Genomic DNA, 288,358 nt, shown 5'->3' with positions numbered 1-288,358 from the left:
TGAGCCAAAGTCTAATGCTTAACCGATTGAACCACCTAGGTGCCCTTCTTTTTTTTTTAATTAAAAAAAATTTTTTTTTAATTTTTAAATTTTTGTCTATTTAGTTTATTGCAAGCTTAAACAAATTTATTTTTGAGACACAGAGAGAGACAGAGCGTGAGTGGGGAAGGGGCAGAGAGAGGGAGACACAGAATCTGGATCAGGCTCCAGCTCTGAGCTGTCAGCACAGAGCCCAACAAGGGGCTCGGGCTACGAATGGTGAGATCATGACCTGAACCAAAGTCAGACACTTAATTGACTGAGCAACCCAGGCACCCCTATTAAAAAGAAATTTTTAACGTTTATTTATTGTTGAGAGACAGAGACAGAGCCTGAGTGGGGGAGGGGCAGAGAGAGAGGGAGACACAGAGCCTGAAGCAGGCTCCACACTGAGCTGTCAGCACAGCCTGATGTGGGGCTCAAACCCACAAACCGTGAGATCATGACCTGAGCCGAAGTCAGGTGCTTAACCAACTGAGCCCCTCAGGTGCCTCATCCTGGCTTTTCCTAAAGTGGTAATCTCTGTGAGGATTGAGCCACACTTTCACTTTCTCCAACAGGTCACAACTTTGCTTTAGCCTTCACATCCTGCTTGGGAAGACTCTCCAGATTAGCTGCAGATGACAGATTAGAGACTTCTCAGGCCTTTCCTAGAAATGACCAATTTTCATGACCTTCTACGTTCAGGAATGTCATTCTTCTAAATTCCCCTATAGCATTCTCATCCCATAACCTTTCCTTTAAAAGTTTTGCACCATTTTTTAATTTTTTTAATTTTTAAAAAATTTTTAATATATGAAATTTATTGTCAAATTGGTTTCCATGCAACACCCAGTGCTCATCCCAAAAGATGCCCTCTTCAATGCCCATCACCTGCCCTCCCCTCCCTCCCACCCCCCATCAACCCTCAGTTTGTTCTCAGTTTTTAAGAGTCTCTTATGCTTTGGCTCTCTCCCACACCATTTCTTTTTTAAAATTTCCCCCTCTTGTATGCTTTTGTAGTTATTTCTGCCTTATGCAGGTGTATTAGATAATTAAAACTGTTTTTATTGTTCTTTTGACAAAAAAAAAAACTAAGGATGAGACTGTTTGCACTGAGAGAGCTCTGAATCAGGTTGAATAAAGACAAGTCCTGTAAGTAAAGGTTTCTAGGAAGTAACTAGATAGATAAAATAATGCTAGTTCTCTGGGAGTGAGGCTTTTGGTTCAAAAATGATACTAACCCTATTTTTTTCCAATCCAGTGGTTGCTAGGCTGCCAGTTTTTATAGCTGTCTTTGTTGTCAGGCTGTTGATTTTCAAAGGCTACTGCCAAGCTGGGGAGAAGGTGATGGGATGGGATAATGCAAGTTAAAATACAACAAGGCCAGCTGTTCTTACCAAGATTCAGCTGTTTTTCACTCCTCAGACTGGTGATTGGTGAAGTCTTTGGTTCTTTCCAGAGTTCTGAAAGTTAATTTTGAGAATTTGTTAGTGTTCTTATTGCTTTTATGGAAGATGTCCATTTTTTGGATGTCCTTACTCCCCTATAAGTCCTAGAAGATGGGACTGAAATATACTAACTCTATGTGATTAACAACCACAACTTTCAAGGTTTAAAAGATACCCCTTTATCCTTTAACTGTTTTGTAGGTCTAAGATCTGAACACTGCTCAACAGGGTTCTCTGCTCACTCTCACAAGGCTCACTCTCCAGATGTCCTCTTTAGCTGGCTTCTCATTTAGAGGTTGTGGTCCTCTCCCAAGCTCGTTCAGACTGTCTGTACAATTTGGTTCCTTCTAATTGTAAGACGGAGGTTCTCAGTTCCTAGGGACATCGACTCCATGGGCAGTTCACAACATGGCAGTTTGCTTCTTTGACACCATCAAGAAAGTAGCTCTCTGACTACTTATGGCCCTGACCTATAGGCCACTGTTAAAAAGCTTACTTGCTTATGCAGTCCCATCCAGGATAATTTCCCCTCTGATAACTTAAATTGATTAGGGACCTTAATTACATCTGCCAGATTTATTTACCTTTGCCATATAAGATAGCATAACCTAATTGCAGGAGTGATATCCCATTGCCTTTGCCATATTATACTCTTTAGAGGCAAGTTACAGGTCCTGCCCACACTCATGGGGGTTATTATTCAAGGATCATCCTAAAATTCTGTTACCACATATAGTAATTTCTAAAAAGTTCTCATTCCACTAGTTGGTTTGGTCATTTTTAGTTCATAATCTGATCTTAATAATCTAATAATGACTTCAAGCATTATTGTAGAGTGGTAGTGGGCTGAAGGGATTCCAGCTGACAATACAGCCAATATCCAACACCCAGTGTGACCAGAGCAAGTTCTTGTACTGTCCTTACAAGGCTTGCTTATGTTGGGGATTTGCTATGACTTACAAATATGTGCTGCCACTCTCATGGTACCCTCAACACCCTAGCCAATACTCTTCAGTCATGCTGCCTATTCTTCCAGTGGGTATGCTTTGTTTTTGTAAGAGAAGATGAGAAAAATGTAAGCATACCGAATACCAAGGTTCCCATGAGTGGACAATTTTCTCAGGGTGTATTATGTGGGGGATAATGCTGAGCTTCCCAGGAGGATGGTGTACTTTTAGACCTAAGTAAAGGCTTTGATTTAAATTTACATAACTAAATAAAAGTTGAAATGTACATGTTTAGCCCCACGTTGATTTGTTTATAAGGTACGTACTTATGACACTGTTATATATCCCTGATTAAAAATTTAAAAGGAAACAAAGAGTACCTTATAAAATGGAATGCCAGAGGAGGGGTTTGCAAGATGGCGGCTTAGGAGGACGCTGGGCTCACCGCACGTCCTGCTGATCACTTAGATTCCACCTACACCTGCCTAAATAACCCAGAAAACCGCCAGAGGATTAGCAGAACGGAGTCGCCAGAGCCAAACGCAGACGAGAGGCCCATGGAAGAGGGTAGGAAGGGCGGCAAGGCGGTGCGCGCTCCACGGACTGGCGGGAGGGAGCCGGGGCGGAGGGGCGGCTCGCCGGCCAAGCAGAGCCCCCGAGTCTGGCTTGCAAAAGCGGAGGGGCCTGATGGACTGTGTTCCCACAACAAACGCGACTTAGCGTCTGGGAGGTCATAAGTTAACAGCTCTGCTCGGAAAGCGGGAAGGCTGGAGGACAAAGGGAGGGAGAGCTGCTGAGCCCCCTGACGACAGAGCTCAATTTGGTGGGGAACAAAGGCGCTTGCCAGCGCCATCTCCCCCGCCTATCCCCCAGCCAAAATCCCAAAGAGAACCAGTTCCTGCCAGGGAACTTGCTCGCTCCGCGCAAACACCCAACTCTGTGCTTCTGCGGAGCCAAACCTCCGGCAGCAGATCTGACTCCCTCCCGCTGCCACAGGGCCCCTCCTGAAGTGGATCACCTAAGGAGAAGCGATCTAAGCCTGCCCCTCCTGCCCCCGTGCACCTTGCCTACCCACCCCAGCTAATACGCCAGATCCCCAGCATCACAAGCCTGGCAGTGTGCAAGTAGCCCAGACGGGCCACACCACCCCACAGTGAATCCCGCCCCTAGGAGAGGGGAAGAGAAGGCACACACCAGTCTGACTGTGGCCCCAGTGGTGGGCTGGGGGCAGACATCAGGTCTGACTGCGGCCCCGCCCACCAACTCCAGTTATACACCACAGCACAGGGGAAGTGCCCTGCAGGTCCTCACCACGCCAGGGACTATCCAAAATGACCAAGCGGAAGAATTCCCCTCAGAAGAATCTCCAGGAAATAACAACAGCTAATGAGCTGATCAAAAAGGATTTAAATAATATAACAGAAAGTGAATTTAGAATAATAGTCATAAAATTAATCGCTGGGCTTGAAAACAGTATACAGGACAGCAGAGAATCTCTTGCTACAGAGATCAAGGGACTAAGGAACAGTCACGAGGAGCTGAAAAATGCTTTAAACGAAATGCATAACAAAATGGAAACCACCACAGCTCGGCTTGAAGAGGCAGAGGAGAGAATAGGTGAACTAGAAGATAAAGTTATGGAAAAAGAGGAAGCTGAGAAAAAGAGAGATAAAAAAATCCAGGAGTGTGAGGGGAAAATTAGAGAACTAAGTGATACACTAAAAAGAAATAATATACGCATAATTGGTATCCCAGAGGAGGAAGAGAGAGGGAAAGGTGCTGAAGGGGTACTTGAAGAAATAATAGCGGAGAACATCCCTGAACTGGGGAAGGAAAAAGGCATTGAAATCCAAGAGGCACAGAGAACTCCCTTCAGACGTAACTTGAATCGATCTTCTGCACGACATATCATAGTGAAACTGGCAAAATACAAGGATTAAGAGAAAATTCTGAAAGCAGCAAGGGGTAAACGTGCCCTCACATATAAAGGGAGACCTATAAGACTCGTGACTGATCTCTCTTTTGAAACTTGGCAGGCCAGAAAGAATTGGCAAGAGATTTTCAGGGTGCTAGACAGAAAAAATATGCAGCCAAGAATCCTTTATGCAGCAAGTCTGTCATTTAGAATAGAAGGAGAGATAAAGGTCTTCCCAAACAAACAAAAACTGAAGGAATTTGTCACCACTAAACCAGCCCTACAAGAGATCCTAAGGGGGACCCTGTGAGACAAAGTCCCAGAGACATCACTACAAGCATAAAACATACAGACATCACAATGACTCTAAACCCGTATCTTTCTATAATAACACTGAATGTAAATGGATTAAATGCGCCAACCAAAAGACATAGGGTATCAGAATGGATAAAAAAACAAGACCCATCTATTTGCTGTCTACAAGAGACTCATTTTAGACCTGAGGACACCTTTAGATTGAGAGTGAGGGGATGGAGAACTATTTATCATGCTACTGGAAGCCAAAAGAAAGCTGGAGTAGCCATACTTATATCAGACAAACTAGACTTTAAATTAAAGGCTGTAACAAGAGATGAAGAAGGACATTATATAATAGTTACAGGGTCTATCCATCAGGAAGAGCTAACAATTATAAATGTCTATGCGCCGAATACCGGAGCCCCCAAATATATAAAACAATTACTCATAAACATAAGCAACCTTATTGATAAGAATGTGGTAATTGCAGGGGACTTTAACACCCCACTTACAGAAATGGATAGATCATCTAGACACACGGTCAATAAAGAAACAAGGGCCCTGAATGAGACATTGGATCAGATGGACTTCACAGATATATTTAGAACTCTACATCCCAAAGCAACAGAATATACTTTCTTCTCGAGTGCACATGGAACATTCTCCAAGATAGATCATATACTGGGTCACAAAACAGCCCTTCATAAGTTTACAAGAATTGAAATTATAGGGGCGCCTGGGTGGTGCAGTCGGTTAAGCGTCCGACTTCAGCCAGGTCACGATCTCGCGGTCCGTGAGTTCGAGCCCCGCGTCAGGCTCTGGGCTGATGGCTCAGAGCCTGGAGCCTGTTTCCGATTCTGTGTCTCCCTCTCTCTCTGCCCCTCCCCCGTTCATGCTCTGTCTCTCTCTGTCCCAAAAATAAATAAACGTTGAAAAAAAATTTTAAAGAATTGAAATTATACCATGCATACTTTCAGACCACAATGCTATGAAGCTTGAAATCAACCACAGAAAAAAGTCTGGAAAACCTCCAAAAGCATGAAGGTTAAAGAACACCCTACTAACGAATGAGTGGGTCAACCAGGCAATTAGAGAAGAAATTAAAAAATATATGGAAACAAACGAAAATGAAAATACAACAATCCAAATGCTTTGGGACGCAGCGAAGGCAGTCCTGAGAGGAAAATGCATTGCAATCCAGGCCTATCTCAAGAAACAAGAAAAATCCCAAATACAAAATCTAACAGCACACCTAAAGGAACTAGAAGCAGAACAGCAAAGGCAGCCTAAACCCAGCAGAAGAAGAGAAATAATAAAGATCAGAGCAGAAATAAACAATATAGAATCTAAAAAAACTGTAGAGCAGATCAACGAAACCAAGAGTTGGTTTTTTGAAAAAATAAACAAAATTGACAAACCTCTAGCCAGGCTTCTCAAAAAGAAAAGGGAGATGACCCAAATAGATAAAATCATGAATGAAAATGGAATGATTACAACCAATCCCTCAGAGATACAAACAATTATCAGGGAATACTATGAACAATTATATGCCAACAAATTGGACAACCTGGAAGAAATGGACAAATTCCTGAACACCCACACTCTTCCAAAACTCAACCAGGAGGAAATAGAAAGCTTGAACAGACCCATAACCAGCGAAGAAATTGAATCGGTTATCAAAAATCTCCCAACAAATAAGAGGCCAGGACCAGATGGCTTCCCAGGGGAGTTCTACCAGATGTTTAAAGCAGAGATAATACCTATACTTCTCAAGCTATTCCAAGAAATAGAAAGGGAAGGAAAACTTCCAGACTCATTCTATGAAGCCAGTATTACTTTGATTCCTAAACCAGACAGAGACCCAGTAAAAAAAGAGAACTACAGGCCAATATCCCTGATGAATATGGATGCAAAAATTCTCAATAAGATACTAGCAAATCGAATTCAACGGCATATAAAAAGAATTATTCACCATGATCAAGTGGGATTCATTCCTGGGATGCAGGGCTGGTTCAACATTCGCAAATCAATCAACGTGATACATCACATTAACAAAAAAAAAAGAGAAGAACCATATGATCCTGTCAATCGATGCAGAAAAGGCCTTTGACAAAATCCAGCACCCTTTCTTAATAAAAACCCTTGAGAAAGTCGGGATAGAAGGAACATACTTAAAGATCATAAAAGCCATTTATGAAAAGCCCACAGCTAACATCATCCTCAATGGGGAAAAACTGAGAGCTTTTTCCCTGAGATCAGGAACTCAACAAGGATGCCCACTCTCACCGCTGCTGTTTAACATAGTGCTGGAAGTTCTAGCATCAGCAATCAGACAACAAAAGGAAATCAAAGGCATCAAAATTGGCAAAGATGAAGTCAAGCTTTCGCTTTTTGCAGATGACATGATATTATACATGGAAAATCCGATAGACTCCACCAAAAGTCTGCTAGAACTGATACATGAATTCAGCAAAGTTGCAGGATACAAAATCAATGTACAGAAATCAGTTGCATTCTTATACACTAATAATGAAGCAACAGAAAGACAAATAAAGAAACTGATCCCATTCACAATTGCACCAAGAAGCATAAAATACCTAGGAATAAATATAAGCAAAGATGTAAAGGATCTGTATGCTGAAAACTATAGAAAGCTTATGAAGGAAATTGAAGAAGATTTAAAGAAATGGAAAGACATTCCCTGCTCATGGATTGGAAAAATAAATATTGTCAAAATGTCAATACTACCCAAAGCTATCTACACATTCAATGCAATCCCAATCAAAATTGCACCAGCATTCTTCTCGAAACTAGAACAAGCAATCCTAAAATTCATATGGAACCACAAAAGGCCCCGAATAGCCAAAGGAATTTTGAAGAAGAAGACCAAAGCAGGAGGCATCACAATCCCAGACTTTAGCCTCTACTACAAAGCTGTCATCATCAAGACAGCATGGTATTGGCACAAAAACAGACACATAGACCAATGGAATAGAATAGAAACCCCAGAACTAGACCCACAAACGTATGGCCAACTCATCTTTGACAGGGCAGGAAAGAACATCCAATGGAAAAAAGACAGCCTCTTTAACAAATGGTGCTGGGAGAACTGGACAGCAACATGCAGAAGGTTGAAACTAGACCAGTTTCTCACACCATTCACAAAAATAAACTCAAAATGGATAAAGGACCTAAATGTGAGACAGGAAACCATCAAAACCTTAGAGGAGAAAGCAGGAAAAGACCTCTCTGACCTCAGCCGTAGCAATCTCTTACTCGACACATCCCCAAAGGCAAGGGAATTAAAAGCAAAAGTGAATTACTGGGACCTTATGAAGATAAAAAGCTTCTGCACAGCAAAGGAAACAACCAACAAAACTAAAAGGCAACCAACGGAATGGGAAAAGATATTCGCAAATGACATATCGGACAAAGGTCTAGTATCCAAAATCTATAAAGAGCTCACCAAGCTCCACACCCGAAAAACAAATAACCCAGTGAAGAAATGGGCAGAAAACATGAATAGACACTTCTCTAAAGAAGACATCCAGATGGCCAACAGGCACATGAAAAGATGTTCAGCGTCGCTCCTCATCAGGGAAATACAAATCAAAACCACACTCAGGTATCACCTCACGCCAGTCAGAGTGGCCAAAATGAACAAATCAGGAGACTCTAGATGCTGGAGAGGATGTGGAGACACGGGAACCCTCTTGCACTGTTGGTGGGAATGCAAATTGGTGCAGCCGCTCTGGAAAGCAGTGTGGAGGTTCCTCAGAAAATTAAAAATAGACCTACCCTATGACCCAGCAATAGCACTGCTAGGAATTTATCCAAGGGATACAGGAGTACTGATGCATAGGGCCACTTGTACCCCAATGTTCATAGCAGCACTCTCAACAATAGCCAAATTATGGAAAGAGCCTAAATGTCCATCAACTGATGAATGGATAAAGAAATTGTGGTTTATATACACAATGGAATATTACATGGCAATGAGAAAAAATGAAATATGGCCTTTTGTAGCAACGTGGATGGAACTGGAGAGTGTGATGCTAAGTGAAATAAGCCATACAGAGAAAGACAGATACCATATGGTTTCACTCTTATGTGGATCCTGAGAAACTTAACAGGAACCCATGGGGGAGGGGAAGGAAAAAAAAAAAAAGAGGTTAGAGTGGGAGAGAGCCAAAGCATAAGAGACTGTTAAAAACTGAGAACAAACTGAGGGTTGATGGGGGGTGGGAGGGAGGAGAGGGTGGGTGATGGGTATTGAGGAGGGCACCTTTTGGGATGAGCACTGGGTGTTGTATGGAAACCAATTTGTCAATAAATTTCATATATAAAAAAAATAAAAAATAAAAAAATAAAATGGAATGCCAACATAACTTTACACAGAAAAATTGAAATAACCAAAAATAGTGTTCCTAAAAATTTTTTAAGCCAGAGTGTATGTGCTAAGCCTTTCAAAATAGCAATGCTTAGTTTTTCATTCACATTACAAGGGAATCCTTTCTTTTAAAAAAATAATGCAACACTAGATATGGAGATTATATTTGAAAATCATATAAGTGACACACAAAGGAATAATTTCTTGCAATTAAGTCTTTTTTTTCTTTTAATACTAGGTAAAGTGCTATTCCAAGAATTGGATTCAATATCTACTAGTTTTCCTTGAATCTTAATGCTAAAGTTCTAATTAAGTTAAATTTTTATTGCATCAATAATTCTAAAATTCCTTAAGGACCACATTGGATTATGGAACACAGTTGCTCTTAGCTATTAACTTTCATATTTAAGACCAAGTTTATAAGCTTTTCTTACTTTGTCATTTTTTTGAAGATACAATTTTTGCTGACAGAGCTTTTGGAAATAACTAATGGATGCATATATGATTGTGCAAAAAAAAATGTTAAATGATGAAATGGATTTTTCTAATTAGAAAGGATTAGACCAAACAGGTTCCACTTAAGTCAATGAGGGGGAAAAAATGCTCACATCTAACCTGGCAGAGCTTGTCAGGACTGGGCAGGGATACGGTCATACTTTAATTTATGCCACAGATGTTGTCCTGCAGGCTTACCTGCATGTTACATTTTTTCCCCCAAATCAAACTACATTTAAAATATTAAAAGAAATGCCTACATATTGAGATACTTGGCAGAATTGTTGTTTTAGCACGCAGACTCTGAAGCCAGAATATGCTCAAATCCTGGATTTTCCCACTTTTAACTGTGTAACTTTAGACAAGACATGGATATGCCCCTTGGTTTATTTGTAAAATGCACATAATACTGCTACCCCATGTTTATAGAACAGATTAAGTAGTAATATCTGTAGTAAAGCATTTAAACCAAAGGAATACTGAATGAAATAACTACCATCTTTTATTAAAACAATTATTTTTAATGTCACTTTTCTGTTTTTGTATTTTAGGTTTTCTTTTTTTTAATTAAAAAATTTTTAATGTTTATTTTTGAAAGAGAGAGAGAGAGAGAGAGAGAGAGAGAGAGCACAAGCGGAGGAGGGGCAGAGAGAGAGGGAGGTACAGAATCTGAAGCAGGCTGCAGGCTCTGAGCTGTTAGCACAGAGCCTGATGCAGGGCTCCAACTCAAGAACCGAGAGATCATGACCTGAGCTGTAGTCAGACACTCAACCGACCAAGCTACCCAGTGCCCCATATTTTTAGGTTTTCTAACTTATAATGCAGATATACTTGAAATGTAGCTGGTAAGGGAATTCTCATTTATGGTGAGTGATAACTTACATGTTCATTCAGTGCTTTATTTTGCATCTATTTAGTCATTTAGCAAATGTTTTCAGAGATACCCCTATGCACCAGGTACTGTGCAAGATGCTAGATCTGTATTATTGAACAGGAAAGATATGGTTCTTGCCCTCATGGAATTTATAATCAGATAAAGGAGACCAAAGAAAAAACACCTGATAAGTGAAATATTTAATACTTGTAACAAATTCTTTAAAATGCAATACTGAGAGTATATCAGAGGAAGGTACTTTATTTTAGTAAAAAATCAGGAATGGCTTCTCTGAGGGGGTCACAGCCAAACTAACCTTGAATTTTAAAGAACTGGAGTGTTTGGCAGAGCATTCTGGACATGTGAAAGATTTATGTAGGCATGAAAGTTCTTGGCTAATTAAAAAAATTAAAAAAAAACCTAAAGAAGATATCATGGTGGTAGTGGGGGCAACACACTTTTTAGTGGTGGAAAAGGAAATCAAAAGTACAGTTTGGGACATGTTAATTTTGTTAAATTTAAGACCTCTATACAGAGATGTCTAGTAGGTGGTTGACTACATAAATTTGGACCTAGGAAAAGTCTGAATATAGAGAGTAGTGGGAAATAACAGTATGTGGTTTATATTTAAATCTATATGAATGAATAAAATCACCTCGGGAGAGACAGGAGGTGAAAAGAAAGAGGATCAAGGACTGACACAGGAGGAACAGAAGCATTTAGAGATCAGTCAGAAGATGAAGAGCTGGCAAAGGAATATAATGAAAAGCTGGTGAGATGAAGAAAACCTGGAGGGTATGAAGTCAGGTACTCTAGACCCATTATTAGGGGTATTGCTAAGACCACTGTACAGTCTATCAGTTCTATTCTTATCACAAAATCAAATACTAGAGCCCATTAAAAGAGTATAATGGAATTTCATGGTCATTGTGTTTGTCTATAGATTATAAAGACTTCAATAGTTACTAGCAACAAGAGATAAAAAATATGAACTTAAACATGTAAAGTTTCCCTTTACCCTTTATACATGTCCAAGACGTGTCTACTAGAATGGGCCGTTGCCTCTTTTGCACTGGCATGTATAATTCTATCAGAGTAATAACTTAAGTTTTTGTTTGACTTTTTTTTAAGCCTTCTTTATCTGATGCCATCTATTGTCCTTGAGATCAAGCAAAATTATTTTTTCCAAAGACAAATAAGTATTGCAGAAAAACGTACTTGAAGCAAATGTGTTTTTAAAGCAAGGCTAAAGAGTTTAAACTTCGTCAGCAATTGAGAGGCCAAAAGGGTTTATTGAAACAGAAGAACATTATAAGAGTTGTGATGTAGGAAAATTACTGTCTGGACAGGCTGAAGGAGGGAAAGAAGAAGCCAGATTGGAGGCTCAGATAACAATTGGAAGGGTGGCCATGATGTGATGAGGGTGTGACCTACATGGCAATCAACATGAGGAAGGCAAAAGGAAGGAAATAGGAAATCTAACTGTGCAAACATTCATTGCAGAAAGAAAACAAAAACCTCTTAATTGTAGGTTGTGTGGGGCTGAGGGATTAGAAGGAATTTATTATTTCCAGAGTCTTGAGCTAGGAGATGGGTGGGTGATAACCCACAAACACAGTATGGGAAATAGGTTTGAGGAATGGAGTTAGAGGTTCTAAGTCAGATGAGATTTGTGTTCATTGGAGGTGCTGACAACTATTAATAGAAGGGCATTAATTTCCCAGCAGGAAGCCAGATTCAATCCTTACCACCCTAACATTTGTGAGTAAACCGTAGAATAGCATCCATTTAGTTTGAGAAACAAGTGTATGTTGAATCACAATCCATTAATTATTTTCTGTTTATTCGTTCGAGTTTATTTCACATTGAACAGACTATAGAATTTTGCCATTCTTTATGGTATCTATTATGATTTCAGCTTCATCTGCCTGATTTGTTACCAGAATAATCCTTTTTTTTCTAAGTAATTTTCTAAGTAATTTTTTTTTCTAAGTAATTTCATTTTCATTTGTTACATACTTCATATTATCAGAAAAAAAAGGTATAACTGTAGTTTTCATGTATTCTCTCGGCACCTTGAACCTCTCCATAGCATGTCAATTGAACGTTTGTATCCCACCCTGGACTGTAAACCCCAAAAGTATAGCTGTTTTTTCATTTGTACCCATTGAGCCTAATACGATGTTTGGGCCACAGTCCCAAATTTATATTCTAATTAATGGGGAAAAGTAAAATTTTACTCATTAATAAATATGAAAGTATTTGATACTAAAAAGTGCTCATGGTAATATTTCTAGGTACATATGATAAAAGGGAATTGTAAGTCATTTAAATAAGGGCTTTTATTATGCAAGCTCAGAAGAAAGTTAGAATTGGAAAAAGATTCACTACTTGCTTACCATAGAGAATAAAAGATTTAGATGTTAATTACACACAATATTATTAAAATTAGATTAAGAGAATTTAAATGACAAGTACAACACAATTTCTGATTTATCAAAAGAGTCCAAAGTAAGGTAATAATGGTGCAAATATTAGCAAGAAAAGAAATTTCTATAGCTTTCATTGTGTGCTTAAGTGCCTTGCTAAAGGATTTACATAAACTATTGTCAATCCTTCTAACAACTCTGCAAGGCAAGCATTATTAAACCTATTTTTCAGTTGAATAAACTGAGGTTGAAAAAAGGTTATATAAATTCTTAAAATTCTGAAGCAGCAAAAATGTTGAAGAGCTGAGATTTAAATCTAGGTCTTTATTACTCCCTAGTCTGGTTCTTCCCACTGCACAGATATTTGTCATTTGGTGCTTTTATTTTTCTGATATGCATTTTAACATAATTCTTGACATGCAGAATTTACCAAATTATATTTTGACCTCATCTCGATGGAATTCATGAAGGTATGAGCTTTGAGCAATTTAGTATTCACCTAATTTAGAAAGGGAATAATTTTTTTCTTGACTCAAAACTGAAATGATCAAACACCTCGTGGACAACTCATAATGCCGGAAAATGTGCCAACATTCATCAACAAAATGATGCCATAGTCAGTATATTGATTCTCTAGATTTAACTAATTACCAAAATTTTGCTGATCTTAAACTTATATAACACTATATCAATTATCTATGTTACAGCATTAGTTAGTTTAAATATTGTATTTATTCAGCTGGTTTAGAGTGCTCCACCAACAGTAAATTATTTAGAATGCACTTTCAGGAATAAACTTTGAGTTTATTCAGTTGGTTTAGAATGTCACTTTATAAACAAATTTGCTAACCTTTGAAAAAGCTACTGGTTTTGTCCAAATGAAAATACTTATTTTTCAAGAAGAGCACTGCACTTTTGTTTTTCAATACATTGTTTCCCAGTCCAATTCCCAGAATAGAAATGAACTTTGAAAAGTTGGCTAAGGATAAATCTCGGTCATCAAACTTAGGCTTGGTAATAATTAATTCAGAGGCCTTCTGCCTAATTGTTTACTGTAATGCCACATTTTGTATAATATAATTCAAATTATACTTTGTGATATAAATTTCATAATTATGTATGCTGGATACAAGTTATTTTCACAAGACTATCGGATAATCTATATTTTACAGGATCCCTTTAAGATTCTCTGTGTGTTTTGGGGTGCCTGGGTGGCTCAGTTGGTTAGCATCCAACTCTCAATTTTGGCTCAGGTCACGATCTCACCTTTATTTCCCTTTCATGTCCAAAAATAACTTTCATGAGCTTCAATTTTAGATAATCACCAATTCATATCACACTCATAACTATAGTTTCATAAAAGCATGTTAGAAAAGTATTGTGGTTATCTTAATTTTGTTACCGTTAAGTTTTATCTTTATGGTACAAACTATATTAGGTTAGTGGGAAATTATACCATGTGGGGGGCAATAAAGTAATGTCTTCTGAAAGCTTCTCATTTCTCACCAGTCTTCCTAAATTCTGTCTTCTGTGGAAAAGAATTGAATATTTTTATTTTATTTTATTTTATTTTATTTTTTATTTATTTATTTTTTTATATGAAATTTATTGACAAATTGGTTTCCATACAACACCCAGTGCTCATCCCAAAAGGTGCCCTCCTCAATACCCATCACCCACCCTCTCCTCCCTCCCACCCCCCATCAACCCTATTTTTAAAAAGAAAGCTGACCACGACCAAACACCCAGATCCATGCTTAGAAACTGCTTATAAGTAATTGAAACCTCAACAAACTCAAGGCCTCCAGCTGAAAATCTCCATTTGTGGAGTTTTGAAGTGGTGCAGGACACCTGGCTGCCTGGAAAAATCTCAGCCAGGTTTCTGCTTTGCCCTTTATTTGTTCTACTTGCCCTTTCACCCATTTCTGGTCCATTTCTACCTCCACTCCTAATTCTTGGATTCTGCCTCATTCATTGATTCCTGTCTTACTTTGGTTTTCAGACTATAAGCGTGAAATTATTGCTGCCATTATACTCACCATTCTGAACTGATTTAGTTTTGCCAAGTGGTTTACAATTTCAGGTGTATAACAACCAGTCCACGTCTGTTTTGTGGCACTTGCTTCAGAATTTCTCAGCAACCTACCCCAGACTCCTAGAAATTTGTCTTCGTTCCTTTATTCTTAGCTGTGTAAAGTCTGGGCAGTTTTACCCTTAAGTTAAACCCAAGAACAGCTTTTTAAAAAGATATTAAATATAATTTATTGTTAAGTTGGTTTCCATACAACACCCAGTGCTCATCCTAACAGGTGCCCTCCTCAATGCTATCACCCACTTTCCCCTCCCGCCACCCCCCATCAGCCCTCAGTTTGTTCTTAGTATTTAAGAGTCTCTTATGGTTTGGGGATAAATAAATTGAGGGGCTTTCATTTCATCTTGATTCTCCTATTCTTATTACTATGGGGGGAATCAATTAGGTGTGATACTAGAATTTCTTTTCCCTCCACTTTCCTATTCTAGTTCACAAAGAACTTAGGAGATTCCTAATAAGCCAGATCTTATTATAAGATTCTTATAATCTTATAAGATTCCTAATAAACAAGGTCTTTCAGAAAATATTTAGATATACATCTTACAAGTGAATCAAAATATCTAAAAATTCTATTTATTTGGGAAATGTCTGTCTCAACACTGAAAATTTTGCTTTCTTAGACAAAAACCTTCTTGAACATGGATTTTATAATATTTAATGATTTTTATTAACTGAAACTAAATCTTAAGCGTTTGGATTTGAATAGTGGCTGACAGTATGGACTATCAACTAGTCTGTCTGATATCTTGGGTCTGGATAATAATAGTATCTGGTATATAGTAGTGTTTGGGGATTAAATGAGATCAATGTAAACAACAATACTAGGTTATAGTTAGCATTTTTGTGAATAGTTAACTTCTATTGTTGTTGGCAACATTTTTATAAAGTTTTTAATTTAAATTCCAGCTAACATACAATATATTAGGTCCAGGTGTACAATATAGTGATTCAACATTTTCATACAAAACCTGGTGCTCATCACAAGTGCCCTCCTTAATCCCCATCACCTATTTAACCCCCCCCCCCCCCCCACCTACCTCTCTTCTAGTAACAATCAGTTTGTTCTCTATAGTTAAGAGTTTGTTTCTTGGCTTCTCTCTCTCTTTTTCCCCCTTTGCTTATTTGTTTTGTTTATTAAATTCCACATACAAGTGAAATCATATGGTAAGGTATGGTATGGTATGTCTTTCTCAGACAATTTCTTTTCTCTTAGCATAATACTGTCTAGCTCCATCCACATCATTACTCATGGCAAGATTTCATTCTTTTCATGGCTAAGTAATATCCCGTTTTATATGCATACTGCATTTTTTAAAAATTTTTTTAAATGTTTATTTATTTTTGAGACAGAGACAGACAGAGCATGAATGGGGGAGGGTCAGAGAGAGGGAGACACAGAATCTGAAACAGGCTCCAGGCTCTGAGCTGTCAGCACAGAGCCCGACGCCGGGCTCGAACTCACGGACCGTGAAATCATGACCTGAGCTGAAGTTGGCCAGTTAACCGACTGAGCCACCCAGGCGCCCCCATACTGCATCTTTATCCATTCATCAGCCGATGGACACTTGGGCTTCTTCCATAATGGGCTAATTGTAAATAATGCTGCTATAAATATAAGGGTGCATACATCCCTTTGAATTAGTGTTTTTGTATTTTTTGAGTAAATATCCAGTAGTGTGATTCCTGCATTGTAAGGTAGCTCTATATTTAATTTTTTTGAGAAATCTCCATACTGTTTCCCACAGTGGCTACCCCAGCTTGCATTCTTGCTAACAGTGCAAGAGGTTCCTCTTTTTATTCATCCTTGCCAAGACTTGTTTCTTGTGTTGTTGATTTTGACCATTCTGACAGCTATAAGGTGATATCTTGTAGTTTTGATTTTTATTTCCCTGATGATGAGTGATGTTGATCATCTTTTCATGTGTCTGTTGGCCATTTGGATGTCACCTTTGGAGAAATATCTGTTCAGGATTTCTGCCCATTTTTTTTAGTTGGCTTATTTGTTTGAGTATTGAGTTGTATTAGCTCTTTATATCTTTTGGATACTAACCCTGTATCTGGTATGTCATTTGCAAATATCTTCTCCCATTTCCTTAGTTTTGTTGATTGTTTCCTTTGCTTTGCAGAAATTTTTATTTTGATGCAGTCCTAACAGTTTATTTTTGCTTTTATTTCCCTTGACGCAGGAGACCTATCTAGAAAGAAGTTGCTATAGACGATGCAAAAGAGATTACTGCCTGTGTTCTCTTCTAGGATTTTTATGGTTTCAGGTCTCATGTTTAGGTCTTTAAACCATTTGGGGTTTATTTTTTTTTTTTCAACGTTTTTTTTTTTTAATTTATTTTTGGGACAGAGAGAGACAGAGCATGAACGGGGGAGGGGCAGAGAGAGAGGGAGACACAGAATTGGAAACAGGCTCCAGGCTCTGAGCCATCAGCCCAGAGCCCGACGCGGGGCTCGAACTCACGGACAGCGAGATGGTGACCTGGCTGAAGTCGGACGCTTAACCGACTGCGCCACCCAGGCGCCCCTGGGGTTTATTTTTGTGTATGGTGAATGAGAACGGTCCAGTTTCATTCTTTTGCATGTGGATATCCAGTTTTCCCAACACCATTTGTTGAGACTTTTTCCCATTGGATATTCGTTCCTTCTTTGTCAAAGATTGACCATATAATTGTGGCTTTATTTCTGGGTTTTCTATTCTATTCTACTATCTATGTGTCTATTTTTATGCCAGTACCATACTGTTTTAATTACTACTTCTTTGTAATATAGCTTCAAATCTGGAGTTGTGATGCCTCCAGTTTTGTTTTTCTTTTTCAAGGTTTGCTTTAACTATTTTAGGTCTTTTGTGGTTTCATACAAATTTTAGGATTGTTTGTTCTAGTTCTTTGAAAAATGCTGTTTGTATTCTGATAAGGATTGCATTAAATCTGTAGATTACTTTGGATAGTATAGACATTTTAAGAATATTTGTTCCATGGTACAAGAGTTTTCTATTTCAAATACGCCCTTTTTCCCCCTTATGATTTATATTCCACATCTTAATAGAGCCTAATTAAAAGTATACTTATGGAAAGACATAAAATCTTATTTCAATCTTGTATCTAAGGTGGAAAAAGAAAATTCACACCCTTTCAGTCATTTTATATGAACTGATTCCAAAATAAAAGCAAGGGCATTAGTCCTTTATAGTGATGGATTATTCCTTTATTTTTTTTTTCTCTTTTTTTAATACAAGGCAAAAATCCCTGGCCACACTCTTATTATTCTATGGATTTTGTATAAGAGGAAGTATTCTGGGTGCTTCCCTGCCTCCTACTCACTGTCTCCACATTTGTACTAAAAGGCTTTGTTTCAACTAAAGCATATGGAGGTAGGCCAAGAGGGTAGCTTCCTGAAACTATAATCCTGAGGTCACAAAACCTCTATCATACATCGTCTACAGTACAGAAAAGAAAATATTATGTCCTATTGATTAAATACAAAAGCTGTTCTCCAAAATATTTTGAAAATAGGTCAGCCATTAAAACTTTCTCGTCTTGCCTTCTAAATACACTTTTTAAAGGTATTAGAATAGATAAATTTTGGGGTTGCTTTCTCAAAGAATACACTCTACTTTTCCCCACATCGGTCCATAAGTTTTTTTTTAGGGTGGGGGAAGGGTTCTAAAACACATATTTATATTATATCTATGTTGTCCCAGTTCCTTGTGATAATAGGAGATTGAACCAGGAGTTGGCCCATCCCATGCCAAATCGTGCCCCTTCCCTGGAATTTAAAACTGGATCCAAGGGATTACAGCTGTAATTTGTGATAAATTATACTTGTTAGGGATTGTGGCATAATAATTTTCTGTCATACTAAGTGCAGAAAGAAAATAATAAAAAGATATATAAAGACTGGTAAGGTAGGAGGGAGGGAGATTGAGATATTAGTCCTTCTTGAGAAGCCTACTCTGATATTTGCCTTTGTTCACTAGACACTCATAATTTTTCTTAATTTCCTCTCTCTTCTCCCCCCCTTACCCTCCTGTAAGCTGGCTTGAGTTTCTACTACTTGCAGTCAAAAAGCACTGATGATTCAAGCTCCCTAGAGCCACAAAAAGAAGGAAACAATGCTTTTCCCCTTCTTCCTTGCATTTGCTGATAGTATTTATATATCTAAGATGTCCTAATTCTATGCACACAAATGGAACAAAGAGAAATCCTTGAGTCAGGGAGTATTTGTGATAGCTTATGTATTATGCTGATGGGGAAAGTGGTTACAGAATGAGCAAGGGACACTATATTCAACATTAGAAATTAAAAAAAATAATAATTTGGCTGTTGTGATTTGTCATCTGAAGTGAATTCTTTTGCAACAAAGTCCTAACTTTTTGAAAGTCTGTTACTTTTTTTACCCACAGAAACACCTTTCTCATGACTTAAAAAAAATCTCATTAAAAGCATAATAGTAAAGGTTTACTTTTCCAAAGCTATTATTCTTGCATTGGACTCATGAAATTTAGGTATGTAAATTATTCATATTTGGAATTCATACTTTCTAATAATGCACTCTATATTATCTTACATAATTTTATAATTTTTTTTGCCAAAAATATCACAAAAGGAAATTTCAACTGTATTTGATTTTAAGGGAAAAAAAGGTTTAGAGTTAAAAAGCAACTAGAAGAGTGATTTCTCCAGATGTAACTCATTTTAGTAATTGAAAGGTCTTAGGTATATATTTATCTGGTAACATTGGAATCTGGATGATTTGCCTCTTGTTTTTGAAACATAGAATATATGTAAAGACAGTATAATAAGTAAAATTCAGACTAAGAAATTTAACTGAGAAAAATCAAGTTTCAGTGCTTACTAAAAGCACATCTTTGAAGAATTAAATGAAAATATTAGGAATAAACACATTTACCACTTTTGCAAAGTCTCAAGCAAGCATTGGTTTAATAAATATGTATTTGTTATGATTTTCTCTTTAATACCAAGTGTATAAACTCATGACACTATTTAGGTTGCACTGAATCTGACTTTAAGTTTGTGCACTGTCCCATATCAAATACTATGGGAATGGAGAAATGTTTGCAAAGCTTTTGTAAGTCCCTGTATTTGAAGGACTCTGATTCTTCAATACAATAGGGGCAGGGGTGAGCCACCCTCCTTCTGAATCAACTGGGGACAGGGACTTTCACCATGATTTTTAATGCCCAGTAGCTAGTATCCAGACTTCCTAGGTGTATCTTTCAAACCATTTCTGTCTGGAGAGCTGCGGACAAATCTTCATCACTTACAAAAACTTTCAAATCTCCATGTTCCCCCTGGCCCCCTGGCACCCCTGACTTAGAAACAAATACTCACAAGCGCTCTCAATTTTTGAGTAACTTTTCAAGGAACTGCCAGCAATTGCTTCTCCCTTTTCTCAATGGACCTCCAACTTCCAGATATTCTTGGTAGTGGCTTACATGTTTCAGGCTCATTCATTTGCAACCAAACTCCTTTAAAAACATAAAAGGAATTTATTGGCTTAAGGAAATGGGAACTCCTGGGGTGCCTGGGTGGCTCAGTTGGTTAAGCGTCCAACTCTTGATTTCAACTCAGGTCATGATCTGACAGTTTGGGAGATCAAGCCCTGTGTCTGGCTCTGTGTTGACAGTGCAGAGCTTGCTTGGGATTTTCTCTCTCTCTCTCTCTCTCTCTCTCTTCTTCTTCTTCTTCTCCTCCTCCTCCTCCTCCTCCTCCTCTTCCTTCATTTTGCTCTCTCTCCCTTTCTCTCTCTCTCTCTTTCAAAAATAAATAAACATTAAAAATAATAAATGGGAACTCCCTAGGCACCATTGACTTCAGATGTGGCTGGCCTAAAGGTTGAAACAGTTTCCCTCTCTATTCCTTGCTCTGATCTTCTTGTTGGCTGCTTCTTCTTCTTCTTCTTCTTCTTCTTCTTCTTCTTCTTCTTCTTCTTCTTCTTCTTCTTCTTTTCAAGGGGTTTATCTCTACTAGTAGATCACCTCTAGAACAACTTGGCCACTAATAACAGGTAATTTCTTATTAGATTTTGCAAAAGTCTCAGAATGCTGAGTATAAGCTCATAGCTAAAGTGATCATTGTGGCCAGGGAACATACTTGTTCAGACCAGGAAACAGGGAGTATGATAAATTCCATCTGAATTATGGGAATGAGAAAGAATGTGGCTCCTTGGAGAGTAACAATAGGGGGTGGGGGCATTTTCACTAAGCGTTCTCTTTAGTAGGGCCCTGAAATATAAAGAATCTATTTTTCTTTGCCTCTACAGAACACAAATGTTTGCCTACTCACTTAGGATATGGAAGGGCAAAATAGCTCTCATTTTTATCTTAGTAGTAAAATAAAAATACATATTACATCTCAATTGGTTATCCTATCATATTTTTAAGTGGATTGCATACTTGAAGACTCTCACTGCTAAACATTAAAAGGTTCTATTTGTTAGCATTTTGCTTAGTCATAGTAAATACACGCAATATATCTGGTTAGGTTAGACCTCAATCTCCCTGGGACTCAGGAAGTCCCCTGCTAATTGGTGGCTTTTCCCTCAATCACCCTTTCAAATACTTTCAACAGATTGCTGCTAGATAAGTCCTCACAATGTCCAGGCTTTGACTATTTGTTTATAAAATAAAATTCATGCATTTATTTTCCAGAAGGCATGCAAGGCTCTAGGGCTCTGGGGGTGTGACATGATGCCTTTGGAGAGCTTTCAATCTGTTGAAAACAGATTTATGATTGGATAACTAACAGTGAAAGTGACAAGGACTGTAATCAAGTCATAAATGCAGAGTTTGGGCAGAATGGAGTGAGGATAATTGATTTCTCATTTTCATGGAAATAAGGTCAAAATCATTAAAGTGATATTTGGAGACTTCAGTGTTGTAGCTCCGTTCTTCCTTTTGAGTCGGCTTCTCCTTCCTACATGCCCTGCACTCCAGTTGGATGGGGTGGGATGGGGTGGCTTGCTGCTGGACTGTCACAATTGTTACCTTCTCCTGCCTTCACTCTTTCTCATTCTGTTCCTTCGGCCAGACTGTACTTTCCATGTTATGCCTGCCACTGACAATCCTACTTCCTTTAATACCCAGCTCAAAATGCTTTCCCCTCCTTCAAAGTCTTTCACTTTCCTTTTTTTACATTTGCTCTTTCTCTTGCTGACACTGTAGCATTTGATGTTAGAGAGGCATTTACCATGTCATTTTGTGTCACAACTGTTGTGCTGGTTCCAGTTTACCACTTTCCCTTATTCTCCCCACCCACTCAGACCTCCTGCAGGGATCCTTCTCTTAACTCACAGTCTGAATTTTCAATGAGGAAATAGAAGCTGACAGCAGTTCCCCCTTATTCTCACCCAAAAATGACTGTCTGTGCTCTCTACCTTTCTTTCCATTACCTGATGTAGAGTTATTTCTGCTCTGTTCCAAATCTCATTCCTCCATGATTTAGTAAATACTCTGGTCATGAACTCCTCTGTGCTGCCTTTACACCATTGGTTTCTTATCTGTTCTGTTTAATTTCCATCAGCCTATAAACATTCCTTGCTGTCCTATATTTTAGAACTCTTTAACTTGAAATCTCATTTTCTCTACTTAATGTAAAACCACAAATCAGGAAGTGACCTCAACACTAACAGATTTCACTCTTGTTAAGATTGCCTATCCATCTAGGGGTGCCTGGGTGGCTCAGTCAGTTAAGCATCTGACTTCAGTTTAGGTCATGATCTCGCAGTTCATGGGTTCGAGCTCCGTATTGGGCTCTGTGCTGACAGCCTGGAGCCTGCTTTGGATTCCATGTCTCTGTCTCTCTCTGCCCCTCCCCCGCTCATGTGCTGTCTCTGAAAAATAAATAAAACATTAAAAAAATTGCCTATCCATCTAAAACCCACACACACCTCTCCTTCTCTTTCCTGATGTTTAGCAGCATTAGTTAAAATTAACCACTCTCTCCTTTTTGGAACATGTTTTTCTCTTGGATTTTATGAAAATGCCCTAAACTGTCTTTCTCACTGGCCACCCCATCTAAGTCTACTTTGATTGTTCCTTGCTCTCATTTCATTCTTACAGTATTGTAGTATCACAGCCTTAATTCCTGAACTCTTTTTCCCTATGTTATTTCATTCATCCTTATGTTTGTAAATATATACAGTTCTGACTTACACTTGGTTATTAGATTTTTTGCTATTGAATTATAGGAGTTCCTAAGTGAAATAAACCAGTTGCAAAAAAACAGATACTGCATGATTCTACATATATGAGATATCTAAAATAGTTGAATTCCTAGGATTAGTGAGTAGAATTATGGTTGCCAAGGGCTGGGGACAGGGAATTGGGGAGGTGCTAATCAGCAGTCATAACATCTCAATTGTGCAAAATGAGTAAGTTCTAGAGATCTGCTGTACAGCATTGTCCTTATAGTTAAAAGTAAGTATAACTACAGTATAATACTGTAGTGCACACTTACAAATTTGTTAAAAGCATTAAAAAAAAAAAAGGAAGCTGAAACCTTGTGAAAATCACATTGCAAATGAAAATCTTGTTTCCATTGCGGCTTGGGTGTGAGAGGAAGGCAAGAATTGAGAAAAGGTAAATGTCAAGTGTTGGGTCTTATGAAACCACCTGGGAGAAACTGATGACATTGAACTATCCCCGTCTTTCAGCACAAGTATATGAAAGGGGAGGATCATTTTTCTGACTCACCTGCTTAGCTTGGAAACTTGACTTTAAGAGAAAACTGCAATTTGATCATACACCCAGTATGAGATTTGCTGATCTGCCTCGAGATAAGTTCTGGATTTCTGTAAAGGGTATCCAGCCATTCACAGAATAGCAAGGAACATTTTGCTGTAGTTTCTAACTTGTTACATATATAAGCAAGAGAGTTCATATAAGTATTATGAACAAAGAAGAAAACAATATTATTTCATTTGAAAAAATGTGTGTACTTACCTGAAGTTTGCAGCATAAATATTCATTTTGGGTCAAAAATCTCCCATAGGGGTGACTGGGTGGCTCAATCGGTTAAATGTCTGACTTCAGCTCGGGTTATGATCTTGCGGTTTGTGAGTTCGAACCCCGCGTCAGGCTCTGTGCTGACAACTCAGGGCCTGGAGCTTGCTTTGGAATCTGTGACTCCCTCTTTCTCTGCCTCTCTCCTGCTCACACTATGTCTGTCTCTGTCTCTCAAAAAATAAATGTTAAAAAAAATTAAAAATATATCTCCCACAATTTCACATTAAAAATGTAAATTTGGGGGGCATATGGGGTGGTGCAGTTGGGCTTCTGACTCTTGATTTTGGCTCAGCTCATGATCTCACGGTTAGTGAGATCGAGCCCTACATCTAACTCTACACTGACAGTGCAGGGCCTGCTTAGGATTCTCTCTCCCTCTCTTGCTCTCTGCTCTTCCCTCACTTGTTCTCTCCCTCTCTCTCTCTCTCTCAAAAGAAATAAATAAATAATGTAAATTTTGAGGGTGCGTGGGTGGCTCAGTTGGTTAAGCCTCTGACTCTTGATTTCAGCTCAGGTCATGATCCCAGGAACATGGGATCAAGCCCCATATCAGGTTCCATGCTGGTTATGGAGCCTACTCAGGATTTTCTCTCTCTCTCTCTCTCTCTCTCTCTCTCTCTCTCTGTGTGTGTGTGTGTGTGTGTTTCTCCCTTGCTTGCATGTGCACTCTCTCTCCCTTTAAAAAAACAAAACAAAACAACAAAAATGTAACTTTTTGTCTTTATTTTTGATTTAAAACATACCTCTCATGGTTTTATAGCCTAGCTTAAAAAGATCAAATTAATCCTTGTTAGTTAAAATATCCTGTAATATTGAAATCAGGAGTGCAATTTACTGATTCATCACTTGTATATAGCCCCCAATGCTCATCACAACAAGTGCCCTTCTTAATACCCATCACCCATTTAGTCCACTCCCTGCCCACCTTCCGTCTATCAACCCTCCTTTTGTTCTCTGTAGTTGAGAGACTCTTATGGTTTCCTTCCCCTTCTTTTTTTCCTTTCCCTTATGTTCATATGTTTTGTTTCTTAAAGTCCACATATAAGTGAAATCATATGGTATTTGTCTTTGACTGACTTACTTAGCATAATATCTTCTAGCTTAATCCATGTCATTGCAAATGGCAAGATTTTATTTATTTTTTGATGACTGAGTAATTTCACACACATACCCCCCCCCCCCCCCACACACACACACACTACAACTTCTTCGTTCATCAGTTGATGGACATTTGGGCTCTTTCCATGATTTTGCTATTGTAGATAATGCTGCCATAAACATCGGGGTGCGTGTACTCCTTTGAATCAGTATTTTTGTTTCCTTTAGGTAAATACCTAGTAGTGCAATTGGTGGGTTTTAGGATAGTTTTATTTTTAACTTTTTGAGGACCTCCATATTGTTTTCCAAAGTGGCTGCACCAGTTTGCATTCCCACTAACAGTGTAAGAGGGTTCCCCTTTCTTTTCATCCTCACCAACATCTGTTGTTTCCTGTGTTGTTAACTGTAGCTATTCTGACAGGTGTGAGGTGGTATCTCATCATGGTTTTGATTTGTATTTTCCTAATGATAAATGATATTGAGAATCTTTTCATGTCTTCTGGCCATCTGGATATCTGCTTTGGAAAAGTGTTCATTCATGTCTTCTGACCACTTCTTAACTGGATTAGTGTTGAATTTGGTAAATTCTTTATATATTTTGGATACTAAATATGTCATTTGCAAATATTATCTCCCATTCTGTTGGTTGATTTGTTTTAGTTTTGTTGATTTGTTTCCTTTGCTGTGTAGAAGCTTTTTATCTTGATGAAATCCCAATAGTTCATGTTTGCTTTTGTTTCCCTTGCTTCTGGCGACATGCCTAGTGAGAAGCTGCTGTGGCCTCTAATAAGACATTGGTGCCTGTTCTCTCCTCTAGGTTTTTTATAGTTGCCTGTCTCACATTTAGGCCTTTTATTCATTTTGAATTTATTTTTGTGTATGGTGTAAGAAAGTGGCCCAGGTTTATTCTTCTGCATGTGGTTGTCCTGTTTTCCCAACATCATTTGTTGAAAAGACTCTTTTTTTCCATTGGATATTCTTTCCTGCTTTGTCAAAGATTAGTTGACTATATAGTAGTGCATCTGTTTTGGGGCTTATTTTCTGTTCCATTGATCTATGTGCCTGTTTTTGTGCCAGTACAATATTGTCCTGGTGATTATAGTTTTGTAATGTAGCTTGCAATCTGGAATCATGATGCCTCCAGCTTTGCTTTTCTTTTTCAAGATTGCTTTGGCCATTTGGGGTCTTTTGTGGTTCCATACAAATTTTAGGATTGTGTGTTCTAGCTCTGTGAAAAATGCTCACATGCTGTGAAAAATGCTTGGTATTTGGATAGGGATTACATTGAATGTGTAGATTGCTTTGGGTAGTACAGACATTTTAACAATGTTTATTCTTCCAATCCATCATGGGATGCTTTTTCATTTTTTTGTGTCCTCTTCCATTTCTTTCATAAGTGTTCTATAGTTTTCAGAGTACAGATCTTTTACCTCTTTTGTCAGGCTTATTCCTAGATATCTTATGATTTTTGATGCAATTGTAAATTGTAAATTAATTGATTCCTTGATTTCTCTTTCTGCTGCTTCATTATTGGTGTATAGAAATGCAACCGATTTTTGCATGTTGATTTTATATCCTGTGACTTTGCTGAATTCGTGTATTAGTTTTAGTAGTTTTTGTTGGAGTCTTTGATTTTTTTACATAGAGTATCATGTATCTGCAAATAGTGAAAGTTTGACTTCTTCCTTGCTGATTTGGATGGCTTTTATTTCTTTTTGTTGTCTGATTGCTGAGGCTAGGACTTCCAGTACTATGTGAAATAGCAATGGTAAAAGTGAACATCCCTGTCTTGTTCCTGACCGTAGAGGTAAAGCTCTCAGTTTTTCCCATTTGAGGATGACTTTAGCTGTCATCTTTCATATATTGCCTTTAGGATGTTGAGGTATGTTCCCTCCATCTCTACTTTGTTGAGGGTTTTTGTCACAAATGGGTGCTGTGTTTTGTCAAATGCTTTTTCTGCATTTATTGAGAGTATCTTATGGTTCTTCTCCTTTTATTAATGTGGTGTATCACATTGACTGATTTGTGAATATTGAACTAGCCCTGCATCCCAGGAATAAATCCCACTTGACTGTGGTGAATAATCCTTTTAATGTACTGTTGTATTTGTTTTGCTAGTATCTTGTTGAGAATTTTTGCATCCATGCTCGTCAGGGATATTGGTCTGTAATTTTCCTTTTTAGTGGTGTCTTTGGTTTTGGAATCAAGGTAATGCTGGGCTTGTAAGATGAGTTTGGAAGTTTTCTTCCATTTCTATTTTTTGGAACAGTTTGAGAACATTTGGAACTCTTTAAATGTTTGGTAGAATTCCCCTGGGAAGCTATATATATATATATATATATATATATATATATATATATAGCCCTGGACTTTTGCTTGTTGGGAGATTTTTGCTTGCTAATTCAATTTCTTTGCTAGTCATGGGTCTGTTCAAATTTTCTATTTCTTCTTGTTTCAGTTTTGGTAGTTTTTATGTTTCTAAGAATTTATCCATTTCTTCCAGATTGCCTAATTTTTTGGCATTTAATTTTTCATAGTATTTTCTTGTAATTGTTTGTATCTCTGTGGTGTTGGTTGTGATCTCTCGTCTCTCATTTATGATTTTATTTATTTGGGTCGTTTCTTTTTTCTTTTTGATACATCTGGCTAGGGGTTAATTAATTTCATTAATTCTTTCAAAGAACCAACTTCTAGTTTTATTGATTTATTTTACCGTTTTTAAAAAATTTTTATATCATTTATTTCTGCTGTAATATGTTTTTAAAAATGTTTATTTATTTTTGAAAGAGAGAGAGAGAGAGACAGAGTGTAACTAGGGGAGGGGCAGAGAGAGAGGGAGACACAGAATATGAAACAGTCTCCAAGCTCTGAGCTGTCAGCACAGAGCCCGATGCAGGGCTCAAACTCAAGAACTGTGAGATCATGACCTGAGCCGAAGTTGGACACCCAACTGACTGAGCCACCCAGGCGCCCCTGCTGTAATCATTATTACACTCCTTCTTCTGCTGGCTTTAGGTATTATTTGCTGTACTTTTTCCAGCTTTTTTAGGTGTAAGGTTAGGCTGTGTATTTGAGACTTTTCTTGCTTCTTGATATAGGCTTGTATTGCTATATACTTTCTTCTTAGGACTGCCTTTACTTCATCCCAAAGATTTTAAACTGTTGTGTTTTCATTTTCATTTGCTTCTGTGTGTTTAATTTCTTCTTTAATTTCCCAGTTAACCCATTCATTCTTTAGTAAGATGTTCTTTAACCTCCATATATTTGTGGTCTTTACAAATTTAGTGCCTGATATAGTGTCCTTCTTCATCTCTTGTTACAATCTTTCATTTAAATCTAGTTTGTTTGATATAAGTATGGCTGCCCTGGCTTTCTTTTGGCATACATTAGAATGATAAATGGGTTCTCCATCCCCTCACTGTCAATCTGCTGATGTCTTTAGGTCTAAAAAAATGAGTCTCCTGTAGAGGGCATATAGATGGGTCTTGTTTCTTTATTTATTTTGACCCATTCTGATACCCTGTGTCTTTAATTGGAGCATTTAGTATATTTACACTCAGAATGATTATTGGTAGATAAGAATTTAGTGCCATTGTGTTACCTGTAAAGTCATTGTTTCTGGAGATTTTCTCTGTTCCTTTTTAGTGTTTGTTGCTTTTGGTCTTTCTCTCCCACTCAAATGTCTCCTTTAATATTTCTTACATGGCTGGTTTAGTGGTCACAAATTTCTTTAGTTTTTGTTTGGGAAACTCTATCTCTCCTTCTATTCTGAATGATAGCCTTGCTGGATAAAGTATTCTTGGCTGCATGTTTTTCTTATTCAGCACATTGAATATATCATGCCACTCCTTTCTGGCCTGCCAGGTTTCTCTGGAGATATCTGCTGCTAATCTGATTTGTCTTCCCTTATAGGTTAGGGTTTCTTTTCCCCTTGCTGCCTTCAGGATTCTTTCCTTACCCCTGTATTTTTAAATTTTACTACAATATGTCTTGGCATTGGCCTGCTTTTGTTGGTTTTGAGGGGAGTTTTCTGTGCCTCCTGGATCTGGATGTCTGTTTCCATCCCCAGATTAGGGAAGTTTTCAGGTATAATTTGCTAAAATAAATCTGCCCTTCTTCCCCTCTCTTCTTCTTTTGGGATTTCTATGATACAAATGTTATTATGATTTACAGAGTAACTGATTTCCCTAAGTCTAAATTCATGATGCAATATTTTTCTTTCCCTCTTTTCAGCTTCCTTATTTTCTATAATTTTCTCTTCTATATCGCTTATTCATTCCTCTACTTCTTCCATTCTTCTTTGTATCTCAGTTACAGCATTCTTTATTTTGGACTGATTAGTTGTTAGGTCATTTGTCTCCAGGGTAAGGGTCTCCCTGGTTTCTTCTATGCTTTTCTGAAGCCTAGCTAGTATTATTATGATTGTTGTTTTAAATTTCAGTTCTGGCATATTACTTATATCTGTTTTGATTATTCCCCTGGCCATGATCTCTTCCTCTTTCTTTTTGGATGAATTCGTGTGTCTTGGCATTTGGTCTAGGTTTCTGTCTTTTGTGTGTTAGGAAAACCTGTTATGTTTCCCGCTCCTGAGAGTAATTGCTATATTAAGAAGAGGTCATATACTATCTATGCCTGGTGCTTCAAGAAGTGGTTCTGGTGTACCCTGTGTGCACTCTGCTGTTGTGTTTTGGCTGCTCTTTACCTCAGGCCAGTCCTCTGCAGAGTTTCTCCTTGCCTGCAGTAGAGAGTGTTTGGGCCCTGTTCACTGTGTGGCGAGTTTTAACTAGGTGTGCTTTGGTCTGCTTGGTAAAATAAACCTGATCCTATTTCCACTAGAGCTGAAGCCCTGCAGCACTCTATGGTCTATAGACTTGGTGGATGCCGAGGGTTTGTGCTGGTGTTCTGGAGGAGGGTACCACTGGTGCTCTGGTTCTCAGGTACAACTGCCCTAGTAAAGATACACCTGCAGAGTGCCGGGGGTGGGGCTTGGTGTAAGTGCCTCATGCTGTGCTACTTGCTGAAGTCTGTCTGTGCTAACGGAAGGGGTGGAAATGGCGTCAGCCCGCTCTTATGCCTGGAGAGGGGAGCTTGCACTTTCTGATGTTTAGGAAATCCTTATGGAAGAGCAAACAATCTCTGCTCTTATGTCTCAGGCTTCTGTCAGATCCTTCCCTTCACCCTGTCTGTGTCTGAGCCATCAACCCATGCAGCATCACTGTGCTCTTGTGTTTTATCTCAGGTGTGAGGCTGGGTTTCAAAACCAAATTCAGGGACCCAGTGTGGCACAGAACTGTGCTGATCCTCTAGGGGAGGGTCTCACTGCTGTGGCTGGTGCCAGTTTGTCCCAGAACATCAGTAACATGACCACGCAGGGGTTTGGAGTTTATGGTAAAGGACAACAAAGAGCTGGTGTCCAGGTTAGCTGCCCTCAGCAGGTACCTTTGCTGCTGTGCCAATGAACGGGCAGCTCAATGGCACCTGCAGGCTCTTTTGTCTCTTGAGAGTCAGTGCCATCTCTCCTAAATGCACTCTAAGAAGTAGAATTGTCTCTCCTAGTGAAACCTAGGGGATCTTCAGGGGACACATTGTTTTAATAGAGGTTAACTTTAATTTTAGTCTACAACTGGAGAGATCACTACTCTTGTACTACATGCTATGGCTTACTAACATTTTGTATAGTAGAAATTTGTCATAAGAGTTTTGGGCCTACTTGGATAAAGTTTAAAAAAAGTCACGTATGAATTAAAGAAAAGTCGAAGAAAAATCCAAATACTGATTTGTATTATAACTGATATCCTTGGGGAGGGGAAATCACACTAAAAGTTAAGTTGGCCAAAAGCAACACATTTAATTATTACTAGAGTATTATACCTCCCACTTATTGATTGTTAATATATGAGATACTGAGATACTAGTATTTATATCAGGGTTCCCTGAGGTATGAAATGTTTTTTCAAGGTTGCTTCAGGGTAAACATTTTGACAAAGGCTGATCTAGACAGCGCACGTTTATGCTGCTGAAAACATTTTGTAGTAATCAGTACGTGGCAAATTTGATGAGACCCTTGTTTATCTTCCAGCTAGTGAATTCGTGGTCAAAATTTACAATGGTCCTAAACTTCCTTAGTTTTATGAGAAGAGAATTTGACATTCAGACCTACTGATAAAACTTTTCTTCCTCACTCTAAAAAGCTGCTACTTAGGTTTTCTTCTTGGTAAATGGCACCATCATCCATCCACCCAATTTCCAAATGGAAAGCTCTTCATTCTCCTGCTGCCATTTAGTAGAGGAGATCCAATCCACCCTATCTCAAAAGGATATCCAGAATCCACACATACTTCTGTCCATCTCCACTGCTACCACCTCATGCCAACCACCACTACGTCTTACCATGATTATTCAAATAGCTCGTGAAATAGTCTCTGCTTTCACTGTTGTCCTCTGCCTGTCCATACTTCTCATTAAAGAAACCAGAAACATTGTCAAATCTCAAATCAGATTATACTTTTGGGCCCTCCAATCTCCTCCTCAAATTAAGATTATTCAATGGTTTCCCATCATATTTAAAATAAAATAGGTTTCTTACCCTGAAGTCCCATATGATCAGCCCCTGCCCCCATCTATGACTTTATCTCCTATGATCCCCCTGACCATTGTCTCCAGGCTTCAGACAGCCTTGGCATCCTTTATGTTCCCTGAAAAAGCCAAGTTCATCCCCAGCTTAGCATCTTTGCACTATCTGTTTCATTTTCCTAGAAATACCTCCTCCCTGATCTTCTCATGGATTGCTGCTTTTTGTCTCTTAAGTCCTACCTTAAATTTCGCCTATCAGAAAGGCTTGCCCTGAGCTCCAACTTAAAGTACTCACCAAACCATATTTTATTATATCCCTCCATTTCAATTCTCTGCCTAGCACAGATATTCATTTGATTTATTATTATATTATACAGTATTGGATTATATCTAACATATATAATTACATAATATTATAGGATTCTGATTTACATACGACTTATTTGCTTTTGGTTTCTTCCCAAGAGAGGGCAAACTCAATGAAAATAGGGATATTATCTATTATCTGTGTTCACCACTATATCTGCAGCCAACAGTAGTGCCCGGTACAGAAAAGTACTTAAAGGATAAATAAACTTTTTTATTAATGACTGTACTAAAAAAAAAAAAGCATATAGGTAGTGACTGGTATATCCTCTCTCATCCACCTAGGTTGGAGGTCAGAAATCTGTGTGATTCTTCTAAGCATGGTAAATTTCATATGACCTTTACAAATTATATCCTTGTCACCTTACTTTGTCATGTGTAATAAGAGGGTGTTGAATCAGAATGATGTTCAAGGCCTTTTTCAGCTCTGCAGATATATATTTTATAATATATGTGGTAAACTCTATTTTAGGATATCAGTAGCTTTAATTACTAAATATTCATACATTAATCTCAACTTTAAACTTGATAATAAAAAAATTGTATGGTAACAACAAGAATATCATGCCTATCCTAATATTAATCCTTGGTGTCTGAGATTTTTTAAATCAGCTAAAATTATATTCCCTCATATGGTTTGTTACAAATTATATCTCAGACAGATATTGGTATAAAATTTTCAACATGAAACTTTTATTAGCATTTTAAAATCTTAGGATATTTTCCTTCTTTTATTGATATGGGAGACTTTTAAAAAAGTATTTCCTACAGCACTGATATGTTATAATTAACTGAGTGGTGACTGTTGCGTATAATTGAAGGAACACATTTTTTGGGAAGGCAGAAGCATTCACAAAAACAACATGAATCCATTTACGAAAGTGGAGTTGTTTAGAGAAATATAAATATCTTCACTCAATTTTTGTCCATTTATTGAAAACACAGTTTGAAACTAAAATAAAAAAAGCAATGTTCTATATATCTGCACACTAAATATTTTACCATATTAAAGCATGGTTTGATGTCTATTATTACAAATATTTTCCTCCTACTGAGTAATTTCTTCATTCCCTGGTGGCTAACTGCATCAGTTTTAGCAAGGATTCCTTAAAAGGAATTCATAACATTGTCTAGAATCTTAGATATTATTTTAGTGTAAACTATACTATTAACTATTCCTTTATATCAAAATAGATATTAAATTCTATATTAATCAGAATATCTTTGGATTTTTTTGTACTTTAATATCAGCCTTTACTTTTCCTCAGGATAATAAACAATAGTTCTTTGTAGCTGCTGATTTATGAAGCTAAGCAACAAAGCCAAAAACTAATCTCTCCCCATATTAGCAAAAGGCCAAATGAAATGTCGACTTTTATTCAAGACTCTAGTACTGATGATTGTATGCTAAGAAACACTTTCATTATTTCTTCCAAAGATGTGTGTCATTGTTTTTTTCTTTATAGTAAGACGCTAGTTTGCTTTTGCCATTTTAATTCTCTCCAGCGTTCATGTCACTAAAACCTATGGCTATAATCCAAAGCTCAAGTTTACGTTGCCGGACGTGTATCAAAATGTTCCTTTGGGAAATCCAATCCCGCTTCAATCTCCATACATCCCTACACTGAAATAATCATTGTCGATCCTCAGGTCAGCTTCCACTGTCAATGTTCCCCATCATGAGATTACTTTCCTCCTAGTCTTCATGGATAGTTTTAGGAAATATAGTCTGAACACTTGTTGTGTCTTAGGACCTGCACCAAACACTGGGAGTATAACAGACAAGATCCTTGTAGTAGTGATGTATTCATACTTAAGAGGCTTCACACCAACATTAGTCTATTACACTTCCAAGTGGTGGGAGGCAAAGAAGGCTAAGTTCCAGGTGTTATGGGCACATAAGAAGGAACACCTAGCTTGGTGTTTAGATGTCAGAGGTTTTGTGAATAAATGATATCTAAGTGGCACTGTAAAAGGATTAGTAGGAGAAGGCAAGTGAAGGAAGAAGTAGAGGTGTTGAAGTAGAGTTCCAGTGTTGATAATCTTGTGCAAAAGTTTAGATGCAGAAGAACACTTGCATATGTAGACAACTGGCAGTATGGCTGAACAGAATACGAGAGGACATGTGGTGGAAGGTATGTCTGGAAAGGTAGGTCTGGAATTGGGATTTTAGTTACTATTGAATATTTTTAAGGGGATTGGCCTTAATAGATGGATATTTTCAAAATATTCTCGATGAATCGTGAATAGCGTATTTACGATCTGCAAGAAAGAAGGCTGTTAAACCAGTTATATGGCTGTAGTGTAGAGGAAGATGAGGACAGTCTTCCCAAGATTAGGGATCATAGAGAGAGAATTGAATGGATTTAACTGGTGTTACAGGTCTGATGTCAACACACTTGGTGATCGAATTTATGTGAGTTATGATGAGACATGAGTAAATTCACTCTTGTTGGGTATCGAGGTGGAAAATGGCATATTCTCTAAGCTAAACAATGCATGAGGACTTTTTAGGAAACATGGAATTATTGGGCATACTGGAAATGTAAATAGAGGTGTTAATCAAGAGTAGAATATGTAGGTTGATATTCAGAAGCTGGAATGTCTACAGTTTCCAGGTTTGGAGTAATCAGAATATATAAGGTAGTTGAAGACCTCACAGTGGGGAAGTAGCCAGGGAGGATGAAAAATGAGAAGAACAATGGCTTAATGAGAACACTGAGTTTAGGGAATGAGCAGAAGGAGATTTAAGAGAGACTGATTAAAAGTATCCAGAAGGGTAGAAGGAAAATCATAAAGTATTATAGCATTATGGAGACCAGAGAAAGCAAGTGTTTCAGAAATTCTCAAGATTTTTCTTCACTAAAATTCCTTTGTGTATAACACATGACTCACTTTCCCTAATACTTAATTCCAATTTTTATTTTATACTTCTTGGCATATGTATTTGTCTATAGTTTTAGTATTAAATAATTTTATAAACTTGTTAATTTCCTTTAAAATTTAGAAACAGAACATAATCTTGTATTATAGTATACATTTTTGGTAAAATATCATTTTTCTAATAATCAGATGAAAGTAATGATTACACTTTTTTTCCATATAGAATTTTATAATTAAATCCCTGCTATCTAAAACATACTATTGTTGGGGCACGTGGGTGGCTCAGTTGTTTAAACATCCGACTTTGGCTCAGGTCATGATCTGGCAGTTGTGGGTTCGAGCCCTGCATCAGGCTCTGTGCTGACAGCTCAGAGCCTGGAGCCTGCTTCAATTCTGTGTCTCCCTCTCTCTGCCCTTTCCCTGCTCATGTTCTGTCTTTCTCTCTTAAAAATAAATAAACATTAAAAAAATTTTTTTAATAAATAAAACATACTATTGTTATGGAAAACATACCATTGTTAAAGTCTGCAGCTTGCTTGCATCACCTACTAGTAATTCAATTATACCAATAATTCAATTTTACCAGTAATCATAATTTTTTTTTTTGGTCTAAATCCTGTAATCTATTCTAAAGCAATCATATTAGAAACCGAAAGGAAGTGAGAACTTATGTATGCAAGTCAATTCAGGAATACATATATGTGTTTGTGTGTGTGTATATGTACATGTATGTGCTTAGGCATACATATATGTGCATGTATATATACATACATATACACATGCACACAAGCATAATGCTATATTTCTTCTTTAAAATAAGAAACTAATTTCTTATGTGTGTGTGTATATATATATATTTACATGTATATATCTGTACATATATATTTAATGTGTATATATAGTATATGCATATATATTAATATTATATGATTTGAGAAGCATTTTGTAAAAGGTACAGCATCTTATAATTAACAGCAGCAATATGTTTCTGAAAATCTGATGTTTTGGATGAAAGTGCTAACTAAGAGCTTATTTCTAGTTCCTATTATTTTAAATGGGCAAACCTAGAATATATATCAACCCCAAAATCCAAACAAATTTCCTAGCACATAACTTTAAAAAGATGGTATGGCCATCTATGTGTGTGTTCAGATGTGAAATGCTTACAGCACTGTTTTCTGCTCATCAGATATTAATATTTAAAAGATTGCTTTGAGGAAACAATCAACAAAACTAAGAGGCAACCGATGGAATGGGAAAAGATATTTGCAAATAACATATCAGACAAAGGGCTAGTATTCAAAATCTATAAAGAACTCACCAAACTCCACACCCGAAAAACAAATAACCCAGTGAAGAAATGGGCAGAAAACATGAATAGACACTTCTCTAAAGAAGACATCCAGATGGCCAACAGGCACATGAAAAGATGCTCAACATCACTCCTCATCAGGGAAATACAACTCAAACCACACTGAGATATCACCTCACACCAGTAAAAGTGGCTAAAATGAACAAATCAGGAGACTATAGATGCTGGTGAGGATGTGGAGAAACAGGAACCGTCTTGCACCGTTGGTGGGAGTGCAAACTGGGACAGGCCCTCTGGAAAACAGTGTGGAGGTTCCTCTAAAAATTAAAAATAGATCTACTCTGTGACCCAGGAATAGCACTGCTAGGAATTTACCCAAGGGATACAGGAGTGCTGATGCATAGGGTCCTTGTACCCCAATGTTTATAGCAGCACTTTCAACAATAGCCAAATTATGGAAAGAGCCTAAATGTCCACCAATTGATGAATGGATAAAAAAGTTGTGGTTTATATATACAATGGAATACTACTTGGCAATGAGAAAGAATGAAATATGGCCTTTTGTAGCAATGTGGATGGAACTGGAGAGTGTTATGCTAAGTGAAATAAGTCATACAGAGAAGGACAGATACCATATGGTTTCACTCTTATGTGGATCCTGAGAAACTTAACAGAAGACCATGGGGGGAGGGGAAGGGGAAAAAAAAGTTACAGAGAGGGAAGGAGGCAAACCATAAGAGACTCTTAAAAACTGAGAATAAACTGAGGGTTGATGGGGGGTGGGAGGGAGGGGAAAGTGGATGATGAGCATTGACAAGGGCACCTGTTGGGATGAGCACTGGGTGTTGTATGGAAACCAATTTGACAATAAATTTCATGTTAAAAAAAAAGCCAATGAATGGATGCTCAGCATTACCAGAAAAAATAAAAAAATAAAAAAATAATAAAAAATTGCTTTGGGCATATTAACATGTAGACAGTTTGTATATGAAATCACAAACATATTTATAATTAAGTAAATTAAGTATAAAGTAAACTTACTTTAAAAGCAGACAAAAATGTATAATAAAATATCTGGGAGGTTTCATGAAATGAATGTTTGCCTACCAAGGGAAGCTGAAACTTGAGGCTTGAATGAAGTTAAAAAGCAAGTTGGGGAGGCAGGTTGAGGATGTTTTTATCGTTTTTGAAAGAGCAGAACATGATGATGTGGATGAGTTGGGATAAAAAGGAACATTATCAGCAAACTATCAAAAGCAGAACTGATAGAGATTATCAGATTAAAATTTTTTTAAATACTTATTTGTTTTTAAGAGAGAGAGAGAGAGAGAGAGAGAGAGAGAGAGAGAGAGAGATCAGGGGAGGGGCAGAGAGAGAGGGAGACACAGAACTTGAAGCAGGCTCCAGGCTCTGAGCTGTCAGCAGAGCCTGATGCAGAGCTCGAACTCACAAACTAGAGACCATGACCTGAGCCAAAGTCAGAGGCTTAACCAACTGAGCCACCCAGGCACCCTGAAATTAATCTGATTTTTTAAGCACTTCTTGAGGGGTGATGCTGTAGATTTTCTAACTATGAAAGTTTTCCTGTATATAATAGGAAATATAATAGATATGTATATTTATTTTATTTATTTATTTATTTATTTATTTATTTATTTATTTATTTATTTTGAGAGAGAGAGAGAGAGAGAGAGAGAGAGAGAGAGAGAGAGAGAGAGAGAATCCTAAGCAGGCTCTGCGTTGTCAGCACAGAGCCCGATGTGGGGCTCCGAATCACCAACTGTGAGATCATGACCTGAGCCTAGATCAAGAGCCCATGCTTAACTGAGTGAGTCTTGCAGGTGCCCCAGTTTTCCTATTCCTTTAAAGTAGGGAGTCAATGACTGAAAATGAAAACATTGCAGAATGGATTTTCCCCTTTTCTGGTGATTACGTTTCATAAAACAAGAGCCCGTTTTTAGGAGTAGCTTCATCATATGACTGTCACTTTCAAGGATGTCTACCTAGCATCTATTAGGCATCTATGTCCCCTTCAGTTCCAGCAATATCTCAGATATACCTGCCTTATCTGATACTTGGAATTCTTTTAAAAATGTCTACACATAATTCTGATGTCATCTTAATTATATCTGGATTCTAATTGAGGAATTTTCCCACACATCACTTTGTTGTGTTTTGGGAGCATAGTTACAAACTTCTACGTAGACATCAACTGATTAACACTGTATTAGGGGAAAAATGTACATTCTATGAAATTTGAATGTTAAAGCCTAAAAGACAGTTCTCAGGAAAACATTACTGAGGGGGATGATTTGTGAAGTGTGCATTATTGGTGTACCACTTTGTGTGGTGTTGGTCACTGTTACTCATGCATTGTGGGTGAATAAATTTATAACTACTCCAATTAACATACAACTATGACTAGATATGTTTCAAGATGTTAGATTGAGCACAGTGTTCCTTAGGGTCTTTGAGGGTACCAGACAAAATGCATCTTTTTTCTACCTCACTAGGTTCAGAAAAATAATGCAACAAAGTGTAAGGAAAACATAAAGCAGAAATATCAACTTAATTGATATTAAAGTTTAAGATATAGTATGCAGCTTAGTGTGAGAACCAAATGGACCTGGCAAATGAAACTTAGAATTATATAGATGTACCTGTTCAGTTATGGTAACAGGACCAGAAGAAGGCTCCCACCATGAAAGCCAAATTCTGCTATCCTAGGAGCACAGGAGGAAGACTTCATCCTGCAGGCAAGGCAGCTCCTAAAAGAAAAAGGGAGAGTGATATTATCATCACATTTACCAATTAGAAAAGTCACTGCATCTCCTTGTGGTCAGAGTGAGTAAAGAGTGTGGAGAGAGACCAGATATTACATTCTGATACTTCTGTGTGGGAGGAAACAATCATTTTCTTTTAATAGTTGCCAAATTTCTGTATCGTTAAATTTTCCAAAAAGATAGCATCCCCCCCCCAAATGCCCTTTTCCTAGAGGAGATCATATGCATAGGTGGTTATTATCCAGACATGGTAGATCCTCAGTGCCAGAATTACCTTGTCCATCCTGGGTGGATTTACCCCTCAGTAGACCAGATCAGCTGAATCTCCATCTCCAGCTGCCGCCATCCTGAGGCCACTCCCCTGATTCCAGCCATGCCTACTTTTGGTATATTTCTGGGAACAAAGGGTTCTAAGATGGATCAGAATAGGACAGTATTGAAATTCACTCCACTGTCCCGTGCAACCAACACTGAGCCTTCATTCTTCAATTTCTCATCTAAAACTTTTGTTGCATCAGAGGTTCTTTATCGGAATCAAATTATAGCATAAAGAAGTTTCAAGAAAAATGCTTCTCATCCAGTAATGCTAGCAACACAGGAATATAACAAATTTGAATATAAGTCTACTCATTAATTTTATGGAGAAAGTTAATATCCAGTTAATTCCTTTTGCAAGTTCAAGTCCAGGGACCAAAGGGCAGAAGTCCAAAGTTGAATCCTCTTTCTTTTGTGAGTGAAAAGTCCAAAGTACTTTGCAGTGTCTTTCCTCTGAGTCTCAACTAGAGATGTTGCCAATAGAGAGAAAGCTGGGCTTCTTCAATAGCCACGATGGTAGCTATGTCTGCCTGGAGTGGGTTCAATTACACAGGGGCTTCCACATTCACACACACACACACAAGAAAACTTTCTGACATGCTTCCTAAAGAGACCAGAGTTAATAAGACATAGAATTGTCACAGCACTTACTTAATCACACTAGGTTTAGAAAACAAATTACCTGGGCACCTGGGTGACTCAGTTGAGTGTCTGACTTCTGCTCAGGTCATGATCTCATCTCCTGGTTTGTGAATCCCAGCCCCACATTGGACTCTTGCTGTCAGCCTTTTGGTGCAGACCCCACTTAGGATCCTCTGTCCCCCTCTCTCTGCCCCTCCCGTTCTTGCACTCTCTCAAAAAAGTAAACATTTTTTTAAAGGAAAGCAAATTGCCAACCTTTTAAAAAGGTTTATTTATTTTTCCAGTTAACATACAGTGTAATATAAGTTTCAGGCATACAATTTAGTTATTCAATACTTCCATGCAACACCCAGTGTTCATCATAGCCTGTGCCCTCCTTAATCCCCATCGTTTATTTAACTCATCCCCCTACCAACCTCCCCTTTGGTAACTATATAAATTACCATCTTCCTGAGCAGTTATGTTCAGGCCAATTTATGTTTTCCGACCACAATATCTTTTGCCAAGGATCATAATAGGTACTCAATGGTATTTGAGGATAACTTCTTAGTGTTATTTTTTTGCCAGGATGCAAATTGCCATCAATTTTCCATAATCCACAGTTTAAAAATAAACTGGAACTCTTCTGTGAGAGGTGGGTTAGAGCACTATGGCTCTACCATAGCTGGATACATAGGGTTCCATGTATCCTGCCTGTGCATACTATCCCCTCTCTCATCCCCTCTCTCCGAAGAACATTTGGAAACAATGTTGTCTTATTGCAAAGTTTAAAATGTGCAGTGTTGGAAACCCCCTATCAGAGGTCTTATTTGTGGTTTCTTTGTTTTCCATTATGCATATTTTTAAAAGGCTTTTAACTTAATTTTTGTTTAAACTCTTGTTTCTGACACGCCAGTACTGAACTGAGTGTAGTTTGTATCTAATTAATGAAACTTTGGTCATCTCTCATGAGCAGACATTTTTAGTCCCATGACACACTGGCTATTTCTACTATCTGTTCCCAAGGAGTCACTTAAGGCTAGCAAAGACACGTCCTTGGGAAGTTTACTTTCTCATGTATACTAAAACTGTATTAGAGACAAAGTGAGACCATGTGATGGAGAGATCTTTGAACCTATGGACGAGCAAAAGGAATCCAAATTCAGCTCCCCTAAAGTTCATTCTTAATCTTGAAGATGGATAGTTCAAGACAACATAAGGGAGTAACTGGGTCCCTCAGTGAAGGGCCTTCAAACAGGAGGGGAAAAAAAACAAATGTAAGAGCTGAAAGGGAAGCTTTGTCTCACAAGTATTCACATGAGTATATTATTTGCAAATGCAACCAAATAAATATTTCATGATAGTTTAAACTTACCTAAGCACTTTGGGTCACCATTAAGGAGAGAGACCTACAGTTGAGTTGATGATCACAGGGCACTTAGTTAATGAAAAGCCATTGTTATTAGTGGACTTTATTATTTATTTGAAAATAGCAAGCTGAAAGTTATCTACTGGTCAGCAAATAACAGACAATTGAAAGCACGTAGGTTCCTTTAGCATCCTCAGTTCTACTTAATTAGGTTTTTCAGTTAGATGCTATGCAGTACATTATACAAAGAACTCCACTATTCCCTAGGTAGATATAATAGTTTGTAGAGACTTTACATTCTATTAATCTTACAGTAATGGGAAATCAGTAAGATATGCTTCATGTCATAGAAGATCAACAAGGTTAAAATAGGCTATTTAATCAACTATCTGTACTATTTCTTGCTTTACATCTCAAATCCTAACATAATTTATAAACTTCTATTGCTATAAGATGTTTAAAAAACAGCATTTAGTTATTTAAAATAAATAATATAACTTCACCTGAAACCATAATAAATTTAGTCCATATGATTTGACATTGTATAGCAAAATGTATTTTCATATAAAACAAAATCTCCAAACCCCCAAAGAGTAGAGTTTCTCAATGATATGCACTTTAAAAATTTTGGTGGTGTTTGTGGTAACATTGTGGCAGGATAATAAAAATATATTCTTGAGGAAAGAAACTAATATTTTTCTGGGTGAATCCAAGATGTGCTCTCAATATTAATGTCCTGTATTACTACACAAATATGAAGATCACCAACCAAAAAAAATTGCAGTAATAACATCGCCAAAAGGGAAAAAGTACATTCTATGAAATTGGACAACTCTGGAACCAAAAGAGAGGAAATAAAAAAATAAGTACATGTTAGAGTATCAATGCTCTCATTTAACATGTACAATTGTTCTTGAAGATAAAATATTATAAAATTAATAGAATGGCATTTTTTTTAAAAAAAGAAAATTTCTGCTGCTGTCTAATATCATTTTAAAGATATTGAGAGAGATCTCACAGGCCAAGGAATTAAATTAAGTAATTTCCTGTAGGATAGAAAACTTAAAATCTTAATAAGTTTATATTCAGAGATTTCATTCTCAAGTAACAGATTTGATTTATTTGCTGGCTTTTAGATATCATTGTAGCAGAGCTCCAGAAAATATGGAAAAGAGGAAAATAGAATGATTGCTCATAAATCAGGCATCAGGTCAGGAGGGTAATCCCAGATGACTCATGAGCGCTGCATTGTTTCAATCAAACTTGATTTAGGATAAAAAGAAGCACAACTTTAATAATAGATTTTAATTTTTACAACAATTTTAGATATGCAGAAAATTGACTACAGAGAATTTCCTTCCCGTATATCCTCTTTCTCCACAGCCTCCCCTACTAACGTCTTCATTATTGTAATACATTTGTTACAATTGATAAACCAATATTGATATATTTTTTAACTAAATGCCATTGTTTACATTAGGGTTCACTCTGTATCATGCAGTTCTGTTTTTTGACGAGTGTATGATGTCATGTATTCACCATTACAGTATCATAGAGCGTACTTTTATTGCCTTAAAAATCCCCTGTCCTTTACTTACTCATCCATCTTTTCCTACCCTGAACCTCTGGAAATCATGTATTTTTTTTTTTCTTTTACTGTCAATTTTCTTTTACTGTCAATATAGTTTGACTTTGTAATGCAGTATGTTTGGAATCATACAGTATGTAGCCTTTTCAGATTGGCTTCTTTCCTTTAGCCATCTCCTTTTAAGTTTCCTCCATACCTTTTTGTGACTATATACCTCTGTTCTTTTTATTGTTGAATAATGCTCTGTTGTCTGGATGCACCACAGCTTATCACTTTACTGTTTGAAGGACATCCTGGTTGCTTCCAGTTTTAAGCAATTATTAATAAAGCTGCTAGAATCATTCATGTGCAGATTTTTTGTGCGGAGGTAAATCTTCAACTCCTTTAGATAAATATGTAGGAGCAGAATTGCTGGATCTTCTGGTACGACTACGTTTACTTTTGTAAGAAACTGTCCAACTGTCTTGCAAAGCCTCTGTGCCATGTTGCATTTCCACAAACAATGAATGGGTGTTCCTCTTGCTCTGCATCCTTGCCAGCATTTTGGATTTTAACCACTGGAGATTTTGGCTTTATGTTGACTCTCAGGGTATTAAAAAAAAATCTTTTCAATTTATATAGTCATAATACCATTAAGGCAATAAAATCTATTGACTCAAATAACAACAAAAAAGGTAGATACAATTATATCTAAAGAATTACATTGAAAATATGTGTAAAATTAAGAATATAAATGAATTCAATAATCTCTCAAATCGAACTTCCAAGTAAGCTGTTTACACTAAGGTAATAACCTTAGCACAGAATATTTCCATTCATTCATTTTGTTTCTTTCACAAGGAATGCGCTAAGTCAGATACTTTTTCTTCTTTTTATCCTACTAGAAATATAGTTTCAGAGAGAATAAAATGAACATAAAAGTAATTATAGGGGCGCCTGGGTGGCGCAGTTGGTTAAGCGTCCGACTTCAGCCAGGTCACGATCTCGCAGTCCCTGAGTTCGAGCCCCGCATCGGGCTCTGGGCTGATGGCTCAGAGCCTGGAGCCTGTTTCCGATTCTGTGTCTCCCTCTCTCTCTGCCCCTCCCCCGTTCATGCTCTATCTCTCTCTGTCCCAAAAATAAATAAACGTTGAAAAAAAAATTAAAAAAAAAAGTAATTATAAACAAAGATAACTAATTTTCCTCTTTATATTCTCATCCATCTCATTTCACATGTATTTTAGACATTTGATACATTTAGAAAAATCTTAACAATTCTTAGAATAGGGATTGAATCAGTTCAGTTTTTTATTCTAATTACTTAATTAGAGACTGTAGCCCATTGAATTTTGTGTTTCCACCCTCCCCAACCCATATGTTCAAATCCTAACTCCCAGTACCTGCGAATGTAATCTCATTTGAAAATAGTGTCTCTGTAGATTTAATTAGTTAAGGATTTAATTAGTTCTTATAAGAAGGGGAGAGGACACACACACACAGAGAAAGGAAGAAGGCTGTGTGAAGACAGGGGCAGAGCTTACAGTGATGAAGCTCGGAGCCACCAGAAGCTAGGAAGAAGTGAGGAAGAATTCTCTAGACTCTTCAGAGAGAGCATTGCTCTGTCAGCACTTTGATTTCGGACTTGTAGGACTTATAGTTTCAAGAACAGTAAAAGAATAAATTTCTAAAGTTACTAAGTATATAGTAATTTCTTATGGTAGCTCCTAGAAACAGATACACAGCATTTTTAATATCTGGAAAATATCTGGTTAATATTTCATTACCAGTAACACAATGATATAAAGAAGCAGGCTATCGGTTTAATGAAGTTGTTTAGACCTTAAAATAAGGTCACTGATCATTTTGTCATTGGTAATCGGGGTTCCTTTAAAAAAAACAATTAATGTTTATTTATTTTTGAGAGAAAGAGAGAGACAGGGCATAAGTTGGAGAGGGCAGAGAGAGAGGGAGACATAGAATCTGATGTGGGCTCCAGCCTCTGAGCTGTCCACATAAAGAGTTTGACGTGGAACTCGAAATCATGAACCATGAGATCATGACCTGAGGTGAAGTTGGATGCTTAACCAACTGAGCCACTCAGGCACCCTGGTAATCATTCTTTATTTCACTACTGTAAGTATGTTACTGCTTAAAAATTACAATACTTAGATTTAATAAACAGGAAACTGTTTAATGTTCATATAAATTTTTATTTTAATAAACTCTTCTGGTACCTTTGAAAAAGGTAATACAAATTTAGCCTTATCACATTTGAACCCAGTTCCCAAAAGGGTAATTTGCTTATTAATTTGGTGCTAATTTGATAGGCCAGAAGATATACTGATTTGGCGAACTTCCTTGACTAAGGAAATGAACAACCAAGCATTTCACCGATACTTGTCTTGAAAAGTACTTTCTTTCCTTGACAGACTAAATGAGGACAGGAACCATTTCCAATCTGACAGTGAACAACTGACATAAATCGACTAAATTCATATGTATTCTAAAAGCTCCATCCTTTAAATGCAGAGAATCATTTGAATTTTAAAGATTGTGCCCATTCCCCAATTCTTCATTTAGGGGTGGGTTTTTTTAATTCCTTTCTCAATTATATGTTGTGACTCCTCACTTATATACCAGAGAAAGGCAGAAGCACATTTTGATGAAGTTTATATTTTGTAAACAATTTTTATTAAAGTTCATACAGCTGCTATGGTAACTTCCTTTGTTAGAAAGTTATATTTTCATTCTAACAATTTCTGAGAAAATAGAAAATTAGTTAGATTCTGAAATAGTTTATTTAATACATTTTAAGTTGATTCACTGATAATGTAAATGAAAAATAGAAAGCATGTAACCACATGGAATTTGTCCTTAATTGAATGCTTTATATTTCTTAGTAGTTTTATATAAATCTCACTTTTAACTGAATGATGCTAATAGAAAAGATATTTGGTTTTCAACAAAGCGAGATCAGATTTTCATCTTCATTCTTCTTAGTCCTTAGAAGTATAACATCCTGTACTATTTAACATAGGTGGTAAATATTCTGCATATGTCTACACATCTTCCAAAGCTAGGTTATCATTCAATGTCAGTGATTAAGTTGAATAATTTAAAAGGAAAGTTCATCTTGAAAAGTCATTGTTAGAGAACAGCATCTGATATAAATCAAAAATAATATTTTAAATGGTAAAGATTAATCCGGTCATTAAATGAAATTCAGAGTTTTAAATTCAATGAGTTTTAGACTTGCAAATGAAATTAGTTTTAAAACTACCAAGATTATTAATTTATATTATTTAGTAATTTTTTGGTTACAAAGAACTTTGTTTTTGATTCAATCTGAGAGAATCCTGGCTCAGATGTAATTTTTGGGATCATGAGGGAAAGCTGAGATTGAAGCAAATTCTTTAAGAGCCATTTCAATATCTAGTGGCTTTTGACACATGAAGGAGAGAGCTGAATTATCCTTCTTTTCAATCAAATTTTGGATGGAAGTTCTGCAATATTCTAAAGTGATTGCCAAAAAATGTACAAGTAAAAATGTATGCATGCATAAAAAGTAGGCGTACTGTTTGCTTAAAATTTCAAACACTCTTCCAAGTTGCGTTTAAATTACCATGGAAAACATCATTATGGGTTTATAATTTCAAGTTTTGTTTCTAGCCGCACATTCCATTTCCTTGTTGTAAGTGAATTTATAAAGGACTTTCAATTATATTAATTAAAAGTCTTTAATTTGGCTTCCTAAAACTCTGCCATTCCCAAGTTTTTCATTTAATGGTCTTTTTAGATTACTTTCTTTCATCTACCACATATTTTGGAAGCTTTTGATCACCAACTAAATAGTATTTTAGAAAATAATGCATAACAAATTTTATATTAATCAAAAGCATGTAGAAGGCAGTTAAGATGGCAGAGGAGTAGGGGGACCCTGGGCTTGCCTCATCCCTTGAACACAGCTAGGTGAACATCAAATCATTTTGAACACCTAGGAAACCAATCTGAGAATTAGGAGAACAATCTGCACAATTAGAGGGATAGAACATGGCAGTGCAAGGAGCAGAGACATGAATTGGGGGAGAGAAAAGCTGCAGTGCCGGGGAGTGGAGAGAGATCTTTTTGAGGATGAGGGAGAGAAACAGCAGTGGATCAGGTTTGTGCAAGAAAAACACTTCTCCAAAACCAATGACTGGGGAATCAAGAGGAACTAACTATCGCAAGTTTTTATAAGTAGTGGAGCTCAAATTCTGAGGTTTTAGAAGTCTCAGCCATTTGCTAGAGTTGAACCAGGTAAGCATAGCAGTGCTCCTAGGGAAGAGAATGGAGGCCCAGGAGTGGATAGCATGGTATAGGGATCTCTGGGTTGCACTGGGAGGGGATGTATACATTCTAGTTTGAGAATAATAGTGAAAAGCCATGCCAAAATGAGAATACAATGGCACTAAATTCATATCTATCAATGATTACTGTGAATGTAAATGGACTAATCAAAAGACAAAGGGCATCAGAATGGATAAAAAAGGATCCATTGATATGCTGCTTACAAGAGATTCATTTTAGGCCCAAAGACACCTCCAGAATGGAAGTGAGGGGATGCAGAACTATTTATCATTCTAATGGACATCAAACAAAAGCTGGAGTAGCCATACTTATATCAGACAAACTAGATTTTAAATGAAAGACTGTAACAGGAGATGAAGAAGGGCACTATATCATAATAGAGGGGTCTATCCCACAAGAAGGTGTAAATATTTATGCCTCCAAATTTGGAGCAGCCAAAGATATAAGTTAATTAATAACATGCTTAAAGAAACTCATTGATTGGGCCTCCTGGGTGGCTCAGTTGGTAAAGCGTCTGACTTCGGCCTGGGTCATGATCTTGTGGTTCATAGGTTTGAGCCCTGCATGGGGCTCTGTGCTGACAGCTCAGAGCCTGGAGCCTGCTTCAGATTTTGTGTCTCCCTCTCTCTCTGCCCCTCCCCTGCTCACACTCTGTCTCTGTCTCTGTCTCTCAAAATAAATGTTAAAAAAAAGTTCAAAAAAGGGAACTCATTGACAATAATACAATAATAGTAGGGGACTTAACACCTCACTTAGAGCAATGGCAAAATATCTAAGTAGATCGATAAGGTAACAATGGCTTTGAATGACACACTCGACCAGATGGACTTAACAAATGTATTCAAGGCATTTCATTCTAAATCAGCAGAATACACTTCTTTTCAAGTGCACATGGAACAGTCTCCAGAATAGATCACATACTGAGTCATAAATCAGGCCTCAATGAGGACAAAAAGATTGAGATCATATCATGCATACAATGCTATGAAACTTGAAGTCAACTACAGGAAAAAATTTGGAAAGACCACAAATACGTAAAGTTAAAGAGCATCCTACTAAAGAATTGAATGGGTTAACCAGGAAATTGAAGAAATAAAAAAATACATGGAAGTAAATGAAAATGAAAATATGACAATCCAAAACCTTTGACATGCAGCAAAGGCTATTATTAATAGGGAAGTACATAGCAACACAGGGCTTCCTCAAGAAGCAAGAAAATCTCAAATACACAACCTAACCTTACGGCTAAAGGAGCTGGGAAAAGAACAGCAAATAAAGCCTAAAAACAGCAGAAAAAGGGAAATAATGAAGATTAGAGCAGAAATAAATGATATAGACACCAAACAAACAAACAAAAACCCAGAACAGATCAATGAAACTGGGAGCTGCTTCTTTAAAAAGAACTAACAAAATTGATAAACTCCGTCAAGTTGTATTACAAAGCTTTAATCATCAAGACAGTATGATACTAACACATAGTTCCATAGATAAATGGAATAGAGAACCCAGACATGGAACCACAACTATATGGTCAACTAATCTTCAATAAAGCAGGAAAGAATATCCAATGGAAAACAAAAAGATGGTCTCTTCAATAAATAGTGTTGGGAAAACTGGACATCAACGTGCAGAAGAATGGGGCTGGACTACTTTATTATACCATACAAAAAATAAATTCAAAATGGGTGAAAGACATAAATGTTAGGAAGGAAACCATCAGAATCCTGTAGGAGAACACAGAGAACAACCTTTTTGACTTCGGTTGGATCAACTTCTTACTAGACACATCTCTGGAAGCAAGGGAAGCAAAAGCAAAAATGAACTATTGGAAATTCATCAAGATAAAAAGCTTCTTCACAGCAAAGGAAACAATCAACAAAACTAAAGGCAACTGACAGCATGGGAGAAGATATTTGCAAATGACGTATCGATAAAAGGCCAGTATCCAAAATCTATAGAGAACTTATCAAACTCAACACCCCAAAATAAATAATGCAATTAAGAAATGGGCAGAAGACATGAAAAGACATTTCTCCAAAGAAGACTTACAAATGGCTAACAAACACATGAAAAAAATGCTCAACATCACTCATCATCAGACAGATACAAATAAAAACCACAACGAGATACCAACTCACACTTGTCAAAATGGCTAAAATTAGCAACCCAGGAAATAACAGATGTTGGTGAGGATGTGGAGAAAGGAGAACGCTCTTATACTCTGGGAATTCAAACTGGTGCAGCCACTCCAGAACACAGGTGGAGGTTCCTCAAAAAGTTAAAAATAGAACTACCCTATGACCCAGCAATTGCATTACTAGGTATTTATCTAAAGGATACAAAAATACTGATTCAAAGGGGCACATGCACCCCAATGTTTATAGCAGCATTATCAACAATAGCCAAATTATGGAAAGAGCCCAAATGTCCACTGACCGATGAATAGATAAAGAAGATACACACACACACACACACACACACACACACCACAATGGAATATTACTCAGCCATCAAAAAAATGAAATCTTGCCATTTGCAAGTGTATCATGAGTGTATGATGCTTAGTGAAATAAGTCAGAAAAAGAAAGACCAATAATGTATGATTTCACTCATATGAGGAATTTAAGAAACAATATGAACACAGAGGAAGGGAAGGAAAACTAAAATATGATAAAAACAGAGGGATACAAACCTTAAGAACTATTAATTATAAAGAACAAACTGAGGGTAGCTGGAGGGGTGTTGGGTGGGGTAATGGGCTAAATGGGTGATGGGAATTAAGGAGGGCACTTGTGATGAGCACTGGGTGTTATATGTGAGTGATGAATTACTTAATCCTAATCCTGAAACCAATACTACACTATGTGTTAACTAACTTCAATTTTCATAAAAAGTTGGAAGAAAAAAAAAGCATGTATTACTCTGCTTTGCTCAGCCACTAAGAATCTCAGTCACTAAGTTGATATAATTTTAGTTACAAGGAAGACCACCTAGTACCTAAGACAATCTGGATAGCTTGATCCATAGCAAAGTTAAGCAAAGGTATGACTGTGATTGATACTTATGAACTATTAATTGTACACTCCATTCTTCATAGAGTCTCTCATGGAATGATACCATCTTGAAGACAACTGATACAAATCTTAGATTCTATTTGCATATCAAAATAACATATCATGATGTTGTTTAATGTCCAATTTTTACCCCAAACCTGCCTATGGTATTTGAGAAATGGACTCAACAAGAATATTGCAACTAAAAGGAACAAATTAAAGTCTACTATTACATGTTTTTAATATTCTTAAAAGTGATAGATCAGGGAGAAGTCAGTGACGGAAAAAAAATTTTAGAAATCTATCATCTTGCTGAAAAAATGAAACTCTGCTTCTATTTTGTGTTTTGTAAGAAATTAATTTTTAAAACTTTAGAATAAAAATCTCAAGGCATCTCTGTAGTTTACCATTTAAGATTCTGTGTACTTAAAAAATATAACTATTGAAATGGAAAAGAGATTTATAAAATCTGTCATCTTACCAAAAACTGTTAAGATATCACTATGGATGCTTGACTTGAAATCATACCATGGTCCTATAAGATTGTTTTAAAATGAGTGCTACAGTTATCCAGAGAATAGGAAAATATATGATGGTAATAATACTCATACTTTCACAAACATATTGCAACTACATTAAATGTCAGATATGCCATTATGATATTTAGTTTATTTTTAAGATAAAACAGGCCATTTTTCCCACTATAGTTTCTTATTTCCACCTGAGACACTGTACCTGGAAACACTCAGCATCCCTGAGTGAATTTCAAAGCACAAAACACTGGAATTTGGACTGCTTTATATAATAACACAGATGGCATTTCCTTTTAATAAAATATATAGAACTATTATTTTCCTTACCTTCCTTCACTTGTGGGTGCAAACAAAGCAATTCTTGGAAACTATTTTTCTGTGGTCATAATGAGACTAACCTCTATAAAGAAAACAACCTGGTCACCCCCTGTTTATGTTTTCACAGAAGATCACTGACTAAGGTTTCCGTTGAGAAAATCAGATTGCTTTGTTTAAGTGAGACTTAAATTTTCTAGAAAGGGTTTAGTTTACTTAATAGGTATCATTTGGACTTTTTCTTCTTTATTTTTCTTTAAGTTTTTTACTTATTTTTGGAGAGAGAGAGAGAGAGTGAACAGGGGAGGGGCAGAGGGAGAAGGAGAGAGAGAATTCCAAGCAGGCTCTGCAGCTGTCAGCACAGAGCCCATTGTGGGGCTCAATCCCATGACCTTGAGATCATGACCTGAGCCAAAACCAAGAGGCAGATACTTAACTGACTGTGCCACCCAGGCATCCCATGGACTTCTCTTTTTTAAATTAACTTCAAAAAGAATAAATTTTTCAGGCTACAGATGATAGGATGAAATAGTAGATGCAGAGTCTATTAGTACTGTGTAATTCCAGAGGCTCAATAAGCATATGGAGAATGGAATAGAATAAAGGACAAGGAACAAGTTTGCTGTCCTAATAGTTACCCCCCACCCAGTTTTACTGAGATATAACATGTGTTAATTTGAGGTGTACACATATGATTTAATATATGCATATAGCGACATGATTACCACAATAATTTTTTTAACCTTCATCACCTCACAGTTACAAATTTTTTTCTTGCAATGAGAACTTTTATTAAAATCTGTCTTTTAGCAACTTGCAAATCTATGATACAACATTATAGTTTAACTGTCCCACCCATGTATTGCAGGTGGATATAGTGGTAACATCTCAGTTTTTGGAATGGCAAAGGTGGACATCCCAGAATAGATCTTTAAAGTTACTGAAAATTACAGTTTTCAGTAAGAAAATGTTTATATGCACACCTTTACAGTGGAACACTTTCTAAAATGTATTTCACATTTTCTGTGATGAACCTGTATTTTGAACATTACACAATGTCTTTCTTCTTAAAGGAATTAATGGTCATCCTGTGGTCCTTACCTGTTGTACTGTGATATTCTCAGGTGCCATTAAACAACATTAGTTTCCCTTTTCTCTTCCCTGAGAAGTAGGCTTTTCCAGGAAATATCTTTCACCTCACTTTAATCATGGGCAAATCTACACGTGTTATGCCCATTTGTATCCCTCTGTTTCTAGTGGTCCCCCCTAATATCTGGGTTCCATGTAGAGTTTAGATGTTGATGGCTCTGAAATTTATGTTTGTAGTTCCAACCTCTTTTTTGAACTCTAGAATTTTTTTAAGTTTATTTATTTTTGAGAGAGAGAGAGAGAGAGAGCGAGCCAGCACAAGTCAGGGAGGGGCAGAGAGAGAGAGAGGGAAAGAGAGAGAATCTCAAGCAGGCTCCATGCTGTCAGTGCAGAACTCCATTTGGGGCTTGATCTCATAAACTGTGAGACCATGACCTGAGCCAAAATCAAGAGTTAGATGCTGAACTGACTGAGTCACCAGCTGCCCCTGAACTCTATAATTTGTAGAATCAATGACTACACACAGTTATCTAAGAAATCTCTCAAATCAAACAAATTCGAAATTTGGTTCCTAATATTCCCTTCCCAGAGCACCACTTTCCAGTTGCCTCCATCTCAGTAAATACACTCCTTCCATTCAGTTGTTCAGGTTAAAAATCTTGACTTCTATTCCTTGAATCTATAGTAGATCCACCCAGTACATCTTGTGCCTTAGTTCTGTTAAAAACCATATCTAGAAATTGATCATTTCTCACAACCTCTGTAGGTACCACCTTGGTTCAAGCTACCGTCATGTCTTACCTGGGCTACTGTAAAGTCTCCCAAACTGGATCTCTTTGTTTTTGCTCTTGACCCAACCATCAGAAGTCAAGTTACTTCAGGTTTTCCCATATTAGGCAGAGCAAAGGCTAGTCTGTGATGGAGCCTTCAAAGTCCACACTATCTGGCCCCTATTAAGTCTCTGATCTGCTTCCTACTGTTCTCCTACTGCATTCTGTTGCACCTACAGTTTCCTTGCTTTGCCTCAAAACTAGGCATGCTTCCTTCTCAGAGACTTGCATATCTCACCCTTTTACTTACCTCTACATGACATGTTCTTCCTCCACATATTCACATGGCTTGCTCCTTTCCATCCTACACACACACACACACACACACACACACACACACACAAACACACTCTTAGTTCTATTCTTGCTTTATTTTGTTCCATAGCACTTGACATTCACAAGCATATGTTCATTTTCTGCATCCCCCTCCCTACTCTAAGATTTGGGAGGCAGATATTTTGGTCTGCTTTTGTTCAGACCTAGATCTCAGTACCTAGGACACTAAACAGGATGTGGGTGATATTCAATAACTATTGAATGAATAGATTACTTAAACTAGAGGAAAGTAAGTCAGATTAAAAGCAATCAATGGCCAAACAGTGAGTCCTAAGGGGATAAAATTAGCATTAGAGTTTAAGCAGATCAGAGGGAGATTTGGTGGTATGGCAGATGGGCATTGTGACTTACATTCTGGAAATTCATGCTTGAAACCTGAAGGTTTCAAGATGAATAAGTGCTGATAATAGTAACTGCTTTCTAGTAGCCAGTTCTTTTGTCCATCACTCTCGTTGCATTTAACTTTCTTTTCTTGAGAGGGTATTCCATCTGTCTACTTAAGTTGACTTTTGCTCTGGAGTTTAGTAATTAATTTTTGCTTCTACTTCAAGTGATTTTTGCTGCCTAGCTCAGGAATTAATTGTGAGAGTGAATGACATCCACTGCAGGGCCTTTAGATGTGGTTATTGAATATCTTCTCTTTATTTAGCAATTTGGTATTTTTTGATCTTTATCGATAAAAAATTGACTATGACACATGTCTCATAGCTGTAGAGTGACCTTTGGTTGAATTCCCACTTTGTACTTCTGACTTATAACATTTGGAAGGAAAATTATCTACACTTTTGAAAGATTGCCAAAGCTTATTCCTTAAAGAACCTCTAGAAATGTACTGTCCAATACAGTAGCCACTAACTAGATGTATTTTTATATTTCAGTTTACTTCTTTAAAACTGAATAAAATTTAAAATTCCATGGCAGTAACCACATATCAAGTGTGTAATAATCACATAAGGTTAGTGGTTCCTATATTAAAAAATATTTTTTTTCATTTTAATTTATTTTTGAGAAAAAGAGAGAAAGAATGAGCAAGGGAGGGGCAGATAAAGAGGGAGACAGAGGATCCAAAGCAGGCTCTGCTGTAAGAGTGAGAGCCCTGTGGGGCTTGAACTCATGAGCTGTGAGATCATGAAGTTGGATGCCCAACCAACTGAGTCACCCAGGTGACTATTCTAGAACATTTCAGTCATCCACGAAGTTTTATTGAACATGCCTCTGTAGACTTGTTTTTGCTGGTTGACATTTTTTCATTGTAAATTTGTTTGTTTGAAATTATTTATTCCATGACAAATATTTGAGAGCTTCTATGTTAAGTGTGCTACTGAAATTTAAAGAACTTAAAATTCATGTACAAAAATAAACCATAATATTATGCAATAAATGTTACATTAGAGGCACATATAGAGTGCCCTTTGGACATAAAAAAAGCAGTAATTAATTTTGCTTCAGATATGGCGTTGGTTGTAAAACACATGGTTTGAGTGTCTCTTTTTGCTAGTGCTATAATAGAAAAGAAATAGTTGAACACTGGAGTCTAGTAAGTTTATATTTATTGTTGAAAAAGCCGATCAATAACAGTCTGAACATTAACTAATAGCATGGCTTTGCCACTGCCCAAACAATATCGTAGTTAATAGCAATTTTAACGTCTGAAACCACCATAATTGCCCTCAGAAATCAATAGATCAATAAGAGACTCTTTTTGGTTTTAGATACAGGTATTGAACCATACATCATATTTTGAAAAGGTTACTTTTGCTCATGACAGCCCAGACAAATTTAAAATTAGTTTCAAAACTAAATAGAACAAAAGAATTCTTATTTTTAAAGTCTGTAAATTCAGATTTATAACAGGACAAACATCCATTTACACTGTTGTTATATACTATTTAAACTTAATAAGCTTTTGAATGTTTTCACTGGAAATGTAAGTGTATTAATACTTAGCCACAGCTAAGCAATTTATCTAAATAAATTTAAAACATATAAATTATAGTTAAAATAGTAAGTTATCAAAATGTATTAAGACAGATATTTTGAACTTCAATAAGAAATTTGATCATGAAACCAATTTATAGAAAGCTTTCTTTAAATATTCTTTTGCAATGAGAATAAATGTATTTAGTCCTTTTATTCTTTGTGCATAAACTTTATGTTGAAGATTCTCCTATGATGAAATCACATTTAAAAATATTTGTCTCCAAAGGGAAGTTGCTAATGATCCTGCAGTGAAAATGTGTAAACACTATGTCTATTTTAGCAAGACATCCAAACCAAGATGGAAGCGGATAGCCGAAAACCATCATGTTATTTGGAGGAAGTGCTGACATTATCATTTAAAGAGCAATCACTTACATTGATTGCATTCAGCATCCAGGAAACACTAGCAGGGATGCAATGGTTTGTTTGTTTTCTAAGTTGTTAGGTGATGTCAAACAAATTATTTGGATCCAATCTCTAACATGAAAAATTCTTCTTTTGGCATGTGTTACTGGAATTGTGAGTAATGTCTTGATTGAAGGTACATCTTTTGAGACACTCTTATAATTTAGTCAGCCTCTCTGCTTTAGATTGCTCTTTGGACATTTTCTGCCTTTAATATCTGTGGGGCTTGTACCAGTACAGACTACTTAGAGTGTTTACTAAATGGTTATTAACATGATCAAAATGCCTATAATATGAAAGGAGGCAGAAAGCAATCTTTTCTGATCTAATATCCAAACAAAATGTCCTAAAGGGTTGGATCATTTTGTTTTATTTAGTATATACCAACAAAACAACAGAATGTTATTATTGTCCACTGCTCCTTTTTGTGTATGTTGGGACACAAAGAACACTTCTTTGCTATTACAACCAACAGGGTTTGGATATCTTAGCATGGTACCAGTCATTTGGTGGGCTAAACCTAGAGGTAGAGGAAATTAGTAAGAAGATAAAGGAAATGAAAATGTTGGGGTAGGTATTGGTGTGAAAGGAGCCCAGCGGAGATTAGGTATAAATTTCAACACTGTTGGGATAAGCAAGATCAGATGCTAAGAACCCTGGGGCATCTGATCTAATATGAATGTCCATCTTAAAAGCCATCTGGCATAGGTCATGGAGATTTCATCTGGGATCTTTATAAAATCAAGGCACTGGCACAAGAGCTGAGCCCAGTCAGTGGGAAATGGGTCAGGTCAAAATGAATGTATTCATCTTGTCAGGGTTTAGGTGGAACAGCATTCTCATCTCTGCAAACAGTGAACTGGACTGAGAAAGTTGGGCAGATAGAGAGACCCACTGTAAGTGAATCGGCTAGTTACTCCTTCTCCACTGGGAAAGGTTCAACTTAGAAATTCTCAAATGTGTGGGGGCTAGGGAAAGTCTCTTCTCAAAAATGTCAAAGAATCTACCATTACTGAATTTTTTTCTATCTATGGATTCTAATAAATTTGTGACCCCAACTTTTCATCACTTATTTTCTCCGCATATCCAATTTCCTTAAACTTTCACTGCCTTGAATTATGTCTTGGGTTATTACATTAGCCCAGCATTCTCCCTTCTTTGTCTCTGAAAGTCGTATTTATCCATTAAGGGAATATTAAAAATCATCTCACTTTGAAAGGTCTTTATGAGGTTTGTTCATCATAATGAATCACACCTTCCTCTGAACTTCCTGTTACTTTACCTCTAAGTAGTACTTCGTGCTCTGGTTCAATTTGTTTCTACATTTCCCGATTAGATTGTATGCTTAGAATGAATAGAATAGAAATAGTGTACTTTCTATCTCCCTAGATCCTAGCAAAGCGGTTTGCATACAGTAAGGATCTATAAATGTCTGTTCAATCAAGTTACATGATATTCACACAAATTCTAAACCTGGCTTAATGAATCACCTATTGGTCTCAGATAGGTTACTTAGCCTGTCTTGCCCTCGTTCTTTCATTTGTAAATTGGGGGGACAATTCACTCTCACTGAATTTGTAGATTAATTTTATATTTAAGGAATTCCTGTAAGAAACAAGAAATACTGTTTTTGACTCAACACACATTTATTGAACATTGAAGTTTGTCATGACTCTTCTTGGTATCATTCATTACTAGAGGAGTTTCTGCAGGGCCAGCTTGGTGCAGACAGCATTGGAACTCTGTGCCTGGGACTGCTGCATCATATTTCTGAATTACAGTGTAGACCAACTGCTATAACTGTTTTATTTGACAGATGCTTTTAAAAAAAATCATACAGGGGCGCCTGGGTGGCGCAGTCGGTTAAGCGTCCGACTTCAGCCAGGTCACGATCTCGCGGTCTGTGAGTTCGAGCCCCGCGTCGGGCTCTGGGCTGATGGCTCAGAGCCTGGAGCCTGTTTCCGATTCTGTGTCTCCCTCTCTCTCTGACCCTCCCCCGTTCAAGCTCTGTCTCTCTCTGTCCCAAAAATAAATAAACGTTGAAAAAAAAATTAAAAAAAAATCATACAGAAACAGCAAAAATTAGCAACCTATGTATTATAAAAGGTACAAAGTAGATTCCAAAAGGATAAAGGTGGTAAGATAAAATTATATTAAACAAGAAAATATAAGCAAGGACAATCACGATAAAGCAACCACAATAAGCCTAAGAAAAATAAAGCATAATTTTGGCAAAGAAGGTGCTGTGTTCCGTCATTCCATAACAACCTTGCTCAGTTTGGATAGGGCTAACCTTTCTATTCACCAATCACCACCTTAGGAGATGGGGCAATTGACCTTCACCAGGTGGGTTGCAGAAATAATCTGGACTGGAAGCATTTCTTGCATGTTGAGAGAAATGTCTAAGAATGAGGCTGAGCAGAGAGGTATATAGAGTGACATGGTCTTGATACCTTTTGAATCCCTTCATCTAACTATGCTCTGATTTAGTTCAATTCCTTGACCTGCCAGTTATGTTAGGCTACTGTAGTCTCTTTTGCCTTAGGCTAGTATGAGTTGATAAATATGTGTGTGTGTGTATATAATGTATAAATGTATGTATATTTTATTTACACCTGAAGGAATCCAAGTTAATATGTTCTTTTTAGTGTAACATTAGGATATTCAGTTTGGCCCCAAGTCATCTATGATTCAGAGGCCAAGTTAATTCTTGAGTTTGCCATCTGGTTTGGGTTTCTTCCTAAAGTATTTGTTTGGTTCTGGAATCTTGGAGCCCTTACTATTATCAAACACCTGTTTGTCAGGAATCTTCTGGATCAAGGCTAAAACAGAACATGATAAAGGTACCCTGTGGACTATCTGAAAAAGAAAAATCTTGAAGAAGCATAACATCTGAAAAACTTACTATTTCTAGTCTACATGTATATACCCTCAAACATCTCTTGAAGTCTCAATTAAATTACTCTCTGTACAGGGAGGTCAGAGTAGTGTTTTCATCTGGGGAAATTATTATTAAATTCCATTTAAGTAATTAACAAAGAGATATTTTTAATACTATTCAGCTTTGGAAGTGGAGTCAAATAATTAGTTTTGAATGCAACCAAGTAAGATAAAGCTTCTGAAAACACCATAATACAAGGACGTGAGGGGACTCCCTGCCATTAAATTCTATATTAATGATATGAAACTTGCAATATTTCATTTGAAGAGGAGTTAAATAGAAAATATATTAAAAAGTAAAAAGAGCCAATGTCTTGAAGGTATGTAACCACGTAAGTGGAATAAAATGGTCAGAAATTACAGAATGTTAATCAGCAAAAACATGGAAATTTAGAATCAAAGCTGTTAGTTAGAAGAGCTCAATCAGTATATTTTCTAGGCTGTTCTATCTCCAACATGTTTAAAGTTCTATCACTACCACTAGGAGAAAATCATAAGAAATTTTTTTTCTTGCATTACAAAATTAAATTAATTCAAATTAAAATATGTTAAAACTTTTTAGAATGTTTTTAAAATAAATTAAAATGTGGCTGTTGGCTTTTTTGCATTTTTTTGGTGTTTTTTGTTTGTTTGTTTATTTGTTTAGAAAAGAGGGTTATGTCCACATTGGGATATGACAGCATTCCCCACCAGAAATACAATTTGTAAAAGAGCTTGGAGGCTCTCCAGGAGAAATGGCCAATGAAATTTGAGACTCACCCAGAATGCCAACATCAATACTCTAGAGTAAGGAAAGGTAACAGTAATGTCTGTAACTCCTGAAAAGTAAGCTGCATCTGGTAGGTAGACATGGTTCACCAAATACCCGTATGTGGCACTGTAATTCTCAGCTTCCTTTGCAATTAGGACTTACAGGCTGCAGCTGTTCTCAGTAGGTGTGCTTCTTCCATATCTTTGTCAGTTTTCCATGGTGACCACCAATGCCAGATGATATAACTAGAAGATAAAGTCTATTCACATACGATTTTATGATGATGACATAAACTTGTTGCCAAAAGCCATTGAAATATACATATTAATATGTTTGCATATTATTATTATTATTATTATTATTATTATTGTTATTAAGATAGTAATACCAGAAGGCAAGGAACTCTTTTCTCAGATAGAAGAGAATATATGTCTGAGCCGAATAATACCTCAGTGGCAAAGCCCATGGAACTAAATGAAGCCTGTCATTATCAAGAGGCCAGTGTTAGAGACTGACTGAGGGAATACCCATTGTTGGAGGAAAATTGTCTCAATTTTGGAGATTCTCTAGATTGTCTGTAATACTTGTTAGAGAGGATCACAGTGGAAGAGCTGAGGAAGAACCCAACACTACCACGCTAAATCTCCTCAAACTTTGAAGAAGGACTGGGCTCCAGTTCCGAGTCATTGTGCCTGGAGGCCTCTTACAACCTGCTGTCTAACTGAGGTCTCTCATATGCTCCACTACTTCTTGCCAAGCTGATTCTTAGGTTCTTTCAGATACTCATTCTGAGGCACTGTGGTGCTGGAGTAGACTGACTGGCTTTGAATCCTACCTCTGACACTTCCAAGTTGGATGAAATACCCTAAATTGTTTTTATCATACTAGTTCCTCTCTACCTTACTTTGCCCATCTGTAAAATGGGGATAATTATACTTAACTCATACAGTTGATATGGAGATTCAGTAAGACAATCACGTAAAGTGCTTAAAACAGTTTGTACCATACCAAAATGCTAAGTAATGGTTATCTCTCCTCATTGCTATTATGATTGCCTGGGTGACGAAAAGATGTTGAAATCTAGTATGCACCGGAAACCCTACATTTGGGATCTAATCTGTGAGATTTAAATTCTCTTGGGATTGGGAACTTGGACTTTTATGCCTTCTTAAATATGCAGCACTCTTTACACTTGCATGTGCCTGTGATTTCAAACATGAACTATTTTTATAGCACTTGATAGGAAAGCTGAGAGGGCAGAAAGGTATAGACAGTGACATAGTAGAGTTAATATTTTCAGAAGGTTAGTAATTTTTCTTCAACTTCTCCTAAGAGGTATCCTCCTATTTTCAGTCAGGATAATACATCTATGTACTCTTTTCATGAGGATGGCTTTCAGAATTCTGGTAAATATTCCATTTCTTTATTAGCATACTGGTAATACAGGTAGGCTCACTTCGTGAAAATGCATAGACTGGATATTTATGATTTGTGCACTTCTTAAATTTTACATTTAAAAAAGCTTGGGGCACTTGGGTGGCTCAGTCGGTTCAGTGTTCAACTCTTGATTTCAGCTCAAGTAATGATCTCATGGTTCGTGAGTTCTAGCCCCACGGCAGGCTCTCTGCTCTGACAGAGCAAGACCTGCTTGGGATTCTGTCTCCTTCTCTCTCTGCCCCTCCCCTGCTCAACATCTCTCTCTCTTTCTCTCTTTCTGTCTCTCTCTTTCTCTCAAAATAAATAAATAAACATTAAAAAAATAAGTAAGTAAAAAGGCTTGAATAGAAGTGCAGGCCAGTTGTTCTTTACACTCTGCTAAATTGGAAAATGTTTACATGCATGCTTATTTTATGATGTGTGGTATTACATAAAATCGTTACTTCTGTAATAATCCTAAACATGCACTTATTAAGAAATGATGTATTTCATTTGAATCAAACACATATGCTCAATAAAAATGTATCATTTAAAAAAGTAACTAGCTCTTTTGTTTGCTTTTGAGTCTGTGTCTCTTTGATCTTGTATTGAAGAACAATTGCTTATTAATTATAGACATTATCTTATAGATTCAAAGTTGTCCACTACTGGGAAAAACATCTGGTAAACTGATTATACAACTTGATTATGTACTATGATTCTATTTTATATTTAAACTACACTTAGACCCATATAGACTTTCTTTTATTTTTTATTTGAGAGAGAGAGAGAGCATGAGTTGGGGAAAGGGGCAGAGGGAGAGAAATTTTTAAATGGGCTCCACACTTAACATGGACCCTGATGCAGGGCTGGATCCCATGACCCTGAGATCATAACCGGAGCCAAAGTCAAGAGTTGGATGTTCAACTGACTGAGCCACCCAGGTGACCTGACCTTCTTTTTTATTTTTTAAAGTTTATTTATTTTGAGAGAGAGAGAGAGAGAGAGAGAGAGAGAGAGAGAGAGAGAGAAAGAAAGAAAGAATATGAGCAGAGGAGGAGCATAGAGAGAGGGAGAGAGAGAATACCACACAGGATCCATGCTGAGTGTGCTCTAATGTGGGGCTCCAACTCACTGAGCCCCCCAGGCACCCAATCCAACCTTCTTATATTAATACAACTAAAGCATATTTTAGTAATTTAAAAGAATTTCCTCTGGAGTTGAATGAAAAATCATCCAAATATATTCTGAATTGAAAAAAAGGCAACATAAAAACATTACATGTTATTATGTGAGTAAAAAATTGGAAGAGAGACTATATATTTATTTTTCTTATATATGCTTAAAATATACCTGAAAGAACACAAGAGACTAACAAAGGTGACTTTTCTTGTGTGTGACATAAGTGAGAAACAGGTAAATTGGGAACAAATTGGAACAAGACACTTTATAATATCTTTATGATTTCAATTTAATGAAAAATATAGATTGCCTAGTCAAAATTAAATAAAAGACATACAAGCATACAATAACTTTCCTAAAATCTTGATTCTTTAGGTTTTAGGTCATTCATCCTCAAGATCCATATAAAACACACACACCCAGACAATACACTCCACCTGGAGAGAGAATACTGTTAGCAAGGGAAACAAACACATTCCATAGAAAAGGCAGGGAGAGAGGGGAGGTGGAAAGGGACAGGAGCCAAAGGTAAACTTTGCTGCCTTGTAAGGTACATCTTTTTAATGACTGTGAAGGCTGCCAACTTTGGGGGAGAGCTGAGGTACATCATTTTCACAAAGCTTCTTCCCCTTCATGCTTGGGAAGATGAATTGTTTTTTCCTCCCAGAGTTCCATGAGATGAACTCATTATGTTAAGTTGAAATGAGTTGAGATGGAAAGAAAATGTTTTTGCATTTTATATACTAAATAGATGAGACTCTTCCTGTCTCTTAGCAATACTCATTGAAGTGTTGCTATAATATCTTTTTTTAAAAAGTAAATTGATTTTTTTATTATAGTCCTCTGGAACTTCTCATGTTTCCTGTCATTTATAATAACACACATGCATGGAATCACATTTTTTAAACAGTTGTTTAAAGTTTATTTTAAAGCAGTAAAACTTTTTTTTTTTCCTGGAAATGGAGGGAGAGAGGGTGAGGGAGGGAAAAAGAAATTATGGTTACTGCCTCTGAGAAAAAGTTCAACCCTTTTCACCTAAAGCCTTTAAAAATTCTTAGGTTAGCCAGTTTTACTTACCTGCATCTTCATGCCAAAAAGATTTTAAGAAAAATATTTGACCTGGGGTGCCTGGGTGGCTCAGTCGGTTAAGCCTCCGACTTTGGCTCAGGTCATGATCCCACGGCTTGTGAGTTCCAGCCCCGCGTCAAGCCCCCATAGGGCTCTGTGCTGACAGCTCAGAGCCTGGAGCCTCTTCAGATTCTGTGTTTTTCTCTCTCTCTCTGCCCCTTCCCCACTCACACTCTGTCTCTGTCTCTCAGAAATAAATAAACATTAAAAATTTTTTTTTATTTAAAAGAAAAATAATTGACCTAAATAATATAAAATGTTCTAATTGTAATAAGTGTAATAAGCCAAAATAAATAGTTTGGCTATGAAATCAAGATTCTTCACATGAAAATTGTCAAGATTTCCTGTGCCTGATGTTTACATTAAAATGCTGTTTAAAATTATTGTTTAAAATTATAGAGCATATTTGTTGTACCTTTTGGCCTGTCAGTGTAATATTCACATGAAGAGGGAAAACAATATTTTAACCTAACCGATAAATAAAATCACCTCTTATTGCAAAGTCAATTTGATTTGGATTGAGAAAATCTGGTTTCAAGTCTATTCTCTTCCAATTGCCGGTTCTGTGATGGAGTGGGAAGGCAGGGACTTGCCTCTTTCCGTGTCTTAGGTGTCTCCTGGTTAAATGCAGATGGTAGTATATAATATACTGGGTAGCCAATAGAATCAAATGTGAAATTGTATATAAACATTTTCTAAATTTTGGTGACCTATAAAATATTGTTCACTCAATTATAGATCATCTAGAAAGTTTATAAGTCTCCACAATATGTTGCTGTAGAGATATATCTACAAAGTAAGAGATAGTAACAACATCTAAATGAAAATACTGCTTTGTCATAAAAGCAGATACTATTTTCCCCAAATTCTGATGTTCTAGAACACCAAGATTTTTGTGTTGAAGTTATTATTATGAGTATTGCTATTATAAAAACACTCAGAATCATGAATTGGCTGTGGTTGGATTATACTAATTTTTCAGTTTTGTACCTTTTCATTTGATAGAAACAAACTTAGCTATTCTATATGGTAGTTCCATTTGTTGATGGTTTTTAAAAACTATTGCAATTAATCTGACTTTCCTCAAGGCTTCTTATACCTCATATCAACATTTCACATTAATAAATTAATTTGATGGCGACTACTGCCAGTAATTTAATTTCTCAAACTGCTGGGGTTACATACATAATGTGTGGATGGTGCAACATAAGGCAGCATTGTAATAGTTTCAGATTTATGGAGGTGTAGTCATTAGGGCGTGTCTGCTTATCAAAACCTCCCCATGTAAATTTCTTCGCGTGCCATGTTTTTTTCTTAATGCACATCTAAAGTGACAAAATGGTAGATGAATAAGCCAACAGATGGTTTTCTCTCAATGGCTGCATCATGAGATGCGTCATTAGTTTCATGCCTGTGCTACACTAGGAACGCTGGCTTTACTGTGGGCATCTGGCTGGCAGTTCCTTGGGGGGTTGTCACACACATAACCTAAGCATCCCAGCTGTGTTTTCAGTTCCCTGGTGTTTAGTCTGGCATGAAAAGGTGTTCATGAGCCAACCTAATCCTCGTGTTAATTCTGCGAGCAGCTAGCTAAAAGAGGACTTTTAAATCCTAAACCCCTAATATCTATCCCGACTTCCTTCTTTCATTTAAATTGGTTTATTTGTCAATTTTTTTTTCCTTTAGCTTGATCAATGATATCAGGATTATTGCAAAATAGAAGATACTTTATTTCAACTAAAAACACTGATTTAATGAGATGAACACACAGGATAATTAAATTATGAGACCACCACTACATGTAATTACAAAGGGTTTGTTTAGATCACCAAATAAAAGTAATGGCTAATGCAATTTTTAGCAGTACCTTTCTAACTTGCCATACAGATTAAATGTCTATAAAACCTATTTAGGGAAATAACAAGGTTGACCTCATGAGCTCAACAGTTTATGAAATCTCCTGAAACTTCTTGAATGTCCTAGAAAAGTATGGTTAAACAACAGGCACCAACAAAAAAGTATGTATTTTTTTGTAATAAAAAAGTTTTAACTGTAATAAAATAACAAGAATTACACATATCAAATATATAAAAATGGGAGAAAGGGAGAAAGCAAGCAGGTGAAATATCACTTTTGCTCTCTCAGGATTATAGATTACTGATTTGACACACATTGTTATGGACTTTTATATTAGTGACATTTTTGGTGATAATAGTTCAATGGCTTACATCAGAAAACATTTTTCCCTACTCACAGGTTGACAAGATAGCTGAGGCATTTTTTCTCCGGGCTATGGGTGCATTTAAATGTGTTCATTACAGCTGTCATTCTGAGATGCAGGCTAACTAGGGCATGTTCCTCTCATGGCAGAAAGGAATAGATAAAAGCCAAGCCAAAACACATAGTGTGTGTTTAAAACCTCTTTATCAATAGCTTATATGTCACATCCCATTATATTTCTTTGATCGAGGGAAATGACATTATCAATCTGAACATCCATACAGTGAAAATATATTCTCCAGTGGTGGAGTGGGAAGAATAAATATTTGTGGTGTAATTATGCAACCTACACATAATTTTTTTTCTTTTGATAACAAATATTAACTTTCTTTCACCCACAGAATATATTCAGTACTATGCAGTGAAGACACCTTCTTCCCCTCAAAGTTTTATGCTTTTATGGCATCAGACTTGAAGTTCAAAATCTTGAGATAATCTCTATATCATATCTGCCCCTCCCCTCAACCAACTTCAGTGGTGGAGTTGGGATATAATAATCTCCAAAAATGTACAGTTTCTTGGCCACCCACATCTGGCCCCAAAGCCAATGTCATAAATTTAACATTTTTCTTCAGGCAACTACCTACTTCTGGTATCAATTTATGTATTAGTTTGCTTTTGCTGTATTGATGATGTATAGCAATGGATGGAGCATGCCAATGATTTACAACACATAGTTCTCACAAATGGTCGTATAGGTTGGTTGGGCGGGCTTTGCTCTAGACTGTTGATAAAAATCAAATTGGTGCCACATGTCTGTTATCTTGTGACACAGGCTGAAGGAGTATCACCACCTGGCGAAAATCTTTACTTGTGGAGCAAAACAAGGAACTTAGAAGCATTTTAAGTTTTTCCATGGGATGTGGCTTATGTCCTACCCTTTCACATTCTGTTGGTCAAAGTAAGTCAGGTGGCTGACCAAAATTGGTGAAGTAGGGAATTCTACTCCTCCCAAAGAAATGTGCAAAGGAAGAGTAAATATTTGTGAAAGTAATACAACCTACCTCAAATGGTTAAGTTGAATACAAATGGTTGTAGCTGAATAAAATGTAATTGTGGACTTCAGGGGGAACATATTTCGAAACTTACCCTGAGAGGAAACTGTTACCTTTAGAATAGCTCCCTTTGTTCTCTTGAATAATTTTCTCAATGCCATCCAGGGTCCTCAGAGTTCTAGTTTCACACAAACTTTGCTTTGCTAGAAGATTCCTTGTAGAGAAAAGAGCTGGGAAGAGGTAGAACCATACAAATGTAAATCACTCAAATTGTAGGCCACAGGTAGTTATTCTTTTATTACATTGAAAAAAATTATTTTCAATGAGGCAATCATGCATTTTAGAATTCTAAAATTAGCATTATTAGTTCCTTGGGAGATTATGACCTTTTAAATAGCTTTACATTTCTGTGATTATTAGAAAAGGGAAAGGATATAAAAACTAAATAGAATTTCAAGTATTTAGGCTTGTGATTACTTAGATTTGATTGAATCCATATAATATGGCTTTATAATTTATTATAAAATATTAAAAGACAAAGTAGGAGAAATACTAACAAATGCAAAGAAATTAACTAAGTTTGTCTAGTATCATTCATAAGTAAAAAGCTTGGTTAAAGAAAATTGTTTGGAGTTTAAAGGTGGGTTAGTATGCTTCTTACTAGCAGCATTATATGTTAAAATATCATTCAAAAAGGTAAAATGTATCAATCATTGAGTAAACAAGGTTATAGTTTTGGCATAATTTTTGTCATTATTGACCAAAGTTATTTTTATGAAAATTACATTCTCAAAAGATAGCTGTAAAAGGAGATAAATACAAACCGCTAGAAACACAAATGTTTTTATCTTACAATTTTTCTTTCACTTAAACTTAGAGGAGGTGCGTTTATTTGCACATATGTTCCAACCTTTATGATGACTTCGATTCAGTTCAACAAACATGTGTATAGCCTCACACATGGGCAAGACACCATGGAAATAGGAAGACAAAAAAAAAAATACCTCTTTCATTGATGATATTAAGATTCACTGGGGAGAGTATGTCTGCTGTGGTTTGTCTTCAAAGAAACAACTTTACCCAGCTTTTAAGATTTAAAAAAGTGCTAATCTGTGTCAGAACAAAGTAGCAGTACTTCTAATAAAGATTCTGACAAGCTAACTGCCAGCTGCTTTCCCTTCCTGCCTACTAAAATGCTCAATATTTTTGATTCCAACATCATGAAATGACACTGCTTGGAGAGTTCCCTGCTTATTTTATAACCTATTCAGCAGAAATTATTTCCATGGCTGCCGGCCATTGGGCGTGTAGTAACTCTGTGACTTGGCACAACAATGCTTCCTTCCATTTGGCCTAATTTAAGCATCTTTTCCAGCTACACCTTCCAGTGAACCCCCGCACCTTTCTGCAAAGGGTGCTAGAAGGAGCACCCAACTGATCATTTGAATATCCACGTTGTAGCTCCGGGTGCTTTTAAATCTATTAAAATGAGGATTTGATATATATCTTTTCAAGGTCTCTTTCAATGTTATTCATGCTCTATGATTGCTTCCCTTCGTCAGTCTCTACTGCACAGTACACAAGTCCTCCAGCTTCAGAATGAAGGAAGCCTGCATATGCACACCCTGCCTGCCTTGTGGGTTTGGATTTCCTTGTCTGTTAAAAAGAAGCAATGGCCTTCATCTCAGAGTTATTAGGAAAAGCAACCAAGTGAAGTTATTACAATACTTAAGATACTGGTTGGCACAGAGCAGTACCTTCCCTTTCCGACCCACAAGTGGGACAGTTCTCCATTTTTTTCCATCTTTGTGCATGTTTACTTGTTTGCTCCTGGGGTTTTTACAAAAGAATGTGGCCAGGTGTTCTGAGGATAGGAGGCTCATGAGATCCACTGCGCTCTACATGGGCTTTTGGTTGGTAAGCCTACAGCTGAACAATGGCTATGACTGCCTTGGTGCCCCTGCATTGTTGTGATGGGAAAAAAGTTGTGATTTTATGTAAGAAAATGGTGGGGAAGTCTAGCTACACTGGCACGGCTAGAATAATTCTGCCTTAGTTTTGCGGAGATACTCCAGGGCTGGTCTACAGGATATTTAGCTTTCTGAGAAAAGCACTACTTAGGTTAAATTTTAGCAGAATTCCATCAGTCATATGCAGTCTTCATGGATTTTGCCCCATTTGTTTACCACCAGTCTTACTATTTTTTTACTTTAAAATGACCTGAATTATTCACTATTTTATGCAGTCTTGTTGAAGCACTATCTGTCAGGTTATATTTTTGATGTGGTAATTATGTTGATTTGTTTTTAACCTTTTGACCCCCACCCCTTCATTCATTTCTTCCTCCACCTCCACCCCTCGCCTCTGGCTACCACCAATCTGTTCTCTGTACGAGCATTTTTTCCCAGTGTTTTTGAGATTCTACATATAATTAAGATCACATGGTATTTTTTTCTCTGTATGACTTATTTCACTTGGCATTATGCTCTTGAGGTCTATGTTGTAGCAAAATGGCAAGATTTCATTCTTTTTATGGCTGAATAATATTGCATTATATAAATGTGTCTCTGTGTGTGTATTATATAAACCTGCATATATATGCTTAGCATATTATATATACACAAACAATTTCATTATTCATTCATCCATCAATGGACACTTCGGTTGTTTGCGTATCTTAGCTATTATAAATAATGCTGCAGTGAACATGAGGATGCAGATAATCTTTTCAAGCTAGTGTTTTCATTTTCTTTAGATAAATACCCAGAATTAGGATTGCTGGATTATATGGTAGTTCTGTTTTTAATTTTTTGAAGAACTTCTCTACTGTTTTCCATAGTGGCTGCACCAGCTTACATTCCCACCAACAGTTTATAAGGGTTCCTATGTTAATTTCTTAATACACATACAAGTTGGGGCGCCTGGGTGGCACAGTCGGTTAAGCGTCCGACTTCAGCCAGGTCACGATCTCGCGTTCTGGGAGTTTGAGCCCCGCGTCAGGCTCTGGGTGGATGGCTCAGAGCCTGCAGCCTGCTTCCGATTCTGTGTCTCCCTCTCTCTCTGCCCCTCCCCCGTTCATGCTCTGTCTCTCTCTGTCCCAAAAATAAATAAACGTTGAAAAAAAAATTTAAAAAAAAATAAAAAAAAATACACGTACAAGTAAATATATCCATATTTCACTTAATATCATCTCAATCACCTTTGGGAAACATTGGTTTAGTTTTCCATGGAGTTGGCCAATGGGTGGGTGATGGATGAAGAACTAGGTATATGAAGTGGGAGAAAAAAAATCTACTGTCTTAAGAAACTAAATGGATGCTGTAGTCTTTTTACTTCTGTAGCACAAGAGAGAGTATTCTTGAGAAGTGGCCTGATGTTGTGTTTAAGAGTACAGATTCTAGAGCTTGACTGCATACATTCAAATCACATCTGTCCTCTTTTAGCCATGTGTGACGATGGGCAAGTTACTTAGCATCCTTGTGACTCAGTCTTCTTATCTTTAAGAATGGGGATAGCAAGAGTGTCATGAGACCTTTGTGAGGATAAACAGAATTATACATATAAACCTTTCAGAAGGTAGGGGCACGTAGTAATTGTAACGTGGTATTATTCTCCTAAGAAAGAGAAGAGCAAATAAATCTCAGAATTTCCAATAGCATCCAGTGGGAAGACCTGAGTTTAACTTTAAAAACCCAGCCAATATTTACTAAGCACCAAACTGAATATTTTGGATCTTTTCTTTCTTTTTTTTTTTTTTTTTACTAAGATAATTTGGCCTTAATTCATAATGGTTAGGCTGCTTCTGGTAAAACTTTATGCATTCCCTTTTCTGCTCCTCTAAAGTGCCAGTGTAAAGATTTCATATTTAAAATTGCATTCTGTATTACTTTATATTGTGACTTAAAACAATAAATCTATCAAGGTTTAAAAGTTCACGTCCATAAAATACTGTCTGTATTCCAACCACAACTTTTAAAAAACACATTATGCTGAATGCCTGATATTTTAATTCTTTGGTGATATATTGAAGGATGATATTCCAAATTATATTATTTATAAAATGAATCAATAGAGCTTAACTTTTTAAAATGCTGGAATAAAGAAAGAGATTTACTATGCTCTAAGCTATTGGTTAATTGTGAGCATTAATATAAGGGCAGGAAAGCAAATCACACCTTATTTTTTTAAACTTTAAAGACAACAAATAAGCTACTTTGTGTGAAAATTGATGTGTCCTCATTCAAACACTCTACTTTTTACTTTGTGATTGCTGTCAGAGTTGCCCTGTGAGTGAGGGTGGGCATTTGCCATATAAATGTAGATATTTATTCTCCACAGTGGGTTACCTGCTTAGGTAAACCTGTTTGTAGAAGGATATCAGGTGACTTCTTAGGTGCGTGGGGGAAAAATGGGAGTATAGAATATTTTCTTTTCCTTGCCTGGTCATGAAATCTCAAGACAGCATAGCTGATGGTTAAGCAGGGAAGAAACACCTGTTTTTGTAATTGTTTCTTGACCTTTTAGCCCCTTTGCACAGCTTTCTTTATGTGAACATTTTGAGAGTATGCTAAAGTCTCTTGATGGACAACTCATGAACTAAGGGATTTTTATAACATTTATACAATATTTGGGTTAAGAGAAGATAATACAATTAAAAGAAAAGTCAGGGAGGGGCACCTGGTGGCTCAGTTGGTTGAGAGTGCCCTACTCTTGGTTTCGGCTCAGGTCATAATCTCATGGTTCATGAGTTCAAGCCCCACATTGGGCTCCGTACTGACAGCATGAAGCCTGTTTGAGATTCTCTCCCTCTTTCTCTGCCCCTCCCCCTGCTTGTTCTCTCTCTCTCCCTCTCTCTCTCTCTCTCTCTCTCTCTCAAAATGAATAAATAAACTTAAAAAATGTATTAAAAAAGAAGAAAAGCCAGGGAACAATACATTTCATCTTTCATTCCCCATAGGGTTTCCATACATATTATATGGGTATAAAGTGAATTAACAACGTGTCTCACTGGAAGGCAGTAAGTGTCTGGAATGTGAGTTCTGCTCTGAAGGCTTTTTTTGTTTGTTTGTTTGAAAATTTTTATTTGTCCTTTATTTTTTATTGTTACTATTTTTTAAAATTTAAATCCAAGTCAGTTAATATACAGTGTAATAATGATCTCAGGATTGGATTTAGTGATTCATCACTTACATATAACACCCAGTGCTCATCCCAACAAGTGTCCTCCTTAATGCTCCTTGCCTATTGAGCCCATCCCCCACCCACAATCCCTCCAGCAACCCTCAGTTTGTTCTCTATATTTAAGAGCCTCTTATGGTTTGTCTTCCTCTCTGTTTTCATATTATTTTTGCTTCTCTTCCCTTATGTTCATCTGTTTTGTTTCTTAAATTCCACATATGAGTGAAATCATATGATATTTGTCTTTCCCTGACTGATTTCACTTAGCATAATACCCTCTAGTTCCATCCACGTTGTTGCAAATGGCAAGATTTCATTATTTTTGATCACTAAGTAATATTGCATTGTATATACCTACCACATCTTCTTTATCCATTCATCAGTTGATGGACATTTGGGCTCTTTTCATACTTTGGCTATTGTTGATAGTGCTGCTATAAATACTGGGGTGCATGTGCCATTTGAATCAGCACTCCTGTATCCTTTGGATAAATACTTAGTAGTGCAATTGGTGGGTCATATGATAGTTCTATTTGAGGAACCTCCATACTGTTTTCCATAGTGGCTGCACCAGTTTGCATTCCCACCAGCAGTGCAAAAGTGCTCCCCTTTCTCTGCATCCTTGCCAACACCTGTTTCCTGAGGTGTTAATTTTAGCCATTTTGACAGGTGTGAGGTGGTATCTCAATGTGGATTTGATTTGTATTTCCCTGATGATGAGTGATGTTGAGCATTTTTTCATTGTGTCTGTTAGCCATCTGGATGTCTTCTTTGGAAAAGTGTCTATGTCTTTTGCCCATTTCTTCACTGGATTATTTGTTTTTTTGGGGTGTTGAATTTGGTAAGTTCTTTATAGATCTTGGCTACTAACCCTTTATCTGATATGTCATTTGCAAATATTTTCTCCCATTCTGTCAGTTGCTTTTTAGTTTTGTTGATTGTTTCCTTCGCTGTGCAGAAGCTTTTTATTTTGATGAGGTTCCAATAGTTCATTTTTGCTTTTATTTCCCTTGTCTCCAGAGACATGTCAGGTAAGAAGTTGCTGCAGCTGACGTCAAAGAGGTTGTTGCCTGTTTTCTCCTCTAGGATTTTGATGACTTCCTGTCTTACATTTTGGTTTTTCATCTATTTTGAGTTTATTTTTGTGTATGGTATAAGAAAGTGGTCCAGGTTAATTCTTCTGCATGTTACTGTCCAATTTTCCCAACACCATTTGCTAAAGAGACTGTCTTTATTCCATTGGATATTTTTCCCTTCTTTGTCAAAGATTAGTTGGCCATATGTTTGTGGGTCCATTTCTGGGTTTTTATTCTGTTCCATTGATCTATGATGTGTCTATTTTTGTGCCAATACCATACTATCTTGATGATTACAGCTTTGTAATTACAGCTAGTAGTTTTTTGGTGGAGTCTTTTGGGTTTCATAGAGTATCATGTCATCTGTGAAGGGTGAAAGTTTGACTTCTTCCTGGCTGATTGGATGCTTTTCATTTCTTTTTGTTGTCTGATTGCTGAGGCTAGGACTTCCAATACTATGTCTAATAACAGTGGTGAGAGTGGACAGCCCTGTCATGTTCCTGACCTTAGGGGGAAAGCTCTAATTTTTTCCCCATTGAAGATTATATTAGCTGTGGGACTTTCATATATGGTCTTTATGATCTTGAGGTATGATCATTCTATTCCCACTTTCTTGAGGGTTTTTGTCAAGAAAGACAGTGTATTTGCCAAATGTTTTCTCTGCATCTATTGAGAGGATCATGTGGTTCTTATCTTTTCTTTTATTAATATAATCTATGTATTGATTGATTTGCACATATTGACCTAGCCCTGCATCCCAAGAATAAATCCCACTTGATTGTGGTGAATAATTCTTTTAATGTATTATTGGATTTGGTTTGCTAGTATCTCTTTGAGGATTTTTGCATCCATGTTCATCAGGGAAATTGGCCTGTAGTTCTTCTTTATAGTGGGGTCTTTGTATGGTTTGGGAATTAAGGTAATGCTGGCCTCGTAGAATGAGTTTGGGAGTTTTCCTTCCATTTCTATTTTTTGGAACAGCTTCAAAAGAATAAGTGTTAAGTCTTCTTTAAATGTTGGTAGAATTCACCTGGAAAGCCATCCAGCCCTGGACTCTGATTTCTTAGGAGATTTTTGATTACTGATTCAATTTCTTTACTGGTTATGGGACTGTTCAAATTTTCTGTTTCTTCCTGTTTCATGTTTGGTAGTTTATGTTTCTAGGAATTTGTCCATTTCTTCCAGATTGTGCAATTTGTTGGCATATAATTATTCATAATATTCTTTTATTATTGTTTGTATTTTTGCAGTGTTGGTTTTGATCTCTCTTCTTTCATTCATGATTTTATTTATTTAGGTCCTTTCCTTTTTCTTGTTGATCGATCTGGCTAGGGATTTATCAATTTTGTTAATTCTTTCAAGGAACCAGCTCCTGGTTTCACTGATCTGTTCTCCTGTGTCATTGATTTCCATATCATTGATTTTCTGCTCTAATCTTTATTTCCTTTTTTCTGCTGGTTTTGGGATTTATTTGCTGTTATTTTACATCTTTTAGGTGCAAAGTTAGGTTGTGTATTTGAGACCTTCCTTCCTTCTTTGGGAAGGCCTGGATTGTTACAAACTTCCCTCTTATGACTGCCTTTGCTGCATCCCAGAGGTTTTGAGCTATTGTGTTTTCATTTTCATTGCCTTTCATGTACTTTTTAATTTCCTCTTTAATTTCTTGGTTAACCCATCATTCTTTAGTAGGATGCTCTTTAATCTCGAAATATTCATGGTCTTTCCAATTTTTTTTTCTTGTGGTTGATTTTAAGTTTCATAACATTGTGGTCCGAAAATATGCAAAGTATGATCTCAATCTTTTTGACTTATTGAGGGCTGGTTGTGACCTACTATGTGATCAATTCTGGAGAATGTCCTATGTGCACTTGAGAAGAAAGTGTATTCTGCTGCTTTAGGATGAAATATTCTTAATATATCTGTTAAGTCCATCTGGTTCAGTGTGTCATTCAAAGCCATTGTTTCCTTGTTGATTTTCTGCTTACATGATCTGTCTGTCCATTGCTGTAAGTGGAGTGTTGAAGTCCCCTACTATTATGGTATTATTGTCAATGAGCTCCTTTATGTTTGTGATTAACTGATTTATATATTGGGGTTCTCTCATGTTGGGGGCATAAATATTTACAATTGTTAGAGCTTCTTGGTGGATAGACCCTTTCATTATGATACAATGCTCTTCTTCATCTCTTGTTACAGTCTTTATTTTAAATTTTTTTTTCAACGTTTTTATTTTTGGGACAGAGAGAGACAGAGCATGAACGGGGGAGGGGCAGAGAGAGAGGGAGACACAGAATCGGAAACAGGCTCCAGGCTCCGAGCCATCAGCTCAGAGCCTGATGCGGGGCTCGAACTCACGGACCGCGAGATCGTGACCTGGCTGAAGTCGGACGCTTAACCGACTGCGCCACCCAGGCGCCCCAATACAGTCTTTATTTTAAAATCTAGTTTGTCTGATATAAGTATGGCTACTCCAGCTTTCTTTTGATGATCATTAGCATGATAGATGTTTCTCCATCCCCTTACTTTCAATCTGCAGTTGTCTTTAGGTCTAAAAGGAGCCTCTTGTAAGCAGAATACAGATGAGTCTTATAATTTCTTATCCATTCTGATACCCTATGTCTTTTTATTGAAGCATTTAGTCCATTGGCATTTAGAGTGAGTACTGAAAGATATGAATGTAGTGCCACTGTGTTGACTGTAGAGTTGGTGTTTCTAGTGGTGTTCTCCGATCCTTTCTATTCTTTGTTGTTTTTGGTCTTTTTTGTTTTGTTTTGTCTTTTCTCTACTCAAAGAATCCCCCATAAAATTTCTCACAGGGTTGGTTTAGTGTTCATGAACTCCTTTAGTTTTTGTTTGTCTGGGAAACCTTTTATCTCTCCTTCTATTTTGAATGACAGTCTTGTTGGATAAAGAATTCTTTGGCTGCATATTTTTCCGATTTAGCACATTGAATATATCCTGCCACTCCTTTCTGGCTTGCCAAGTTTCTGTGGGTAGGTCTGCTGCAGACCTGATCTGTCTTCCCCTATAAGTTAGGGACTTTTTCCCTTGCTGCTTTCATAATTCTTTCCTTGTCTCTGTATTTTGTGAATTTGACTATGAGATGCCTTGTTATGGTCGGTTTTTGTTGAATCTAATGGGCGTTCTATGTGCTTCTTGGATTTTGATGTCCTGTCCTTCCCCAGATTTGGAAAGTTTTCTGCTATAATTTGCTCACATAAACCTTCCTCTTTTTCTCTCTCTTTATCTTCTGGGACTCCTATCATTTAGATGTTAATCCTTTTTAATAAGTCACTGAGTTCTCTAAGTCTTATATTTCAATCTTTTGCCTTTGTTTCCCTCCTTTTTTCTGCTTTATTATTCTCCATAATTTTATCTTCTATATCACTGATTTCCTGCTGTTTGTCCATACTTGCCACCATGGCATCCATTCGAGAATGCATCTCCGTTATAGCATTTTAAATTTTGTCCTGACTAGATTTTATTTCTTTTATCTCTGCATAAAGGGATTCTATGCTGTTTTCAACCTCAGCTAATATTCTTATTATCGTGGTTCTAAATTCTAGTTCAGTCATCTTGTGTATATCTTTGTTAACTGAGTCCCTGGCTGTCATTACCTCCTGTTCTTTCTTTTGGGGTGAATTCCTTTGTTTTGTCATTTTGGAGGAAGAAAAAATTAATAAAATTAAAAAATTAAAATAAAAAAAATTAAAACAAAACAAAAAATCAAATAAAGGAAGCTAGATCCTAGGTGTGTTTTGGTCTGTTTGTTGAAAGAAGCTTGATAGAATAGAGAAAAAAGGGAAAGAAAAAAACACAGAAAAACTTTAGAAATTAAAAAATATATATAATAAAAAAATAAAGTGAAATAGAATTTAAAAAATTTAAAAATAAAGTAAAAAAAAAGAGTAATAATTTTTTCTCTTTCTGTGTCCAAGAAAGAGGGAGAAAAGGAAGAAAAAAGAAAACAATTTAAGCAAAAACAGAAGCAAAGAAAATGAACAAATAAATGAACCAGCAAACAGAATGAAACCCAAATGAAGTTACATCCAGTTTCCCCTAGAACTGAAACTATGAAGCCCTCTATAGTCTGTACACTAAATAGGTGGAGTGTATTGTTCTGGTCTTCTAGCGGATGTGCTTTGAGGGTGCAGTTGGTTGGGGCTTGGTGTAACAGCTCCACTCCCCACTAAGCAGGTGCTGCTTAGCTTCCTGGGGTGCACAAGATAGGTGGAAATGGCTTCACCCAGCTCCTGAGTCCCTGGTACAGGAACTTCGCTCTCTCACTGTCCCACAATCAAGCCCCTCCTTTGTCCCAGGCATCTGTCCACTTTCTGCTTCTACCCTGTCCATGTCCAAGCTGTCCACCTGCCAGGTGACACCTCTCCCAGCCCCAGAGTTTTATCTCAGATAGAGTTGTGTTTCAAAACCCCACACTTCAGAAACCTCTGCGGCTTGGACCCATGCCAACTCTCTGGGGGAGGGTGTCACTGAGCAACGGTCGGGGGCCAGCTTGCCCCAGAAAACATTCGTGTGATTGCGCAGTGGCAGAAGTTCAGAGATTATAGAAAATCATAAAACACAGCTGGAGCCAGGTTTCACCGTACTCTGGCATCTTTGTCCCAATACCAGCAAACATGGCTGCTCTCTGGGGTTCCTGGGACCTTTGCCTGAGGGGAGATTGTATGGCCTCTACCAAATGCTCTCTCAGCAGGGGAACTGCTTCTCTCCATGTGGCACATGGACCCTCTCACCCTGCTGCCTGCCTTTGGGGATTCGCCCTACTTCTTCACCAGAGCACCAGCAAGCACTGAGCTCTGAAACTTTAGGCTCTGCGCTCCACTCTTTATAGAGTCCTCATGGTATCAAAACTCTCTCCTTTCTTCCTGTCAATGGTTGTGGGGAACAAATTTCTTGTTGAGTCCCCTGTGAGTGTTTTCACCCTTTCTGTCTCTTTCTCTTCCTTTCTCTCCAGCTACTTTTGGAGGAGTGTTTTTCTTGAATGATCCTGATACACCACACTCTCTCCCTTTCTCTTTCTCTGCCCTCTCTCTGCAAAAATGGCTCCCTACCCTCTGTGGCTTTTTTTCTCTATCAGTATGCGTTCAAGCCACAGGGGTCTCTGAAGTGTGGGGTTTTGAAACATAATTCCATATGAGATAAAACTCTGGAGGGAGGTGCCACCTGCCAGGTGGGCAACTTGGACACAGAAAGGGTAGAAGTGGGTAGTGGATGGAGGCTTTTCTCTCCCCTGTTCACCTCTCTGTGCCATGTACCTGCCAAGTTCTGTGGCTCAAGTTATGCAGATTGTTGTGTTAATCACCAGATCAATTTCCTAGGTGTTCAAAATGGTTTGGCACTGATCTAGCTGTGTTTCAGGGATGAGAGAAGCTCAGAGTCTCCATGCCGCTCTGCCATCTTAACTCCTCCACCTGAAGGTCTTTTTTTAAATTAAATGAAGTCCATTTAATTTAAGTTGGTGTTGGGTTAAAAAAGATGTACCAGACATAGTTCTGTTTATCAATGAACTTAGCTTCCAACTGTGGAGGCAAAATAGATACATGTAAACAGCTGAGTGATTTGTGACAATTGATAGCATGAAACATTTCATAAAGTAATAAATATATGAGATATATTTATATAGTAATAAATATATAAGAACTCTATATTTTAGGGGAAAGAGTGTGGTGATCGTGGGTGGGATAATTGGATGAACTGAGGCTGGGGAGCCTAAAACCTAAATCCCAGTCAACCCTTTGGATTAATTACAGGCATGTCTGAGTTGAAGTTATTCCTTTTATTGCCTATGAACCTTAAGAGTTGTTTTAAGTCATAAAAGGGTTAAGAAGTAGTAGTCATCAGGAATAATATGATCCCATAATTTTTGTAAAAATAGAAAAATCTGTCATACATATAGCCAACTTACCATGTTCCACTTATAACAAATTAGGTGTTCTAAACAGGTTTTCCACCAAAACTTATTGAAAATAACTTTGTTGCTATGACAACTGAGAACAGCAATTGGAAACTAGAATGTTAAAGGTGAGACAGAAAAGACAGACAAATAGTTCATATTTAGCTAGATGGTATTCCTTTTGAGTTTTTATAAATCCAGGGAGGAACTTGAATTATCAGGGGTTCAAAAATGAATAGTTTTTCCCCTTAAAATAATATAGATTTAGAATGTCCACTTATATTTGCATCATATGTTGGTTATTAAATAAGATGAGTCAAATCTCCTTCATTTTTTCGGAATCTCAAAAGCCTTCTCCATATTTGAGCTATGATTGCCTTTGGTAGATTCTGAACATTTTGACCCTTATCCAGGGCTTTATAGCTATTTATTGATTGAAATTCTGATTTTCAAAGTGTGCTTTATGAATCCCACGGGCTCAACAAAATATCTCTGAGGTTTCTTTGGAAAGAAATATGGTCATAATGGCCACTTTATTTGGATGTTTTTATTTCTTTTAGGCCTCACCTCAATACCACACTAAAAATGGCAATTGTGGAGTTCAGCAAATGAGCAAGTAGCTTCATAATTCAGAAAGGTTGCGGCAACTTGATGAAAAATTATAAAATATTTTAAATCCTAATAATTTTGACATGAATTTCAGATAACATTTGAACAATAAATGCATGTTCCTATTTCTATTTATATCTTCAATATATGACAGTCAGATAGTGAACAGTATATAAGAAAACATTCAGGTAAAATTTTATTCTACAATTACTATCTGTAGGCTTTTGAAAAATCTTAACTGATGTCAACATGTATTGAATTCCTAATACTGGGTACTGGGATACAGTATCTTTTATAATGTGGTATCTGACCTAAAGTGAATTGACGTGTGCTAACGTGGTATCTGCCCTAAAGGAGACTGATGTGGGCACATAAAGGGACATAATGTACTTGCCTGACTACTGGAGGAGAAGTATAATGTAATATTTTTAAAAACCAGAGCAAGAAAATATTCTTTTCTGGCTATTAAAAAATAAATTTCAGGGTGCCTGGCTGGCTCCATATGTTAAGTGTCTGACTCTTGGTATGGGCCCAGATTGTGGTCTTGTGGTCCTGAGTTCAAGCCCTGCATTGGGCTCCACGCTGACTGTGGATCGTGCTTGGGGTTCTCTCTCTCCATTTCTTTCTGCCTCTTGCCACACTCTCAAAAAAAATAAACTTAAAAAAATATACAAATAAGTTTCATATAGATATGAGGTGATAGTCACTTGCAACATATCAAGGTGTAGGTGGGCACTGTGTGGGGCCAATTAAAAGTTTACCAGGCAAATTGGGACATGTGGTCACTGTATTCGTGGAAGATGTTACTGACAGGAGCATATAGCTGTGTGATAGTAAAAAACAAAATTTAGAGTGTCTGACACTAAATTCAGATGTCTGAATTTTGGACTCATGTGCACACCGTCTCATTAAGAATACTTACAGCTGAAGTCACATTGATTCCACATTTCTGCAGAATAGGAAGATATATTTAAACTAAGATTCTTGAATCCAAGTGACATGGATTACACTTGAAAACTTCCCCCCTTGCAAGTCTGACATCCTTTACTATTAGTGAAGGAAAGGAAAGTTTGGAAATTTAGAAGACTTTCATCTCTGCCACAGGAGTAAGCAAGTGTGGAGGAGAGGAAGGTGTCTTGTGCCGGATGAAGTTATCCAAGTTTCCTCCCTACCCGCCATTCACGTAAGCAGGAAAAGAAAAAGGAGAAGTTACAAAACCTGACTTCAGGTGAAGGTAAAAAACTTAATTCAGAGATTCATTCATTCTTTCATTTATTTGTTTGATAAATATTTATCAGGCACCTACAGGTAAGGAATAAAATCAGCTCAAATCTCATACGATCTAGTGGGAAAAGGCAAACATTAAACAGGTAAACAAGTATACCCCCAGTTGTAACAATAATATGTGCTCACTAAATGTATGTTGAATGAATAACAGCTGCAGTCATAAATATAAACTGAAAGATGGATAAGCAGGGGAGGATTTGGATCATGTGGTCAGGGAAGGTCATTCTGTAGATGTACGCAGAGGTAGAAGGACAGTGTCATCTTTTCTGTCATGATCATCATAAAGAGAAGAATTCTTAGTGCCCTGAACTTTTAACTTGAGTTAAGGAAAACAATACAGAGTGTGGGAGAAGATTCCAGGGTTCCGGTGGCCCTCAACAGGTTAGAATAAACCATGCGGAGTAACATGTTTAGGGAGACGTTGAAGAGTACAGGTGGGAGGATTGATTAAGGGATTAAGATATTGAGGCTTTCATTTTATTGCCAATAAGTGTTTTTTCAAAAGTCATTAGAATTACGTGGTAATGAGCTCTAGTGGAGATGAACTTGAATTCACAATGATTACCCCAGTCTTGTTTAGAGAACTTTATATCTTTTTGTAGCTGTTGTATTACTTGACTTCATAAATATTTAAAAATATAATCCATTCTTCATCCTTTTAGTTTCAGATTAAATGACTCCAACCTGTTAGGGACAATAGGAGGTACTTAGCTACCTACATTCATGATGATTTCTTGTCTCTCTGATCTTGAAAGCTCTTGAAAGTTAAAGCTGCCTTATGAATCTTTGTGTTCATTCTCTAGACAGCAATCTTATAGCATCATTTTTTTACAATGTAATATGGTAATTAATTAATTAATTTTTTGGGCGTATAAAGAATTTCACAATAGAAATGTACTTACTTTTATTATTTTTTTCCCTTTCTTCAGGTTTCTTTCAAAGGGGTTTCTTTGGAATACAGAATATATAGACTATATTACAGGTAGATGATAACTTTTACATATAAAAAAGTGTAGTCTAGAGGATAAAGAGACTTTTATGGGTGCTGATATCTATGAGTTATCTGACACCATGTTCCTTGCTGTTCCCCAAATTTCCATTTTGCTGTGCTGCAGTATACGCACACATTTGGCATGTAAGCCATTTACCCTTAGAAACAGTATATGAATAAATAGTGAAGTGACAGATGTACCTCCAGAAGGATATTTAAATTGATTTTTTGTCCTAATACCTTTGTTTTCTTTCCCAAATTCCCTCTAACTTGATATGTAATTCTACATTCCCCAGATTATTGCTATTATGGTTGCTTTGACACCAGTGTTTTTTAGTTACTTGGTATTTTTGGAGAAATGCTGAATATTTGTGAATATCATAAAGGCATATTTTATGTTTTCTAGGTCTTTAGCTATTTCTCTTCCTGACACACTTTCCTTTTCAATAAAGTAGAGCACTTTTATGGAAAAAAATCTTGGCTTATCAAATATTCATTCATAGTTTTATGGTCTCTTAGCTGGATTTTCTTTCACTCAACCTGACACTCAGTTTCAGTTTGCTTTGTTTGAATTTTCCATTTATATGGCATTTGTGGATATGTTGATCTGTTACTCAAAGGACCATAGCAGATTTTCCAGGACTGCTCTTTTCTGATGTATTTGGAAATCAAATAAGAGAGTGTACCCATTCATTATAAATTGGCATAGTCTTTTTTATAGAAACAGAGAAAGAGAGGGAGGGAGGGAGGAAGGTAGAAAAGGAGGGAAAGAAGGAAGAGGGGGATGAAAAAAAGGAAGGAAATTGTTAGTCTTTCTTAATGTTAAAGAAATAGAACTTTATGCAAAGCTGAAAAGCCTTTAGAAATAACCTAGCTTAGTGTTTCCCAACTTCTTTGAGCATTTTTAACATGCATATTTTTCCACGATACCTACATAATAACTATTGTTTTTCAGCAAGTTTTAATAAAAAATGTGGAAAAAAGTTTTATGAATTTAGTGACATTTAAAGATTTAATTTTCATCTGTATATATTTGAAAAATTAGTGAATATATGCAGATAAGACTTATTATGGCTGGGGATGATTTAGTGCACATAAAGATTAAGATTTGAAAAATTTGTGAAATAACAATATTTCTGGGGCAGAATGCCATCCAGTCAGGAAGCACAGCACTTCTCCAACTCATTCTTTTTATATTTTATTTATTTTAACTTTTAATTTTTTTTTTTTTTATTTTAGAGAGAGAGAGCATGAGCAGAGGAAAGGGGCAGAAAGAGACAGAAAGAGAGAGAGAGATAGACAGACAGAGAATCTCAAGCAGGCTCCGTGCTTGGCACAGAGCTTGAAATGGGGCTCAATCCCACTACCCTGGGATCGTGACTTGAGCCAAAATCAACAGTTGGACGCTAAACCAACTGAGCCATCCAAGCACCCCTGCATTCTTTTTATATTTTAAAAGTAAAAACTAAAAAAGTGAAGAAATGTGCCCAAAATCATATTAACTGAAAATTTAGATTATGATTCTGCCAGCTAAGTAATTCTTCCATAGCACAATACTCAATGAAGATTTTGTCAACTACATACCTAGATAATTCAGGCCAGACTCTTGAAGTAAGGATGACCACAGTTTATCCTTTCTTTTTTTTTTTTTTTCAGTTTAATTATCTCACTTTTGTTCACTTGTATACATGTATATTAACACCAGATTCAGTAATTGAGAAGCATTGGTTCATGCTAGATTGATAGCAATGGTACCCAATTGCATTGCTTTAAATTAATAAAGAAACGTTAAAAGGAAAATTTACTGAGTTGATATTTAGTTAGACATTCACATAAATTCTGGTAAGATATAATTGAACTTTACAACTATTTTTAACTGCTCACCTGAATGGTCAGAGCACGTAACAGACTCAGTAGTTCCTAAATTTAAACTTCAAAGGATAGGAAAGCATGTTTTTGAAGTGTATATAATTCTTCATTAAATCTCTAACAACCTTATGAACATTAACGCTGTCTTAAAAAGCGCTGTCAAGGCTAAAACTTCTACTGGAATTATAAAGAAGAGTCGGACTGGCTCCTGAATGAGGTAGGTCATGTATCCTATCACACAGACGTGTTTTGAAAAGAACGAGTAAATCATGGGGGAATTGGTCCAACTGTTCATTCTTGCAATGAGCCAATTACATGCCTGCACAGATGTCAAGGTGTCATTTCTGAAGAATAGGGAGGATAAACCTTGGATTCAATGCTGTCTTCCTGGAAATGACAACTATTATTTAGAAAATAATAAACTGTTTTTGCCTACTGCAAAAATGGTTATATTGTAGTCGTTTTATTTTTTGACTTTCAAACATTTGTTTTATTATCTCGTGGCAATATTTTGATAGTTGTCAAGAGAGTTATTAACCATCATTAAATAAAGTGTAATAGAATGAATAAATTAGTTAATATTGGATTTCAATACCGTTTCAGATATATTAGTTATAGTAAGTTTAAGCATTCTAATAAATCTCTTTTGTAGGCCAGTGCTCTGGACTGAATGTTTATATGCTCCCCCCAAATTCATATGTTGAAATCTAACCCCCCTAGTGTGATGATATTAGGAGGTGGGGCCTTTGGGAGGCAATTAGATCATGAGAGTGGAGACCTCTTGCGTGGGACTGTGCCCACAGAGAGCTCTTTAGTTCCCTTTTCGTCATATAAATATCTAACCGCAAGTTGGCAGTTTGTAACCCAGAAGAGGGTCCTCAATGGAACCCTACCATGCTGGTACCCTGATCTCTGATTTCCAGCCTCAATGACCATAAGAAATAAAGTGCTGTTGTTTGTAAGTCACTCCGTCTATAATACTTTATTATAGGAGTCTGAACTAAGACAACCATATTTGTCACTTTTTGCTGTAGAACACATATGAATGAACCCTGCTGTGGCTGTGGCTAAAACCACTGTATAGAGCTGCTCAAGTGAGAAGCCACTGAATGCAAATTGGTGCCTGGAATTCAGACTGTCTGTCCTTGAGGCTTATTAATGGACATAAGAAACAGATGCTCACCGGGAGTTGCAAACATCTGAAAGGAAATAGGGACAGTGAAGGAGTAAGTTGTATATTTGGGACAGACAGATTCCACAGCACACTATTAAGAGGCCTGATGTCACTTTTCAAAACTTTGGATGTTGCTTAATTGACGTTTTAGAGCCTCTGGAGACTCAGTGGTTGAACAATGCCTGAGATTTCTTTGGGACCATTCTTATTGAGATTACCTGTCTATTTTGGGGCTTGAAAAGACACATTTTAAGTTGCTGAGTCAACGTTGAACTTTTTAGCTTAAACAGTTTGAAGTTCTTGTTTGATTTTTTTTTTTTTTAAGTGGTCAGAGAATCTTAACTTGAAACCTCTCAGGATTGTCACTGATGTGGTGTTATCACACCTTGGTTTCAGGAAATCTGGAGGCTGAACTCTACACATGTGCAAAAATTCCTCACATAACCCTAGCTTCTCTTGGTTGCCCTTAAGGGAACTCTTATCTCCTGATGATCGGAAAGCAGTTCTTAAATTTCTGGAACTGAAATGTGTTTGCTATAAGAAAGTCCTTTGTCTTTTATGATAACTTATGCATACTCACAGGGAAAAACAGCCATTTCTTTAAAAAATTAATATTTGTTGGGGCGCCTGGGTGGCGCAGTCGGTTAAGCGTCCGACTTCAGCCAGGTCACCATCTCGCGGTCCGTGAGTTCGAGCCCCGCGTCAGGCTCTGGGCTGATGGCTCGGAGCCTGGAGCTTGTTTCCGATTCTGTGTCTCCCTCTCTCTCTGCCCCTCCCCCGTTCATGCTCTGTCTCTCTCTGTCCCAAAAATAAAAATAAAAACGTTGAAAAAAAATTTTAAATAAAAAAAATTAATATTTGTTGCTGTCCCCTAAACCCCAGGTTTTTTTAAATGGAATTTTGTTGAAAATTTTAAATTTATATCTCCCACTTTGCTATATACAAAAATTATTTCAGAGAGATTCCCCCCTCCCATACTCTCCGAAGAGAATATCAGGTGCCACTAAAATTCCATATTTATGACTATCCAAAATGTGCTCTCTGAATTTATTTTAATGATGATTCATCCAGATGTTTTCTGGTGATGGAGAAACAAAGAAAAAAGCTGGTATTATTAACCAGTCCCTTTAAAAGCATTACATCTAAAAAGACCTTTTAATGATTCGTTGTCTTGATAAGTCAGACAGCTCCTAGGATAACTTCTGAGTAGCCTTAGTTAACGGGTGCAGCCACTCTGAACCGATATAATCGTAGCCTAAAGATAACAAACTATATTTTAGAAGTCTGTGCAACCATATTGAGGATACAGTTTTTGCTGTAATTTGGATTTTCTGGAGTACTAAAACAACAGAGCTCCCTCTTGCCAATAGTAGCTTCATGGACTGGCTGACTTTTTTGGCATCTGAGCCATTTTGGACATTGGGGTGTATGGATATGTAGGAAATCCACTGGTATTCCTTCCCAAATAGAGAACTTTCCACGACAGCCCTGGGCCACGTGAATATCTGGGAATAGGATGGCACAGAAGGAGAAACGAGCCCCTGTTAAGAATCCTAATTCCGTAGGCATGTGGGGCACTCAGGTAATCAATCAGCCATTGAGGGTTATCATGCTCAACCTGGACAAATGCTAGAGAACACCTACAAAAATACCTAATTCCTCATTCCTCTATGCTAACCATGACACTGCATTCAGACTTCCACTCCAGTCATTATTACATTTCTTTCTCCACACTGGACTCTGAGTCCCTGGAGCAGATTTCTGACCACAGCCACACCCAGTGACACTATGACAGGATTTACAGGGCTGAGCTATATACATCTCCATGCCTTTGAGGATTTATATTTTCCATTTCCATTCAAAATCCCAGCGGTTCCTGCTTCTTTTGGACATCCAGCTAGTAGTGAAACAAGATCCATACTCTCTGTAAGATTTATTAATTGCCCATGGCCCTGCGACAAATTAGTAATTTAATGGTAATACAAGGAAAAATAAAGTGATAGACATTATTATGATTATCGTGAAATTACACTTTCTTGAGTACGGTGGATTTAATAATCCTTAAGGTCTTTATAAGTGCTGAAATTTTTATTCTGCAAGACTTGTTCTTACTGTAGCAAGATTTACCTTCTTTTTCCCAAGAAAGCCGTTCAATAAATGTTCAGAGTGTACTTGTGGCTTATGAAAACCAAAGACAGGGAGGTGTTACCGGAAAATGCACCACCCATTAAAACCAAAGGATTTTATTTCACAAATCTTGGTGCATTAATTTTTTTTAATGTTTATTTATTTTTGAGACAGAGACAGAGCATCAACAGGGGAGGGGCAGAGAGAGAGAGGGAGACACAGAATCTGAAACAGGCTCCAGGCTCTGAGCTGTCAGCACAGAACCCGACGCGGGGCTTGAACTCAGGGACCATGAGATCATGACCTGAGCCGAATCCGACGCTTAACCGATCAAGCCATCCAGGCTTGATCCAGGCGCCCCAAATCCTGGTGCATTTAAAGCATCCTAATGAGAAAATACCAATTCTACCGGACCTCATTATAAGAGTATCCTCAGGGTTCCTATCAGGGACTAGATATAGATGAAACACCTTTTTTAAAAAAAAGTTTGTTATTATTGAGAAAGAGAGAGAGAGACAGAGAGAGACTGCAAGTGGGGGAGGGGCAGAGAGAGAGGGAGACAGAATCCCAAGCAAGCTCCACACTGTCAGCGCCAGCCCCAATGGTGGGCATGAACTCACAAACTGCCCAGATCATGACCCGAGCAGAAATCAAGAGTCCAGTGCTTAACCAACTGAGTCACCCAGGTGCCCCTCGATATAGATGAAACTCTTGGGAACTTCTTTCCAATACTGCAGGTTACAATCTAGCATCCTTGGCGGGACTGAAACAATGAAGACCAAGTCAGGTAAGGGAAAACAATGTCTTTGTGGGTTTTAGAATGCTTTACTTTTAATAGAAACCACAGGTCAGGGAGAGATGAGTGCAAAGAAATACATACATTTACATCCAAGAAATTCCCAAGTATTCAGAATATTTGCGTTAATGGTTTTCTCTGGAGCTGCAAATACTGAGATGGAAATCAGTTGGGAAAACCGTGCTTTAAATATTCTTCTCTTCAATTTGCTCCTGTGGCAATTTAGTTAAACAACCTGCTTGGAAGTAATCTATTTGCAGAACCTAGGTGGGGAAAAACCTGCCACGTTATATAATTCACCGAGCAGGTTTTGGCTCCCGCTTCGCCAATCCATCTTGAATAGTGGCTAGTGCCCTGAATCTAGCAATACATATGATCAAGCAATTTAGCACAAAAAGAGAAAGGCCCCACAACTTGGCATCCCCGTGGACATTAATCTTTGAGAAAACCAAATGGATCCAACTTTTGCCAGAGTTTAATAGCAAAGCTGTCACATTTCACACAAACGAGTATCGGGTCTGTTAGCGAATGGGAAGAAGGCACCCGGGGAAGCGGAGGGGAGGAGGTGGGGCTGCTGACTGCACTCTTTTTCAAAGTGGCTCTAGTTTTTAGGGGAGGGGCTGGGATGCTCCGCATAGCGGGAGAGACGAAGTAGTTAAAAATCATTGCTAGCGAGAGGGGCTGGAACCCTGGGATGTGGGTATATAAGACCGCGCCTCCAGCACAGCGCCGCCGCCGCTGCTGCTGCCGCCGCCGCCTTGAGAGCCGGGACTAGGCACACGGGCTCCTTCCTACGCTAGCCAGAGGCCGGGGACAGGAGCACAGAGCGCGAGTGGGGTCCAGCCCGGGGGTCCAGCCCGGGGGTCCAGCCCGGGGCTTCCGCTTCACCTCTGGGACAGACGCGGGACCCTCTAACTTCTACTTCCTCTCCTTCAACGCGCACCCGCCGTGTGGTGCGCTCTAGCCCATCACACCCGCGCGCGGCACGAGCGCGCCTGGCTGCAGGCCCCGCCGAAGGCAATGAGTGCAGGCGGCCGGCCAGCTGGGCTCCGGCGGTGGGAGTAGGGCCCGGCGGGGAGGCAGGGAGGCTCAGAGGTTAGAGCTACCGCTGCGCGGCGGGCAGAGGCCGTCTTCGCTTCGCGCAACACCTGCTGCTGTCGCCGCGCCGCGATGAGCCGCGTGGTCTGGCTGCTGCTGGGCGCCGCGCTGCTCTGCGGCCACGGAGTTTTCTGCCGCCGGGTGGTCAGCGGTGAGTCAGGGGGCCGCCCGTCGGGCGGATGAGCCGGGAGAGGGGACCGCGGGGCGCCCGGACGAGGGTGGTGCGGCACCGACCGTCCTGGGATGAAGGCTCTCCTGGAGGTTGGAAACCTGTGCAGGGTACGGGGCCGAGATGAGCAGGGGGCGTGGGGGTGGGGGGAAAAGATTGTATTCCGCTTTCTTCCCCTCCCCCACAAAACAAGCACAGAGAAAAGTTTCAATTTTTTGGAAGTGCCTGGTTCCGTAGCTGCGAAGCGAGCTCTGCTTCATCATGAGCACTACAGCGTTTTCCAGGAGTAATTTCCACCTTCTTTGTAAGGGAGTTGGCCACCGGGCAGGGCTTGGCACCTGCAAAAAGGGGTGGGGTACCATGGAGCAGGCAGAGGAAACCCAAAGCCATAAGAACCACTGCAGAAATGTCACCCCCTGTTGGTCTGGCTCGACTTCAGTCCCCGCACGGTATTCACTCGGATGATTTCCCAGCCCAGACCTGCTAGCTGTGGGGCGCTCACAGACTCCCGGGCGCACAGCCTTTGTTCTCAGGGAGCGCTGACGAAGAACGGGGGACTGACCGATCCTTGTAGACTCCTTTCCTTTGCACGCCTTATTCCAACTTAGGGACTTCTCAGAAAATGAAGTCAGCTCGAGTTGGCAGAGGTGTACATGGTAATGACCGCAGTTCCATGCACACAGTAGGTGCCCATTTAGGTGGATTGAGTCAGTGTCAGAGAAGTGGGTCAGAATTGGCAAGCTTCCCAGCATTCGCTCTGATTTTAATTTTTCTTCGACTTCTGTTCTGTTGTTGAGTAATTTATATCGTATTCACCCTTCCTTACTTTTGGGCAAGGACTCTTAAAGAAAACACGAAGAGTCTCAAAAGCTTAGGATGAATGAGTCGGGCCTTACAGGAAACTTGAGCATAACCATCCTTATTGAAATTTCTTGAGATGCTGATTAAAGTGTTTCTGTAAAAACGGGAACCCTCTTGCACTGTTGGTGGGAATGCAAATTGGTGCAGCCACTCTGGAAAACAGTGTGGAGGTTCCTCAGAAAATTAAAAATAGACCTACCCTGTGACCCAGCAATAGCACTGCTAGGAATTTACCCAAGGGATACAGGAGTACTGATGCATAGGGGCACTTGTACCCCAATGTTTATAGCAGCACTCTCAACAATAGCCAAATTATGGAAAGAGCCTAAATGTCCATTAACTGATGAATGGATAAAGAAATTGTGGTTTATATACACAATGGAGTACTACGTGGCAATGAGAAAGAATGAAATATGGCCCTTTGTAGCAACATGGATGGAACTGGAGAGTGTGATGCTAAGTGAAATAAGCCATACAGAGAAAGACAGATACCATATGGTTTCACTCTTATGTGGATCCAGAGAAACTTAACAGAAACCCATGGGAGAGGGGAAGGAAAAAAAAAAAAAGGTTAGAGTGGGAGAGAGCCAAAGCATAAGAGACTCTTACAAACTGAGAACAAACTGAGGGCTGATGGGGGGTGGGGGAAGGGGAAAGTGGGTGATGGGCATTGAAGAGGGCACCTTTTGGGATGAGCACTGGGTGTTGTATGGAAACCAATTTGACCATAAATTTCATATATTGAAAAAAAAGAGAGAAAGAGAAACCAGAAAAAAAAAGTGTTTCTGTAAATATTTGTTGAATGTAGGTGAGCATGTGTTTTAAGTGTGGAAGTTTTTTTTTTTTTTTAATGTAAAAAGCACAAATTCCCTTTCACATTCTGTGCATCTGTATAACAGGTGTCACTAGAGGTAGAGATAGATGACAAATGACATGTACTTAATCAGTAGTGAAGCCAGACCTTTAGAAACTGACATATTAAGCTTAATTGTTGCTGATCTTCCCCTCAGCAATATGTGATGTTCTGCATCTTAAGAATATAATTCTTAAATGTCTAGTTATCAGTCATTCTCCACTAACTTTTGGCCCTCTGGAGACACTGGAATTAAATACACTGTGAACTATCATTTGGACATACATGCTGCTTATAGGGGGGGTGGGGGAGGGGAAAATCAGAGTCTTTATAAAATGAAAACTTTACAGTATCAAGTAAGGATGTTACAGGAGCCATAATATTAGATCCTTTCCCCCTTAATTTGGCTTTGAAGAAAAAGTGTATTATATAGACCTGAGTGTGTCAATTACATATTTGGCTGGCTTTGTGTTTATGAGAATTACTCTTACAAATAAATGAACAGCACAGACCAAGGTTTTAGCATATGGTGTTTTTTAAACACATAGAAACACTCCATTGACTTAAATAGTATCCATTTGGCATATTCTTGTTTACATGCCATAAACTTTGCGGAAAAGAAATATATAAAGTAAAAACAGAACTTAAAAGATTATTGATGAGAAGTTTATTTTGTGTTGTATTATCGCATAAATTGTTGCAAACCTTTTGCTGTGTTTTCCTATTAAATGTTTATAAGCATATTGTAGGTGACATCTGGAAAATTTCTAATTAACTGAACATGATTTATTTGATTTAACATAAATGATGATGTTTACTTGATATCAAAACAATTATTTAGTTATGTTTTTCTTATGACTATTTTAATTGCCTTTGGCCCTAAAAATCACATTAAAATTCGATCATTATAAACTTGTGACTTTATCCTTTGAAGACAAATTTTTAAAAATATATTTTCGCCATAATAGCATGAGTGCAGACAGTCTAAAACATGACATGTTGAAAGTTGTAGGTCTACTGTCTGCTGATCAGTGTTAAGTTTTGAGGTATGCATCAACTTTTTCCTGCCACTGGGGGCTATTTACCAAAATTCTAATCGAGTGTCTGCCCAATCAAGAAGCTTTCAGGGGCCATTATTAGGAAAATACTTATATTCTATTTGCTAAATGTCAGTACAGCTATTAGTAATTAAATACTACTAATTAAACACCAGAAAAAAGACAGGAACTTGCAAAATAATCCTCTATAAAAATTTTCTTCTTTTTAGCACTTTAAAATATTCAATAAGATACTCTCCAATACTTTTAAATACATCACTGTTTTAAAAATAGAAAGCATTATTTATAAATGAAGTTAAGATATTTTAATAAGAAATTACATTTCAAACTTCATCATCATAATCTGTCCCATAAGGGTTAATAGCATCAAGCAGTAATAGTTAAGTGTTTTTATAGGTTAGTGATCATGCTTATTCTGATGCACAAATATGTAATAAAAATAGATAACCACGAGAGTAATTTCATGAATTAAAAAGTATTTAATGCAAGACTTAATGAATTTATGAGTCAAAGTTGTGAACTACTTTTAGGATCTTAGATTTGTACTGATTTGTTGCTGAACACAGATGTGTAGAGAATATTTGCAGGAAGTACAATCATTTAATTCTGTGACTTTACTGGTAGATAATGATATCTTCTTTAGGGCAAAGATAAGAGGATTTTACTTATGGGGACATGGATACATATGAAAAAGAAGTGTTCAAAACTCAGGTTTCTAAGATGGGAAGATATGTCTAAAGAGCATGTGGATACTTTTAAACATTTTAAGTGTTTTAAAGTAATGAATTTTTTTTTAATTCTTGCCTTTTCTTTTTAGTACACATAGCGGTGATCCCCAATTTGTTGATGCAGCAAAATGGCACTAAGTGTATTTCATGGTACCTCCAAATTTCTGCAGAAAAATGTATTATGTATTAATGTGAACTCATTAAAATTGGCATGCATTTTACATTGGAGACTGGGTGATTTAGACATATTTCTTTTATTGTGCAGATGCCACAGAATTATGCAAGTGCTTGGGTGGTGACCAGTAGTCCATAGATTATTATGCTAGCAAAGGAGATACAAAAAAATCTGCTGAGCATATCTCAGGCTGTGGTACTATTGCATGACATCATCAAAAGCATAAAGTGATGACAGAGCAGTTTTCAAAGATGCAATTACTTTAAGTATCTCTTGGGCAAGAAAGGAACACATTAATCTTATTACTAGTCATCTAATAAATTACACATCTATCGTAGCCATTACTCCTTAACTGCTATTTTTCATTATTTTATAGTTTTGTTTTTATAACTCTTCTTCCTGAGGAAGGTAATATCTATTACATTAATGTTAAAAAAGAGGTAGTATTATATAAAGGGGTCCAAGGTGGAAACCCAGCTGATGTTCTCACTAGATTTTATAACAGCTTTCTGTGCTAGGCACTTGGCATACAGGTGGATGGCTGCACACAACTTTCACGCGGGATTGTTTCTTTCACTGTGGTAACATATTACTGGTAATATAACATGCCTGACAACTTGACTGAAGTTACACTTTTTGTAATTGGGAAAAATTCATTTGGGCTTTGCTTTATTTGGGAAAATGAAAGAACTAGATAAAATAATTAAGGCTGCATCTGGTTTGAAAATATGAGATAGATGTCCCAATATTAATCCCATGTCTAATTGTAGAGTAATAGAAAATTCACAAGCTGCTCAGAAAAACAAACTCTCAAGGCACAAACCCTTGCATATAGTAGCAGTGCTAATCAATAACAGATCAACGCTAATAATTATAACAAGGAAAACCCGAATAATGTGTATATTCATCAGTCCCTTTATTCATTAAATATTTCACTTTAGAAAAAATACTACATTTGAGACATATATGGAGGCAGCATAGACATCTGGGTGAAGGCATGGACTGTGGGGCTAGACTGCCTGATTCACAACCCCGATTTATGAGCTGTGTGAATCCGGCAAATTATCTAACTTTTCTATGCCCCCTTGCCTCATTTTTAAAATAGGATGAGATCTACGTGATGAGACCAACAGCACAGGATTGTTGGAGGGTCAAGGGGTTTGAAAAGATTTGTGCAGATTGTGTCATGCACAGAGGTGTGTCCCAAGAAGCTGAGAGGGAGCTCAGTATGCAAGTTCTGCGCCTGGAGCTGAGGCCACCTAGAGGAAAACACTACTTTTTCTAGCTCAACAGCCTGTATCACCAGGAAAGAACATCTTTTCCTAATTTACCCAAAGGTGTGGATTGCACTAGCAGTGAGAACATCCATGCTAAACTACTGATAAATGTCTGGCTATTATTTTTTATCTGTATTTCTTTAGAACTCCTAACCACGCTCCCTTTAGGTAAGAAAACTGAGGCCAGGAACATTTAAGTAATGTTCCCAGCGTACCTACAATTCAAGTATAGCTCTGGGATTCAAAACCAGTTCTTTCTGATTGAATGCTTGAACTTTTAAGTCACAAAGTTACTTGGTTTACCATTTGCTATTTAGACCTCAATTTTAAATATGCATAGGAGGGGTGCCTGGGTGGCCCAGTTGGATAAGTGTGAGTTTGAGCAAGGAGTCCCGTTACCTTCTCAAAGCTTGTGGTATTTCCCAGTGGGAGAGGTAGGACCTTGCAAAGCTGGCACCACCATTCACGAAATGACCCAGGGTTCCAGTTTTGAGTTTGTTTATTAATGTAAGAAAATAGATTCCAGCACACTCATAATAGCACATTATGTATTTAATTGCACTATAAAATCTGTTACAAAAATGAGAGTTTATTATAACAAAACTTTTTTTTAAAATAAAGAATAGCTCTTAAGAAGTAGGTGTAATATTGAACACGGAATGCTTCAAAGAATTTCTTTTTAGTTTAGAAATCAGATAACCTTGTTATCAGAGGTCATGTCACTCTGTATAATGTGGGATCTACCCATTTACCAGTTTGATTTTGAGGAGGGGTAAGAAAGAATTAGGAAAAACAAATTATTTTGTGGGATTCTGGTGACATGTCCAAAGTTCAGTCAGTCTGCTTTGGGAAAGATTTATCATGTAGATTCTCTTCTGTACAATTTTTTTTCTTTTTGTAACAAAAAGTAGATCATGATTGAGCCATAGGAATTCATATAATATCTTCTATATTTTTATTAAAAATTATGATATAAACTCAATACTCAATATTGATATATATGATGCTAGTGTGAGGTATAAGAAAAATGTTATTACTTTACTAACAGAGGACTCAACTGTCAGAAAGTTAATAAACATAAGCAAAATAAAACTAAATCATAGATCCTTTCTATTCAGAAAGAAAAAAGTAAACTGCCATAACTTTATGAGTTTGGCTCCACTTTTACATCAAGGTCAAAAGCATTTACTGCCAATATTTAGCTCTAAAGGAATTTCATGACTGTGACAGAAGACAAAACTATCTATTCATGGGAATAATAGAATAGCCGAATCTTAGCTGTGACCGTGATAGGAATGTTTACTCTAGTAGGCAGTCCTGAGAATTATCTCTAAACAAAAGTGCATGTGGATATATGTAGTTCTGTATGCATGTATGTATAAAATTAACAGGTGCAGAATCCTAGGTAGAAAGTCTTTTGTCATGCTTGTATATAAAACAACAATCAAAGGATGTTTGTCCTTGGAGATGCTAGGTGACATTTAATAAATTATTGTTAGTATCAGTGTTGCCTTGTGTAATAACACTGTGATATGGTTATTTGAATATTCATCTAAATATTTTATGGGTAGTAGAAAAGTAGATGGAAGTCGATGTTGTGGGTGGAAGCTTGTAGAATTCTTATTGTTCAAAACAGTCAATGACAGATTTTATTTGAATGTAACATTTAAAGATCAGAGAAAAGGATTCTCCATGTGATCTCACAGAATGAGAAGAGAGGTCATCTCAATGGTTCTCTAGGAAGATGAGCCTTTACAGAAGTGGGAAAAGTTGCTTCCAGAAGATCTGTATTAATGGAACTTTTCTGGGAATTAGGGCAACATTTGTTTCCCAGCTGTTGGAGTTCCACTGCCATGACAGCCAAATGTGACCATCTGAAATGGTGGTGAGCATTCAATAGCTGCTTTCGCTGGTTTTGCTACAGCTTGGACCAAATCTGCACACAGAAGCCATAGTCAGTAGTGAAATAGAATTGGATGTAAAGAAATTCACACTGTCAGCTTTACTGATGATATATAAACGGTAGTAAAAGTGGACAATGTATGTGTATCCTTTTGTGAAAACAGACTTGGTAGATCTGAACTGCTAGTGACTTTTCCGTTCAATGTCTGAGGACACAGCTGATATTCAGTGGATACTTTGGAGTGAATAGCTGCCTGTTCCAGTACCTGGCCCCTGTTCTGATCCCCTGAGGGTCTCTGTTGTGCAGCCACCACAGTCTCTACCCCCTCACCTACGACCCTGGACCACTCCATCCTCCACAACTAAAGAGAGAATACCTGTCATAAACAATGCCATGCCAGCTACCACCTAGGGCCTGTGCAGTATTAGTAATTACTTTAAATATAATCCCTACCTTAGGTTTTTCTTATATCAGCATTATTTCTCTGTGGACTCACATAGTGGTGTTAGAAATTTCCACATTGCACTAAAGTTCTCTTAAGCATTTTATTAAAATTACTACCTTTTTAAATTAATTAATTAATTTTTAGAGAGAGAGTGTGTGCACATGAGCAGAGGAGGGGCAGAAAGAGAGAGGGAGAGAGAGAATCCCAAGCAGGCTCCATGCTGACAGCATAGAACCCGATGTGGGGCTTGACCCCACGAACCATGAGATCACTACCTGGAGCTGAAATCAAGAGTTGGATGCTTAACGGAGTGAGGCACCCACATGCCCCTCAAAGTGCTATCATATTTTATAAATGAGTTGATTCTTACCATCATTTCTGTCCCCTCACCATAAATAAATCTGTGTTGCACTTATATTTTAATACATTAAAGATCATGAACAGAGACTTTTAGCATATCAATCCCACGTAGGCACCCTCTGAATTTGTGCTAACCTTGTTACATGAATAATGTTTACTCTTTCAAATTTCTGGTGATTTTTTTTTAAGTCGGCTTCTTTTTGACATCTTGCAAAACAATCTTGTTGGACAAGCTTAATATTTCAGAAATGCTGGAGTCAAATCCAAGTCTGAGAGTTCTTGGAGTGAAAAATTGAGCAAGTTGAAAACTCAAGGGAATGCAGTTATGATATATTTTGAGACTTAGAAATATGTAAAGGATGTAGGAGATGAAAATGGAAATAGCTTGCATTAAAAATGCAGGCACAACACTCACTGGGCTTAATGACATTTTTAGAATATCATCAGGAACAACCATTTTAAACAATGAAGTCATCACAAAATCTAATAATAAATTAGGAGAAATTAAAATAAATAATTGTATTAGAATCAGCCACTGGGACTTCCATGATCATCTCTCAAGGATTATTTATCTGAGACTGATTTGTCCTCTTGAAGTCTCTTTAATTCCATTTTCCTATGGTCAATCATACTAGCATTTTCATTTTCATTAACAATCAGTTGGGGAAGTCTGTTAATTTGTTCATATTATTCAGTGTGTTGCTTCTGGGTCCAGATCACAGTTAATGAGACAGAGAGGACTACTGGGTGTTGTGCTTGCGTTGTTCCAACTGCTATTTTATTAGATGGCTGTTCTCAGCTTGTGTCATGATACTGAATGCCTATCACTCAAACACCGTTGTGAGGTTAATGGCCTCTGGATTCCTGCTCCCTCCTGACTTGAGTGTCATCATAGGTCATTAATTGCTGATTCTGGGGGAGAATGGATGTGGTACCAATGTTGACTCAGTGTGGTGTACTATAATTAAGAATCCAATGTTTGAATGCTGTAGTTTTTAGCCAGTGTTTAAGTACAATAACTCTCCCTCCCTCCACTACTGACAAATTTTTTTCATCAGCCACAAAATTAAATATCAAGTGAAAAAAAACCTTCAATCCCAACAAGAATAATGTTCATGAAGATGAATCTTAAGAAAGCAGTAAAGCTATGCCTTAATTTCTTAGCATTTGACTTTATTTTACATTTATAATTTGACTTTATTTTACATTAAATGCTTCATAGTCTGTTTTCTGAGGCCAAATCTAAACTGAACGCAGAAAAAGACTAAGAAAGGAGTGGAGGCTATGGACAGTGGGTTGGGATAAAGAAAGAACAGACAGAGAGGGATTCGTGGCGGTTTTTAAAGTTGATAGCAGAGATCAGAAGTGACCCAAAGAAGCTGATGAAAAACAAAATGAAACAGGTTGGTCATTCTGGAGATTGTCTATCATTTGGCATACATGTCTGGTGATAATAAGGGGGCAAATCTAAACAACAAGGCGATAGGACTTCCCTTGCTGGTAGTTAGCTGAATCCTGTACACTCTAATATCCCTGATATGTATGTGGATTTATTGTGGCCTGATGTTATTATCATCCATAGTGTAGTTAGGAGAAAGTCATTCTGCTTCATATGTAGACAAATGTGAAATTCACATGTAGAGGTGTATTAAATTTGATTCTGAGAGATTTTTTTAAATCAAACTTTTGCCTGTGTCTTTAAGTCTTCACAGATGTTGTTAGAGCAGAAGTAAACTAGTGATGTCACACAATGAAGTTTTATAAAAGATGATATTCCATTAAGAAGTCTCAAAAATTATTCTAAGCTTCATTTGTTGTCACAAACACATATATGACTTAAAATATATGTATATATGTGTATATATGTACACACACATATTTATGTATATACTGACTTTGAAAATCTTTAGAGATATCAGAATAGGTGGCTTAATCAAGTGCTGTAATTCATAAAAACCTTTAAAATACAAGTATAAATATAAATTACATTTTAAACTTCCTTTCCAAATTCTGATTATTCTATTTATTTATTCATGGATTTTGGACATTTTGTGGTCCCCAATCTTTATTCCTAAATAAATATGCAATAAAACTAGCAATAGTTAAGATTAACTGTAGGGAAAGGTAAATTTAAGTGAATTTGGATTTGATTTTAATGAAATTCTAATTTAGGGAAAATTTAAAAGAAATGCACTGTTACCCCTTTCACGCTCATAAAGGAATTAATCTCAACCAGTCTAATAGGGCATTTTTTATAATAAATTTGAAGAAGTCATTTTTATTTGGTGTGTGTTTAATACATAAATGGAGACTCTAAAGCTGAAAAATAATTTGTTCTCAAGTCTGCTAAATATTTATCACCTAATTTGTTTTTAGCTCATTGTTTAACCATCTTTGAAAGATGAGTTTCAACAAATTTCAGCCTACCCTGCTCTCTATCCAAGTTATAGAAATTGACAATAATTAGCAATTGATGAGATTTTTATTTTTTATCTTTTTAAACTTTTTAAACATTTATTCATTTTTGAGAGACAGAAACTGAGTGTGAGTGGGGGAGGAAGAGAGAGATGGGGAGGCACAGAATCCCAAGCAGGTTCCAGGTTCCGAGCTGTCAGCACAGAGCCCGACGTGGGGCTTGAACCAATGAGTTGTGAGATCATGACCTGAGCCAAAGTCAGATGCTTAACCAACTGAGCCACCCAGGAGCCCCATCTGATGAGATTTTTAATAGCTCCTTTATTTCCTGATGTGTTTATTCCAACCCTAAGCCATTTGGCTTTTTCATATTTAAAATGCACTTCTTTTCTGTTTGTTTGTTTTAAGTACTTGATTCTCTAAGTTCAAATTTGGGAAATTTTATTTGGAGTTTGTGACTCATTTGAGCTGCCTGTGTAAAAAGAGAGGTCATTGGCTGAGCAATTGACACTCACACATAGCATGTCCTATAAAACCAGAAAATATTCAGAGAATTGATAATGAGAATTTTTTCAAAGAGTACTCTAGAAATCTCTCCTGTCACTTCTAATGCTGTATATTAATAAGTTAATTATTACTAGAGTTACCTTCATTCTGGCCTCTATTAACTTTCAATTTCAGTGTATTTGCTTTCAGATATATACAATAAAAGCAAATGTTTACACCTTAAATTTTGCTACCTTGTATCTTTTTTTATGATACCTTCTATACATTGGTTTTTACTTGTTTTAAAAATTAAGTTCTTTTGTGAATTATTTTTCTTTCATAACTTTGACCTTTTAGCTCTCTTTGCTCTAAAAGAAAAAGCAATTTCTTTTGCTAGTTTCGTTTGCTATGTAATTGGTTTGTATCTAAGCCAGAAGAATCATGAGTTCTCTTAACAAACGTTTTTTTGGAGTCCTGTGTTTAAAAGTTCATATTACAAGTTTACCAGGGAATCATTTTGCTTTTATAAATTGATAATAATAATTAAAAAATAAACTCTATAAAATGATTCCATGGAGGAATCATTCTTGGGAGAGTGTATCCTGTTTTGATTGGTTCTTTTTTTTAATATTTATTTACTTTTGAGAGAGAGACAGAGAGTGACCAGGGGTGGGGCAGAGAGAGAGGGAGACACAGAATCTGGAGCAGGCTCCAGTCTTTGAGCTGTCAGCACAGAGCCTGATGTGGGGCTCGAACTCATGAACTGTGAGATCATGACCTGAGCCGAAGTTGGAAGCTCAACCGACTGAGCCACCCAGGCGCCCCTTGATTGGTTCTTTAATCCTAATTCATAGTAGCATTATGAATATAGTTCAAAGAATCAATGCATGCTATCTTTTTTTCAGGCCAAAAGGTGTGCTTTGCTGACCTCAAGCATCCCTGCTACAAAATGGCCTACTTCCACGAACTGTCCAGCCGCGTGAGCTTTCAGGAGGCACGCCTGGCTTGTGAGAGCGAGGGGGGGGCCCTCCTCAGCCTGGAGAATGAAGCAGAACAGAAGTTAATAGAAAGTATGTTGCAAAACCTGACAAAACCAGGAACAGGGATTTCTGATGGTGATTTCTGGATAGGGCTTTGGCGAAACGGAGAGGGGCAAACATCTGGTGCCTGCCCAGATCTCTACCAGTGGTCTGATGGAAGCAGTTCCCAGTACCGGTAAGTAGGGATCTTGAGGAGTTAAATGTGCTGTGGGGGACTCGAAAGGGAGGAGGGAGATTTCTGGGTTTTTTGTTTTGTTTTGTTTTTTTCTTTTTTTTTAATTCAAATAATTTCTATAAATTGAAAAAAATTAAAATTGTATTTAGAGTCAAAACCCTTTAGTGATGAAAATCACAAGTATTTCTAGGTGAAAGCAGAAATATTTCTAGCTTAACAAGACCAGATTTGACTTTGGACTTTAAACAAATTGTAAATAATGGAGGAAGAAATAAGTTATTTACAGAAAATATCTACATATGTACTGAGAGGTACAAATTTGGTGACAGAAGAGACTTATATACATGCTGGCATCTCGGAAACAGTTCTCGAAGAGCTTGATTTTATTTTGTTGGATTTTAAGAATGCCTAAGGTTCTCCTTCCTCCTCAATCTTGGGAGCCAAATAGAGCCTTACATGTACCATAGCAGCAATTTTATACTCTACAACAAGGGGTCCATCTGCAGACGTACTGAGTGTTACTGTAGGAGACAGTGCTGGGCTTTTGTAAAGAGGTTCGGGTATCTCAGTGCAAAAGTCAGCTGAACTGGCTCATTCATCTCTATGGTAACAGCTTCTTCCTCTTTATGGACATTACTTGGTTGAGGATGTCAGAACAGAATGGGCTAAATGGGTGATGGATATTCAGAAGGGCACTTGTGATGAGCACTGGGTGTTACATGTAAGTGATGAATCACTAAATTCTACTCCTGAAGCTAGTATGATACTATATGTTAACTAACTGGAATTTAAATACAAAAAAAACTTGAAACAAAACCAAACCAAAAGAATAGGGTGGTTGAAATCACTTAGAGGTGTTCCTGCTGCTCTGTTTGCAGAAACTGGTATACTGATGAACCTTCCTGTGGAAGTGAAAAGTGTGTTGTGATGTATCATCAACCAACAGCCAATCCAGGCCTGGGGGGGCCCTACCTTTACCAGTGGAATGATGACAGGTGCAACATGAAGCACAATTACATCTGCAAGTATGAACCAGGTAGGAAGTCCTGTAAGCAGGTACAGCAGATGTTGGGCGTATTTGCTTCTATTTTTATCTTCACTATTTGTATTTAGGCTTCACTTCCTTTGGATCCTTTTGTTTCTCTGCTGTGAAACGTGGAATTACTTTGTACCTTGTCATATCACTCAGTGTACTGAATTATACTTCATGCTCTAGAGCAAACTGTCCAATCAGTCAAATAGAAGGGAGTAACTAGACACATCTGGAGACATGCCTTTAAGAGAAAATAACATTTTTCTGTGAACGTCAGAGTGTTTTGGAAATAGGTTTTACAAAGAACGTGTATCTATTTTTAAATATTTTAAATAGTTAGTGTAATGTGTGTGAAGTAGGTATAAGTCACCAGAGCACCTATAGATTTACACACGTGGACAGCAGATCTTTGGGTGATTATCTGGTGAGTTTAAGGGAACAAAGCAACTTTCTCCTGGAACATTAGCTTATCATTTGTTGGCATGTGCTCCTCAGTGAAAGTCAGACTGATATGGCTCATTGAACCGCAGTGGAAACAAAAGTGGGGACCTGTGCCATGTTCCTCCCATGATTGTCATGCTTTGGAACATACCTCCTTAGATAGCTTTTGTTTGAAGTCTCCACCTTCTTGCCCGTGAAGCACGTGGGAAGATTGCATTGACCTGAGCTGCACTGGTGTGTTTTCCTGTTGAAATAGTAAATTTGAATTAGTGTGAAGAGGACAGATCGACTAAATTAAAATTTGACCAAAAGTAGACACTCAGCAAAAACTATGTAAAGTAATTCTTTTTAATGACCTAATAAAGTCAAACTAGATACTTAGGCTTTAAGATTTTTTTTTTGATGTTTTTCTCCTCCTCAGTGTTGGGAAGTATCATTTTAAATCTTTTGAGGGGCTGTCTACTTGACCTCATAATGTGTTCATGGAAGGCAATTACCATCAAGTGCTGCTATTTCCATTATTCTCTTGAAATTACATGATTCCTTTTCTCATAAGACCTTAAAGCCCAAGGGATTATTTGGATTAGATTTACCCTTCTCTTATATTTATCCTGCTCTTGAGTATATTAGCCAGCTTTCTATATCCCTGGTGAGTTTATTCTTTAAAGCCCTAAATCCAACATTACCATCCTAGAAGCCTTTGCAAAGCCAAATCTGTTATGCACTTATGTTCTTTGTCTTTATTTTTTTTATTGGAAAAATATAAAGTTGAAATTCTCTGATGTTTTAAATTTGTGACACTATGTACTTGAATGCAACAAAGTATGTCACAGAGCATTCTTTAATACAACATCTTTTTCTCCTTTCTTTGAGCTTTTAGGTAAACTATTTGACCCTTTGTACATGTGTCTATTTTCTTTTATTTTGCATTCATACTTGCCAAATTATTCAGGACACTGTCAACCTCAGAATCTTCTTTACTTGTTTTCCATTAGGTAATTTAGGTTCATATTACTCAGGAAAGAGCATTTAAGATAAAAAATATTTTCTTCTTTATCTTCTATATTCCACTTAAATCTTCAAATAACCTGTGCTTTGTGAATAAGATTCCTTTATGTATTTTTTGTTTTTGATGCACGTGTACAGTTTTATAGTTACAAATATATAACTATGTGTATAGCATTTTTATTCTTTATTTTAACTGGAATATTTTCATCTTTGTTTATTTTCTATTTGTTAACCTTCTTTGAGCTTAGTGTTTTGTTTTTAGGGGATGCTGGTTTGATGAAATTTCTTGCTTATATGGTCAGTGCTTTTTTAGTGGAGAATGATTAATTTCTGGTGGCGAGGGGTTAAAGGAGTAAGCAGTGGGATTTATTAAAATTTGTGAATTAGACCACTTATTTTGAACTTTTTTCTCCAGTTACACCTGAAGTACTGTGTGATTTGAACTTCATCTCCTCTTTCTGCCCCTGCATGCCATCTAATAATATGAGCAATGATATCTGAAATAATAAACAATTAACCTAGTAATTAATGAAGAAACTGAATAACTCACTACTTGATTTTTTCACTCTTCTCTGTTTTTTGTTATTGTTCTGTGAGTTACATATCTACTCTTTGTGACTGTCAGTGTTTTCCTAAGACATTTTTAAGGGGATACTGCTGAATCTAATTTTTGTATTCATTAAAATTGCATTATGCACTCTTGTTCTTAGACATTAAATATAGTATACATGGGATTAAGTTTTTAAACTTTTGTTAATCAGAAATTACATCAGTTAAAGACTTTTAAGAGTATTTTCAAAAATAACCAGTTCTGGGTTGCCTGGGTGGCTCAGTTGGTTAGGCATCCGAATTCAGCTCAGGTCATGATCTCATGGTTCACAAGTTCAAGCCCTGCGTTACGCTCTGTGCTGACAGCTCAGAGCTTGGAGCCTGCTTCAGATTCTGTGTCTCCCTCTCTCTCTCTGCCCCTCCCATGCTCATGCTCTCTCTCTATTTCTCAAAAATAAATAAAAATATTAAAAAATTTTTAAAATAACCAGTTCTGTGTTAATAAATAGAATAATATCTGTATTATTTATTCAGCAAATACCAGTTGAGCACCGACTGGCATAAGGTGCCTCAGTTCTATAGAAAAATGAGTGTAGGAAAGGGCCATATCTAAAACCTCCAGGAGGCTATTAAAGTGTTAGGGTGAGATTGTACACAAGGGTAATAAATATTCTTACAGGATGGTGTATGGTAAACTTCCAATAAAGAGAGACTACGTGGCCAAATAAAGAGTAGCAAATATGGTATTAAAAATAACTTAACATTATAAACTAATTTAAAATGTTGCATGTGTTTTTTCTTTTCCATCATTTGACAAACATAAACAAAGAATTATATTTTGAAGCAAAAGACAAGTTTACAGGTTTTTTTCTTACTAATTCAGTTTACTTTCACTGAACTGTTAATTTAACAAACAGCGCCCTAGGGGGAAAAATAGGTGGCACAGCAGTATCAGATCACAGCAAGAAATTTTGACACTTTTTAATTGCATGGCCACTGAGGAGGTCTTGTCTCATAAAACCAGGAAAGAAATAACCCGCAAGCCTTAATTTATTATTGTTTTTTTAAAAAGAAATAGACACTACTCGAAAGCAAATCTAAGTATGGCACTGTTTTTCTGGGACAGAAATGTGCTTTAGAATGTTGTTCCTTGAATCATCAATTCCCAGTGCAATCCGTGTAGTCATCTGCTGATTATTACTGCAAGGAGAAATCTAAATATTATACTGATATGCTTGTCTTTTGAATTGCAGTTAGCGTCTCACATTCTTTTATTATTTTTTTTAATGTTTATTTATTTTTGAGAGAGAGAGATAGAGCATGAGCGGGGAAGGGGCAGAGAGAGAGGGAGACTCAGAACCCAATGCAGGCTCCAGGCTCTGAGCTGTCAGCGTGGAGCCCTACACGTGTCTCGAACCCATGAACCATGAGATCATGACCTGAGCTGAAATCAGACGCTTAACAGACTGAGCCACCCAGGAACCCCAGTGTCTCACATTCTTATGCTCCCAATTCCTGCTTCTCTTTGCCTTTCTTTGTACCTGCTTGGTTTCATTATTGCCAAAGCGGGCTGTCATCAGTATAGATGCGCTGTTGATTCGTAAATGCAGATTTGGGTTGCAAGGATTCACCAAGTAGATCCAGTTGCAAAGATTCACCAAGTGGATACTTTTTCAAAGATAATTAAATGATGACTTTACAGTTGAATAATTTCATGTACCTTTATTACTCTGAAATAAAAGCTATGATGTTTACATTGTTTTATAATAAACTTTTATTTTCATCTACATTTGTATTTCTTTTTTTAATCATTGTATATGTTGTGTGTACTTATTATTTACAGAGATCATTCCAACTTCTCCTGTAGAAAAGACGTATTTTACAAATCAGCCAGGAGATACCCATCAAAATGTGGTTGTTACTGAAGCAGGTAATGAATTCATGTGTTTTTAACTCCTCTATCAAGAGCAGAAACTGTAGTTTTAAACTCTGCTTCATGTTAGCCCTAACTTTTCTTATTGCTTATTGATGGGGGCAGTAAATTTGGCCTCTGGAATTTACTTTTGAACTAGGTTAAAACAGATAATGCTAAGCTAGTTTTTTGAATAGAAGAATCTATTTTGTTTCCTTTTGATTTTTCACCTCAGGTAGATGTATCTAGTAATAAACCAAGTAATCCACATGGAAACCTGGATTAACAGGGAACTTCCCCAACAACATGTAAGCGTTATGATGTACATCAGCACATTCAGCGGCCGGCAGACAGTGGTGTGCTGGTAAATGTTTAGGGAGAGACCAGTGTGGGAGTGGATATAAAAGAAAAAGCCTGATTTGTAGCCTTTGTAGATTCCTGTGGTATATTATACTCCCACCATGGCTGATTTCAAGCTATCAAGGTGACATCACTGGTGAACAGGGTGGACAGAGTACGTATAGTTAGCTCTCAACCCAGCTGCCCTGAGCACATCAGTCTGCAAAAGAAATCATGAAATCCCAGTGCAGATTGCACATTCCCTGGTTAGGATTTGAATCCCAGTCAGAAACTGCTCTAAGAATTAGTTTGGTGGTCCTGTGATTTTTGGACAGAAATCTTGATGTTTCCTAGTTGCTTTGTGAAGATTGAGCCAAAGAGCCAAAGTCTCAGAATCTTTCCACCGGTGATCTAAAATGTGAGGAAGAGTAGGACATACTTTCTCTTTTTCTTTACTGTTGTATATAAAGGATCATGATGGGATTTTGAAAAGGAACGAAAATATTTCCTGAATCCTTAAAATGCTTGAAGTTTCATGTCAGGGGCTCAAAGTAGGTAAAAGCATAGCAAATTACTCTCAAAATACCCCATCACTGGACCTCAGATAATAATATATCTTTAGTTAATAAAGGACGTGCTGTACAGTAAAATGGATAGTTTGATCTAAGTCTGGTCCATTTTGAACAGAATTATTCAGATTGGTATTGATGACAACTTTTGATTTGCTAGCTAAATGCACAGTTTTTCAATTTGCTTTTCTTGTATGAACATGACATTAAACCTTAGTGCTTTTTACTTTTCAGGTGCCTGATTTTAAAATCATTCAGAACATCTAAACCTAACTAAAAATATTAGTAAATAATTATATTAGGAATATTTTCCCTTTTATGACATTGAAAAAATGTTCAATAAAGTCATTTTAGTCTGTATGGGACTGAAGTGTGGCAGTTTTTACTTTTCCAAGAATACTTAATATTGTGTAATGGAACAGGACTAAAAAATGATTCATTTTAGAATTTAATTAAGATCAAGTCTTTATGCTTCTGGGGTCTTGTGTCTCTGGCTTATGACTGTATCATCAGTTAATTTTTTTGTATTTTGATTTAATCCCAAAGTCTTAAGTATCATCATGGCACTGACCTTATTGGTTAGGATGATTATATGACCAATACATCAACAATTATTTTAATAATCAGTGCTTGTTTTTCTAAGTAATAGCTGAGAATTAATGAAGTGAGATAGATAAGATTATTAATATGTTATGAAAACTAGCCTCTATCTGAACTGTAGATTTAATTGTAGTTTTAGAAATATAGACACTGAATTGAAGCATGGCAACCAGTGAAATATGATTTTGTTTTTAATTTTTATTAAACCTGAATATATTATTTTATTAGGTTATTTAATATTTTGGGAAGAAATTTATTTGGAATTTAATATAATAATTTTATTTTACCTTGAATTTTTGGGCAATTTTATATAATGTTAGTGTGAGAATTCTGCCTCTGCCATCTTTTTTACTGACTGTTTTATTTCTGTAGGCATAATTCCCAATCTAATCTATGTTGTTATACCAACGATCCCACTGCTTTTATTGATACTGGTCGCTTTTGGAACCTGCTGTTTCCAGATGCTGCATAAAAGGTAAATAATTCATGTATGCAGAGACAACTTAAAAAGTTTTATGTAGGTTTTTATAACTCTTTAAAAATATTAGTGTAAATTATAGTTTTACTTTGTCTCAAGAAAGTTCTGAATTTTGGAGCACCTGGGTGGTTCAGTCAGTTAAGTGTTTGACTCTTGATCTCAGCTCGGGTCTTGATCTCATGGTTATGAGTTCAAACCCCAGGTTGGGGCTCCACTCCCACTTAAAAAATAAAGAGAGAAAGTTCTGATTTTCCTATCTGTCAGTACACACCCCGTGTATCCAGTCTAATAAGATAGGCCTTGAATACAGGATTCATGCATTACCTCACTTAATATTCACGAGTCATATGAGGTAGGTGCCCTTTTGTTTCTGTTTTTCGGTTGAGAAGATGGTGGCTTAGATGGGTTACGCAATTTTGCTTTGGTTCTCACAGCTTGTGTGGGCGGTGGATCTGAAATTTGAATCTTTGTAAGCTTACAACATATGCAACTGCTCTATACTGACTCTAGTTTCTTACATATAAGCATTAATGCTAAGCCTTTCAGTCTTGACCCCAAGTTGTATGCAAGACTTGATTTTTGTAAGTGCACTCTATAATACTTTTTCAAAAATTTAAGTCATAGGCTTTTGTTTATTTCCAAAGGGTCTTCTGAGTAGAGGAAATCAAGTACAATGGTAAAAGTATGTCACTTTTAGTATGCATCTTCAGCCAAAATGATATATCTTAACAGCAAGATTCTTTGGAGTATTCTTTTATATCTATTTAGCCATATACCCTTGAGTTAGAGGTGAAATTTTTTTCATTTTAATATATGAAATATAAATATATATTAAAAGAAAAAGGAAAAGATGTTGGATTTAAATAAGAACATATTTGCTAGAATAAACTAGCCATCTTTGTCAGTATTTTAAACAAGAACTGATCGAGACAGTGCCGCCATCAGGGAAGGACTGCAAATGAAGTCATTTTTCTCTTTGGATTTTAGTTTATCTTCATCTGTTCTGAAATAGACCATAAAGAATCCACTAAGTAAAAAAAGCCCCAGAAAAAAATAATTAAATAGATATAAACTGTAAATGGTTCACATAAATTGTTTAAAGGATCCAAAGTGTGATGTACAGGCTGTTTAAATAAGACATTTTGAGTCATGATAAATAAAGCCTGGCAAATTAATACTACACTTTGTATCCTCTGGGTTTTCCAATATATATGTGAAGCACAGTTAGAAATTTTGTAATATTTTGTACAGAAAAAAGATGATAGTAAATATCTCATTTCTTTCTTCATGTCCTAAGACTAGAGATGAAAAGATGATTAGTCATTGTGAAAAGCAGAGAAGTAGAGGAAGGATGTGATATAAATCCCACCTTAACCCAGAAAACTGTTAAGGAAGAGCTGTAAATAACAAATCAGCTTGAAAAACCGATTTTAGGGTGGCTCAGTTGGTTGATCATCCTACTTTTGGTGTCAGGTCAAATCATGATCCCAGGGTGATGGGATCAAGTCCAGAGTTGGGCTCTGCACTGTGTGTGAAGCCTGCTTAAGATTCTCTCTCTCTCTCTCTCTCTCTCTCTCTCCCTCTGCCCCTCTCCCCTGCTCATGCTCTCTCTCTAAAAAAATGTTTATGAGAATGTTATGCTAAGTGAAATAAGCCATACAGAGAAAGACAGATACCATATGGTTTCACTCTTCTGTGGATCCTGAGAAACTTAACAGAAACCCATGGGGGAGGGGAAGGAAAAAAAAAGAGGTTAGAGTGGAAGAGAGTCAAAGCATAAGAGACTCTTAAAAACTGAGAACAAACTGAAGGTTGATGGGGGGTGGGAGGGAGGGGAGGGTGGGTGATGGGTATTGAGGAGGACACCTTATGGGATGAGCACTGGGTGTTGTATGGAAACCAATTTGACAATAAACTTCATATATTGAAAATAAAATAAAATAAAATAAATGTTTATATACACACACACACACACACACACATACATATAGATAATAGATCTATAGATAGATCTATAGATAATATAGACCTATAGATAGATCTATAATATCTATGGATAGATCTATTATCTATGGAAAAACATTTATAAAAAAAGAAAAATTGATTTAAAAATATTATGCAGGCATTTTCATCTCTAAAATAAAAATTACTATAGTGCCAATAACTGAGTTTTCTTTAAAGTTTGTTTTCCTTCTTCCAAATAGTGTATTATTGTGGAGATTCTATTCATGCAAAAGTCTTCCAGGTTTTTGAAGATCTATGGAGTTTTCACTTGTTTGAAATTCCCAGAGTGAGAAAATAAACCAGAGTTGGGTACCTCCAGATGCCCGACTTAGATGTAGTGCTTAATTCATTCGTTCTTAGATCCTCCCCTTTTCCTTTCTTCCAGGAAAGCAAGGAGAACCTTCATCAAAGACTCAACTCCATTATCATCTGAGTGCCTTGCAGAAAGTTTAAATTCCAATCTGGTACACATGATGGTTTATATCATTCCATGTCATGTTCAAAATAGTAACTCTTGTTTCCTTAACTGGTAGTAACTCTTAAATGAAATACTAATGCTACACAAAAAAGTTACCTTCATAACCTAACTGCCTTTATTTACCATTTAAAAAATGTCATGTTATTTATAAACTTTGCTTGATTTGTTTTTTTCCTTGATGTTAGATGACTTCATAGATAAAGATGTGTTGATCTTACTTATTTGGAAGAAAATCTCCAAAACCTATAATTTGGACATATTTTATTAGTAGTAAAATCACAGTTAAACTGAAGTCAATTAATATTATAGAATTGTATTGTTCAGGCTTGTTAGGAAGAGTTCTTTTCTTTCTTTGAAGGAGTTCTGCCCTCCCCACCTACACTGAGAGTAACTGGAATGCAGTACCTGTGGGGAGTGGGGCAGATGCGGGGGAAGGGAGGTCTGTGTGGGGCAGGAAGTGCACAACACAAGGGACCAGAAGTGGTTACTTGATCCAGGTGAGGGTTCATTCTCTGGAAACTAGACGCAAAGGAATCTAGATCTTGATAAGTAGCCTAGAGGAGGATGACTTACATAAACTCAGGAGTGGGCACTTCTGCAGGAGCCTGAGCAGTGGCCATTTTATGGAAAGAGTGAGGAGACAGCCAACTCTGATACAGGGGCTGGAAATGTGGGCTCAGATTCCACGTCCAAGGAGAGTGAAGTTCAGTCTCAGGTCTAGAGGAACAAAGTTATCAAGGCCTGCATCTACTTTGAACTACATAGGTTGCAGAGACTGAAGTCAAACCAAACTTTCAGGGATTAAGTGACTTAACTATAAAAAAGGAAAACTGAGGGATGGAGATTAGGAAGGTCTTTATACTTAGGACAAAAACACTGTTTCAATCCTTTAGCATTAAATGCAGCCTATGTGAATGGAAGAATATCAACAAAGCAAAATTTCAAAATCACTTATTAAATAAAATGAAGATTTATTGGTGATTATAATGAAAATTGTTGGTATTGTTTCAGACATATTTGTGGTGTGTGTGTGTGTGTGTGTGTGCGTGCGTGCGTGTGCGTGTGAATGTGTCTGAATTCTGTACTACAAAGGCTCAAACAGAGATCATTCTATTTTTTTCATTATTTTACATGGCCTATTTACCATCTTCACATTCTGGAATAATCTGGAATTTTTTGTAGATGTGCTGGTGAGAGAAGAAAGACCCTTTCATAAGAAGGGTTTGCAATATCTCCCCTGGGACCAAAACATGCCTATTTCAGTTAGAAGTCTCAGGCATTGAACTTACTTCTTCTTATGTTTTTCAGTAAAGGAAGAACAAAAACTAGCCCAAACCAGTCCACCCTGTGGATTTCAAAAAGCACCAGAAAAGAAAGTGGCATGGAAGTATAAGAATCCATCGACTTGGCTCCAGCACAGAAAATAGAATTTTAGAATTCTGGATCTGCATAAGGAATGGCATCTAGAACATTCGCTTGGAATGGCTTGAAATCTCAAAGGATCTGCAAGATGAACTGTAAGCTCCCCCTTGAGGCAAATATTAAAATAATTTTTATATGTTGGTTATTTCATTTACAAAATACGCTGTGCTAACAATGGAGTGAGACATGCTTATCGCTAAAGGATGCACCCAAACTTCAAGTAAATGGAATGGACCATGCAGATAAAATTGCTGTCAACACATTAGAGAAGTGTATGTGTTGGAGGCAGTTATTTTTGTTTCTTTCACCTTTCATAAGTTGTAATCTAGTTCACGTAATGTAAATTGTATTAAAGTTTACAGTGTGCAAAAATATTTTACCTTTACATAAGTGTTTGATAAAAATGGACTGTTCTAATATTTATTTTTATGGTGTTTCATTTTTCAGTACATGCTGTTTTGATTAAAGAAATTTATCACTATTTTCAGCTGAATCCACACACACATAGATAAATTACCACAGAAAATGTTTCTTTTCTAGAAATGGTTCATCTTCTTTCAGTTTCTCTGCTCTGGGGTCAGACAGTGTTTAGGAAATCTCTTCAGAAATAAGAAGCTATTTCATTAACTGTGGTGTAAATTTACTCAAATATTTTACTTAGAGGCAAGAACTGTCTAATTTCAATTGTGCAAGACATGTGCCTTACAATTATTTTTAGTTTAAAATTCAACAGATTTTGTAATAACTTTGTTAATAGCTGTATAAACAATATTATACTCCGTCTAGAACAAAAAAATGGCATACACAATATAAATCATATGTCTTCACATGTTGCCTATATAACCACAAGTAGCTCTCTAAGGGGTTCTGGAATCGAGTTGGTCCTTCCCTTGCCCACAAAACAAAGACAGTTGTTTGGGGGTGGGGATTAGCAGTGAAAGCAGCTGCAGAGTGTGCCTAAGGTTTTCCATAGCTCTGTTCAGCCTCCATTAGCATGTAAGGTGGTCTTATGGTTGGGACCAGGTGCGTCGTCACCACCGTCCATGTGGAGGTAAGCACAGCACACCGACATTTCATGAAGGAGAGAAACTATGATTTAGTGTGAAAATGGGTTGGAGGGCATCAGTGATCAATCATGTGTTCGTGTTGAGGATTCGTCTGAGAGAGTGAACTGCGGCTCCTCTTGTCTTCTGCTAGTTTCTTCAATGCTTGTGTCTCCTTCTCAAGAGACTTGTAACTATCTGGTCTTCAAATGTCCCTGTGTTCCTTTTAACTAAATAAAAAGTTCTTGTTTCTGACGAATGGCCGTGGGTGTTGTCTAAATCTTTTAAGTGAACAAAATATAGATCTGTTTGCATCAGCACGTGAAGATGAAAACAAATTACTGTTAAAGTATGGTATGAATGGAAGTTGGAGTTATAGAGCATTTTAAACCTCATCTTTGCCCTGTTAAACCTTTGATGTTAGAAAATAAAGAGCTTTCATTAAGGCAGTCATGACTAGTGTTGGTTGGTGAAACTTAAAGACAAATAGAAATGAGTGGGAATTGGCCCCCTTTCTGCTGCTTGGAGACTGAGGGCATGGACAGCTGTATTGTAAACTTCCATCTGCCCACACTTAGCACCCCCTTTCTCTTCTTGGCTACCCACATTGACTGGGATCTACCTCTTTCCTCCAAGCTCCCGCTGTGCATTTCTTCCTTCAGTCAGGACTTGATGGGAAGGAGACAGCGCTTTCCCCCACTTCTGTGCCACCCATGACTACAACAGCTGCAGGTCAGGAGAGGAAAGGCAATGGGCAAGGGCTGTGGTTTTGCCTTTTGTCTTGATCCAGATCCGCGTAACTGTTCCAGTATCAATTACTAACCCCATACATTACGAGGAGTGGGGCAATCAACTTCCTTTTTATTAAAAGATGACAGTGACACTGTCCTTAGGGCTTCTTAAAATTTTAGCTGACCTTTGAAAAATGAAAAGGAGTACATGATGTATCTGTTGTGTTTGTATTTTCAGAGCATAGTTCTGATACATGTTTTGGAATGTAGGTGAATTGTGGAACAATATCCAGGTAGTAAGATCAAACAATACCTGCCGCTTCATCCTTTCCAACTGCTCCTAAGATCAGGTCATTGGAAAGGTCTTAAAAAGAGTAGTGTGTTCAGAGACTCCTGATTTTTGTCCTAAGAATAAATACCATGATTGTTTACCAGGAATTTGTAGTCCCCAATTATCTGGCCACACCTTTTTATATGACATTGTTTTCTGTTTCTCTGTTCCCCCCAAGATAGTGAGTTTTGGTACAACACATGATTATCTGAACTTCCCTAAACCTCCACCTACACAGAGGCCCTAATTCTCTTCAATACCTCAATAAGAATCATTCCTTTCAGATGTAGCCCCATCTTGTTTCTTGTTTGGTAGGGCCAGTCTACAATCCCTTAACCTTATTCTTTCTTCTATTACTTGTGATTATACAGACGTGTGTGTGTGTGTGTGTGTGTGTGTGTGTATTAAGTAGGTGTGGATTTTGTCTTCCCAAATAAATCAGTAGATTTTGTGTGGAAAGCTAAATAGAAGTTTGCACATACTCTGGAAATGATCCAAGAGATTAAAGCAGTGAAGCAAATTCATTTATTCCACATTTTTGGCCTTCTAATGGGTGATTCAGCTGTGTCTAAGTAAGTTTTGCACATGTTAAAAACATCCACTGTAAGACACATAGATCAGAAAAAAAACATTTGTAATAGTTGCATTTTTTGGATATGTCTGATTACTTTTTGGAAACTTAAAAAAATATTAGCTTAAAATAAATGGATGGTGCGATTAATGCAGGTAAAAAATGATCCAATAAAAGAATGGAAATATCATTTAATTTCCTTTGTGTTTCGATACAGGGGTGATCTGTAGACTTGCACTTGTTTGCTGTTTAATTATCTTGAGAGGAATGTGTAATCAATTTAGTCCAGGTTTGTGACATGAGCCTAAAGTACATATTTGTTATGAGTGGGGAAAATATTAAGGATATGCTCAAGATGAATTGGAAATTGGAAATGCATTTAAATAGAAAATCAGGAAGACTACTGAGATTCTGAAAATAGCAAGGTGGAACTAGATAATTTACAGCAGTTTACTTCAAAAAATAACATACTGTGCAAAATAGTTTATTTTACTTCTTTTCTTAATTTTGCCAAAACTTTAAGAATGCAGTATATGCTTTAACATAGCATTCCTTTAAATAAGAAGACTATGGTAAAGATAATGATCACAAAGGAAAGATTGTAAAATCTCTGTGAAAGATTAACTGTTCACAATGAAAAAGTTACTTTGTACGGTACAGATTATTTTTTTGTCTTCACCCTTAATCCTCAGCATTTCAATGGCTTAGGTAAGAATAAAGCCTTTTAGAAACCTTTTTTGTCAAACTCTCAATTCCCATGCTCTTTAGAGTGGAATGGGAAAACCACATGGCTTTCATGTTGGTTTAGGAAACACTCTACTGCAGAAAACTTTGTATCCATTCTGTGAACCTCGGGGCCAGGGCATAGACCCCTGGACGATTAGGCCGTGCGCATTGGTATCCGAATGATGTCACACCAGCCAGGAACCACCGGTTGTTTTCTTGGCACATCAATGGTCCTCCTGAATCCCCCTAAAGAGTAAATTGCAAAAGAAAATTATAGATGTGTTTTCTTTTTTTTTTTAATTTATTTTTAACGTTTATTTATTTTTTGAGACAGAGAGAGACAGCGCATGAAGGGGGGAGGGGCAGAGAGGGAGACACAGAATCAGAAGCAGGGTCCAGGCTCCGAGCCATCAGCCCAGAGCCCGACGCGGGGCTTGAACTCACGGAGCGCGAGATCGTGACCTGAGCTGAAGTCGGACGCTTAACCGACTGCGCCACCCAGGCGCCCCGTAGATGTGTTTTCAATTGATACATAAGATTATTTTTTAGCAAATCAATTCAAAACTACATGTCAAAAATATCCTTTAATTGAAAGTCATCTGTATACATCTTCACCAGCACTCTCTGTCAAGAAAGAGAAACTTTTGCTGCTTGGTAAGGACCCAGAGAAACTATGAGAACTAAAACATAATTTATATGTAATTCTTCATGATGTACTTTCATAGCAAGTTTCCTTACTTTCATTATGGCATTTTAATAGGGACTAAGAAAATCTCTAAGGCACAACTATGAGGAGCATCCTAACCAAAATATATATTAAAATCTGATCATTTAGTAAAGGAGGTATGATGATTTCATTCATGTAGAATTTAAACGAAGCAGATGAATATAGGAGGAAAACGAGAGAGGGGCAAACCATAAAACAGACTTACTACAGAGAACAAACTGAGGGTAGCTGGAGGGGAGGTGGGCAGGTGGATGGGTTAAAGGGGTGATGGGTATTAAGGAAAGCACTTGTGATGAGCACTGGGTGTTAGATGTGATGAATCACTAAATTCTACTCCTGAAACTAATATTACACTATATGTTGAACTGGAATTTAAATAAAAACATGAAACAAAAAAAATAAAAGCAAAAACAAGTATGTTCTAAGTATTAGGGGTGACTTTGCAGAAAAGGCACTTATTACACACATTGTGTGTTTACAGAAACTAAAAACTCACACATGAAGTTGATTTTAGTTCTTTCGGGTAGCATTAACTTTTGGGCATTAGACACCATCCGAATTGAAAAAAATCTTAACATTTCAACTGAAATTGGCCTATGATATAACCTGTAGTGATAGGCACACATATTTTCATAAGAGATTTTAACTGATGAGTTGTTTTTAATTTTTGAAAATCTTAATTATAGCAGTTTCTAATAGAGTTAATTACATATATTTGATTTGCACATGAATATTTGTGTGTAATGCAAAAGAACATGATACAAACACATAGTGCCATTATTTAATGATGGAATTGACAAATATCTCTCTTATACTAATTGTGCAATACTTTTAATCTTTTCTTATATTTAATATTTTCTTATATGAAGGAATTAAAGCCTTGTGTACTTGGGTTGCAATCATTGGTACAATAGTTCATCCCAAGTTTGTCTTAAACATTTTCTTGAGAGACTTTTTGCCTGAATCTTTATTGTCTTTGGGATCATATTTAAGGGGAAAAAATGCAGTATGTGGTGTATAAAAGCACCTTTTCTTGCTTGGGTACAGAGGAACATAAATTGTACTGGCAAACACAGGTTACCTCTTTTCTAGATGTAACAAATGTGTTCAAACCGTTGGAAGGCCGGGACTGGGGGTTTTATTTCTGTACCCTAAGCCCTTAGTTTATAATATGGGTCCAGAAATAATTATGGAACGATTAAGGATAAATACAGGCTCAAAGTTACATGTAACTTAGAAATTATTAAAAAATAAACTTTAACAGTTTGGATATTTTTTAAAGGAGTCATTTAGTTTTCTTCATATTTTCTAATATATCTTAATTTTTAAAAAGACAATAGAATCTAGACCTTGATTCCATGAACACGGATTTTAAATCGCCCAACATGTCAGTTGGAGGTTATTTCCAATGAAGATATTTCCTTCTTCCACTATCTGAGAGATATGTATGTACTTAAAAAATATGAGTGACTGTCCAGAAAATAAAGCATTAACTTAAAATTTATGTTTCTATACCAGTGGTTTTAGTATGCTAACACACACATTGCTGGGTCCCAGTTTAGGGTTGCTGATTCAGCAGGTCTGTGCTGGGGCCTGAGAATTGGCACCTAGAGCAGGCTCTCAGGTGATTCTGATCTGCTGGATTGGAAGCTATGCTTTGAAAACCCCTGGTATATGGGGTTCAGTGGGTTAAGTGGCCAACTTTGGCTCAGGTCATGATCTCATGGTTCACGAGTTGGTGAGTTCGACCCCTGCATCTGGCTCTGGGCTGACAGCTCAGAGCCTGGAGCCTGCTTCAGATTCTGTGCCCCCCTCTCTCTCTGCCCCACCCCGGCTCATGCTCTTTGTCTCTCTCTCTTAAAAAATATACATTGAAAAAAGAAAAAGAAAAAGAAAAAGAAAAAGAAAGAGAAAAAGAAAAAGAAAAAGAAAAAGAAAGAAAAAGAAAAAGAAAACCACTGGTACAGAATAAGGCTCTACATAGCAAAATGAGTTTGCTCTTTGTGTCATTCACTTAGTTTTATAGAGAGAGGACCTCTACAGCCACTTGTGCCTTAAAATCCAGACATCTGCCCCCAAAACACAAACCCTTGGTAAGCCAGAAGATATTTAAGAATATATGGAGGACTAATAAGGCAAATTCTTTGCAACTATAGGGGGAAAATAATGCTTCGTAGAGCTTATTCAAGTGATATACCAGTAATGGCATATTCATAATTTTAATGTATTCTCATTTTTAAAAAAATTTAATGTTTACTATTTATTTTTTTAGAGAAAGACAGAGTGTGAGTGGGGGAGGGGCAGAGAGAGAGGGAGACACAGACTCAGAAGCAGGCTCTAGGCTCTGAGCTGTCAGCACAGAGCCCCATGCGAGACTCGAACCCACAGACCGCAAGATCATGACCTGAGCCAAAGTCAGATGCTTAACGGACTGAGCCACCCCGGTGCCCCATTGTGTTCTTATTTAGTTAATCCTCTTGTATAACATAGTATTAAAGTTGAACAAAGAAAATCATGTGACCCTCTAGACTACTGATTACTCAATCACGATACCATGTTACACAAGACATTTCCCTGTATGGGAGCTTCCTTCCTTGCTAATGAACAACATACTTAGACTCCCTAGAAATCAGAGCCAAATATAAGATTTCAGAGTTTTGGCATGAGTTACTGACTTAATGTAACCCTAATATCAGTAGCATCGGCAGCCCTATTTTCTACCCGGTGCATGAGGCTCCTGCCACACAGCCCCCATTAACTGTAATTGACGTTGTACAGCTGATTTCCCTCCTGAACGATAATTCTATAAATCTCCCTCTAAGTGGCAATATATCTTACCTTTGCACACTTTTCATTTTAAAACGAATAAGATCCAGAGATAAATTTTAAACAAGAAAGCTATCCTATCTGTCTTGAATTTGCAAGTGTTCATGCAAGCAGAATAAATGCGAAACCAAGCTGAAAGTTTAACGTGATTTGAGACACAGACTTAACTATATAGATACATATAAGATATATATAAAGATATATATAAAGATAAAGAAGATATATATAAAGATTCATCTGCTTAAGTGTATGGGAAAAAAGTCTTGTATCAAGTCAAATTGTGGGTGACATATGTGTGTTAATATCTGTAACAAGTTGTTTACACTTTAACAAAGTGAAAGATTTTCTCATGGTATAAATTACTACGTTTGCATTTGTATATTATTCATTTGCTCAATACTGCTATCAGGTTTAATCTAATTCAGTAGATGTTAATGCATCAATATCTTATTAATTTCAAATACAAAAAAATGCCAGAAACTTTATTTACAAAGTCTTATAATGTAAATTGTTAATATTTTTGAGTGCTTACTTAAATGCCTTATATGTGTTACCTTATTTTTAAACCTCTAAATAAAACTTAAGTGACTGAAGTGACTTTGGCAAGTATTAAGGCAAGGGTGAAAAATAAGTGTAATCTGAGCACAGAATCTACGCTCTTCATGACTACTTCATGCTGCACCTAAAAATTAATAACTGTTCTAAAATCTCACAGAATTTACTTTTTATTTGTTGAGTGCATGTGGATTGCATGGTGCTAACAGATAGCTACATTATTTCTAGGTGGTAAGATGTTTTTGCCCTCAGTGAGGGTAGCTTGTGGGTAGAAGTTTCTCTGATGGTCACACAAGTCAAAAGCTATGGATACTTCAAATATATTGCCGTGTTGGCATTCAGTGAGTTCATGTTATTACATTTCTAAAATGCCATGTAGATGATAAGATGAAAATTCTACCATAGGTGTTCCAGATCCAGAGTTATGCCAGGCTGTTGAGTAAGTTCTATTTTTTAACCTTCCTACAAGTGGTTAGCTGCAAACTGGCTCTAGCCAGGTTATCCAGGTTGGTTCTTGTGCAGAAATTATTTCTTGTCACTGGAGGGGCGCCTGGGTGGCTCAGCCGGTTAAGCATCTGAATTTTCATTTCACTCAGGTTATGATCTCTCGGTTTGTGAGTTTGAGCCCCATGTTGGGCTCCACACTGATACTGTGGAGCCTGCTTGTGATTCTCTCTCCCTCTCTCTCTGCCCCTCCCCTGCTCATGCTGTCTCTCAAAATAAATAAACCTAAAAAATTTGATTGTTACAAAAAAAATTATTTTTTGTCACTGGACCTTTGGCCCATATTCAAAAACAAGAGTTGAAAATTAGAAGCCATTAGGTGATATTGGCCTTCAGATTTACTTTTTATTTGTTTTAAGTTTGTATAGGGTTTTAAAGAATTAGAATTTGATTTAGCTAAGATGTATACTCTTCAGGTCAACAGTGGGACCAGCACTACATATTTTACCTATCTCACATATTCAAGTTTTATGCCTCGTCTCTAAAGACTCTATCCGATTTTAATACTTGTTTAAAAATTAGTTTTATTTGTAATGCTCACATCCACCCAGAAGTTCTATGCAAGTAGGCCACAAATAAAAAACGAAAAGTCACATTTTCGTAAAAGAAGAAATGACGATCTCTTTATTCCCTAATCATTGTCAAGCAATCAAATGATTACTTAGCAATGCTTTCTGGAAAGGTAGGATGAGCAGTTTTACATATTTACCTGACAAGAATCTATTCCTCCTTCTTCGTAGCCTGCACATACCATATTTTCTGTAATGTTATATTCTGGCATCTGTTGCTGGCATTTCTCGTTTGATAGAAGAGGAACATTAGCTTCTTGTAATATGTTTGCAGTAGGACCTGTTCAAAATGGTAATGCAGCCAGTCAGTCAGAAGTGATCGACATGCATCACTGAATGAGCCACCATCAGTCTTATTTATTCCAACAGTTCACTCTCATTATCGAGTACTGTGTGTATATATAATGGAACTAAATGCTAAACCTTAGTATTTTAAAGCACATAATAAAGCCCATCTGTGGATCTTGCCAAATGGATAACAGTAAAGTACTTCTTTAGTGCCCAAGGGCTAGCAGGAATGGTGGATTGGACTAGACAGTCTTTAGGCATTTTCAGTATTTGTAAATGGTTACAGTATTGCTCATGGGGGAAAAAAGCCCACCAACACAAAACGTTTCATTTACAGAAATTAGCAACAACTCAGAAATCCAGGAGGCTTTTCATTTGGCACCTGAAGAGGTGCTCCCTCATAATGGCATTCAGCAACTTTGTGATGCTATGTGAATGAGCAGGTGCACACTGAGCAAAAGACAAAGCTCAAATGAGCTGTGCCCTGGTCTAAGGGCAATCAGCTTGTTATCCACGTGCAGGTGAAGAGAAAGGAGCCATTTTGTAACAGAGTGTATTTCCATGCTTTTTATAAAATGACTCATCTACTGCAAGCATGGATCTCTGTTTACTGAAATACTACTCCCAAGAGGGATGTGAAACAAGCAGGTGTCTGTCTAGTGCCTCAGAAAAGGTACATGATAAGCACTTTCTACTAATTAGCAATTCTATTTGGTTCCTCAAGAAAGGCAGAAGGTTGATGATAACTTAGTGCATATGACAGCTAAATGTATGTGACTTCATATGTTGCAGTAAATGTTGCTGCAAAAATGTATGTGATTTCATTTCCAGCTAAGTTTAAGTTTAATCCACACACTAAGATAGGAAACAAATGTGCGTGTGTGTGTGTGTGTGTGTGTGTATGACTCAGTGGTGTGTTTAATGTTTAACAACTGGTTTTCAAGAAAAAAATCCCCGATACGTATCATTTGCCTGATGTAAACACTCCAACCATGGCCAATTTCAAGGTACCAGCATGACAGTGAACAGGAGTTGGGAGGAGATATGCACAAACGGCAATTTCTGGCTGGTGCCGGTGACTCCAACAGCATACCACTGGTTGACTTTTGAAGTCTGACAATGGGTTTTGAAAGCTGAAGATGGAGAAGCACCTGGGTGGCTCAGTCGGCTAAGTGTCCGACTCTTGATGTTGGCTCAGGTCATGATCTCATTGTTTATGAACATGGAGCACTGTGTGGTGGAGCCCCGTGTTCTGGGCTCTGCACTAACAGCACAGAGCCTGCTTGGTATTCTCTCTCCTGTTCTCTCATTCCCTACCCTGCCTGCTCTCTCTCTCTCTCTCTTTCTTTTAAAAAAATTTTTTTAAATGTTTATTTATTTTTGAGACAGAGAGAGACAGAGTGTGAGTAGGGGAGGGGCAGAGAGAGAGGGAGACACAGAATCTGAGGCTCCAGGCTCCGAGCTGTCAACACAGAGCCCGAGGCAGAACTTGAACTCACAAACCACGAGATTGTGACCTGAGCTGAAGTCGGATGCTTAACCGACTGAGCCACCCAGGCGCCCCTCTCTCTTTCTCTTTCAAATAAACATTTAAAACATTAGTAAAAGAGGTGAATATGGAGGAGGAAATTCAGCATCTCAATGCCATTCATTCATTGAGGATGGACCAGTAGTTTTTATTGTAAACTATTATAAAGTCAAAGGCAATTTTGCTACTTGTCAAGGAACAAAAAATGGTTGGGTCTAGGACAAACTCTTCGGTAAAGAAAAATTTGAGCAGTATTTTTATATTTAATATTTATTTGTCAACGTGAATTGCCATTAGGATAATTAAGAATGCACACAAAAAGACATACATAAAAATATCGTAAAGTTATTTTAAGTTTACTAATTGCCTTAATTTAGTCAACTAATATCACTTCATTCCTTCCTAGTAAAGCAATGTTCATGGTTTTCCTAGATGATTAGTGTAATATATTCAAAAGGTGGAAGGGAACTGGGTTTTACACAACTAGGTATCTGGAAATCATAAGGCAAAATTCATAAAATTCATTAAAATTTCCATTACCCAGGAAGTATTTAATTGTGACCTGACCATTTATTCCTAAATGAAACTGATCACAGCTGCAGATTTCCCTTGGCTCCATACCACTCTTAGCGACCTTTCTTAAGCCAATTAAATGCATATCTTTAGTAACAATAAATAAATGAGTGAAGTTTACTCAGCTCTTAAAAGAAATACCCATTTCCTATGAATAAAGAGTCTTAAACTTTGTTAGTGGATAATTTGTTTTTGAAGAGTCTACATCATGGTCATAAATGTCTTTTAGTTTGAAGTCTGATAGAGAAAATATCTATCTAGGAATCATTTTTACTCTGTAGGCTTCAAATTTAATAAATCATGGCATTTTTCAAGTGGAGGAAATACAAGAATATACAGTCTTTGACTTCAATATACTTTATGGACAGAAGACATGAGGCATTTCAGCAACATAATGTGATTACAGTGGAGAACCTTTGTCGAAATCATTAGGCAAAGATTTGACTTAGAACATCATGCTTTCTTTTACAAGGAATATGGGAATTTTAACTCTGGATGCTTTGCTTCTGGTATCTGCATCTCTCCACACGATTCTGTGGCTTTTCATCTTGTACAGTTAAGATTTTTAAATATCTTGGTCACGATCTGTTGGGACTCAAGAGGCCTAGTTCTTCCACCAGAGTATATAGTGCCTTTCCTTTTTGCTTAATATTTAATAAGTTGCCAAAATTCTGTCCTAGATGGAATAACTCCTATTAGGAATCCAAAAGCAACATGGCTTGTAGTTATATTTAGAGAGAATAAAGTACTGGAGTGTTTAAAAAAATATGTTCAGTTAGTTTTAATATGCATCTTTTCTGTGTTTGGAAAACATCTTATTAAATAATGCTAACGAGTCAATTTATAGTCTTCAGTGTAAGATTTATGCCACATCTGAATCTGCTCATCAGTAGAGTGAGTCAGAATGTTGAAGTTAAAAGGGATTCTTTTCTCATTTCTTAGGGAATGTGAGTATGAGGCCTTTATGTGATAAATGAAGATAGTTTTATTGATTTGGAAAATGAAACAGGTAATAATTTGGCTTTTGATCATACTTTATCTATGTGATTTACAAAAGTAAATTTTATAACCTTTGTAATATTCATTTAAATAGATGTATCTTTTCTCTTTATCAGAGTATTTATAATACTAAAATTACATACTAAGTTTGGGGAATGCTTGAACTCTCTTCCAAAAAATATAGTTTTATAATATGTTCTACACAACCTGGATTAAAAAATATATATATATATATATATATATATATATATCTATATATAGATATATATAGATACATATACACAAATACACACCATATGAATATAAACCTGACAGTGCTTTTAAGAGCTATTGCAAAACTTGTTATAAGAGTTGCAAAAAATATTGAAAATATTCACAGGATAGTGCAATAGCATACTTCTTAGTAGTAGACATTTTCTTTTTATTGAGTCTGATAATTTACCTTGATGTATAAGCCTCCCCCAGCCAGCAATGGAACAAATTCTTCCTGGAGGAAAAACATGATTTTCTTCCAGTAAACAAATAGGTTGTATATAATCTGGAAAAACAGAATAAGAACAGACATACATGCATTTCTAACAGATTTTAAAAATCAATTATTTTCAGCACGTTATCTAAAAAACCTGTATTTTTGTTTTTGTTGCTTGAACATTTTTTAGACATCAATCTTAGGGGAAAGAGGCATCTCCAGGAGGCACTCTTTGATAATGGACTAGGTATCACTAGTGGTCTTTTTGGGATCTTTTTCTACATTGTATCCTAATTACTCTTTAATAATGTAAACAAGGTCTTAGTTCTAGAGTTGGTCATTTATATTTGATTTTAAGTAATCATGCTATTTACAGTGTCGGTTCTGTAAAAATCTTGGTATGGCTCTTCTTTAGGGTCAATTAAGACACTTGGACAAATGTTCTGATTTTCCTCAGTTATCTCCACATTTAAAAAAGCTTTTAGGTGATTGTTTTACAGGGTACTTATGGAAGCATTAGTACTGGTCACTGACTTTTAAAGCCCCTTTCCAACAATTTACAAGCTGCCTGACATTTATTAAGCACCCACTACATGTAAGACCCAGGGCAGACACAAAAATGAGTAAGATATGGTGCTTACCTTCAAGGACAGGGCTACATAATTAATAGTCTGCCTTTAATAAGTGTTCTAATGTGTATGTAGACCAAATTCCAAAAGAGCACAGAAATGGTAGCATTTTCTCTTCACTGGGGGTTGGAAAAGTCTTTGGAGTAAAGGATGGAGTTGAGCAGAACCCTTCGTGTAAAGTTCACTGCCTCAGATGATTTCTAGCATGTTATCTAGGTATTTGGAGGAAGTCTTCCAGCTGCCACTCTATTAATATTGTTAAAACTCCTTTAAAATCTTCATTCTATGGATATTTTAATTTTTACTCACTTTACTCTTAGAATATATGTTCTTCTCTGTTTGTCCTACACTGCCCTTTGTGGTAGATGGACCTGCCTTTCTTTGAGAAATACAGGAGGCATGCATTGTAATGACCTATTTTCTCCCAGCTGCTCCTTTGAGTTTACTATTACAGAGAGCTTGGAATGTTTTATTCTGCTGGCCAACTTTCTAGAAAGTTGGATTTAGACACCTTGATGAAGATAATTGAATATGTTCCACTCCATTCCCCAATTCCATTTAAGTTATAATGATTTCTATAACAAATTATCCAACTTTTATGCACTATTAATTCATTGGTACTAATAATATTTCAAATCTAACTTTGAATGCATTTGGCCAGATAAGATGACTAAAACTGATTTCTTTTACCTGTGTAGTTCACTTTAAAATCCAGATGCATCATGGCGATGTCACTGTCCTTTATTCGTTTATTGTAATGTGGGTTTATGACAATTTGATCTATCAACCGAGTTACTATGTGAGGAGAAGTCAGATTCGATGTCATCTGCAGTCCCAGGATTGCTTTCCACTTAGATGGCTCTACATTTCTCCTGAAGATTATGAAAAAGACATTATAAGGAACTTTCCATCCACCACAGTTACTTTCTACAGATCTTCGTAGTAGGTATTTCAGAACTATTTGTGCCCATCCTAAAATATGCTTGAATTTCTCTGAACCAGTCTTTAAAAACATTCCTTTAACTTTTATTCTTCTGATCAGATCATAGAAAGAACCTCAGTTAGTGCTAATTTCTATCACTTATCTTAAATCATCTCGATCTCTAGCTCGATTGTGGTTCTCAACTTCAGTTTCACAATAGAATCACCTGGAGTATTTTTAAAAAACACTGTCGCCTGCTTCCCTTTCTCTATCTCTGATTTTATGAGTCTAGAATGGAGAGAGGACTTTAAAAATATATATTATTTTTACATTAAATCTCTAAGTTTATCCTAACATATGGCCACGTTTGGGAACCACGCCTTAGATCACATTCCACTGTAGAGATTGCATCTTGGTCCAGGGTTTCTTCAGGCAACCACAACAGCTATGGTAGTAAGGGAAAGGGGTTTCAGGAGAACTCTCCTGTTTAGCGGCTCACTGAATTTACACACAGTTAAAATCAGCAAATAAAACCTATTGTGATGCTTACAATCTAGCCTAAAAATTTGAGTAACTTTCATATGCAACAAAGTTGAAAAATTTTCCATACGTAATGTCCTTTAATAATGTATTGGTCAAGGCTAACATTTGTGTTATATGCAGATGAAGTTACAGTTTGAAAGTGTGCAGGGACTTCTAAATGTGCTTTTGGCCTGCAACATCTTCACACCAAGAAACTACTGGTGAATAGCTGGAATTAAGCCATTTAAGCCATATTCACAATGAAGTCAAAATTCAGTAACTGCAATTTTAGCAGAGCTAGTGATTTAATTCTTCATAGTTACAAGTGCCTCGTTTAATGTGGCATTTCAACTGTTAGAATCCAAATCACTTACAAATACACAAAGGGCATGAAGTTATTTCAAGTCCATTTGTTCACCTTTTTACCTGTCTATTCATTATTTTGTTTAAATTAAAGAAAGGATCATGTTTGATTAAGTCACAGTCATCAGTAAAGCCAATGAATGCCCAAGCATCCAGGCGACATCCACGGATAACCACACTGCATTAAAATAGCCTAACACCCATTTATGGACAACTTATTTTGTGCCAAGGCCAGTGCCCTGCACTTCGCATCAACTCTTTTCATTTTTGCTTCAGTGCTATGGATTTTACAACAAGAACAAACTGGGTACTGACAATTTACGTGGTGGGGCAGAAACTTGAACTGGGGCTGTCTGACCTCAGAGGCTGCATCTGCACCAGCATACTGGGGTGCCTCCAGTGGCCATGGGTAGGGTTCTGTGGGCAGGGTTGAGAACATGAGGGTAGGGTTGGGAGAGAGATAGGATCTGCCACTGAATTATCTGGGCTCAGGTAGGGAGGATGTGTCTGCTCTTAGGGGCTGGTGATAGCTCCTTACGTGCCCAGATGCCGGGCCAGGAGGGTATTATGGTGCTGTAGAGGCCCTGTTTGCTTGTCAAGAGGGCTTTTTGATTCTTCCTGTCTGGGTCAGAGGAATCATCAGTACTGACTGGACTGGTCAAACTGGACACATTGATGTTTTCAGACATTCTGCCTGCATGCACTCCCACCGTACCCTGGGACTCCCCTGCCCACACTGGCCTACTCAAAGACAGGATAGAATGAAATCTCTTTCCTGGTGTCCTAGCTCTAAACTTATTGCTGTATCACATATTTAAACATGTTTCCTAAAGCTCAGCTGGTCATGGTTGTCTCTTGATTAGTATACCTGTTACGGTTGATGGGTAACAGGTAGCTACTCTTTTTTAAGAATTGTGTTTTTGGGGCGCCTGGGTGGCGCAGTCGGTTAAGCGTCCGACTTCAGCCAGGTCACGATCTCGCGGTCCGTGAGTTCGAGCCCCGCATCAGGCTCTGGGCTGATGGCTCGGAGCCTGGAGCCTGTTTCCGATTCTGTGTCTCCCTCTCTCTCTGCCCCTCCCCCGTTCATGCTCTGTCTCTCTCTGTCCCAAAAATAAATAAACGTTGAAAAAAAAATTAGAAAAAAAAAAGAATTGTGTTTTTTATTAAACATTTAATATATACCTAATATTTACAAAAAATTGATTTTACAATTACCACACCATGTTTCTTACTTTACATTCAATTATATCTACTTATACGCTTTACATTTTGCATTATCATTATATTTTACATAAACAATTTTTAATATTAATATTTCATATCATAAATAATATTAATCACATTAATGGTATCATGTTGAAAAAATAACTATCAAAATCTGCTCAAAAGTCGTATGAGCCCATTACAGAGGTTCAATTTTAAAGTTGCCAGAATGTATTTATTTTCAAAAATGATAGGATTGTCTTCTTAAGTGCTTTCTACATATTTTATCTTCAGCAAAACTTACATGAAAGTTCAGACAGATAATGCAGTTATTCGCTATAGGTTTAACTCAATGATAAAATAATGCAGTTCCATAGCTAACCTCCTAAATTCTGTTCTTTTTTTTTTTTCTTTTGAGAACGAGAGAGAGGGCACAAGTGAACGAGGGGCAGAGAAACAGAGAGAGAGGGAGAGAGAGAGACAAGAGGGGCTCACCCAAAGCAGGGTGGGAGCTCACCTGATGCAGGACTCAAACTCATGAACCATGAGATCATGACCTGAGGCAAAGTCAGATGCTTAACTGACAAAACCACCTAGATGCCCCTAACCTCGCAAATTCTTGTCTTTTATAAGTACTATACTCCTTCTGAGAACAATAAATATTAGTTACTGATATGAGGGAGCTTGGAGGCAGCACAAAGCTTAGTAATCACCATTTTGTCTTGTTATTTTAAGGTTTGAAGTAGAAAACCAATCCATGATGCGTGAACTGTGAAAATTAAACATATATGCTTCAAGCTACTGGTCTAATTAAATACAAGTTACAGCAATATTAATCTGACACATTCTTAATGATTTCTGAAGTTGTTATAGCACTACACGGAAAATAGCCTTTTTTTCATATTTTTATTTCTCCTGTATCTATAGACCGTACTATAGGAAGGAGATACCCCTCCAACTTATCATTTGCATTTCTCCCTCAAGTCTTACTCCACATAGCTTTTCATGTCTATGTGCTTAGCTTCCCCACCACAAGCCCACATCAGCACAAGCACCATTAGAACAACTACATCCTATTGCAATCTTAGTGCCTTCTCTCAGAAGAAAGGCTTGAGAATACAGAAGTTATAGCCAATGGTACTCAATTTTATGTATCACCTGAAGAATTTTGCTAAAAATCTTGATTCCTAATTTCCACTTCCAGAGATTCTAATTTGGAAAGTTGGAGTGGGACTCAAGAATCTGCCCTTTGTTATTACTGTTGGGATAATGAGCAATACAGAATCCTCCCTGGCTTTTCCATTCACCCAAAGCTAAGACAGAGAAAGAAAGCCCTCAGAAAAATCAGTGTAGATGAGGAAGGGGTACTTATTATGTTTTAAAAACATATTTGTCTCAAAATATCTGCATTCTAGTGACACAAGAAAAAGCTATAGGACAGAAGACAGGTGCGGATGGAACAGGAAATAGCCCATTGGATAGGCAAGTCCCAATCTGGCACAGACTAAAGATGGCAGAAGTGAGTACCTTAAGGTAGGGAACGTTGGTTGAATTTCTGCTGCATTTCGCCTGTGCCTGCCTTGTTCAAGCAAAATATGTTTCTTAGTAGCAAAAGAAAGAAAGGCACAGGTTTGGGGGCAACAGAAAGGCATGTATTCTTGACTTCTATAACCTTAAAGACTAGCACACTTCCTGGTGCACGGCAGGTGCTCCTTCGATGCTGCACCAGATGGGAGGACTAACACTATGCCCACTCTAGGTTGCCATGTGCTGGTGTATAAATAAATTCCCTACTCAGAGTATGGGACTTTCATTGTGGTAAAAAGTAAATATGGTAAGACAGTTATGATAGAGCAAGATGATATGCCGAAAGGAAGAAAAATCAGTGGGAACCTGTAACTCTGAATTGCAATATTTTTCTGTTCTACCATTAGCAAAGATGGTACTTTAGTCAAGTCCACCCATGGCCAACCCCAACGTTTACCCCCAGCACAGCATTTTAGGTCTCTGTTATTATTCTCCACTGAATGGAAAAAAGATTCCCATGAGGATACTCAATTCCATTTTTTAAGGCAAGGAAAAAGTAAAATGCCTCTGAAATATGGTGCTGTCAGAGAGTAAGAAAGTCTTCAAGGAATAGAGCCCAAAGGTCCATCGACTGATGAATGGGTAAAGAAGATGTGGTAGATATATATACAATGGAATATTTCTTAGCCACCGAAAAGAATGAAATGTGATCTAGATGGCATAATGCTAAATGAAGTAAGTCAGTCAGAGAAAGACGAATACCATGTGATTTCACCCATATGTGGAATTTAAGAAACAAAACAGATGAGCATAGTGGGGGAAAAAGAGAGGCACAGCAGAAAACAGACTCAACCATAGAGAACAACCTGAGGGTGGATGGAGGGTAGGTGGAAGGGGTATGGGCTAAATGGGTGATGGGCATTAAGGAGGGCAGTTGTTGTCATGAGCACTGGGTGTTGTATGTATGTGATCAATCACTGAATTATACTCCTGAAACCAATATTACACTGTTTGTTAAATAACTGGAATATAAATAAAAACTTGAAAAAAAATGTTTTCAAGAATATCAGGGGTAATTTTAAAAGAAAAGAGGAGCTAGATTAAATGGGATAATACTGGTCAGTTTTAGTACTTTAAGTATCATATGGTATCATAGTAATATTGAATAATGAATTATTTCAATAAGGAATGAAATAAATGTATTTGGTCATCTCTAAAGAGCTAAATTAAAGAACGGGAGATTGGCAAGAGGCCTCTCTACGGATAATTTCATTATTGATGTATGTCAATTTAATAGCTGTGATCCAGAGTATAAATCTATATATACCTGTCCACCCAAGAGGCTGAGTAGTGGTTGCTTCTGGAAGCAGGGATGGTGATTGGGAAGGGGGAATAAGAGAATTCTGCATGTGACGGAAAGTTTCATGTCTTGATAGGAGTGTGGGTTACACAGGCATATGCCTTTTCAAAACTCATCAAATTGTGCACTTAAGATTATGCAGTTGCTCTCTGTCAGTGGGAAAAAACAAGTATTAAACTCTAGGTGGTGAGTTTGCTTAACAGCAGCAGGGTTAGCAATTCTCAAACTACTTGTGTTCTAAGCTTGAACAAATCCATAAATATTTTGTGGATGGTAGGAACAGGTTTCTCATTATTGGAGATGAGCTAGAATGCATCTTGCGGCAATCTATTTTCATTGGAGCTGTCACTTTGAGTTCATATTTATAGGTATATGGCTGTATCTATTGAGAGGGTCTAGGAGCTCGACACACCAGCAGTAGCAAGGAGCACACAAGATCTTGATTTGTAAAATGTAGAAGAAACTAAAATTACCTAAACAGAACTGGGGTTTCTTAGAAAGTTTGATTTGAGGACTAGGGGGGAAGAAGCACAAAATGAATCGGGAACATCTTATTTTGCAGAAAGTAAAGAAATTCTCAAAGAATGAACATACATCAAGACCAACGCGGGGGCAAGCTTAAAGGGTTTCACCAAATATGAGGACTTTGTATAAAATAACTTGCTGTAATAAAAAATATCAAAGACAAGAAAGACATAAAGATAGCAAGCCTGGCAGAAAGTCTATTCCAGATTGAAAAAGATGAAAGAGTTATAGTAACAAAATGCAGTGCATTATCCTGGATTGGTTCTTGGGTGGCAAACTGACAAACAAACCAGGAAGGTTATAAAGGGCATATTTAGGACAGTAGACAAAAATGAACACATATTATAGATTAGATAGTGGTATTGCATTAATGTTAAATGTCCATGACTTTCTGTGATTATGTAGGAAAATATCCTTGTTCTTAGTAAACATACAGAGTAAAGGGGCACAGTGTCTAATACACTATAAAGAGATTCAGAAAATAAATATTTCTCCAGATTGGAGAGAATGAAAGAATATTTCTCCAGATTGGAGAGAAAGATAAGAAAGTTTTCATAGCGTAAAATGTAAGCAATTGATGAATCTCAGTGAAGGTACATAAGAGTTCTCTGTGCTAGTATTTGCAATTTTTGTTTGTGTTTGAAATTATAGCACTATAAAAAGTTTAGAAAATAAATATGCTGAATGTCTCCTGGGCAAGAATCAGACTCTGGACCTTTTCTGCACAGGAACAGGAGGACAATAAAATTTTTATTGCACATTTATGTAATTCACAGTACGCAAAAGTATTGCATCATCTTACTTTCGTCCTGATAATCACTCTAGGGGGTGGACATCCTTAGGAACCCCCTGTGGGTGAGGATACCTAAACAGAGATACCAAGTCACATGAAGTCGGTAGCGTAAGTAGGATCAAAATTCTATCCTCTGGTTTAAAGTCAACCTTCCTTTTAAGGCACAGTAAAGTTGGTCCATACTCTCCAAATCTCTGTTTTAAGGTTGGAAAAGAAGACAAATCGGTGACAGAGAAAAAGAACAGGCATAAGGAAGCTTAATTACATCCAGGAACACTGTGGCTGATGGATGGGAATAGGAGTGTGGACTGTGGTAGACAGAGAAGAGCTGTCCAATTAAACCATTTAACCACCTGCAGATTAAAACGCCTGGACCAGGTTTACATTTTTTGGGAAAGAAGAAATAATACAACTGAATGGGTAAGGAGAGCAAAATGCAAGGTTGGTGAGGATGAGTTTGAATTCATCACAATTCTATTACAGTTTACACTTGTTTGCTTGTGTTCTGATTGAAGCTGTGTGAAAAGACATTTTATGTCCTATATAACTAAACATGTGTTTATAGTAGACCAAACTGCTTTTCTATTTCGTTTGAATATTTGTGGTTTAAAAAGCTATGATATTGGTATCATTGACCTACAACAAGTACATCTGTAAGGTAGATAAATGAAAGATGCCACTAATATTACTGTAAGCCTGGTTGACATTTAGAAAGCATATGTTCTGCAAGAACATCAAACGGACTAATTTACCAAATCCAAGGTTAATATGGGAGGTTGCTAACTTAATAAGACCCATCTCTGTGCAATAAAAAACAATGAATCTGTAGGTAAGGATACCTTTCGCTTATAAATTGGGATATAGGTTACCCACCTGTGGCATCTGAAGGTATAGGTTATGTACAGGTAAAAGTTAAATTCATGTTTAACAGGGGATGGGAAAATATTGACTGCTATGGACATTTTTTTGTGGTGTGGCTGAAAACAGATTAAAATATTATTATCGAGAGGCAGCAGAGTCACGAAGGTGCAGTTTAGCTATGGGACAGGCTGTAGTTTACTCATCTAGATACAAGGTGTGATGCATAGAATAGAGAGCTTGGATGTAGATGGGCAGTAACTTGGGTAGTCCTTTTGGAGCCCAGGTGATTAGTCCAGCTCTGGCTATGGGTCCTTATTTCAGATTCCTCGGGTTCTGAGTTCAGGTTTGCCCTCACACTGGTCCAATGGGATCAATCCTTTAATACTCTGCCCCCCGCCCCCGTCTCCCAAACAACATCATAACCTTCTGCATCTGACAATTTGTCTCCATCCATCAAAGAACTTTCACTATCTGGGTTGGTAGGGAGTTAGTCTTTTGATCTGATTATAGCTATATCTTACATTCCTGAGCACACATGCTTCATTTCTCAGAGATTCTGGACACTGGCCACAGAGGCTTATTCTAATCCTCATAACTCAGGCCATTCTCTGGAGGTTCCTTTTACTCAATTAAGGTCAGTAAATTACCTTAGGATCAGGGCTTATGAATCTTCTATGAGGAAGCTACCTTTTACTTGGGCCTAATTCAGAAGTGTCAGAATAAGACTACCTAAGAAGGTGCCTTCTTTCAGGCAGAAGCAGAGAATTAACACGTTCTTGGGCCCAAGAATAGTTCTTTTCTCCTCCTTTTCTCCCCGTCCCTCCACTCTCTCTGTTTTTTTCCCTGTGGCACTGCTTTGGGAATGGCTGCTTCTAGAAGGAGAAGACAGATCCTAGAATTCAACACGTATTTTGTCATACTACATAACAAAACAAGAGTTAGATATGGTTGATATTGTTTCTAAGATTCAGTTATGGGTAGCATCAAACTAGATGTGACTTGAGAAGGAAATATTTTTATTCTAAGTCACAACAAAGTCCTTACCCATGAATTTCTAGAACACAGTTTATTAGTCACTTAAGGGCTATTTGAACGTGCTTTTTTTTTTTTTGATACTGACAATTTCTGATGCTATTGGCCTGATTGAACGATAACCAGCACAATTTATGCATTAAATACGAATTTCATGCCTTTAAAAGTGCTTACCTTGTGTACGTATGAATTTCAATTTTCATGTATGTAGGAAACATAATGCTTGATGCAAGTATCTAATGAAGAATTGATTTTTAATTTAGCGTTCTCTATGTTTATATATGATTTTAATGGGAAAAATGGTACTATATAATGTCAGAATGGCAGGAACATTTCCCTGAGGGGATGATTTTGTGAGGCTGCAGGAAATGGCATGCAGAGTGTCTGCTGTGGTCACCTCATCTGGGAGAAGCCACTGTGATGTCACACTCACCCATACACACAGTGGGCGGCCGACACCAGCCAGTCGTCGCTGACGAGAGATGCACCACAGAGCAGTTGGCCGTTGTAATAAAGGGCGACGACCCAGGGCCAGGCTCCTTCTTTGGCATTATTTCCTCCAACAATCTTTGGGCTGACTCGTGGAGTCACTAGTTTTTTCCCACATGCTATTAAAATAAATGAAGAAATAAAATAAGTGAATTAAAATAAATCTATTTTATTTTGGTGGATTTCCTTTGCTTACGAAAATTTAGTGGATCACTACAAAATAGTGATAGACCAACTCCATTCGGAATTTTAAACGGAAGGCATGAAGGAAGAAAACATGACAAAATATTTACTTACGTTTTTGGTTACATTGTAACAGAATCAGTGAATCCTGTAAACACTGTTTACTGTAATAGAAGAACAATTATATTTCAGAAAGTGTGCACCTAACATTTTGAAACAAAGTATAGTGTATCTATTTTAATCTTATTATCTTATTTTTTTAGTAGAATTAACCTTCAGATGTAAGTAGGTTATATGAAATGTGGGGACGCTGACACGCACAGCAGGAAAATCCTCAGTTTAAAGTCAAATAGAACGGAGTTTGAGCCCTTAACTCTCTACCACTTACATTTTGTGATTTTGGATAAGTTGTTTAGTGTCCCTGCGATTCAGTTTTGTCATCCATAAAATGGGAGCAATAGTAGTTACTTTGTTGGAGTTTTGTGAGAAGTTAAATAAACTGGAGTTATTGTGCCATACACACAATGAACATTCAATAAATGATAGTTATTGTTAGTTTGCTTGAACCAACCTTGGATATCATCATTCTATAATACAGAACATGTCTCAGTATTGCTAATCAGGCAACTATAAATGCCTCGCATTGTGTGTGAGGCTGTGTACCTCATTCAGAAAATTCACTGATTGATGAATCACAGGCCCTGCTTTCAAGGGAGATAAACATATAAACAGCAAAATATAAGACGAAGTATAGGCATAAATAATTTAAAAACTCACTACCTGTTTAAATACTTGGATACCAACTTTTTTCAAAGCCAAGAATTCTATGTTAAACAAAAATTTAAACAAAGGAAGAGTTAAAAAATGTGTTATACTTATTGACCACTAGAGATCAGTATAATACAAGGAATTAAAGTACTTTCCCACATTGTTTCCTGATTCTGCCAGGGCAGATACTGGTCACATTGAAACAAGCACATACACACATATATAACTTTAATAATTTCTATTTATATATGTAGCTACATATATTGTGCATATTACTTAGGTGTTTGAAATTTCAGGTAAAAACAAAACAAAAACACAAATCAAGACCCAAAATTCATATGCGATCACAAGTACAATCAAAGCAATTCAGTGTTTCTGGAACATACATGATAAGGCTTATTTGAAACCACGTGCATTCATACTGTCCAATTGACATATCACTTAGAATAGAAGGTAACTTCAATTGAAATAAAAGAAAATATACTTATATTTTATTAATAAGCAATGTGGATGTGATGTGGGAAACCAAGGCAGAAGGAAATGGTAGATCAAATAAATTTCCTTATAACCTGCAGCCTATTGACAAATGCTTGAGGCAGAGGAGGACAACATTTCTCCAGGAACTCCCTAATGTCTTAATGTTAATGCTTTGCTAGAGACTGACAACAGCTAGGCCTCCATATAAAAGTCCTTTTGGAAACTCCTCATTGCCTTTACTTCCCCCAGCTCCCAAGTATATAATCAGTCACCCTTCACAATCCTGGGGAAGCTCTTCCTGCCCATGGGTCCTGTCCCCATCCTTTTATAAAATTACTGTTTTGCCCCAGAGAAGGTCTTAAGAATTTTTTCTTGGTCGTGGGCTCCGAACCACCCCCCCCCCCCCATATCCACAACCACATCACACGCATGTATATCCATCTAAATATGGGTATATCAATATATAGTCATAATGAACTCCCCTTCTATTATATACTCATCGTTTGGAGAAAAGCAGTTTCTAGAATGCTTTCCAACATACTTTCAAGTTCATCCAAACTCTTTCTCTATCTATAGTACTCATCAGTGAAAATCCATATTCAAAATGGTTCAGCATTCTTAGATATTAAAGATGCCTAATACTCTGTGGTATGGACAAAACTGATGAAATTCTTTTTAGCAAGCATAGAAAAGCTTAAATAAACTTTTAAAATAAAAAGTAACTATTAAATTAACCAGAAAATGGACCTGAACTTTGCCCCTCATTCTCCATGCATTTCAGCCAGTCAAACTTTTCATGCATAAACACACACATGCAGTTTCTCAGTGTAGAGGAATAAATGCCTTAGTCTCTGGTCAGAATGAGCAGTGACTCCACACTTTGCCCAGGTATATTTAGAGAGATTGGAGGGAAACAGAATTATTGTCCCGGCCTTTGGTCCTGGAATCAGAGCTAGGTCAGCCCTCTGGACAGGAAGAAAGACAAGGGCAGGATCCTATGTCTTTCTCTCAGCCCCATTAGTTGAGGGGCTATTGTGATATAAATGGATGGGTTTATATCTATTGTATTGACAAAATAAATGTTTCTCTCCCATGTATGCCCATCAACATGGTCTTTTTTCTCGTTTATTGGCTATGCTTTCTCTTTCTTTCTCCTTTCTAGAACTGCTATTTATTTTTTTCTTTTTAGTTTTTTTTTCTTTTTTTTTATTATTTGAGAGAGAGAGAGGGAGAGAGAGAGAAAGAGAAAGAGAGAGAACAGGGAAGGGGCAGAGAGAGGAAGACAGAGGATCTAAAGCTGGCTCTGCTCTGTCAGCACAGAGCCCAACCTGGGACTTGAACCCACAAACCCAAAATCATGACCTGAGCCAAAGTCAGAGGCTCAACAAACTGAGGCACCCAAGCGCCTCTTCCAGAATTGTTATTTAAAGTGAGCTGTTGCCTTTGGCAATTTAGAAGATTGCAAGGTAGAGTGGAAAATAGAGGAACGTGGGGTTGCCTATGGATTTGTGAGCACGTCCAGGTCATGCTTTAGTTTCCTAGGCCTTAGAGTAGAGTAATACTAAGCATATATATGATAACATAAGCATACATACAATAACATAGCATATGTACAACAACATAGCACGCATACAATAACATAAACATACACACAATAGGGACATCAATGATACTGTCATTTTGTTGATAAGCATGGAATAACAGACTTCTGCTCTGAAACATGCACATAATTGAGATGAATTTTTAAAAATATTTTTTCCTTTGTTCTTTTTCTTATCCTTAAAGTCTATAAGATATAAACAAAAGAAATTTTCGGTGTACAAATTGCTTTTGATCTACAATGCTAATGTAAATTTAAACATGCTTATAGAAGGAAATCTAGAAATCTGCTTTCTCATTTGAAAATGCTTTGCTTCACCCCTTATGAGACTAATAATATCAGTCAAGGCCCAGCAAACATTCATATAAAACATTCAATTGCAAAGTCCTTGGTACTGAAAATACTCCTTTATCAATTTGCTTTACTGGTTGAGCTCACAGATATAATGTTTCATGAATAGCTGAATAATTACATAATTTCATTTTTTACCATTAAGTATGTTATACAAAAAAACTGCTAGCTAATGTACCAGCAATGACATCTTAAATCTTTGTCTGTAGTTATGGCTTCTTGAAGTTACTCTCTTCCTACCTGCAGCTGGTCTTTAATGGAACTTTAAAATTCAAAAGCCAATCTCAACCAAAAAAAATATCATGAATGCCCAAACAGGAGAAATGACATAATTTAAGATAAAATAGACGTTTGAATACAGGAAGGAGGTTGCTTTTTAAACAGTAGTAAAAATTATAAAAATGAACCTAATTTAAAACTTTTTTTAATGTTTATTTTTGAGAGAGAAAGAGAGAGAGACAGAGAAAGAGAGAGAGACAGAGAGAATGAGCAGGGAAGGGGCAGAGAGAGAGAGAGAGAGAGAGAGAGAGACAGACAGACAGACAGAATCCAAGTGGGATTCAGGCTCCAAGCTGAGAGCATAGAGCCTGACAGGGGGCTCAAACCCACAGACTGCGAGATCATGACCTGAGCTGAAGTCGGATGCTTAAGCTACTGAGCCATCCAGGAGCCCCAAAATAACCTAATTTTAAAGAGCATAAGAGAATATGCAGGCACAACTAGAAGTCTAGACTCCTTCCCTCAATATTCATGTTCTATTTGCTAAATACTATGACTTTCGCCCCTCTCTTCTCTTTTCTTGATAACTAATTTGTGTCACCCTTTTTAGTCTGACTAACATTGGACCAATTTATCCCAACTCTCAGAATTTTTTTCTTTGGGATTTACTTCTTAATGAATTTGAAGGTAAGGATAGAAAGGGTATAGAAGTAAACTTATTGAATCTCTATCTATGTGCTGCACAATTTTATATGCAATATCTCATTTGACTGCCTTACCATATACATGAGGGTTAGATAATGTTATCAGGTAGGATCAGTTAGGTAGTATTTGAGATTACCTGAATAATAAAAAAATTAAATAACTTTTAAGATTATATGGCTAGTATGTGGTGGCATTAAAATCTGATTAGTTTTAAAATCTATCTTCTTTCCAGTCCATGTACAAATTAGTCCAAGAACAGATTTTGGGACCCACCTTGGTGTTAGTATTAAGCTGCCATTAGGGGCTGTGTTTAATTTTACAAATGGTCCACTTCCAGTAGAGAAGATTGGCATCGATGAGTTTCCACTCCTAGGGAAAAACACATAGAGACAAAACAAAAACACAAAGAACCAAAACCTTAATTTATAGTTATTTATTGCTGTGGACATTGAAAGAAATGATGGGATTCCATACAAAAAAAAGATGAACATTTTAATATAACCCTTCAAAAGTTTTGCTGTCTAAAAGATGGTACAGATCAGAATCATCCATAATAACATAAAACGTAATTTAAGTTTTTGTGTAATCCCTCTAGTTCTTGTTTTCATGCTCATATATTATTTAACAAAGTTAAAATTCAGTGCATGCATCACTTGAGTATCTGATTTTTTCATTTGACTCTTCTATGTTCAATAAATTCCATAATGATCAATTTTAATAACAACCTCATAGAATTGCTGCACCATAATTTATTAAACTTTTTTCCTGTTGAGTGTAATCCATCTTTTAAAAAATGCATGTTGCCTGAGAACAACCTAGAAAAAGAATGTCTTCAGTGTTTACTTTTCCAAATGTTGCTTTGTTCTCGGTATCTCATTCAATTTAAAGTCTAACAAGTCCTAATTTAAAGCCAGAAGCGACGTGACTGCTCTAAAAAGGGAGTCTGTAGCCTGGCCCTCTAACTCTAAACTCATGGGCTAGCATGAGATGGAGAAAGAGACATTCTGCATGTAACAAAAGACATTAAATTTCTAGTCTTTTTTATCCCTGAAAACATGTTATATCCACACTCTCCACTGTGAAACTTAACTGAAGATTTCTCTCAATCATCCTGACCCTCTTCCGTAGGTTTAGCTGGAAACATTTAGCTTCTTACTTCCTAATCTTTTTTTCCTGCCTTCTATTTATCCCAGATTTTAATCCTCATATAAAAATATGCATTTTGATTGGAAACATCCTGATTCCTGCTAACTTCTGCCGGTTGGCAAGGAGAGGATGCAGTTCTTATCTTTTGGAATAACATGAAGTTTCCACCAACTGCACTTCAAAAGAAGGTCCGATGTCTTGCCTAGACAGTCGCCAACACTGGCCCTTTTCTGTCTGTGTGTAGGGAATTTCCAAGGGAACACCCATGACTGTTGTGATCAATAAGAAGAAAAGAGGTTGAGAGTGTTTCCTGTCTCTTTCAGATGGGACAGCATCTTAAAAAAAACTGAAAGTGTTTGTTTCCTACCTTTCATCCACTGAACAGAGAACTGGAACAATGGAGCCTGTATTTAATGTCCCAGAATTCAGCATGTTGCACTTTAACTTTATAAACAGATAAAAGTAACTCTAGCACACAAATCAATGACTATTCATTTAATAATACCCAAAATGAATTTGCCAAAGGGAGAATAAGTGCTGTTACTGTTATTGTTAAAGATTAAGATATTCCCTCTAGAGAAAAAGAAGCATCATCTTATTTAAGTATTTATGTAAAATGTATTTGTTATAGTTCAGAAAAACCGAATAGGCATAAGGACTTCACAACAGGCAGGGGTGTAGAAGTCAGAAATGCTCTGCCCAGGAAGGACAATAATGCAGAAACATTATATTTAAGGACTCCCATATTTAGGGAAGACAGAGTGTGCATCAAAACAGATCTTAGAGGACTTTGAATTTACCATTGTTGCAGCTTTTGGTAGAATTCATCACACCAGTCTTGGCTTTTCAGACTATCAAGGAATACCTATCCAATCTGAAGAGGCTCTCATTGAGTTGACTTTGCTTGAGGCTTCAGAAACATCCTTAGTATTGTTTGATTGTGCTCATCTTTGCTGCAAGGGTGGGTCTTAGTTACTATCTGTTCTCTCTTTTAGACTCTCTCTTTTATTGTTTTTGGTCATATTGCCAGTGTCCTTATTCTGCTGAATTCCTACATGTGTTGGACATTCTTCTAGGTAGTTTTATATGTTCTTGACTCTCCATGACCAAGGATTTCCAAAGTATGTTCTCCAGGCAAGCAGCAGAGAATATATTAGAAATGCAAATTGCCTAGCTCCACTCCAGACCTACCGACACAGAAACTCTGGAAGTAGGGTCCAGCCATCTATGTGTTAACATACCCTTCCGGTGATTTTGACACTTGGAAGTCAGGGACGCCCTGTCAAAGCCAAATATAATATCTATTTTTATTTGTTCAGGGGGTCTGCTTTTTAGCTTCTGAAATGATTTCTTGTTATTTGATAGGCAATTCATTTTAAGGCACTGATAAAGTTAATTTGTATTTCAGGACCCACAAAATGGAGCCCACTGCAGTGGCCCCCTCCACTTCACAAATCTCAACCTGTCAGCCCACACTGAGGAATGGCCTCATTGTCAAGAAACCCTAATAGACACCAATCACAATCTTCCAACTCAGCTTCTGCTGGTTTACTTTACCCTAAAATAAGACCTGCTAGGGTTAACAGGAAATCCTGATCTCCTAGCCAGTCATGCCCCGTTGCCTCTTCTAACAGTCCATAAAACTCTCTCTTCCCCAGATCACGCAGGAAGTCTGCTCTACTGCTTGTGAGACACTGCACTCCCGCAATCAGTGGATCGTTTTCCCTTCAATAAAGGACATCAGACTCAATACTAAATTGTTTTAGTTTTGCCATTTGACCATATTCATAACTATGTGGGGGAACATCCTCAAGGGTAATTCATTAAAAAATACATCTCAGAGACGTGGGTTTAGCACTTTTCCATTTTTTCTACCTGTTTTTCTTCCATCCCTTAACTATCTCTCTCTCTCTTTTTTTAATTAAGTAAGCTGTACAAGCCACTCACGACCCTGAGAGCAAGAGTTGCATGTAATCTTAACGACCGAGCTAGCCAGGTGCCCCGACTAGCTCTTTTAATACAGACCCTGAGAAGGTGCATTAGTATCTCTGGAACTTCAAAACACAATTTGGACATAATTTTTTTTCTTTTTTTTTTTTTTCCTTTTTTTAAAATTCGGACATAATTAAAGTGAAAAAGTATTGAGGTGTTATTTATAAATCAGTTTTTTTTAAATCTAGTGTCTATTTATTACACATTTACAACTGGCATTAAACTGTGATGGGATTGGCAGGTAAATTTTTAAGCCTATTCTAGGAGAAAAAAAGACTAGAGGCAAAGCTTTAAAGAATATCTAGTGAATGCCAATTCTACTCTTGGAGTCTCAAATGCAGTCCCACAGTGATGTTTTCACTATCTGGCAGAGGAAAAAATAAAGATTATGCGTGCATATTGAAAATAAAAAAACAAACACACAGTTTATATTCTGAGATCGTCTTCTCTATATTTTCACTCTCAAAGTTACTAGAGGAAACAGACTGCAATTAATACTACAGACATATTGTTTGGAATACAGAATATAGAATAGAATATATTAAATGCTATATATAGTATATATAGATATATAGTATATAAATGCTATATATAGTAAATGTAGTCTATGTAGTATATAGAATATATTACAAGCTATAATATAAAATAATTAAAATGCTCTTTTGGAAAAAAATTATAAAGTATTCACATAATTAATTTTTTGTCACTCATACTGATGTCAGCAGCCTGGAAGTGCTATATAGAGGCTATCCGTTCATACAACTTTCCAGGTGTCATTGCTGGATGTTAGAATTCAGAATTTAATTTGAGAGTGACTACTTGTGTTTCAAATCCTGCCAAATTCAACTCAACCTTTTCCGGACTGAACACAATTTATTCCAGCTTGTATTCACAGTACACAGAAGATAAACCGCAGAGAAGGTTTACAACAAACCATTTATAATTTTAAGAAATGATGGAGATAATAAAAATATATTAATAATGTTCTTGGCAAAATAACAGGCTAGCAAGCTTTTATTATCACATTTATTTTCGAAAAGCAAAATCTCATAACAACGAAAAATTGAATTGTTGCGAGAGAATAAATTATATTAAGTTCTGCAGTTAAAGCATGTCACTGAGTCTCTCCCTGCCTCGGTTTCCTTTTCTTGCAACAAAACTAGCTTTTAATTTTTAGAGAGGAACTCTGGCAAGATTATGACTGGGGTTTGCATTTTTTTAAATCCTGAACATTTTAGCTCTGCAGATTTAGATAACTCTACCCACACATTTGCACAGCTGTCTGAAATCTGTACAAATTTGGTATCACATAGAAACATGCCCATATAGCATTACCTTGTTGACATGCTAATGCCTCCTGACTACCTATTTCTAAACCTTTATTACCATTTTTATAGGTTATGCATCCTGAAAGGGCTCCCCTGGCTTCAGGAAAACCTTATTCTATGTGAGAAAAGAAGCATATAAATGCAACCCACCATCATTATTTTTAAGGTCATATATGGAGTATAAAAATATACTCGGAGATGAATTCTAGGGAGAAAAGGAAGGATATCCTGGGGCGTCTCGTACAGTATTAAATCTTCTGTGTCTCTTCTCAGGCCTGCTTGGGTTTCCTCTCTTTTGTCTTGTTCCTCAGACTGTATTTGCTGTGATAAGAATTCCTCCCTGAAGCAGAAGCTTAGGTAGGGATGTTTGAAGCTTTTGGACACACTAAAGCTAGAAAGAATAATAACAAATGTTGCAAATACTGCAGCCAGGCACTGTAGCTCATTTCACACCCCAAAAGGTTTAAGTAATGAATGGAGCCAGGTGGGATTAGTTTGAAAAGGGTTTTAGAGAAGGATGGACCTTCTTTTTTTCAGATTGGAGGGAAAGAAGGGGATTGATTTGGCAAGGCAGAAGGTGAGGAGAGCACTTTAATAGGCAGGGGAAGGGTGAATGAAAGGAGTTTGAGGCAAAGGATGGCAAAGCATCCTACTAGAAAAGTCAGGACATACAGGCGGTTAGGTAAATAGCGTGGCTGAACTGGACACACTTCAACTACAATTGCTTATTTCTTATCACTTTATAGTAACACATGTAGGCACTTCCCTAGAACTATGGTAGCTCTTAGCAAACAGGTAACCTGAATTATTTTTAGATTTTCTGACCTCGACTCCTAACATTTTGTGGTATGCAGAAGGAAAAAAATGCCACTAGGAAAAATTATCTTCACCTAATCAATTTCCTCCTCTGTGCAAGCTGCTGTATTAAGAACAAGAGAGGAATTGATGGGTCAGCCTGGTAGCTGTTCTACATTATCCTACAAATGTAATGGTATTAGAAAGGAAACAAGGTCCCCGCATTTTGTACATCAAATGCGGCTGAGAGAAATAATACTTAGAGGAGATTGTCAGAGACAGGATCCTCATGGTTAACATCTTGGAGAATGTGGTCTTACCCCTTTGTAGTAAATCCTTGACTCATTCCTAACTTTATTTTCTTAGGTGCCATTGGAGTTCGTTTATTTTTCAGGAAGAAGAGTATGACATTCACCTCTACATTTACTATGAAGTTTTCTCTGTGCATATATTTTTTCAAAGCATTACTACCTTATAAGGACATGCATGCAAACTTTCCTTTAGAATTTAATGTCAGGAGAAATGTGTCTTCTCTATGGAACTGGGAGTATTTATCTTATCTCATAAAGTGATGCCCTTATTGATGTTTTCCTTTTTTTTTATAGATTTATTGATGTTTTTTATAGATTTATTGATGTTTTCCTGTTTTTTTTTTTTTACAGATTTGCCTCCTTATTTCTTCAGACCTTATTTTCATTTACTATTCTATTAATGTTACTATACATACTCTGTTACAAATCACCTCAGATTGTTTTGAAAAGGTAAGGGTATAAAGAAAAAAAGAGAATGGAAGGCAATAAAAGAGAAAAGAAGGAAGGGAATAGGAAAGTGAGAAAGGAAGCAAAAAATAAGGAAGAATGAAAATAAGGACAGGAGGGAGAAGGAAAAAATATTTCTATTTTTAAAAATTTTTAAATGTTTATTTATTTTTGAGAGAGAGAGAGAGAATGAGCGAGGGAGGGGCAGAGAGAGAGGGAGACACAGATCTGAAGCAGACTCCAGGCTCCGAGCTGTCGGCACAGAGCCTGACGTGGGGCTCAAACCCACGAACTATATCATGACCTGACCCGAAGTTGGATGCTTAACTGACTGAGCCACCCAAGTGTCCATCTCATCCATTTTTTAAGTTTATTTATTTATTTTTGAGAGAGACAGAGAGGGCAAGTGGGGGAGGGGCAGAGAGAGAGGGAGAGAATCCCGCTCTGTTGTCCGTGATAAGAAGTTTGTAGGTCAGAAGGAAATAATTACATACTAACTTTTACTAATCTTTAATTGAAGTTTAGTATTTCCTTCTTATATAAATGTAAGTGACTAATTGCCACACTGATAGCAACACCTATAATTTTGTCACCAAAACGAACATTGCAGTTGCTGCATACACCTAAAAATATCATTTATGCTAATTTTTTATCTTACAATAATCATTAGAACTACCAACATATCTTATTGAATACTCCATAAAGAAATACATATTACCATATCACATTTATAAATTTTGGTAATTATTTTTCAAGGTGGTTAGTTTCCTTTCCAATCACGTGTATTTTATTTTATTGCACTTAAATATATGAATCTAAGAAGAGGTTGGTACGTTTCAGCAGACCACCAAAAGTGTTCATGACACACGAAAGAAGGTTATGAAAGCCTTCCCTAGAGTGCGGTTCTCAAACTTGGCATCAGAATCACCTGAAGGCCTGGTTCAAACACAGACTGCCGACACTACTCTGGACTTGCCTCTGGGTAGGACTCAGGTGGGGCTCCAGAATTTGCATTTCCACGCTTGCACCCCAGGCTTTGCAGATGCTGCTAGTTTGATCTTAAAAACACACACGTGAAAGCCATGGACCTAAACCCTCCTGATTCCAAACATCTGGGAAAAAGACCAGGTGATTCTAACGTATAGCCAGGTTTGAGAGCTGCTGAGCCAGCCCTTGGATTACAAGTCACTGGTATGCTTGCTTTCAGTCCCTCGCCCATAGCAGACAGAATTTCCTAACCACTGTGCTTTTCATAACCTAGTAATATGAATCTTGGAAAGTTATAAATTTACTATGCATTGCTATAATTATTTTCTCTTTACCTATTTTTAGTTAATTCATTTCTAGTTTGAAATAGGAAGAACAGGGGCACCTGGGTGGCTCAGTCGGTTGAGCGTCCGACTTCAGCCAGGTCATGATCTCATGGTTCATGAGTTCGAGCCCCGCGTTGGGCTCTGTGCTGACAGCCTGGAGTCTGTTTCAGATTCTGGGCCTCCCTCTCTCTCTTCCCATTCCCCACTCACGCTCTCTCTCTCTCTCTCAAAAAAAGAATAAACATTAAAAAAAAACAAAATAGGAAGAATATGAGAGTTACAGTTTGTACATCAGGCAAATGATGAACTTTTTAGGTTGGTCAATTAAACTAAGTAAAATAATTTTTTTCCCACCATCTTTCCCATAACCTGCCCTCCCCCTACCATCCCACCTAGGAAAATAGATAAGAATACCTTTGGTGTTGAATTTGCAAATTAAAAATAACAGAAAATAGTATTTAATTATTTCTGTATAAAGTTAGCAAATAAAAAGGAAATCATTTAAAGTAGAAAGTAGTAGTTACATTTTTTCTACTGATTCCCATATCTTATCTTTGTTGTTGTTTTATGTTAAGGCTTTTTCCATGTAGTTGAGAATTTGAGGACAATGACTGGAAATATGGGCAAGAACAGGAATATTTTTTGCCTACCAATTTTTAAAACTAATATGAAACACTGGTTCTATATTTTCTATGTTTCAGTTTTCTAAGACCCAGTGTTAAATTGTGGATACAAATTTGTGGTGGTACTTACACAGGATATTAAATCATTATGCTCCGTTTATTTGGAAGGCTTATTAAAACAATATTCCCTCCCCATCCCACCCCCAACATTTTCAAAACCCCTCTGAAATGGAAGACCTTGCGATAATTCCATTTCTTATTTTGGATTTGAGAATGAGAGGCTCAACATGAGGTTTCTGACATTTGAATTGAGGGCATCTTGCACAGGACTATTGTGGGATTTAAAAATCACCAGCAACTCCTCACAAGCAGGCTAAGAGGGGTATGTATAACCACCTCTATTTTAAGACATTAGCCTTTCCTAAATTCTGCAAAGCTGCACAGACCTGATGACTTCTAGTTTTCAATGGCTTAGTGGGGCAAGTCAACCACATAGTTCATTTATTGGGTTAGTAACGAGGTAGTGTGCTTTCCTAGGAAATGTTTTAAAAATCAATACTCTAAGTTTCTTTAACATTTATTCTTTCATCAGTGTAAAATGTTTTCTTTCATACTTTGATCAGAGACATGAAAGTGTTATTTAAAGTACTTTTTTACTTATGCATGCTATAAATGGCAGGGAATGAAAATGCTTCATTTAAAAGAAGGAAGGCTGATGAAATCCACCTCATATGATTTACTAGAATCTTTGGGGGAATTGCATTTTGTACCCTATCTGCATAAATAATCTTGAGAGACCACAGTGTTTTTTTAATAAATTGACTCCTAAATTACTTTCCACTGTACCAAACACATCATTTTAAAGTCACTAAGTTTTCTTTCGGGTACCATGCGCCAGTCTAGACACATTCTCATTAAGGCTATAACTTTCGTTCAATTACTAGGGCACTGTGGAGACTATTTAATAAGTGCAGGCCCAAAGATTAAAGTCTTTGAAGAGATTACCTGACTCATTTCTGAAGAAAGCAAGTGCCTGACCTTCATCAAAAATATTGTATCTAAGGCAATGGGATGTACTATTTGCTTTATACACACTAAAAAGTCTAGTTCTTTGTCCCTGTCTCCTGCTGGAAGGGCTGTGATTCATAGGAAATGAGGTCAGTGAACTAGACAGTAAAATCTGGCTGGAAGAAAAACATGTAAATAGATAGTATACAGTTGTGTGGAATTGGCTGTCATCCACTCAGCTCAAGCCATTTTCTAGAAAGCCTTCCTTGACATTCCCAAATTGAGTGGTTCTCTAATAGCATATTGCATTTATCACGTTATATTGCCATTATCTACTTACGTGTCGATCCCCAACATATCTGAAGTAAAAACCATGTTTTACTCATCCATGGAACAGACACAACATTGTTGCTAACACTTCAATTTCTGATCCAGGAGTAATTAAAATAATACATTTATATTAACTGTTAAAAAGTAATAAGATATATGTTCCCTTTCCAACACATTCTCTCGTGCAATTGCAGGAATCAGTATTGTGCTATCCCTCAACATATTTCACTTAATTTTTAAAAACTTCTGTCAAAGAGGATGTTGATCCTTTGGTCTTTGTAAATGATTCATCTTGAACCCATATATCTCCCCGGAAACTATTTTAGTTAAGATTCACAACCAGAATGAAAACACACTCCTGTGTCTATAACCATATAATGATGCTTGGCTAGATGGTGAATTGGAACACAAGCTCCTGTGTATTGAGAGCTCCATCATCTAGATCATTTGGATTTGTCACTTGTGGAAATCAGGTCAAGTTACCAATCTCCTTAGCTTAATCTTTACTAAATTTCTGAGTCTATACAAGTGTTCCTAAGAATTACTGACAACTTCAGTAGTGACAGCAAACAACTTCTTCAGGCCTCACCTGTATGAACTCACTGTTGAACTAAAATCGGAATTAAAGTAGGAATCTGGAATCAATGCCACTTACCCAGTGCTTTACTTGAAGTGGGAATAAATCAACAACTGTCAGTTTCAGTGTTCTGTTGAGTCTTCATCAAAAAACATTATTCCCTCTACAGCCTACCCTCCTCCAAGACCCCCTATGTCTCAAAGCCTCCCATTTTGAAAAAGTTTTTGTTAGAATACAGGCTATGATGTATTATAAAAACGATAATATATATAAAGTGCAGGAAGCTTCTGATTAATGCACATAAATCAAATTGATGATTATTTACATAACGGGCGACAAATCACATCCTCCCTTTGCTTGTTGTAGGAATTGTCTTCCTGATGAGGCTGACATCACTTGAATCTGGGGCTGACATCACTTGAATCGCTTGAAACTGGGGAGTTCACAATCTTAATGACAGCATTTTAGGAGGTAAAGGGAGTTGAAAACTCTCAATTAAAACTGCAAGAAATTATGGGGTGTATCTGATACCCTGAGTAGGACCTCACACATTTTCCTATGGTAAAATCTCGCTATGTGGTGGTTAGGTACTAGCCTGGCATTAGTATACAATGTAACTCTCCCAGTCAACTAGAAATGAAACAGCTCTTACAGATTACACCAAGACCTAATCACTCATTAATGTTTTTCTTGTGGAAAATATGTCTTGGGCTAAAAAAATAAACATTTTGAAATAAATTTTGAAAACCTGTGTATCACATGAAGACTATATGATTATTAATCAACTAAGAAGGAGTCCCCTTATAAAGAAAGCACTGAATTACTTTTGATTTTGAGGAGCTAGGAATAGCTGGGATAATTGCCAAATGCTGAGGGTATGTGTGGATGTGGACTTAAATTATTTTTAATTTTATACAAAATTCCCCAGTCCAGGACAGAATAAAATGATAATGAGTTATAGTTGGGCAACTTTGGGCATTTAGATAGGTAGGTATTTCTATATTTATATGCACACATATATTTATATATAATGAATAATTTATTACTTCAAATGTTTATTTAGTACCTATATTTGGAGACAATGATAAGTTTGGGTGTTAGCAATGAAGTAATGGATAAAATAGGCATACTTCCTACATTTAGACTTTATAGTTTAATATGATAAAACAAAGTGGTAAATAATATAGTGCTACCAATGACCAAATAACCATGTGTAATCTAAAATGGTTAAATCTCCCAAATTGTGATTTGGTAAATCACAAATACCAATGGATCACAATGCTGAATTAGAGTCGACTATACAACTAAAAGGAAGCAAATTATTGCTACTGTTCCTTTCTATTTTAAACCTCATTACTTTTGAGATTACGGGAAGGTAAAAAATGAAATTGTATATTTGATGCAACATGTTATGACAAACTGAAAGTATAATAAATTTTAGTTGAGTCATTGATATGGAATTATCATTTGCCCTACAATTCTTGAAAAAGTCTTGAAATTTTGCATGTCTTTTCTCACAATAATTATACTGTTACAGATTTTCCAAAGGAACTATTGTAGAAATGGTTATAGCTATTTGCTATAGAAAGATATAGCAAGAGCATGTTCTCTAGGGACCTTTGTGATTAGTTATATATATTATGATATATTATGATATATATTATGATATAGCATAAAATAGAATATTTTATTTTCTTAAAAATGATAGTCTATAGAAATTTAATGACATGAGAAATGCTCATGTGTAAGTATGCTACAAAACAGAATAGTATAATATTTTGTATGATTTTATAATACAGTATTTCTATATACTTATATTTATATCATATTTATAAACAGGATGTTAAGTGGTTATTTTTGAGAATAGCATTAATCAAGATTTTTATTTTCTTCTTTTTGCTAACATGTATTTTCTAAATTCATAACTTCCATAAATTTTAAATGTCTTAATAAACCCAGTTTCATACCAATAAGAAAGTTAGAGACTTGCTTAAAACAGAGCTGAGTAGAATTACTTACCCTAATCCCAGCAACTGACAGACATCATTTGAAATCTGTGTGGTCCAATTGTCAGCACAAGCTTCATGCCATGTGCTCAGGATTCTGAACTGCACCAAACCATTGTTGTTCCTGGTGCCATTGAAAAGACGCACTAAAGAAATTAGATCACACACAGGGTCATTTTGACCTAAGTTGTTAAAAGTAAATGATGGGTTGTAAACTACATGTGCAATGTTCTTAATGTTTAGAGTTTAGAGATTGTAATTTTTTTAACGAGTGTGTTAGAGGGCGCCTGGGTGGCTCAGTCCATTGAGCGTCCGATTTCAGCTCAGGTAACGATCTCACAGTTCTAAGCTGGATCCGTGTGTAGGGCTCTGTGCTGTCAGTGCAGGGCTTGCTTCAAATCCTCTGTCCCCCCACTCCCGCTCTGTCCCTCCCCCACTCACGTGCACTCGCTCTCTCTCTCTCAAAAATGAATAAATATTTAAAAAAGAGGATGTTAGAAAGCTTAAGTTGAAAAATATAAATTTGATAGACCTTACATTGCTGTTTTCATATAACTACAAAAATGAAAAAGGCAGACAGATATGAAAGTTTAGTGCATATCAAAATAGAAAATAAATGGAAAATAATATTTATTGTGAGGAGTATGTCTCACAAGCTTGGTCTCCAAAACAAGGAAAATTCAAGTTCATAGGCACTTTTTTTCCTACTTCTTTCTCTAGAGGCTATTTTCTTTGGCCTTGTTCTTATGTTATTTGGTTTCCATCTCTTCCCCACCATCTTACAAGCATTTTGGATACAGTATAGATGCTATTAGTGGCTAGGTAGGGACTGGGCCAAGCCAAGCTAGTTTATCAAACAGGTAAAACATCAGAAACAATAGTTTTACCCACAATGGGTAAATTTCATGTTACTGTTTACATTTTCCCCCCTATTCTGAGAAAAGCAAGAGCATTGTTAGAATTAGACAGACTTAGGTTGAAAATGCAACTCTAGCCCCTACTATGTATGTGATCTTTGACAACCACTTAACTTCTCCAAACCCCAGTTTTCTCATGGCTAAAAAGAGCTAATTCTTCTTATGTTAAGATTGTTTTGCAGCAATCAGATACAGTGCATGGCATGTAATAAGCAGCACTAAGTATCTGCTTAGAAATAAAAGCAAGATATAGTGAAAGTGGCCACAACTCATTATAGAGGTTCGGAAGCAGATGAGACTAAAGACTCAACTAAGCAGGAGGAGAAGTAGATACTGAAGAACCAAGAATGCAAAGGAGCAAGTGTAACATAGTCAGTTATAAGTAAACATGAGGGTGCCTCCATATGCAGGCAAAGGAGTATCATAGTCAATATGGGCGGTGCTAGAGGGCCTGGTGTGGGCCATTGTCTCCCAGTACTACTTTATGCTTCCTACCTGAATATGGGTTGTCCTAGACTTAAAGTTACTAAATGTAGTCAAATTTAAATAAATAAGCTAACAATAAACAGGGGTCTGCTTGTTAATTTTTCTCCTAACCAGAGTGGCATCCAAGGTGCGGAAGTCACAAGGGGAATGATGATACACAAAAGGAACAAAACACATCCTGATAAATACATTTCTGATCTTTCTTTTACATTTGGAGGATCCAAGTGTAGAGGCTAAAGTGATGAGTGTTTTTTTTAAAATCAAAACATACCGCAATGTGCTTCATCTGAGCCATCCTTACAGTGTAGATGACTGTCACAGAGATTCACCAGTGGAATACATTCTCCATTCTTACACTGAAATTGGTCTTCCTTGCAGGGCTCTATGGGGAAAGAATATTAACATATAGGATAAAAAGGTGACAAATAGATGATCCTGTAATATCCATCCCATTTCTGCCTCTTTACACATCAACCTTTTACTACAGTGCATTGTTGACCTCGATCTAATATCAAGTGAGACTATATACACTTAGTTGCTCAGAACGCCTCCACAATAGTAGTGTCAAAGCCAGAGATGTGGCTTGAGGAAAGGGTGGATAAAACCTTAGACATCTTCTTTATTTTTGTTTTAATTTTTCTTCATACTTCTTTATTTTTGAGAGAGAGACAGACAGAATGTGAGCAGGGGAGGAGCAGTGAGAGAGAGGGAGGCACAGAGTCTGAAGCAGGCTCCAGGCTCTGAGCCGTCAGCACAGAGCCTGACACAGGGCTCGAACTCACAAACTGTGAGATCATGACTTGAGCTGAAGTCAGACACTTAACCAACTGAGCCACCCAGGCACCCCTAGGCATCTTCTTTACAGCAGAGCACAGAGCAGTTCCAAGGGATGGCTGAGAGGTCTAGGATATACCCCTCCCTCATAAACTCTGTTAGTTTCTCTTCAATAAACTCCTCCACCTCATATAAATATTCAAGCCTCAACCTTTGGAATGTTACACAAGCATAGAAGATCTGTTGATTTCGCCCTCCAAATGATACATCCAAACCTACATGATTTAAAAATGTGTGGGGCGCCTGGGTGGCTCAGTAGGTTAAGCATCTGACTTCAGCTCAGGTCACGATCTCACAGTCTGTGAGTTCGAGCCCTGCGTTGGGCTCTGGGCTGATGGCTCAGAGCCTGGAGCCTGCTTCCGATTCTGTGTCTCCCTCTCTCTCTGCCCCTCCCCCATTCATGCTCTGTCTCTCTCTGTCTCAAAAATAAATAAACGTTAAAAAAATTTTTTCGTTAAAAAAAATTTTTTTTTTAAATGTGAAAGTTGCCTTTTGGTGGGACCAAAGTTGGATGAGGCTGGATACTGAGTTCAATTAAATCATGAGTCAGGTGGGGAAAAGTAGTCACAAAGACATGGAAACTCTGCAATAACAGTTGTTTGAAAGGAACTTAAAGATGGGGCCCCAAACAAGTAAATCAGGATTGGAATTGGGAGAATATAATTTGCATGTGAAGAAATAGAAGGAAAATGAAGAAACTGGACAGGGAAGAAACTGAATGGATCTGCAGGCAGTTGGTGGTTTCCAGGATTTGGGTCATGCAAAAATAGGCCAACTGGAAATATTGTTTGAAGAAAGTGGTGCTGCTGTTTCCTGGACCTGTTTGTTTGATCTTACAGGGTTTTGCCTTGGGCGACTCCTCATGTCACAGGGAGAGAGGGGTTTGCTCCCTCAATGTTTTGTAATTATGGCTTAGGAGGGATAACTACATGGCAGTACTAGGACCCTGTTGAGGCCACATGGGATTTGACTTCCCTGAGAAAGGAGATATATAGTGGCTGGGTATGGAGAGGCTTAATGTTTCTTCCCCTATATTGTGTATGGATAAGCATAATGGGGAAGCAAAAGCACTTGATAAAATCAAGGAAGAGGGAAACCTGTATTTTGAAAGCTGTTATGAATATTAATTATAAATGATTATATTATTTTCAAGGAGCCACAATTCATGTTAAAGTAGGTTCAAAACTGAATTGTATTAATCTCCGTAGAGACTTTTTCAATTTATGATGACCACATGTAATAGTACTTGAAAGGAATCATTCCTGTTGTTTTAGAATCTAGGTTGTAGCCCCAAATCTGAGAGTACTGATAAATATTGTTACACTCTAAATAGAAGTACTAAATATATCCATACTACACTTAACTAAAAAATAGATCAAAATTGGTCTAGCAACTATTAACACCCATCACCTATTTCCAGCTCTATTTTTATATAAAAGAAGATTAAAGTTTTTTTTCTAAAAGAAGACTGTGTAATGTCCTTGAAGAAGAGTGGGAGAAGGGAATATGGTGCCATCCAGCGCACCAGCTGAGGAATGCTCCAAGGCAACCATTCATATTGAGTTGACTTAAAGGGAGAAGGCCATCCTATCACTTTCAGCCTGAAATTTTTTCAGCCTAAAGAATCACAAGGACCAGTGTTTCCATGGGATTAACGCAGGGACTTTCAGATTTTTTTTTTCAACAGATGTGTGTTTCTGTGTGCTTGTGTGTGTGTAAATGAACACAATTATTTTGTTCTATTCTATTCTAAATTTTATTCTATTCCATTTTATTCCATTCCATAATAAGAAATGTTTATCGAAACCAAATAAATCAATTTCATGATCCACTTTTTGAAAACAATCAGACTAAACTGAAGTATAGTGAATGACTTCACAGAAGACTGTGACTTTAGTTTCTTAAGGTTTGTGGGCTGTATAATTAAAGACCTATGTTCTCTTCCTATGTAATTAATTCAAAATCAGAAAATTAGACTGGAGCATCTCTTGATGGTAATTAGGGGCCAGGAGAGAGAGTGGCAGTGGAAAGAACCTACATTTTCTCCATGCGAGAAAAGTGTGTAAGTTTTTTTTTTTTTTTTTTTTTAATCAGTGGACACTGGATGATGTAATGGAGGGACAGCTGCCTTACAGGACAAGCAGGCTCAACACAAAGAAGTGGAGTGATGGAATCTGAGGTGGGTTAGGAGCTCAGCAGGGCTAGAGATTGGCTAGGAAGAGTACCACCCATACCTACAGTGCAGTAGGCCTGGGGAAGGGGGGTGGGAGAGGAATGCTCCGAAGAACTCACAGTTCTGTTCTACAAAAGAGCTAGCTAGCATTTGGCCAGGAGCCACTGTAGGCCAAAAGAAAAATACAGTGATGGTAGATTTTTCTTGCTTGCCTTTCCTCTGACACTACAGCTATAGGAAAATGGAAGGGAAAGAAAGTGAAAAATGAGTCAAAGGCAATATTTCTACCTCCTCTACCTTAAGTTATTAGGTTAGGTTATTAGTTTACAGAGTTGGGAGGTAAAAGAAACTTTGAACTAGATGATATTAAAGTTTGGATGCTGTATTTGACAGTACATCTTAATATCTAAAAGTGAATCTTAATTAACCAGTTAAGAAAATTTAACACCTAAAATAACTGGAAAAGTGAAGAGATCTGTCTGAAACATCCAGGGGCCAAAAGAGAGATTTGAAATAAAGTAGGTGGAGAAAAAGAAAACGTTTTCTGTTTACACTCTTGTTAAATCCATTCTTTAAATTGAATATACAATTTACTAGCTACAATATCTATATGCTTTGTTTGTTCATCTTTACATGCCCAGGGCTTGATCCAGTGCCTGGCACATCTGATAAAAGTGAATTAGTTTATGTCAAATGAGTGATATGCCTCAAAGATCAGTATGAACCCCAGTAATAGAGTTGACACAATATAAAGCAATCTTTAAAAGTACAATTTAAAAAATACATTTTTAAATTGGGCAGTTGATCTTCTAATGGTAACTCTATTGAAATGTAAAATAGGAATTGATTCCATGAATTACCAAGATAAAATATACTTGTTTGTTTTTGAATGGTGGCTAAAACATAAGCTCTGGAATCTTATGACCTTGGTTTGATCCGCAGTGTAGCTATTTTCTTTATGTTTATTTTTAACCTTGAGCAAATAAGTTAATCTTTCTGAACCTTAGTTTCTTTGACTGTCCAATGGGAATAAACAATATTATGTCTTAGGTATCTTATGAGATTCAGTTTAAAAAAAAAGAAATTTAGTATACCAATATGAATATATTGAATGCTCAAGGAATAATATTAACAGCAAAAAGAGTAACAACACTTAGAAAGCATCCCTTTCACTAACTTTCAGATAACCATATAAACAACAAGAAATCATACCTACTCTCTTTCTCTGGGTATCTTAAAACAACAATTGGAGCTGTTTGTACTTTGTTTTGAACTTTGAAGAATTCTATACTTTGCAACCCAAATCTAAGTTCCATTAATAAGAAATATTTTAAGGAAGACATGGCTGGTCTAGTTGTTTCTGTAAATCTTTACCCCATGAGAGAAGTACATTACATATATCAACCATAATACTATTAAGGATGTTCTTGTAAATGTAATTATCAATTTGTTTCACAAACACGTATTTTTTAACCAGATTAGTGAGATGATAAATGGGCGAAGACAATTATATATTCTACAAGCAAGCGTTAATATTTTAACTGACTTTATATTTTATCTCTCTACTATTGATTTTCCTTTACAAAGCAGGAAGGCTTAAAACTATGTATACATGTGTTTGTATTTGTATATTCTATTTTAAATCTATGCTTTGATACATATTATATTTATTTAAAAAGTTGATAGCCTAATTACATATCCCTTATTAAATACCTTAATATAGAAGGGTAGTCAGCATGAGTTATTTTAAAATTATCTCATTACTTTGTTTTCATAGCTTATTAAAATCATTATGTAAAAATTGAGTTCTCAATAGCAATAATTTATTTCACAGATAAGTTTATTATAATTTTACTCTTTTACTAGGGTAGTCAGGCTACATTCAATTGGAAAAGCACATGTTTGCCAAATGGAAATATAAATTTCTGAATGAAAATATGAGTGAATACATGCATAGAGATCTGAAATTGTAATTTATTTTTGTGCTGTAGCCTGAAGCTGTTAGGGTTATACCCTGTGAATCCAAAAAACTAACTTCTTTCTGTAAAATGGATGCATTGAATGAAAAAATACTGAATGGGACAAAATGATGTATTGTTGCTGACCTAAGTAGAAATTATAAATTCTGAAGAAAGTTGTGAATAAACTCTTTCAAAATTTTCCTTACATGCATGAACTGGATTCTGATTCTTTGCCACATATAACAGTTCAGCTTCATTAAGAAGTCTTTAGTCCCAAAGTGTAACTCTCTGTGGCCTCTGAAATCTTATGTCTGATCATTTTATGCCCATAGAGAGAGAGGGAAAAAGAAATATTGCTAAGAATTGAATTTTCCCATCTTCTTTTTATGAAGTCTCCAGTAGCCCTGCCTCGTTTAGTCAACATATGCTTGGCTTTAAATGGAACTGAATTGATCTCTAAGGCACATGCCACACAATCTGGGGAGGGCTCTAAACCCCTAAATGTAATCAGCTGCCGCTTCCACAGTTGCCTGATAAGCACTATTGAATTCCGAATTAAGACTCTGAGTATGAGAAAAGAGCAATAAGGGGACGTTTATGGGAGACACATCTTAATAAATCTATATTTCATATGCTCTAGTTTAATTTACAGGGAAATGTTAAAAATAGGATAAGGAAAAGAGATACAAAAATGTGTTATACAATTGCTTTATATTTCAGTTGAATGCATTGGAAGGTGCCCTTAAAATATCACACAAGATAAATGAAGTACATAAATGCTGAAAATTTGTGATATCCCTTTCATACTCCTTTCTAAAATGATCACCAAAGCAGGGCACCATATAAACAGATAAGTGTGCTCGAGCTCTCTTTCCATTATCAGCTTGATTATCTTCCGCTGCCAATTCCCTGTTTCTATAATTGCCTTTCAGTCTTTTGGTGTAAAAATCTCTCTGGGAGACTGTGCTGATGACGATTCATTCACTCCATTTTCTACTCCCCAACAGCATCTGTCCTGTGTCCAGGAGGGATGAGAAATCACATTCCCAGCATATTCACCACACAGTGATGGTCATGGAAGATTCCATTCTAGCAACGATTGGGAATTCTCTCTAAATGATTTATTTCTTAAATATCATAATCACAGCAACTGAAATCTAGTGAATGGGCAACTATGAATAACCCCTTCACCAAAAACTTGGTATCTGTTTTGTGTTGAAAGTAACAGATTGTGCTCTTTAGGCTTTTATCTTGAATAGGATTACTTGTAATATTTTTCAAAATCCTAGGTGTTATATTTATCTCATTATACAAATCTAATAAAAACCAGTAACTAATATTGTTGTTGGAAGAGATTTGTTGCCATATTCCTTTTCATAATCTATTCTCTTCCCACTTTTCTCCTCTCTTAAATGTTTTTAAAAGACCTACATTTGCCTAAAATTTTGTTGCAAGATGATTTCTTTTTGCAGACGGTGGAATGCCCAATAATTATTCTAATTGTTTGGAGACATGAAAAAAATCCATTTCCTTATTGATAGAGTTGTTAGTTATTTTATCTCATGAATTCAGTTGGTTTTACAGTTCATCTCCATTTCTTTAAAAATATACGTTTTATTTATTTATTTATTTATTTATTTATTTACTGATTTATTTTCTTTCCGTTTCTAAGAGTTTGGCTTTTTTAGATTCCACCTATGCAATATGTTGTAGTATTTGTCTTTCTCTGACTTATTTTATTTAGCACAATGCCTTCAAGGTTTATCCATGTTGTCACAAATGACAGGATTTCCTTCCTTCTCATGGATAAATAACATTCCACTGAATATAATATACCACATCACCTTTATCCATGTATCTGTAGATTGGCACTGAGGTTGTTTCTATCCTGAGGCTATCGGAAATAATGTTGCAATGAACGTGGAAGTACAGATATGTCTTTGAGATTCTGATTTCATTTCTTTTTCATTCTTACCCAAAAGTGGGATTGCTGGATTTCATGATAGCTTTTTTTTGTTCTTCTTCTTCTTCTTTTTTTTTTTTTTTGGAGAGAGAGTGAGCACAGGAGAGGCAGATGAAAAGGGAGAGAGAGAATCTTAAGCAGATTCCATGTCCAGAGCCAACTCGGGGTTAGATCCTCACACACATAAGATCACGACTTGAACCGAAATCAAGAGTTGGTTGCTTCACCAAACAAGCCACCCAGGCACCCCTGGGTTATATGGTAATTCTGTTTATTTTATTTTTTTTATTTTTTTGGAAGTTCTATTTTTAAGTTTTGGCGGAAACTTCATAATGTTTTCCACAGTGACTAAACCAATTTGCTTCTCATCAGTAGTATACTAGGGTTCCCTTTACCTCACATCCTCACCAGCACTTGGTTATTTATTACTTGTCTTTTGAATAATAGCCATTTTAACAGGTGTGAGTTGACGGCTCATTGTAGTTTGATTTGCATTGCCCTGATAGTGAATGATGTTGACCATCTTTTCATGTACCTATTGGCCATTTCTATATCATTTTTTGGAAAAAATGTTTGTTCTGCTCTTCTCCTCTTTTTCCGAAATTCAGATTGTGTGTTTTTTTTTATTAAGTTTTTAATTTTAATTGCAGTATAGTCAACACACAGTGTTTTGTTAGTTCAGTGTTGTGTTAGTTTCAGGTGTACATTATAATGATTCAAAAAAATAGGGCGCCTGGGTGGCGCAGTCGGTTAAGTGTCCGACTTCAGCCAGGTCAGGATCTCGCGGTCAGTGGGTTCCAGCCCCGCGTCAGGCTCTGGGCTGATGGCTCAGAGCCTGGAGCCTGTTTCTGATTCTGTGTCTCCCTCTCTCTGCCCCTCCCCCGTTCATGCTCTGTCTCTCTCTGTCCCAAAAATAAATAAATGTTGAAAAAAAATTAAAAACAAACAAACAAATATAATACTTTTTTCATAAGTTCTTTCCATGACATCATTCTTGGAAAAAAATTTGGGAGGCCCTCTTCTCCAGCAGAGTAGTTATTGGGTATTTTCTTGCACTATTTTAAGATACTTTGAAGAATTGAGCACTTAATTCTTTTGCATTCAAATATAGATGATATTGATGCTTATACATTTAATTATCCACAAATCTTAGAAATATAACCATATCGTTTTAAAAAATTTTTTTTTCAACGTTTTTATTTATTTTTGGGACAGAGAGAGACAGAGCATGAACAGGGGAGGGGCAGAGAGAGAGGGAGACACAGAATCGGAAACAGGCTCCAGGCTCCGAGCCATCAGCCCAGAGCCTGACGCGGGGCTCGAACTCACGGACCGTGAGATCGTGACCTGGCTGAAGTCGGACGCTTAACCGACTGCGCCACCCAGACGCCCCTATAACCATATCGTTTTTAAGTATCATCATGAAATGAGTAATATATTGTTGAGAGTGCTGCTATAAACATTGGGGTACAAGTGCCCCTATGCATCAGTACTCCTGTATCCCTTGCGTAAATTCCTAGCAGTGCTATTGCTGGGTGATAGGGTAGGTCTATTTTGCATTTTTTGAGGAACCTCCACACTGTTTTCCAGAGTGGCTGCACCAGTTTGCATTCCCACCAACAGTGCAAGAGGGTTCCCATTTCTCCACATCCTCTCCAGCATCTATAGTCTCCTGATTTGTTCATTTTAGCCACTCTGACCAGATGGATGAAGAAGATGTGGTTTCTATATACAATGGAATACTACTTGGCAATGAGAAAGAATGAAATCTGGCCCTTTGTAGCAACATGGATGGAACTGGAGAGTGTGATGCTAAGTGAAATAAGCCATACAGAGGAAGACAGATACCATATGGTTTCACTCTTACCTGGATCCTGAGAAACTTAACAGAAACCCGTGGGGGAGGGGAAGGAAAAAAAAAAAAGAGGTTAGAGTGGAAGAGAGCCAAAGCATAAGAGACTCTTAAAAACTGAGAACAAACTGAGGGTTGATGGGGGGGTGGGAGGGAGGGGTGGGTGGGTGATGGGTATTGAGGAGGGCACCTTATGGAATGAGCACTGGGTGTTGTATGGAAACCAATTTAACAATAAACTTCATATATTGAAAAAAATGAGTAATATATGAGGCTGATCTGATTTTTAACACATTTGAAAAATGATTATATTTATTTTGCTTAGAAATTTGCCAAAAATTTTTCCTCTTGAATTTAAAAATGTAAATAAGAAATTTTATAATACTAATTACTGCTTATTAATATTTTACAGACAGCAGTAAGACTTTGTGATTTTTAGTCATTTAATCAGATCCAAAAGTTTTTTTTCCCTTTATAGCTTCCCCTATTAGTTTCAACTGGTTCTTTCCCTTTGGGAATGTTCATTATTTTTAAATCGTAGCTTGGTGTTTTTTCCTGCATCCTCATTCTAGACTTTCACATCTTTCCAACTTTTTATATATTGTTTTTGCATTCTTTTTTATTTAAAAAAATTATGTTTGTTTTTGAGAGAGAGAGAGAAAGAGAGAGAGAGAGAGAGAGAGAGAGAGAGAGAGAGAGAAAGGGAGACAGAGAGAGGGGGAGACACAGAAACCAAAGCAGGCTCCAGGCTCTGAGCTGTCAGTACAGAGCCTGACCAAACGGCAAGATTATTACCTCAGCTGAAGTCAGACGCTTAACTCACTGAGCCACCCAGGCACCCCTGTTTTTGTATTCTTGATCATGCTTTTGTGCAGCAATTATTTGTGGAAATGTGGATATTTTGGTGCTAGAGTATTTGAATTGGTATGCAAGCAACCAAAAAACTGTGCCTTTTACACCATTAACAAAGACTTCTAATCAAACCAGAAAAAAGAATTTGGTTGTGCTAGAGTTTAAACAGGAAATTCCTCTGCCTCAAATAGCCATGGTTTTCCAAATATCTTAAGGGGCAACTAATTTGTAATATCATTTTTGGGGGGCAGTGTTCAGCAAGATATTAGGAGCTAAAATTAAATATTAATATTTTGTAAAAAATTACAAGTCATAATTTTAGGCATAAAAATAATGTTGAAACCATTTTGTGTCTTCTACTATTAGCTAAAGTTCTTTATTATATCATTTGCTTTCTATTAACAGTAAGAACCAATTAGGTTTTATCAATAATACACATTCAAAGTCTTTTTTACCTTAGAAGGACTAAATATTATATACCAAAATTTCCTTATCCATGTCCATTATTCATCTACACTTTAAAAGTATCATCAGAAAGTCAAACTATTAACCTAAGTTAAATCAAATGTTGGATTAAATTAAAATATTAGGTTCACTCACAAACAGAAAAAAACTGGAATAAAATACTGGCAGACAAATATAGTTACAATAGTAAAATCAATAACAACAGAATTATCAGAGAACAGAATTAGTAGCTTAATTCAAAATGATGGTCTCTTTTCATAATTTGGCTACTGTTAATAATGCTGCTATAAACATTGGACACAAATGTCCATTGATTGATGAATGGATAAAGAGGATGTGGTACACACACACACACACACACACACACATATACACACACTGCAATATTACTCAGCTATAAAAAAGAATGAAATCTTGCCATTTGCAGTGATGTGGATGGAGCTAGAGACTATTGTGTTAAGTGAAATAATTCAATCAGAGAAAGACAAATACTATATGATTTCACTCATATATGGAAGTTAAGAAACAAAACAAATGAACATGGGGGAAAAAAGAGAGAGAGAGGCAAACCATAAAACAGACTCTTAACTATAGAAAACAAGCTAAGGATTGCTGGAGGGGAGGTGAGTGGGGGGATGGGTTAAATAAGTGATAGGGAATAAGGAGGGCACTTGTGATGAGTACCATGTGTTGTACGTAAGTGGGGAATTACTAAATTCTACATCGGAAACTAATATTATGTTGTATTTTAAATAAATAAATCATTGGAATTTAAATAAAAATCTGAAGCTAAACAAACAAAAAATAAGACAAAATGCTAGTCTCAAAATTGCCTTGATTAATATTTTTCAAACAGTGATATGATTCTTTACTAAGTTAGTTCCTTATTATATGTATGTATATATCATACAAATATATATGTCATAGAAATATATATTTATAAATGTATACTTACATAAATATATAATATCTGTGCTATTTTTTTTACTCCTCTGAAAAATAATTATAAGTATGACTTTAAAATAGTCTTAATTTATAAAATAAAAATAATTTAAATCCTGTCATTTTCTCCATTTTCTCCTTTGTCATGGACTGTATTTTAAGATAAAAATCGAATTTTCGGTAGATCTCAAAGTCTTTATTCCCATCGTTTTATATTACATATTTATCACAGGTTGAAAATATTCAAATCGCACTGCAAATATTCAATTCACTAATTGAATATTTTGATTGATGCATGTCACTGTTGCTTACAAGTCACAAGTCGCTGTGTCTAAAGCCAGTCACAAAATCCAGAAGGGCAGGTCAGTTGATTGGGCTACCACTCACTCCTACCTAAGTAGGTTGGCTAATAACTGATGCGGCTTATTTTCATGGCAGGTTGGTAGACAAGATACAGATCAAGTTTGCAGTAAATCTGAAAGCATTCAACTTTCAGAGATGCAGTCAAAGGTTTAGACCAGTTGTAAGTGAAGGAACAGATATTTGCACAGCTGGATCTGAGATTAGATAACAAGCCAGATGAGGATCAGTGCCTTGACCCCTACCTCTTTTCTAGACATTATGGTCAAAGACAAACTGACCACAATCTCCTATGGAAAGGAAACATAGATAAAGGAAATGACATATATTCTGTCTTCCTGACATATTATCCCCTTGGAGAGGACCACAGAGTTGTGGGTGGGGGTATAAGAAAAATCACACTCCAAGGGGAGCAGCAAGTGATCACAAATTCACTATAAATTGTCAAATGCAAAGAGTTATACCATATCCTCTATCTGTGCTCATAGAGATACAGATACATGATAAGCAGGCAGGCAATTTTGTTTTGGCCTGCTGATTATGTTATGGTCTAATAAAAAATGTAGGATTAGAAGATTATATATGCCAGTATATCAGCATCAAATTCCTTCATCCTTCACGGCAGCAGCTTTACACTGGTTTGTCTTTAAGAAGTTAGTGATGTTAATTTTTTAATTGGATGTTGTTGGAATCCAAACAGCCCACTTGCCTGACTCCCCGCTGTTCTCTGAAAATGCTTTTGGCAAATGACGTGACAGATAATCCTCCTTCCTCATAGTCCCAAGTACCCTGCTTTTAACATTTAAAATGGCCCTCTTCAGTGAACAAAATTCACGACTCTACACCCCAGAGAAGTACAAGTAGGTCTGCTGAAAATATGGATTCTTTCTTTGAACCGACTTAAGCAGCAGTTATACAGATGTAAAGGCAGGAAGAAAATCTCATAAAATGAAGACAGATGAATGTATTTGAATGCAAACAATGAAGTAGTATTTAGGCTTCAAAATACTGTCTGGTTGTATCGTTTTGCTCCAAAAGTTACAATTCAACATGTAACCTTAAGTGCACATACCTGGAATCCCCAGGTAGTAGCCAGTAGTGAAGTTTGCTTTAAATCCCCCTTTTGCCAACAGATCGTCAGTGATGAAAAGCACAGTCATTCTACTGGTGGTTGAGAACACATCCTTTACTGGACCAGGCCCTGTGTACACAGCTGCTCCAAATGAAAACAAGATAATTATTGAGGGGATTCTTTGAATCTAGAAGAAAATAGACTCGTTTCTGTCAGTTCCACCTTCTAGATGTATGCTACATGCAGCGTAGCTTGCTTGGGAAGCGACCACATATAAATAACTATGCTTTTTTTTAGATTTTGGACACTGCTTCTAGGAAAGCCTACTTCTCTATTGATCTTTTCCACTATTGCTGTGGCTCTATAATTTAACGATGAATTATTTATATAATCTGGCTTAGCACCACTACTATTCAAAGCTCATGTTATCCCAGAAGAAATGATTATATGTCTGTTTTAAAGACCTTTAGAAAATAATGGAGATTATAGCTTCCCTTAGTAAATTTTTGTCCAAATTTATTTGGTTTTCTTTTGTGTGTGTGAGTTGAATCATTAAACTAAGCTGAAAGATTGGATTAATTAGAGACAGATAATATAAACCTAAGTTATGTTTTCAAAATGTTTCCCACTAACCCCTGGGCTATGGGGGTTTCACAAATAATGAAATACTCTCTACCACACAATAAAGACTTAAGCTAATTAAAAATACGTTCATATTATTAGATATTTTATGTATTAGAATCCCCTAAAGTGATTGTTTCAAAACAGCTTCTTGCCTAAAATTTTGAAAATTATGATTCTGGGATCCTCTGGAATTCTTATTTACCTTTCAATAATTAATGTAAATATTAAGAGGTGAAATGACAAAAAATAATTTTTCTTAGATCATAAGAACACTGAAATTTTCATTAGAGGGGCAATATAACCTAAACATGGGAAAATAACTCAAAATGTGTTCATAACTATGTATATAAAAATCAAATTTGAAGTTCCTCAGTTCTTATTAACACTAGCCTCCCAGCCCCACCGAGATTTTCATTGTTGATACGTTCTTTGTGTGGCTCTCAAAATCTTCTAGGAAGCCTGTACGTTAGAACTTTGTGGGATTTTGCTGAAGAACACTGTGCAAGCAGCAATGGATTAGTATTGCTGGGAACCCTCCCCACCACCCTGCACCTTTACTGCAGAGAAAGTTCCCTCTGGTCTTCTCCATTGGGTGCAGTGTTCATGTGATTGCACCCTGATTGCATAGTTACCTGGTCAGACTTTGTAGGAAATGATTAATAAGAGTCCAAAGCACAGTTAGATAAAACACTTTTACTTGTGAAGTGTGTTGTTTCATGCATTCCAGTTGACTCTATAAGCATTTTCATAATTTAATATATCACTTATCAAGAGACACTTTCTTAAAATATTGGTAGTAGTTAAGTAAGATAATAGCTATCACATTTGACTGATAGATTTTTATTATGTTACCATATATTTTATGACCTACATACAAGAATTTCCTCTAGAATAGTATACTTTCTCCCATGTTTATTAAAAAAAATAGTAATCAATAGAAGTTAGGGAAAAATTAACTTTGATCAATATTCGAATCATTTTCAGATACTTATATAGAAGCAGCTGGTACTAGAGACACAATCAGAGTAATAATGAAATGTAAATAAAAAATCATAAAACATTTTTGCATAAAAACACAATTTGTTCCTTTAGTTTGAAGTGAAACAAAACTGGATTTAATAGCTACTTTTGGAAATATGATGTATACATAATGCATATTAAACTGAGTAATGCATGTTTTTAGCTCTTAGTCTCCAAGGTATAATGCTCACTGTAGTGAATTAATATAGCTGGTAGAAACTACTCATGCAAAAATATTAATTCTGGTTTGCCAAGAATGCTCAAGAAGAATATTACTCTCTCATTATTGCAAACACTCTCATTTTGGAAGCTCCACATAAAATTTGACATGTTACTCTGCTGTTGTAATGTCATTTTGCTTGTTGTAAAAGACTGATTATTTTTATTGGGAAATGCTTTCTCTATCATTCCAACATCTTGAGCCATACAACCTTCACAATACTTAAATTGCAGACTTACCTAAGAGCAAAGAATCATCTCCTCTACCATCTCTGATTTCCACTACATCTGCAATATTTTCTAAGTCAAATTCTTGAAAATGAAGTTGTATATTCTTTCCCTGTTGTGCATTTAAATTCCAAATACCTTAAAAGTAAAACATGACAACACAGTTTAGAACACACTTCTTTTGATTTCCCTCAAAAGCTTTACTCCCTTGAGAATTTCAAATTTCTCTGAACTTTCGTATATTAGGTAAATATCATGTCCCTCCACAGCACCCTGCCTTTCCTTTTATTGTTACACTACCTTGGGTATTTTGTAAAGCCTGATAATTTATCTACATCTTCATCTAGACCGTGTCATGTTTGTTTCTTCTTTTCTCATTTCAGTGCCTAACAAAGTGCCCAATAATATTTATTTAATAAATCAACAAATTTAATAAATTTATTCAAATTGTTCTTTTAATATTCCACTGATGTTTCAGAAATTTTGGACCATTCCTTTGTACAAATGATATGTTTAAAAGATGTCTTCAATGTGGAGTAGAGATGATAATCTCTGGTTCCCCCTACAAGTCAAATTAGATTCATGGTTGTTTATTTTTTTGGATCAGATAAGCCCCTAGAATAGTGACTTTATTCTCCTATGAAAGTGATATTTACTTATCTCTGGGTCATTTCAAGGAAGAAAAGCTGACATTTTCTAACAACACATTTTTCACTGTCATTAGAGCATTTCTTTTACTGGTAGATTTTCCCATTTAGATTGGTGTTGCTATCTTAGATGCGGCCATGTGAGGAACATACCTGTTTCCCAGGCCTACTGAAGTGGAATATTTGTAGGATGGGCTGGGGAATTGGCATCTTTAACATAATTTCTATGCAGTTTGAATGAGCTACTCTACTTAGAAATATTGACCTAGATATAAGCTCTGTTCAGTTTTAGCAAACTATTCTTCCCTCTACACTTAATGATTTTCTAGTGAATCCTCATTATTTCATCTTTTATACTGAGAAACTAGCTACCTGACTCTAGCTGCCTGCTTTATTGACACTGGTCTATATTTACAAAAGGTGTGGATGTCACAGTTGGCCCTTTACTTTTTGCACTTTAGCTGACTTTATTCTATGAAATTGCAAACTTGTTATATATAATATAGACCTTGTATGTATAATCAAGATGAGTGATTAAGAGAACAGTATCTGGAGTAAGGTACTTCTACTTACTGGTTTTATTAAATTTTTAAATTTTAGAATTATAATAATACCACCTGCTTCAAAGAATTATTGTAAGAATTGACTGAAACAGTATATTAAGCACTAGCACAGTGCCTGGCATGAAATAAATGCTAAGTAAGTTAGTAATCATTATTGTTATTGTTGCTATCATTATATTATGCAATATTATAGATGTGATAGTTGTAGTCAGGTTTGGAAAATTTCTAATCCACTTTGCTGTGTCAAGGTGGGAATCTAGCCTTGATATATATATATATATATATATATATATATATATATATATATACACACACACACATCTGTTTCTCATGGCTTGGGAAAAGAAACGACTCACAAAAAGCCTTATTAGGGTAGCTGTTTGGAAAGTTCATAGAAGTGAATGTTGTATTTGGCTCCCACAGTTCAAAAGGTCCTCCACAGTCCGCTGAAAAGGAAATAACAAAAAATCATTAGTAACACAATGCTTATTTCAGAGAAATAATATTATATCTTAGCAAATTTCCAATTATATTTCTTGGAATACTGATTTTGACAGATAAAATGCATAGCGTGTATAAAAGAAAACCTTGCAACTTAAGTAATGAAAAACTACAGGTAAACTGGTCTCCTTACTGAAGAACTTCTCAAAACATTAAATATTCTTATGTTATTTATGAATCTCCAAGAAGGCATAATAGTATGCAGCATTTCCCAAAATTATTTGGGTAAGGAATAATTTTTCTGAGCATCTTTTATAAATAGGCTTCATGAAATAAGGTATCAGATACTCCTTGCTATAGAAAAAAAAAGAATCTTTATAATAGAACAGATCTTATATCTGCCTTTCTGAGAAGGGCTAGTAAATGACTCATTTGGCCATTTCTTACGTTTTTTTCTTTCTTTTTGTTTTTCTACTATTTTTCCTTTCTTTCTTTCCTTCTTTCTTTCTTTCTTTCCTTCTTTCTTTCTGTCTATCTAGCTTTCTTTTTTTCAGTAGAGAGGAAGCCTCATTGTTCTGTATACTGAGTTGTTTTACTGTCAAGAACGGGAGACAAACTGAAACTTCACTTGCTAAATAATTGGCCTACACTGATCTGTACTTAACATTGTCTAGGAGTCAAGTTGAGGAAACACTTATTAGAAAAAATAGAGCACAGGTATCCTAGTGAAAACTAAGATGATTTAAGTAGGCATATTAACTTTATGAAATTCTTAACCTATTTTAAATTTATCCTCCTGCTTAGGAAGAAAATTCTAGAGTAATATAAAATTTTACCAGCTAGTTTAAGTATCCTTATTCTATCTTATTTTTATTAGCATGTTACATTTAAAATCAAGAGGATAAAAGTAACCTAATTCTAAGGATATAGGAAACTGAGATTAAGTATATATTTTTACTGTTATTAAAGGCAGATGATACTGAAGTTATTTACTCCCAATAAGATAAAAATCAGATAATAGGAGGGATAATTAAATGTCTCTATATCTACAGCAGTGCCTTCAGTCATACCCTCTTCTTTGGCCCCTCTTTTATTTCTGTTTTATTTTTTAAAATTTATTTTATTTATTTTTGAGAACGAGAGAGAGTGCACATGGGGCAGGGGGAAAAAGAGAGGAAGAGAGAGAATTGCAAGCAGACTCTGAACTGTCAGCATGGACCCTGAAGCAGGGCTCAGTCTCAGGAAGCATGAGACCATGACCTAAGCTGAAATCTAGAGTCAGACACGTAACCGACTGAGCCACTCAGGCTCCCTCTTTTATATGTTATCTATCTCATTTATGTAGATAATACATATCTACATGTATTCCTCTTTTATATGTTATCTATCTCATTTATGTAGATCTTTACAATTCATGTGCTTCTTCCAAATTTGCATGCAATGAGCCTCTTAGGTTTGCATGGCATGATGTATACGACTGGGCGGAGAGGGGCAGTTGCTGTGGCCCAGTAGTAGTGTTGCCATCCCATCCTGTTTTGTAAGGTGTGGAGCCTGGTCTACCTTACACACTCTCCTGGGCAGGCTGGGCCAGATCCGGATGAGCTTAGCAAGAGTAACATAATCTCTTATAAAACGTTACCATTTGCACATTGTTTCCATGCACATCGTCTCATCTGGGAGGGAACATGATGTATAAAAGGAAGATGTGCTGGAGCTGGTGGATTAAATTTTTGCCCTGAGTTAGCTACTTGTCTTTTTGAGAGTTGGTTTTCTCATACATAAAATAGATATATATTAGATATTTTCAGGGTTGTTTATAAAAATTAGACATAATTATGAAAAGTGCCTACACATTACCTGGAATATTCAGTACTAATTTCCAATACATACTTGTGGGTTAGGTAATTACTTTTATTATTTCAATTTTAAGTGGAAATAAAAGCATTGGAGATATTCAGTTACTTGCTAATACTGTACACATCCATTTAGTGTCAAAGTCAAGACTTCAGTTCATCTCAAGCTCATCCCTCAATATGTCTTCTGATTAAGTTGATTAAACCCTGCATTATTTCCACTGTCTGGTCTAAGCTATAGACAGGGTTTGACTGTGTCTCAGTAAGTGCCACTTGATGGTAGGTGACATAAAACTTGTTGGGTATAGACAGAAAAAAGGAGGGTAGAAAGGAACACAGATGAAAGTACTAACAAGTAAGGTCAATTATGGATAGATCTAGAAGAAAGAAAGTACTGTACATAGGTTGTTGAAGAAAATACTTAAACGAAAGAAAGAGTGATAATGGGGAAGAAGAGCAGGTTCTCCACTGGGCAGGAGGAAGGAAAGGCAAGAGGATTGTGTGCTCCCATCTCTGAGGCTAATACTCTCCTTGATTATGTGATTAATTGTCCAGTAAAGATTTCTGAAGAAGGATCTATGGCAATACCTCCAACCCCACTAACATACAACTCATTTAATTTTAATAATTCTTAGTGCCATGAAAATCTCCCATAAATCCTCTGTGAAACTAATGGGAAAGGGGGAAGTATAATTGCAGGGGCAAAACTAACATTGCAGATTGCAGATTGGGGAAAACCAGTTCTTCCCATTTCACAGATTTAGACGTGGCCAGTGGATTTGTTTTTGTTTTGTTGTTGTTGATTTTAAACCGTCATTCATATTTTCTTTTCAAGGAATAGGAAAATCTCAAAATGTATTCTTCTAACAGAGTAAAAAGCTGACATTTTGGAGAAGGGATTGAATTTTCACATAACTGAACACAACAGTACGTTATATTAGATATAGATGAGTAGGTAGGACTTTAATAAATACACAACTAGAACTAAAATGTTGTCAAGCATAATTGTGAAGCCTGTCAAGGCAGACAGTTCACTTAGCATTTCTCCACTAAATAGAAGTCTTAGAAATTCATTATTCTGAAATACTTAAAAATCCCTTTTTTGAAATTCATCTCACGTATAATTTCATATCTAATAACTCAGATATCTCTGACCCTTGGCCTGATATGATATGTCAGTGACTCTGTATACATATGATAGTAAGGAATTGGAAAAAGCACTTTCAGCCATTCTAAATACGAAGACACAATGTATTTTAAGAGTGGTGTTGCTATAGTAAAGACACAGCTTCTTAATAGAGGGGCTGAAGACTCATAAAACATACTTTTGGGTATCACAGTCATACTGTGTCATTAGATAAACTCTCTCCACCCAGAGACTAAAGAGTTAAATTGTCTGGTACAGGGAACTCTATTCATTTACAGTTGTTAAATTTTTTTCTTTTTCTTTTTCTTGAAGCTGTTCTCTCAAAGATTTGTATTCTGATTAATTCCTTACTATGCCAGCAGGGATTTTCACTCCATACAGTATGTAAATAGCATGCAGTATTTTGCAAAGTGGTTGTCAAGGATAGATATTTTCCTTGAGGTATGTCATTTTTAATCCATGCTGAAGCCTCTGACGTTCATGAGATATGTGTCAGTGTGGGGTGAAAAAGAAAAAAGCCCAGCTCTCATTTACAAGAAGAAGGTTCAAATTAAAGGTATTTGTGGAAAAACAATAGATGCACCTTGAGAAATAGTATCTCTCATTGATGTTTAAATAATGTTAAAGTCAGCAATTACTTTTCATCATCATAGTAATAGACAAGTCTTACACTATTACATATAACACTTAAAAAATTTAGGTTGTAATATAAAATGGAGTCTCCCATGAAAATTTTGTGTTTGGTTTCTCAAAATTTATATTCCATTCATATATTCTAGTGACCTATGAATGCATGTGAGTGCAGTTAATATGGAATTTGCTAGGGATTTAAATATCAAGTCATACTAATAATATAAAAGGCAAGTAGCTCTGCTAGAATATGAGCCTCATATAATTATAAGACAAGTAGATAGGTACCGATTCATTTCTATAGAAATGAAGAATTTAAGTTAGATTATTTAACTCAAAGTATAACGTCCTGTCTATGAAACTTTGCAAATTAACTTTGATTTGGTCTTTGGACATGGAAAATGGCCTAAATGATGGCCAAATAGAGCAAAATTGTGGAAATAAAGAGTGACTATTAAAATAGCTGAAACTATGGCTTATAATTTTTTTTTCTTAAGTAGTTTTAACAGTCGCAGAAATAAGTTAGGGACCTGGAGTGTGGATTTCTTTTTGTTTATTCTTATTCTATTTAGTAGGTATCTTGTCACGAATCACCCAAATTGTGTTGCAAGTTGACATGATATTTGTTTAATGGAATGTGTACTTTTTACAAGTGTTCTCAATACAACCCCCACGCTTAAATTATTTGTGTTAATGTCAGAGGGCAACAATTGTAGAGCTAATGCAACAGCAAGTGATTGAAGGCACAAAATGGAAGAATCCCTGTACTTATGAAAACTGAACTTAACAATTCTCCAAACTAGGCACAATGTGGATGCCTAGGAACAAAGGAGGAATTTTGCTAGTCAGCTACTGGTCTGGGATTATTTTCTTATTTAAATGCTCTATAAGAGCTAAAGAAAGGCTATTAGCCAGTCAGCCATGGTTTCCTTTTATTCCTGCTTAAACAAATCAGTGATCTGGAACCAGAAAAGCTCTGCTCAAATAAGAATTTCACTGAACCAATTGCAAATGGCATTAGAATGAAATTGTTCAGAATGCATTTGATGGTAATTAACATTTTCTGCTGTGCTAAATATTGCCCTGAAGTGAACCATTTGGAAACTGGAACAAATATACTTTGGGAAAATTCTAAAGTTTATATTTTAAAATCAGATAGGTCATTCTACCGTTATAATATCCCTATTGTTAAAATATGCAAGGATATCATGCTTCCTTGACATTGAAGTATTATTTTTTCTCTTTCTGACTAGACTAGATATGAGGACTGAATGGCTTATGTAGTTAAAGTTTTAATGTGGGAAATTATAATGAAGTTTTACTTGTATGTATGCTATTATGAACAAAAGTTATCTTGCATTTTTGATTTCAGATAATGATGAAATTATTATTTTAAAAATATCAAGCCTATGAAACTTAATTCCACTGGAAAATTTTTCTTGACCACTTATCTATGAATAGAGAAACACACCAGCAGAAAGGATTATCAAAATTGTTTTTAAATGATTGAAATATCAAAATAACAAGATGTTGGGGCATCTAGGTGGCTTAGTCGGTTAAGTGTCTGACTATTGATTTCAACGCACGTCATGATCTCATAGTTCCTGGGATCGAACCCCCTGTCAGGCTCTGTGTTGACAGTGCAGAGCCTGCTTGGGATTGTCTCTCTTTCTCTTTCTTTCCCTGCCACCCCCTGCTCTCTCTTTCTTTCAAAATAAATAAATAAACATTAAAAAAAAGGCAGGATGTTTCTAATATTTGGTATCCATAGGAATTATTTATCAAACCAGTAGTAATTTTAATAATTAAAATGTGGTGGGTGTTTTTGCATCAGAATGTTTTATATAAGAATGTAATATATAAGTTTTATAGACAGATAAGGTGTGGGCTACCAACAATGAAGTCAAACAATTATTTTTAAACAGTGCTGGATAGCCCAAACTATTGTATTCATGGTGGTTTTTTCTCTATCCCATCCCTTCCTTCATTTCCAAATCTTAGTTCTGGTATCAAAATTTTGTTTTACAAAAATGTTTGTGTCACAAAAGAAATTTACAGTCAACATAAAAAGAAAGAGAGATCGATCGGTTCAGGTCTAATAATATTTATTGATCTATTTGTGTGATGTTAAGAACCAGTCAGATAATTGTGAAGCAAAGGTGAGTAAGAATCAGAGTTTGGTGCCATGAAAGTCACTCCTTGACACAATCTTGTGGCCAAATTATTATGTGAGAATGCGTGCTACTTTTCTGCCTTTGTTTCAATTTTATAAGTGTTCTACTGTCTTAATGTTTCCTTAAAGACTTCTCTAGTTCACACGTTCTTCTCCAAAGTCTATCACTTACTTTTCTAGTTCATTACTTTTAGGGGTACATAATTATATTTTGTCTTAAGTATTTATTTACATAGATTATATTTATTTTTTCCATGTATTGGTTACTGCTATGTATTACATTTGTTATGCAATGCTTTTTACATAGTAGATATTTATAAAATTTGAATAAGCGTTTGAAATATTGAGGAATTTATGTATAGTCTATTCAAGCATCTAAACCTGTTAATATGAAAGATGGTAAGAGTAAACTAGCCTTTTGGTAGAATGTAAGTACATTCACTATGGTGGCATGGAACCAGTGTGACAGTGTATATGCTCTTAAACACCAGTAATTTATCTTTAGAACTTTTGAGTTGTTAAAGCCCCTCATCTGAAAGTCTGCTTTCTTTTTCTTTTTTTAAGGTAAAGATTGAAAGCAGAAAAACATGTAGTTTTGGAAGTAAAATCAAATTTGGATATGTTCTCCAAGTTGATTTGCTGGTGTGATTATGGGAAGAGTTTCAAGTGCACTTGGAAGGAAATGGGAAATGGAAAAAGTGCTGTCTGTGGGCTCAGATCCATGGCAGAAGAAAAACATCCATGAGGTCTGATACAAGCAAAGTTGTAGAGCTAGCTCAGCTTCCAAGTACCATAATCCAAAGAAGGATAAAAGGTATGTTTTTTTTTACATCAAAACTGCAATGCAGTGAAGACATCTCAATAAAGGCAATACCTGTTTTATATAATTTATCATTGTACCTTTTTTTTTTCCTGCCAAATCCTGTAGTCTGAAAGTAGTATGTAGTTATGGTCTCCTTTGACATGCTAAGATGGATAGTAATGCCCCTTTTTCCTCTGAAATGTCATGTTTCCAATTTGTATTAAAAACACAGGTAGACACAGGCTCCTTTTGTTTTTTTTTTGTCTTAAAAGAACCCATAAGACAAGGGAAATCCTGGTCACTGCTCAGCTGAAACACGTTAGTGGCCCCATGAAGGGAGCACATTGCAGGGCCTTATGAAGGCATCATTTTAGGATAAAAATCTTTCATGTGATCTTGGTGTGTATAGTCAAAGTCCAGGCCCAATAATTACTATTAAATTATTCCAGAAAAAGGCTGGGTGGGTTTCAAGCTTAACTAAACTCTTCTTGAGATCTAACATCATTTTTTAAGAAGACCATGAGAATCTTAAGTTTTTTTTCCCCAAAGATTCTCAGCCATACCACATGGTCAATACAGCCTTAATTTGTATTTTAGTGAAAACAGGATGGAAATCAACACCTTAATTATTAAAAAAATATACTAACATTATTATAAATATTATGCATAACAAAGTACCAAATGATTTCTTTATGAGTGTATGCATAACATGTAATATTTTGTTAGCTTCCATTTTACTTATATTTTGAAGTCTTAGATTTTCAGTGAAAAAATATTAGACTAAGATAATTTAAAAAGTCAAAGGAAGATCTACCTGAAAATATTAATGATTTAATTGGTAAAATACATGTTATAGTTACTTACTAGGAAGTTCTGGTGGAGCAGTTGGGACCAAAGTTGGTTCTGGATAAAGACTCACATTGCAAATCCCATATGTTAGGCTAATGTCATCCAAAGCTATATCACTCAGGAACTGGTTTTTAAAAGCATTAAAAGCAACCTGCAATTCAGAGAAGGATATGAAATCATTCTACTCTAATCTTCTCTGACTTGGTTCTTGTGGCCCAACATTCTCTGGAGAATCAGTATTACCAACTCTAAATATAAGAGGGCAAGTGTCCGTACAATGGAATATTGATAGATCATGCTCTTTTATAATCCTTCTTCTGAGTCTACTCCTTTACTTATGTCCACTGGTATCTTTCTTCTGAGTTAGGCAATATTGTCACAGTTTCTCCATGTCTCTGTCTGTCTCTCTCTCTCATGATTTGTCATACTCTACTGGATTCTGCCACACATCCACATTTTCTGGCATTTTCTTCTCACAGATTCCTCCCTGCAACACTATTAGAAATCCAGGTAGCTGTCTGTCTTCTTATTGCATACAAACCCTAAAGGGAAGACACACCAACTGAATAATTTAAATGAGAAAAGAAAGGGACAAGGGAAAAATGGGTATAATATGATCATTCAGGGCCAACTAGTTCTGATATACTTCACCCAGAAAGCTGGTGTGAGATCCTGTGTGAGGGTAATGCCCAGAGGACACAGACCCAGACTTGGAAGAAAGTTTCAAGTGGTCAGATGAAACATATAAGGTTCTTAAGGACAGTGAGTATTTTAGCTGAACTTTCCTGGATCCTCTTCTGTAGGAAAGACATAAACAGAATACCTGCTATATGCTAATTGCTATGCAAGGCACATTGTATACATTATCTCATTTAATTCTTTCAACACTATTATACAGTCATCCATTCACGCATTTGTTCATTCATCCTACCTACTTTATGCTAGACATAACTCCAAAGAAGGATTATTTTCTCCCTTTCATGTATGTGCAGGTTGAATTTCAAAGAGACTAAAGTGACTTAAGATTTCATAACAAAGTGGCAGAGGCAAGGTGCAACTATTTGTTGAACTTGCTGCTCTCATTCTGCCTGATAAGCTAACTTGGAAGAAGTGGGTGGAGTTATACTACTTTAAAAAAAATGTTTAATGAGTTGAGACAGATTTTGCCACTGCAATGCAGCTGTCCCCCCTTATCTGAGGTATTACTTTCTGCCATTTCAGATGCTCATGGTCAACCAAGTTCTGAAATAGATGATCTTTCTTCAGTATTGTTAGAAGGTCAGTAGTAGCATAAGGCCATGTCACAATGCCTATAACATTCACTTCACTTCATCTCATCACATAGGCATTTTATCATCTCACATCATCATAAGAAGGGTGAATAAAGTACAATAACATATTTTGAGAGAGAGCGAGAGGCCAGATTCACATTACTTTTGTTACGGTATATTGTTGTAATTGTTCTATTTTTTTTTTTATTATTTTTGTTAATCTCTTACTGAGTCTAATTAATAAATGAAACTTTTTTGTAGGTGTGTATTTATAGAAAAGTACACAGTATATATAGGGTTTGATAGTATCTATGTTTTCAGGCATCCATGGGGGTCTTAGAACATATCCTCTGTGGACAAGTCGGGTACTATACTTATTTTCCTGCTTCTGCCATTTCCTAGTTCCCTTGATGTCCTATCTTCCTTTATCCTTCTCCGAATTATCAGAAAACAAAGTTGGAGAAGAAAACTTCACAGAAAAAATAAAAAAGACTTCAGAAGAAAGAAAAATGGAAGGAATGCAGACAAGTGTGGTTGATTATTGCCTGCCTTACATGAAATCACAGGGGCGAACTGAAGCCTTCACAATGACGATGTCTGTCCAAACAGACACCTACTGAGAGTTACACTCTCTTGTCTGAAATGACCTGATTCAAACATTGTTAATTTGGTCTGATTATTAGCCTGTATTATCCTGTATTTTAATTGCAAACACCCTTAGGAAGAGAACACATTAAGCTGTTATCTGAAAAATTAATCCACTTTACTGTGAAATAAATGATTAGAAACTCCCCAATGATACAGCTTGTACAATTTGTTTCTAAAGGAAATATATAGATTAAGTCAAAGTAAGGCAAGGTGGATGGATACTGATGGGTGTGGATGTTCTAATAGGAAAGGATGATTCCGAGAAAGTGCAGGGTTGATCTAGGTGGTGTTTGTGAAAGCTGAAGTCCTTGGCATGTAGGGGACATGGGAAGACATGGTCGACTTGTGCTAGAAAGTTGCTGAAGAAAACTGAAATAGATCACAAAGTTTCTATGGAGTTTATTGCTCATTATAAGCAATAGTTTCATGTAGTAAGTTGTTTTTCTATAAGTGGTTTTAAATAAATGAATGGACAAATGAAAATGTACGCACTCAAAATTTAAAAAAAAGATTAAGCAAGTAGAAAAAGTGACTTGGCTATATTCAGAAAAAAATAATTTTTTCATCATGTTACCTTAGATTATAATTGTATCACCATTTGTAGAACACAAATACATGATTATAAATCACAAGGTATGTTGCCAACCTTAAATTCCACTGTTTCATTTAATGTTACTTGTCCATAATTCCAATTTTCTCCATAATTTCCTTCCTTTTGGAAAACTGTCTTCTCCATGTTTTGGTTACTGCTGATATTAATGCTTAATTTATAGACATTTTCACCATACATATAATACCTAATTGGGAAACAAGCAGAAATTATTGGATTTCTACAATATTAGAGTAAATGGAACTTAGGATTTTTCCAAATCCTTTACTTTCTCTGAAATACTCTATTTTTCCTTGAGTGAGAGAGTTCCTAGAGAAGAGGAGGGAGTCTCCCATCATTTTGCTATTTTATCTATTGGATAAATAATAGCAAATGAATTAAAACTTGGGTGCCTTAGTAAAATCAGAGTCTGGCAATGTGACAAAGGCAACGTTGCTCATTAAATAAGGCAGTATTTATTTCCACATATGTCTATGACATACCAGAAACTGAGGCAGACTGGTTCCAAAGTGGGGTCTAAAGGGAGACTTAAGAGCCCTACTCTTTCTCGTCTCCCTCCTGGTCCAGTTGGGGTGGAAATGTAAAATCCTGTAAAAACAACAAAAAAAGTTTTACTTCATTTAAATTTCAGCAATTTCATCATGTGAGATACATCATGTATAAGCAGAAAAGAGCAACTTTAAGGTAAAAATGTAAAGACGGAAAGGGCAGTAGATGTGAATCCAGAGGGCACTATCTCTGCCATAAAAATTAGTATTTATGGGGCGCCTGGGTGGCGCAGTCGGTTAAGCGTCCGACTTCAGCCAGGTCACGATCTCGCGGTCCGGGAGTTCGAGCCCCGCGTGAGGCTCTGGGCTGATGGCCCAGAGCCTGGAGCCTGTTTCCGATTCTGTGTCTCCCTCTCTCTCTGCCCCTCCCCTGTTCATGCTCTGTCTCTCTCTGTCCCAAAAATAAATAAACGTTGAAAAAAAAAATTAGTATTTAGGAACTCAACTCTCAACTTCCCAATTTATAAAACAAGACCCTTGAATTGGAGTATCACTAAAGGTATATCAATCTCTGACTTTTTATGAGTCCAAATGATTATTTCATCATATTATCGTATCTAAATGCCACTTTAATTCCCATTTACTACATGTTTTGATCAATTCCCTTCTTTAGAGACAATGAGTACATGAGAGTATTTAGATATGCTACTGGATTAACTCATGATATATGCAAGTATTTATGCACAAATTTGAAGGCGATGTTAAGAGTTTCAAAGACAGTCAGTTTTTTCTTTCACGGACTATACTGCATTTCTCCCTATAAGAAGTTACCTGATTTTATAATGGTTTCATCTTCTATATTTCTTTGAATGAGAACTAATCAGATCACAGAAGAGCAAGAAGCATGCAAATCTACATAAAAGCTTTCTATAATAGCTCAAGCCACTGCATAAAGTCTTTTCTGGTCTGGAATTCATTATTCCAACCAATGATTTGAGGTATTTGAAGTGTGGGAAGAGTTGCTTGAGTGAGATCATCTTGAACACTTTCTTAGGGAAATTTATTTATTTATTTTATTCTTAGTTTGCAGCTTATATATTATGACAGAAAGCAGGAATCATGTAACAAAATATGAGATAAAGCAAGTGACATATTGGGTAAATCTAATTTTATTAGAATGTTATTTTTTTATGAAACACTGAAATTTAGTGCTTATTTGAAATCAAGCATGTTCTCTCTTTGTGCTTTCCAACAGAAATTTTTATTTATTTATTTATTTATTTATTTATTTATTTATTTATTTATTTTTACTTATTTTTTTTAATGTTTTTATTTATTTTTGAGAGACAGAGAAACAGAGCATGAACAGGGGAGGGGCAGAGAGAGAGGGAGACACAGAATCTGAAGCAGGCTCCAGGCTCTGAGCTGCCAGCATAGAGCCTGATGCAGGGCTCAAACTCATGGTCTGTGAGATCATGACCTGAGCCGCTTAACCAACTGAGCCACCCAGCTGTGCCCCAACAGAAATTTTTAAAAGCAATGCTGTATAAAATTCAACTCATTCATTTACAACATGCAGCATAAGGACAAGATACAAAGTTAAAGTACTAGTAAAACTGCCAATAGATATATCAATTTATATGTAGGTAAGTAAGGCAGAAAATTCAGAATAAATTAGTCTTTTATCAAGGTGAAATCATAGTCAAATATATATATTTAAAAAAAATTTTTGAGTGTTTATTATTTTTGAAGGAGAGAAAGAGAGTGTGTGAGCAGGGGAGGAGCAGAGAGAAAGGGAGACACAGAATCCAAAGTGGGCTCCAGGCTCTGAGCTGTCAGCACAGAGACCCACGTGGGGCTTGAACTCACAAACCATGAGATCGTGACCTGAGCCAAAGTCGACGCTTAACTGCATAGTCAAATATATTAATAATGTAATATTAAGTACATTCACTCGACTTAGATTATAATATGTAAAATGGAAATGAATGAATGTTTAACATTTTATATTAACATGTTACTAATACTTTATATAAGGCTGTGGCATTTCATGAGTACTTATTTTAGCTTTACAGTTAGTGCTCAATCATTCAACCTAATAAAAAATGTAACATAGGAGATTATCCAGAGTCCATCCTTTAAATGCCAAATTCCAAAACCCGTTTGAATTGACCTTAATTTTAGTTGATTATAATATAGTTGGGGAGGAAATGATTAAAATACTATTGAATGCCATGAATCAATAGTGAAATGGGTACCTTGTTCAGAAATATTTCTAGTTAGCAGCATTTATATACCATGAAAACTATTGTGCTTGTATTTATGTTTGGCCATGTTCATAGTCAATTAGTTATAAGAAATAGTTTGAACCTTTTGTTTATTCATTGAGCAGTAATATATATGGGATTTTTAGTCTGATAAAGATATCATGACGCAATGGGTTTTGTACCACTGTTCAGATAAAACTATTAATCATGTGGATCATAGTACCTTATGAATTTTGCATAAATACATTTTAAAAAACACAATACATTACATATCACATAGAATTGCATGTTTTAGAATATAACATAAAATAACATATTAATAAATATATAATAATAAAAATGGAAAAATAATATATTAAATATTTCTGTGATATCAGCTAAATTCTCTACTTAACAAATCAGAAGATGAAGAAAATTCTTCATAAAATTACGAATTTTTAAAATAGAATATTGTTTACATAAAAATTTACTTGTCTACCTCACGTCCTTAAATTTCATCTACAATATTTTCCTGTGGGGGTCATTTGACCTGTCTTTAACGTTTGTCAGATTTGCAGGAATCATTGCATTCAAGGCAACCCATTCCATTTCAACACAATTAGAAAATTCTTTTCTTTTCTAAGAGTAAGTTATCATGTGCTTATTTTTTCAAATTTTGCTCCTCAGCCCATTAAGGATAAATGAATTTATGTTAACTACAAATGTTTAAGCTACTATTTTGACTTTTCTAAGTCTTCTCAAGCTTTTTTTCATCCTTTTGGCCTTCAATAATTTTAACATGGCACAATTTCAATTGCCTCGCATTTGATAAGCTCTCAGTTGTACGTCTGTCTGGTTCCACTCAGAATATGGAAACCAGAAGTTCACACAATATTTCTGTTGGAGTATCTTAGCAGGTGGACTAATAAGGACATAATACCTTGGGAGTATAATTTAAGTTATAATATCATTGACACTATTTATTTTTAAGTGTGTCTCATTCATAGTTCTCTAACTCTCCATGAGAATTCTTCACCTCCTCCATCCTTGCCCTATAATGCCTCCTTCTGCACAATCTAATTGGTCCTTTATTTACCATCTGTTTATTTCCTACTAAACAAACATAAATTTACAATGATGGTTGAAGCTCCTATACTATGACTTCAGTGTCATTTTCTAGCCATAGTTCTTATAATTCATCTATTTACAGGTAGCACTTCTACAAAATTACATCATTTTGATTTTTTTCAACCCCCAGAAATGTTAAGACACATGGGCCTTTTTTCCCCCGTTTTTCTGTCCCTCTACATCTCCTTACGATCGTACTTGTCAAAATCTTACTAATTTTTTGAAATCATTCAGCTCATATTGCCATTTCCTTTAGAAAGTGCTTATTGATCCTCCCAATCATATGTGTCCACTCCTTTTGAATTGTCTGTTGCACATGTACTTTCTCTGATGTCACTTAGTTTATCCGTTTTTCTTTTCTTTTCTTTTTTTAGTTTATTTATTTTGAGAGAGAGAGAGAGAGAGAGAGAGAGAGAGAGAGAGAGAGAGTGGGAGAGAGAATCCTGAGCATGTTCTGTACTGTCATCGTAAAGCACCACATGGGCTCCTTCCAGCTCACGACCTGGAAGAGATCGTGACCTGAGCAGAAAACAAGAGTCAGATCATGACCTGAGCAGAAAACAAGAGTCAGATGCTTAACTGACTTAGCACCCAGATGTTCCTCACTTAGTCTATTTTACTGTGTATTATATTCATATTCATATGTGACCTTTAAAACCAATTTGACTTGTTCATTTTAAATTTATTAAAGTAATACACAAAAGGAATGATTAGATAGATATTTTTCATAATCACATGGGAATTTCTACGGTGAAATGATAATTTCTTCTAAAATCTTACAAATTTCTTGAAATGTCTTCAAGAACTCTTCCATTAGCCTCATAGCTTAAAACCCAGAAGATTGAATTTATTTTGTTAACCTAAGCATATAATGAACCTGTTTGTGGAGCTTTGGTTTTTCTTACTTCTTTCTATCCCTTTTACTGTTTATTTCCCCATGAACCAAACCTAACTGTTTCACACCCAACACCTCAAGTAAGGAGAAAAAGTGTTGGACACGTGCTAATGTGATATAGACACAGCAGCAGCTGGACAGTCTGTAGAACTTTGTGGAAACTGGGAGATCCCTCTCAAGAGGAAATTAGCCTGAAACAAACCATTTTGTGGATTGTGAGCACCTATGTAAAATTAACTGAGCCGAAGAGATAAATATTGTAAGTTTTACATTACAGAATGCTTCAAATTCAAGTCTATCAATATTAATAGACTTTCTATTAATGAATTTCCTAAAATTCAACATCACAGGAAAGCTAAGGGAATAAAGACAAATATTACTTTGAAAACACTAAAGTCATACTTATGTTAGAAGAAAGTATCTGTGCTACATGAAATGCAGATATCTAAAAGGCTTAATATACTTTCGAAAACTGAACAGTATAACTATTTTTCTTCCTAGCCTAACACTGAAAACAGTTCTGCAGTCAATTTTTATCTATTGAATGCTTTTGCAACATGAAAAGAAAATAGTTATAATCCCTAGCATTTCTACAGCACTTTTTGCTTGCCATTTTCTTATTATATTTATTTACTTATTTTTTGTAAACATCGTAACCAATTTAATGTTCAAAACATGCCTCTAAAGTCAGGTCCTATTATCATCAGCCCACTACCCAGATGAGGGAACTGAGGCAAAGAGGACAGATACCTTGTCTAAAGGGCAGAGCTGATTTAAACCTAGCTGGCTTCAGGGTCTCTATTTTAATGATGTTTTACCACTACACTACACTAGCCCCTAAGCATTAGAAACAATTATGATTTCTCCGAGAAAGACCAACAAAGAAACACTTGCTTTGAGCTGTCTAGCCCTTTTGTGACCCCTACATTTCTGAAGTTTTCACATGTTACTGACCTCATTTTCCCTGAATGTTCTGAACAAAGGAACCACTTCTGAGCTCCCCAAGATGCCGCCCTGTATCAGTGCCACCATTTCCACTGACTCCCTTTGCTTCTAAGAGGTACAGAGAAACTCTGAGCATCCACACTGCACACATTTGGAGCCGGTGCTCTACCAGAAGACAGTTCTTTAGAAGGAACCGAAAAGTTAAGGGGCTTAGATGTTCTTCCCTAAAGCAATGTTAATTCAAAGTTTATCTGTTTCATTTAGACTTTTCTGTCATTTAAAGTGAAGGCAAAGAACAAAAATCCCCTGCATGGATAAGAGGAACAGCAGGAGAGATTTAATTCTCTTCCATTTCAGAGGTAGGATGTTCTGACACATAAAAAAGCAGGTTGGAAGAAAAATGCCCCTGGGGGCGGGGAATGTCTGGTAGATTATGAAATCACTGGTAGGAGAGTTGGAGAGAACCTATTAAATCCTATCATCCATTCTCATTACACCACTGCCTCTGCTGGGCTCTGAACCGCTCTGACTTGTCTCATTTTAAATAACTCCTGCTACATGACTTTCTCCTGAGACTCCATTTCCGACCCAACTATTTAAAATCTTCACCTGACATTCAACCTGTTTCACTGTGGTCATTTTCATCTTATTTCTTTAGTTATTTAATCTGTTGGCAAGCTGAAACCATTTTTCACCTGTAATGTACTTCTATTCTTCAAATATCAGTGGAATTATTTTATCTCTTATTATGATGACATAAAAGTAGAAAAATGATCATTTGAACATCAAAGACTTCAGCTACATAAAAGGTATCTGTCATAGTCAATAGATATAAATGCTTTCTGTACTTTCCTCTAACTACTCTTGTCCAAGTGTGGTACAGACATTTTTTTTTTTTTTAACAATAAAGACAAAAACTGGTCAAATGATTTAACTGTTTTAGACCAGGCTTCTTCAGAGGGCTGGGGTGATTATCGCTTTGGGGTTAGTCTTTAGCTGTGCAGATTACTAATTTATCCATAGAGATCAGGCTCTGGGAAATCACTTATTCAAAGAAGAGTAACTATGTATTATACTATGCATGTCATTATTTTCAATACTAAACATGTTTCGTCTAATGGGATTGGCCAGCTACACAGAACACATTTTTGTTCAGAGCTCTGTATTGGTAACTAATTTAGCAGAATCCTGTTGCCTTTCCTTTCAGAACCTGACCTCTTCTTACTGTATCTGGTCCCACTGATCTGAAAGTCCTATGGCCTCTTCTCTGGGTGGGGTGATAACTCTCCTCTGGTCTCCCTGACAACACTCTTGCCCTTCTATTCACTATTCTACGAGCCAGTGTGAATCCTATCACTTCTATGCTCAAGAACCTCCAATAACTCTTCATTTCACTAAGGAAAGAGCCAAAGCTATAGAAGACCCATCATTATCTGCACTCCACTGGCCCTGTTTATTCCACATCAGCCATGCTGGCCTCCTAGCTTTTTTTCAAATAGGTCAGGCATACTCCCTTTAAAGTTCTTGCTCTTCTTCTTCCTTGTCTGGAATAATCTATATAGTCAATTCCTTCCATTCCATAAAGTTTTCTTTTGAATGTCACTTTTCTATGAGATCCAACTGATCACCCTCTTTTAGTCTACACCAGCACTCCTGCACACCTGCCCTACCCGCCGTCCTTACCAAACTCTACATTTTCTCAGAGCACTCATTCACATTTACAATACCCACAAATTGTAATTATTTGTCATGCAGATTGCTTAGTTTCTATTTTGTAAGTTTTTAAATTAAAATTTTTTCCCCCTTACTATATATGTTACATAATCTCAGAAAATCTGGTTTCGTTTTACTCAAAGATATATACTGAGTGCTTTGAATAGGCACTGGGGCTCAAAAAAATATTTCTTGAGTAAAGGAGTGGAAGAATTATTCAACTGGGGCTTTTAATGATGACTATGGAAATAGATTAAAAATAGATCAAAAGTAGTCATTTTTTATTATGCAATATTTTGATCAAGTTGAAGTAGTGTGATGAGCCATATTTTGTTATTCCAGGGAGGCCATTGTCCTAAGGAACAGGACTAGTCAGATACATTTTTGCCCTGAGAAAATGAACTCTTTAATGTCCTCTTTCCAGATGTCATTCCCAATAGACATTAAATCAACTATTTACTTTTTAGGTTATGAAAATGAGAATATTGATGTCTGCAATAGAAGTGGCCACTGATAATATATTTAAAAGAAATTTTTTTAATGTTTATTTATTCTCAGAGAGAGAGAGAGAGAGAGAGAGAGAGAGAGAGAGACCGTGCAAGCAGGGGATGGGCAGAGAGAGAAGGAGAGAGGGAAGCAGGCTCCAGGCTCTGAGCTGTCAGCACAGATTCCTGATGCGGGGCTCAAACTCAGGAACCATGAGATCATGACCTGAGCCAAAGTTGGATACTTCGCTGACTGAGCCACACAGGAATCCCGGCATTGATAATATATTTAAATGCACATATCATCAGGTTATTTTTATGTTATAAGCAATTTCTCACAGTCAATAACTCATTCAGAAATTACTTATTGAGTCAGAGTTGAAGACATTCATTCATATATCCAAATATTTTTACATGTTAATTAGATTCAGGCACTGAGAAGGCACTAGGAATTCAAAGATGAAAAAGACAAGTTCCTCATTTCTGAAGAGAATACTGTAGTGAAAAGAAAAAAATAAGTAAGAAAATATAATACTACATAACAGGAAAAACAAAAGAGGTGTTTAAAATGCTTAACAGAAAGAAAGATTTTGACTTGGAGGTTCCAGACAGGCTTTATGGTGATAAGTAGTGATATGAGATCTGTGTGTTCAATGCCTAGAGCCCTATCAGGTTAGAGGCAGATTATAATATGTGTTTTTGGAGTTGAACCATATTCTCATCCGTAACCTATTGACAAGTCATATTGTTGGATGGATTTTGTTTAAGAAAAATAGCTAAATTCCAAAATTGCTATTCTGCCCTTTCTGTAATTTTCCTTACTTTGTAAAATATGCATTACTTCTAGATTTGAACTCTCCATTCAGTGATTAATTTGGTATTATAAATACATGCTTCTAAGGTTTTCATGAGCAGTCTTCCCAGTATGATTTCCTTATCTTCTGATAATTCCCCATGATTTCTGGACTTCTCCATCAATTATTATCGTCTCCAATGTTATCTTTCTACCTGAAATCCAACTGATATTCACATGAAGAGGTATTTACTAATCACAACCATTTCTCTCAGGACCATGCTTTAGAATCAGCTCTTCCACAGTCTTTTTTCTATGACTGATGTTTGTGTCTCCACAATTTATATATTGAAACCCTACTCATCTTGTGACGGTGTTTGGAGGTGGGTAATTTGGTCATGAATGTGAATCCCTCATGATGGGATTAGTGACCTTATGAGAAGAAATAAGAGAGAGTGCTCTGTCTCTGTCTCTCCCTGACTCTCTGTCTCTCTCTGTTGTGTGAGGACACAGTGTCAGGGCAGGTGGCTGTGGCCCAGGAAAAGTGTTCTCATCAGAACCTGTCCATGGCACCACCCTGACCACAGACTTCCAATCTCCAAAACTGTCAGAAATTAATTATTGTTTAAGCCAAGCGGTCTTGGTATTCTGTCATAGAGGCTTACACAGACTAAGCAGACTAAGACAGTTCTTCAGAAGAAGGAGATCTATCTCTATATCTGCATTCTAAGATAGCATGACCTTGTATACTGAAAATTGTAGGAAAGTCTTTAAAAACTATCAGTCAGTAAACAAATTCAGCAAAGTTGCAGGGTCCAAGACCAATATACAAAACTCAACTGTATTTCTATATGCTAGCAATAAACAATCAGAAAATGAAATAAAGGCAAAGTAAACCAAAGTTCAGGAAAATTGATTGTCTCCTATGCATCCAGTTAGTAAATAATTAGTGGTAAATCTAGGACAAAAACCTATGTCTTTTTTTTTTAACTGCTTTTATTTTTTATTTTTTAAAATTTACATCCAAATTAGTTAGCATATAGTGCAACAATGATTTCAGGAGTAGATTCCTTAGTGCCCCTTACACATTTAGCCCATCCCCTCCCACAATCCCTCCACTAACCCTCAGTTTGTTCTCCATATTTACGAGTCTCTTCTGTTTTGTCCCCCTCCCTGTTTTTATATTATTTTTGTTTTCCTTCCCTTATGTTCATCTATTTGTCTCTTAAAGTCCTCATATGAGTTAAGTCATGATTTTTGTCTTTCCCTGACTAATTTCACGTAGCATAATACCCTCCAGTTCCATCTACATAGTGGCAAATGGCAAGATTTCAGTCTTTTTGATTGCCGAGTAATACTCCATTGTATATATATACACCACATTTTCTTTATCCATTCATCCATCAATGGACATTTGGGCTCTTTCCATACTTCGGCTATTGTTGATAGTGCTGCTATAAACATGGAGGTGCATGTGTCCCTTCGAAACAGCACACCTGTATCCTGTGGATAAATGTCTAGTAGTGCAATTGCTGGGTCGTAGGGTAGTTCTATTTTTAGTTTTTTAAGGAACCTCCATACTGTTTTCCAGAGTGGCTACACCAGCTTGCATTCCCACCAACAATGCAAAAGAGATCCTCTTTCTCTGCATCCTCACCAACATCTGTTGTTGCCTGAGTTGTTAAAGTTAGCCATTCTGACAGGTGTAAGGTAGTATCTCATGGTGGTTTTGATTTGTATTTCCCTGATGATGAGTGATGTTGAGTATTTTTTCACGTGTCGGTTGGCCATCTGGATGTCTTCTTTGGAGAAGCATCTATTCATGTCTTTTGCCCATTTCTTCACTGGATTTTTGGGTGTTGAGTTGGATAAGTTCTTTGTAGATTTTGGATACTAACCCTTTATCTGATATGTCATTTGCAATTCTTCTCCCATTCTGTCAGTTGCCTTTTAGTTTTGCTGATGGTTTCCTTTGCTGTGCAGAAGGTTTTTATTTTGATGAGGTCCCAATAGTTCATTTTTGCTTTTGTTTCCCTTGCCTCTAGAGACGTGTTGAGTAAGAAGTTGCTGCGGCCAAGATGAAAGAGGTTTTGCCTGCTTTCTCCTCGAGGATTTTGATGGCTTCCTGTCTTACACTGAGGCCTTTCATCCATTTTGAGTTTACTTTTGTGTATCGTGTAAGAAAGTGGTCCAGGTTCATTTTTCTGCATGTTGCTGCCCAGTTTTCCCAGCACCACTTGCTGAACAGGCTGTCTTTATTCCATTGGATATTCTTTCCTGCTTTGTCAAAGATTAGTTGGCCATACGTTTGTGGGTCCATTTCTGGGTTCTCTATTCTGTTCCACTGATCTGATTGCCTGTTCTTGTGCCAGTATCATACTGTCTTGATGATGACAGCTTTGTAGTATAGCTTGAAGTCTGAGATTGTGATGCCTCCCGCTTTGGTTTTCTTTTTCAAGATCGCTTTGGCTATTTGGGTCTTTTCTGGTTCCATACAAATTTTAGGATTATTTGTTCTAGCTCTGTGAAGAATGCTGGCATTATTTTGATAGGGATGCATTGAATATGTAGATTGCTTTGGGAGGTATCAACATTTTAACAATATTTGTTCTTCTTATCCAGGAGCATGGAATCTTTTTCCATCTTTTTGTGTCTTCTTCAATTTCTTTCATAAGCTTTCTACAGTTTTCAGTGTATTGACTTTTCACCTCTTTGGTTAGATTTATTCCTAGGTATTTTATGTTTTTTTGTGCAACTATAAATGGAATCATTTCTTGATTTCTCTTTCTGTCGCTTCATTGTTGGTGCATAGGAATGCAACCTATTTCTGTGCGTTGATTTTATATCCTGCAACTTTGCCGAATTCATGAATCAGTTCTAGCAGTTTTTTGGTGGAATCTTTTGGGTTTTCCATATAGAGTATCGTGTCATCTGAATAGAGTGAGTGACCTCCTCCTGGCCGATTTGGATGCCTTTTATTTCTTTGTGTTGTCTGATTGCAGAGGCTAAGACTTTGAATACTATGTTGAATAACAGTGGCGAGAGTGTACATCCCTGTCTTGTTCCTGACCTTATGGGAAAGCTCTCAGTTTTTCCCCATTGAGGATGATATTAGCGCTGGGTCATTCATATATGGCTTTTATGATCTCGAGGTTTGCTCCTTCTATCCCTACTTTCTTGAGGGTTTTTACCAAGAAAGGATGCTGTATTTTGTCAAATGCTTTCTCTGCATCTTTGAGAGGATTATGTGGTTCTTGTCCTTTCTTTTATTGATGTGACGAATCACGTTAATTGTTTTACAGATATTGAACCAGCCCTGAATCCTAGGTATAAGTCCCACTTGGTCGTGGTGAATAATTTTTTTAATGTTGGATCCGGTTGGCTAATATCTTGTTGAGGATTTTTGCATCCATGTTCATCAGGGAAATTGGTCTATAGTTCTCCTTTTTAATGGGGTCTCTGATTTTGGAATCAAGGTAATACTGGCTTCATAGAAAGAGTTTGGAAGTTTTCCTTCCATTTCTATTTTTTGGAACAGCTTCAAGAGAATAGGTGTTAACTCTTCCTTAAATGTTTGGTAGAATTCCCCTGGAAAGCCATCTGGCCCTGGGCTCTTGTTTTTTGACAGATTTTTGATTCCTAATTCGATTTCTTTACTGGTTATGGGTCTGTTCAAATTTTCTATTTCTTCTTGTTTCAGTTTTGGTAGTGTATATGTTTCTAGGAATTTGTCCATTTCTTCCAGATTGCCCATTTCATTGGCATATAATTTCTCATAATATTCTTTTATTATTGTTTTATTTATGCTGTGTTGGTTGTGATTTCTCCTCTTTCATTCTTGGTTTTATTTATTTGGGTCCTTTCCTTTTTTTTTTTTTTTTTTTGATCAAACTGACTCATGGTTTATCAATTTTGTTAATTCTTTGAAAGAACCAGCTTCTGGTTTCATTAATCTGTTCTACTGTCTTTTTGGTTTTGATAGCATTAATTTCTGCTCTGATCTTTTTTATTTCCTGTCTTCTGCTGGTTTTGGGTTTTATTTGTTGTTCTTTTTCTAGCTCCTTAAGATGTAAGTTTGGTTGTGTATCTGAGATCTTTCTTCCTTCTTTAGGATGCCCCGGATTGCTATATACTTTCCTCTTATGACTGCCTTGCTGTGTCCCAGAGGTTTTGGGTTGTGGTGTTATTATTTTCATTGACTTCCATATACTTTTTAATTTCCTCTTTAACTGCTTGGTTAGCCCATTCATTCTTTAATAGGATGTTCTTCAGTCTCCAAGTTTTTGTTACCTTTCCAAATTTTTTCTTGTGGTTAATTTCGAGTTTCATAGCGTTGTTGTCTGAACATATGAACGGTATGATCTCAATCTTTTGGTACTTACTTAAGGCTGATTTGTGTCCCAGTATATGGTCTATTCTGGAGAACGTTCCACGTGCACTGGAGAAGAATGTATATTCTGTTGCTTTAGGATGAAATATTCTGAATATATCTGTTAAGTCCATCTGGTCCAGTGTGGCATTCAAAGCCATTGTTTCCTTGTTGATTTTTTGATTAGATGATCTGTCCATTGCTGTGAGTGGGCTGTTGAAGTCCCCTACTATTATGGTATCACTATCAATGAGTTTCTTTATGTTTGTGATTAATTGATTTATATACTTGGGTGCTTTCACATTTGGCACATAAATGTTTACAATTGTTAGGTCTTCTTGGTGGATAGACCCCTTAATTATAATATAATGCCCTTCTTCATCTCTTGTTACAGTGTTTATTTTAAAGTATAGATTGTCTGATATAAGTATGGCTACTCCATACTTTTGTTGACCATTAGCATGATAGATGGTTCTCCATCCCCTTATTTTCAATCTGAAGGTGTCTTTAGGTCTAAAGTAGGTCTCTTGTAAACAGCATATAGATGGATCTTGTTCCCTTATCCATTCTGCTACCCTGTGTCTTTTGATTGGAGCATTTAGTCCATTGATGTTTAGAGTGAGTACTGAAACATGAATTTATTGCCATTATGTTGTTTGTAGGGTTGGAGTTTCTGGTGGTGTTCTCTGGTCCTTTCTAGTCTTTCTTTCTTTCTTTCTTTCTTTCTTTCTTTCTTTCTTTCTTTCTTTCTTTCTTTCTTTCTTTCTTTTTCTTTCATCTTTTCTCCCCTCAGAGAGTCCCCCTTAAAATTTCTTGCAGGGCTGGTTTAGTGGTCACAAACTCCTTTAATTTTTGTTTGTCTGGGAAACTTTTTATCTCTCCTTCTATTTTCAATGACAGTCTTGATGGATAAAGAGTTCTCGGCTGCATATTTTTTCTGATTCAGCACACTGAATATACCCTGCCACTCTTTTCTGGCCTGCCAAGTTTCTGTGGATAGGTCCGCTGCAAACCTGATCTGTCTTCCTTGTAGGTTAGGGACTTTTTTTCCCTTGCTGTTTTCATGATTCTCTCTGTGCCTGAGTATTTTGTGAATTTGACTATGATATGCCTCGTTGATGGTTGGTTTTTGTTGAATCTAATGGGGGTCCTCTGTGCTTCCTGGATTTTGATGTCTGTGTCTTTCCCCAGGTTAGGAAAATTTTCTGCTATGATTTGCTCCCCTACCCCTTCTACCCCTATTTCTCTCTCTTCCTCTTTTGGGACCCCTATGATTCTGATGTTGTTCCTTTTTAATGAGTCACTATTTTCTCTAATTCTTAAATTGTGCTCTTTTGACTTAATCTCCCTCTTTTTTTCTGCTTCATTATTGTCTATAAGTTTGTCCTCTATATCGCTGATTCTCTGTTCTGCCTCATCCATCTTTGCCGTCTCTGCATCCATCTGTGATTGCAGTTCAGTTATAGCATTTTTATTTCATTCTATTTTTTACTTCTTTTATCTCTGCAGAAAGGGATTCTAATCTATTTTTGACTCTAGCTAGTATTCCTATTATTGTGATTCTAAATTCTGGTTCAGACATCTTGCTTGTATCTGTGTTGGTTAAATCCCTGGCTGTCATTTCTGCGTGCTCTTTCTTTTGGGGTGAATTCCTTCATTTTGTCATTTTGAAGGGAGAAAAGGAATTAATGATGTAGAAAAATTAAAATTAAAAAAATTAAAATTAAAAAATATTAATATTAAAAAATTAAAAACACACATATATACACACATCTAATAAATGATGCTAGATCCTAGGTGTGTTTTGGTCTGGGTGTTGAAAGTGGTTTGACAGATTAGAGAAAAAAAAGGTGGGGGAAGGAAATTGTTTGAGAATTTGAAGAAATGAATACACGGAAGTAGACTAAAATGAGATGATGGGAGTAAAATAAAATTTGAAAAAATTTACACAAAAGTAAAGAATATAGTAGAAAAAAATTGAAGAAAAATATTTTTAATAAAAATTAAAAATAAAAAATGAATTTTCCTCTTTCTGTATTCAAGAAAAAGAAAAGAAATGAAAAAGAGAAAAAAGAAAAAATCGTTTGAAAATTTGAAAAAGTGAATACACTGTAGCAGACTAAAATAAAATGATGGAAGTAAAATATAATTTGAAAAAAATTGCATTGGCAAAAAAATAGTAAAAAAATTAAAGAAAATATTTTTAATAGAAATCGAAAGTAAAAATGAAGTTTTTGTCTTTGCATTCACGAAAAAGAAAAGAAATGAAAAAGAGAAAAAAGAAAAAGTAAAAAAAAGGAAATCGTTTGAAATTTTGAAAAGGTGAATACACTGAAGTAGACTAAAATAAAATGATGGAAGTAAGATAGAATTTGAAAACATTTACACAAAAGTAAAAAATATATTTAAAAAATTAAAGCAAAATATTTTTAATAAAAATTGAAAATAAAAATAAATTTTTTCTCTTTTTGTATTCAAGAAAAAGAAAAGTAGTGTAAAAGAGAAAAAGAAGAAAAAAACAAAGAAAGAAAATTGAATAGAAGGACCTGCTAACAGATTGAAATAGGACTGGAATTACTTCATTTTCCCCTAGAAGTCAGACTATGTAGCACTTTATAGTCCTTAAACTAAGTAGGAGGTGAGACTTGTGTTCTTGAAGAGCGAGGTTGGTCCAGTTGGGTGGGGCTCAGTGTAATGGCTCCATTCTCCTCTAGATGGCGCTGCTAGCCTACAGGGGTGGATTGTTGCTGCACTGATAAATGCATATGCGCATGCGCGGGATAGGTGAAACTTGCGTCACCCAAGTATCCAGTCTCTAGTGTCGCAACTGTTCTCCCGGATCAGCAATCGCGCACCCATCCTCTGTCTTCAGGTTTCATCCACTCCCTGCTTCTTCACTGTCCGTGACCAAGCCCCAGGCCGTACCTCTCTGCCAAGTTTTGTCTCAGATGCGGCTGTTTCCCCGGCCCCTTACTTCTGTAAGACTGCGGCTTTGACCCTTTCCGCCTCTCTGCGGGAGCGTCTCACCGGAGCAATGGCTGAATGCCAGCTGCACCCAGGAACACTTGCGGGACCCTGCTGCTGCCGGTTCCTCGAGACTGCAGCCAGGTGCCAGCCCGCCCAGAAAAACTGCAAGCGATAGTGTAGCAGCAGCATTTCAGGGATTATGGGAAATCACAGTACACATCTGGCACCAGGCTTCACCCTTAAAGACCTTGTTCCAGCACCAGCGAATGTGGCCGTTTTCTGGGATCTGCTGGGACCAGGTGGCTTCAACAGTCTCCACCAAATGTCCTTCCAGCAATGGAACCGCTTTTCTCTGTGTGGTCCGAGAACCCCCTGGACCCCGTTCTGCTCCTGGGGATTTGCCCTTCTCACCCGAGCACCTACAGGTATGTAGCTGTGGAGTTGCAACCTTTGCGCTCCCCTTGTTTACAGTCTTAATGGAATTTAAACCCTCTTCTTTCTCCCTTTTTAGTTTAGTCCCTGTGGCTGTTTCCAATTTTCCACTTTCTCTCCAGCTGCTTTTGGGGAGGGGTGCTTTTCCCGTATGCTCCCCTCCCCCCAGTCTCCGTCCTCTCTTCACCTGCAAACGCCGCTCCCTGCCTGCTGCCGGCTTCTGTCCCCAAGTTCACCTCTCCACACCACGTACCTGCTGAATTCTGTGGTTCAGGTTGTGCAGATTGTTGTGTTAATCCTCCAATCAGTTTTCTAGGTGTGTAGGATAGTTTAGTGTTGGTCTGGCTGTATTTCATGGACGCGAGACACACAAAAAACTTCCATGCTGTTTCGCCATCTTGGCTCCTCCCAACAACCTAAGTCTTATCTGGAATAGCCTCTGTGTACTTTTCCATATTTCATGCATATACGGGGTAAAATAATGTATCTTTTGAAATATTCTCATTTGCTGGCCTATTTGATTACCATTTTCACTTCAAAACATTTGTTAGTCCATGATTTTTTTAAAAAAGAAAATCTGAAAAGACTATTTTTAATTTAATGCTGTTCACATTAAACTGCAGAAAACACCAGCTTCCCTTTGATTTGGAATTAAATATGAATTATACCTGAATAATTGCCAAAAGTATGGTCGAAATTTGGTCCAGTAAAAGGAGGAAATGTGTTTCCCTGAATCCTTTCCCATTCGTTATCATCATTTAGATCCTGGACCCAGAAACAAAAGCCATCTTCAAAATCACAGTTAATTTTCTCATAATCTGTGAATTAAAAAAAGAGGGAGAAAATACTTCGAATTTAGCCCACAGTGTGACTAATTGTAACCGATTGCATCAAAAATAATCTAGTCTTATACAGTCTTGTATATCTATAATTAAGTGTCATGCACATAGTCTTTTTTAATTCATCTTCATTCTGTTTCATTCCATTTAGTTGAAAAAAATAGCTTTTTGTTGCCAACTGTCTTAAATTAATATGCTTCCTATATCCCAGTAGGCCTTTAGCAAAGCAAGCTTCTTTTTCTTAGTATTCTTTAATTTTACATCTGATCTCTATTGGTTTACCCAGAATATTGGTCAACATTCTGGAATATTCTCAGAATTAATTTTATGCATATGTGTGTATACATATATGAAACTTTGTAATTTTTCTGGAATTGATTATTTGATTCTTTTGAAGAACATGAACTATTCTAATTTCTCAATTTTCCTAAGTATCAAGGAGAGAGAGCTATACACGAGATACTCATTAAAGAACCTGCATAATAAAACAAATTATGACATTGTTCTAAAACTTTAAATTCTGCTACTTTTAAAATTCCATTACAATATTAAAGCATCTTAAAATTCAAAGGCTAAATAATAAACAATACTTACTATTAAGCTCTGTGCTATTAAATGCAGTATATGTCACAGTAAATCCAATATAATCATTTTCATCAGATTCTATAAGGAAGGTGGCAGTAACCTGGTTGGAAAAGACCCTAATTGTGCCAGGATTGGTTTCCCAGAGAGAAGCTACAAAAAAAAATGAATGACTATTATATACTTATAGATCTGTTCATCCATCTATCCATTGATCCATCCTTCTGTCCATCCATCAATTTATTATTCTATCAATTGGTTCATCAATCTATATTATACCACTCAGTATAATGAGCACTAGTAATGATTAATTGGTTAATTGAAATGTCTCTTCTCCTAAGTGTTAGAAAACCTCAAATTATTATACATATTTATGGTTTGAAAAAGCTATATTTTTGTTTTTAATTATTAGCTGCACAACACTATATACTCATAAAAAGAAAAGATGCATCCCTTTATTGAAAAAGTTCCTCTAAGAAACACACAAACTAAGCAGTTATAAAACTAAAAATTTGGCTCTATCAGGTATTGCTCATGCCACACTAATAATGGCTAAAGCTTGGTCACAATAATAGAAGCAAGAGTAGTTTTTTGTCTTTCTACCCATATAACGGTTGGACCAGACAGAATAGAGTGGGCACATGTATATTAGTGAATTCCCCGCCCTCTATTCGGCTTCTATTACTGTCCATGTATATAATGACAATGGTTATGAAAGGACAATACCACCTATACCTATCATTTAATGAGCCTACATCCTGGGGTAGCCATTGTTTTACTCGCTGTATTCATAATAGTCTTGCAAAAGACTGAATAGTAGAGTGCATGTTGAAAATAGGAAGACATTCTGTGAGTTTATAACCAATGCAATGTTAGAGAAAATGAGAACAATGATTTTCGAGGTTTGTCTGAATTTTGCTTAATGGGGAGAAACAAACAAAGCATAGTAGCCAAAGACACAATTATATTTCTTTGGAAAATTCCATCTTATTTTAAAAAATAGTTAGAAGAGGGTAATGTGAAGTAGTAACCATTTTACTACTAAGAAGATTGATCACATAGGGAACTAAATTGTTCATTTTTATAATGAAAACCAGTTTTGCCTTTTCCTTTCAGTAACTTAAATTTCAAGTCCATATTCAGTTTAAAATCAAAGTCAAAACACATCACTTCAAAGAGTTTACTACATATTTTCATTTTGATAATGGATTGTATATTTGTTTTAACTTACCTCTTAAAATCTTGTTTGTACCCACACCTTCATAAATATTTAATACATCTGTATAATATGTATTAAAGTCATCGAAGCTCAGTTTAATGGAGAGTCCTTGATTTACACTAAATTAAGCAAAAAATAGGTTACTACACTCTTAACAAGTTGTCAAAACTCTTTATGCATTCTAAAATTTGGATGTATTTTCTAATTGTGATTTAAAAATCACATAACATGAGATTGATGCTCAATGAATTTTTAAGCTTATGATACAGAACTGTTATCGATAAGCACAATGTTGTACCGCAGATCTCTAGGACTTTTTCCACTTTGTGTTACTGAAACTCTATACCATTGAACAGTAATTTCCCATTTCACCCTCCCTCTGTCCCTGTAAACCAGCATTCTACTTTCTGTCTCTATGAATTTGAATAGTTTAGATGCTTCATATAAATAGAATCATGCAGTATTTGCCCCTCTGTAAAAAGTTTATTTCACTTCACATGATATCTTCAAAGTTCACCCATGTTGTTGCATATGACAGGATTTCCTTCCTTTAATGACTGAAAAATATTCCCTTGTATGTATGTACCACATTTTTTTTATTCATTCCTCAGTCATGGACATTGAGGTTGTTTCCACTCCTTGGCTGTTGTGAATAATGCTGCAGTGGGAATGAACATGGGATTGCAAATATCTCTTAGAGATTTTGATTTTGACTCTTTTGGATAAATATCCAGAAGTGGGGTTGCTGGATTGTACAGTAGTTCTATTTTTAAAATTATGAAGAACCTCTCTGTATTGTTTTCCATCGTTACCACACCATCTCACATTCTATCAATGGTGCACATGGTTCTATTTCCTCCACTTCCTCACCAAATTTATAGCATTCTGTTTTTTTTTTAAATCATTGTGATTTTAATTTGCATATCCTTGATGATTGTTGATGTTGAGCAACTTTTCATATGCTTGTTGACTATTTGTATGTCTTCTTTGGAGAGGTACCTATTTGAGATTTTTGTCCATTTTTTAAAATTAGATATTTGGTTTTTGTTTTGTTCTTTTGCTATGTAGTTGTAATAGTTCCTAATATATTTTGGGTATTACCACTTTATCAGGTATATGGCTTGCAAATATTACCTTCCATTCCATAGGTTGCCTTTTTACTTTATTGATTTCTTCCTTTGCTGTGTGGGATGATTTTAATGTGACATAATGCCACTTGTCTATTTTTGCTTTAGTTGTCTACGCAACTAAAGGAAATCACTGTGATGACTAATGTTATGAAGAGTTCTATTTTTTTTTTTATGTATGTGAGATATGATCGTGTGGTATTTGGTTGATATGGGTGTGGTGGATTCGTGGTATGTGTGTTGATTGCATATTTGTTGTTTATGTGTGGGGTGAATATGGTGTTTGTATGTATGTGTGTACTGAGTGTGTCTCGTGTGTGATATGTGTGGTATTCCAAATGGTGTTTGTGTATGATACATGCAATAGGTATGTGTGTTGTATTTGTGGTGTTTGTTGTATATGTGTTCTTTATATGTGGTGTGTGTGGTATGTGTCTTGTGTGAATATTATGTGTATTTGTGTGCTATATGTGTGATTCATGTGTGGTATGTGGCTGGTGTATGCATGATGTATTTCCTATCTTTTCTTCTAGGAATTTTATGATTTCTGGTCATACATTTAGGTATTTAATCCATTTTATGTTGATTTTCTATGGTGTAAGATAAGGGTCCAATTTTAGTTTTCTGTATGTGAATATCCAGTTTTACCAACACTGTTTGTTGAAGAGACTGTTGTATTCCCATTGTGTAGTCCTGGAACCCCTAACAAAGATCATTTAACCATAGGGTGTGGGTTTATTTCTGGGCTCTCTATTCTGTTCTATTGGTCTATGTACCTGTTTTTATGCTAGTACCATGCTGTTTTGATTACTGTAGCTTTGTAATGTATTTTAAAACCAGGAAGTATGAGGCCTCCAGCTTTGTTCTTTTTCTCAAGGTTGCTTTGGTTATTTAGGGTCTTTTATGAGTTAATATGAATTTTAGAATTCTTTCTTTTCTATTTTTGTAAGAATATGGCATTAGGATTTTGATAGAGATTGTATTGAATCCATAGATCATTTTCAGTAGTATGGACATTAATATATTATTACATTTTAACAATATTAAGTCTTCCAATCCATGAACATGAGATGTCTTCCCATTATTTGTGTCTTCTTTAAATTCTTTCAACTATGTTTTGTAGTTTTCAGTGTACAAGTCTTAACCTCCTTGGTTAAGTTTATTCCTAGGTACTTTATTCTTTTTGGTGCTATTGTAAATAGGTTTATTCCTTAATTTCTTTTCTGGACTATTCATTGTTAGTGTATGGAAACACACAGAATTTTTTATATGAATTTTGTATACTGCAACTTTGTTGATTTCTTTTATTAGTTCTAACAGATTGTCTGTGTGTGTGTATTTTTATGATTTTCTACATATGCAATCTTGTCAGTTCTTATGTGATCTTGCAAATGGTGGCAGCCATTTATACAAATTCTGCCTTGGTTAGGTCAGTTTAGAGGTGGGTGAGTGAGCCTGGTAGTGTGACCTCAGGACTCCAGTGTCAAAGTTTAAGAAGACATGGGAAGAAGAAATGAAGTAGGCTTCAGAGTGATTTCTAGTTTTTTAATTGAACTTTTGATGTCTTTAGGGAAGAATAAAATGAATTTTCCTTCATGTGTTATTTTTAAGCTATAAAGCTGAGAGATACAAGAGAAGCTCCTTAGGAAATTTTGCTTTCAGGATTCCTTTACTTTTCTTTATGTATAAAGTTGAAGGTACAAGAGAGAAACTAGTGAGTATTTCTTCTGACTCAGAAAAGCCAACTTGCAATAAAAATTTGGTCATTTATAGATAGAAGACTAATTAGAAAATATAATATCTGTTTTTTATAATGTAGACATGGTTATCTTTTGATTTTTAAGGGAATGGGTATTTTTCTAAATATAACTTATGCATTTTGTATTTTTGTATCAATAGCTAATCTTTTTAAAGCCCAGTTTTTTTGATAATTTAATATGGGGCTAAGCCCTTTACAGTCATTACTACATTTAATAATGACTTTGGCCTCTGAATTTAGAGATGTTGAACTCTAAGGATGTAGAAATTTTGGCTCAAAGAGATTTAGTTATTAGCTAGAGATCACATATTTTGAATCTGTAGAGAGAAGATTTGAATTCATACAGATTGTCTCGAGTGCTCATATTCTTCATATATTTGATTCTCTGCTAAATGTAGTTTTAATATAATTCCAACGATGGGCTGGTCTAGTCCAAAATATAGTTTAATTGCATCTTAAACATTTCTCCACCATTTAATGGTCTTCAAGCTTATAGGAAACGTGATTATCTTTATGACCCCCTTTGATCATAATTAGGAAAAACAAACTATCAAAGACAATGCATCACCATTTTAGTAACCAGTTTCAAGAAGAAAAACAAAATACTTAGGTTGTTTATATGATTAATTAATTCATGATTTCATCTTGAAGTGCAGTGTTTAGGGTAACATTTTAGGTCCTTTGGGGTTTGGAAATCATTGCTGCACTAATGGTGTATTTCTTAAAAATGGTTTTAAAAATTAAGTAACGGAAAAAAAAGTAAAAAAGAATAGAACCATACAAATCCTTAATTAACATAGTGTGATTGTTACATAAATGGTATTACTACTATGGCAAAAGTTTGTTGGGTTCTCCTTATAAACTCTCCTACAAGTTTGATCCAGTTTTATTAAGCATTTAACAATTAAATTTAACAATTAAATTATATTTATTTGGTGTGAATAAAATTTCAAAGATTGCATGAAGAAATAATTTAGGATTCATGTTCTTTCCATTTTCAGAGAAAGTAATTTAAGATTTTTCTAAACCTTTCTGCTGACATTTTAAGTAAGGAATAAAATATTTTTCATTTTACCTGTAATCAATGCTAATAGCCATTTATAAATGCTTCTTTTTAAATTTGATCTGATTCTATTAGAAACAATATCCCCCAAATTGGTTAATTCTTCACTTGACAAGTGAGCTGTCATTTTGAATACAAAATCTTATCTTTGGCATACAAGTAACATGTTGTCTAGAGCATGAAAACATATCTTACATGTGGCTGAACTCCAAAATAGAAATTATTTAAAGAGAACAGAATGTTCTTCTTCCCTTCATGAATTTGAAGGGAAATACGAATTTCCTTTCATATCCCATCTTATCTCTGGGGTATGTCTACACTAGGAAACAACACTGTGAATCTTTATGGAACCATTTTCTATCATACATGGTTGGCAAGAATGTGTTTGGCATTGCCTTATAACCTTCTTTAATCAGTCGTAATGTTGATTCTCCTAGTTTTCTAGTGAGTCATCACAATGATTAAAACTATTATACTGTAAGTTGGATCGGGAATCCACAGTCCTACCCAGCTGTTAAGAGAAATGAACTAACTAGAATGTCATTTATCAAAGTGAATTCCAGAGAACGTTTATTCTTCATGCTCTGTGGAGAAAAACGCTCAGTGGCTTAAGATAATTTTTTTAAAATTTATATTGATCATTAACTTATTTAAACTGAACTTAAAAAGTTATAATGAGTTTATTTCAGCTTTGCTTTTATTTATTTGAGTACAAATTATTTTCCTTTGGAATCTGGGAGGAACATCAGATACTGCTCCTGTGTGCAAAATGCTTAGATAAACATTAAGGTCAATCAGTCTTCAGCAGTTTAATTATTTGGATCATCATAATGATTGAATTAGTGGATTGAATTAAGAGCTTGGAGGTCAATATCATGTATTTGACATGCTAACTGATCTTAGTGTTATTCAAGATCTAGCTACTATTGTCTAGTAGGACGTGTATAGAGGGTGTCCCCAACTCTTAATCTGCCATGACTAAATCACATCAGAGGACATTTTCATATAGATGCTGGCATAATGAGAAAAGAATCCTTGGTGGCCAGGATGCAAGTAATGGGAAATATTATTTATTGCAGTATATAGATATAAATGTGTGCTGTTCACTTTGGCAACCCTTGATTTGTGCCAATCATAAAGAGGGGAAAGTTTGCCACAGAATCCTACGATGGCCCCATTAATTAGACAGTATTACCCATAGGATAGAACACCTTTTTGAAGAATGAGAGAGAAACTTCTAGGACAGGTTATCAGTTGGGAAGACTGCTTCATAGCCAGTGAAAATGATTGTTAAAAAATAGACTACAATAGGTGGTAAGACTTATTGTATCAGGGAAAGACTTTATGACTTAACAACAGGGAATAGAAAATGATATATTACCGTATAATCCACTGGCAAACAACACTTGATTTAGAAGGCTTTGGGTAATGAACAGCCTGGAAGGACCCAGAAGTTCCAGTCAACAAAAACTTGCCATCACAAGCTGTGGCTGTGGAAAAAAATGAGGAGTCATGTTAGACAAAAAACAGTCCTGGAAAGTTTTATCAAGTGAAATGGGATTCAAATTGGCTAATGAACCCTTCACAGAACAGTTATGACTGAATCTGTATGACTGAAATGATCCAATAGGAGTAGATCAGATCTCATGTTTAAAATCTATTGCCAATTTTCATATACTTGCTCATAACTCACCATAGATTCCTTTAGAAAAGCATTTTACTTCTAAATGCCCATACCTAAACTGCATTTTTAGTATTTGTCACATTTTTTTTAAAGTGAGTACCTTTCAAAAAATTTATTTAATGTTTATTTATTATTGAGAGATAGAGAGAGACAGAGCAGTGCATGGGAGAGGCAGAGAGAGGAGAGACACAGAATCCGAAGCAGGCTTCATGTTCTGAGCTGTTAGCACAGATCCTGATGCGGGACTCGAACTCCCAAACTGCAAGATCATGACCTGAGCCCAAGTAGGACACTTAACCAACTGAGCCACCCAGGTGTCCCTATTTTTTCACATTTTTAAGGAAATAAATATATTTTAATTATAAACTCCTAATTTAGACAAATAGCTACTATTTTTTGGTCTTATTTTCCTGATTAAATTGGAGCGAGGGCGAATTTTAAATATATGCATTCTGTGCTATGTCCTGAAAATGATCACAATATGGCCAGGCAAATGATATATGTGGTGCCAGTGGCCTGTAGCAAATTCCATCCATCTGATCTATTCCATGCATCTTTTAAACTTCTTGCTTCTTTTGTATGAATTTGCTATCTCAATATTGTCATTCAATATTCCTGAATATGTCTTCTGCATTTCATGACTACTCATTTTCCTCTTTTAATTCTTGTAGCATATTTACTTCATATACTCTCTTTGATGTCTCGTGTTATTAGTTGTCTTTAACTTATATCTGAATCATTTCCAGCTAGTTTAAAATCTTACTGAAGGCATAAACCAGGAACCGTACCTCACTAACTTTTGTGTTCCCCTTACAGTTACAATGCATACTATGTGTTAAAAAATAAAAGCCATTTTTTCACAATCTTTAATTTTTCTTAGATTATTTTCTATATACTTTTTATTTAATACTCTTGATACTACATTTTAAAATAATTACTCCTAGAATGTGTCCTTTTTCTCTTGGTAGGTTGTTAATTCCTTATAGGCCAGAAGAATGGAGGATAGGGAGATTTAAAAAAATTACTAAAATTAAATTGCTGCTCTTAGAACGTGAGACTTAGAATAAGCTAATGGGTGGAAAACCTCATTGTAACATTATACAACATTTCTGTCAAGTAATTAAATACAAGCTATTATAGGACAACAGATATTTTATATGGACAAAGGAAAAAATTGACAAATTAAACAGAATACAGAAATCTTGGCAGAACTCTCTTGCTTTTGGTTGGCTTTTTGCTATTTTTGGTATTTTTTTTAAAGCATAAGAAATCACTTTATGATTGTAAGAGTGTAAGATTGTAAATTGTAAGACTCAGTCTGTTTAAAAACAATGAGCTAGGAATTAATTGCATTGGATTATAACTTGATAACCTGACTCCCAGCTGAAGACAAAAAACAAAACAACAAATAAGCAACAAACTTGGAGAACTGAAAAGATAATCTAAGATAGAAGCATTAAGCACTGAAAAATCTTCGGAGATCTGGGAAAGGAAATGCAGAGTACTGTGACTTGTTGAGAGAACTGAATCTCCTTATGTGTAATTCTTACTGGAGCAAATAAAGATGATTAAGGATAATTTGTATGATTTGAAAATAAACAGCAAAATATCTGATTATTTAATGCAGATTTAAGTAATTTTCTAGTTGTGAAAAGAAACCTCTCATTCACCCTCAACTCTCTGCAAACCATGCCAAATAAATGGGACAATTAATCCCTTAGCTTCAATGACTAGAAAAGTGAAAATAGTGCCTGCTTATATTTTAGGTGATATATGGAGCCTTCCAATCACTTTGTCAAAAAAGCATATGGACTTCAAGATTACAGGCAGTGCAAGCAAGTCCACTGTTATTTTAAATAGTTTATATTTGATGAGCAATCAATCTTGACAGTCCTAAAATGTAACTGCTATAATTGGTGGAGTATTTACTATGTGCCAGCCACTATTGTAAAGGTGTTATGTATGTATTAATGTGATCTTCACAACAACCTTACAAAGTTATGGGTGGGAAAAGTGAGGCACAGAGGGGTTAAGTAACTGGCAAAAGTTTTCCCAGATTATTAGTGACAATTCAAAGCCAGGCATTCTTACTCCTGAGCATACAGGGGTATACTACCTGATACCTCAATATATACAGCTATGGTGATGTTATCATTTACTCTTTGAACTTAAAAGGGGGGGGGACATGTGTGTGCAGAACTGTAAATAAAAGAAGAAACAGGATTTTTTAAAAAATTCCATCATTTTCACTGTTCTTAAAATTAAAATAGGGCACATTGCAATAGAATTCTATGACAAATAGAAAGAAGCAAAAAAGATAGAAGGAAAAGGGAACAAAACAGGACTGACTTAAGAATTTATAAAACCAACTCGCAAATCTGGAAACATTTTAGGAATTCTTCACTTCTGCATACCCATTCACTACACATTTGGGAGGTGGATCAGCGGATCTGTGTTGTACAACAAAATTCAAAGTTTTCCAACAACCTGAGTTATGTCCCTGGTGGCAGGATAGTTGTAGGTTTGTCACACCCTTTTTCAGTCCCTTCTGGGTCCATCACTAGGCTGCACTTCCAATAATGGGCCATGTGACAGATCCTGGCCATGAAACTGTTGTGGAAGTCATTATGTTTATTTCCAGAGGTGATTCCTAAAAAGATCTTCTGAGACAGTCTTCCTTGTCTGTCAGTGGGTTGCAAAGGATCCAGGGGAGGACAAGAGACAGAGGGGATGAGAAAGGAGCTGGTTTCCTGGATGCCTACACAGAGGGCAGCCCTTGGATCAGGATGTGATAAATAAACTGTTATTATCTTAAATTGCGAAGATTGTTTACCGTAGTACTTAGCCTATCCTTAGAAATATGATCAATTTTTCCAGTGTGCTATGAATTTGCTGACTTTCAGTAGGAATGGGCAATCTGCACATCCAGTTCTGGTCTAAAGGGTCATTGATGAATTCTTGCATGTGACTGTTAAGAGTATTCTTAAGAAGCATATCCTGAAAGCATTTAAAAAAAAAAACAACCCAAAAACCACGATAGTATTGAGGTACTTATAATGGAAATGTTCAGAATGCCAAAATATTATTATTTCAAGGTGTCGACTCGTTCTAGGGGCCTTCTCATACATTCTTTCATTTAATTTCAGGACGTTTCTGGAGAACCTAATATTACACAAGACAATGAAGGGGGATAGCCTTTCAGCAAAATAGATCTAACCCAGCCATGGATAAGTATGATAACTGGCGTTCAGGATTATGACTTTTTAGACTGCATAGTGCTTTACGGTGCAGCATGAAAAAAAAAATCCTGAGTGGGAGATAAATGAGCCTGTCAAATAATATCAGGCATTTACTGAGCTCTCTGAAAGGTACCTGTAATTGGAGGGGATTCCTAAAAGTTATGCTCTCAGAACCTACTGAGAGCTCCCTCTGCTGGCTGAATATTTACTAGTTGTGCGCTTGCATAGGGCACTGAACTCTCCAGGATATATAAAACAAACATGATCTATGCCCATCCACCGAGGTCTATTGTGCACACATACAGAGGCATGCAAACAATCTATAGAGACGGTTGACAACTTCCAAATAGGTCTGAACATTGGTCTAAAGGCTGTGAGTCAGCATCTTTCCTTCTCATAGGTCAGCTAAAAAGCGAACTTTCCTGCTGATGCCATTCTAATCAGAAGAGAAAAACAATTTTAAAAACTCTTGGTTCAGCTACAGTCAGCTATACGTTGCATAAGACCTAAATAACTAAAGACTAAAAAAGGAAGCTATGTGAGGAAGTCAACATTAATGTGACTCTATTAATAACACGTACTAGAATTAGAGCTCACAGCTGGAGAAAAAAGAAAGAGAGAGTGCACAAGGGTCAATTTCATAGAGAGAGAATTCTCTTAAATTAATTTTTTGGGAATGTAGATTGATGGACACAAGCTTTCACATAGAAATTATGCTATTAGATGATCAGGTTGGTGCTGAGGTGAAGTGCACTAGGCTTTTGGGCTCACCATCATTAAGGATGAATGATGAACAAAACAACTTATAGGCCTGAATTCTAGCTGGATAAGGATAGATTAACTGATTGATTAGTCCACATTTATTCCACAAAGGCTTTAAATTTGTTTTCCAAGATAAATATAATGCTAATTTTAAAAATCAAATAGCGAAGAGAGACAATAAAAATGAAAAATGAGCATCTAGAGACTTAAGAAAGTTAGTGACATGGATGGTGTGTTGATACTAAAGTTCACTTAACACAAAACCTCCATGACGTTGAAAATGAAAAATGCAGTCTGATATGTACTTAAGGCAAATTTAAAGAATTAATTCAGTTCTAATGCCAAGGCTCATGCCATTAATTTATAGTGACTTGGAAAAAGAATTCATGACCTTGTAACTTATTTTAGGACAAATTGTTACACTAACATGATACTTCCACGGTTATTTTTGGAGATGCACTGACATTACTTTACCATGAACATTATTAACTCCATGACATTGAAGACCAAATAATAATAGGCGTAGTACATTTTCTGATTATTGAACTCATCTTACATATTTCCCTTTACTTAAGTTTATCAATTATCATTATATAATCTTAAAGCTATGTGTCTAACTTTGGCATTCATTATTCTTTTTGAAATATTAAGAAACATCACCTTTGTTACCTCATGATGGCACACTTGTATCATATTCTCCCTGAAAAGCTTTTGGAAACTGCCTGGAAACCATAGCAAAAAAAGAATGTTGCTTTCTTCTTCTTTGAGTAACTTAGTTATATAACATAGATTAAAAAATATTCTGTAGCCTGCACTTTCTTCCAATATGCTCTGAGTGCACTTCAAAGTATGTAGTTAAACTTTGAAGGTTTGAATTTTATCAAAGAACATTTGAATTGGGATTGCTTAGTAGAAGCCTCTTTAGTCAAGTTGCCTTTTTTTTGAGTCGCTCCTGGAAAACAGGCCAACAGTCTGTCTTTTAAAGTGAGTACCGAGTGGATAGGTAACTTTTTAAGCTTTGGTTGTTTTTGGAGCACTCATCTTCAATTAATGTCATACAAGAAGCACAAAATGCAACAAATAAAAGAAGAGCAAGTGTAGAAAGTTGTAACTACAACCTTTGTACATTTCAGGAACTAATTGTGCTCATGGTCAATTTTAAGACTGATTATAAACCACACCACAGATGTGTTCAATTCATGCTTTCTGTTTAATTGTTTAAGAAAAAATAATAAATTAGAATTGTTCCTATAATTCTTCACCTTGCTTATCAATCTATATTTGTAGTTATGTGATAATCTTTCATATATATGCCGCACAACTATCAAATGAAATAAGTCAAAAAGTAAATATGTTTAAATCACTTAGAGTCATGCTTGGCATATAGTAAGTACTACTTAAGTGTATAATAATAATAATAATAATAATAATAACACTTAAAACAGATGCCAAAGTTTACAAATAAAACATGGATGTTTTATTCATAAGACAAGATCTTATTCATAACTGTTTCTATTATTCATAGAACTACAACTGAAGTACATTTTTTCTTGTCTCCATGTCAAAGATCAAATAAAAGCAACAATCAAAATTAAGGAGCAGCAATTACTGAGTTAGAAGCCATTAAAATCACACACACAAAAAAGATTGATATTATGGTGTAATGCTAAAAAAACATGAAAGTGCATTCAAATTCATAATAGTTTGGAGTAGTTTATTAAAGGATGAGAAACAATGACATTCTCTTCCCTCATTTATGACAGACATTAATCACAGCATTGTATCCATAAACATCAAATAGAATTCCACTTAATCAGTGTCTAATATTGCATAAAATAGATTAGAAAAATATTAATATAATTATTTTTTTAGATTTTGTATTAAATTATAATCATGTGTATTGGAATATCTCTTTCTCCAGTAGTTTCTGGTATCTGAGGGATATGTGTTTGTGTGTACACAGTGAGGGAGGATGAAAAAGCAGTGGGGTGAGAAAATGTGGGGGACATTACTTACCACAAGTGTCATTGTCTTCATCAGAGCCATCTGGACAGTTAATTTCTCCATCACAAAATAAATCAGTTGCTATGCACTGTAGAGCATCAGCACAAGGACTAGAACCAGGAAGGCATTCTATTGAGACATTTCCTTTAGAAAAAAAAGATTGAATTTGTAAATTTCTTGCATAGTACATTTAATTGCCAACCATATGTACAACGTTTGGATATTTATTACGTATTTTTTTGTCATTTAGGTCTTTACTCAGTGCATGTATTTCAATTTCCAAAGTAAATATTCATTTCATTTAATTAATTAGTCATTTGTAAAAGAAGCTTAGAATTTTAAATTTGGAAAAGAAGATATATATTCCTTCATAGATGTTGAATATGAATGTTTAATTTCTTGATTTTAACCTTGATAAATTAATACTATAGTTTGGGCATTTAGCTCCTAATGATTACACCTCCTACGATTGTTTATACGTGTTCTGCGGGGCAATTTGTTGGAATGTTTTTCACATTATCTGTAGTATCCAGTAACCACTTCATTTACTTATAAACTTATTATTTGAAAATATGGGGGCTGAAGTAACGTTTACATTCTGCAGAACAAAATTTGTTGGTGATGGCCATTTTATAGTAGAATAAAACACTTAAAATTCCCAGTACATGGCTACATTGAGCAATGAATAAACCCAATCGCTATTTCCATTCAGTATTTCTTTGCTTCTTGAGTCAGAGATTCTTAGTGGGAAAGATACAAACATTGCCCTGAAGAATTCTGTGCCATTCTCTGACCAGAATCCGATCCATTTGCTCTCCTCAGCCTGTCTTGTGCTTCACCTGCTCCTCTTCCATATGCCTACATGCAGGCATGGATCAAGAAACACATTTTACTTCCAGAAATTAACTTGGAAAAATGAAGTGCGATTCTTAAAAATGGAATATTCTGCACTGCACTGCCATCTGCTGGGTTTTAAAAATATATTTGATTCTGAAATTTCTCCTTGTGTTCCACAAAATTAATTGAGAAAATGAAAGTGCATGTGTCAATTAATCTACTAAGGTAATACCTAATTTGGGACATTTATGGACAGTATTGCTGGGGATATATTCAACTAAATTAGACTTTTGTAATTGGCTCTAATTAAAATGAATATAAACCAGTGGGAAATTCATGGATCGATCACCTAACATCTAAAACAGGACACGATAAAGATCACAGCCATTGTAAAGGACAGAGCACCCCCATTTAAGGGAATAAAAAAATGGTAAACATGGTATTGAATAAGTCCAAAAGCATATTACAACTGTTGATATATATGAGATACTTACATAAGAGTCCTTAGTCATTGAATCCCTAATCTAAGAAAGGCATAGCGTTGATAGTATTCCATAAATACTTGCTAAATAACAAAAAAGCATTATTCTAGGAAATCTATATATAATTTTAACAGTAGTTAATAGAATTCTAAGTATTTAGCATTTAAAGGAACAATTGGGGAATACAGCTAAGAAGATGTATAATTTTGTCTGTCCTAATGCTTCTCATGGGAACTTCATGATGATTCACATGTCTGTCTGTGGCTTACTGAACCCTATAGATTGAGCATCAAAACCACACTTGCAAGTGATAACAATTGGGATCTTTTGATCTTATTAATGATCATTTATTCACTACACAAGTATTTATTGTTTATTTATTTAGGTCAAAAATTTTTAAGGAATGGAGATAAAAGGATGACCAAGACATAGCCTCTATTCTCATGAAGCTTGGACTTTAGTGAAAAACTAGTTCATTAACTTTTTTTTTTTTAAAGAGGTATAAAAAAGTGCAATGAGAGCACCAAGGGTTAGGCAATTATTTTCCTTTTGAGTCAGAAACTGAAAACATCTTCATATAAACTAGGTTTTAAAGGATTCTTAGAAATGTACCAGGAAGAGGGATATATGGAATGCATACATGGTGATGTGACAAAACACATCAATATATGGAACACAGGTAAGTCTAAACTTATCTTGATATTTGTGAAGGCCATGGCAGGAAGGGAGTTTGGTGTCAAGTCTAAAAGAGTTTTAATTTTTGTTAAATGACAGAAATATTTTTTCTGAAATTTTTTGCATATGTGTGGTATAGTCAGTCCATGTGTCATTAAGGCAACCCTGGGACCAAGTGGAAAATCAAGTAGAGTAAGGAGGCCAACTGAGAAGCTGTTTTTATGGTCAAGGTGAAAGTGGTTAAGGATTGGAACTCTGATGAATTCCTACTAGTGGATAAGGGTAGCAACTTTGCCCTGGTAGAGGAGAGTACAATTGCTATTTTACAGGTGGAATAGATGAATTTTGGTGACTAGATGTGCTCCTGACTGGAGAGGTGGAAAAAAGGACACTTTTGGAGTGGCCCATTGAATTATTCACGGTCATTAGTCACCACAGTAATTATAAGAGGAACCCCTGGGGGGATTAGAAAATGATTCTAATTTGAAGTATTTTGATTTGAAGGTGGAAATATTAGGTACTCTAGTTTGGGTTGTACTCTATTTTCCCAGACTCTGTTTCACAAGCACCTTTCAGCTGCCTTTGTCCATGAAGAAAGAGAAGTTCTTCATATCAAAACCGATAGAGAAAATATAAATATAATTGTTACATAAGGATGGAACATTTGGAGATTTTATCAGATTGTATTTTTACCTTGTGTTCTGTCTTTCTTTCATCTCCTTGTATACACATATATGATGATAATTTCCAACAAAACGATTCACTACAACATTAACTTTCACAGAAATTAGCCAGTTTTTAAAAATGACCTTCCATTCTTAAAACTAGAGTTCTTCAATTTGTGTACTACTTTGTTTGCCATTTCATTTCACAATATTTTGCTCTGGTATTTGTCTTCTAAGAAGTCTGTACTGTACTTCTCAATAGAGAATTTCTAGGAAAGGAGTTAAATAACTATATTTAAAGAAATGTGCACAGAGAGAATAATAATTGGCTCTGTTTACTAGAAGGTGAACAAATTACCTGAATATTAATTACTCTTATCTTGAGTGGGCAAAAAAGGTGTGCATGCATTTTCATATCTATATGGTATTTTATCATTGGCATACTATTTTTCTTTTGGCATTTTGTAAGAACCTACCTATTAATTAGTATTATTTAGGATTCTGCAAATGGAAGGTTTTAATTGTCCATTTATATTTGTACCATGAAGGATTCAGTATAAACTGAATGTGATAACTCCAGAATCATCCAAAGCCACAACAATTTTCAGTGATTTGTGGTGAGGAATCTCCTGTGCTTACTTTGTGCAGGTCCTGTACTAGGCAGGTACAGGATAAGAAGACAGAAATCCATTTATTTTGTTTTTCAAACCAGTTACAAGGAGTGTTACCTACAAGATAATAATTTTTAAATCATGTTTTGGAAATCTTGGATTTTTATTTTTCCTGTTACTTAAATGGAGATAATAATTCTTGGTGGACAAAACTGTTTGAGACAAGTTCAGCCCAAGGCCCTTATAACATACTTAGCAGTGAAAGTGGAGTCTGAATCCATGTATGCCTGCCTTTAGAGACTAAGTTTATTTCTCTACACTGTATTGGCAAAATAGATATCCCCTTACAGAAATTCTTATCAACTTTGATATAACTAATTTCATCTTTTTAGCAAGACCATGGCTGGTCAATCCAAATAAAATTACAGTGGAAAAATACTTTAACAGTTCTGGTGTCATATGCAAAGGGATGTTTTAGGAGTGTGCTTAGCAATATACATGCTGTTCTCTCAAATGCAGAGAAAGAAAAATACTTAAAGTTCCATTTGGTGTTGGATAAAGTCCCTGTGTCTTAGTCCTTGGGCAATTCAACTGAAGAGTGTAATTCTACCTTAGCTTCTCTTGACCCAATTTCATGTTCTTTACTAAATCAGCCAATTCTTTTCTTCCAATCCCCAATCCCCTCCACATAGTAGTATTGGAGCAAGATTGCATTTTGTATGAAACTGAGAAAGTCCAAAATAGTGAAACTTTTGTTTTTCTGCAATCATTGCCTACGTAGTAAGCAACAAAAGACTAGAACAAGCTATATTCTAGAAATCCTTCAAGCATTTGAACAATCGCCCAGAACAGCCCCTCTTGGCTGTAGCAGCCAAGAAATCAATCAGTGGAATTCAATCCCGGTTCCCATCTCCCTCCTCCAGTGTTCCAAATGGGTTAATAAAACTTTACAGTAATTGGCAACAAAGGCAGTTGAACAATAGGACATAATCCTCATGGACTTTGTACTCGCTATCATACAAAAATTCTCTTTGGCAGAATTTATAATAGCACTAATGCCAGGTATATGATGCATGCATTTGTTGATTTTTCTCAAACTCTGTCTTCCAGGCACATAAAGATGAGAATAAACTTAACATCCCTGAAAGGCATATTCATAATAAATTACTACCTGGAAACTGTGGTTTTCAAGTGTAATTGCCTCGTTCCCTCTATAAATCGATAGCATCTCGCTGTATGAGAGGCACAAATGGAATGGATGACTGGGGACTCATGGATCCAGTAAAAAAGGGAATATAAGATGTTCCCACTTCCTTACCTTAGTATGATTCTTTGAGGATTGATTAAAGTAATTCGATACAGTTTTCAATAATAAGAAAGCTTTGGAAATGGAGTTCTTTTAGTCAAATAAAAGATCAGATTAAATGAACATTACCAGGTACAATGATCTTGTTTTAACCTTAGTTTAGTTTTTGAAATATTTCTAAAAAAAGTATTGCAACTCTTTTTTTTTCCTGTTTAACTCAGAAGGGGAAAGGGAGAAGGAATCTAACTTTGCATCAGTCATGAATTGAGACAGTGCAGTGTTATCGGTGTTATCTCTCTTTTAATTCTCATGATTGTTCTCTCAGATATGTATGTTAGTCTAAAATTAAAAAATAAAGACTAGGTAGCTTGTTGAACACCACATATAGTGATTGGTGCAATTAGTTAATGATGGACTTGGCTATGCCTTTTCAATGATTGTATGCTGGTTTTTTTGGTCTTCATTTTAAATATCCAATGCCTAAAGTGTGAAAGATAGGACTAAATGTATATTGATCCCATCCCTGTAGCTTACATGTGGGAAAGGAGATTTTTGCTTCACTTCCCAGGAAAGAAGGGTATGAGGGAAGTATCACTCCCATGATCTTTGTGTCCCCCAATCACCATCTCCTCTGGACGGAGAAAACTGATCACAGAGTTCAACCTCTTCTTGTATTTTTGACAAGTTTGTCCTCAGGATAGGAGGGGAGAAACACTTACATTAAGTCCAAGGCTTTCTTGCTCTAACATGGATTTTTTTCCACACATTTCTTTTAAGGCATTTTAAAACACCTAAGATGTCCTCATACTATGGTTTATAGGAATCACTCAGTAAACCAATAGGCAAATAGAAAACTGGCACAAATTTGGTTATTTGTTGCTGACTTTCAAAGTTTTAGAAAGATACTTCTCAGGGGTGCCTGGGTGGCTCAGTCGGTTGGGTGTCCAACTTCGGCTCAGGTCATGATCTTGCAGTTTGTGGGTTCGGGCCCCTCGTTGGGCTCTGTGCTGACAGCTAGGAGCCTGGAGACTGCTTTGAGTTTTGTGTCTCCCTTTTTTCTCTCTTTGCCACTCACCTGCTCATGCTGTCTCTCTCTCTCTCAAAAATGAGTAAATGTTAAAAAATTTTTAAAAAAAATACAAAGAAAGATATTTCTCAAAATATACTAAATTTACTTTTTCAGCTTATTTTTAGGCTAAGGGAATTAACCATTATCAATCCTAAAAGCATTTGTTTGAAAGTGTATTGTAAGGTTGTTTTAAATGCTGTAAATAGTCTTCCACATTGGAAAAGAGATTGTGTGATAAAGAACAACTTTATATTTTAGTAAGCTGTATTGCTCTATGGGTTCACACCTAAATACAACTCCAGGCAGCCTTTTCCTACTGTAAACAATCTCTGTGGATTTTGAGGTGTGATGGATTGGTTCATAAAGGATTTTGATTAATGATTCATGTATTGCTTTGCTTTTCAAACATCATGTCAACAAGTTTACTCAAGAATTATTAAGTCTTACTCAAAAGGGCATTTATAGTTTTACAAATATTCTTTCTTTGCATGTATATAACATTTGATATGAATTCTAATGACATAAAAATGACAGTATTACCTTAGGAGCTGAAGATATGTACAATATTTCCTTTTTGGAGTTTATCTGAAAGGTAAGGGACACACCCAGGCCATTCAACATGAAGATTAAGTTGGGACCTGAGAAGGCACTTTAGTTGACAAATAGACACAGTAGACAATTACCAGGAATGCAGAGAAATGGGCACATCAAAGGTACATATTCAGAGTTAGCACAAGGTAGCCACTTACTGAAAACGTGTTGAATGAATGAACCTAAAGTTATTTTGGTGTTGGTTTGGCAACCTGGATTGTGTTGAGAGAGCTAGCATTTCTACTTTGTATGGAGACAGAATAATCAAAGAAGAAAAATCCCTCACATCTGATGAAACCTACTTCCCTCTAGAAAGCATTTTGATCCTATTGGTGGCATTCTTAGTGTCAGATAATAACCAGAGTTCTAATGGACGACTAGCATGAGGTCAGATAATCCAAACATAAGCCTTAAATTATTGCTCACTTTTGGTGAAATCTTAGGCTAAAGCTGCACACTTTTATGTTGCAATTTTATTATTCATAAAATAAGAGTAACATTAACTGCTGTGTTAGCAGAGAATTCTCAAGAGCCTAAAATAAAACAAGTAAAAACTTTTTAAAAAGGTATGAATAAAATTACTTAAACTGACCTGGAGTTGCCAGAGGACGGCCGGTTGTTAGCTTGCCTATAAAAAGAAATGGTGTTAAGATAATTATTACCTTTTTAAGCTGATTATTAAGAATTTATTGTGTATTCTCCATGTTTAATATTTAACCTGAGAGTTTTTAAAGTTACTGTGAATTATGATTATCTATTAACTTAAGAAAATGTCATTTGTATCTGGATCCAAGAATAAGTCTTTTATGTTTTCATTGGTTTTTAGAATTGTAGAGCAGAGGTATTTAGATTTTAAGTCATCTTTTATTTTCTAAGTAGAGAAGATGTTATTCAATGATCAATAACCAAACACAAGGATTCATTAATATCTTAATGATATTAGACTCAAATTTTCTAGGTTAATCTGATGTTATGTGAAGCAGAAGCTTGAGATATGCTTAGACCATGGGCTTTGAGGTCCAAAGATATTGCTTTTAATTCCTCAGTTTGACACTTAGTAGCTATGTGACTCTGGGCACATTGCTTATTATTTATTTCTTTTTAAGTAGAAAAAAAATATTACTTCTCTAAAGGATCATTCTGAGGAATAAATGAGGCAATGCTGGTAAAATATACTACCTGGCCCAAGAAGACACTTTTAAAAAATGTAGATCTTTCAAATATTATAAAAATGGTCATGATAATAGATAATACTGAAAGTAATATATTTATAGTTTCTATAACAATTTATACTTTAAAAATCATTTATGTATAACTTTGATATTTGGGATGACTTTGAAATATTCAGAACAATTTTATTATCTGCAATTTATGGGCAGTAGATTTTCAGAGAGGTAAAGAGATGTGTCCAGTGGTTCTGGTAATTGGCAGAGCCAGGATTGATGTTTAAATCTCCTGAATTCGATTTAAATAATTTTTCTACAACATAATAATTTTACATTATAAGATCAGCTAGGTTAATTTTAGAATTATTAACAATTTCTCAAAGCAAACTCTTTTGATAGTGGTATGATCTTGGTGAGACAAAGTGAAGTTCTGAATTTTATGAGCGGTAGCAATCAATTATAGTTAGAAAGATGGAGTAAGAAAATGCTGGAACAGAGCAAAGGTAACATTAAGCTTTGGCTTTTCCTTTCTTAAGAATGCAATATATTCTGAAAGTCATCATTTGTTTCTCTTTTAAATGCTGTTTTCTTTATTCCTAGTGATCTTATAAATGTTAGGGATTCATCTCCAAGCCTGTAAGATTAGAGCCACAATTTAGAATGCTACACATACATACACACACACTCTCACACACACATACATACACCATATGTAAATAGAGTTTAAAATATGAAAGGAATATTGAAATTAAAGATGGATGCCCTTGGTATGTGTAACTAGGTATTATGAACTCTGCAATATTATGAACTATATTGTTCTTAACCAAATGTACACTTCTTAATATGAAGAATAAACATCTTAGAAAGGGCTATTAAAAATAACCTTTTCTAATGTCATGGAGCTTGATGACCACCAATATATGCATACATGTGTGTATATATGTGTGTGTGTGTGTGTGTGTGTGTGTGTGTGTGTGTGTGTGTATGTGTATATAATTTTCTTTGTTTATTTATTTATTTTTGAGAGAAAGAGCATGAGAAGGGCAAAGAAAGAGAGAATTCCAAGCAGGCTCTGTTCTGTCAGCACGGAGCTCAATGTGGGGCTCAAACTCACAGACTTTGAGATCATGACCTGAGCTGAAGTCCAATGCTTAACCAACTGAGCCACCTAGACACCCCCAAGTTACATTTAAAAAAATGCCATTAGTACTTACCTGAAGTTGTGGCAGGAATTACTGTAGAGAAATTCTCCAAAGATTCTGGAATAAAGCAAAGTTGATTTGAAGTTTGGGATTATAATAGAAATATATTACAAAACAGTGAATGCAGTTTGAATATTGTTCAAAGGACAGCTGATCCTATAGAGTTTCCATTTTATCCTATCTTATGCTGGATGTTTCTATTATTATTTGATTGTGATACATTTGATGAATTTCCAGAATCTGTATGTGCTGTATATAAAATTTACCTATGCAAAAAGTTTGCTTTGTTTTACTCATTTAAGAAAGATATCTAGATCTATTTTTAATTTTTTGAGAAACCTCCACACTGTTTTCCAGAGTGGCTGCACCAGTTTGCATTCCCACCAACAGTGCAAGAGGGTTCCTGTTTCTCCACATCTTCTCCAGCATCTGTGGTCTCCTGATTTGTTCATTTTAGCCACTCTGACTGACATGAGGTCATATCTCAGTGTGGTTTTGATTTGTATTTCCCTGATGAGGAGTGACGTTGAGAATCTTATATACAATGGAATACTACTTGGCAATGAGAAAGAATGAAATATGGCCTTTTGTAGCAACGTGGATGGAAGTGGAGAGTGTTAAGCTAAGTAAAATAAGTTATACAGAGAAAGACAGATACCATATGTTTTCACTCTTATGTGGATCCTGAGAAACTTAACCAATGACCATGGGGGAGGGGAAGGGAAAAAAAAGAAGGGGAGGGAGCCAAACCGTAAGAGACTCTTAAAAACTGAGAATAAACTGAGGGTTGATGGGAGGTGGGAGGGAGGGGAAAGTGGGTGATGGACACTGAGGAGGGCACCTGTTGGGATGAGCACTGGCTGTTGTATGGAAATCAATTTGACAATAAATTTCATATTAAAAAAAAGATATCTATTCATCATAGTTATATAGGATAACTTATATTTAAGACAGCTAATATAACATTGCACACCAGAACATGTCAAAATTAGTCAGTAGTTTTTCACTGAAATATATGGATGATGTCAAACTAATCTTGCACATAATAATATCTACTGAGAACCAAGTCTTATTTAAATAAAAAGTACTTTTCACACAAAAGATAAAAACTAGCTGTTTTATTCTCTTTTTAAAATATTTAATAGTTTTAAAAACATAATGACAACTATATACAGTATAAAGGAAACCAAAGCATTCCTTATGAAAAACTCCCATCTGGTCAATTTGATTTTATTTAAAACTGTATTTAAGATAAGTATGTTATGAGGTATATTCTTTTCTACTGACTAGGTTATTTATTCCAGTATTTCTTCATTTTTGCATTGTCTCATTCCTACAAGATCTATAGCAGCTCCATAAACAATTTTTGGTAGATTTATGAAGACAACAAAACAAGATTTATAAGATTTTTTTCATAAATAATTTAATATTTTAATTTTTTATGATTTGATTTGGCTGTAAGCTATATAAAAATTCCAGATATTTATAAAAATTTCAACCAATTTTAAATGTAATAAATTAAAAAATTCACATGATACAAGTAAATATTAAACTCATTAAACTTAAATATCTAAAATTAACCTTGCTATCATGTTCATAAATATGTGCTAACAGAGTTCAACAAATTAAATGTAACTTCTATGTGTGGAGCATATTCTTGAGTTGATGATATAGTTTATTGCATCTATGATATTTATTTCAGATAACTCAAAGATATACTTTTATTGAATAAATAAATATTTTTAAAAACCACCCATAAATAGTCCAGCTGTAGGGAGTCATGAAAATAAGTTTCAGCATATCTGTTAAAACATTTGCCAGAAGAGACTTTCAGAAACTGATGCATATTCAACTAAAGATAGTAAGAACCCAACTTTCTAGAAGAAAATGACTATTGAGACAGTATCAGTCAATGCTGTTCAAAGATAAAAACATCGTAAACAGGGCTGCCCAGGTGGCTCAGTCAATTGAGCATCCGATTCTTGACTTTGGGTCAGGTCATGATCTCACGGTTGTGAGATAGAGCCCCGATTTGGGATCCTAGCTGAGCGTGAAGCCTGCTTGGGATTCTCTCTCTCTCCCTCTCTCTCTCTGCCCCTCCTCTGCTCATGCTCTCTCTCTATCATAATATAAATAAATAAACATTAAAAAAACATTGTAAACAAACTAGCATAATGGTTAAGAGCACAGACATTGGGGTCAGATCAGCTGGGTCAGAATCTTCCATCTAACTCTAAATACCTATGTAATTTAAGGCTATTTATCAAAATTATCTGTTTTTGTCTTCTCGTCTGTAAAGTGAGGGTTAGTAAAGACACGATGTAATAAGATTAATGTAAAGATTAAATGTTTCGTAGATAAATCACCTATTCTAACTCATAGTAGTAGTTTTTAGCTCAACTGAATCAGACAAAGATCCACAACGTCCCTGCTCCAGCTTTTGCGCCAGAGGGAACAAAGCCATCAGTAGAGGAAGCTCTTAAGAGCATTAGTTGTCTTCTCCCTAAACAGCAGGATACAGGAGGAGACTCAATGAATGAGAAAACTATGCTTGATGAGCCAATACTGTAAGGAGAAGCAACTTTCATATCTAGTATTACAAAATCAAAAACAAGACAAAAAACTTCTGCATGTTTTTATATATTTGATTTAGAGACAAACCTGTACTGACTGATCTCATTCTATAGCAAAACTGCTTCAACTGGTGTTAGGCTATTTAAATTTTGTCTTTATTCCACTTGATGTGGGTATTTATATACTGGTTAACTTTCTGAAGTCCCAAAATTTCCAAATTCCTGAACTTACCTGACTCCAAGGTTTACAGGCAAGGGATGGTGGACGTGGATAGATCTGGTAAATTAGTAGTATTATTTTCAAACACAATGAAGATATACGTAAATGTTTGTTGAACTGAATTAGATGGAGGATAACTAGAATGGAAAATTTAGAATAACCTAGGTGTTGATAGACATTATTGTCCTACTAGTATTTTTAATGCCTTATATCTCTTCCCCTTTGATTTATTTTTATTTTAAAATTACTTATTTTAGGGGCACCTGGATGGCTCAATCAGTTAAGTGTCAGACCTCAGCTTAGGTCATGTTCTCGCGGGTCATGGGTTCAAGCTCTGCATTGGGCTCTGTGCTGACAGCTCAGAGCCTGGAGCCTGCTTGGGAATCTGTGTCTTCCTCTCTCTCTGCCCCTCCCCCACTTGTGCTCTCTCTGTTTCAAAAATAAATAAACACTAAAAAAATTAAAATTACTTATTTTAAAAATGAAGCTTTATTTTTTATTAATAAATAACTGGGATGAATCAAACTCATTGAGCTCTCTATGTTTTTTCCTCTCCTTGTAAGTTCTTAATTAGAGTGGGCTTGACATGTGACTTTGTAATTTAATAACATCTATGACTCTATCCGAAAGTAATGAGTGTTTCTTACTATCAGAGGGTTCCTGGAAAGTTAGGGTGTACTTGACAAATGCCAAGAATGTGATGCAACCCACAAACATTTATGTATGCCAATATTTTCAGAACCTTTTTGATATTTTAGAAACTTTTCCTCACTGGTATTTTTCTTCAAATATGATTTCTCCATATTTCACATTTCTCATGTAAATGTGTTACCTCAGGCAATAAGACATGTTCCTAAAGTCAAGGACGATCCCACTGCTTCCCTGGTATATAGCTAGAATTTTAATTTCATAGCTTAATGATTCAAAGAAATCAAATAATGTTCACAGATACCTGTGATATCAATGCTGTTTAAATCAATATGGAAAGTGACCAGTTGGCTGGATTTATTTGCTTCAATGCCTTGAATCAGTTCTTCTTTTACATTTTCATCTGACACCCACTGGGCAAAGAAAAGGTCAAATATAACTATAATGCTGCCATTTCTGTAAAGCAAAAGATGATATAAGAGGAAAAAGTCAGCCTTCATCAAATGATTCGTATTTAATTCATGTAAGGGGTCTTTGAAATTCTCTACAGTTATCACCTCGTTACACTTGTGTAGTAAACCTTGGTAGGTTATGTCAAATATTACCTTAATTTACAGGTGGAAGAAAAGGGGATTGGAAAACTAAGTGTTTGTCCAAGAACACAGACATATCCAGAATTAAAGTTTTCTGAGTTCTACATTAGCACCATAATCCTCAGGCCAGGCTCTTCCCTAGGTTACCTGTGTCATATTAAACAAAATCACATGGTATCATGATATTTACTCTTAATTTACTGTGCAAAGGAAAGAAAAGTGTGGATCCGTAATTTTTCACAGATGATTTCTAAGTTGGGAAAAGTCTAAGATAGTTTCACTAATTTCAGAGTTTTCTATGTACTTTATAAAGGCCTGATAGCAAGCTTAGAGCAATGAATCATGTCTACTTTTTCTTCTCTATTCTTAATATAAAAATATCAAAATATTCCCTGATTTCTAGGGATAGAAAGAAGATTCATATATGTGGGATTATTGGGGAAACGCAGTCCGTCTCATAGTCAGGAGTTGGGATTATTTTGCCTACATTATTTCTGACCATAACATTAGAATCAAATTATATGGCCCAAATTATATTCCCTTTTATTTACCCCCTGCTCTGAAACATCCATTTAAAAAGTTTGATTAATTGGTAATTTGTTTACAGTTTAAACAATAAAAAAATGAATAAATTTTTGGCCCAACAGGGATACTTGAGAGACTTTTGCTCTCCTGCCTACACTTCTGCTTGGCTCATGGTATTCTTCTGGGGTAAAACCACTTGGGAACCAAACTCTAGTCTTGATCTCCATCGTGTGCCCCTCAGAAAGCTGAGGGTACTCAGAGTATACTTGGACCCTAAAGAGGAAGCCTAAGGAGAATCAAATTTTCCATTGTATGTTTGCTGGTTCTGAAATTTGGGCAGTTACACTCATACCCTGTGGTATCTATAAGTTAATAAGATTCTTCAAGGACTTCCTCAACTCTAAAAATGTTCTTTATCTGTCCATACCATTGTCTTGGTAGAGCTTGCAATGTTTTTCCCTCCAGGACTATATATTGAATCAGAACATTCCTTGAATATCATAGTAGATCAGCATGTCCTCCAGGTACAATATTCTTTCTTAATATCTGTGCCACTATTCAGGTTTCACAGTTTAGCAGAGGGATTGTTGTCTTTGTAGCTGGTTTCTCATTTTGGAAATGAAGTGGCTTACTCTGATGTAATAATTTCACACTTTACCTCTATTAAATAAGTTATTTTTAGAAGTCAAAATGTTTAACTTCGCATAAATCATAGTAACCAAATCTTGTAAGTGAGAAGATTCCTCAGTGACTGTTAAGTTCAGAGTTCCCCAAATTTACCCCTACATGGAACCACTTGCAGTCTTTGAAACAGGTACATTTTGTCACACATTGTCTTTTTATCTACTCTTCCACCTTCATTAATTTTTCCATGCTGACTGATCCTTAATTTTATTTGAGAATAACTCTCCATTTTCTCAGGAAATGTGATGTCTTCTCCAACCATTCTTCATGTCAATGGCAGTTTTATCCAAGGCCATATGAATGAAATGGAATCTGACGGGACACTGGTGAGAAACTTCTGGAAAATTTGTCCATATCTGCCTGGAAAAAAGCTCATAGTAGACTACTACTCTTCTTTGTTCAACATTATTATATTTACATGTGATTGTCAGAACTGCCACTACCATCTTGGGACCTTGAGACAAGCTATGGTTGATAAGCTAAAGATGGCATAGTGAAAGAAGAAAAGCACCCAAATTCCAGCTTATGTCATTGTCATTGTACCATTGACTTAACCTCTGCTGAAATTTCCAGTTTTCTTGTGATGTCAGATGATAACAGCCTTTGCTGTTTATGGCACTTTTTGGTGTGTGTGTGTGTGTGTGTGTGTGTGTGTGTGTGTGTGTGTGGTGTGTTTGGAGAGACAGCAACAGCATGAACAGGGGAGGGGCAGAAGGAGAGGAAGAGAGAGAGAGAGAGAGAGAAAATCTTAAGCAGGCTTCACATTTGGGGTGGAGCCAGACATGGGACTGGATCAGAACTCTGGGATGACCTGAGCCAAAATCAAGAGCAGGATGTTAAACCAACTGAGCCACTCAGAGGCTTCTGGTCATGTGTTGTTAATTGGAGTTCTAAAAATCCTAACTGGCCAAAGAATTATTCACCGTGATCAAGTGGAATTTATTCCTGGGCTGCAGGGTTGTTTCAATATTTGCAAATGAATCAATGTGATACACCACATTAATAAAAGAAAGGATAAGAACCATATGATCCTTTCAATCGATCCAGAAAAAAACATTTGACAAAATACAACATCTTTTCTTAATAGAAACCCTCAAGAAAGTAGGGTTAGAAGGAACATACGTCAACATCATAAAGATCATTTTTGAAAGGCCCACAGGTTAATATCATCCTCAATGGGGAAAAGCTGAGAACTTTCCCCCTAAGGTTAGAAACAGGGATATCCACTCTCACCACTGTTGTTCAACAAAGTACTGGAAGGCCTAGTTTCAGCAATTAGACAACAAAAATAAATAAATGTTACACAAATTGGCTAAGAAGAAGGCAAACTTTCACTTTCTGCGGGTGACATGATACTCTAAGTGGAAAATAAGAAAGACTCCACCAAAAAACTTCTAGAACTGATATGTGAATTCAGAAAATCCAGGACATAAAATCATTGTACAGAAATGGGTTTAATTTCTATACAACAATAATGAAGCAGCAGAAAGAGAAAACAAGGAATCTATCCCATTTGAAATTGCCACAAAACCCATAAAATACCTAGAAATAAACCTAACCAAATAGGTAAAAGATCTGTACTCTGAAAAATACAGAAAGCTTATGAAAGAGATTTTAAAAGGCACAAAGAAATGGAAAACATTCCATGCTCATGGATTGAAAGAACAAATATTGTTAAAATGTCAATATTACCCAAAGCAATTGATGCATTCAGTGCCATCACTATCAAAATAACACCAGCATTCTTCACAGAGCTGGAACAAATAATCCTAAAATTTTTATGGAACCACAGAAGACCTCGAAGTCAAAGTAATATTGAAAAAGAAAACAAAGCACTGAGGCATCACAATCCTGGACTTTAGCCTGTACTACAAAGCGGTAATCATCCAGACAGTATGGTACTGGCACAAAAACAGACACAGAAGTTAATGGAACATAATAAAGAACCCAGAAATGGACCCACAAATGTGTGTCCAACTAATCTTCTACAAACCAGGAAAGAGTATCCGATGGAAAATAATTCAGCAAATGGTGTTGGGAAAACTGGAAGGCAACATACAGAAGAATGAAACTGGACCACTTTCTTACACCATACACAAAAAAAATTTGAAATGGATGAAAGACCTAAATATGAAACAGGAAACAATCAAAATCCTAGAGGAGAAAATAGACAGCAACCTCTTTGAGTTCAACCACAGCATCTTCTTACTAGACACATCCCCGGAGGCAAGGGAAATAAAGCAAAAATGACGTATTGAGACCTCATCAACTTAAAAAGCTTCTGCATGGTGAAGAAAACAATCAGCAAACTCAAGGGCAACCAGTGGGATGGAAGAAGATATTTGCAAATGACATCAGATAAAGGGTTAGTATCCAAAATCTATTAAGAACTTATCAAACTCAACACCCATAAAACAAATAATCCAGTGAAGAAATGGGCAGAAGACATGATTAGACACTTTTCCAAAGAAGACACCCAGATGGCTAACAGACACTTGAAAAGATGCTCAACATCACTGAGCATCAGAGAAATACAAATCAAAACAACAATGAGATATGACCTCATACCTGTCAGAATGGCTAAAATCAACAAGTCAATAAACAAGAGATGTTGGTGAGAATGTGGAGAAAAGAGAACACTTTTGCACTGTTGGTGGGAATGCAAACTGGTACAGCCACTCTGGAAAACAGTGTGGGGGTTTCTCAAAAAATTAAAAATAGAATTACCCTATGACCCAGGAACTGCACTACTAGGTATTTATCCAAAGGATACAGGAGTGCTGATTCAAAGGGGCACATGCACCCCAAAGTTTATCTCAGCACTGTAGACAATAGCCAAAGTATGGAAAGAGCCCAAATGCCCATTGACTGATGAATGGATAAAAACGATGTGATATATATACACAATGGAATATTACTCGGCAATCAAAAAGAATGAAATCTTGTCATTTGCAACAACGTGGATGGAACTAGAGTATATTATGCTAAGTGAAATAAGTCAGTCAGAGCAAGATAAGTATCATATGATTTCACTCACATGTGAAATTTAAGAAACAAATCAGATTAACATAGGGGAAGGGAAGGAAAAATAAGATAAAAACAGAGAGGGAGGCAAACCATAAAAGACTTAAATATAGAAAAGAAATGGAGGGATCTTGGGTGGGGGGATGGGCTAAATGGGTGATGGGCATTAAGAAGGGCACTTGTTGGGATGAGCACTGGGTGTTATATGTAAGTGATGAATTACTGGGCTCTACTCCTGAAGCCAATACTACACTGCATGTTAACAAAGTTTAATTTAGATAAATAAATTAAAAAAAAAAAATCCTAGCTGGCATACAACTTCCAGGCTTTATTCCATGTTTATTTAAACAGAAGCTCCAGAAAAGAGAGATTACTCTGTTTTTGTACCTAATGTTGGCCAACATTGTTATTTTAGCAACAAGGAGATTGAGGCCTGGACTAATGTAGGTAACTTTGCCCAGAGTTACACAGCCTATTACTCTCAGAGATAGGAATGAAGTCCAGAGTCTCTGTTTACAGGTGTGGTTTTGTATACTTCCCATTCCCATACTGCCAACACCATCACTATCAACACCATAGGAACTATTTGTTGAGAGGAAAGACAATACAGTACGTTTGCTTAGATGCAGGTCCAGGTTTTTATTTTGCATTTTTACTAGATTTTTATATCAAATAAATGGGAAAGGTAGCTAGTTGGGTTTGGGGACGAACAGATAGATAATTTTTCCCTCCATAATTTCAGGAGATAGAATCTTCTATTTTTCTCTTCCTTCACACTTCATCTCTATTAAATAAATAATTTTTAAAAGTCAGAATGTTTAACTTAATTTAATCATAGTGACCAAATTTTATAAATGAGAAGTCTCTCTCACCTTCTGCTGCTCTCCTTCCTCCTCCTCTCTCTGACACTCTCTTCCCTGTCCTACTTCCTTCCCACCCCATCCCTCTACTCTCCTCCTCCTGCACTTCTTCCTCCTCCTTCTTCTAATTATGCCTCCTTAACCGCCCTTTGCCCCCATATAGTTAAATGGACTGGATTAAATATGGACGGGATTAAAATACATTTCTCGGTCTTCATATCAAAATTTTAAACTTATCCTTGATTGCACAGGAGATAGTTTAATTCTTTAATTCAATTCTGATGAAATCTGAGCCGTTTCTTTAAAAAAAATGTTCATTTATTTTGAGAGAGAGAGAGAGAATCAAAGAGTGAGCATGTATGAGTTGGAGGAGGGGCAGGGAGCCAGGGAGACAAAGAATACTTGGCAGCCTCTGGACTGGCAGCACAGAAACCAATGGGTGGGGCTTGAACCCCTGACCTATAAATTGCGACCTGAGCCAAAATCAAGAGTTGGATGCCTAGCTAACTGACCGAGCCACTCAGGCACCCCTGAATCTGAGTTGTTTATGTAATCTCCACATGTTTAATTTGGTTGAATACTTGTGTTTATTTTATTTGAGTTAGAGAGTGAAGAAGTAAGGCATTTTTGTTAAAGAAAATACAAGTCTGGCATTTTCCTTCATTGCATTGAAAATGATTATATTAGTTCATAACCAGGCATAAAAATACATAAAGATGTATCTTCTTAGCTGCAAATTATACATTTTATTTAGTTATTTGTACTTTAGAAGAGCAAGAGTTACACATTCTATATCTACATTTATTTGTTTATTTTTACAAATATCTTTTTGTGTTTTTAAGCTTTTTATTTTAATTCCAGTTAATTAGCATATATCACATACGGTTGTATTTTTTAAAATTTCTCTTCCTCAGTGTAAATCTTGAGATAAGAGACATATATATAGAAATCAGGGAAAAACATAATAAACATTTGTGTTTTACCTAATGAGAAAGCTAAAGCTCTTATTTGATTGGTATGATACCAATCTCTATCACTGCTGTGAGATTGATTTTATTTATTAAAGTAAATGAGAATTCTTCCTTTAGGGAAATAACAGCAACAACAACAACAACAACATAGCGATGGCCGTTTTCATTTCAAAGTACTTATTCCAGTGGAATATCTGAGTTTTTTTGTAAAGCAGATAAATCCTATCACTGTACGGAAAGTCTGTGTGCAATAAATCAAAATGTTTCTTATCTCTTATTTTGTTAATGATATTGATAACCTCTAGGGTTGCTGAGTAAACAAAAGCCTTTCCTTTCCTAACTTTGTGACTTGTCTGTGCTCAAAGGGCAAAATAAGCTGCATATCGCCACAAAGGGTAAACAGCACTTTATTAAAAGAATCAACTGCTAAATGCTCTCTGAATCAAAGCACTTTCCACAAAGCAGAATAACATTAAGTGTTCCCAGAGGAGAGCAAACCTGCAGAGTGGCCACACGCACGCGCGCGCGCGCGCGCGCGCACACACACACACACACACACACACACACACTTGAATAGAGGAGCAGGAGTTGATAGTAAGTAATACAATTTTTTAAATGTTTATTTATTTTGAGAAAGAGCATGTGCAAGCGAGGGAGGGGCAGAGAAAGAGAGAATCCCAAGCAGGCTCTGTGCTGACAGCAGAGAGACTGATGGGAGACTTGAACTCACCAACCATGAGGTCATGAGCTGAGCTGAAATCAAGTCAGATGCTTAACCGACTGGACCCCGCAGGTCCCCCGATATTGAGGGATATTTTTAAAAGGAAAGAAGGATACCTTGATGACTAAGTTTAGTTTTCTGAGTGCTATAATGTGACCATATACATGTGAATATAATGTGAGTTTAATTGAAATCAGTAAGAAAAAGGAAAATAGGTATTTTAAGGGATTTTTTAATCCACACTGTTGGTGGGGATATGGTTAGTTGAGAATTCAGTTATTTTTGTTGCCCGTTTTATCAACTGGAATTTAAAATTAAAATAATTTATAAAGGTAATTAGGAGTCTGCCGCTTTATTCTGAGTATGTCATTTTATAAATGATTATTTAAAGTAAATCTAAATGTTTGCTAGTTGCTTTCTTTCCTGCTTCTGAATTTCTTTCTCTTCTCAGTCTTGCCAAGAACTGACCTATAATTTATCTTACAGACATTTTCATGAAATTCTTTTGCATTGCATCTTTCAAATCTTACTTCTGATTTAATCGTAGTTCAGGTACAACTGGGTGAAAGTATCTCTACATTGATACAGTGTATTATTTGTGAATCATTATAAAATACATAGCAAGATTTAGGTACTACATTGGTCTTCTAGGTAGCTATGAAGGAAGAGAAAGAATTAATTCCTCAGCTCAATAATTTGTGGTTTCCAGTATAGTGGCTTTACCTTCTAGAGAAATAAAAGATTACTTATTAAATATCAAAGAAAATGCTGGGTTTGATAAATGGGGTTTTGATCATCCATTAGGCCTATATATATAAAAGTCTATATTCAGCAATTTTTCCTCATCTAGTAAAAATAAAGCTATCCAGCATGTTGTAAACATGTGGATATGAAGACTTCCATTAGCAAAACTATCCTAATAAACTCTGCAATGGACTCTGTGCTTTGTATGGATTTCACTGAGCAGAGCCTGATATGAGAGGCAAGTACCTGGGGTAACTCTCCTTAAGGAATGCTAAAATACTTGAAAAAAATCTGAATTAAGGCTTTAATGCACAGATCCACACTCAATCCTCTACAAAACTGGAAAAGAGAAATTGAATCTACATACTCCAAAATAGACAGATTGCTTGAAGTGACAAAAAAAAAAATCTTGCATGCATGTTTTTATTATCACAGAATATTGAATAAATATTATAAAAATACTCTTTTGAGAAAGACAAAACACAACAACAAAAACCTAAACCAAACAAACATACAAACAAAAACCTTTCCTAAGAGTCCACATGTCTCCTTCCAGTTCTGATATTGAGCCCATAAAAGAGGCTCTTGCTGATAATAAGTCCTGGAAAACAAGGGTAGAAGCCTCTGTATGGTAGCTGGAATGAAGACAGTAGATGGGTGTAGGGTTGTTTGGCCATTGGGACTAAGATGTCATGAATATACAATTCAACCAAGAATAAGTACAGGTAAATAAATAGATGAGAAAGAAGTAAGAAATGAAAGAAAGAGCAAAAGAGATTTTTAAACTTTTTTTCTATTCTTGTTGTTTTCATTATGACTTCCACTGATAGGATTAGTTTTGTTCCAACAAGAAATGGCAAGTCCCCGAGTTTTCTTCTGCCCATTAAATAATCCTCATTTGACCTTGTCATTGTTTTTCTTTTCTTCTTCTTTTTTTTAATGTTTATTTACTTTTGAGAGTGAGAGAGCAGGAGTGAAGGGGAGGAGCAGAGGGAAAGGGAGGCAGAATCCAAAGCAGGCTCCAGGCTCTGAGCTGTCAGCAGAGCTCCACATGAGGCTTAAACCCACGAACTGTGAGATCATGACCTGAGCTAAAGTTGGCTGCTTAACCAACAGAGCACCCAGGAGCCCCCATACCTTGTCATTGTTTTCCTAAATGAGATCTCTGCCTTTGAGTTGACCTTCCTTCCTCTATTTGGTCACTAGGACTTAAAGATTCTTTTACCAAGTGTCTTTGTCACAAGGCTCTCTGACTCAGTTATTCTTGATGTGAGGTAGTAGATGAGACTCACTTTCCAGTTAGACTCGCTGAATTTCTCCAATGACCTAGAGTCCCTTATGGCTTCCACTTGAAAAAGGTTAAACGTCAGACTCCTAGGCTTATTTTCAACACCTTCCTGTTGTCTCAACATCTTGTTGGACACTCACTGACAGAAAAACGTCATTAATATGCAACAATCCTTTCTGTAACAGAAATAGCTTCCCTTTTCTTCTCTCCTGAAGTAGTCTTGTCTCATGCTTATCAGATGAAACCTTCCATGACTCTCCTTTCCAACCTGAGGGGCTCTTGAATTTGTAACACTTCTGTGCTCCCAGAGAACTAGTTTAGATTTTTTTTTAATTAAAATTCTATGATAACAAAAAGTTAATGCCCTGGTCAGAGTATAGTTATTTTTATACCTGTAGGACAAGAGCTAAATAAAACATGTGGCACCTAACATAGTACTCAGTATATCAACATCAGGTGCCAAGGAAATGGTTTATTTACTTTCTGGGACTTTATAAAGTACATCCTCTGAGGCAGACATTAACTAGGTTCTGGAAATACAGGTATCAAAGATATTCTTTGCCCTGAGGAAGCTCATAGTCTAACAAAGGAGACACATTAACGATTATATTATAGTATGACAGTTGTTAATTTATTTGTAGGTACAGGATGCTAAGTGAGCAGGTCTGAGACATACCTAACTGGGGCGAGAGTATCATGTGACCATCCCTGTGGGAGATGCATGGACTGGTTCTTAATGGCTTGTAAGGATGGATTGTAATGATGGATGCAATATATAGTAAGGAAGAAATGCAGATCTAGGCAGTGAAAAAGTATACAAAAGAGAGAAAGCAGGGTATTTTTGCGAGTGTACAGGTGATATGGTAGGGCTAGTGCAGAAGCCTACACGGAGAGGGTAAAGAAAAATAGAAGGTCAGAGTGCTTTTCTTAGACAAAACCCCAGAAAGTACCTACCTGCATTTAAAATAGTAACACTAGAAACAGTCTTCAGGTATTTGAAAGACTGAAATCTAAAGATAGAGATATATTTATTCTGTAAAACCTTAAGAGCTACCATCAGGATCAGTGGGTGAGAGTCAAAGAAATAAAGATGTGGTTGAGAATAAGAAATAATTTTCTAGAAACAAATTACAAAGAAACAAGTAAAACACCTCAGTAACAATGATGTTCACAGCAACGTTGAGAATGGATTCCTAATTTTTATCAGATATCCTTGTATAATGGAATCCATTTTAAGCAGTGCGAATCGCTTTCTTTTGTTGGATGACAATGAATTTCCCACTGAAGCTGTGGGCATTCCAACCTAAAGCAGGCAAGCAAAGGCAGACTGCATCATTTACAGTCTTTCCCTCTCCTGAATTCCTATTCTACTAACTGTATATACAACTTGCCATGTAATGTTTAGTAACATTAGTCAGTACACAATAAATGATATATGTGTAGTAAATGATAAATTAATAAAATTAAAATTAATGAATATTCACATTTTATAGGTAGTGACTTTGCTTTCTGAGTGCAGCAGTGAATAAGTGTCTTTTCTCTGTGACTTTCAGTGTAAATGGAGTGTGATAAATGAGCATCTTTTACACATTCAGAGCAAATGAAACACTCTGTGTGCATTTGCATACATTCAACCTCAGCCCTATCCATGTGTTTTTGAAAGATTTTACTCAGGAGAGAGAAACATGTTGACTTAAGATAAATTATCCAGCGTTATTATTTGCTACTAATATGAAAGTTTATGCTATGCCACTTTCCTCATAAAATCCTTAGAAAAATGTTGAAAATTTTAAGTGTTCCTTTTTCTCTTGACAGTGGGTCACCCTGTTTTACATTTACCAAATATTAGTAAAAAATAAAATAAAATCACTATTTTGTGATTCTGGGCCTTCTTTCTAACAGAAAATTTTTGAGCTGTACTTACTCAAATCTTAAAATTCTTGAGTTTTTATATTCATTTTTCAGATTACTTGATTGAAAGACATCATCTATCTAAAAAAAAGTTTAAAAAACAGTGTATTTAAGATTTAAACTTTTATAAAACATTTTAAACAAATTGATCTTTTTTTTTCTGTTTAGAATTGGATCATAGGCCGTTTTCTTCTCTGTGGTGATAGGACTCATATATTTAAGCATTCTGGGCACATTTATTTACTACATGTATAATAAATACATTTATTACATTTATTTACTAATTTTCTCAAAGTAAGAAAATGAGATCTATGTATCTTTTGGCAAGTAGTTAGTGAAACTATGTTTTGAAATTTTAAATCAGCTGAAAAAAAAATACAGTCTCCTACCATTTGCTGAAGGTCAAAAGCAAGAATTTTGAAATCCGCTGAGAGTTTGTCTTGCAAATTAGGATTATACATGGCTCCAGCTGTTATTTTCAATGTCCCTCTGGCTTTGTGACTTTTTCCAAACACTGCATCTAAATGAATTAATAAGAAATAAACACTAACAATATGAGTCATGAATAAGAGAGAATATGCACATTCCGGTTGATACTTAGACCTAAAGTTCTTGCTTCCTGTGTTGGAGTGGTGGTTCTTGCTTTTTCTTTGCAGACTTCATGTTCCATAATTAGGTGCTTTTTTTTTAAGCTATATGGTTGTTTTACAAGATTAAAAATAAACTTCTTTATCCTACCATTTTTTTTCCTTTTCTTTGAAATCTAACCCACAGTCTAAGCTCCAAGTGTTATTTTATTTTATTTTATTTTATTTTTTTACTACTGAGATTCCTGTTGGAAGATAAGGGATAAACTTTCACCAATTTGGAGAACTGATCCAGGGACTCATGGTGAGAAATGGACCATTAAAAGTTTTAGAAGTTTGTAGTTGCTTTCAGATACTTCTTGAACCCCCAGCATCCAGGGACACTGTTGGTTTTCTACATGCGGATTGCTGTGAAGATTTCAGTGTATGTGTTACTTTGAAAGATAGATGTGAAACTACTTTTTTTATTCTAGTAATTATAAAGTTGGCATGTATGACCTTTTGCCATTAAATGGTGACTGTTTTTATTGGAAAAGTTGTTGAGAATGCTGCAGGAAATATATTATCCCATATAATAAAAAATGTAAGTGGAAAGGTAATAAATTGAATATAAACATGGGTAATAAAATGCGCCATCAAGTTTTGCATAATCCCTTTACCAGAATATCTTTTTTGACATATGTTTAAATTAAAATGAGACACTTCAACTGAAACACAATGATGAAATCATTAGTAAATATGGTAATAATGATATATAATTCTTACATTATGGTATAAGAAGATGTCAGTTCTCCTTTTCCCAGATGGGGAAATTGGGGCTAAGATTCATTGTGAACACTTCCCAAGGTGATAATGACACATGACAGATCTGGAATTTGGACACTGACTGACATACTTTAGAACCCGGGATCTGTCATACATTGACACCAAACTTCCCAGACCAGAAAGAACATTAGAAACAATTTAAGCAATAAAGTTGCATAAAGTTCAGTCTAAACAGTTATCATTGCATAATTGGTGGAATATATTATCATTTATGCTATTTCATTTGTTTTTAAAAACTCAAAATTACATTTAGACTTGCATATTTAAATGTGAAATACAAAGAAAGACTGAGGAACTGTCCTGCACTGGAGGAGACTGAGGGAACAGGATAACTGTTCCTGTGTAGAAATCTGGTTTGAATCCTGAGCAGGTAAAGGACATTAGTGGGAAAACTGTCAAAATCTGAATAAAAATGTGTGGTTCAGTCAATAATATTGTACCAATGTTAATTTCTTAGTTGTAGCAATTGTACTATGGATATACAAGATACTGACATTAGGTGAAGGTAGGCGAACGTTATATAAGAACCTACAATTTTTGCAATCTTTTTGTAAGTGTAAAATGATTTTTAATAAAAAGTAAAGCAATGCATTAAAAGTAGCATGGCTTTGTCCTCTAATATTCTATTTTAGATGTAACTCAACTCCTTTTTTATATTCAGTTATTCTATTAAATCGCATTAACATTTATAAATATTTATTTTTGTTTTGCTTGTAAAATAACTTTTGTAACTTCATTGAACATTAAGATTCCAATGGACTCTTAAATGATTACATGTTGTTCCAGTTACTTTTAGCGTTTAATTAAGACCAGAGCAGATGCTTTTCTAAAAGTCTAAGTGAACCTCTGTATAAAATATCCCAAATTTTCTTTTTCTTCTAAATACATCCCTTGTATACAGTATTTAAATGGAATTATATTGGACTTATTTTTTAAAACTATAAAGTACTGATACAAATTTAAACAAATTACTTAACTTTCTTTGTCTCTGATTCCTCACCTCTAAAATAAGGGTAACAATAACAACTAAATCATAGATTTGTTGTAGCAAGAGAATATATTTGAAGATCTTTGAAAAGTTGATGATATAGATAATTTAGGTGTAAATAATGGTTACCTTTCTTTATTTCTGTTTATTAAAAATTGCTATTCAGGCAGTTTGAGACCTAAGTCTACAATCATATCTAAGTTCCCTTGTATTCTTGTAGTGCAAAGTCTACAATTTTATCTAAGTTCCCTTGTATTCTTATTGTTGGACTAATAAGAAAATGAAACTGTTATTCCCTAGAAATAAATAATATATTTCCTTTAACCTTGCCTACTTACTGACTTGAATAGTCAACAACATTTTAATATATTTATGATTTAAATTCCATCAGAAGAAATCTGGGCTATGAAATTTAGTTACATGTTAAAACTAAAAAAAAAAAAAACTTACTTGACATCTTTTATTTTAAAAAGCTTAGTTTCATGCTTGAATTCTGAATTAAATTCCAAACTTGATACCGAAAGCATCTGAATGCGACATAGGTGTCTTGTCATGAGAGCACAGAAACGGATAAGACATCCTGGTGGGATAACTGAGATTAACCTGGGCACATTCATCAGAGAGTCTCTTCCTAAGCCAAAGCCACAGGGCTTACCTCTTTCTGATCCCTCGATTGCCAGCCAGGACACTGCAAATAATCCAGCACAGAGTGCCACCAGTAAGGCAAAGAGAGCTGCAAACAGGACCTCATAGGTGCTGAGAGAATGGTGCCTTGAAGGTATACTTCTTTTTGACACCATTTTTGGGTTTTGAAAGTATGCCAGTCTAAGAACTGTGAAAGAACATAGACCCCTGCACCAACTGAAGAGCAAAACCTCTCAAGTTGTCAAAGATTTGTAAAGCAACAACATAGGTCTATCTTACTGTTACTGGCTGGTGTAAATGAGTTGTGCATGACCCTTTAGCAACATTATGCCTCTATACATTGAGTAGCTTAAAAAGGGTGGTTAATCTTTAAGAAGATATTAATGAGTAAAGATACGGCCAGAGTTATAAACGTTAATCACCTGAACAGGCCATTTGTTGAGGTGAATGAAATTAAATGCATGTTGTAAACAAAAAGGACCCTTTATCATTTCTGGAACTATTAGGAAAAATAGGAAATTCATGGCAGGCCAATTAGTAATTAGCCACATGCAGTTGATATTTGTGGCGACTTTCTAACAGATCAACTTTGTACTCTCTGGCTCACATCCTTATTAAGGCATTTCTACTGTATTATGTAAGTGTAGGCATTCTGAAAATAACTTTTATGTATAGGTGTATGCTAAGCCCAACACATATATTAATAGGTACATCTCTGTCTCTCTTTCTCCCTCCCTCCCCACACACACATACATGTTTCTTATTGAAATAATAACACATTTTGTAATCTTTGTTATATTACCCATGTGAAGTTATGCAATGTAAGGTAGTACTGATTTAACTTAAAACAAAGTCTGTTTTAACAAGGCATCACATGGCTATTCTTTATGGCCTTGTGTGGTTACCAATGAATGGGAGTAGCTGCTGAGAGAGGAAAAAACAAAACATTTGTTTCTATTTTAAGGAAGTATTCTGGGTGGGGAAGACATTGCTCACTTGTCCTGAACTTTATCTTTTTAAACACACTAATTATAACAACAGAACAGGTTAGAGAACAGGTCAACCATAGCCCTTTGCTTTATATGAAAATCAAGATGGTTTTCTGATAATTAAAGAACAGTTTATCACTGACACTTCCACATTTTGAATAAATAATGAGTCTAGAATTAAAAATTAATAAACAAAACCTAAATCTGTTCGTGAGTAAACCAGTTTGCCTCCCATTCTGTCAGGTGAAGCTGGCCAGAGATAAGGATGTCCTATGTCAGGTTCAGTGCTTGAGCACTGAAATTGTGGCATATTATAATTGGCTGCAATAAGCATCAACCACTTTTCTTTCTTCTTCTGTACTCTTGAAAGAAGATAATTTTATGTAGCACTCTGAAATTCTTGCTGATAAAAGGTAAGATATAAATAAATACATGTCATGGGATACATTTTTGTTTTAATTTATCTAAATTAATACTAACTAAATTGTTAAACTCTTTCAAATATGCATGAAGTGAGAGATACTACTGATAGAGTTGGGAGAGGTTCATTTTACTTTTACCCTAGGAGATGATTCTAATAATAGACCAGACCCCTCAATAAAATTGGAGTTTGAAGAGGGACCCATGAATCTGGGGAACCAAGAATTTGGAAGTGAAATTGCTGTTTTCTACATTACAGCTGATGCAGATGCGATTGCTTTTGAGAAATCAGGTAGAACTTTGTTATAGTTCTTTGGACTTTGTTATATAAGAGAAGAGACAAGAGCACAATACGTTCACATGCTCTGCTCCAAGCACAGGGTAAAATAGATTAAATATAAGATTGAATACCAAAAATTATATACTTGGTTTCAGAAATGAAATCGGCATTTATATTACAAATTCTCTTGAAATTATATTCTTTAAGTAATTATACTTAATACGTTCACATAAATGAGTGGGAGAATAGCTTTCTTTAAAAGAGAGAATGATTTATGAAGGAAAGACTAAAGTAGAACAAACAGGTTAATGTGAAAAAGAAGAAATCATATGTCTTAAAATTTAAACAATTACTAAAATAAAAATGGAATTTACTGTACAAGATAATAAAACTCATTACAGAGTTATAATAATAAAGAGTGTATGATATTGGTCCAGGAATAGAAAACATCTTGGTGGGGTAGAATAAAGAGCCCACAAACATTCCATTCACATATGGAAACTTCATGGATCAAAAATATAGTTACTAATAATAGGTGAGGAAAGGATGTCTATTCTATTCAATAAATGATGCTGGGTTGGTTGTTTATCCCTCTCGGGAAAAATAAAATAGACCTTCATCTCACACCATAAAGAAAAATAAATTCCAGGTAGGTTACATATACACAAAAAGTGTAGAAAAAATTTGAACGAAATATTGAAATATGTCTTTCTGATAATAGGGCACTGAACGAGTTAAAAACAAACAAACAAAAATAATATAAAAACAGGGGGACAAAACAAAAGAGATTCAAATATGCAGAACAAACTGAGGGTTGCTGGAGGGGTTGTGGGAGGGGGAATGGGCTAAATGGATAAGGGGCATTAAGGAATCTACTGAAATCATTGCTTCACTATATACTAACTAATTTGGATGTAAATTTTAAAAAATAAAAAATAAAGTAAAAATAAAATAAAATAAAATACTGATACACAGCCAAAAACAACCCTGAGGCTTTTTTTGAAGCAAAAGATATCAAAAACAAAATAAAAATCAAGACACATACTAGATCTTTTCTTTTTTTCTTTTTTCTTTTTTCTTCTCGTTTCTTTTCTCTTTCTTTTTTTCTTTTTTTTTTTTTTTTTTTTTTACTGTGAATGTTTTAGTTTGGCTACAAACAAAACAGAATTGAGGCAAAAATTTTTGTATAAATTTCTCAAATTTATTTGGGGGATTACCAAAGGAAACTCTATGAGAGGAGCTGGAAAATAAAAAGGGGGAAAATAAAGCCAATAAAGGGTCTATAATGAAGCCATTTACTACCATTGACTCAGGAACATAATCTTGCTGTGTACTGTGTGAGACAGTGAGGAAAATTCTCTGACGTATTCCAACTAAAGGGTAATAACTTCTAAGCAGGAAAGAGAGGAGGATAGTGTAGGAATGGAATACCAACCATGAGGGCTTCAATTGTATTTGTATTGTGCTCATTCTCTTAAAATTTTTAAAACAAATTAATGAACCATTAATGGCAGAGCTAGATGATTAAGAAATATGAGTTAATACTATTCTGCATTTTACCACTGTGTGTGTGTGTGTGTGTGTGTGTGTGTGTGTGTGTGTGTGTGATTGAAGTTCCTGTGATATTTTCATTTTTATTAAATGCTCATTTATTTTCATTTTTATTAAATGCTTATTAAATGCTCATTAAATTTTTGATAAATTTCCCATTAACTTAAGTCTTTGAATATCAATGGGAGAGCAAACATTTATTTTAAATGTACACTTAAAATATTTAACCATAAAGGCTAAGTAATGATCTAGATAAGTATAGGTATAATATATTTGGAATGGTGAGTAAGAGAATATATAGCTTTGGATAGGTAAGCATTACTAATACTCTTTTTTTAAAAGTTTATTTATTTATTTTGAGAGAGAAAGAGAACAGCATGTGAGGGGGAGGGAAGAGAGAAGGAGAGAGAGCATCCCAAGCAGGCTCCATGCTGTCAGCACAAAGAACCCCACATAGGGCTTGATCTTACAAACTGTGAGATCATGACCTGAGCTGCAGTCAAGAGTTGGACACCCAACTGACTGAGCCACCTAAGGGCCCCAGCATTACTAATATTCTTAATGATGCTTTCAGTGAGGATATAAAAATTGTGGCCATCTCAGTGATGGGAATGACAGTTTCTGGTTTGGTGAATAATGAAGGAGGAAGAGACTTGAAGATCATGAGAGATGGTGTAGGTAGGGCCAATGCTGAACATTTGGGGACTTCTATGAGAGGGTTATAATTATCTTTGTCTGGAATGAATGAAAGGATAAAAATAGGACAGCTAAGTTTCATGGTGCACACCATAATCTATGCATTTGCTCAACAAATACGTGATTTTATACCCTGGCTGTCCTAGAGAGCAGTAGTAATTGCAAAAGATCTCTAAAGACTAAGGCCATGAGCACCATAGAAATTTTCTTTCCCTATTCAGCACAATGTAAGAAACTCTTGGCAGCTTTCACCTTTAAATAATTTCCTGCGACTGGGTTGTTATCAAACAAATTTCTTGAATTAGGTTAAACAAAAAAAATAATATAAAACAAAAAAATATATATTGTTCAACAAGAATACTTTTGGAGTTTTTTGCAGATAATTTTTTTCTCTGAAAACGTGCCCACATGCCCAGTGTTATAAATCAATTAACACTTAGCTTAGTCCTGTGATTCATGGTTCAAAGGTGACAGAACCTTAAGAAATTCACATTTGCTTCTCTCCAAGACTGCTGTATTTCTTTTCTTTGACTTCCATACAATTTTAATACATTATTCTAATATCTAGTTGATAAGCTTCTTCATATTTTAGGTATTGCAAGAGGACAGCAATCTTCCTTTGTATAAAGTTGGGGGACTATTTAATAAACGTCTTGGGTTAAAAAAAAAAGGATAGGAGGAGTAGGCCTTTAAATATTACTAAATATCTTTTCAGTGAGGATCCTTAGGTACTATAATCCCAGAGATTTGTTTGCTGAATATTGTTTTCTACTGTTTTGACAACTTGAAGAAGAAATGTGTCTCAGTATAAAAATGTGGTGGCATCTTGTTTTTCTCTCAGAAGCTTGTAGCTGTTTTTCTGCTTTCTCTAGCCCTGGGTATTGAACTAGTCCTCTTTTACGACTGTTCCATTCATCTTTTGTTTACATGTATGTCATCACCAACCAGCTGTTTGTTTGCTTGTTTTTGTTTTTGTATTTTTTTTTTAGAAGGGCAGGCTGATGGGTTCTATATTCCCTGAGTTCCTTTGTATATGACAAACCTTTCTCTTTTCTTTTATACTTGACTGATACTTTTCTAGGGATAATATGTTTGGGCAAATGACTAGCTTATTTTTGTCTTGGATTTCTGAAGATATTTTTCTTATGTTGTTTTTCTAACACAGAACATAGTTGTGGAAATGTCTAAAGCTAACCCTGTAACTTACTTTTGTATGTGACATGTTTTACATTTGCATGAATACTTACAGAATTATTTTTTCATACCTGAGGTTCAATGGAGAATCAGTTGGCATTAATTATTCTGAATGGGGTTTTCTTGGAATGTGTGTATATACCTTTGCCAGTTTCCCCTTGCCCTAAAAATTAACATCCTTTATTAAAGTTTTGAAAAATTTTTTTGGTTCAATTTACCAGATGTCTTACTAGGGTTGGGGTCTAATTGTCTTGAATTCTCTTCTCATTCCTTTATACCTATACTTTTCTCCTAATTGTTACAGTACCTATAACTCCCTTACACATTTTAATTATATGCAACGTTCAACTCTGTGTTTTCTGTCCTCTGCTGCTTCTAATTTATTGTTTCTTTGTGTAATATTGTTGATTCAGATTGCTATTGGTTTTCTTAATTATAATATTTCTCTTTTAATCTAATTCTGTGTTTTATTATGTTGTTGGAGTTTTTAGTGTCTTGACTTATTTTCATATTAACTTATTCTATAATAAATAGTGCAAATAGAAACCTTTCCTTTGGCTGAATTTGATTCCAGATTCATTTTTTGGCAATATTTTACATACTATCCTCTCCCTTCTCCCTTTCTTCCTTCTGTGGTATATTTACATGGCCACCATACTATTTCTTCTTATTTGGTTCATGCGTCATTTAGACAGCCCTGCTCTTTTCCACGGTTCCCCAGAGAGTGGGTGAATTCTCCTTGTGTTTGTATGAGCTACAGTTTGAGGTATGCATACTATATGCTTTTCCTTTTTTTTTTTTTTTCCAAACTGAGGGCTTAGGGGAGGCTCCTGAGGAAGGAGCCTAAGCTCTGGCAGCCTTCCTGTGGTGACTCACATCCCTTTCTCTCCCTGCAATTTTGTTAAACACTTTGTACTAAGGTCCCTATGCAGTAATGTGGGATTTATTGTGTGGGCGAATGTGTAATGTGTGGGATGTTTCTGTGCTGCACAATATTCCCTGCAAGTAGGTGAGTAGCCTTGAGAAATCACAAGCCCTTGTAGTTTCCTCTCATCTCCACTGAGCTGGCCACTAGGAGTTGCTAGTCCTGAGATATTTTCTCATGCTGTCTACTGACCAGTCTGACCTGCTTTCCTGCAAACTGCAAGGTATTAATAAAAATTAGAACTTATTCGAGTTTTTTTTTTCAGCAATACTGATGGAAAGAAGAGGTTTGTAGGCGAATGATAAGAAAAAAGAACCATGTTGAGCCTCTTAATATTCTTGTTACTGGACAAAGTTTATGCTATGAACTTGTTTGTTGTTTTGTTTTGCTTTTGGGGGGGGCTGCTAGTTTGTTTTTGACTAGCTCATAATTAGTTTATAACTCATTTAATTAGATTCTAGAGAAGAATGTTTTAAGCTTCAGCTCTACTTCAGACTTGATGCAAAAGTCCATCTAATGTAATTTTTTTATATTGAAGTATATTTGACACAATCCTGCATGAATTTCAGATGCACAACATAGTGATTCCACACATCTGATGTAATTTCTGGCTTAGAGAAGATATCAATTTTACTCAGCTAACACGATACCTAAAACATTAATTCAGATGTTATCTCAAAGCTTTTTGGCTCTGGGAGGTCTGAGTTAGACAATATAACTTAGTTCGTATATGTACAATATTTTCAGGTTAATGCTATTTTTTAAAACGTTTTATTTATTGATTTGAGAGAGACAGAGAGAGAGAGAGAGAGAGAGAGAGAGAGAGAGAGAGAGAGACAGAGAGACAGAGAGAGAGAGAGCGAGCAGGGGAGGGGCAGAGAGAGAGAGAGAGAGAGAGAGGAAGAGGGAGAATCCCAAGCAGGCTCTGAGCTGTCAGCATGGAGCCCATTGTGAGGCTCGAAATCACAGTGAGATGGTGACCTGAGCTGAAACCAAGAGTCAGATGCTTAACTGACTGAGTCACCCAGGCGCCCCCAACTGAGTACTATTCCAAAGAAAGATACATAAAAACTGAACACAAATGGATTGTGAATCTGTTTAATTAATAGTAATCTCTCACATCGTTTAACAGTCCTGTCATGTAGGAATTGGAGTACTCCACTACTTGCAAATTGATAGTAAAGAGCGAGCTTAAAGATGTCACATTCTGGAATATTCTGTTTAAAATGGCAAAACTGCACTCCTTCAATTGGGAAAAAAATATGTTTGCCACTCAGAGGTGGTTGTGGCATGATGTTATGGACACAGCATTAGATGTGTAGACAGTGGACCCACCTTTGTGCACAGGTACTGGCCCTCACTCCACAACTGTGGGCATTTCACTAATGCTCTCTCTGAGCTTCAGTTTTCTCATCTGCAGAACAAAATTACTGATCTTAAAATCACTTTCATTTCTAAAATTTCGTGACTTGATGATTTTTATGGTCCCTTCCTACCTGTAAGGATTTATGTCTCTTCACATTAAAAAGCCTTTCTTTCCCAGATTCCTTTCAGAGATTCACCTAAAAATCACCCATGTGAGACAATGTCCTTTAAAACATTTTCCTAAGATCTTTTCCTCCCTTCATACCTCCCCCTGACCTTCAATTGTCATTGCAGCTTCTTTTTATCCTTCTCTTGTCTGACTATAGGAGCCCATATTTACTTCCCCCTTGCTAATGCAAATTCTGTTTCATTCTTTCTTCCTGCTCCCCATGCAGCTTCTTACCTTGTCATATGAAAGCCACTCTCACCAAGCAGATCTCCCTAATCTACTTTTGTCTGTAAAGTGGATTATGAAACTTTTGAATAAAAGGTATTATGCCAGAACATGCTGAACTGTATAGCACTGAACTGTTCCAAGGGAGGGAACTCTATTCATGGTAGTGTTCAAAAATAGACTGTATTTCAGGAAAGAAAAATGAACTAGGCTGGGAGAGATAGGCTTTTCCTGGTAGGGGTTACCACACTTTTTATAGCATCTTAGTTGGTTAGTAGGGAGCTTTGAAAAAATATCAGCATGTTCTTCCTTATCAGCTGCTAGTTTAGGTCATTTTCAGAGCACCCCCCTTAAATATCCAGAATCCTAACCAATTCACAGCCCCATGATTTTACATTGTTGTGCCAGCCACATCTGTAGCTTAGGCAGGCTTTATCTTCTCACCGTGTTACTTTTTAACTTAATCATCTTAGTGCCTGGAGGTCAAAAGAATTTTTTGATATTGAAAGAGAGTCAGCTTACTTGTCAAATTTTCTCGGTGCTTTTTAATCTAATTGCCCTGCTATCATCACCAAAGTATTAGATCGCCTTTACTTTTTTCCATAGAATAAGTTTTCCACATCAACTTGCTAAGTTTTCATTGTCTTGTTGTTACAACAGTTCCAGAAGCTCATCTTCTTTTCTTTTCTAACTGAAAGAATAAAGATAAGATCCAATTAGGGCATTATCTAGTTAAGGAAACTGAAGTTTCCTGGCCTGATTTGGGCCTCAAAGTTCTCAAGTACAATCTTGCATTTCATTTTTATGACTCTGCCTTTTTGTATCACCCAAATAAATCCTTGGGGTATTTTTTTTTTTTTTTTTTTACTGAGGATATGCAGAAGTTCTTTATATGAATGTTATTTGCCTCTTTCTTATTATTAAGAGTGTCAGTTCCTAGATGAAAGTGGCCAGGTATTTGGGGAGCTTTTGCTTAAGTAAAGCATTGCACCTACATTTCTGTATTTGATGAATGTTTCTTGCTTCTGCAGCTAAGAGTTAGGACTATTAATATTAAAAAGATAATAATTCACAGCAACTAGGAATATAGCTTTATTGTTAAGTTATTAGTGAAGGATGATAAAGTCAATGGCAGAGGAATGAATTTGGTGAAGTTGGTTAGACAGAAGGAATTAAACATGACCAATTTATGGTATGTTCGAATTTTTACATTAGATCCTTGGAGAGAGTGTGTAAAACTAAGAGAAGTTTTGTGTAAACATAACCCTTCCCTCATCTTGGGCCACCAGCAACCGCCGCTCCTTTTCATTCTTCTTTCAGTTTAGTGGCCATGTGATTAAAATCAAGAGGATGGGCTACGGCAGAAAGTGATATGTGTAACTCCTGATCATCTCCCTGAGGAGCCTTGCTGGAATTTTCTTCTTTCCTCCTGAAGGCTATAAAATGGGGAAAAGTAGCAGTGTTGGAAGCTACTTGCTAGGAATAGCACAGTCAAGCCACAGGTCCCGACCCTTTGTATCTGCACTATTATGTCAGAGGAAAACAAACATCTGTTTTATTTAATTGACTTACTACTTCCTTACCTTGCTTTTACAGTAAACCCTAACTACGGGTTTTGGAGTTCAAATAGGAGGAGTTCAAATAGAATTCATGATGCACTTTAAAAAAAGTTAAAAGTCATTTCTCTAGAAAGTACTTAATTAGTTGAAGGCAGAAATTCTTTAATTATAATATTTTAATGATGTTTTTCTTTTCTATGAATAAGCATGCCAGTGTAAGAATGTACTAGTTATGAACTTAATAGATTGCCATAGAATGTTAATTAATATATAATGTAGACTGATGAATGGATAAAGAAGATGTGGTACACACACACACACACACACACACACACACACACACACACATACACAATGGAATATTGCTCAGCCATTAAGAATGAAATCTTGCCATAAGCAATGACATGGATGGAACCAGAGTGTTTTATGCCAAGCAAGAAGTCAGTCAGAGAAAGACAGATACCATATGATTTCACTCATATGTGGAATTTAAGAAACTAAACAGATGAACATAGGGGAAAGGAAGGAAAAATAAAATAGGATAAAGACAGAGAGGGAGACAAACCATACGAGACTCTTAATTATAGAGAACAAACTGAGGGTTGCTGGAGGGGAGGTGGGTGGGGAGATGGACTAAATGGGTGATGGGCTTTAAGGAGTGTATTTGTTGGGATGAGCACTGGGTGTTATATGTAAGTGATGAATCACTGGGTTCTACTCCTGAAACCAATATTATACTATATGTTAACTAAATTGAATTTAAATAAAATCTTAGAAGAAAAAAAAGCTATAATGTCTATTTGGTTTTTTCTTAGTTTCTTTTAGAATTGTCCTAATCCTTATAATTTTAAAGTATTTATAGTCCTTTGTAACCTTTCACTTTCCAGAATATTCTATATTAGAATTTAGTCATCCTAAAGAGCTTTTGGACAGTTGAAATGTGTGTACTTACCGTTAATATAAGGCATTTGTTTTAAGAGGACAGTATGCCACCTCCTGGTTTGCAATAGTATCCCTGGCTCTCTGTGATTTGTCTATATCATTGACAAAGCAGAGATGATATTGGTTGTTTCACTAAGTGAATATTTATCCAACATGTGAAATCCTTTGATAAAGTGACAAACTATAGCGTATTCTAAAGCATTAAAAACATGTCTTTCTCTTGCTTTTGGCTTTAAAACATCTAGAGCTTTTGACTTTATCTCTTGTCATTGAACATGATAAACCTTGTCATTCAAGAATATATACATTTCATTGTGTAGCCATGCTGACAATACTGACTCCATCTTTGTCTCTCCATCTTGCTCGTGTTCACTCAATGACCTCTCTTGGGGCTATGTGTTCTGAGTCCCTTGGAGATTTTAATAAACATAACTTAGAAATGCCGGCCAAGGCTGGAACAGGGGGAGGCTTGCCTTGAGCTCTCATGAATCTGTGGGAAAGAACACAGTCTTTCCCCTTCCTGATGAACAGGTTGGGCGACAAGATCTAATGAAAGATTAGTTCTCAATTATCCTTTGAGGTATGCGTGAATCTTGATCTCACTACAGTGTCTTTCTGTATGTCCCCTCACTCTGTAAAATCTGTAGACTGAGGTCAGGACTTTGTGGAGAATATGCACCTGCTTGGATCATCACCTGCCTAATCTCCCCTCTTAGTGAGTTAGCCTGACTAAAACTCTGTGTATGGAGTCACCTGTATGGAGCCACCTGCTTTGTTGTCTGGTCTCAAAGTACTTTATCAGTTTGGGGGATAGTCTACTGTTCCCCACCCCACCTTCTAACACATATGCTTCTAACCCCTTAGATATACTTATCTATTGGGAACAAATTTTCTGTAATTGTTATGTTGTTTTAATGAGGTTTTAAGACATTCACTCTGAAGACAAAAGCTTTTCATATCAGGTTGATTTGAAAGAAACCAAGCCAATCAACACTCTGAAGAAAATGGTAAAATGACCACATCAGTTTACATTTTGGTTAATTATAAGATTGATGTTTATGTGTGAGGTAGCCATTTTAACTTAGAGTGAACATAGAGCAAACAGTAATCAAAAAGAAATCACATCAATTGTAACATTTCAGCCAAATTTTATATAAAACACTTCAAAAAATAATATCAAGATTTTTTTTGACATTTTGGTTTTAAATTTTTTACCTTTTCTCACCAAAAAAATATGTTATTAAAAATTCAATCCAAAAGTCTACACTTTGTGAAGGTAAGAAGGCAATGATAAACCATTCCATCATTTTACATAATCCTACTCTTGTCTCCCTTATGTAAAAAGTCCTGCCAAAGAAAATAAGTCGGTTCAGTGAAAGCTAGACTGAGATCTCTGGAAATAAAGAAAAAACAGAGATATTATGGAGAGATCCCAGAACCTTATATAATTTAAATGTGTAATTAAAGCATGCAATTAAAGTAGCCAATAAATTTCCTTTCAGTGGCAGGAGTTTACCAATTATTTTTTGAAACATTTTAAGATTCTTACTACATGAGCTAGTATCTATGCTGAACAGGGTTTGGTGTGTTCACAATTCAATTACATTCAAGCTCAATAACCCTGTAAAAAAATAGAGCCTAAGCCCTTCAGATGTCTATATCCTTTAGATGTTTCTTATTCAGAAAATAAAATGAACTCTTCAGTGAAATGATCCAAATAGATTGTCAGGAACTAATCTTCCTCAATGTGAATTGATCCAAATTAGAGAAATAATTAGGAGAATGCTGTTATATGCACATATATAAGCAGCTCTATGTATCGGTCAGAACTTCAGCCTGTGCCCCCATAAACACACACATGTGCATATACTCACATGTATAGGCATACACAGAAGCACATACACACATGTACACACATGCTCAGAATTATATACACATTCACACAAAAACAAATACACATATATTTACACACACTTAATTGGAATATAATTGTCAAAAATGCTATACCCATTTCACATGGAATTTTTTAGAAAAATTTAAGAAACTTACCTGTTCTTGGCAGAATTGCTGAGAGATGTTGACTTTGCCTAGCAATGTCAGTAAAACAGCCAGTTTGCATCCTGGTCTCTTTTTTCAGCTAGAAGGTAACTAAGTGTGTTACTCATTTGTTTTCTTGGTCATGACCAATCAACACAAGAGAAATGATACCTTTTCTCCCTCTCTCCCAAACACACCCACCCCTCTGGTTTCATTTCATCTATTAATTTACACTTCATACTTGCTGGAAGACCATATTCAAAATAGAGGATCTAAGGGTTCCCTGCTTCTGTGGATTATACATAAGGGAATAAAGTGCTTTATTCTGAAAAGTGTCCTGTGGTCTTTTCTGCATCTTTTGTCATTTTTATCTGCTGTAGTTGTGGTAACCTGAAGTGCGAATGTCATTTTGAGCAAGGGCTATTAAGATTTTATAAGTAGTTACACATAGGTAGAGGTGACAGTAGTCACATATTTGTGAGAGTGGAATTATCCACTTGTACACATCTGCTGGCTGGGCTATAACTTAAATCTGAGTCAACCTAACTTAAATCTGAGTCAAGCAAACTTCCTGAGTCCCCAACCTTTGGGGCCCGCTATCTGTGCCTTGCTGACACAGGGAACATGGCACCTCTCCAATCATCTCTCATCCCCCCATTTCTGCCCATTCATCTTTTTGATGTGATCTATGTATCATTTTGCTCCATAATCTACTAACTCTAAAATGGTATACTGCTACTTATGGCTGTTTTCTTAGTCCACAAGAGAGAATATTCCCATTTAAGTACTTTAGAATGGATTTGACCCATCTCTTTTAACAGAAAACTGTTAAAATTGGAGCCACAGGGAAGGAAGATGTCATGAATATGGGCTGTTTGCTGAACGTTTGCTGCAAGTGTTAGATCCATGCAAAAGCACCAGAGTTCGTACCATTTGTAATTGGACAAGATTGTATCATTTAAAAGTAGTATTTCTACTACCCTGGTAGAAAAAGTATCCTTCTCTGCTCCACTGACATCAAGGTTGACCATGACCCTTGGAGTGTTCCTCCCTGCAGGTGGAAAATACATCCTGACATTTTATGTGATTTTCTTGATTAATGAAATGTGAGTAAAAGTAACTCATTTTTCTTCCCTTTACAATGGGAACAGCCATCTCCCAGGTAGGGCTGTTCTGTCAAATTGGGTCACAAAACGAAGATAACATGAAGCAGAATCACAGCTGAACAACAGCGGGTATGCGATATGGGCAAGAAATAGACATTTGTGTGTGTGCCTCTGAGACTTGAGAGTCATTTTCTAATGGAGCATAACCTAGCCTATTCTGACTGGTATTGTAACATTGGGAGTACATATATGCAAATGGGGGACTGTTCTTTTCTAAACACCAGAAGTCAAAATCTAATGTTCTCTTTTTGATTTTGTTAATTTTACCTTAAACAACTTACTGAATTCTCCAAGTGTTAGTTTCTGCATTTATACAATGAATGGTTTGGACAAGACAATGCTAGTCAGCTTTAACATTGCTGCATCTATGATTAGAATAGCACTAAGTAGCATTACTAAAGTCATTATTTGTCTAATTTCAGCCCGCTACAACAGAATACCACAGAGTGGGTGGTTTATAAACAACAGAAATTATTTTTTCCATTTCTGGAGTCTGAAGTCTGAGATCAGGCTGTCAGCATGATTTGGTAATGGTTAGGGATCTCTTTCAGGTTGCAGACAGCCATTTTGTCATTGTATCTTCACGTGGTACAAGAATAAAAAGAGGTCTCTGTGGTCTCTTTTGTAGGAACACTAATCCCATCTGTGAGGGCTTCACCTAATGAATGATCTAATCATCTCCCAAAGGCTCCACCTCCACATGCTGTTGGGGGGTAGGATTTTCACATCTGAATTTTGGAGGGGACACAGTCCTCAATGCCATTATCCAGCTTTACTGGAATTTCTTTTTTCTTTATTTCTTTATTAGGGAGCTGGGAGGTATTTTGTGTTTGTATAGAATACAAATTGAATTGAATTTGTTATTTCTATGTGGTTAACAAAATATCTTCAACATTTGGAAGGTATAATAAAAATTTATGGGTTTTAGTGGGGGTCAAATTAATCACTATCAGTACCTTGCAGGTGATAAAACCTATACATTACTTAAAACAATTTGCAGTGTGATTTAGTGATAATTGTTATTCTTAATGACATCATACTATATCAAGATGCATAACATGTAACAAGCATATTTCATCTTGCTACTGAATGAAATAAACTTTTGATCTTTAATTTCCTAAGTATAAGTAGCATGGCCAGGCTTGAGCAGTGAGGAAAATACAGCCAGTGGCCTTCATCAGGGAGATTTCACTTTGGGTCTTGGTCACATTAGAGACATCACTGCAGTGAATTCCAGCAATATATAACCAAAGAGTTTCCTATGCATGTACTTCCTCCCTCTCATCCCCAAGAAGTATCTAGAAAGAATGTGAAGAGGTCCTATCTTCAGCACTCAAAGTTTGGTCTCTGAACATCATCTGCAAACTTGTTAGAAATGCAGAATCTCTCCAGAATTATTCACCAAGGATCTTCATCTTAACAAGATCCCCAGGCTACTCATATGCACATTAAAGTTATAAAAGCAGAGAATTATCAAAGAGTAAGCTTGGGAAGAAACTCAGAAATTCTTTTTTGTAACTGTTATTTTAAATATCTGACTAAGGACTACTATGTGGTTAAAAACCACAGCACTAATACTGGAAATCATTACATACTAAGAAATGTTAATATTGAAGATATTAATAATAATATTAATACTAATAAATACTTGTCTTGGGAGACAGCACTAACATGGGATTAATGTGACCTACAATGATATAAAAATATGCAGTATATTAAACATTTCAAATGGACACTCAGTCTTTGCACAGAAGAATCTGGAATTTGATTTTCAAGACCTTGGTCACAGTTTTCAGTGCTATATCCTGACTGTATAAGGGAAGACAATTTGCATAGAGGTTGAAATCATGGACTTTGTGTCTTATTACTTAGTTCAAATTTTGGCTTCCTGTTAACTGTAAAACTGTGGATAGTTGTTACTTAATTTCTCTGAACTTCAGTTTCCTCGTCAATATAATGGGGATAACAATTACCTAATTGTTAAGGGGAAGACTCAGAAAAGTTCTCCTGTGAGACCAGATCTTCTTATCCTTGGCCAGGTAACAATTTTCTCTTTCTTAGGGTTCACTAATCAGTTATACCCAGTATTCTTAATTTAGGCATTTCAGAAATCAGCAAGTTTCTTGTAAGATCATTATGCAATTTCATTAAAGAAAAATAGACAATTTCCATGCCTTTTTGGGGGAATTGTAGTCTCATTCTACTGAATGCACTTCTCCTTACTCTATTTATAGAACGGTTTGCTCCTTTGCTTAAGGTCTGAGTAGGAATTTTTGATATAAATTTTACCCAGGAAGATAATGGATTAAGTCCCATGGAGACTGTAAGTAGATTTCATCGCCTGCCTTAAGTTTAACCTTCATTGCCCTCAGAAAAATTATTGTTGACACATCCTGTCAGTTATGTCCACTGAAAATTACAATACCAGCTTTGGGCAAAAGACTTCTCAGGCTATTGGTGCTTCTGCCTTCAGGTAGAGGGCTGAAAACAATATATTATCCTTAATAGAGCATAAAGGAAGGTGAGACCCCTGGCACGTTGATATTTTGTCATACATGCTTGTGATTTTTAAATATTGCAGTATGCTCCAACTCAGAAAAAAAAACCATGTAATTTAGCAGCAGATCCCAAGGCATTACTTCATAAGATTATTTACAAAATAGGGTAACATAAAGTAAACATATAAAGATAATTACTTACATGTAATGGGCACTTACTATGTTATGTGTAATTCTAGGAACTTTACATGTACTTGCTTATTTAATTTTCACAATAATCCTCTGGGTTAAGTGCTAATATTGTCCCCATTTTGGAGATGTGGAAACTGAGGCACAAAACATTTAAGTAAATAGCCTAAGATCTCAGAGCCGATAAGCACCAGTTTCTGAAAACAGATTCAGGTAGTCTGGATCTGAACCCTAAACTCAATGGTTTCATATGTGTCATTTTAGCTGAACTCTATTTTCCAAATGTTCTTTTGTGTATGGGCTAGACTGGCCACAAGAAAAACTTGTGAGATTTAGTAGAGAATTGTGAAATAGTAGCTAGTAAGCTGGGAGGCTGGTGCCAGGGCTCCGGGCATCACTGTAGATCTCCCGTGTTGCTGATCTGCTAGCTCATCTCATTGGCCTGGGGCTACAGTGAGCACAGAGCTCCTTTGGGTTCTTTAAGTTGTGGGTCAGGCTCATATGCAGCCCCAAGGTGAAGAGCAAGGTCCTCTGCAGGTCACCCAAGGCAGGTCAGTTAAGACCTCATGTAAGTTCAGAAACAGTAAGAAAAGCAGTGAATGACAGGTGTGGGTTTCCACTGAGCCTCCTGCATCCAGGTTTCCTCTCATGCATTCTTATTTGGTTTTATATCTCATTTTAGGTTCAGACTTTATTCACCATGATTCTTGCCCTGCTGATCTACAAGCTGTCCACCCCAAAGAGGCAACAGTCTTCTATCGACTTTACCGGCCATTGTCCATGATTCCTTGCTAGTTAGTGGCTTTTCTCTGATCTACCAACCATGTCTTTCCTGATTTTTCCTTCCACGGGTTCTCTAAAATAATATGGAGATTCTAATTCCTAAAATATATTCCTTATCTCATAGTGCTCAGCGGTTCTCCTTCCCTGATATCCCTCACTGATACACACCCTCATAAAACATAGGTCTTGATTCTTTGTAAAATGAGCTCTTTCTTGATATTCACAGATTATAGCTCAGATTTGTTTAGCGAAATGCCAGGAACATTACGATCACTTAGCTGCGTTTGGTATTGTCCTCACTTCCATCTCCATCCACATCTTTCTCAAAAAATTCATTGAAGTATCATCGTATTGTAAACCAAAAAGGAGAGGCTAAAGTATGCTTTAGTTAAAGTAGAAATAGTTTCAGTGTGACATCAAGGGTTTGCCTAAATGTTTTATATCATTTTTTATTTTTTAAGAAATTTACTTATTTGTTTATTTGAGAGAGAGAAAGAGGGGCAGAGAGGGAGAGGGAGAATCCCAAGCAGGCTCCATGCTGTCAGCACTGAGCCCCATGCTTGGCTCGATCTCACAAACCGTGAGATCATGACCTGATCTGAAGAGTCGGTCACTTAACTGACTGAGCCACCCAGGCGCCTCAGTTTGCCTAAACACTTTAATGGAAAGAGAATTCGGTTCAAGTTCTCAAATGGAAAGCCACTGTATTTTCTATCTCTAAAGCAAGAATTTTAAAAGTTCTTTACTGATAGGTTTATAGTGTTATCTGAGGTCTATATTTCTTCTTTAGCCTTCTCTTTGCCTTAGCAATAATTTCCAAACATCATAACCTCTGCTACCTTGAGAGAAGATTCTATTTTCCAGCCATTTCACACTTTCTTTCACCCCCTTCAAATCCTGAACATCTTGCTTAAACTCTGATGCTCAAAGTTCTCCCGAATGTCTAATAAACTGGAAGTCCAGCCAAACATTGTGGAAAACTATATAGAAATTCTTTTATGCAGCACTCTTGTTTTGACATCTCAGTGAGTCTATTTACACGTAGTAATTTCCCAGTGCCAGTTAAAGTCAGAAAAAGTGATTCGCTGTGGCATTCTTGCAAAATATGACAGATGGGCTCATTAGTCTTTTGATTCATAAAAACCATGATTGTTTTTGCTTCAAATAGGGAGCAAAAAATAAGCAAGTCCCTGATAGGTTTAATTCAGAGTCAGGGCTAAGTAATGCCAACTCTGCAGATTCACATAAAGAGCTGACAAAAGGAACAGAGAAGGGAAAAAAAAGACTGTATAAATGATTACATTATGCTTTGTGAAGTTACGAGCTATGAGCTGATCCAATGGCTAGACAAAAGAAATAAGGCAAGAATGACTGCTAAGTTACGTGTCATTTGTGTGTTCTTGATAAATGCAGAAGCAGGAAGAATGAAGAAATTAAACAAATGAGCCATAATAGAATGCAAAAAAATAAGATGCCACAGATTTTAAGGGAAAATAAATCCCTATCAGTGATGCGTGATACAATACAGAATAGTATTTGTAATGCCCGAAGTTCCGAAACCTCCCACAAAAGTCCACCAGAGTCGTAAGTCAAAGCCAAGTGGCAAGGGTCGTTTATTGCAGGTTCGAACCTGGTCCTCTGCGCACTCGTCGCCGGTGACGCAAGAGGCCACGATCAGGGTTGGTTGGTACAGCATTTTTATAGACAGAGACAAATAGCACAGGGGAGGTTTCAAATTATGAGGGGCCTGATTAGTTGATTTTAAAGTAAGGACATTTGTTGTTCTCTGATTGGGCGTCCTTTGTCTGTCCTTTGGCGGGAAGGCTTTGTCCGTTACTTGTGGCGGGAGGAAAAAGGGGGAAGGGGGAAGGGGGTAGGTGAGGAATGTGCTAAGCAAGCAGGTTTACAGAAGCGAGAAATACCGGTTAGTTTATGTACAATCACTCATTCCATTACATATCAGACTACATTTAGGAAGGTTTACAACCCATTCTACTACACAGCGGGTTACATTCAGGAAAGGCCTCACAATGCTCGTAGCAAACAGCAAGCAAAACAGACTTCTCAGCAATTGTATTTCTTATCAAAGATCCATAATAAGCAGAAAAGAGAACTTTAGCTTTAAACTAAGGCAGGGCTGTCATTTGGATTTAAAGCTGTTCTTTTCAGTATTCTGCTCACAAAGAAGCCAAAATTAAAGGAAGATTTCTTTGGAATGTCAACACTAGGTCTTTTTAAGGAAACTCCAGTAGACTAGCTGCACGCCAGCTGAAAAGTATTCTTATTGAGATTTTCATTCATACTGATTGGCCACCCACGTTTTGTTGCAATCAGCAAATCTGCCTTGTAGAAGGACTCCACAGTCAAATCTGAATTTAAAATTATAGACAGTAGGTCTCCAAGTATTATCTGCCGTCTCGCCTTTGAGTGCTGTTCAAAGAAAGACTGGATAGATTGCCATATTTCTTATACCCTCAAAATAATTGAAGAATCAAGAGATTAGTAAAAAAGGAAGTCCCATAATGTAAATATCATAGAGCAAAAAGTCCCTGTTAGTAAACTAAAGCATTTTTAATGCTGCAGAAGAAATGGTGCTTTGGTTTCTAGTGGTCTGTTTCTATCACTGTCTTCCATGCTATGTGATTCATAAGTTATTTCTTAATCTTTAAAATTACTTAGGTAGCGGGGTGCCTGGGTGGCTCAGTCGGTTGAGCCTCTGACTTCAGCACAGGTCATGATCTCACAGTTGGTGAGTTTGAGCCCCTCTTTGGGCTCTGTGCTGACAGCTCAGAGCCTGGAGCCTGCTTCAGATTCCGTGTCTCCTTCTCTCTCTGCCCCATCCCCACTCATGCTCTGTTTCTGTCTTAAAAATAAATAAAACATAAAAAAATTAAAAAAATAAAATAAAATTACTTAGGTAGCTACATAGATAAGTAATTAAAAAAATTTAAATATATATGTAGATAAGGAGTTCTCAAGGTTTCAAATGTTGTGACAATATTACCTTAATGGAAAATGTTTTGCCTTATCCCAGATTCAGGAAAAAAAAATGTTAAAAAATGTCTTTGAAATCTACTTGTACACATTTCTCTTGGATACGCTGATGATTCAGACGCATCAGTATTCTGAGCTGCAAACAGGCTTGGTGTCAAAAGCCCTTAATAACATGAATGAAGTATAACAAGAATACATTATTTGGTGGGAAAAGAAAAAGAGAAAGACATTAACACTCATTGTAGACTCTTAATAGGCTCTTTGTTATGAATATAATAAATGTTAACAAAGTATCTCTTTTTATTCATATATTTGTCCCCTCCCTAAATATTTGCGTGAAATCTTTTTTTTTTTACTCTGCATACCTTTTTTCTGTAGCGATAGTTTTGTTTTGTTTCCAACCTCAAAAATACACAATTACTTTATTTTACACACTCTGATTTAGCAACTATATATACATATGTATGTGCACGCACATATATGTGATATATAAATGCACACACATATACAAATGTGACAAATACCATAAGTAGTAATACTTTACACATATTACCTCATTTAATCCTCATATGTATTCTATGAAGTAGAAATTAATACTATTCCCTCTCTTTTATGGAGGAAGATACGAAAGAATAGAGAAGTTAACCTGCCCATTGTCACTTACCAGGTGAGTGGCAGATTTAGAATCAAAGTTCAGGAAGGTGACCTCTCATAAGTGATGTGGTGATGCTCTCATAAGTGATGTGGTGTTGTGGAGAGCAAGAAAACTCCATGAGGAGCCTCCAGGAGGAGTTGAGTTCAATGATTTCCACTTTCTGGTTAGAGAACTTTCTATTTCTTGGTATTATTAAAATATCCTTTCTGATAAATTGGTAATCTCAATAATCTTTGCTCCATTATCAAGTTCTGTTAACACAGCTTACATTATTATTGGGCTTACGAAAGATTTCTGTCATTATAAAACTGTGAATTTTCATTGATAAAATTTGAATAAAGAAGTTAGAAAGCTGTGTCACCAAATAATAGATTACCCATTAATAGCATGATAATGTATTTCAGTTCCTCCCAGCTTACTCATATGTCATAATGAGTTCTTTTTATCACAGACATTAAAAGGAAAAAAAATTAATTGAATGTTATGAACCAAGAAAGAAAAAAAAAAAGAAAAGAAAGAAATTATTCTCACCCCATTGTCACCTTCCACCATCCCTGGTTTGAAGTGATTAATCCCTTTTGGAGTGTGTGTTTTATGATAAAACACAATGTTATTGGAGACCGTTTCATTGTAAGGTAGCTCTGCTGGTAGGTTAGTTGGTTCTTGTGGGGAAAGTGATTGCCTCTAAGCATCAACTTAGCAGGTAAGTTGTACATGACATCAGCCCTCTGAGAATGGATTCAACTCTGCCCACTGTTTACTCATTTGTGTCTGCCTGTAGCTGACAGTGTTAGTTATGTAGCCAAAATTCTGCCCCCTTCTTTCCCAACAGAACCTTAATTTTGATCAGGGTGTCAAGTGCACACTCCCTAACAAAGAATTGTGATTCCTATTTCCCTTTAAGCCAGCCACAACCTCCCTGTTTTCCATTTTCCCCACCTCACTTGCTATTATATCTCACAGAATAAAATCAATACAGTAAAGATGAGAGGAAAGAAAAGCCTTAACTATTTAAGGAGCTGTTCTGATGCAGGTAGACCCTCCTTTTGGACTATGTTAAATGAATAAAAAATACTTGTTTTAATTACAGCTGGTAGGAGACTTTAGTTGCAACCAAAATCATTGATTGCTTGTTCACCATCAGAAGCAGATCTGTTCAGAAATTCTCCATTTGCCCAAAGGCTGTCCTAAGGATAGGACATTTTCATTCATTGGCTTGTTTCCTCCAAAGACACTGTCATAGATGTGGGGTTCTAACTGCTCCTGATTTAACAGCTTTGTGGTATATGGGATTTTGGCAACATTCAAGACCAAAGCACTTCATAGCACTTTTGCTTCCCCTATGGTACTTTTATTACATCTTTTTCTTCCAGGTCTTTAAAATTCAAACAAGTTTCACCAAGGGATGTCTGGCTGGCTCAGTCAGGAGAGCATGCAACTCTTGCTTGATCTCAGGGTCATGAGTTCACGCCCCATGTTGGGCACAGAACTTAAAAAAATTTTTACTGAAATGGGTTAGAGATTTATATTTTGTCATGAAATTTGCCTAATAAATGTGGTTACTCAAATCTTTCTTCAAATCGGGAACTTTTTGATTATTCCCTTTTCTTCAATGTAAGTTTTTTTTTTTGCATATAGGGACATTCCTGGTTTTATTACCTATGCCTCTTAAATTAATGTATTTTCACAAGTATAATATTTAATACTTAATAAACATCCATATGTAAGTGTATATATATGTATATATATATATATATATACATTTACATACACATATATATAAGCATTTTTCTCTGAATTTTAAATGTCTTAAGTTGGTCTACTATGTCCTTGATTTATATTTCTTCAGTATTCAATAAACTTCTTTGAATTTTCCAATTGGTACTCATGTTATTCATCTAACAATAACTTTTAACTGCCTCAAAGTTTTCTCTTACACTTAATCTAGCTGAAAATAATAATGAACTATTTCTCTGGAAAGAAAGAATTGTCATTGGATCTGTGAAATCTCCTCTGGCCAAATGCCTCTTGCAACAATAAAGGAACATTTACAGGATCATAATACACTGTGGAAAAAACCTGAAGAATATACTCTGAGCCAGTTCAGTGTCTGTCCTGTGTTATCAAAATTCCCATTGCGAAATTTATAAGCAATGAGTAATTGCTAGTTGATGAGATGCAGTTACACTTGGAGAATAGCTCCAGAAGGCACAAGGAAGCTGTGTAACTAGCAAGGTACAAAGATTGAAGGGATTCCAGAGCTGACGACCTCTGTGTGCTGTGGTGGTGCCCACCCAGTCAGCCTTTTCTCTTACTAGCATACTCATGTCCCAGATGCAGAGTGATTTAGAAACGAGTCATTCTGCACATGGGAGTCACATGACCTCTGCTAGCTGTCACTGCTTTGTTTCTTTTCTTAAAGGTCAGTTAACTTGGTACTGGGTGACATTTATTGTGTCTCAGGAATCTTGTCAATATGAATGTAAGACCACTGTTACTGGTAAAGGAGAGTGGATGTTTCATTTTTTAAAATCTATTTAAAATATTTTCTTTTGTATGTCATAGGGGAGATTCGTATTTGTGGGAGATTTATATTGATTCTTCAGCTCTAACTATCTTTTATTTTGCTTTTGAATAACTGGCGTCCCCCTCTTAAGGTCCTACTTACAAGAACCAGTTTTCCAACTGTAGTTCTGGTAAGCTGAGATCACTTGTATGGCACTTACAGCTTCCTCCACTTTTCTTCTAAAATCAAGTATACCTTACTGTCATTAAGCATATTGAGATTTCTCACATTCATTAAGAATTTTAAAGAGATCTTTTTTGCTCAAATCATTTATTGATCTAGATACGGTTTTAGTTCACCAGAGCATGCTTCCAAGTAATTAAAAATATGTCTGCGTGTATGCATGTATTTCTAGCACATAAATCATCCCATTATGTTTATTGTCACGATTGATGGGCCTTAGCACCTATCAACTTCATACAGCATTACTATCAGTCTTTGTAAAAACTGTAGTTCTTAGTAAATTAAAAAAAAAGAAGCAAGAAAATTTGGGGTCAAAAGTTAAGCCACCTGTTAGCTATATATTCATGCTAGTGAATAATATATACCTTAGTCACTACTTTTTCGGTTTGCTTGAAAGTTATTATTATGATATTGCTGGTTGAAATAGTTTCTCTCAGAGAAAGTGTCGGTCTCTGTTTGAAACACTTAGTTCCAGAAAAAACAGAAGAGGAAAGTCTTTTTTTCTTGTGGGTAATTTTATGTTGGTTGATCATGGATATAGTTACAGTTAGGGTGGCAGGAAATATACTGGAAGGAAGATTCTGTTCTGAGTGAGTAGATTCATCCTTCATCTCTGCTGTGGTAGTTCAATTATACCTGGGCATTTTTCACCTTGTCCAACTGGTGTGTCTTTATTAGGGGCCATCTTGAGCAGTATCTTCACCACTCATGCCATACATAGCAAATGAAAGATGGTCACAATTGTCACAATATGCTGCTCTGTGTGCTGGTGAGTCACCAATCATTGGACTATCACAATCAGTCTCACACACATTTGTGATCTTACCTAGTTTCCAGTTTCCTAATAATTTCAAGGACACAAGTATTCAGGAGAGACAGGCAAAGCAGGAAGAGGTCATGGACCACCGATGTAAATCCATGTTATTCCCATAAATTAAATAGCTTAGGTGACATTTTCCACGTACCTGTGCTTCATATGTCCATAGATAGCTGTTTTGTTTACCATATAGTCCTACAACAGATCAATCCATCTAAAAGCGGTTCATAGGATGGGACTTTCCAGTAGCAAGACCACTGGTTGATTTAATAGTAACATGTCTACAAGAGAATTGTCGGGATGGCTTCCCTTTCTTTGCTGAGGAGACCCCCAGTAAACAGAGAAAGAATTGTATACCTGCTGTAAGAGTTTATAGAAAATAAATGTGTGTTCCACTGGCCCTGAAAATGCCCAGGAGCTAGATTAGCATCTTATTGCTTTATCCTGGCATGTTTTAGATTATGATAGTGCTCCTGTGAGCTCTCTTCCCAGGGACATTTTTCCTCCACATATGCTGAATTTCAGTCAGCTTGACCTATCCTCTATATAGTCTTATACTGACAAGATCGTGTAAACATTTTTTATGGTTCTCTCCTTCATTCCTCTCTCCCTCTTTCCCTCCCTCCCTCCCTTTCACCTTCCTCTTCTCCCCCACTTCCTCTTTTCCTTCTTCTTCTCCTTCCCCTTCTTCTCCTCCTCCTCCTCTTCCTCCCCCTCCATCCTCCCTCCTTCCCCTTTCTCCTCCTCTCTTCTTCTTCTTCTTCTTCTTCTTCTTCTTCTTCTTGTTCTTCTCATTCTCCTTCTCCCCCTCCTCTCTCTTCCTCCCTCTCTCCCTTCCTTCCTTCCTTCCTTCCTTCCTTCCTTCCTTCCTTCCTTCCTTTCGTCAGGCCCCCCCTCTCCCCGACACATGAAACAAGAAGAGGTTTTGGCAGCAGCAGGATAAAGCCAGCCGAACAGCATCCACATGTGGTGCAGTCCTGTATGGAGAGTAAACTAGCAGGAGGAACATTTTGATTCATATTCTGGAGTTTTTGTCCCATCGTTTATCCTAAAAATACCAAAGTTTGGGCCACCTCCCCCCCCAAAAAAAATACATAGTCATCTCATCATCTCAGATTTTGGTAAGAGCTGAGTATATTCAGATGTACCTTCTGGTCATTGGTGTTAATTTTGTACATTTTCATAAAACCCTATGGTTAGTACTTTGTTCAGAAGTTTTGCAGAGATTTTATTTCAACTTTTCTGTCATTTTGAATACTTGCAAAACACCTGTCCATCATCTTAGTCCACTTTCTTCAGATAAAATCCAAAAATTGCAATTATTAAAGGAAAGTTACTAATTTGTCTCCAGATCATCCCTCATACCAGCCAATTATAAGACACGTATACAAAAGTGGTTAAGGAACCACCATAAATATTGCTTCACATTTGTATGGTGCTTTATTCTCTCTCAAGGACCTTCATATCGCTTCATACTATACATTATGTCAACACTATAAACTACACCTGCTTCTGAGTCATGGTAGGAACATTAACAGAAACAAATATCTAGTAACAAATTATGCTCTGATCATATGCAAAATATGTGTGCATGCATATATGCATTTATTTATATTTTGTGGAAATTTGGTTGGTGTGGTATAGAAAACTGCCACACTGTGAGCTTTGGCCTACAAAATAAGTCAAACAGAAAACTTCTGTGTCAGTCATGGTTGCACATCAACTTGTTTCTTTTTGCACCCACCATTTAGCGGATGTTGAAATCTCACTAATGAAGAGATCACTCAAGTAAATTTAATTAACAACTTCCAATAATCTTTGCAAAAGAATGCTTTAATGCAGAATGTTGTAGAACATTCATTCATTCTTTCTTAAAGTCACGAAGCCCCTTAATCCATATGGTTCTCTTTGAAATCTTTTAATTAATCTGTGCTCTGTATTCTTTCTTATAAATCCTTTCTTATGGTTAAACAACATTGAAAACAATCTGCTCTAAAAGTCAATTCTCCCTTTATATCCATTTCCAGATAAAATCTCTTATATGATCCTCAGGAATTGCTGCTGGTCATTGGAGGTTTACACATATTCATCTCTGCATTTGCTTTTACAAATTCACCCATGGCAAATGGCCTTTTTGTCATAATGCTTTGCATTTAAATAGTTCATTACATTAAAAAATTTCAATTAATTCTGCTAATACCTCCATGTTAAAGAAAGAAATCATTTCTGTGATCATATTATTGATGGAGAAACTGTAGTTCAGAGAGTTTAAAAGATGTACCCAGTGATAGCCAGTGAGGGAAGTTCAGTTGATGATAACAGGCAAATAATCTACTGTTCAGCAGCCTTCATTCTTTCATTAAAGCAGACTTTTCTCAGCATGTGTAATAAAGTTTGGGAAGAATCTCAGATAAAAACAGTGAATGACTTTTTTATTTTAATATAAAACATTAAAGTACAAGAGTCATCGGAGTATAAAGTATATAGCCGAGAACTTTCACACGTCCTGCATGATTTTTCCAATTCAAATAGTACTCGTCATCTTTTAGAGAAATAGGGTTTTTGAAGAGAGGGAGTTTCTATTTCTAGACACTAGAACTTATAAAAGCATTATGAACAAAGTAGCAATAATCAATGACAGGGAGGCAAGTTAAAGAGAAGTATACATTAAACTCAATTTATGCATGGACAAGCACAGACTAGTTAGATCTAGGGCAGAAAATTATAGCATGAACAGAGAGTGGATATCATCTTAAAATCTCCTATTAAAGTGTCGAATATTCTGAGTAGGTAGCAGGGTAACAAACCACTTCAACGGGTTTATCTAAAGGTAGAAATCACTTGTAACAGAGAGCAGGGGTCTGAGATACTGGCTTAAAGAATATAGAATATTTTCATGGACAGCCATGAAGGGGGTAGGGACTGTTGTCAAGTCCCACAGTTAAAGAGCACTGGGAGACACTGGATTCCTAGGTAAAGTGCTGAGGGAAAGTTACAGACAAATCTTACCTATGTGGAGCTCTAATTAGACACAACTACAGTGACACATCTTTGCATGGGGGTCAGAACAAAGAGTGTGTGTAAACTAAAAGGAGCAAGCCTTGAGACCACGAGTGCTGGGACATCCGTTTCTGGGTCAGTTTCAAAGATCTGGTACATATCAGAATCCTAGGCATATTTTTTTCTAAATTTGATTGTTTTTATGCTTGAAATTAAGTATTAAAATCACCTCAATTTTTTAGACAATTAGACAGTGTTCATGCATTTTGAGTAATTGCATGTTTTAAGGTTTAAATAATGATTTGTAAAATTACTTGTCATGACCTATCCATATGAATGTTAGTAAGGCATTCATTGTAATATCTTACATTCTTTAAAGATCTGATTAGAAAGGCAATCAACATAGTATAGTGATTGCTAATAATAGTTGTGTGTGTTTTTCTTTCCTGCTTAAAAGATAATTATTTCATGGGCTCCTGGGTGGCTCAGTTGGTTAAGCATCCGGCTCTTGATTTTGGCTCAGGCCATGATCTCATGGTTCGTGGGATGGAGCCCCACCTTGGGCTCTGTGCTAACAGCGTGGAGCCTGCTTAGGATTCTTTCTCTCCTTCTCTCTCTGTCCCTCCTCCACTCACACACTCACTCTGTGTCTCTCTCTCTCTCAAAATAAATAAACTTAAAAAAAGGTAATTATTTCAATATTGCAAAAATGATCAATGAATTGCCTAAAAGAAATAGCTAGGATGAAAAATTTGAACAAGTGAATATTCAGGAAATTCTTACAAAAAGTATGATTATAAAAATTGTCAACTTTAGGATTCATTAATTTTATTCAATCCCCTGCTCTGGTGAGCATAATTCTTCCTCAGTTTAACATAATTTCCTCCTCATTTTATCCCTCCTCTTCCTGCATTCTTACTTCACTATAATTGTGTTTTCCATTATTAAAATTCCTGTCTAGTGATGCAACTTAAATTTTAATACCAATGAACCGTTCTTTCTTAGTTATCCTATTATTTTGATTTTATTAAAATAACCCATATTCTCTCTCACAGCTTCTCTGCTCTTCCCATCAATTATGGCTCTTTCTCAAGAAGGATCCTTATCATACTTTGCTCCTCATTAGCTCTTGGCATGGATACGTATGATGTACTTGCTAGCAGATTATCTACCATAGGTAATAAAACATTTCAGCACCACATGACTATTAATGTGACTCAAACAAATGCTTTCTGTGCTTTTTTCTTCTTGCATACATTTTTTTATTCACTCATGCAAACTTTTACTCCAAGTGGGAATTAAGTTATAACATAGTTATTTGTATTTTTGAACAAATTATTCAAAATAATCAATGCTAGGTTTTCTTTAATGACATACAGCTTCCCCAAGTGTTCTTGGAAGAGGCAACTCACTTCCACCACACCCGGCAAAAACACCACTACCTTGAAAATCACATTTATTATTAGGGTGAGTTTCAGACAGCTTACAGAGTTCTCTTAGTTATTCAGCTTGTTGAGCAAGAGTTCAAAATATTGCTATTCATTCTCCTATTCAGGTTGTCAATAGTAATTCCTCCCAGGCTAAAATCAAACTATTTATTTCAATGTTTATCATGACTATTTCATTCTGGGGTTCACATAGATAGTGTTCAGAGTGAATAAAGTAGTGTGAAAACAGAATATGTTTTAGCATGTTGCTCATTTATAAGTTCTGTTTAGCCTAAAAAATCAACTCTGGAAATGATGGATAGTTAGTTACCATAAAAAATTGTGAAAAACAAATTATTGAACAGGTTGGAGAAACAGGTGGCTCTATGTATGTTGCTGAGAATTAAATTCAAATATGCTGGCCTTGTGGATTTCTTCCCCAATCCCCCAAGGCTAACCGTAGACATTTTCTTTGTGTATATTTTCAAATTACAGTTAAATTGGCAAGCTAACCCAATTAAATAAGTGTAGAGAAATAAGAAATGAGGAAGCAGAACAGGAGAACAGATGAAAAGAAGAAATTGAGCTAGATGGAAAAAAATAATACAGGACTGGATAAAAGCAACTGATGCCATCTTTCTAAAATAAAGCTCAGAGGCTTCTGTTGGAGATGGGGGAAGATTCTCAACTTGTTCCGAGTCTTCTTCCCCCCTGGGCTAATTTCCCCTTAATGAAATTCGCTATTCTTACCTATCAAACCTGCTCTTCCTCAACACTATATTCCACAACTTAAGACTAGAACATTTAAGTAATAATTAATAGCCACTAAAAGATAGCCAGTTAACATAAAATTTCAAAAGAGAATGATTTGGTTTAAAGAACTTACTTTAGACTGAATGTTTGTGTCCACCCAAAATTCATATATTGAAACTTAGCCCCCAGTATGGTAGTATTTGGAGGTGTGGTCTTTGGGATGTGATTTAGTCACGAGAGTGAGGCCCTCATCAATGGGGTGGGAAGGGACCCCAGAGAGCCTCCTCACCCCCCTTTATGCATTATGAGGATAGAGAGAGAAAACAGCAATCTGTGAACCAGGAATGAATTCTTAGCAGAAACTGAAACTGCAGGCCCCTTAATCTTTGAATTTTCAACCTCCAGAACTGTGAAAAATAAATTTTTGTTGTTTATAAGCCAACCAGGCTATCATGTTTTGCAATAGCAATCCGAACAGTGTAAGACACTTAATTAATTAATTAATTGTAAGATACTTATTTTAAGCTTATAGCCCAGGTAAGGAATAAAGCCCAGCAAAGGAAAGCTTAACGTTCTGGTCTGCCCAGGTAGGGCAGAGACCATCATTAATCAATACCATCCGGAAACAATCAGAATCATCTTTGATGTAGAAAACCATTGTTTAGGGTAACCGTTTGCTCATGGTTGGCCTTCCAAATTTGAGTTTCCTACTGGAGGACCTGTCCAATCATCACACAATTAACCCAATCATTTTTAGGGAAAGCTACAGATAGCCTTAGTTGTATGGCCTTCTCTAATCATCATTTCAATTCAACATGATAAGTCAAACATTTAAAAGACATAAATGTCTAATGTTTTAGATGAACTGATTCTTTTATTATAGAGGGCTAAAGAGTGCCACCAGAGCCATGTTAAATTTTTGTACTGGGATTCTTAGTCATATATGTAAATGCAATTTTAGGAATTATTGGAGAAATTAAAAAGAAAATGAGAAATACAATTGCTTGAGAAAGTTGGCAGTGAAAATTACAGTAATTTCATCTTTAAAAATGAATTTCTATTTCCTTCTTTATGTTTAATTCTAAAAACACCAAGTGTTGTGCTTTTGATATAGGTCCACAGGGAATTTTTATTTTGTTTTTCAAAGTGGTTAACTATATATTTAAAAATTCCAAACTCTCTCACATCTGTGTTTCATAAATCCTAGAACTATATAAAGGTGATTGTCATGGAAAGGTGATTGTCGTGGAAAAAATGGTTTGTTGGCACACTGATTTATTCTTTTATAATTTATTTCACTTAACATATTTACTGAGCTTACTTCCTATGTGTGTCAGGAGTGCTGAGAACACAGACATGATCCTATTTTAAAAGCATATGGTGTTTTTCAAATTTCATGTGTTTGAGAATCATCTGGGTATTTTGTTAAAGTTTTTTGTTTGTTTGTTTTAAAAAAGTAGACCTATCAGTAGGGATTCTGATTTAATTGGCCCTGGGTCATCCAAGAAGGTGCCTTGTTGTTGTTGTTGTTGTTATTATTATTATTATTATTATTTTATTTTTACATCCAAGTTAGTGTATAGTGCAATAATGATTTCAGGAGTAGAATCCAGTGATTCATATCCCACATATAACACGTGCTCATTCCATCAAGTCGCCTCCCTAATGCCCCTTGCCCACTTAACCACATCCCCCCACCAACAACCCCTCCAGCAACCCTCAGTTTGTTCTCTGTATTTAAGAGTCTCTTATGTTTTGTCTTCCTCCCTGTTTTCATACTATTTTTGCTTCCCTTTCCTTATGTTCATCTGTTTTGTATCTTAAATTCCACATATGAATGAAGTCATATATTTGTCTTTCTCTGACTGACAAATTAAGTCTAATTTCAGTTAGCATATACATTCTACTTCCATCCATGTTGTTGCAAATGGCAAGATTTTTATTCTTTTTGATTGCTGAGTAATACTTCGTTGTATATATACACCACATCTTCTTTATCCATTCATCCATCAATGGACATTTGGGCACTTTCCATACTTTGACTATTGTCAATAGCACTGCTATAAGCTTTGGGGCACATTGCCCCTTTGAAACAGCATACCTGTGTCCTTTGGATAAATACCAAGAAGTGCAATTGCTGGTATATAGGGTAGTTCTATTTTTAATTTTTTGAGGAACCTCCATACTGTTTTCCAAAATGGCTGCACCAGTTTGCCTTCCACCAGCAGTGCAAAAGGGTTCCTCTTTCTCTGCATCCTTGCCAACATCTGTTATTGCCTGAGTTGTTAATTTTAGTCATTCTGATAGGTGCGAGGTGATGGTATCTCATTGTTGTTTTGATTTGTATTTCCTTGATGATGAGTGATGTTGAGCATTTTTTTTTCATGTGTGTGTTAGCCATTTGGATGTCTTCTTCAGAAAAGTGTGTAATCATGTCTTTTGCCTGTTTCTTTACTGGATTATTTTTTTGGATGTTGGGTTTGAGAAGTTCTTTATAGATTTTGGATACTAACCCTTTATCTGATATGTCATTTGCAACTATCTTCTCCCATTCCATTCGTTGCCTTTTGGTTTGCTGATTGTTTCTTTTGCTGTGCAGAAGCTTTTTATCTTGATGAGGTCTCAATAGTTCATTTTTGCTTTTGTTTCCCTACCTCCAGAGACATGTTGAGTGAGAGGTTGCTTTGGTCAAGGTCAAAGAGGTTGTTGCCTGTTTTCTCCTCTAGGAGTTTAATGGCTTCCTGTCTTATGTTTTGGTCAAGAAGGCGTTTTTTGATCCAATGTCCTAACATGGTCCACAGGCATCTGGCTCTCTGAGCATAATTTGAGAGTACTGGCCTATGCATCAGAAAAATGAGTTATAACACTGTGTCTAATTGATTTTAGAGATCAATATACTTTACTATAGGAGTGGCAATAAGAAAGCTGAGTCTGGAGACAGATTTCCTTCTTGCATAGCCCAGTTTACTTGACACAAGCTCTGGGAACTTGGGTAAGGTAAGTAAATTTTCTGCTACACTTCCACCATCTTCAAAGTAGAGATAATAATAGTACCTTACTCATACGGTTATTTGATGATTAAATGAACCAATGATGGAACACACTAAGAAAATACATGCCACGTTTTGAGGAGTCAGTATTTGTTTTTCTACTTCTTTTCTCCTTTTCTCCTATTTTGAAAAAAATATCAAAATTCTCAGCATAGAATATGATCTAACTTAAGCTTATTAGTACATGACTTATAATGGTAACAGTGTTATTACATGACACATTTACATAATTTAAATATATTATATTGTGGTCCCATTCTATTATTCAGAATCCTAGAACCCATTATATTTGCATTCATTTCACATTTATTAATGTATGTCAAAAATACTGCTTGGATTAGCAGTTTTATAGTGTTTCTATTAGGTTTAGTAAGCAAAAATAAATTACCTACCATATATTAACACAAAATATTTCTATCAATGGTTTGAAAGTTGCCATGTATATTAAGATACATTTAAGATACAATCCAGAGGCAAGAAGACAGGCAAAGTGACTGAAGGGGAGAGGGAGGTACAGACTTCCAGTTACGGAATGAATAAGTCATGAGGATAAAAGGTACAGCACAAGGAATATAGTCAGTGGTATTGTGAAGTGTTGTATGGTGACAGATAGTAGCTATATTTGTGGTGAGTGTAGCTTAATGTATAGAGAAGTTGAATCACTATGTTCTACACCTGCAGCTAAGGTAATGTGTTTCAACAATATTCAAATTAAAAGAGTAAAAAAAAAGGTACATTCCAACATGCATTATTCTCTTTCTGAAACGAAACCAGCTCTCAAAACATACCTGATAATTATGCTGCTTATATAGGTGAGCTATACGAACCTAGTTGATAAATGAGGAATAGACATTCTACTAATTATATATAAATGGAATTTGCTTTTCTGATCTAAGGGCCACACCTGAGAAGAACTGTTGCTCTTTTTGTTCCTTTACTTGGGAAAATGATGGGAGGAAGGTAATATTTATCAAATGAATTATGACCTCATTCCAGGAGCTTTAGAAAATACAGTTTTATAAAAAACAGAATTTCTCAATATAAAATACAAACTGTAACAGCTCACAAAAACAACCTTTATGCATGCTGAGTCTTATTTAAAACAGTTAGCAGTATTGTGGGATGGGGATTGTTAATCCATTTCACAGATGGGAAGGAGCTCAGAGATGGGATCACTTAGAGAGCACTATTTGCACACATGTCTTCTGACTTCAGGAAAGAACACTACACATTCTACCAACATTCTCTGTTTTGGGTGTGTAAACAAGAATTAACATCCTTAAGTTTAATTTCTGACATTACCACTTACTGACTATGTGACCTTGGTCAAATTATTGAACTTCTGTGCACTTCAGTACCCTCCCCTGCAGGATGGGGGTACACACTGAACCTCCTTCCATGGGTGTTTGTGACTGTAATTGAGTTAATTTGTGGAGAGTGTTTAGAAAAGTCCTTGGCACATAATTAGCACTCAATACCTACTAGGTCCTATTATGGTCATTTCTTTACTGAAACCAAGTTTCTCAAAACTGTGAGTATCTTAGCAATGAGAAGTTTTCATTTCTTCAGTGTAATGCTGGAGCGACTCTCTCATCAGTGGACACAGGCTCTAAAAGTAAATGTCTTCCTTCTGAGGTAACCCAGGACACTTAACCAAACTTCTCCTCAAAAATAAACATAAATCAACACAAAATGAAAGAATAATCTTTCAATTACAAAGACAAGAGAAAAAAAAAACCATATCACTTATAAGATTCAGCCCATTTTTTTTCCCTCAAAACATTTACTTTTCAGGTTTCCATCACCTGCATTTCACTTAAGTATTGCATTTTCAACTCGTGGAAGCAATTGATTGACTGGAACTACAAAGGAATAAACAACCACAGAACACAAGCTATTCAGTACATATTTTTGCACTCTTTTGTATACAATGCTCAGGTTAATAAAATAATCTTAACTTCCTATTTTTGTTGTTTGTATGAAATATTATTTTGAATTAGATGGAGTTCACATTAGAATCACATTGAATTAGATGGAAAGATCTATTTTCCCCTGATACCTTTTGTCATAATTTGAAAGGATCAATGACTATTCCCTGTGATTCAGTATTACATAGCTATTTCCTATGAGCCCTTAAAACTTAGAATCTCAATGCATTTTCATCTGCTTAAGAATTTTAAATCTTCTTACTTCATTCTGTGATTATGCCATCCCTTGACAATGGTTTCACTAAAAGATTTTCAAAAGCTGAATCCTGGGAGTAGAGACAGGTTTCAACTTTGATTGCTATTTTCTGATCAGTTGGAGCTCCTTAATCCTCTTCTTCCTTTCCTTGACTGTGTTCTGGTAAATAGCTGTCAGCAAGGGAAGAAGTTCAATACCTTTGGGCCATGACCCACTTAAATGCTCCTTCTGCTGGGGAAAAGATCCATGGTAGCCTTAAATGTCAGTATTCTCCTGGTATGCCCTGTTATCAGCCTCCGGGGTTCGATTGCCATGTGTATATATACATTGCAGCCTTTTCAAATAAAATACTGGAAGTTATTACAGCTGTCAGGAGAAGCAGAGGTAAATATGAGTCTGGAATATAAAGGTTTAATCCATGTATACATTGTAAACAATAACAAAGCCAGGAGACATTCTAGTATTTGAACCTGGATAATACATTCTATACTTATGTGTGGTATTCACTACAAATTGGCTGATTATTTTTTTTTGTCCTACTCATTTCAAGATAATCCAAGATTAATCACTGTCACAACACTACAATGCAATGTTCTATCAAATTTATGCAAAAGATTGACCTACTTTTTTTTTCTTTAACACTGAATGCTTCTTTTTCACTTCGGATATAATGATCTTGTCAGGAATTTAATAATCATAAAGTTCTTCATTTCCCTGGGAGTTTGGACCTAAGTACAAAGGCATTTCTTAATAAAAGGTCCATCATGAACATGAAAAGGGTAAGATGAAATAATGTGCCAAATACTGCTATCAGTTTACCAGTTGTTAGGGAGTTGTTTTAATTGCAAACAATACACACACACACACACACACACACAAAACTACTGAATTAAATGTCCATTTTTATTTTAGCAAATTGGTCATAGATGCATCTGCCACATCTCTTTTATAATATGAGGAGTTATGTTATTGTGCAAAACTGCAAATGTATACATTTTTAAAATGTAAAACTCCCCAAAATAAAAAAATGCCGTTCTTATTAGGAGGGATAAATCTTAGCTTCCTGATATGAAACTTTGAGGTCTTCTCCAAGCTAACCTGGGAGAGCATTATAGAAGAGTCTTGCATGTTTAACTGAGTCCTGATTTGTCTTTCTCTCAACAATTTCCCACAATTACAAAATATATTCAGAGTAGAGCTTGTGCTTTTTTGGACAGTTAACATTTTTTACTCATTATTAAGTTCACTTTTGCTTTCCTTTCACTCTCTTTACCTCCATGGTGGAACAGGTTCCGTTTTTATGCAGCAGTTTAAGATGAAAACAGAATAACAGACTGTAAGTTTTGGCTCAGCTAAGTTTATAGCCAATAATTACTGCACATCCAATGTTAAGGCTTAGACTTATGGCATGCACAAGGCAGTCATTCTAGTTGTGATTTTATTCTCTCATTGTGATTTTTGCTTCCACCTGAAGCAGTTCAATTAAAAAAAAAGATTTGTTACAACTTTACTGGAGACCAAATGCTACCCCTGAATATTCTGGAAGGCAATACAAGATCAAATGACTACCTCCTACTTTGTGGCTCTTGGAGAGAGATCAACCAGCAGAAGGTGAATTAATATATATGTGATGGCACCCAAGTACATAAGTGTTGCATGGGTTTGTGACATACTTAAGCTTTACTCCAGGCCTCGCGATTCTTTGGATCTACAATTTTTAAAGCACGGTTTCATGAAATTAACATGCATAGGCAGAAGAGTAGAAATAACTTATTATCTACTTACAACCTCAAGTATACACACGCGTGCACACATCCAGAAACAGAGAGCACATACTATGCAACATTTAGATTCCATAAAATATTTTGATTTAGAATGCTGCATTATTGAATAGAAATTTAAAGGTGAACTAATTGAGAAAAATTTCAATGCAGTGCTGATACCATAAGCCAGTAGAAAGTATTTTCATGCTTTAGTTCCCTGAGACCTAGGTATCAAAGGTAGCAATGTGAGTATTGGAAATTTAATATTGGAACATTTAAAGTGTTTTATCCTACAATGGAGACAGCATCTTATTCAAAACTCTATTTAATTTACAAAGTTATAAAGAGGATACTCATACTTGTAATATAAATTCTAATTTGGAATTAAGGCATTCTGAAGATCATTTTCTAGAAAAACTGATAGATGTTAAATGCACCACTTTTAATTCTTTGTTAATGTGATACTTTTGTACTTAGATAATTCCAAGTAATTAAATTCTTCAGTTATAAGACAATGTTTCTTTTTCCCCCAAAGCCATTTTAATATAAAAATACATAGCTTTTCCTAGGAGCATGTGAGATTAATTTCAATATTTTGCTAACGCTTCATTACTGTCATTTGGGTCATGTTATTGTAATTCTTCATGGAAAGTTGTTAGATGGGTTCTCAGTATTTTCATAGCAGTATATGAATTAAATGAAAAATGTATCTTGAGTCAGGAAATACCTGGGCTGGTGAAGTCATGACCTCCACTTGCCAGAAGTATCAGAACTTCAGTTCCTAAATCCCTATTAAGCTCCCAGACCTTGGAATTATTCATTTGTCAAAATTCACTTCTGAACATTTGCTCTTTGCAAGGGAAAGAGCATCTTTTAGGTCATCTTTTAGTCCTGTGCTCAGAGAGAAACCTTACATTCTTCAGCTTCTGGCTGTATGTCAGATATCAAATGAAACTCAGCAAGTTTTGAGCCCCCAAAGTACAGTTATTTAACTCTTTAAAACATTTTAGAGAAGAAAGGATAACAAATAATTGATACTAATTTTAAAAATTGAGAGGAAATGGGTCCAAAAAGGGAATAAAAGTAAAATGTCTTTCCTTGCATAGTATTGAGTAATAATCTAGATAAAATTTGATTTGGGTTTCTTGGAAGAATTAAGTTCTGGCTACTTGTAGATTATTAAAATGAATAAACCAATCCTTTTGCAAATTATTTAAGGTAAAATGAATTCCTTGAGTAAAACTGAATGAATATAATTAACATGGGAAGTAAATCCTTTAATTAGAAAAGTCAAATAATTATTTTTCTTCAAAGAAATGAAATTACTGCAATTACTTCTTGAACAGATAACACAGAATTATTTAATAGATAACTTTAAGGAACCCACAAGGAGGGAGTTTAACTAGTCAGTAAAATATTTACAGGGCATTCAGGGATTAACTTTCTCCTCCAGGAGTTTCCTTAGAACGTCAGCATTTATTTCCAAATCCTAAAATAAAATGATTGTTCAACAGCACAGTTTCAGTGAACAACTACTTAGGCAAATTTATTTTTATTTTAGAAATCAGTAGTCAAATAGATTCTGAAATTAACAATTAAAATGATGTTATTTTGAATTCACTTTAATCACACACATGCATGCATAAAGCCCACTTATTTTGCCAGTTACATTTCTCAGCATTTAGAACGTTTAAACTGAGCTACTTCCTGTTTTAGGAGGAATTTTGTAATGGAGCTGAGGAAGGCTATCTCGTTTCCTAAATTCCCATTGTTATGCCCAGAATTCGTGATCCCCAAAGACCACTAGGGAGCCGAGTCCGATGCAAAAGCAAAGAGCCTTTATTCGAGCTAGCTCGAGCTCAATCCCCTACCTGCACCGACGCAGCGGTGAGATACCAGGGAGAGAGAGCGAGTTTCAAAAGGACAAAGGTTTTATTGGGGCCTGGGGGCAGTTGGTGAGGTAATGGCTATGGCCTCGGCCGATTGGCTGGGGAAGGGTCCTGGGGAAGGGTCCGAGTCCTGTTAGGCAGGTGAGGGGGGGTTTACTCAAGGGGAGGTGTGGTCAAGGTGAAGGACACAGAACAAGATGGAGTCAGCCGGCGTAGGCCCGCCCTTTCATTATGTGATACTCAAGCCCACCAACTTTATGTAATCTTTTAAAAAATAGCATGGGGAAGAGTACAAATATTTAGCAAGATTCTTACTACAGAGCTGATTAGAAATATTAATTATAGCTGGATATTGTTCATGAATTTAAATTATAAATGAATAATTTAATACTGCAGTGCTGCTGCATCTAAGAGTAATCAGAGTTTATACTTGGAATAAACATATTATCCTTGGTGCATACACTTCAAAATTAGCAGAGACTTTTCCAGAGATTTATTTTTTTCTCTTTATAAAGGATGCAGTTATCTCAAAAGGGCAGATAGCATTCTTTAAGATATACTATTCCACACAATGAGATGTATAAGTAGACTGAATTAGGCAGTCAATATCCAAATTCAAATTCTCTATATTGTTGACCACCACATTTAGGCAACGTGGTATTGTGGTTTAGAAAGTGGGTTCTGAAATCAGTCTTTTGTTTGAATTTGTTCTGTGTCTCTTACTGTGTGACCTTTAGTAAAACACTTGACCCATCCAAGTCTCTGTTCCCTCACTGTGAAATACAGAGTGACTATTTCAGAGGGTCACTGAAAGAACTGAGAAAATTACAGGTAATTTGCTGAGCACGGTGTTTAGCAAGTGGCTCAATCTGTGTGGTCTGTTATAATCATTTTTGTACAGGGTCACACAGGAAGAAAGAAAGTGAGTATGTGGCTGGCATCAGCCTTAGAATATTTGAGGGTTTTCTGTTTCATTAGGCTAGAAAGAATATTGGAGACACATATGTTTCTCTCCCTCATCCCAACTCACTTGGGAGAAATAAAGTTCTGCCTCAGAGCATACACACGGAAGTAACTTCTTACACCTCCACTTAATTTGGAATGGGTGCTGATATGTGGTTGTCATTAAAAACCCCAGGTGGTATAGCTTTGCACAGGAAATTGCTTAACTTCCTCTGTGTGATTATCTTGCCCTTGGAGGTTTACAAATGCAAAACATGTTTAGCATTGTTTTGCTTGTGAGAGTAACAATCTTATAATAGTCATTAATAACACAAGTGAGTGTAAAATACTGAAGTATAAAACTTGGTTTCAGCAGGGAATATAAAACAGTCCAGCTAAGAAGAAATAGGCTCTCAATTCTAACGAGAAGATCTTGATTATAAACAAGCAACAAGATTAAGCCTTCTCTTCAGGGGGTGATCGATCATTAAGGAGCAGGTGACAATTTCTAATGCTGGTAGGTTAAAACCACTAAAAGATGGCTGAACCTTTATCAAAGAACACGGCCACAATTGACATATCTTATTCTTTTGTTTAACATTTTGTGATCTGAGCACTCAGGTAAACTTTGAATAACCAAATGAGCCTGGGGTCCCAGATTATTATTAAACTCAATTCTAGAGAAGTGACCACCATCCCTTTACATTGTTAGTAATACCTTTTTTTTAAGAGGGATTTTACCCACCCTGGGAGAGGATCCTGTGTTGTGACTCAGGCTAGGAGTTTAATGGAAGTATATAGTTTGTGCCTCTACTTCTTTCTTGGTCCATTAATCAGAAACAAAGGAGCCTATTTTTCACCAGCTTTGTATTAAGGTGGTTCAGTTAGAATGACAGAATAAGGAGAACTGAGAGCAAGCTGTTCCCCACTTTTGTTGTTTAGCTAACTCAGACACCACTTGGAAATGACCATGGGAACCTTGCACATGAGGGGACAAAAATGGAATTGGGTGGGCATTCTCTGGCAAATCACAGAGTAGAACTGGGAAGAAATGACAAAGCCTACTTTTGGCATCCACGTTCAGGGTGGGAAGATTTAATCGCTTGAACAAACACTGTGCCAGAATTGTGTTAGAAATTTGAAATTTCAAGATAAAAATCTCAAGTGGTTCTTACATGGATTAAGTTGGGTAATACCTGCTGGATATCTTTTAAAACTTTTTTTTTAATGTTTATTTATTTTTGAGAGAGACAGAGACAGAATGCAAGTGGGTTACGGGCAGAGAGAGAGGGAGACACAGAATCCGAAGCATGCTCCAAGCCCGGAGCTGTCAGCACAGAGCCCGCCGAGCAGGACATGGGCCTCCAACTCACAAGCTGTGAGATCATGACCTGAGCGGAAGTCGGACGCTCAGCCTACTGAGCCACCCAGGTGCCCCTTTGCTGGATATCTTTTAATAAAAGTCAGATGATTGCTCAGAGGAATTGGGGCTTTTTTAATAAAGTAACTAGGCAAAATATCTCCATGCTGGAATTTCTGACATGTGGCAGCAGCTAACATCTTACTCAGAATTAACATCTTAATCAAAGGCTGTGTGTTTTATGGTCAAACAAGGGATTAAAGGTGAGTTGGGAATGCTGTCTCTATAATAATACCTTTAGAAGAAACTCAGTTTTACCAGATTCATGACATTTTCCCCCCAGATAAAATTTGTAGTTGAGGAACAAATGCAGGTACCAAAAATATCTTGAGCAGTATTTCTCTTGATCATATGAGCTTTCTGAAGTGATAAGCATAGCTTACAAAGACTGGACCAGTCTATTTTTAAGCCAATATCTCATCTTTCGATTACTACAGCTTTAAAGTAAATGCATATTTCAAAGAGTATAATTAGTAGAAATGTATTATTCTGTTTTCAATAATCTTGATCTTTTTAATTTTCATATAAAATTTACAATCAATTTGATAATTTCTATTAAAAATCATGCTGGACTTTTGATGAGGATTGTTTTGAATGTATCAATCCTGGGAGTATTAGCATCTTAAAATTATTGGTTCTTCTAATCTATGAAGATAGCACATCTCTCCATTTATTCAGGTTGTAATAAATTAGCTCAGAGATGTTTTATAATTTTCAACATAGAGGTCCTGCACATAATTAAACTGATTTCTAAGAATTTTGTGTGATGCAATTTATACGTGGATTCTTAAGAGTTCTATAATTTATTGATAGCATACAGGAACACAACTGATTTTTATATTTTGACATTTTCTTCTGTGACTCCTAAACAGTTTACTTTATCACTGTTGTGGTTTCTAGATAGATTCCTTTTTTTTAATGTAGATAATTATGTTGTCTAGGATAGACATTATTTTACTTCTTTTTGATATTTATGGCTTAGATTTTTTTTCTTGCCTTATTGCATTAGATTGAACCTCTAGTACAATGTTGAAAAGTAGTCATCAGAGACAATATCCTTGCTTTGGTTTCAATCATAATGAGAATGAGTTCAATATTCATCATTAAATATGGTATTAACAGTAGGGTTTTCATATATCTCATTTATCAGATTGAATTAGCTAAAAATTTTATCATAAATTGTTGAATTTTGTTACTTTTTTCCTTCATCTATTGAGGATATATGATTTTTCTTTTTATTCTATTTAGATGGTAAACTGAACAGTGCTTTGAATAGGCCTCTAGCACTTATAACATTTTAATTAAATTATGAAATATTTATGTATAGTGTGTATTAATCAGTGTTCTCCAGAAAAATAGAACCAATGGGATGTGTGTATGTGTGTGTAAGGAGACATATTTTAAGAAATTTGCTCACGCAGTTATAGAGGCTGGCCAGTCCAAAATCTGCAAGGTGGTTCACTAGGCTGGAAACCCAACAGAGAGTGGATCTGCAATTCATATATGAAGGCTCTCCACTGCAGAATTCTTTCTTGTCCAAAAGAAGTCTGTTTTTATTCTACACATGCTGTCAACTGATTGAAGGAGGACCACCCATGCTATGGAGGGCAATCTGCTTTACTCAAAATCTACTGATTTAAATATTAATCACATCCAAAGACATTAATCACATCCACAGCAACATTCAAAATAATGTTTGGCCACATATCTGGGTCCTGTAACCCACACTGCTATTGCTGTTTTCTTCACTGGATTATGTGCTCATCCAGAATATTAATATACTGTATGCATCTTGTGTTATTTATAATAGCTAGAATTTAAGGAAAAATAACATCTCCATCTGTTCTCTTTTCCCAGGAAGTAAAAAAAAAAATCAACATTTCATCAATGCAATGTTTGTTCTTAGAAAAAATGCATAACAGGTTATGAAATAAAATTTATCTCATAGCTTTTAGCTTCTTTCTTCACAATAGCATTTTATTCAAATATCCCTCCCTCTTGTTAACTATTTACTATAATTTTGGTCATAACTTAAAACGGATTTATTTTCAGTGCCCTTTTAAACTTACCAATTATCTTGCCTGGAATTCATGAATTATAAAATAGGCATAGTTTTCCTTTCTGAGAAGAGGAGTTTCTTCCACTGTCTTCATTTATTAAAATTATTTATAAAAATTTTCATAAATCTCCTGTGAAAAACTGCTTTTATCAGCATCTATTAAATTTTTAAAGTTAAGTTTTTTTCACTTAATGTGAGTCATTTATCTTGCTCTCTTTTTATTGATATTTCTGATATGAATTTAATTTTTTCTTCTTAATGCAATTGTGTACATCCAACTTATAGTGAAAGAATCCCAACTAAGATCATTATGCATCACTGAAAACACAAAGAAAATATATTTCCAACATGAAAAGAGACAGGGGCACCTGGGTGGCTCGGTTGGTTAAATGTCTGACTCTTGGTTTCTGCTCACGTCATGATCTCATGGTTTTTGAGATCAAGCCCTGTGTTGGGCTCTGCACTGACAGCACAGCACCTGCTTGGGATTCTCCCTCTCTCCCTCATTCTCTCAGAAAAAAAAAAAGAGACAAAATAGTTAACATTCAAGGTCACTGAATGCTGTAGTTACCTGGACTTGAAAAATGAAATGTTGAAACAAGATTAAAAATTGCACTAATTATTATTTATGATCATGTATACTAGCAATACAAAATGTGGTGTGGTAAATTATAATAAATTATAATTGTTTGATTGTACAAACCTTTGCTGTATATTAGAGACTGTGATACAGTCTTATAATTTCTGTTTGGAATTATTGCTTTTTTTTTCTTTTTTCTTTTTTTCTTTTCTTGACATCTTTTCTTGACATCTCTAATGCAGATTTTGCATCTGAGGGGGCTGTTTTATACATTGAAGAGAATCTATTTAGTGAAGAAAATTACTGTTAGATACAATAAAATCACTATTGTGTTTGGAAATGGCCATATGTGAGGAATGAACACCATAGTTTTGAATATTATCTCATACATTATTAAAATAAAATAAAATAAGAATTTTGAAACATTTAGGCAGAATGTATTAAAAAAAATTCCCTAAGACATTGAGAATTTGCAGTCGGTCTAAGGAAAATAAAAATGAGAAATGCAAACAAGAAAAGTTGATGTGTAGAAATGGCTTTCCATTAAAAAATATACTTGCCTAAATATCATGGTTTTTAGGACATTGAGAAAGTCTCAGATGAAGAAAAACAAGGCCCTACTCACCTATCATGAAGCTATAATGTGAGGACAAACATAAATCTGTTTAGTAATAAATCATGATGAATTCAATGTTGAGATGCAGATAGCAAATAGAGTAGTTCACCTTTAATTATTTTAATTCAAACTATTTAATATATTGGGTTTTTACAAAGTCTGTTTGAATTCTTGGGCCTGAGAAACAGTTTTAATCATGAAGGAGAGGTTGTGTGTTTATCCAGTCATTTGTCAGCAGTCGCTTAGGTTGCTTCCATATCTTGACTATTTACTGTAAATAATGTTATAATGAACATGGATGTGCAGAGGTCTCTTCATGATACTGATGTCATTTTCCTGTGGATATATAACCAGTAGTGCAATTGCTGAATCAGAGAGTATTTCTACTTTTAATTTTTTAAGAAACCTCCATACTGTTTTTCATAAAACAGGGGTACCAGTTTACATTCCCACTAACAATATATAAAGATTTTCCTTTCTTCACACCCTAACCAACAGTTGTTATCTTTTGTCTTTCTGGTACTAGCTGTCTCAAGAGATGTAACTTGGTATTTTATTGTGGTTTTGATTTTCCTTTCCCTGATAAGTAGTGATTTTGAGCACCTTTTCAAATACCTGTTGACCATTTATGGTGTGTATACACACCACACACACACACACACACAATGAAATATTATTCAACCGTAGAAATAGAAATCCTAACACTTGTGAAAGCATAAATGTAAGTGGAGGACATTATGTTGCTGACATGATCTGAAAGTAGACCTTAAGTATTCTCACCACAAAAAAGAGTTAACTTTGTGAAGTAATGAATGTTTTAAGGAACTTGATTGTGGGAATCATTTTATAATTATATCACCGTATTTTACACCGTTAGAAATAAACAGAGCCGTCACGTTGCACAACCTAAATATATACAACTTTTATTTGTCAATCATACTTCAATAAAGTTGGAAAAAATAAACAATTACTTTATTTTCATTATGGGGACATGCCAGCCAATTCAGGTTCATATATAATTGATGTGTAATTTCTGGCTAATGAAGGAGCTATTTCTTCTGTTCATTCATTGGCTACAATATCTTTTACTGGCTTAACCTTCCAAAATCTCTGGAAATTTTAATACTTGGTACATATAAAGAACAGAACAAGCAGGAAAACATCTAGTCCTTTTAACAAAAAGGTAATCAAGGAGAGTTTTGCCTTTTTAAAAATTTGCTTCATCATTTATTTCTAAGAGATTTTCCTTTATATATGTTTATAAGTCATATTTGACTTACAAATTGACTAATGAAGCAATGGTTGAAAAACATATGACTGCTTCAAAAAAGAGTAGTTGTTCCCTTTGCCCACACTCAATAACAATAAATGAGTGGGGCGCCTGGGTAGCTCAGTCGGTTAGGCGTCCGACTTCGGCTCAGGTCATGATCTCATGGTCTGTGGGTTTGAGCCCCGAGTCCAGGCTCTGACAGCTGAGAGCCTGGAGCCTGTTTCAGATTCGTGTCTCCCTCTCTCTCTGACCCTCCCCCGTTCATGCTCTGTCTCTCTCTGCCTCAAAAATAAAAAAAAAGTTAAAAAAATAAAAAAAAAATAACAATAAATGAGTAACTAACTGCAGTTTGTATGTGTACTTAGTTCCTTGCCTTTTAATTTACTCTTTATAAGACCTCCAGGTGGTACCATATGTAATTCTAACTTTCACAGCGCAAGCTGCACCCTGTTAGGTTTCAGTAAATGTGTTCTGGTAATAGCTTACAGTTTGGAAAAGGAAAACAAAATATGGAGTATTCTGGCATGGTCTTAAATTATGACTTCCTCTGAAAGAGAAACATTTCTGGTACTAATAAAATTTGCATGTATATAAAGTGGAAAATCACATACTTTAACCTAAATGCCAGAGGAAAAAGCCATTGCAGCCGGCTGTTGGAAGCTTGGCTCTTGTGTCCACCTGGCTAGTGAACACAACCCTAACTATGGCTGCACTTCCAGTAATTCCCTTTATTTATTTATTTATTTATTTATTTATTTATTGAAGGGGAAAATTTTTCATTAAAATACACATGCATCAACATACATTTTTTTTTGAATGAAATTTATTGTCAAATTGGTTTCCATACAACACCCAGTGCTGATCCCAACAGGTGCCCTCCTCAATGCCCATCACCCACTCTCCCCTCCCTCCCACCCCCCATCAATCCTCAGTTTATTTATTACAAATATTCATTTACATGCAGAGGAATTCTATAATCACTATGTCCTTCTCCTACCTCCAACTGTGGTCAAAAATAAAGGGAATTCTCAGTTTTTATTCAAAAAATAAAGGGAATTCTCAGTTTTTATTCCCTTTATTTTTTTTTTTTATTTTTTATTTTTTTAATTTTTTTTCAACGTTTATTTATTTTTGGGACAGAGAGAGACAGAGCATGAACGGGGGAGGGGCAGAGAGAGAGGGAGACACAGAATCGGAATCAGGCTCCAGGCTCTGAGCCATCAGCCCAGAGCCCGATGCGGGGCTCGAACTCACTGACCGCGAGATCGTGACCTGGCTGAAGTCGGAGGCTTAACCGACTGCGCCACCCAGGCGCCCCTTCCCTTTATTTTTGACTACAGTTTGGAGGTAGGAAGAGGACATAGTGATTATAGAATTCCTCTGCATGTAAATGCATATTCGAAATAAAAGAATGAGGCCATATTTGAAATAAAGAATGAAATAAAAGAATAAAACACTCTTCCTGAGTGTTTGAATGCCTAAATTTAGGCTTCTGATTTTTGAAGGTTATGTAAGGTTTATACTTTCTTATCTAAATTTAATTATACAGTTTGATACCTTAAATATTGGAGTTTCACTTGAATTCAGTTTGTCACATTTGGTCTCGAGGAGAAGAATTTTTATCATAAAAGAAGAGTTGTTGGGGCGCCTGGGTGGCGCAGTTGGTTAAGCATCCGACTTCAGCCAGGTCAGGATCTCGCGGTCTGTGAGTTCGAGCCCCGCGTCAGGCTCTGGGCTGATGGCTCAGAGCCTGGAGCCTGTTTCCGATTCTGTGTCTCCCTCTCTCTCTGCCCCTCCCCCGTTCATGCTCTGTCTCTCTCTGTCCCAAAAATAAATAAACGTTGAAAAAAAAAAAGAGTTGTTTGGGTAAACTATTAATATTTATGATTTGTTAGGTGATATATATATTAAATTTTATATTTCATTTAAAAAAAACTGTGAAAATTTTAGAACCTGTGTGGTAAATCACCATGTCATTCCACCCGGATCTATGTTTTCTTTCCCTCATATAAACTTATTATAATATTTTTTTCAATAGTTCAAACTTTGATTGAATCCAGGAAGAAGTAAACAGTATAAGAGTCATGTATTATAAAAGATTTTGGTGAAGATTTAATGTTATTAACAATCAAAGTTGATTTTGAGAGTATACTATACACTATTTCTATAACCCTGTGGAAAAGACAACTCAAGTATGTCGTAAAAGCCTTATTCCTGTTGGTCTTTAGGGTAGCTCAGACTCATCACTATATACTCTCTGCAGAGGCAATATAGTCCTGTATCTTTATTAAAGCTAAAAATAACTCTATTTTTACGTATTACAAATAAATAAAATGATTGTGAGTTTTCTCAATCACCATGAAGGCTAAAGTAGAAATAGGATCCTTGTTAGCTCTTAGTAAATTTGATAAATTGTCCTAAAAATATTTTACTTTCTTATTTTCTTAGATCTAAAATAAAAAAAAAAGTAGTTGGGTATTTTAGCGAATGTTCTGTTGAACAAATCTACTAGGGTTATAGTTCTACTTTCTGGAGCAAGTGAGGATTACTTGGGGAATATCTTTTGTCCCATCTCAAAGAAAGTGATATTCAAGTATCCATATTAGGCAATATCCATTTCTCCTATTTCCTCCAACTTTTCTTTGGGTCTCCATGTCATCCTTAGCTATTTTTTTCTTTTCTTTCTTTTTTAAATTTAAATTTAAATTTTATTTTATAAGGAGAGAGAGTGCAAGAGGGAGAGAGAGAGAGATTTCTAAGCAGAATCCATGCTAAGTGCAGAGCCCCACATGGAGCTTGATCATGACCTGAGCTGAAATCAAGAGTTTCTCACTCATTGACTGAGTCAGTCAGATACCCCCTTAGCTATTTTTCTTTAAAATTTTTAATTAATTAATTTAGACAGAGCACGCACTTTGTGTGCACGAGCAGGGGAGGGGCAGAGAAAGAGGGAGAGAGGGAATCCCAAGCTGGCTCCACATTGTCAATGCAGAGCCTGACATGGGACTTGATCCCACCACCATGATATCATGACCTGAGCTGATACCAAGATTCAGATGCTTAACCAACTGAGTCCCCCAAGCTATTCTTTTCTTACATATAATTCCAGATACTTGTACTTGGTCTCATATATTCCATACTAATATACAAAGCAAAAATTAGGACGTTATTTTATAAGCTTTATTGTTCTTGTAAAATTTTTAAAATATTGTAGAAAGTGGCTAAGAACTATAAATTTCAATATACTATGTGGTGTTCCTAGGCCTAAACTATACCTGTATTTAAATTGACCTAAGCCAAAGTAATTTTGAAGAAGAAGACCAAAGCAGGAGGCATCACAATCCCAGACTTTAGCCTCTACTACAAAACTGTAGTCATCAAGACAGCATGGTATTGGCACAAAAACAGACACATAGACCAATGGAATAGAATAGAAGCCCCAGAACTAGACCCACAAAAGTATGGCCAACTCATCTTTGACAAAGCAGGAAAGAACATCCAATGGAAAAAAGACAGTCTCTTTAACAAATGGTGCTGGGAGAACTGGACAGCAACATGCAGAAGGTTGAAACTAGACCACTTTCTCACACCATTCACAAAAATAAACTCACAATGGATAAAGGACTTGAATGTGAGACAGGGAACCATCAAAATACTAGAGGAGAAAGCAGGAAAAGACCTCTCTGACCTCAGCCATAGCAATTTCTTACTTGACACATCCCCAAAGGCAAGGGAATTAAAAGCAAAAATGAACTATTGGGACCTCATCAAGATAATAAGCTTCTACACAGCAAAGGAAACAATCAATAAAACTAAAAGGCAACCAACAGAATGGGAAAAGATATTTCCAAATGACATATCAGACAAAGGGCTAGTATCCAAAATCTATAAAGAGCTCACCAAACTCCACACCTGAAAAACAAATAATCCAGTGAAGAAATGGGCAGAAAACATGAATAGACGTTTCTCTAAAGAAGACATCCAGATGGCCAACAGGCACATGAAAAGATGCTCAACGTCACTCCTCATCAGGGAAATACAAATCAAAACCACACTCAGATATCACCTCACGCCAGTCAGAGTGGCCAAAATGAACAAATCAGGAGACTATAGATTCTGGCGAGGATGTGGAGAAACGGGAACCATCTTGCACTGTTGGTGGGAATGCAAACTGGTGCAGCCACTCTGGAAAACAGTGTGGAAGTTCCTCAGAAAATTAAAAATAGACCTACCCTATGACCCAGCAGTAGCACTGTTAGGAATTTACCCAAGGGATACAGGAGTACTGATGCATAGGGGCACTTGTACCCCAATGTTTATAGCAGCACTCTCAACAATAGCCAAATTGTGGAAAGAGCCTAAATGTCCATCAACTGATGAATGGATAAAGAAATTATGGTTTATATACACAATGGAGTACTACATGGCAATGAGAAAGAATGAAATATGGCCCTTTGTAGCAACGTGGATGTAACTGGAGAGTGTGATGCTAAGTGAAACAAGCCATACAGAGAAAGACAGATACCATAAGTTTTCACTCTTATGTGGATCCTGAGAAACTTAACAGAAACCCATGGGGGAGGGGAAGGAAAAAAAAGAAAAAAAAAGAGGTTAGAGTGGGAGAGAGAGCCAAAGCATAAGAGACTGTTAAAAACTGAGAACAAACTGAGGGTTGATGGGGGGTGGGAGGGAGGGGAGGGTGGGTGATGGGTATTGAGGAGGGCACCTTTTGGGGTGAGCACTGGGTGTTGTATGGAAACTAATTTGACAATAAATTTCATATATTAAAAAAAATAAAATAAACTGACCTATATCTCTCTGTAACACTCTGAATGGTGATCAATGTGTAAAGTACAAACAGTATAAGAATAGCTTAATATTTAAAAATTTATTTTTTATTTATTAAAAAAAATTTTAACGTTTATTTATTATTGGGAGATAGAGAGAGATAGAGCATGAACGGGGAGGGGGTAGAGAGAGGAGGAGACACAGAATCCAAAGCATGCTCCAGGCTCTGAGCTGTCAGCACAGCACTGACGCGGGGCTTGAACCCACAAACCACGAGATCATGACCTGAGGTGAAGTCGGATGCTCAGCCGACTGAGCCAAGCAGGTATCCCTATATTTATTTATAATTCAAATTGATATTGATAAAATTACTCAGTTTCCACACATTTCTCACTTGAGCTGCACAGCTTCTTTGTTTTTGTTTTTATTTTTATTTTGCAGTTATCAATAGTAATAAAGTTTATTATATGTTGACATTCTGAAGAGAGGAAAGGAAGTATGAAAGAATGGGAGATACAGAGGGTAAATAACCTTATCTTGAATATCCAACATTGTGAAAAGCTAAGACAACCTTAAAATGTAGTATCAAAAACTTAAATACGTGTAAGATAAGGCTTTTCCACTGATAGATATTTTAGTCTAAGTACCAACAGGATGCTTTTTTTTAAGGAAACAATCTTTGTATCTTTATTTTCATTTATTTTAATTTTCTTAGTTGAAGAATAGGTGGAACCCAATACTTTCAGGTGTGCGACATAGTGATTAAACAAGTCTATAAGTTATGCTATACTCACCACAAGTTACCATATGTTATCATAAAATATTATTCAAATATTTGTATCTTTAAAAAGACAAGTCTGGGAGTAGAGACGTCATAAGGTCTATAAAAAATAGGCTTATTATTTTCAAGACTTCTTAAATCTCTTTCAACTCTGGATGATTGATATATGAAAGAAGGCCCCTGAACACCATATTCTACAGTGGAATAAACTGTAGAGTGAACTAGCAGAGATGGAACTCAATTTTTCTTGCTGTCTAGGGAAGAAACATTGAGTTTCAAGAGTCTCAAGTTGACCAGAACTGCATCAAGTTTGCAAGTTACCTCATAAAAGAAATTAGGCTGGCTTTGATACAAACAACAGCAAACCATGTAGTGTTCTATTTGTAGGTTTGTAAACTCATGTCTATGAATCAGTTTTATTTTCCTATCTATAGTATCTGTTTTGCTATTGAATTAGATAAATTGTTCCCCTACTTAGTCACCACTCTCTTGGTTATTTTAGCTGTTGTTTTTTCAACACTTGCTACAACCAAATGAAAGTAAATTGGTCTAAATCTCTAACTACTTGTCTCTGTAATTCCTGCAGTGACTGCAGTTTTCTCAGAGTTTAGGTTTTGAAGGGAAAACAGCATAATATGGTGTTTTTCATGGCACTTAAGGGCCAACTAATGTTTGCTCAAGCTAGCAAGAATATAGCGCAGAAATAAGCATACACCAATGAATAAACATATGGGATAGATACAGGGTCTTAAACATGTTCTACAATAGTGCATATATTTGAAAACTTAATGATGATCTTTATTGAGACATTTGCAACCAGACCTAGTCACTCAAATGGCAAAATCACTTGAAGTGTGAAAAGTTTGCATGTCCATATGCCAGGGACATCATTGCAAGTTGTCTGCTCCAGTAGGTCTTTGCTGTGTGTTTGCAAGGCAGTGGCCAAGAAAGGTTTTCCAACTGGCCACATGGGAAAAAGAACAGACAGGATAATTAAGAACATCCAGTAACCTGAGGAGGATCAACAAGTCAGCACAATCACCGTGGTTGACCTGATGGGGTGAGAGCAAGGGCAAGACAATTTGGGCAATGTCCTATTGTTTAACAGTGGGCTAAAGCAAATGGATTAAATGGGATGTGAAATAAAAATTCTGGAAAAAGACAGTATAACCCATCTATTTTAAGGATGAAATTGCTTTAGTCAAAAGTTGCTTTGAAAGTAGATATCACTACATAGAGAAATAACAACATTTAGATGGAAAACTTACATTATTTAAATGTTAGTAAGTAATTGTTGCACAAGAGACACCCCTTTATGAGCAATTACCTGTGATTTTATTTTCATATTGTTAAAAAGTATCTTTTCTCAATGGAAAGATAGGTTGGATTTAGAAGTAATGAATTAGTGTCATAGTTTGTATATCGCATCCTAACAGAAACTAATCTGAAATTATATAAATGAGTGATATTCCAGGGCTGAATTTATTCCTTTTAATATGTGGGACTCAACTCAGGTAGTCAATTATTTGAGTGGTATTTTTAATACAGCCGTTATGTGTAATTGTTTATTATTATTATTAAGTGTAATTTCTAATTCAGAACACAAGGTAATGGGAAAAATTTAAAGCCAAAGAGTGAAACATTTGTAATCATTTAATTGGCTAGGTTTGCATTAACTTCAGGATTTTCAAGTAACATGGCTCAAAGTAATTTCGCAAAGCACCAAAGTAAATAAAGTGTTGGATGAGTCAAGATGAATGGCACAAGCATGAAGAAAGCAGGAAGTGAGAGCAATAAGAAGGCAGGAAATATGTCCAGAGATGCAGTAGAAACCATACACAAAATCTCAAGTACAGTCATTCCAGAGGAATAGAAAAATACGTTGCATAAATGTTGAAATCAATAAGCAGGAATTTGTGAGGTTGGGGCAGTAAGAAAAACTACACTATAAATACTTTAGAGTATGCTGAAAATGTGAATTCTAGGTAGTCATTTCAATAAGGCACAATAAAAGCGTATAAGATTGATAAGACTCCTTTACAAAGCATGTGATAACAGTGATAAGTAGTATGAAATGGATGTTGTTTGTACCCAAATAATATTCTATTACACTCACTTTTAAGGGTTAGATAGGGAATCTGTTCAAGTTGTAGCCCTAACCCAATTTTTGAAGTCCCAAGGGAGAGAGATAATAAATGAAGTAGATGTAATAACAATGCTCTTTTATCTAAAGATGAGTTTCTGGCACAGCATAAAAAATCAGAAACTCTTTTTGCAAGGTTGGATTTGTCAAAGCATAAGTTTCTCTTTGCCTTTGAGTAACTATCTGTATAAAAGACAAGGGAAATTATTGACTAGGGGAAAATATGGTTTATTTCAAAATTCAGCTCAGGTTGGTTAGTAGAATGTCATTTTATAAAATATGCATTTTGTGATTATGACCATTAAATTTGTCCCTACATTTATGGATAAAATCTGCAGGCTGTAACCATACCCATGGCCAGTCAGTTATATTGATTATAATTAGGAAAATCGTGCTAGATAGATCAAAACAGGACTTCACAATTGTGTGAAGGAGCAAGTAACAGGCCTAACCTAGTCTTTTCTTACAATACTTCTGTATTCTTTTCATTGCCTTTCTGTTTATTATATTTGTGATAAATGATTGTGTGTGAGTGTGTGTGTGTGTGTGTGTGTGTGTGTGTGTGTGTGTGTTTCAATCCCTCTCCAGGT

At 36.1% G+C, this 288,358-nt stretch overlaps 2 protein-coding genes across 3 annotated transcripts; one reads left to right on the top strand and one right to left on the bottom strand.

Annotated features, from left to right (window-relative positions):
- Positions 1-88,052: 88,052 nt before the first annotated feature.
- CHODL (chondrolectin) lies at positions 88,053-112,605 on the top strand. Of its 2 annotated transcripts, XM_023238849.2 has the most exons (7): positions 88,053-88,676; positions 100,161-100,470; positions 101,349-101,506; positions 105,345-105,431; positions 107,294-107,396; positions 109,789-109,867; positions 111,190-112,605. In XM_023238849.2, exons 1-7 carry the CDS (start codon positions 88,598-88,600, stop codon positions 111,190-111,192), a joined length of 819 nt encoding a protein of 272 aa, XP_023094617.1. In that variant the 5' UTR covers positions 88,053-88,597; the 3' UTR covers positions 111,193-112,605. The 2 variants fall into 2 exon arrangements, with proteins under 2 accessions (XP_023094617.1, XP_011284164.2); XM_011285862.4 differs by lacking the exon at positions 109,789-109,867 and having other exon boundaries at positions 88,087-88,676.
- A 1,305-nt stretch (positions 112,606-113,910) lies between these two features.
- TMPRSS15 (transmembrane serine protease 15) lies at positions 113,911-235,055 on the bottom strand. The gene is made up of 25 exons (XM_045036720.1): positions 234,911-235,055; positions 232,245-232,375; positions 231,869-231,936; positions 220,839-220,990; positions 215,318-215,353; positions 208,502-208,633; positions 202,182-202,290; positions 196,864-196,970; positions 195,645-195,785; positions 194,880-195,029; positions 178,233-178,338; positions 177,787-177,937; positions 175,237-175,372; positions 167,683-167,772; positions 166,129-166,254; positions 164,026-164,166; positions 151,823-151,933; positions 150,162-150,294; positions 138,546-138,641; positions 134,267-134,316; positions 133,914-134,088; positions 125,063-125,244; positions 123,717-123,812; positions 120,027-120,166; positions 113,911-114,951 (listed from the first exon to the last, which is right to left on the bottom strand). Exons 1-25 carry the CDS (start codon positions 235,053-235,055, stop codon positions 114,796-114,798), a joined length of 3,060 nt encoding a protein of 1,019 aa, XP_044892655.1. The 3' UTR covers positions 113,911-114,795.
- Positions 235,056-288,358: the final 53,303 nt, after the last annotated feature.

This window comes from Felis catus, chromosome C2 (genome assembly GCF_018350175.1).
Source record: "Felis catus isolate Fca126 chromosome C2, F.catus_Fca126_mat1.0, whole genome shotgun sequence".
NCBI lineage: Eukaryota > Metazoa > Chordata > Mammalia > Carnivora > Felidae > Felis > Felis catus.
Note: the sequence above shows the minus strand (reverse complement) of the source record. Positions and strands in the feature narration are given on the sequence as shown.

What these genes read in the sequence shown, in the direction of transcription:
- CHODL (XM_011285862.4), top strand. Translation starts at nt 88,598, where the DNA reads ATGAGCCGCGTGGTCTGGCTGCTGCTGGGCGCCGCGCTGCTCTGCGGC. An exon ending in GGAAGCAGTTCCCAGTACCG is followed by an intron (nt 100,471 to 101,348) that starts GTAAGTAGGGAT and finishes CTCTGTTTGCAG; the next exon opens with AAACTGGTATACTGATGAAC. An exon ending in TGTGGTTGTTACTGAAGCAG is followed by an intron (nt 105,432 to 107,293) that starts GTAATGAATTCA and finishes TTATTTCTGTAG; the next exon opens with GCATAATTCCCAATCTAATC.
- TMPRSS15 (XM_045036720.1), bottom strand. Translation starts at nt 235,055, where the DNA reads ATGGTGTCAAAAAGAAGTATACCTTCAAGGCACCATTCTCTCAGCACC. An exon ending in TACTTTTGGCAATTATTCAG is followed by an intron (nt 178,339 to 194,879) that starts GTATAATTCATA and finishes TTGTTTTTACAG; the next exon opens with GATTTTACATTTCCACCCCA. An exon ending in CTACTACCTGGGGATTCCAG is followed by an intron (nt 151,934 to 164,025) that starts GTATGTGCACTT and finishes CTTTCCCCATAG; the next exon opens with AGCCCTGCAAGGAAGACCAA.